Source organism: Schistocerca americana, chromosome 5 (genome assembly GCF_021461395.2).
Source record: "Schistocerca americana isolate TAMUIC-IGC-003095 chromosome 5, iqSchAmer2.1, whole genome shotgun sequence".
Taxonomy (NCBI): domain Eukaryota; kingdom Metazoa; phylum Arthropoda; class Insecta; order Orthoptera; family Acrididae; genus Schistocerca; species Schistocerca americana.
In genome coordinates, this window is record NC_060123.1 from 239,016,967 (window position 1) to 239,305,324 (window position 288,358).

At 41.3% G+C, this 288,358-nt stretch overlaps 2 protein-coding genes across 2 annotated transcripts; one reads left to right on the forward strand and one right to left on the reverse strand.

Annotated features, from left to right (window-relative positions):
• Positions 1–17,497: 17,497 nt before the first annotated feature.
• LOC124615579 lies at positions 17,498–36,475 on the reverse strand. The gene is made up of 5 exons (XM_047143564.1): positions 34,522–36,475; positions 34,135–34,386; positions 28,425–28,493; positions 28,263–28,331; positions 17,498–18,031 (listed from the first exon to the last, which is right to left on the reverse strand). The coding sequence occupies exons 1-5, from the start codon at positions 34,615–34,617 to the stop codon at positions 17,600–17,602; spliced, it is 918 nt and encodes a 305-aa protein (XP_046999520.1). The 5' UTR covers positions 34,618–36,475; the 3' UTR covers positions 17,498–17,599.
• A 59,784-nt stretch (positions 36,476–96,259) lies between these two features.
• LOC124616054 (protein FAM219A) lies at positions 96,260–223,806 on the forward strand. The gene is made up of 4 exons (XM_047144287.1): positions 96,260–96,532; positions 165,263–165,341; positions 179,179–179,335; positions 222,959–223,806. The coding sequence occupies exons 1-4, from the start codon at positions 96,380–96,382 to the stop codon at positions 223,149–223,151; spliced, it is 582 nt and encodes a 193-aa protein (XP_047000243.1). The 5' UTR covers positions 96,260–96,379; the 3' UTR covers positions 223,152–223,806.
• Positions 223,807–288,358: the final 64,552 nt, after the last annotated feature.

A 288,358-nucleotide genomic window follows, 5' to 3' on the forward strand; every position in this document is an offset into this window, starting at 1 on the left:
TATATATACTAGCCATTACCCCCTCCACCATTCCTCTCCTGGTGTATTTGGTGCGGTCGGTGCGGCGGCTACTGGAGGTGGTGGGGGAAGTGGTGCCTGGGTCTGAACTGGGATCTGCAGTCTTCCTGCTGCCGCTGTCGGGGACGGTCCTTGATCTCTGGGACTGCATCTTTCTCTCCAGGCTGAGTGCAGGGTTCCAAGCCTGACTAAGTTGAAGGCCGCTGTTTTTATTAATTAGATCATCCTGTAGTCAGATTTCGATGACCTCTTTAGTAAGACAGTCCCAGAAGTAGGAGGATTGACAGAGTATTTTTGTTTTTTCATAGTCCATAGTATGGCCAGTCTTATACAATGGTCAGCCACAGCTGATCTAGTGGCCTGGTGTAATTCAGTAAGGTGCTTGTGTTCGCGACACCTCTCTTCTACAGTGTGGAATGTCTCCCCAATGTATGATTTTCCACACAGACAGGGAATTTGATAAATGCCTGGTTTTCAAAGGCCTAGGTCATCTCTGACTGAACACAGTAGAGTCAAGGTTTTTGCAGGGGGTTGGAATACACATTTCACATTGTGTTTCCCCAGGATTCTACCAATTTTTCTTGAGGTGTTTCCGACAAACAGAATGCATGCCAATGACTTGTGTTCTTCTGTTTCTTCTTCTTGTTCTCTTGGCGCAGTCTGTATGAGTGCGTGTCTTATTTGATTCTGGTTGTGCCCATTTTTCCTAAATGTTGTCTCGAGGTGCTGCAGTTCTGATGGAAGGGTCTCCTGATCGCAGATCGATCGTGCCCTGCGAACAAGTGTGCACAAAACACCTTCATGCTGGGAGTTGTGGTGCCAACAGAAGGCATTTAGGTACAAATTGGTGTGTTTAGGTTTTCTGTATACACTGTGTCCCAGCTTGCCGTCAGGTTTCCCTTTCACAGGACGTCAAGAAACAGTAGGGCACCATCCTGCTCCACCTCCATTGTGAACTGTATGTTGGGGTGCAGCAAGTTGAGGTGTTCAAGAAATTCATTTAGGCTGTCCCGTCCATGTGGCCAAACAACAAACGTGTCATCCCCTTAGTGGAAGAAACAAGTTTTTTTTGTTTGGCTTGTTCTAGTGCCTTCTCCTCAAAATTCTCCATAAAAAAGTTGGCTACAACCGGTGAGAGCGGGCATCTTATGGCAACACCATCTTTCTGTTCATAACAATTTCCATCAGACAGGAAGTATGTTGAGGTGAGCACGAACTCGAAGAGCCTTGTTAGGTTGTTGTCGAATTTCTGGCTTATCAGATCGATGGAGTCTTTCAGTGGTACCCTAGTGAAGAGGGACACTATGTTGCAGCTCACTAACAAGTCGCTATCCTGCTGGAGCCGAAGTTCTTGTATACTTTGCACAAAGTGGATGGAATTGCGGGGGTGGTGTTCGCATTTTCCCACAAATGGACTTAGGAGACCTGTCAGGTGTTGTGCCAGTTCATGTTGCTGACTATTGGAAGCATACGTGTCCCATCCTTATGGACCTTCGGTAGCCCACACAGTCGTGGTGGTGCAGCCGCTCATGGTCAAAGTTTCTTGACAGTTTTTCCATCAAAGGTACTGCGAAGAAGTTCAACAGTTCTTCTTTGAAGGTGACTTGTCGGGTCTCCTTCTATCCTTCTGTACGCTGTGCCATCAAGAAGTTCATACATTTTTCTCTTATATTCTGAATGCAGGAGGAGTACTGTAGCATTGCCTTTGTCAGCAGGCACGACCACCAACTCAGAATCGCTGCGTAACTTACGGATGGCCACTCTCTCCTCCTTCGAGATGTTCTGTTTCAGTGGTGTGGCCCTGGTCAGCACACGACACATTTCATGATGTATTTCTTCTGCTTCATTGGCTGGCAGAGTGTAGGTGGCCTGCTCCACACTGCTTATAATGTCCACAATCGGTAGAGATGTCGGGGTCGGGGCGAAGTTGAGTCCTTTCTCGAGCACCGACATTGCTGTGTCATTGATTGTTCTTCCTGTAAGGTTGATGCCAGTATGCTTAGGTGGTTCTTGCATAGTCTTCTGTCATGCTACAAGGCATTCAAACTTCGATGTCTGCTTACTCATAGCTTTTATTCGTATGCTGTCTGCTTGTGTCCAGGTAGCAGCGTCAGCCCATTCCCATAACAAATGGGGAGTCATCCTGCTTCATGTTACAGTGGTTTTGCCAAAACCAGTTTAGATGAATGAAGGTATGGTTCATTTAACAAGGCCATTGTGACAGCTATTCCACTTCCTTCTCCAATGTAGCACTTATCCTGGCTCACAGTATACAGGATGTTAAACTCAACCTTACTTCATTCTTATTCGCTTTGCTTGTACACTAGTTTAATTGATAAAGATTGTTACCATATTTTTCAGTTAAGATTGGTCAAATTAAAATGAAAGTAAGGAAAACACTAGAAACAGCCACACTTCCAGGCTCAGGGCTGGGTCTAGTTGGTGAGGAGTGTGGGGAACCGTACCACTGCTCAGGGCAATAGGTTTCTAGAGTCTCAAAATCTTAAATATTAATATGGTTCCAAAGGTATGAGGCAATAATAGCTTTGCTAAATAAAGAACTATAATACTAAGCTGGAAATACAAATCATTCATAAAATCTAGTGCCTTACTGAAAATTATCTATGGTATTGTGAAACAGATGACAAACAAAGCAGCCAGGATGGTCACCTTGTTTGCATGTTTCCAAATAACAGAACCTGCTAGCGGCAGTGTTGTCAACTTTGTTCCTACAACCCATGTACCCAATACTAGGAAAGCAACTATATTAGCTTGAAAGCCTCAACAGAAGTGAACAAATCTATAATAAAGATGATTATCTGTGTATGGTGGCCTAACAAAGCCTTTATAGCAACCTCAAACATCTATAGCAGTATCACTAAGAAAGATACTTTGTAATAAACGAACATAGTATACGTAAAATATGCACTGCCTGTCATATGACATAGTCTTCTGAACCCAGAGAGTGTGATCAAGTGGTGTTTAACATAGAAATACGCATGACAACCCCCCCCCCCCTCTCCCTCTCCTTTGGATCTGTCATTAGTACCATTTAAATTGCTCTCTTTCTTGCCAGTCTCCTCTTAATTAGTTTTCTGCTGATTTGTCTGCAACTTCTTTTAAGTGTTCTCTCATTCCCTTTTCCTTCTCGGTCTTGAAGCTATAATCAACAGTCGTTGGGGAATATAGAGAGACCTTCCGAAGCTCATTTTGGAACTGAAGCAAGTAAATCACACTGCGCAAACTGTTTATCCAATTTCATTACATTTCGTGCTTTTTGCAGTCCAACAACTTTACTGATGTTCTAATTGTTACTTTTCACCACAATAAATGAAAAGTGCTTTCTGAACTAATTGTCTTGGACCATAAACTGTGGTTGTGGCATTTTGGAAAGCACACCTGCTTGATATCTGACCATAACCCTTTTTCCTTTATATACTACAGACACACTAAACAAGCACGGTGATTTTTTCAACAGAGAAAGCATTTGTACGCAAGTCATGTAAGTCACTCAATGTCTATAACCTCCCACTTTGCATAGCAGACGTGCTGACAATACCGCTGATGATTAGTACTCAGCCGTGCTGCTTGCTACAGGTCTTGTGCTGCAACTGTTGTTCCAAGTATAGCCACTTTGTCTCCACAGTGATGTTGCAAACTCTCCTCTCCTAGTCAACAACAGCCATTTCATACCAGTGTTGTTTAATTTTTTTTAACCAGATGATGAACATGCAGTGCTCAATCAAAGATGGAAATGTCACTTCTGTAACAGATATGAGAATGAAACCAGGGAATTGCCATTGCAGTAAGAGAGAGAGTGTGTTGATTTGGTGTCAGTGGATAATGTAGGCAACATTTAAAATTTATAAAACATTAACATTTTTATTTACTTACTTTGTAATTTTTCTTTCTCACCTGAAAGGTCCCTACATTGTAAAGAAAGAGAGCTGAAACTTCCTACTAAGAGGGGTGTATTCTTAAGCAGCATATCTGGTGCATGTAAGACCCCTATGTGTTCATCATTTCTGTGAGTTACAATTTCTGTTTTCACCCCTGGTCACCTGCTGATCCATCAGTTAACCACTCCTGAACAGCATGGACAAAACTCCTGCAATGGCTTTCTTTATTCTGAAGTATAATATAACTGAAAATAGTAATTAGCTGGATGAAAGAATTGGCCCAACTGATGCAAGGTGGGAACAGACTATTGTATGACATGACATTTGCAACAGTGGAAGACACTATCAGAAACTTTACTTGAATGTAATTGTCTGATTTCCTTGACTTCAATTATTGAACCAGTCATAAAGACATGGATGGGCTAAGGACATCAATACTGTCAATTTTAAAGATGAACTTACATTGATTTCAAAATAGCACAAGAACTGAAACCCTGAAACTGCCGCAAGAGTATAGCTTTGTACCCAATGTAGGATCAAGAATTTTACCAACACAACCAGTAACAGTGGCAAGCGGAAAAATAAGGTTTCTGAAGCATAAAGTGATTAAAACATACCCCAAGATCAATAACAAGATACCCTGAGATCAATAACAAGCCAGGCACAACTGTGTGGGCTGGCAGTGGTGTCGACTGAACATGAGATAGCTGAATGTTTGGATTTCAACAAAGTCATACAAGTGGTCACTGTTGCCAAAGCAAGAAAAATGTCTTAAGTAATTGTGAAAACATATGTTTTTCATTAAATTTAGTTTTGATGTTTTATTCATGTTGTGCTTTTTCATTTTTTTACTTAATAAAGATTTGTTGTAGGGTAGACCTACATTTGTTCTGTTTTATGGTAAAGTAGGCTGCCAAATGCCACCCGCCTGTGCAAACCCAATGTTTGAACTGCTATTTCACATATTGTACTCTTTTTACTTTTTCTTGTTCCCTGAGATCCACAGTTTTGCTTGCTGCTCGCTGACATAATTCAGAATGTTTCGTGCCCTTTGAAGTTTCTGCCAACACATGCAATCTATCATTGTTCAGTGCTGCAATGAATAATTATTCAGTGTGCAATGAATAGGTGTGCATTTGTTTCTTTGTGTTTGTGGTGTGCTAAGAATATGTACCACATATGAAGATAAACATGTACATAAATTCATGTTTTTAGAAAACCTATCTCTTCTGCTCATCATTTACTCTATACCAAGCAATCAGCACAAAGCACAAACTGTGAGCATTAAAAGAACTGCAAGAACTTTACTTTCCTCTATTGCCCAGTTGTTACTCTGCAAGCAGTGGCCATGGTGCTCCTCCCTCTGCACTGCATGATCCTCTCTGGCAAGGGAATAATGAAAACTGAACAGAATTTAGCTATATACTCTGTGAATGACACAACTTAATCTTGGTTGACATAACTAAGTTTCAAGTTATAATCAAAATCCTTTACTCTGTAAACGTTTCAGTTCTGTTTCACTCTCTGGTGCCCTCTGGTCTTAAAGATATATTCCATTCAAAAAACGACAAATGAGTAAAATCAAACAGTCGAAACTCCAGGTTGGGATATCTACTGTGTAGGAAAAGGTGGATTGTTGCTTATCATAAAGATGACATTTTAAGTTGCAGACAGGCATAATTTACAAACACTCACACATAAGCTTTAGGCCACGAAAACTTACGTGTAAGTCTGCAACTTAATGTGTCATCTTTACAGTACATAGCTATCTATCTTTTCCTACATCATACATATGATTATGTGTGAAATGTGAAAATAAGATTTCATGGATGACTGACATAGTGAAAAAGGTTCACTATGTCTGAAAATGCAAGGAGGGCATAGGAGGTGAGGAGGGGGTGCAGCTGAAATTTTTGCATAGGGCAGCAAATCTCTGTAGCTGGTCCTGTCCAGGCTTCGTATATATCGCCATAGTGACTGCTAACTACTTCAACTACTGTGGTCATGTGAGTTAGCTCTGTTTATGCACTCCAGAGATGCAGCTGTGGCATGAGTTCAGTGCCATTGCATTAGCAAATGAATGGTATCAACCACCAAGTTTGTGTTCACTGCATGGAGTACTGTGTTACTTACTCCTTGGAGTTGTAACTCATTGACTTTATGTTTACTCTGTTCTCTGCCTTCTGTGTATTGACAAGTCACATATAGCAATTGACTCTTTCCGTTCTGTTATTTTGAGTTAATAAAATTGTTCAAGCATATTTTCAGCATGTGATTGAGCACTTATTAAGTATGGGTAGCACTACATGATCCTGTCAGTGGTGATGCCAACATGATCAGTGCTGGAAAGACTGGTCCATAGTAATACTGATTACAGGAGGGAACAACCTGCATTCTCATGACTGGCCATTCATTGCACACTGTTTTGGCTGCATAATCCAATTCTCTGGTTTGTCCAAGTCAAGGACAGCTTTAGCTATGCCACTATTGCAGTGGATGTGACTAAATTTGCACTGATAGCGAGTCAGCTGTGTCAACACTATGCTTCCGAAGTTCAGGACATAATCATGGCTCCACTGGTTGAGAACGCCTAAAAAAATTAAAGATTGAGCTTATTTACACAGTTGCAGTGTTGCAGGAAGACTGTGACAAGTACTGACTCAGGAAGACACAAGCGACAGAAAACCATCCCAGTACCTGCGTCATCTCTGCAGCAAGGTGCCTGACAAGTGCCTGAAAATCTCTTGTACACTCTAGGATTAGCTGTCTGCCACCACAGTTAAAGGTAATCATCGCATAGCTGGCAGAGATGTCTCTGGACGCTGTTGCAAAATTGGCTGACCACATCCAAGAAGCCATCACCATGAATCAACAGGTCAGTGTTGTGACAATATCTGGTAGTGGTGTGTCCATGACCCTTCCCATCTCATGCACAGATAACAATACTCTTTCCACCAGAGTTGATATACTGAGTGCACAGATCGGCACATTGAAGCCACAAGCAGGTTCTAGTTGCTATTGAGGATGTAGCCGCAAGCAATCTAGGAGCCTTTCTTCAACTCAGTCTGTATCAGACACTGGTCCATCAAACTGTTGTTAGAGAAGATTCAGAAAGCAGGCTAAAAAGTGCACTAGCACCTGTGCCTACCCAAATATAAATGGCAGTCAGTTGCAGGCATCACAGACTGCCCAACTATGTCCCAGTCCTAGTCATTATCAACAGGGTATCAGGCTGGAAGTATTTAATACACACAGGTTCCAGAACATCAGTACACTGCTGCAGACCACCCACTGCATTTAGCTCGCCTGCTGCAAATAATTTAGTAATTGCGATGTATGGCACATGGCATGAAGAGTTATATTTAGGACTCTGCTGTCAATTCACATGGAATTTTAAGTAGCGGATGTGGTCAAAGCAATTATTGGTGCTAATTTTCTAACTCATTAACAGCTCCCACTGGATGTAGCAAATTCCTACCTAATGGAAAATATTATCTAACTTACAGCTGCTGGGTACCACACGGTGACAGGACATACGACGTCAAGGTCATACAGGTTACAGATGAGGAGTACTGATCACTGCTGCATGGGTTCCCAACCTTAAGGAGACCTCCAGACATGCCACAGGAAGTTTTCCACAATCTGGTCCCCGACGTAAAAACAACGGATGGATTGCCTGTTTGTTGCCAGCCAAGAATAGTGGCTCCAATATGCCTCACCAATGCTAAAGTGGAATTTGATGCAATGAAGCAAGAAGGCGTCATCTGTCCCCAGCAGCTCATGTGCAATCACACGGCATTTAGTACCCAAAAAGGGAGGCATCTGGTGTCCATACAGCAATTACAAAGTGCTCAGCTCATAAACCATGCCTGTTCAATTCCCTGTGCCACTATTAAGAGATTATAACTATGCACTGCATGGAGCCACTATATTCAATGTTATATATTGTATGAAGGCATATACCCAGATTCACATGGAACCAGAGGACATTCCAAAGGCCATGATTGTTATGATGTTTGGGCTGTATGAGAACAAGTTTATGATATTCGGCCTACGTAATGCTGCACAAACCTGGCAGCAGTTCATCGACTGTTTTGGGTTGACCCTTTGTTTTGCCCATTTGGATGATTTGTTAGTGTATTCATTGTCCAAGGATCAACATTGCCACTACCTTGTGACAAAGCAAGCTGAGATCTCTTTACTTCTTCTTGTTTTGCCATCTGCCCCCATAAATTCAGTTTTTTTCATTTTTGACTAATTATGACTAACATACATGAGTATAATCTGCCTTTTCATAAAAGAGAAAGGTTGGCCCTCAGTCTTAAGAACTATTGTAGCAGTATGCTGATGTTTGACTGCAATCTACACTCCTGGAAATGGAAAAAAGAACACATTGACACCGGTGTGTCAGACCCACCATACTTGCTCTGGACACTGCGAGAGGGCTGTACAAGCAATGATCACACGCACGGCACAGCGGACACACCAGGAACTGCGGTGTTGGCCGTCGAATGGCGCTAGCTGCGCAGCATTTGTGCACCGCCGCCGTCAGTGTCAGCCAGTTTGCCGTTGCATACGGAGCTCCATCGCAGTCTTTAACACTGGTAGCATGCCGCGACAGCGTGGACGTGAACCGTATGTGCAGTTGACGGACTTTGAGCGAGGGCGTATAGTGGGCATGCGGGAGGCCGGGTGGACGTACCGCCGAATTGCTCAACACGAGGGGCGTGAGGTCTCCACAGTACATCGATGTTGTCGCCAGTGGTCGGCGGAAGGTGCACGTGCCCGTCGACCTGGGACCGGACCGCAGCGACGCACGGATGCACGCCAAGACCGTAGGATCCTACGTAGTGCCGTAGGGGACCGCACCGCCACTTCCCAGCAAATTAGGGACACTGTTGCTCCTGGGGTATCGGCGAGGACCATTCGCAACCGTCTCCATGAAGCTGGGCTACGGTCCCGCACACCGTTAGGCCGTCTTCCGCTCACGCCCCAACATCGTGCAGCCCGCCTCCAGTGGTGTCGCGACAGGCGTGAATGGAGGGACGAATGGAGACGTGTCGTCTTCAGCGATGAGAGTCGCTTCTGCCTTGGTGCCAATGATGGTCGTATGCGTGTTTGGCGCCGTGCAGGTGAGCGCCACAATCAGGACTGCATACGACCGAGGCACACAGGGCCAACACCCGGCATCATGGTGTGGGGATCGATCTCCTACACTGGCCGTACACCACTGGTGATCGTCGAGGGGACACTGAATAGTGCACGGTACATCCAAACCGTCATCGAACCCATCGTTCTACCATTCCTAGACCGGCAAGGGAACTTGCTGTTCCAACGGGACAATGCACGTCCGCATGTATCCCGTGCCACCCAACGTGCTCTAGAAGGTGTAAGTCAACTACCCTGGCCAGCAAGATCTCCGGATCTGTCCCCCATTGAGCATGTTTGGGACTGGATGAAGCGTCGTCTCACGCGGTCTGCACGTCCAGCACGAACGCTGGTCCAACTGAGGCGCCAGGTGGAAATGGCATGGCAAGCCGTTCCACAGGACTACATCCAGCATCTCTACGATCGTCTCCATGGGAGAATAGCAGCCTGCATTGCTGCGAAAGGTGGATATGCACTGTACTAGTGCCGACATTGTGCATGCTCTGTTGCCTGTGTCTATGTGCCTGTGGTTCTGTCAGTGTGATCATGTGATGTATCTGACCCCAGGAATGTGTCAATAAAGTTTCCCCTTCCTGGGACAATGAGTTCACGGTGTTCTTATTTCAATTTCCAGGAGTGTATTAATGAGGCTTATCAAAAGTTACCAATAGTGAACTGGCCAAATAACTGTGTAATATTGGGGGTTGTGAATAGGGAAAGTAAAGAACTGTGAAACACAACTGTGCAACTGCCAACTACATCATTTATGGTAGTCAGTGTTGAACTTCCACCCCCCATTTTTCAGCCAGTATAACAATGCAGAGCGTCAGCACCAAGGACTATCAATGAAGAAATAAAGTACAAACATCACAACCTGAGAGAAGTTTTTGAGTGTTTCCCCAAAGTACAGTGTTTGTTGAACATGGCAAAATGTGTGTGTGTTGACAACCTGAAGTTGGCAAAATGTGTGTGTGTTGACAACCTGAAGTTGAATTCCTTGGCCATCGAATATCTTCAGCAGGCTAATTACTACTCACTGAGAAGATTGAAGTCATATTGCAGCTACCTAAGCCATCTACAATTAAAAATCTACATAGGTATTTAGGTCTACTCAGTTTTTACTGACGGCATTTACCATGCACTGCAGAGCAACGGGTGCCATGGAAGAATGCAGCACTGGCTAGTACCAAGGTAATGAGCAGGTTTCCTGTGCAGTGGATAGATGAGTTGAATGCAGCTTTTGAAGTGACCAAGAAGAGCCTAGCACAGCAGCACTGATGGTGCATCCCAAGCTCGAAGCTGCACTGGCTTTGGTGGTGGACGCCAGTCAGTTAGCCCATTAACAATGTGTGGGCAACATGTAGAGCCGCTGGCTTATTTTTTTGTACAAGCTATTCCCCTCCCAGCGAAGATGGAGCACACACGTTAGGGAACTTTTAACCATATATCAAGCAACCAAATACTTTCAACCTCAGGTTGAGGCAAGAGAGTTTGTGATATACACTGACCACAAGCCCTTAACATACGCTTTCAAGAACAATAGCACCACTTGCTCCCCGTGGCATTGCAGCCAATTGGAATTCATTAGCCAGTTTAGTACGCACATTCATCACATATTGGACATCATTAGTGTGGTTGTGGCTGTCTCTAGTGTGGCCAGTCCCATGGCCTAGGAACATGATAGCGCTTTCCAAGGTACAAGAAGAAGATCCCGAGATGCACACTGTATTGCGTGATGACACTGTGACACTCATGTTACGTCTAGTCAATGTGCCCGTAAGAACAAAAAATTGTATTGTGAGGTGTGACATTTGCAGAACACTCCCTTTTGCCCCTGTTGCACTTCACAGGCTGGTGTTTGAGGCCTTAAAAACAATCTCTATCATTCTGAAGACCAGTCGACATTCAAGTTAGTATCTCAGCTGTTCATGTGGCCAGGGATAGAAAGAGACTGCTGCAAGCAAACAAGCATGTGCCAGCATTGCCAACTTAACTTTGCAAAATCACTTGCCTTTTCATCTCCCAATTGGAAAGATCCTGGACACTTCTTCACGCTTCACCAACATTCACCTTAACATGGTGGAACCAATTCCTTCATTGGATGGCCAACATTGTTCAATTATTATGCATATTCAAAATGACTGACAGATAAACATGATGGCCTGAGGCAGTACTTAGAGAAAACATCTTCATATAAACTAGCTGCCACTCTCACATTGACCTGGGTGATGAGGTTCAGCTGTCCACCCCATATAGCTACCAACAGAGGCTGACAGTTCGAGTCAGACTTGTTCAAGCAGTTGGTGAAGTTCTGTGGCTACATCCATCACAAGACAACCAATTATCATTGGCCAGAAAAACATGATATAGAATCCTTGGCAGCAGAACAGGTTTATGGCGAGACTTTGGGCCTGCCATGGGAGTTAGTTGATGCCAGCATACTGTCGAAAAGCACACACACACACACACACACACACACACACACACACACACACACAAATGTTCATCAATGTGAACAGAAAACTGCCCACTGTATCTCTTAGGAGAGTGAAGCCTGCTTACATTTTCAAGTTCGAGAAGGCATCACCCACCTGGTGGTCAAGGTCTGCACGCCAGGGAAATGTGACATCCCAACTTCCAACCCCACTGACACAACAAGTCAAGCAGAACCTATGCACATCACCCACTCCAGATGACATGTCCACTTCCAGACCCAGTTCAGAGTAGATGTTACACATTCTGCTTTCACCAAGAGAGATCCTGTAGCAACCACTGCACATGTCAGTTACTGTGGTCACATGCGTTAGATCAGTTCATGCAATCCAGAGATGCAGTTATGGTATGGGATGAGTGACTGTGTGGTGACATATGGATGGCATCAACTTGCAAGTTTCCGTCGGCCATTTGGAACACTGTGTTAATGTTTATTACTTACTCCCGGAAGTTGTAACTCATTTGCTTTATGTCTATCCTGTTCTCTGCTTGCTGTATTTGACGAGTCACCTATAAGAACACATTCTTTCCATTCTGTTATTTTGAGCTAGTGAAACTGTTCAGGCCTATTTTCAGCATATGACAGAGCACTACACAATCTAATATCACCATCATCACAAAGAAGTAATCACACAATGAAGATTACCATAATTATCTGGATAAAAGCCACAAGGTGTTGCCACTATTACAATTTGAACTGTTTATTTATCAGGCGACACAGAAGAACTCTGTTTCACTTTTTAAACAAGAATTTATGGAATATGGATTTAGAGATTCCCATATTAGCTCCTCTAGTCAGTCACCTTAAATAAGTTGAATGAGTGACACAGACTGAAAAACTTACAGGAAACTAACCAAAGGGAAAGTTTCCAGATGGTGAGGAAAAGACACTTCCAAAGAGATTATGGTTTTACCAAAACCAATAGCAAATAAACCAGGAGAGAAGACATTTAGGATAACACAGAGCAGACTTCTGAGTCATCTTTACAGTCTGCTATACACAGAACAAATGCTTTGTAAGAATGAATGTATGGAAATGCTGCAATTTCTATAATAAATTTGACTTCAGAGGAGCTGTAGCACATATTCTACTCCTGAAAGAGTTCCAAATTGTGAGATCTTTCTGTTTATTCTCCAGTTAGTGATACTGATTTATCATAAGAACAACTACACACTGCTCTGCTTTGAGGCCACTGTATACTGCAAAAGATGATATGACCGCCTAGAAGCTGCAGTATGACTATTCAACAACTAGGTTTGATAGTGCAACCATCTTCTAGTGAACAATATAATACTACTGAAGCTACTTGAGTAAATAGTGACATATTGCAGCTTCTCAACCTCTATCTTTCTTTTTTCCTTCATGTACTTAGTAGCTGTGAGTCACCAGCTGTGCAAAATATATCATTAAATTTCAGATGAATGCAGCTGAATTTTGTTATCTTAGTGATTAAAAAGCTGCTGTAGAAGTGACAGTTAGTTAGAAGTATCGTTTTACTGTACAGTTGACCCCATATGTGTGTTTTCAATAATTGTCAAATAGCGATCATTGTTGAGTTCCTAGGACAACAATGCTAAATAGAGTAGTATTGTTGTAAACAATAACCAATATTTTCCAGAGTACTATTTATGTAGAGCAATTGTGAGCTTTTCGACAATTCAGAAGATAAAAATAACAAATTGCATTACTGTATTGTACTCCAAAGTTGTTCACATCATAGTTCTGAAGCAAACCCAATTTAACACGATGTTAATCTCTGCTCTAGTGATGGTTAAATCACATAAATTAAACACAGTTTTACAAGGAAATTTTTTGTAACTTAAAATTTAGCTAATGTATACATATTCATAGATGGGTTTATTCTGTAACTTACATACATAGTGGTACTGTACGTTGTAGATTTTTTAATAAATAAAATTGGAATATGTCATGTAATTGCAATTTTTCATTGAGGAGCAACCACTAAAATTTTCTACCTCCCAGTGTTGAGAGCAGTGTATCAATTGTGGAGGAGAGTATTTTGAAGGAGACAATGTCCAATAAGCAACAGGTAAGTGTAGAAAAACATTGTGGTCAAAGTTCTGGAATTTTTTTAATAGACCTTGTATTTGTGCTAAGACTTCTTTAGAGTAAATGATTCTGAAAGACATAGCTGCTGAATAACAATAGACACATTTGCAACAATAAATGGAGAAACAAAAACCATTAACTTGGACAGTACCAAGTTTACCAAACATTTGGGCTTTTCTGAAAAAACATAAGATGTTTGTTAAACGAGAGGGAGAGAGAGCTTAAATGAAGGACACCAAGGAATACAAACTTATTTCTGCAGGTATGCTATGCATAACAGAAGATCATCTGGAAGCCACAGAATCTGAACAGATGCACTTACATGGGTACAGTTTAGTATCACATTACTGTAAGCGTAGTACAAGGAAAGTGGAAGTGGCTATATAAACCAAAAGTGAAACAAAGTCACAGGCCACAGACCTCAGTTAATACTGCATCCAACAACTGTTTGAGTGCTGAACTTCAGTAACATAATTGAGATCTTACAAGATAGAAGCTTTGGAAGTCTGTAGGCCACCAACAGGATTTTTTTAAAAACCTAATTAAGCACTTACATGGATCACTAATAACACTTGGTAAAATATCTAAACGTGATTGTATGTGGAGATTTCAATACAGATTTACTCTATGATAGTTCTAGTCAAGAGGACCTACAGTTACTGAAGTCCAGCTTTAGTCTGACCCTCACGGTAATACTCCCAATAAGAATATGATGAAACAGTGCGACAGTGATTGATACCTCATTCATAAATCCTTCTGAATTAATAAAACAGACATGACAGCCACAAAAATGGTTCATCTGACCATAAGGGATCAAATGGCACAAATGAAGCATCTCCATCAATCATGTTTAACTAATAAAGAATAAGTAAAATTTTGCAGCATTGTGAATTTACAGGATGAAGAATGGGAGAAAGTTTACCAAGGACATGCTGCAGATCAGAGAGTTAATTCTTTCTGTAAATATTCTTACAGCATTATAAATAAATCCATATTGTAGATGACAGAGTTAAATCTTTCTGTACATATTCTTACAGTATCATAAATCCAGATACCCTTTACTATGGGTCATGGACATTTGCAGTGCAAGCTAACATCTGGGCCCAAAATATCTTAGCCAGGAGAGAGAGCATTGTTTCATGCAGTGGATTAGTTCTAATGAACAGTTAAAAATTAATTACAAGCATTGCTCCAAAATTCTTCAGTGTGTCCTCAAAAGGCAAAAACCATATACTATGCATAAAAAAAATAAAAAAATCCAGGAAAAGTTCAAAAATAATCTGGGGCATTATTAAGCATGAAATGAATAAACTCAGCAAGGAAAAATCTTAATGAACTCCCAAATGAAAGTAGCAGCAAGATAGATGATATGAAATTCAAATCATTGACTAGTAAATTCAGTGAATTCTTATTAACAATTGCTGAGAGCACAAGCAAAGTGGGTCCAATAAACTTACTTAAGCAGGCAATGCATACTGCACTACTGCACATCAGTTTAGCCATCTCATCTGTTATAGAGATTACAAAATAATCATTTGGTCACTAAAAGCTAGTGACTCTTCTGGCTATGACAGCATTTAGCTAAAATACTGAAGTCTTGCTTAGACTTGGTAGCACTACACTTGTGTTACCTTTGTAAACAGTCAATTTGTATTTCCTGAAAGACTGAAGTATTCAGTAATAACACCAATTTACAAAAGAGAATATAAGCAACTGACCTCTAATTATAGACCAGTCTCCCTCCTTCCTATATTTTCATTTATTTCCTTTGGTAAAATAGCTTACAACAGTATACCTTTCTAAAAATAGCCTTTTAACTGCAGCTCTGTTTGGCATCTTAATAGCTTTTCTTCTGAAAAAACAAATGCAACCACACAAACTGAATTTCAGTAACCAAGCAACAAAAGTTACCTGTTGACATTTTCAGTGATCTTGACAAGGACTTCGACTTTGTAGGTCATCAAATTCTGACAGGGAAACTAAAATGTTATGGCATTACAGGTCTTCCCTTCCACAGATCAAACAATATCCTGACTACAGAGAACAGAGAGTCACAATAAGAAATGATACGACAAGAATAAAATTAAATTCTGAGCGGGGAAATATTAAATACAGTGTTACACAAGAGTTTATGCATTGCTTGTTATGGTTTCTAATCTACATAAATTATCTATCTGGAACATGGAGAACTATTCAAAAACTGTAACATTTGCTGATGACAAATATATTGATACAGAGCCCAAACACACTCACAGTAGGCACAATCAGCAGGCCACTGTAGCAGTCTTACACCCAGTTCACAGTTGACAGCTTAACCCTCAATGGTACAGAAATAAAATTTGAAGTGGCACAATTGTGTGGATATTAACAAATAAAGTTCAGTTCTGGCTGCTTTGCATTCAGAAATCTCTCTTCTGTGTTGACCTGCAGACTTAGGTGTCAGCATATTATTAGCCATTTCTGTCCAATGGCATATCGTTCTGAGACATTAAAAGGCAAGGTGAAAAAATGTTTATTCTGCTGAAATGTGCACTAGAAATATTGCTTAAAGTTGACAACCAAACATCTTGTAGAAGCCCTTCCAGCATCCAAGTGATCCTTGCACTCACATACCAGTATATACTTCCTCAGGTGAATCCATCAATTCACAATAACAAAATTAGGTGCAAAATTAATGTGTATACATTCCAGTGTCTGAAACAAGTTACCAGTGGAAATCAGGCAGGAAACTGAAAATATTCAAATACTTAAAAATTAAGTAAAACAACTTTCAGAATACTTAGGTTACAGAATGTAAATCCCGTGTAACTCTAATATTTCTTTTAAATAGATCCTGAGGTCTAATTACTTCTTTTCATTTCCTTGTGTTAAACATAAAATGTGTGGGCAGTAATTTTCATCACAGAAAGGAGCTATTGAATACTTCCAAAATTGTGATTTTGAGAGACCAATATCAGAGCAGAAAAAATGTTTCAAGAACTGGTCCACACTCATGTAAAAAGTGTGAATTTAAAAGGTAAAGATTTCTGGAAAAAAATATTTTCTTCTTATTCTTTTGATTAAAAAATATGGTATGTAATATTCTATGAAATGCTTTAGGCCTGGTGGTGGAGATGTGAAATTCCAGGACTATTACAAACAGACAAGCATGAAGTGGTTTTACTGAAAAGGAGCAACTTACTTGTCATGTGTGTGTAAATGCAGCTGTACAGGTTTTTTTTTATTATGAAGAAGAAGGTTGTATCCCTATCTGCCAGCACTTGTGACAATATGTTTCTGTGAACAGCAAAATAGTCTCTTCTGAGAAAGAACATTTGCTGTGAGGCCTTTAACAAATAACTAAAATAAGAAAGAGGAAGGTTAACACTTTATGAATAAAGAAGGTCACTCACGAGTAGCAGAAGTGTTGTGTAGTTGACAGGAAGACACAAAAACAAAAGAAAACTTGCTAGCTTTTGGAATAACTCCTTTCTGAAACTACAGAAAAAAACCACACACACATCTGTGCCCCTACCTAGTGCTGGCTGGATACACAGGTGGCATAGACAAGCTTAAATGTTATAATATTTCAACCATACTGAGGGATATCTCCTACCTCTGATCACACACAATGTTCATCAAGACAATCAAAGATGAACTGAAAAATTTAGTGTCATCACACATAATCAACAGCAAAGTGGGTACTTTGCCCAATTATTTCAGGTTTATGTTGAATATTAAAAAAAAAAAAGCCAACAGAAAAGATTGAACATATCATTTTCAGATGGCAACAACATTTAAGAGTGCATTGTAGTGTACAGTTCTCAGTACAAGAGGCACTAGTTTGTCAATGACTAGCATCAGAAGACTGAGTAACAGACACTAATAAAATGAACATAACATCCAACAGTTTTTCTCGATCGTTTTATTACCACCAGATACGAACCTTGGTGATGGGACATATTAAATAATTATTTTAAAATAATTTCATTTATTTTGTACAGTTTGAACATTCCACATTACTTTTCTTTGTCTTCTGTATTTCACGAATTATCTCCATCTGTGCATCCATTATGGCTTGGAGTATTCGGTGTTTTGCTCTTGTCTTAATACAAATGTAATTGTCCATTTTTCGTAACTCTTCTGCCACAAATTTCCCCAGTGTGTCATCTTCAGTTGTTCGATCCAAATATGAACTAACTTTCTCCAACACTGACAATGTGGATAAGAGCAATGTATCATCATCATCTTTCTTTTGTCGCTTTGAAGGCTTTTCATAATGACGTTGTGTTTCTGCATACAGATGATGTGTTTCTGGTGGCTCTGGAGCATCTTGTGTCTCAGTGGTGACACACTCTGAGGGCATCACATCAATTTCAGTTTTCACTTCAACGATTTCTGTGGAAAACTCTGAGTGATTGTCCTGAAAATAAGCAAATACAAACACTTTTAAAGGTGAATACCAAACAAAACATGTTATATTACATCATGTCAGGTACACAATCTCTTGTAACAATCCTCATCCAGGCTTTTCCACATAATATGTGTGCTAGTTGGCACAATAGTGAGCAAGTAAACATACTCAGGAGGAGCTGGATTAAATACCAGTCTGACCGTACCAATCCAGTTTTTCATTGTTCTGCATAAATATCGAAAATTTACGATAAAGTTCCTTCTTCAACAAATCCAGTGTTCTAACTCTACTGTGCTGTTTGCTAATGAGACAATGCAATCCATTATCACTAATTATAATGATATTTAATACAATTATGGAAGTAAAAGTGCATTTTATTTTATGTAGTAAATACATTTAATTATTATTAATATAAGGTGTTGTTTGTAATGATATTTAGTACAATTATGGAAGTAAAAGTGCATTTTATTTTATGTAGTAAATATATTTAATTATTATTAATATAAGCTGTTGTTTTCATAAAAGAATTTGCGAAACCAAGACAAAAGACTCTTCATTCTGAAAGAACTGAGCAGTTACTTTCACGAGCTGTTGCAAGAGAAAAGAGAAAACTACAAATGACAGTAAGCAATCGGCAACCATTAGATGAGGTAAAGACAAAATGATTACTTGGGTGAAGGGCATTAAGAGCCATGAAAATAAACAAGGATTCTGCATGGTCCTGGAGGGATTCAGATAGCTAAATATAGTTCCAAGTAAAATAAATACTAACCCAAATGTTTAAAGGCTACATGAAATGGAAAGGTGAGCTGCCTGAACAATGGAACTGTTCTAGTCACACCTACATTCAAGAAAGAAAATATGAAAAAGTACAATTATAGACAAATCAGTGTTACTACTTAGTTACATGTTCCATAGAGCATTTGAATGATTCTTCTATCAAAGTAATAAGGAATGAGTTAGTTTACAGTATATGTTTACATGATTAGTGTTAAATGAAGAAATTATTAATATTAGTCCTACTCCTGCAACTACACTTTTTTATTGGCTTCCAATTTTTAAGTAAAATTTCATCAGTGAGATAGAAGGAGTTGTGCAGGAGAAATGATTTTAAATTAGACGTAAAACTTACTTCACTACCTGTCAGACATTTTATGTTGTTGGGCAAATGATCAAAATTTTTGTTGCTGCACATTGAACTCCTTTTTAAGTCACTGACAGCTCTTACAATGGGTAATAAAGGTCATTTTTCCCCTCTAGTGTTACAGGTATGTGCGTCTTGTTCTTCTCAAATTGTGACAGATTATTTATGACAAATTTCACTAGCAAATATAGGTATTGTGACAGCACTGCTAAAATGCCTAGCTCTTTGAAGATGTACCTACATGACATCCATGGGTGAAAACCACTGCTCACTTTTGTGCAATCAATACTTTCTTTCTAAGTAATGACATACTGGTACCCAAGAAAGTTATTCCATATGACACTATTCAGAAGAAATATGCAAAATATGCCAGGAGGCTGATAAGTTTGTTTCCAAGACTAGCCATTGTATGAAGAGTAAAGGTAGCTGAACTTAATTGTTTGAAAAGCTGAGTAATATGCTTCTTCCAGTTTTTATTTTCAACAATATGTACACCCAAAAATTTGGAGCATTCTACACCATTTAATGACTCCTCATCATGTAGTACATAAATTGTTGGTATGACTATTTGTTGTACAGTACTGAATGCAGTTTTTTTTTTCAATATTTAGGGGAGTCCATTTTCAGAGAACCACTTAATAATTCTTTGGAAAATATCATTTACCAACTGTTTTGTTGCTTTCTCTCTAATTGGATTTATTATAGCTCTAGTATCTTCTGCAAACAGTACCAGTTTTGCTTGTTAAATGTTACATGGATGGTCATTCACATATACCCTAAGGAACAGATGTGGATCCAACAAAATTGAACCCTGTGGAACTTCCTGATTCCCCCCACCCCCCACCCCCCAGTCGCTAAAATTTCCTACTTTTCTCACATTGTGTGAATTATTCAGCACAGTGTTTTGCATTCTGTTTGTGAAGCATGATTCAAACCAGCTCCATGTAAAGCCATCAGTTCTATAAACCTTGAGTTTTTCTAAGAGAGTATCTTCATCTAAAGAATCAAACACCTTGGAAAGACCACAAAAAACCAGCTCATGATATATTCTTTTTTAAGGCTTGTGCTATTTGATGAGTGAATGTATAAATAACATTCTCAGTTGAGCAACCCTTCTGGAATCCAAGCATCACACATATGGTTAATTAATTTTTCCACTTACATTTGTGACTACTCTTGGGTTCATAACTTTTTCGATATTTTGGAAAAATATGTCAGTAAGGAAACTGGACAGTAATTGTTTAAGTCTGCCTTGTCACCTTTCTTATGAAGTGCTTTAATAATTACATATTTAAACAGTCTGGAAAAATTCCCAGTGCCAGTGATGCATGGCATGTATCACAAAGGACATTAATTATTAACTTGGAACAATTTTTCAGAATTCTGTCTGAAATTCAATGAACTCCACGAACACATTAATTTTTTGGGATTTTTATAAATGCATCAATTTCCATGTAGGATTTTGGTGTTACTTCTAGTTGCTCAAAGTTTTGTGGAACAACATTCTCTTGATTTTCTGCTGTATCATTTAATCCTCTATTTGCTGCTACAGTTAGAAAATGATTGTTAAAAGTACTTGCAATTTGTAAAGTATCAGTCACAACATTGTCATTTAGTTTAACTGTTATGGATTCTTGTACACTGACTGGCTGTCCTGTTTCCCATTTGACAATGTGCGATATAGTTTTAATATTACTATCTGTACTATTTGTTTCTGTCAGAATATGCATACTTCTGGACATTTTAATGACTTTCCTCAAAATACTACAGCATTTTTTGTAGTATGCAAGATACTACAAGATCTGGCCTTTAAGCAAATTTCCTTTTTCCTCTTACACGAGAATTTAATTCCCTTGGTTGTCCAAGGGTTACTTTTTAATTGATCTTCTGCTATTTTTTTAGGAATGCAACTTTCAAATATTGACACAAACTTACTATGGAATAAATTGAATATGACATCAGTATCTCTCTCTACATATACCTCATTCCATAACTCCCCTCTTAGCTTACTCTTAAAACATTATATCCTATTCTCACTGCTCTGTGTGAACCTGCCTCAGGGTTGTAAGGTGCATACCGTTGCTGCACACGAGTGGGAAAATTGACTACTGAAATTACATTGAAACACCCAAATAATAATTCTAGTTCATTTTTCCTGTGAATATCTGTTAAATAATCTACAGTGAGAGCTACACACACTCCTAACTGTTTCTTGTTGTCTGACAGGTGGCTTGGTAATGCCTCTATATTTCTCATAACAGCTGAAAGTTTCCAAGAGGGGATCTGTAAATTGTTACAATTATCAGAGGAGAAATCTGCAATAACAATGCTTCTAGGTCCTGATTAACACAAAAACTATTTTTTCAATATCTTTGACTCTGTGTCCAACTTTTACGTATATTCCATATCCACCTTTCTCCATGTTAACTCTACAAGTAAATGATGCAAGTCTGTAATCCATGATATTTAACTTCTCCATCCCTGTGGTTACATGAGTTCAGAGAGATACCATATTTACTCGAATCTAAGCCGAACTTTTTTTCCGGTTTTTGTAATCCAAAAAACCGCCTGCGGCTTAGAATCGAGTGCAAAGCAAGCGGAAGTTCTGAAAAATGTTGATAGGTGCCGCCACAACTAACTTCTGCCGTCAAATATATGTAGCACTACACAGGCATGCTTTGCAGCCATAAAGATAAATACTAGCACCAAAACTTCTGCGTCAGTAAATAAAAAATAAAAAAAGAAAGAAAGAAAGAAAGGTGGAAAACGAGCTTCTTTTTGTCTGCCCCGAGTTTTGACGACTCCATTTTCATACATTATACAACGAAGTAAATGCGAATTCCGTATTGTTCATCTTCGAATGTAGCAGCATTTCAATGTACTATGAAAATCCGACTGGCAAGACTGTTTGGGGTGTTTGTCAATATGGACAACTCTATGTTCTGAACTTTTCCCCTATCTGTGAGAAGACTTTGTTGTTAATAGGAACTTTTATGAATTGTGAATCACATGCAGTATTCTCTTCACCATAAGAGTACCGATAATACGAATATAAACATTTTGCCATGTATTCTTTCGTGTTTGCTGCTATCTCATTTAAATCCTGTCTGCCTACTAAACTACAAAACTAGAGTGAGACAACAGCAAACACGGAAGAATATACAGGGTGTTTCAAAAATGACCGGTATATTTGAAACGGCAATAAAAACTAAATGAGCAGTGATAGAAATACACCGTTTGTTGCAATATGCTTGGGACAACAGTACATTTTCAGGCGGACAAACTTTCGAAATTACAGTAGTTACAATTTTCAACAACAGATGGCGCTGCAAGTGATGTGAACGATATAGAAGACAACGCAGTCTGTGGGTGCGCCATTCTGTACGTCGTCTTTCTGCTGTAAGCGTGTGCTGTTCACAACGTGCAAGTGTGCTGTAGACAACATGGTTTATTCCTTAGAACAGAGGATTTTTCTGGTGTTGGAATTCCACCACCTAGAACACAGTGTTGTTGCAACACGATGAAGTTTTCAACGGAGGTTTAATGTAACCAAAGGACCGAAAAGCGATACAATAACGGATCTGTTTGAAAAATTTCAATGGACTGGGAACGTGACGGATGAATGTGCTGGAAAGGTAGGGCGACCGCGTATGGCAACCACAGAGGGCAATGCGCAGCTAGTGCAGCAGGTGATCCAACAGCGGCCTCGGGTTTCCGTTCGCCGTGTTGCAGCTGCGGTCCAAATGACGCCAACGTCCACGTATCGTCTCATGCGCCAGAGTTTACACCTCTATCCATACAAAATTCAAACGCGGCAACCCCTCAGCGCCGCTACCATTGCTGCACGAGAGACATTCGCTAACGATATAGTGCACAGGATTGATGACGGCGATATGCATGTGGGCAGCATTTGGTTTACTGACGAAGCTTATTTTTACCTGGACGGCTTCGTCAATAAACAGAACTGGCGCATATGGGGAACCGAAAAGCCCCATGTTGCAGTCCCATCGTCCCTGCATCCTCAAAAAGTACTGGTCTGGGCCGCCATTTCTTCCAAAGGAATCATTGGCCCATTTTTCAGATCCGAAACGATTACTGCATCACGCTATCTGGACATTCTTCGTGAATTTGTGGCGGTACAAACTGCCTTAGACGACACTGCGAACACCTCGTGGTTTATGCAAGATGGTGCCCGGCCACATCGCACGGCCGACGTCTTTAATTTCCTGAATGAATATTTCGATGATCGTGTGATTGCTTTGGGCTATCCGAAACATACAGGAGGCGGCGTGGATTGGCCTCCCTATTCGCCAGACATGAACCCCTGTGACTTCTTTCTGTGGGGACACTTGAAAGACCAGGTGTACCGCCAGAATCCAGAAACAATTGAACAGATGAAGCAGTACATCTCATCCGCATGTGAAGCCATTCCGCCACACACATTGTCAAAGGTTTCAGGTAATTTCATTCAGAGATTACGCCATATTATTGCTACGCATGGTGGCTATGTGGAAAATATCGTACTATAGAGTTTCCCAGACTGCAGCGCCATCTGTTGCTGAAAATTGTAACTACTGTAATTTCGAAAGTTTGTCTGCCTGAAAATGTACTGTTGTCCCAAGCATATTGCAACAAACGGTGTATTTCTATCGCTGCTCGTTTAGTTTTTATTGCTGTTTCAAATACACCGGTCATTTTTGAAACACCCTGTATGTACACTCCTGGAAATGGAAAAAAGAACACATTGACACCGGTGTGTCAGACCCACCATACTTGCTCCGGACACTGCGAGAGGGCTGTACAAGCAATGATCACACGCACGGCACAGCGGACACACCAGCAACCGCGGTGTTGGCCGTCGAATGGCGCTAGCTGCGCAGCATTTGTGCACTGCCTCCGTCAGTGTCAGCCAGTTTGCCGTGGCATACGGAGCTCCATCGCAGTCTTTAACACTGGTAGCATGCCGCGACAGCGTGGACGTGAACCGTATGTGCAGTTGACGGACTTTGAGCGAGGGCGTATAGTGGGCATGCGGGAGGCCGGGTGGACATACCGCCGAATTGCTCAACATGTGGGGCGTGAGGTCTCCACAGTACATCGATGTTGTCGCCAGTGGTCGGCGGAAGGTGCACGTGCCCGTCGACCTGGGACCGGACCGCAGCGACGCACGGATGCACGCCAAGACCGTAGGATCCTACGCAGTGCCGTAGGGGACCGCACCGCCACTTCCCAGCAAATTAGGGACACTGTTGCTCCTGGGGTATCGGCGAGGATCATTCGCAACCGTCTCCATGAAGCTGGGCTACGGTCCCGCACACCGTTAGGCCATCTTCCGCTCACGCCCCAACATCGTGCAGCCCGCCTCCAGTGGTCTCGCGACAGGCGTGAATGGAGGGACGAATGGAGACGTGTCGTCTTCAGCGATGAGAGTCGCTTCTGCCTTGGTGCCAATGATGGTCGTATGCGTGTTTGGCGCCGTGCAGGTGAGCGCCACAATCAGGACTGCATACGACCGAGGCACACAGGGCCAACACCCGGCATCATGGTGTGGGGAGCGATCTCCTACACTGGCCGTACACCACTGGTGATCGTCGAGGGGACATTGAATAGTGCACGGTACATCCAAACCGTCATCGAACCCATCGTTCTACCATTCCTAGACCGGCAAGGGAACTTGCTGTTCCAACAGGACAATGCACGTCCGCATATATCCCGTGCCACCCAACGTGCTCTAGAAGGTGTAAGTCAACTACCCTGGCCAGCAAGATCTCCGGATCTGTCCCCCATTGAGCATGTTTGGGACTGGATGAAGCGTCGTCTCACGCGGTCTGCACGTCCAGCACGAACGCTGGTCCAACTGAGGCGCCAGGTGGAAATGGCATGGCAAGCCGTTCCACAGGACTACATCCAGCATCTCTACGATCGTCTCCATGGGAGAATAGCAGCCTGCATTGCTGCGAAAGGTGGATATACACTGTACTAGTGCCGACATTGTGCATGCTCTGTTGCCTGTGTCTATGTGCCTGTGGTTCTGTCAGTGTGATCATGTGATGTATCTGACCCCAGGAATGTGTCAATAAAGTTTCCCCTTCCTGGGACAATGAATTCACGGTGTTCTTATTTCAATTTCCAGGAGTGTATCTTGTCATGTTTATATTCGTATTATTCTTATGCCTGATAGTGATACAGTCAGAAATGAAGCACGGCAACTGACTAAATTTTTAAATCGAAGATGACTAATTTCTGTGCAGAATTTGATGTACAATAGAAGCGGCCACAAAGATTATCAAACGGAGAAAAATTTTCACCTAACTCTCGTTCAGAACGTGTTCTATCATACGCAGTCTATTATTTGGTTCTTGCTGATCATTATCAAAGAAAGCAGCAGTGTAAGTAACAACAAATAGCAGTCTCTTGCCATTGTTTCGCTAATGAGATGATTCCTCTCCTTTTTTTTTTTTTTTTTTTTAATTGTAAGCGGCGGTAGCGCACGCAAAAGCAAGCCATGCCGCGAGCGGTGACGGGCCGTAAACACGCACTATCAGAATGCGACAAACAATGCATGATGCAGTACAGTAATGCATTTTCAGCTTAGAGAGATGTACACACCTATAACAAAGAAAACGGCACTTATCAGATCAAAGCAAAATAAGCAATCGATTCAAACCAGACGAAGCACGTGAAAAAGGAAGGGTACCCGTATAAATATGGACGGAGCGTCTGGGGCATAGCAATGGCTACCTGGTAAAGCTTAACTGCAAAGCTTACGACTCGAACCAAACTACTGTAGCTGTATCGTCTTTCATTCGACATAAATTGTCTCTCATATTACAATGGACCAACTTTGTTTTGATTTGGAGATGCGGCCTAAAATTTTTCTCTCCCCTTGAATTTCGAGTCTCAAATTTCAGGTGCGGCTTAGATTCAGGAATTTTTTTTTTTTTCCTTTATTTCGAGTCTCATTTTTCAGGTGCAGCTTAGATTTGAGTGCGGCTTAGATTCGAGTAAATACGGTACATAACACCTATCACTTAAGTGTTTTTCACATTTTCTATGCATAAAATAATTTTTCAACCCTCTTAATGTTCTAATGTTCCGAAGAAACAAATTAATTTTATTTTCCTGGTAACTGTTACATGTGTTATGGTCTTCTACTGCTCTAATTTATTTCAGTACTCTCAGTCTGTAATCTGACTCTAACCTAAAAAAGTGCTCATTTTATTCCAGTAATTATAGGGATTTTGTCTTGTGCACTTGTCCCCCACCCTGCTCCTCCCCTTACACTTTCTGCAAGCTACTCAGCCAACAATCTTTCCTTCCCTCTCCTGCTCAGGCACAGGGCAAGATTAGTGTATCCCCATCACCCAACCAAACCAACAGGCATAGCACAGACACGGGACGTTGTTTCAATCAAAAGCTATTTGCTCACTTCTTTGTTCACACAGCTAACAGCCTTGTTAACCTAGAGCTGGTCATGTCGCTGGACAACTTTGACAAAATCCACATAAGTGTGAGCTGTTGCAGCTCCTGTTTGCTCCTGATCACCTTTGATGCTATATTCTAAGACGGTAGCCAGGCTGTTTCCTGCTCCCCCTACTATAAGTATCTGGCAGGTTATATGGTTGCATTTTAAAGGTAAGGATTGAGCTAAAGGCAAGATCTAGCACAAAAGAGTGGTGTTAGATCTGGAAGATATTGCACTGATAACATATTGTGTTTCAGAAACGTGACAGAAAAATTGCACATGAGGATTATGTAAATCATCCTTACTTTAATAGACATGAGGAAGGCTTAAGACACTGTGTCTCTGGAATCAGTACCTTCTATATAAACTCTGTAAAAGGCTTCACTACTCACAATAAGTCCTCAGTAGACTGGGAAAATGGTATCTCAGAGGAGTCTTAAACAATTAATGGTTAGCTGCAGGGATTTTGTCTCTCTCTAATTGCATTTAACATGTGTCTCATTCCTCTTCATTACTGGACAAGAAACTTCCATGCAGTGGAATCACAGCTTGGCAACTCATACTGCCACATACTACTGTTTGCACATGATCCAGTAGTAATTATATCTATGCTGAAGATGCTATGTGCATGCCTCTGAAGTTTGAGAAGAACGTAAGAACTGTTCTTGGTAAATGATGCAAAGATCTCGTGATATAATCTGATGAAGATTTGTATATTTGTGGGAACACTGTTAGAAAAATAACAGAAATATCTCAGATCTCTGTCTGATAAGATTCAGATTGTGGAAAGGATGTAGAACACTGAGAAAATCAGGGGCAGAAGGCTACACAGCTAAAAGGTATACTGTGGAGAGAATTCATAAGTACTGACATTAAAAAATGAATATATTATGCAATTATTGACATAATTATGCTCTATAACTTAGAAGTATGTGATGGAAGAGGAAATTAGAAAGTATGGAGACAGAAGTCATAATACAAAGCTGCAGGGAACATGGAGCACAGGAAACCATGAACATTGTGTGGCTGGGGAGATGACTCTATGCAGACATATTGGATACAGAACACCATCACAGCAAAGGGCTTTAACATAAATTAAAGCATTGCAGGCTCACCCAAAGGTACCACTTCAACAACCTGCAGTGGAAGAAAATGTGGTTACTGTTCCTAGATTGGCCTGGGTAGGAAGCATAGAATAATGAGATTTCTGATGACAGGAATACGTGCCTACATCCTGGATAGAATTCCTTGTCTCTTCACTGTGTCCTTGGAAGAGGGCATGAGACCCTGTTGATAAAGATCTATCTATCTGACATGGATTTAAAGCATTGCTCTATCCAAGACTAGTTGGCCATGCAGTGACAGGCTCCACACACTCTCCTTGTAATTAATATCTAATTCACAATACTACAGACATACAAAACCAGTCATCCACATTAATAAAGTGTCTATCATGAACTACAGGTGTTAACTTGCACAAGAAGAAAATGCCTACACCATTTCCAGTTATGACATCTGAACAATCACTTGGGAGCTCTGTTCTGACAGCACCTTATTATCTCTTTTGTATTGTGTAAAGGCCATTGCTTATGCTGTAGATTTTCATTAAGAAAATTCCATATTTTACTTACACTGCCACTGTCTGCAGTGTCCTCTGTACTTCTGGATTCCACTATCTGCAACTGAGGTCCATCTGAAAGCTGGAAAGTGTTTCACAGTTTCATTTTGAGCTTTATAAAATACCACTTTACCCAATGCAGAGTTATATGAGGAAGGATGGTTACTGCACTTACATTATAACAATCCATTAGGTCAGAGGAGTGACTGGAATCCATGGATACTGCCTGGGGCTTATATGAAAACTGAAGGGAAAAATATAAACACATCAGTTACCTGAACATACTGCTGGAAATGAGATGTGCATAATTTTACAACAAATAACATTTAGTCTCAAGCTGCTCTGATCATTTTTTGATAATCGTACCTAAAGTGTGACAAGTTACAACTGTTTGTTGGACCAGGACTTGAAGCCCTTACACCCGTCTTTTGCAGTCAGTCCTTTAGTACTTGAGTCATCTTCATGAACAGACTCACAGCTCTAACTTGACACTCCACAGTGGAAGAGCCACTATGGAACTGGAAAGAAACAGAGTGGAGGTAGGGATAGGTTGAACCTGTGAGGTGGACTCAAATACAAAACCTTCCCCACAAAATGATGGGTATCTGGGTCAGAGAACTAGTCCAACAGACATTTTTAATTTTCTACACACAAACAATAGTTGGACAAAAATACACAGTGTTAAATTCAGAAAACCATTCAGAATAATATCTTTAAATTTTTTGTCTTGTTGAGCTCAGCTGTGTGTAACATACATTGGTACCTTCCACATTTGGTCTATCTAATTGCAACTGCATAAAATGATTTTTTTTTCCCTTTGTGCCACACATAATTTCACCTTCATTTTTGAAAGATGTCAATAGTGTGAAGTTGTAGATGCTGTTCTACATGTTTTCTTGTTCTGGTCCTAGAGTTGCTTTTCTGCTTACTGTCATTCAAATTTCATTAGCACAGTACAAAGAAATGAACACTCATTTACTTCATGTTATAAAATTTGTTTTATTCAGTTGTAATTAGGTGGGCCTACTGTGAAAATCAACAATGTAAGTAGAGAAATGATCAAAAATGAGAAACGATATAAATACATGTAAGAAGATTAAAAATAAGTAAATCTGAGAACACATGAAACAAAGAAACTTAAGGAAACAGCATGTGTAATAAATCACTTTGAATTATTATACTGTGAACATCACTAATGGCTAAATATAAAACAATAAAAAACACACTTTTCTCCGAGCATCTTTCCATCACTTTTACTCACTAAGGTATGTAACATCATATTTTTGTTTCTTGCCTGGCAGTTATTTATTGTGAAATATGGGGGATATCTTACACACAGCCTAATATTATTTGAAATTTAAAATGTAGTAGTAGCAGAATGTGATGACAAAAACTTCTGACCACAATAATCTCACATAAGAAGTTAGGGGTGTAGAACTTTGCAAAATACAAATCTTTGGCAAATACAGTAAAAAAAATTAAATCTATCCATCACACTTGAAAGTTAAACTAGGTATTCACCATAATTAGGACCCAGTGATACCCAATATTTATTATTTACATTTTACTTATGAGGATAGGGAGCTTGGTCACTGATAACTTTGTCATTGAGTGCCCCAAAACCACAAAGACACAGATAGGAAGCTATGATATTTCAAAGTAATCAGCAATTAAAATTTTGAGTATGTTACATACTCTCCACAAGGGTGGTCAGGACACCTCAAGAACTGTTGTCATAAAGAGACAAGAATGCAGTCAGAAAGTAGATAAATACTTCATTATGAACCTAAATAACAGGCACTAGTATAGCAAATGATCAACACCCATTCCTGCTCTTGCCACTAGGGATGGTTTCTAAATCTGCTATTGTACCACAACCTGCTAACAATAATTCCATCAGTCACCAACTTAGAATAGTTGGCATGACAGAGGAACACCATTGCCCTCAAACTACACTATTTCAGAAACATCAGTTTTGAAATAGAAAGAACACTCAATTGATACTGAGAGTAAACATGTTGTTTGAAAGCAGTTTCATATCACTGGGGCAACCAATGTCTAAGAGTACATTACAGGGAACAACGAAACACTACAGCACTAAAAAATGTGTGATCTGCTTCTGTAATAGACATTTCCTTCTCTTCTCCCATAATGATTGCAGTATCAGTATATGCAGCAGAAAAAAATTGGTATATACAATACACAAGAAGCATTTTTTGTGTCCCATGTTAGCTCCGCAACTCTTCTACATATACTGTTGATTTAAACAGTTTTCCAACTTTTGTAAGTACCTGTAGGATATAGGGAGGGGGGAGAGAGGGGCAAAGTGTGCCACCGCACAGGGCAGCAGGTTTTTGGGGGTGGCAAAATCTTAAATTTTAACGTGGTTCCAAAAGGTTGAATCAAACAATACAATGAAAGTTTTGAATAAATGAAAAAGCATGAAAATAAGCTGTTAATACAAATCATTCATAAATCTACTATCTTACTGGAAATTATCTATGATACTATGAAACAAAGGACAAAAGATACTCTCTACTTGGTGCATCTTTCAAAATACCGAAGCTTGCTAGTAATGTGTTGCCACCTCAGTTTCTATTGTGCGCCTACAAAACACTTGAAATCCACCTGCATGAGTATGAAAGCTCCTACAGAAGTGAAAAATTTGATAATAAAGATATAGAGATACATGTCAGCATATGTTGACCAAGCAGTTCCTGTACAGGAAGCTTAAACACCTATAGCAGTATCACTGAGACAAACTCTTTGTAATAAATAAATAAGTAAATACTGAATAAAATATGCAATGTGTGTCACATGTCAAAGTCTTTTGAAACCACAAATTGTGCTTATGCAGTGCTTACACATGGGCAGATGCATGGCATCCTTCCCCACCAATCCCTCTCACTTGTATCTGCCATTAATACTGAATGGTTATATACCTGCCCTAACATTGAAGTCAATGAGTACAACAAGATGGGAAAATAGGATGACTATAGTCACCACTCTTTACCATAACATACGAGACATCTATGATGCACAGATCATAACACACAAAGACCAAAATATGGACTGAATGGCAGTTTGTCAAACCTTATCCATGTTTTTACATTCATTATGTATGATATATTACTCCACATTAATGTTGTCAGCAAAAGCACAAAAAATGTTGCCACACACATCTCGAAAGTTATTGACTTACTTGAAAAGACAGCAGATTATTTCACAAATCACTGAGAGGACCTAAAAATTCCATGATAACCCACTATGTGATGAGGAACTGGCATTCAAACTATGTATAGAAAATCTGACCTTAGGTGGTAAAATACAGATACAAAACAGATGGAAGAAGAAACAGAAAAGTATGAGGAACAAGATGAGAAAATTGAAGAACCAGAATTGCAGTACACAAAAATTACACTTTAAAGTAATGGGTATGCTCCCAGTGAGAGATTTCAATTGCTGAAAAGTCACGGTAACCTTTGTATTTTTTTGTGGCTTCGTAAAATTAAATACGTGTCACTTGACATTGTAACTGGCAAGTGTTGCATATTGTGACACAATATTTGCATTGTATCCCACAATATGGAAAGATTCTTTGGACCCATAAATAAATAAATAAATAAATGAGAAACAGATCACACGTGAGTAGCTCACATCAGTTCATTCTAATCATAAAATCAGATTAGTAGGCTACTGGATGCAAAGAAGTTCGAAGTAGGTGTACCGCAGGGCAGCATGTTTGGTCCCATTCTCTTCCTGTTTTATATAAATGACATTCAGACCTCAGTAATTGCAGCTAAGACCATGATGTTTGCACACGACATTGTAACAGTGAACAATGTTAAGGAATCTCTGTCCACAATAACTGATCAACTCCTCAAGTCCTTGGTTGTGTTCATTGTTCACAGCTAATGTGCTGACCCTTCATGTGAAAAAAAAAAATCTGTTCAATTTGGAAAAAAAGAAAAAAGAATTACAACCAAGAGCTTCAAGTGGTACTGGGCAGAAATGTGAGAGAAATGGTATAATGCACAAAATGTTTAGGAATGTAACTCGATCAAGACTTAAGCTGGAAAGATCATGTGCATGAACTCTTTCAGAGACTCAGTTCAATGTATTTAGCTCTAAAACTTATTTCTAAAGACTGCTTCTCGGAAGGTGCTTGAAATGCTTATTTTGGTTACTTCCAGTCCCTTGTAGCTTATGGAAGTGTTTTCTGGACAACACCAACAGTTGATTACATAAAATTTTTACATTACAGAAAAGGCCAGGGCCTATTCAAATCTTGTCACACAGCTCTACTACGGCTTACCGCATACCTCTATTTAAAAAGTTGTGTGCGCTCCTTGTGTGTACACACAAGAGTGTGATGATGGTAAGAGCAAAAATTGGTGACTTGCAAACCAGTAGCAATTACCATAGTTGTAACACTTGCAACTGTGGGTCCCTCCATGCAGAACAAATACATGTGAGTACTTTGGTGTCACTATGTATAATGCACTGGCCACATACATAAAGATGAAGGAGAAGGAAATGGATTTTAGAGCAGAATTAAAATCATTTCTTGCTGAGATGTGGTTCTACAATGTAAGTGAATAAGTTAGCTTACAGGGATACTACGTCATATTTATAGTTGGGTATTTTTTAATTTGTTAACTGCTGTACCATTCATGCTGCGTCTGTCTTTGCAAAAGATTGTTTCTGCTGTAGGTTTTCTGTTTTCTCGGTTCCAAATGCAGTACAATACACCTCCCCGGAGATGGGATCTAATGCAAGATTAGTAAAAAAAAATTTAAAAAAACTGATTGCAGTACCAGTGATGGAATTTGAAAGATGTCATGCAGCATCTGCGCAGAACCACTGATGAAACAATGACAAAGAAACAGATTGGGAAAGAAAAAAAAGGAGCAGTAATGTGCCAGATTACAAATGCAAACTTCTCGGGCTTGATTCTCAGTCAATCATAGGATTTTCATCTGTTGCTTATGACTTACTTTCACCTCTGGCAATGTTTGTTCATGAGAAAAATGCTGAGTTACACCATGGTTTGGAATCAACATTTAACTGTTGGTCACCCTACAGCTGGCTGGATAAGTCTGTTGAAAGGTCAGAGGAAGGCAATGGCATACCGCCTCCAACAGAACCACTGTGGTGCTCAAAACAATCCTTGGCTTGATGACTGCTTCACTTCAGTGTTACATAATATGTTTTTATTTATTTTCAAAAGTGTAATATCATGAAGTATCATGTTGTAGTTATATTATTGTTTATCCTTCATTTGCATGTTGTAACATTTTCAGAACTAGGTATGTGTAGCTCTCTTTCCTAATCACGTACTGAACGAGGTGTCTACATCTACGAACGCACTGGAATCGCATTTGGGATGAGTCGGGTTTAAGTACAGTCTGGCCATTCTGACTTGGAGTTTTCACGGTTTTTCCATGTTGCTGCGGTGAATGGTGGGTTGTGCCACTGAACAGGTCATGGCCAACATCCTGCACCATTCTCGCCTAATCCTGTTCTACTTCATGTTTTATGTATGTCTTTATTATTTATGTACCATATTGTATATGATAGGTCCAATACTGTTGCAGTGAATGGTCCAATGGCGAATAAATAAAGAGGGACAAGCATGAAAAAACAAAGGGAATGCATATGGAGGGGTGAGGATGGGTGATGGAACTGACTACCCATTCATGAATTAGATTAACTGGGGATAGTATGCACAGGTTTTAGCAATATAATGATTAACTACTGGCAGAAATCAAAGTATAACAACAAATTTTAAAGATTTGTGGCTATAAGTGTCTAAGAATAACTGTGTTAGATTGCAATAGAGCTCACAATGTATACTAACAGCAGACAAAAATACAAATACTCACAAATCTTTCGGGAATATTTGAGTGTGACGATCTGGGTACAATTCGGTTTTTCAGAAACTCCATCAGTGGAAACCACCACACAGTGGGTGAGTAAACTACTCCGGTTTCCTTACCGGTTCGCATCTTCTTAAGTTCAGCTCCATAGTGCGACCGCAAGGTTGCAAATTTGCTTTTGCAGTCATTGGCTGTAACTCCTGGTAGCACCTCCCCAACCCTTTGTGCAACTTTTGCAAGTTTTTCCTTTCTATTGGCCTGAAATAATACAATTTGTTTATACGTACCGGTAACACTTCCATCAATGTAAATTTGTTAAGGACTTTTTTTAATACCGATAACCAAATTACTTTTTGCCATTTTTAACAAAATTAAAAATAGTTAACAATTTACCTTCAAATGATATTGGGGGTGCCTGTGATCGAAGAGTGAGGGTTCGTCTTTGTATGCTTGAATGAGAAGCTGAATGGATTTTCTGTTCCACTCCATATCGATAAACACAGGAGCCCACACGTATTTATATCAGTTTAATAGAAAAAAATGACCTGCCAAATCATAATACGTAATCACAAGGCGCATCATGAGGATACCTCATTATTTGAGCGCCCAAAGGAATTCTATTTGAAACACATTCCACAACTGCGCGTAAACGCCTACGCAGCTAATAAAAAAAGGAGCAAAATACCTATGCCTCGTCCTAAGTGCAAGAAATAAGCTACGTCATAACTATATCACTATGTGCCCTCGGTTCAGGTTTATACGAGTAACATCAGTGCGTATATAGATCACTTGCGGTAGGTGCACGTTGTAGAGTAGCGTGTAAATTATCCTCCCAACGACGTCACAAGTGTGTCAGTGACGTCAATAGTCAATTGATTGTGGTGAGTGTGCTGAAAACTGCGCATGCTCGGAAACGATAGAATTATGACATTGATGCTAACGGCGGACGGTGGCTTCGTTTGCGAACATCGGAAGTTGTCCTATTCTCGCCGCACTTATTCATGAGAAATTGATTTTGATATTTTGCGTCTTTTTAATGGTTATTTAGCTATCCTGGCATAGCGCAATGGTTGCGTGGATTCTACCAAATAGCCTATAATTATAGACTATTTATACTACCCCACCACGAGATTACTGCACTTGGTTTTGCGTGGCCGTTATTGGAAACACACGGTGGCGTTACAATTATCAAGTATAGCAGAGACTATGGCAGATGCATCGTACTATGAAAGATTTTAATAATGTTGTGCATATACAATCAAGTGTTTCAGCGTATCCTCGTAAAATATCACGATAAAAACTCAAAATAAGCCGACTGAAGCGCCCTCACTCCCACGTGCAATAATATTGTGGTCGTCAAATTCCTAATTACCTAATTTATACTTTACCTATGCTTTACTTATGCTCAGTACGTTAGTCAGGTGGTAAACTTCGATGCCGTATATAACGATGGGCAACTCGAACGGTCATAGGTTTGTGTGTATTGCGTGATGAATCTATTGCTGCGATGTGCATCGCGAAAACAAGTTTAGGCTAACTAAAGCTCGAGCACAGCCATCCCGGCAATCGTTCTTTCGCACTCTGTACGCGATTGGGTCGGGAAGAAACTATAACATGTGATACAGTGGTAAGTACCCTCCGCCATGCATTTCACAGCGATTTGCAGGGTTAAGATAGGCCAAATGTCTGAAGGCATTGAGGTATTTGGGTTTTACTATGTCTGAACAAGTAAAAAGAACATAAATAGACGAAAAACTTTTTTAAAAATCTACGTTGCTTTAACAGTGAAAAAACTCTGCTGTTACAGGAGGAAACAATTTGGATTTCATTTGGCGTCGAGAGAAAACAAGAAACAAACTGTGAGGGAAAAGGGATATATTTACTGGCTTCTAAAAATTGTAAGTTGCGTTTTTGTAAATATATTTTCTCGAGCAAATAAACGTTTTCAAACGTTAGGACGACAGATAAATTTCCCTTTCTTTTAGTTCTCAGCAGTGTGGAAAGGTTATTATTTCACCTTAGTGAAGAAGAATCGTTATGAATCTGGTTTACGTTATTAATAAATTCCATTACAGTTGCTAACACCTTAATGACGTTATATTTCGATCTTTTGTAAGTCTAGCGGTTCCACATAACCAAACTTTCGCAGCACAGTTGTGGCCTACCGACATGTTTACGTTAATGTTTCGTTTAATGTTAAGTGTTAACACAAGGGGGAAACCATAAACTTTCAGGAATCGTCTCTTAAAAATATCGACGATAAACTGCATGCTGACTCTGTCGAGTCCGAAGTCTGTGCCCTGACATGGGAACAATTACGTCATATATCTAACTGCGACATTGAGTCCTAAGATCCAAACATTCCGCTAGAGGCGCTGCACGGCTGCAGTATGCTTTCGTGTCACGAGTAGTCGATTGAGATAATCGACTAATTTTCGTGAGTGAAAGTACTTCAACGCCTTTGGCATACACTACTGGCAATTAAAATTGTTACACCACGAAGATGACGTGCTACAGACGCGAAATTTAACCGACAGGAAGAAGATGCTGTGATATGCAAATGATTAGCTTTTCAGAGCATTCACACAAGGTTGGCGCTGGTGGCGACACCTACAATGTGCTGACATGAGGAAAATTTCCAACAGATTTCTCATACACAAACAGCAGTTGACCGGCGTTGCCTGGTGAAACGTTGTTGTGATGCCTCGTGTAAGGAGGAGAAATGCGTACCATCACGTTTCCGACTTTGATAGAGGTCGTATTGTAGCCTATCGCGATTGCGGTTTTTTCGTATCGCGACATTGCTGCTCGCGTTGGTCGAGATCCAATGACTGTTAGCAGAATATGGAATCGGTGCTTTCAGGAGGGTAATACGGAATGTCGTGTTGGAACCCAACTGCCTCGTATCACTAGCAGTTGAGATGACATGGCTGTAACGGATCGTGCAGCCACGTCAGGATCCCTGAGTCAACAGATGGGGACTTTTGAAAGACAACAACCATCTGCACGAACAGTTCGACGACGTTTGCAGCACCATGGACGATCAGCTTGGAGACCATGGCTGCAGTTACCCTTGACGCTGCATCACAGACAGGAGCGCCTGCGGTGGTGTACTCAACGACGAAATTGGGTGCACGAATGGCAAAACGTCATTTTTTCGGATGAATCCAGGTTCTGTTCACAGCATCATGATGGTCTCATCCGTGTTTGGCCACATCGCGGTGAACGCACATCGGTAACGTGTTTTCGTCATCGCCATACTGGCGTATCACCAGGCATATCACCCAATGGGGTGCCATTGGTTACACGTCTCGGTCACCTCTTGTTCACATTGACGGTACTTTAAACAGTGGACATTATATTTCAGATGTGTTACGACCCGAGGCTCTACCCTTCATTCGATCCCTGCGAAACCATACATTTCAGCAGGATAATGCACGACCGCATGTCCTGTACCGGCCTTTCTGGGTACAGAAAATGTTTCACTGCTGCCCTGGCCAGCACATTCTCCAGATCTCTCACCAACTGAAAACGTCTGGTGAATGATAGCCGAGCCACTGGCTCATCACAATACACCAGGCACTACTCTTGATGAACTGTGGTATCGTGTTGAAGGTGCATGGGCAGCTGTACCTGTACACGCCATCCAAGCTCTGTTTGGCTCAATGCCCAGGCGTATCAAGGCCGTTATTACGGCCAGAGATGGTTGTTCTGGGTACTGACTTCTCAGGATCTATGCGCCCAAATTGCGTGAAAATGTAATCACATGTCAGTTCTAGCATAATATATTTGTCCAATGAATACCCGTTTATCATCTGCATTTCTTCTTGGTGTAGGAATTTTGGTGGCCAGTAGTGAATTAATTGTTTACTGGTGAGACTCGCTGGGAGTAGTTTCTGTTTACGTGCTGGCGCCAAATTTGTGTGGGTGCTGAGTGCAGCCTATGGTATACTTCGACATCATTAAAGCCTCTTGTTGTGACTTTATTTTACAGGTGTATCTTAGTTATTTGAGGATTTACACTTTTTTACATCAGATTTAGTGTTTCTGCGAATTTACAATATGCATTTTAACTGCAACTATGTAACTATTTCTTCAGTATTTAACACATCAAATGGGGTCGAACCTGCTGGGAATAGTTGCAGTGTTGATTACAATCGGCTTATTCCAAGAAAAGAAAGACTGAAGTGGCAGTAAAAGATATTGCTGGGTGCATCCCTAACCCCAAAGACGAGAGGACGGCATATGTACATATATTAAAAAAAATTTTAAACATATTTTCATTTCAAAGTTAATAACAAACTTGTCACAAAACACGTAAGTGTTCTATGCATTGAGCTGCATATGATAATTCTTAGGCTATTGTAGCCATGCATACTCAGATGGAATACTTGTTTTACTAAATTTATTTACACTGATTGTATTACCACACTGAATTTGTACACAAGTCAGATTTCACGTAATTGCCACATTATTTGATATTATTCATAACATATACATATCAGTCAGATCCGCTAAGAAAGTCATGAATGTGGTATAAGGAGTTGGCCACCACTAAATCTTGCAGACTCCCCTTAAACTAAACCTTAGTGTAAATTAAACTTTTATGGCTGCTGGGAAGTTATTGAAAATGTGTGTGCCAAGTAATGACCACCTTCCTCGACCAAAGTAAGTGATATAAAATCTTTGTCAGGATTGTTCTTATTTCTAGTGCATTGTACATTTATGTGTTATCTGACGAGTTTATTATTACTATTTAAACGAAAATATATTCAAGGGGACCACACACTGCCTATCTAACCCATGTTCATTTAGGCAAGTATTTGACCCATTCCTGAAAAATCTATTTGATGCAGGACCTTAATATTTTTACTGTATGTTACATAATGCTAATAGAGTCAACTGCACTAATATCTACTTTATCTGTTTTACAGTTTTTAAGAAATACTTTTTAAAAATTATTAACAAAAAATATTAAGTTTTTTCTGTAGAAAATGTTTTTTGTGAACTTTGCAATGGGGGAATATTAACGAATGCAGTAGCAGAGGTGGCTTTTTATGTTATGCAGAGTCTCTGAAAATTTCATTCATTTATCTATGATAGTTTCTGATATAATGGGGCATATGTACTGAAAATTTTAGTTTGCGGTGAAACGTCCCCTTAGAGAAATTATACAAGACTGTGCTTAAAGTGACACACAATATTTTTTTAGCGCAACGCAATCTGTCTTTCAATAATCCCTACAAAAGAATGGCCCTGTCTAATATAACCTATACGTTTCCCAAATCACTTACCTCACAAAAATCTTGGTTACTCGAACTACTGCAATATAGCGAGCGCCACTACTGCCAGCTAAATAAAAGATTCAAACTACGGAAGGCACTAACTACTGATAGGGATAGTTAGCAAATGAAAGATATTAATAGAGAACAAACAATGTATTTACCTTAATAGTCATAATATATGTAGCAGTTCATGACAAATTACAAAACTCCGCCATCTCTCTCCCCACATCCACCACTGCTGGCGGTTCACCTCCAACTGCTCAACGCTACACGCTGTTCACATCCAGCTGCCTAACACTACAATGGCGAGTATTACAACAATGCAAAGCAGCCACAGACTGCACACAGCACAGCCAGTGATTTTCATACAGAGGTACCGTTACCAATAAAAAAACCTAAACAGCCTACTTACATAGCCCCCATGCTCCCCACAAAAAATTTTACAAATTGGTTTGGGCAGTGGCCAATACAGATTTGAAAAAATTTTTCATAATTACAATAACAAAGAAATCAAATGCACACACTTATTGATACAATGTTGGTCAAAAGCTCAAATTTTCTCACAGTCCATAAAGACAGTCCTGATCGTTCATCACGGTAAAATAGTAGTTTTTCTCAAAGTCTGAGCAGTAGAAGAAAATGCACACGGAAGTAGTGGATTTCCATGCAGTCTTGAAGAAGTAGTGTTGTCCTTCCAACGGAAAGACAGTGCTGCCTCTCGACATGCAGACAAGTAATGGGTCACAACAGAGCAAACCCACAGCAGAGTCATTCGAAGTTTTGAAGAATATTGGTAGGTAGGTCATCACAGAGCAGACCCACTGTAGTCCTGGTAGAGATTACGGTATTGGTGGGCCATCAGAGGTGCAGACCCACTGCAGTCCTTGTAGAAATAATGGTAATGGTGGGCCATCAAAGATGCAGACCCACTGCAGTCCTTGTAGAGATAATGGTAATGGTGGGCCCTCAAAGATGCAGACCCACTGCAGTCCTTGTAGAGACGCCAGCAGCCATCTGTTGCGACTGTGCAGGTGCACAATCACCATCAAAGAGTCTTGCGGACAATATAGCAAGTCCATAAACCACCACTTGTGCACTCACAAAGTTTTTGAAATTGTCCTTAGAACCAGCAATGCTGTTATCCAGTCCCTTGCTGAATTATTAACACACGTGCAAACACTAACAGTCCCAACTTCTCACATACTGTGCATATATTATGGCCAACAGAAACGTGTGCAGTGAAATGATACTTAATTTGAAGAACTGGTAACAATTACAATTTGATAACATAAAAATACAATAACAAAGGTACAAAATACATCATTAAAGAACATAACAATACAGAGAACATTTGTAGTACAGACTTTACAAAAGAATCGAAATAACATATACGTCAGTGTTCCAGAAATTATGACATGAGTACATACATAAAAGATCAGAATAACTTTCGAAACACCAACTTCACACATGAACATTAAGACAGAACAGAATAAATAATGTATAAACATCTTTACAAAGAAAATAACATAGTATTTGAAAAATTCTACAACATAAATCTTACTAGCTAAACAGATAAAGACAGGAAAAAGACAAATACACAAGGGTACATAAACATATAGCGGAATAATACAAAAGGAAAGGACAGGGTTTGTTGTACTGCAGTATTTTGCAAACAAAACTTTCTTTACTTCTTGGAGATCTCCCTTCATTCATCATTATTCCCAAAAAGTCCTATCTATACCTCTTTTCTGTATTCTAACCATATTTCTTTCAAAATAATTATGGCTCATTGTACAATACTCATTTTGGCCCAAATCGTTTTCATATAACTTCTCAATGCATTCTTTCCCTATTCTCCATAGTTAGGTTCTTATATAGTCTACCCCCTCTTACGCTAACTTAAATCTACTGAGCTCAGATGCTAAACTAAGGAACGAGGCAATGCAGCAGCACAAAACAGTTAACACAAACAGTAATGATAAAAAAATACAAATGCCAAAGCAAGCAGCATAAATTATCAGAGCAATTGCAATATTACAACTAATATAAGGCAATGTGCAGCAAACAATAAAAATAAATCAGTAGTAAAACTGGCTTAACCCAGTAATACAAAGTAAAATTCAGTAACACTATGCCTGGCAATCAGCAGCAGCAAATGCTATAAACCTAAACATGACAAAGCTCAAGCAGAAAAAATAGTACACTAAAGACAACAACACATATAAGGGAAATGTCTGTTCACATCTTAATATGTATGTCATTAAAGTGGTGCACCACAAAACTAATTCTACAAAAGATATTACCAAGTAGTTGAAAAGAAAATTAGGAATGCAGCTCCTGTGAAGGTAAATGTCTTTTTGTGCTCCCTCATTTTATTGAAAAAAATTATTATTTACTCGATCTGTAGACAGAAAATATTTATATTAGTACATCTATAAAATTTTATTTTAACCAATGCTGCAGTGCCGCAAGAAACTAGATATTAAACAAAATGGGCAAAGCAAGGCGTCAAACGTCATTCACTAGCCATATGGCATTTCATAATGCAGTAAACAATCTTTCAACTAGCAAGACAATAGACATAAAATGTTTCTCATCATTTCATTTCAGTAAATATCATAAATTAAGAACTCTACAGTGTAATCATGTTTTCAAGTTTGAGGGTGTCGTATTTACGATGCTTTTTACAAAGGAATGTCAATAGCGTGGTTAATGGTCTCTCTCTTTTTTTCTCCGCCTAATGGCTTTTTCTCCAGGCAGGTGGCACAGCTGGGCGTCCATGACACATTACGTGAAGGTCACTTAACTTTCTTACCGAAATATTTACGACACCAGTTTCCGCTACAGTGGCAGTCTCATATAAAAATATTTCACAGGTCAAGAATTTGGGTTACAAATGTGTAGAAACAAAATCCTGTAAATATAACAGTGTCCAAAAAATTTTCGCCAGCATTGTGATACATTCACGCATATACACACATTTCATAACTGTTAAAGTACGATTTTTGGTTTCCAACAACCTTTTCCACAAATCAGAGTCCGTAATCACTATTCATTATTCCTTACCTTATTCGTCGACACTTCTTCAGTATTTCATCATAAGAAATACGTAGCATAATCAAACTCCTCATATACGGTATCATCATCTTATTGATCATAAACATACCTCAACAGCATAATACACATCGTCTTCGTAATAATATCATAACATCTCAGTCAACTCTCAAAATCGTCGTAGCTTCCTCCAATAATTTCAAAACCTAAAAAAATCCTCTGCTCATGTCAAAAGTGTCATCTGCCTCAAACGCACTTCAAAAATCATGATCCCATACCAAATATCTCAAAGCTCTCATAGTATCACAATGGTTCCGAAAAAATATGAACAGTTCACAAAGTACAGACGAAATACAATTTCGTAAGTGTGAAGTAATCCAACTCTGTAATTGAGTAAACATCTGTCACTGATGTAGTAAAAAAGTTTATCTCTCAGTTAAATGATCAGATAGCTGTGTAATTCTGTGTTAGAGAAATATGGTACCGATGTGTAAAGTTGTATAAGCAAATACCATATTAGCTAGGGCTCCTTGTGCTTGCCAAACACATGGTACACAAAGTAAGCGTGTACCCCCCTGAGGATTAATGTAATTATACCCTCAGGTGTTACAGATTACAGTAATGGAATGAAATGTGTCACGGAAAACCTTTGTATCATTGTACTTCAAATATCTTTAAAAATAAATGATTTAAATGCAAAATTAATCACTCAAATACGTGTCCTGTAGCGCTAAATGTGCGTCTTGCTGTAAGATAATCTCTGTGGAAGTGTCGTAGTTATTGTCCTCCGAAAGCTAAGATCTGCAGAAGTCAATGTACTTACCTCATGATAAACAAAAGTGAAATGCTTTGCGTATAGATATCTTAGTTATTACGCTTATTGTTGTGATGAAGAAATTACTGTGCTGTAATGTATTGTTGTGCTATGGAAAAGGCTGTCTCATTGCAGCTATACCACAAAAGTTACTACTAAAACATGTTTTACTTTCCAGAAGAATTCAGAAAACTGTGCAGATATAAAACAGAAACACTGCAAAAGCAACATTGTAAATTGTCACTCATTAGTAGCGTCGTGATAAAATCGTGTAGCTGTCACATAAACTAACCACTGTGTCATCTGGTATCTCACAGAAAGTACTTTAAATCCAGAATGTATTTTCAAGTAAACCAAAATGTTGCATTAAAATCTCATTAGCAATACTGGTAAATGTTCTAAGTATGTAAGCCTTATAGTCGTTACATAATCGCGCAACTAACAAGCAAGAATGTACAAATAACAACATTGTGTCGTCTGTTCACTATAACAATGCATTCATAATTTCTGTTGAAATAAGTTCTCTTGGTTCTTGACTGGATATTTAACTTCAAACATTGTTGCATATTAACAGATTCTAAGTCTGACAAAGCCTACTAGCAATGTAAAGTGAAAAGTTATATGGCAAAGACAAAGTTAAAAAGCAGATTAGCTTCCAATAAACGGTTTTACATGTGAAATTACTCGTCCTAGTACGCAGAGTTTCAACTTTAACGCAATTACCATGCGGTATACGTCGTTAAACAATACTGGAATTTTTCTTAAGGTTAGCGTCTATGTCATTTTTCTCTGAGCCAGCCGGCGCAAGCGGCTGCCTGCGGTGCGAGTCATTGTCTGTCCCTTTGTTGGCGCGCTTCGTTATTGGGATTAGGAGACCTAGCTTCTACAAATTCACGTTGTCGAAAGTGCCCTGCTCTATTTGAATCGCGCCAGTTCTGATGAAATTCAGGTCTGTCGTTATGATTATCTAGTCTGTCGTCATGTCGGTAGATTTCATAATTTCTTTCTTGTCGGTCATGTGGTGGAGAATTTCTTCCTGAATCGTAACTGCGAGCTGAACTGTTGCGTCTGAAGTTATTCTGTCTCCCGTGATAATAATAGTTCTGGTTGCCATATTGTCTGTTTCAATGATTGTCTCTGTCATATTCATTACTATGGAAATGTGATCTTTCTTTGTAATTATTACTACTCTGCCAACGGTTGTCATACGGGTGGTGTCTGTTTTGGTCACGATATGTGTTGTGAGAATAGGCTTGTCGTGTCCAGTTATTGCTTCTGTCGTCACGGAATTGTGACGGATGTGACCTGTAGTGATTGTTTTCCTGTTTTCGCATCCCGCGACTGTCTGTGTCAATTTCCAGTTCTTGTAAGAGTCCCTGAAAAGCTTCAATATCGTCTTTGCAACGTCCTGCCAAAATAATATGCCGTAAATGTTCAGGTAATTTGATTAAGCAAATGCGGATGAGTTCTGAGGGGCTGTATGGGTTTGAAAGATACTGATTCTTGTGCAACATGTCTTCAAAATATTTCACAAGACTGGAAAATTCAGATTGTTCGAAATGTTGCATCATTATGATGCCATGTTTTACTCGGTCTTGTGTGGCTTGAGACCAATATGCTGAGAGGAAGGCATGGTAAAATTCTCCTTCACTGTGGCAATCGTGAATGACCGATCACATTCTTACAGCTGGTTCATTCTCTAAGTAGCCACACATAAACTCTAATCTGTGCTCCAATGACCAGTTGGGAGGAAAACAATGAGAGAATTGATGGAGCCATGCTTGTGGATGAATGTCGTTGCCAGAATTCTTAAATGTTTTGAATTTACGTGTAGTAATGAACAGCTTATAGTCAAAATCATCGTGTCGGCGAGTCGCATATCGGTCATTGTTACGTCGTGTCGGCGGTTCCATCTCAAAATTCGGTGCACATTGCCAATTTCTTTCATAATTTCCGAAATGCCCTGTGTTATTATTTTGTGGCTGTTCCATATTTCTGTGTCCCTCATCCCGTATTGGGGCGCGAGTGTCCTCTGAAATACGTAATTCTTGTATTACCTGTGTCAGCTGATCTTGTACTTCCCGGATTTCTCTTTGGTGTTGCGTATTTATTTGATTCTGATTTTGTTTGAATTTCCTAATTTGTTCGCACTCTTCTGTGTCATTCAGATTATCATCTACCTTCGTAGATGAATTAGTGACCTGATCCGAAAGTTCAGCTACTTTCTCCGATAGTGAACACATTTCCTCAGTGTGTTTTTCTGAACCAAGTTTCAGAGTGTCCATTTGTGTTGAAATCGGATCTACTGTGCCCTTTAAGTTTTCTTGAGTTTTTGCAAGTTGCGTAACCGAATCGGTAGATGCAACTGAGTCAATTTTAGCTTGCAAGGTGTCGTGATTTTCATGAACAATAGTTTGCAGTTCTTTTATGGCTGCTTCGTGATTCTGTAATGCATTTTCATGACGCGAAAAAATAGGTTGGAAATGCTCACAAATTTGTGTTTTTACGTCATTACAGACTTTTTGACATTTCGATTCAATGTTATGTAACTCAGTAGTTAAATCTTCACGTGTTTGTTCAAGTGTGGTGTCTAACTTTTGAAGATTTTGTTCCATTGTGTCTAACTGTTGCTGTGTTTGTCTCTGGTGTTGTTCCATTGTGTCTAACTTTTGAAGATTTTGTTCCATTGTGTCTAACTTTTTAAGATTTTGTTCCACTGTGTCTAACTTTTTAAGATTTTGTTCCACTGTGTCTAACTTTTTAAGATTTTGTCCCATTTGTCTCTGATTTTGTTCCATTTGTTGCATTAATTGCAATAATAATGTATTAGTGTCTGGAATCTGTTTCTCTACGCTTTTCGGTAGTGCATTTGCACCGGCAACATTCACATTTTGACAAGCAGTATTTGCGAAATTGTGTCCTGTCATTTCGGATTCCTGAGGCGAGCTGTTGCCGACCGATCGATCGATAATGCTTCCCTGTTCATTACCTGTTTCACTGTCTACACCATTGTTTGCAGCCCTCTCCATTTCCCTATGCACAATTACCAAATTACTACTTTGAACATCAGTTAATTCATTACTCGGTGGCGCTAACACACTGCTTTCGTCTTCACTGTCATTTCTCAGTTTACTTTGGAGCCTAGTATTACGTTTTTCACACGCCATAATTGTCACAATATTTCACACGATAACACAGAAAAGCACAATTTGAAGAGCAAAATAAAATAACATAGCAATGGATATAATGTCTACTTAATTGCAAGCGCAGCTGCGAAATACTTGGTGCAAATCTACATGCATGCCACACCTGTTTTACTGTACAACAATGAAAGACTGCAACTACAAAGGAGATTCTCTCTACAATTACGCGCCAGCAATAAACAAAATCTACACTAATTACACAAACTACAAGAAAAAATCAGAAGATTCCCGTGAGGTATCCTCGGCTAAGAGTCGACATATGAAACGTCCCCTTTTGAACAATTATACAAGACTGTGCTTAAAGTGACACACAATATTTTTTTAGCCCAACGCAATCTGACTTTCAATAATCCCTACAAAAGAATGGCCCTGTCTAATATAACCTATACGTTTCCCAAATCACTTACCTCACAAAAATCTTGGTTACTCGAACTACTGCAATACAGCGAGCGCCACTACTGCCAGCTAAATAAAAGATTCAAACTACGGAAGGCACTAACTACTGATAGGGATAGTTAGCAAATGAAAGATATTAATAGAGAACAAACAATGTATTTACCTTAATAGTCATAATATATGTAGCAGTTCATGACAAATTACAAAACTCCGCCATCTCTCTCCCCACATCCACCACTGCTGGCGGCTCACCTCCAACTGCTCAACGCTACGCGCTGTTCACATCCAGCTGCCTAACACTACAATGGCGAGTATTACAACAATGCAAAGCAGCCACAGACTGCACACAGCACAGCCAGTGATTTTCATACAGAGGTGGCGTTACCAATAAAAAAACCTAAACAGCCTACTTACAGCGGGAAATTGACTTTAAAGAAAAATCTTTTTAAATTTGTTACTTACAGTTAATTAAAACTGTCCTGCTGCATATGATGGCCCTTCTTTGGCCTCTAGCAGGTCTTCCAGCTTCTTTTTCACCTTCCTGGATATTTATCTTTCTTTCTTGGCCATATTACATGCAGACCTGTCTGTATCGGCTATCCTCATTTTATCGCAGTGTTGCAGCCCAGTGATTATATTTTCACCAGGATTAATTCCCAGCTATTTCAGTACACAACACTTTCCAATATTATCACAATTGAATGTAATAACAGCATCATGAACTCCTAGTATCATTGTATGCATGCCTACAAATACAGTTTTAGGAAGGCAGTTCCAAACATTCATTTGGGTTCTGTGGTTGCCCATGCAGACATTTCCTTAGAAGGTCAGGATGAGCCAAATCTCTGAAAATAGGTTTAATTAATGTAATAACAGCAGCAGGAAGAGAATGCTGGTGAGAATAAAATTTTCCAGTTGCCTGAGTCCTATTGTATTTGCACCACGAATTTTCTACTGATGGACACAATCCATGACATGGCTTATCATCAGTAGAGGACTTATGGAAGAATATGGCCCAAACATATCTCTTCATTGCCTCTAGATTTTCTTTATTTCCCCTAATTGCCTACCCATAGTATACCTGCAAGTTTTCTATTTCAGTTTTAGTTAACCGACCGTGTCCAGTCAACAATTTTCTATCTTCTAATTTTTTTCCTCTCATATCAACAGTTTTTTCAGCCTTGTTCCCAAACGTTTTTCAACATGGCCTACACATTCTATTTTGCTAGTAACGGCATCTCCATATGGCTTAGAGTTCACCACATTGTTGTATGCCTTACTGTCACCATCACCCAAATATTTAGTGTACCATACGCCTCTTGTTTCTATGGAGTGATGAAATATTTGTTGTACTCCATCAACTTCCATACCACCACTTGTTCCTCTAAAATTAGCCACACAGTTGTGTTCTTTATGTTCATTGACTTTACAACATTTGCAATATTTAGACATTATCTCCACATCTAACACTTAACCGGTGTCTACACTCAAGGCAGTCACTACTCCATTCAGAGAAGTATATCCTCTTTTCTGCCAACTTCCATCAAGTCCAACTGCAATGTCCAAACATCCATCATTTTCTTCCACTGCTTCCCTAGCAGCCAGTTTCATGATTTCCTCACTGACCTCACATATTGCTTTCTCTAATATTGCAGTCAGTTTTTCAAATTTATTTGGTGGCTGATGTAAGTTCATCCCTGAACAAAATGTTCTCCCTGCCGCCATGCCCTTGCCAATGGATCATAAGGCATAAAAATGGTTCAAATGGCTCTGAGCACTATGAGACTTAACATCTATGGTCATCAGTCCCCTAGAACTTAGAACTACTTAAACCTAACTAATCTAAGGACATCACACAACACCCAGTCATCACAAGGCAGAGAAAATCCATGACCCCGCCGGGAATCGAACCCGCGAACCCGGGCGCGGGAAGCGAGAACGCTACCGCATGACCACGAGCTGCGGACTCATGAGGCATAAACTAACTAGTATTGATTTCATAAGGTCCACTTGCATCTGCTGTTCAAGAACTCATAAATTAAATAAGAGCTGAGCATTTAGTGCAAATTAAATCCAAAGCAATTGCTAGGCCTTTTCTCCCACTGGCACTCTCACAAATTTTCACACTCTGTGACTCATCATCCGGTCTACATTGTACAAATTTAGAATTTACATCTGATAATATTCTCAGATTTATAATAATGTTCCTTCACCCCTGCACTCTCTTGAAATGATGAGAGCTTCTTTGATGATGCACTTGTTGAAGAATTACAATTAGAAACATTGTTGCCATTCGACATAACCTCTTGTACAGAAAGCTTTCTAAACTCGTTTCCTCTAAATTGTCGTTTCTTGAAAATACCTTTACGTTTCGTCATCTTCAACAAACCAAACAAAACACATGTAAACAAGCACTGCAAACGTAAGTATAATAACTACTCGCAATCACACTTGAACAAAACTAACCATGTGTTTGGAAGTGTGTTGTTTACAAACAGTAGAAACAAAAGAATACCGACCGTTGCATTCCAAGGATAGCCAACACACTCGGGAGTTAAAAAGAATCCCTAACGTGCAATGTAGGGAATATAAACATCTAAAATATATGCAGAAAAGTGGGTGACGGAAAAGTGGGCATGGCACATAAACACACGTGGTAGGAAAATGCTCAAAAAATTTTTTTTCAGCAAAATACTTATCAGAGTACTTAAATCAAACCTTAATCTGTCGAAATATGATGAAAACCGAAAATCGATTTTTTTCGACCTGAACCATGATTGACTTATTCCACATACATGGCGTCCATCTCCCTTTGGATCCGTTGATGTCATGAGAGGTATTTGGAAATTAAAGTCCGATTTCTTATAAAACATAAATTATAACACATTTTTCAAAAATATGTTTTTTATTTGAGTAGCTCGGCTGCAATCGCGGCTAAATCAATGTTAGAAGATTTTGAGGAAAAGCTGGAAAACATACCCTCACTTTTACGGAAGTGTTAGAAGTATTTTTTTCTCAGTAAAAAGGCAAAACAAACATAACGATCTAATGATGAGCGTCTCTAAAATACCATGTCAAACGCTAAATTATTATGTTTATATCAAAATTTATGTTTATCCAGTTTCGCAACCGAATGATCAAGTTAGACACTTGTACAACAACATCTGTAGCCATGCTCAAAATCCAATTGGTTGCAAAAGCAGCCACAAAAGTAATTCGGGTGCATATCTGGCTATCTCTCGAAGTACAGTCGACTACAGGAGTATTTTAAAATAACGTGAAATGGAGAAGCTTAAACGAACAAACTGCTGAAAAGTCATTTTATTTTAAATCTTTAAAGAGGTTTAAACCTTTGCAGCTGAAAATAAAACTTGAACTGTTACGAAGTACAGTAATAATCTTAGTCATTGAAATCAGACTTAATGTTAGTAACATCTTTAATGAAAATGAGAAATCTATGGGAAACGAAAATATTTCAAAGAATGAATCACAAGGTAAAATGACTTACACTATTTTTGGGATATCATAATCATCCAAAAGCTCAAAATGAAGCTCTTCAGCCTCGCTGTTTCGATTTTCGCGTTTTCACTAGCTCCTGCTGATTAGAAACCTGTGTACAGAATTTTAACTTTTCCTCCTTGGGCCACATCTCTCCTCAGTGAAGTGCTAGGAGCCTCTTGATGTCAATAACTTTACCTTTTTTCAGATGGACCCCATTTGGAATATCTTTAGGAACTTCTTTTGGGAAATGTTTGCCTCTTTTAAAAAGAGATTTCAGCTTTCCATTCCCAGAAATGAATAATGGCTCTGCTAGCAGAAGGCACGTTTTCCTGTTTGCTGATTTTGTGAGAGTAACTTTTTTTACTTTTGAAACTGAAAGTGCCAAGATCCAAAAGCTCTGATGACGTCATCGGTGAGCTTCTTCCAGTCTCTCATTTTGCAGTTGTCAGTCCTCTTCTTTTTCTCGACATTTAGTTTCCATTGCTCTAGATTTCTTCATCTCTTCCTGGAACTGCAGTTTCTCATGGCCTCTTCCCTGTTATCACCAACGTTACTCTTAGCACTACGTTCGTTGCTCTCGTGCAAATGTGCTTCTATAGTAGAAGTTTAGTCTTCATTATCATCATCCATTTCAGCCTGCCTTACGATAAAACTGATCACAAACTCCTTCTAAAATCAACAATGGAACAAATGTGCTGTCTAGTCAGTTTATGATAAATCAACACCTTCTCATACTTTCCGCAATAGATGCAAAAACATATGAGATTCTCCCCATTTTGGTCGCAGGCTGCTGAGAACCGCAACTTTTATAAAGTGTAGCGTATGGAAAGATGAATGTCCGGTTCTGCATCCATATCCTTTGTTAGTGGCAATGATTCTTTAAGACTTGGCCTATTTTGCAACCGATTAGTATTTGCCTGGTTTTGCAATCCAGTGCACTGAGACTATGGCCGCGTTCGCAGGTGCGCGCGATTTTTCCACCTCATCTTAAAAGTCTTAGAGTCATTTTTGCAGGCTGATCCATATAGCGTTAGACAGATAGTCAAAAAACGTACAAGAGGGCGGCTCTACCTCACTTCTCGTTTCCGGGTCGCATAGTCACATTTGCCCTGGGTTATTCATTTAATTCCTTACATGTTTCTCTATCTTTCTATATAGATTCTGTAATTGTTTAAACATTTATCATAACCTTCTACAAGCTTTTGTATTAATAAGTCTTAGACGTCCACTGCCTGTGAGGATAACCAGTATTTAACTGCTTCTTTCAGCTCGTGGTCTGTTGTGTAGCTCTTACTACCTAGAAACTTTTTTACGAGTAGGTAGTGGAACAAGTGAAAATCGCTCAGTGCCAAGTCAGAGCTGTACGATGGGTGGACAATCTGTTCCCATCCAAAAGATATGATTAGATTTTGGGTGTGAACGGCAGAATGAGACTGACATTGTCTTGCAGCAACAAAACTCCAGACATCAAAAAACCACACTGCTTATTCTGTATTGTACACTGAAGTTTAGGCATGGGAGTGCAGTAAGTGGCTGCATTTATCATGTACTTTGCTGCATAAACTCGACTAACAAGACTCTATTTCTATCCCATGTTGAAGTTGTCTACCTGGCCTTGACTTTTACTTGTGATGTTGTGTGATGCCATTCCATTGACTGACGTTTAGAGCCTGGGGTCATGAGAGAAATCCAAGTCTCACGCCTGTGACAACATTCAATAAAAATTGATCACCTTCCTTATGATATTGGTCAAAACATCAAGAGCGCAAGTCATTCTTTCCTTTTTGTGTTTCTCAGTAAGGAACTGAGCATATGCACAATTTGCAAAACTGTAACTTTTCAGAGACAATTTGGTGCAAAGTTGCGTTCTGCCAACATTTAGAAATTCCAATGATAAAGTCGAAATTGTGTATCGCTGGTCCTTGCGAATCTTTCTGTCCATTGCTTTGCCTAAATCATCTGAAACCATTGATGGTTGGCCTGATCGCAGTTCATCATGGACATCTTTCCATCCATCCTTGAAAGCTATCACCCACTTATGCACTTTGCTGTCGCTCATTGCAATGGGGTCATACACCTCACTTACTTGTCGATTAATTTCTACTGTTGCATCATTCCTTGTCGTCATAAAACCGAATCAATGACCGTATTTCACATTCAGTCGGCTGATCTATAGTTTAAACATTTGGAACTGACTCTGTAAACAGCACACTGTGACAGTATCACTGCAAATGGCGTCGTTTGACGAGCAAAGCATGGCAGAGGTGGTGTGCATGTGGTTTTCAGTGTGTGTGCGACATTGTATTAGCTGTGGCGATTCGGACCTTACTTTCTGACTAACCCTTGTACATTAGCATAATTATTTTCCTTTGTAATTGTGTCTTGTGTTTTCTCATTTGTGACATGTTCTACAACCTTGAGAATCTACTGGCTATGGATCTATGGAACAAAAAGTACATCTTTTCTAATTTAATCTGTTGTTCTTGTAAATGTTATAAAAATTAATGAAATTATGAATGAGAATGTTTGAATTGCGCCACAGATGGGCTCAGTGGAGTGATTTGGAGTTTGACCAAGCTGTATATTGCTACACCCATATATATAGGCCACAGTGAGATGCTCCACATGTAGACTTTTAGCACCCCATACAGTTGTGGTGGGCAGACAGCTCGTGGCCATAGTTTCACCACTTCAATGAAGTGACCTGTTCTTGAGTTTTTATGTCGCCTTCCTCTCCACCAAGGTGAGGACTAGGTTCCCTGAGTTTGTGCTCATTTCAGCTTACTTCCCATTCAATGGAAATTATTATGACAGTTGGACAGCATCACTGTTGGTGTACTCTTTGACAGAGTGTGGTGTATTTCTAGTAGAAGGGCTTGGATAAAGCCCAGTTAAAACCAAACTGTTTCTACTATTACATGACATGTTCGTCGTTTGGCCCCATGGCTGGGACAGTTTAGGTGAATTTCTCCCTTACCTCAACTTGCTTCAACTTAACATACAATTTACCACACAGGTGGAACAGGGTGGCGTCTTCACATTTCTCTGCGTCCTATTCAAATGGAAACCATATGGCAAGCTGGGACACAGAGTATACAGATCATATCTACATACCTCTAATAGTCGCAACAACTCCCAGCGTAAAGGCATTTTCTGCACACTTTTTCACATGGTGTGAGCAATCTGCAACCTAAACAGCCTTGCAACTGAGCCAAAGCACCTGGATACAACATTCTGAAAGAATGAGTACAGCAACTGGCAGATATATCGTATGTTTTGTCAGGTTGAACCTAGACAACAGCAGGAAGAAAAAGAACACAATAACTAGAGATCATCCTGATTGTCAGCGATACCTCCAGAAAAGTCAGTAGAATACCAGAGTGACACAATGTCAAATGTGTATTTTCCACACCCCCTCAGAAGAACGCAAAGTCCCTAAGACCGGCTAAGTTTCACGGAAGCACGAAATTTAGTGCAAACGTCAATGCGAGATGCTTTTAATAGTTTCCAAAATGAAGTGTTGTCTCAAAATATGGTAGAAAACCCAAAGAGACTCTGGTCGTATGTAAAGTACACCAGTGGCAAAAAACAATCAATACTCTCACTGCGCAATAGCAATGAAAATGTTACCGATGATGGTGCCACTAAAGCAGAGTTACTAAATACAGTTTTCCGTAATTCGTTCACGAAAGAAGACGAAGTAAATATTCCAGAATTCGAAACCGGAACAGCTGTTAGCATGAATGACACAAAAGTATATATCTTAGGTGTTTTGAAACAACTCAAATCACTTAAGGAAGGCAAGTCTTCCGGTCCAGATGGTATACCAATCAGGTTCCTTTCAGAGTATGTAGACACAATAGCGCCTTTCTTAGCAATCATATACAACCGCTCTCTTGACGAAAGGTTTGTTCCTAAAGACTGGAAATTAGCACAGGTCACACCAATATTCAAGAAAGAAACTAGGAGTAACCCATTGAATTACAGACCCAGATCACTGACCTCAATTTGCAGCAGGACTTTGGAGCATATACTGCACTCGAACGTTATGAATCACCTTGAAGAAAATGACTTATTGATACATAACCAACACGGATTCAGAAAATATCGTTCTTGTGCACCACAGCTACCTCCTTATTCCCATGAAGTAATGGGTACTTTCAACAAGCGACCTCAGATCGATTCCATATTCCTATATTTCCAGAAGGCTTTTGATACCGTTCCTCACAAGCGACTATTAATCAAATTACATGCATATGGAGTATCGTCTCAGTTGTGTGACTGGATTCGTGATTTCCTCTCGGGGAGGTCACAGTTCGTAGTGATAGATGGTAAATCATCGAGTAGAACAGAAGTGATATCTGGCGTTTCGCAAGGTAGTGTCATAGGCCCTCTACTGTTCCTGATTTATATAAATGATCTAGGTGATAATCTGAGCAGCCTCCTTAGATTGTTTGCAGATGACGCTGTAATGTACCGTCTAGTAAAATCATCCGACGGTCAATTCCAATTACAAAATGATCTAGAGAGAATTTCTGTATGGTGCGAAAAGTGTCAATTAGCACTAAAAAAAGAAAAGTGCGAGGTTATCCACATGGGTACTAAATGAAACCCGCCCAAGGATGTAAACAACAATGCATGAGCAGCATCTATTAGACAGAGGGGGTCCAACAGCCGACCAGTTCCAGTCATTCCACCAGGAAGGAGGTACACAGAATGTGTTGTTTGTAGTTCAACCATGCCTAGATGGTCAGTACCGTGGCTCGACCGCGTCCGTATACTTACTTTGTGCCAGGAAGGGTCCTCAACAAGGGAAGTGTCCAGGTGTCTTGGAGTGAACCAAAGCGATGTTGTTTAGACATGGAAGAGGTACAGAGAGACAGGAACTGTCGATGACATGTCTCGCTCAGGACGCCCAAGGGCTGCTACTGCAGTGGATGATTAGTACCTACAGATTATGGCTTGGAGGAAGCCTGACAGCAATGCCACCATGTTGAATAATGCTTTTCGTGCAGCCACGGGACGTCATGTTGTGATTCAAACTGTGCGAGGTCCATGGCGAGGTTCATCTTTGCAACCACAACACCATGCAGTTCAGTACAGATGGACCCAACAACATGCCGAATGGCTGCATCTTTTAACTGTTTCTCAGTCACCCCCTGTCATTCCTGCAGCTTTGTCCATGTGATGGTCCCAATTTACGTCGAAACTAAGCAGAAATCGGAGAGTGCTATATCTACCAGTTTCTGCAACCTGCGTAGAAACAGGAAGAGCTGAGTTAATGCGACAGGACCATGTTTTGACCACTGGAAAATGGGAACATGTTGTCGTAGCAGGGGAATGGAGTACGTCGCATAAATCTTCGTTCGTCTAGAAGAGGGTGCTAAAACAGATTGGACTTGCTTCATCATCATCATACGTGAGCTGGAAGTCATCTGATGACTGTGTAATAAAGAGGTTTGCTGTTAACGGTCGCAGGTAGAGACTGCTCTAAGTCACACATAGAACACACCATTGTATACGAGTCGAACGCATGTTATGCCACACAACTGATATGACCTGACAGAACAATGGGAAAAAAATGGCTAAATAACCTGCAGCACATCTCCCTCTCTTTCTGCAGTGCATCAGTAGACTACTATTAGATCATAACTCGTTACAACTCCATCTCTACCTATCATTCCATCCCCTTTCTGTCATCCTTTCAGGCAGATACAAGTCAATTTAGAGGCCGATGCATGAGTCTCCGACTTCTGCTCAGTTCCGACTTAAATTGGGACGATCACATGGACAAAGCTGCAGGGATGGCGGGGGCAGACTGAGGAACGGTTAGAAGGTGCAGAGGTATTGTCTAGAAGCATGTTGGGGTTTTACTGTAGCAGATGGGTTCGAAAAAGTTGACTCGTTTCCAGGTATGAGAGTGCCACAAATATGGTTCACTAGTGGCTTTAATCATAAAAATACATCTCCATAGGATCCAAAACAGCTATGTGTTTGAATGGAAAGACTTGATTCCAAATCACAGACAGCATTTCTCCCTAAAAGCGCAACGCTATAGATCTGAAAAACCAGTGTATTGGTCACAGGATTTTGTACATTTCTTACATCCTCACTCTACGATTTGTGGCGTAATACACCATCTACTGTAAGTGATCATTCTCTATCAGCCATCATCCTCCCTCACCTACGACCCAGTGTATATATCGCAGAATCTGTGGCATGGCATCAAGATAGAATGTGTGAGATACCGTCTGTTACCGTGAGAAATATCTAGCGGTGGCATGAGGGAGTTGAAAATACCGGCTTAATACCACGTTCCTAAGCCGAAACACTTTCTAAATTCGGTGATTTTATTACGAGCTTAGAGCGCTGGCGACGTTCACCCGCACCTTTGGTCTGTTAATACACACCCCGCGATCATTGTCTATTTTCAATGCCTGGTAGACCACTTCAATAGGAGGCAACACCACATTTCGTTTTATAAATCTTGCATAGTAGTTGAGATGGATATCATTAGAGATACATGTGTGCGCCAGTAGAACCAAGACTGTGTTTTATGCAAGGTGACAGTAACGTAGCCATTGGTATCGTGTTTTGTAACAGCTGGCCGCTTATAAGACGATTGCGTCTCTCTTTCTAAGACACACTGGTACCACATTAAAGAAAGGGGAATGAAAGATTTTTTTTTTACGAGAAAAATTATGTCCAGACATAAGAAGGATACAAATTTTCGTATTTATAAAGCTACAGTCGTCAGGAGGAGGTGCTTCCACACTTTGCTCATTGTCGAATATCACCAGATTGAGACTGCAATCTGAGGCGTAGCGCCGTATAACGACCCTGCTTTGGAGGTGGTTAAGTGTGGGAGAGGTGACTCAGAGCTGGATAGTGACAGATGGTGACGCGAGACTGGACGCGCACGTAGTTTATGTATCAGCCGATAGAGGACAATACTGGATAGGGGGACTGTGATTTTAGTTTCGATTGTGCCCACTAGAGTGCCCTAAGTAATAGAATGTTTTTCATAAACTGTTCCAGTATTTTCGTAAAGTGTTATTCTGTCATTTTGTGTATGTAAAATGTTACAAATATGTTTTAGCAGTATGAATGATGCGTGAGTGTGGTTTACGGGTTAATATGAAGATAAATATTTAACGAGTTATGTAGTGGGATTTAGTGTGGGAACATTTCGAAGAAGTATGGATATGGACTAAGGGGAACTTTTGTAGAATACATTTGTAAAGTAAGTTTATGGTAAAGGGAAAGTTAATTCAGGTATAAATAAAAATAGCAAGTAACTTTATGCATAAACAAAACTTCAACATATTAGAAAATTACGTCGGTAAAAGTTCAGTCGTGAGGTTTACTATTTTGCGATTGGTTTTTGATGAAAAGCGCGGACTGACGCGGGAGATTGTTGTTTTGCTATTGGCTGTTGAGTAAATTGACCAATGGTAAAGCAATATTCTTCGCGCGCCTTTTTCTGCTGGTAGAAAAGACTTAGAGTATTCTAGAGAGGAGTCGAAGCCTAGCCATGAAACAGATCGGACGTGTGTTGTAGTAGTTCCGATGGGAATGATAAGTTGCCGGATCTAGCAGTGTTTCATACGTCAAAAGTGTTGGAAAGTGACGGCATAATTATTCTGATGTGTGTGTAGAAATTTCGGAATTTTTAAGTGAATTTTGTGACGACAAAAGACATATATTCCGCATGGCATATTGAGCAGGTCGGTGGCTTAAAACTGTGACTGCATTTGGTACCGACAGACTTAATATTTGGCGAGTGTTCTCAATCAAAAACAATTAGTATTTTGTAGTTATTACGCTTTCGGGAAAGCAACGCCATAAACTTGCTAACGTGAGTGAAAGGGATTGTGAGTGACTGTGTTAAGACGAGCACGGGCTTGGCAGTGATACTTGTTCACCTAAGTTTCAGAATATATTAATTGAGGACAAAGTTTCCAACCTTTCATTTCGTGTTTCTCCCGAAACGTAGATTAGTGATTTTAATTGCGGCCTGGTTCACGTCGAAGTACAGTAGGTTTCACTCGGCTTTCCTACTGATGATCTGCTCAGACAATGTTCACAGGAGGGTGCAGGTTCGTCGTAAAGGGACGGAAAGAACCGCGCTACCGCAAATCGTAATAAAAAATGGCTCTGAGCACTATGGGACTCAACTGCTGTGGTCATAAGTCCCCTAGAACTTAGAACTACTTAAACCTAACTAACCTAAGGACATCACACACATCCATGCCCGAGGCAGGATTCGAACCTGCGACCGTAGCGGTCGTGCGGTTCCAGACTGTAGCGCCTTTAACCGCTCGGCCACTCCGGCCGGCCAAATCGTAATATTTAATTATAAGTACAGTGATAAAATATAAGTGGAGATCGGTTTCAAGCTGAGAAATTCAAGCTTTCCTCAACAGTAGCAGAACAGTCTACTTGAGTGTCATCGGCAGTAGTTTCAGTTTTTCATGATCTGTAGACCACTTTTGCAGAGTTTCATTTTCAGTGCAGTATGACTGCTGTATGTATTTTTTTCGATCTGTACAGAATAGTTTCGCCACTTAAACTCTCGTAATTTGTCTGTCTGCAGAAAATGGCGCACAGTTCTCCCACACCGGCAGCATCAGCAGTTTGGTGAGTAAATTCAGTAAGAACCATTCAGAATGCTCCATTCACAAGAAGGACCATGACATCAGAGAGTCACAATACAACTCTCGTGCGTGGGATAGTAGCCCCTACAGATTGGTTCAAGCAAGACAGGGACGAGGGATCTACGAAAAGTTCATTGAATTCTGAGAGTCATGTGATGTCTTCTTTGTTCGAGAGTACAGAGAAAAGTCCAAGCAGACTGTCCTCCTTTGTTTCGGTCAGGTGGGATGCTGTCCCTCATCTGCCATTGTGGCTTTAGAGCATCTCCAGACCAGCAGCTTTAGGATATCGAAAATTTACCGAAAATTTAGCCTTTTTCCCATCTGTAGGACAATGCTTCAGATTCTGTTTGTGTGATTATTCTGATATTCCCATCTGTGCTTAGACACCAGTGTGTGCTTTGAGAGAAAAATAACAACCCTGACTCCAGCAGCAGCAAACACAAAACTAAGCCCACTCACCATTCCAGAAAAATCATGAACACAAATGAGTTTGATTTAGTAACTCCTGAAGCAGTCCTTATCAAAGATAAGGGTATTTCCCACAAAAGCGTGTCAAGTGTCTCAAGGGTGGTTTCACAATTGTGCCGTGATGTTTTTAGAGTCAGTGTTCAAGTGTGGCGGTATACACTGCAAAACTGAGACAAACTACTGTGCAGCGATCTTTTTGAAAGCACATTTATAGACATATAAAATTGGATTTAGTAACTCCTGAAGCAGCTCGTTCTCAAAGACAAAGGTATTTTCCACAAAAGCGCGCTAATTGTCTCAGGGATGGTTCCTAAGTGTGCCGCGATCTTTTTTTGGAGTCCACATGTAAGTGCAGTGGTGGTATTTCTCGGAATAAAACATGTAACTACATTGAAAATTGTTTAAACATTCTTGCAACATCTTCAAAGCTCTCTCACTCTCTTTGTGGAGTGGTACATTTAGTTCCTGTGACATCTGCAAGTTATGTACAGTATGTGACAGTATTCCGCACATTCCTTGAACACCTGATGTAATAACTCCCAAAGCAGTTCATGTTCAATGACAAAAGGTGTCTGTGCGCCAGAGATCGGAAGGGGGAAGGCTGTGGGTATCTGCAACTCAACAGGAAGGACACGGCTGCTCCTGCAGATTCCACACAGTGGTGCTGTGAGCCTAGTGTGTGGCCTCTCTTCCAGTGGATGTGGAGACTCCGGGGTGAATATCTTGCCTCTGGCACTTCAGAAGACAGACTGGACTTTTATTGAATGACCTACAGTTAGCCCACCCAGCTAGTCGCGCGACGTTACATGCTGCTTCCCACTGCCAGAAGGCGTGCCAGTCCCCAACATGAATCCGCCTGGCAGATTAGTGTCGAGGTCCAGTGTGTCTGCCAGCCTATGGATGGTTTTAACATGGTATTTCATCTGGCTCAGTGAATGCGGGATGGTTCCCCTTACTCCACCTCAGTTACACTGTCAGTGATTGCAGACCAAACACTGTCTCCTCGTATGTGTACACCAACCATAATTACTCTACCAAGCAAACATCTGGGGCTACACTCATCTGGTGTGAGACATTCCTTGGGGGGGGGGGGGTGTCCACTGGAGGCGAAACCAAACAATAACCCTGGATTCGATGTGGGGCAGTGGAGGGGTTGGTGGACTGCTATGGCCTGTTGTGGGGTTGTGAACCACTGAAAGCTACAGTGGGACAAAGCCTCTCCATCGTTTCTAGGTCCACAGTTCAATACACACATACCAACAGTTACAGCAAACTCGTTTACCAGCATTAGTTGCAAAGTGTTACTTAGCCCCATCCTACTGCATCTTCATTATCTGATCAAGCTTAATTATCTTCTTCTTACACTCACCAAATATAATTGCTTTTCAAACATCATCCAGGTGGCTACAGACACAGTTCTCAGCAGCATGATTACTGCTAATATACCTGTTAAACTCCTCCTTCTCCATCACAAACATCTCATCCATTGAACACATAGTACACACTGTAAACAATTATGCCCAGCAGCTAGATGCAGAGTGACCAAACTTCTCGCCATTTTTCCCCAGACCGTCGTCTTTCATTACACCATGGGAAGGGGAGGGGGCAGAGCCAAAGTGCCCTCTGGTGGTGGTGTTGTGAACTAGGTCAGTTGCACTCTGAACATCAAGGTGACCACACCGAATAGAGCTGCTGCCTATGATTACTCAAATTTGTAGTGGGTGGGTGCCATGAGGTTTCGTTTTAAAACTCGGCCAGAACTTTCCAAGTGATTTATTGTTTCTTAGCTACAGTGCCCTCGTTCCTCTTGGTCTGCATCACAGGACCCCACAATGCTGAGGAAGCACACCAGTGGCTCATGTAATGCAATGCTGTGTCAAGACGGCTTTGTACCCCAGTGGAGTTGCATCATCGTCAGGATGCCAGAGTTGACTTGGCAATCTGCGTCCCTGCTGACTCAACTGTCCCCATCCTCGTTGTCTCTGCGCCACTCCAAGGAGCTGCCAAGCAGCCCACTAACAACTGCAAGATAGTCTCTTCGCCGGCATGGCTTAGGATGTGGCGACGACAAGCGGCCGTGATCCACAGCGGAGTCTGTAACCCCCGCCTCAGTTGTCACCAGTGTTTGTGTTTGAAGCCAGAACGACTGCCCGCAGTAGCGAGCTGTGGAGTGGCCCACTGCTGGCTGGTTGGCTACGGACCCTGCGTTGGCGTCAGAGGTTCGAACCAATGACCAGCCGTGGACTCGAATTGTGGCGCTCCATCTGCTGCTGTGTGAAGCTGGTGGTGTCACGTGCCCCACCATCCAGGGGAGCTGGCCATCCAGGAGAGCTGCTACACTTGAATGAATCTCGTTAGAAAACGGGACCTATTTATTTTCGGCTGTGCATCTCTGTTTTGCCAAGCGCGCCGCTTCACGTCACGTACACATAGCACGCTACGTTGGCCAGTGGGCCCTTCTGCCTGCGACTTGTGCCATGCAAACTGCTGTGTGTGCCTTCTCCAGCAGTTCCACGCTCTTGTGGCGTCTATTTGCCTTCGCAGCTGCTGGTATGTGCAACCTACTGCAATCCGGCCCGTACCTGGCTCTAACTCATGCTCCGAATATCACACAAAACTAACTTTCCATATCCTAAACGGTGGTGCCGCTACATTATCCCCCTCTTCAGACAGACCCGGTCCCTGTGTCGATCCTTAACTAGGTCTCACCTTGTTTGGGTCGGCACCTATGGCATAATTCCTTACTACTAGCAAACTTAAACATGGTCTAGTGACCTCTTAAAACCATGACATGAAACAAAACGTAAAAATTCCTTACTGGACGACCACTGCTCAATCAACCCCTTACCTACTTGTCTCACGTCCTCGGTATCCAGTCCACGCTAAGTTGGCCAGTGTCCCCTTCTGCCTGTGACTTGAGCGTCATTCAAACTGCTGTGCGTACCATCTCTGGCAGTTCTACGCTCTTGTGGCCTCTATTTGACTTCACAACTGTTGGCATGTGCAACCCACTGCAATCCGGTCCGCACCTGGCTGTAATTCGTGCTCCGAATATCACACAAAACTACCATTCCCTACCCTAAACGGTGGTGCTGCTACAAATTGTTTAAACAAACAATGCATGCAAAATAAAGACTTTTGTCCATCCTACCCAGCAGCTCAGCACAGACAGTCCTTCTTCCACCAATTGCCAGATGGGGGAGTGGAGGGTTGGTGATGGGAAAGGGGCGAGGGGAGGGAGGCTGGAGTTTGGTTAGTGGAGGTAGCCAATTGACCTGTATGGTTGCCATCATGGATTCATCATCTTGTAGAAATTTGGCAACAGTGCAGAGTGGAGTGATGCCTCCTTTGCCCCCCTGTTGGCGGTCAATACAGTGTGCTATTTGCACAGATCTTACAGGTTATCTTTTATATATAGCTAAATATTTTAATCTCTTTAATTTACCAGCAGATCAATTATTTACACACATGACACTCCCAGAGAGTGCAGTAGCAGCAATGGCCATTTGCTAGACTAGCAGATGATTAGGCAGGACAGCCAAGAATTTGGTACACGAGCAGTACACGTGTGGAAAGCTTTCCCACCTGGCTGCACACTTCCCCTGCCTCCACATCTGCCGTCTGAGTGTGCGAAGGAGGAAGAGTTGTAAAGTGCGAAAGTACCCCATTTAGATGGCACTACTTTCACACTGCATATGACTTGGTTTGGTATTTCGCAATAGATAACAAACAAAACAAATTTTCATTATTATTTTACTATTTTCGGTTCTGCTAAGGAATAATATAATTTATATCTGGTAGAAATTGTCGGTAATGGACAGACGCAGATAATTTCACATATTTTCATACTCAAATTGCCGCGCAGTAGTGACTTAAGAGGGTAGTTCGGAAAGTAAGTTCCGTTTCGATTTTTCTCCACGACACTGCTACGATCGCAGTTCCGCTCATGCCAGTAGCAACTCTAGTTGAGGCAGAACGAAATGATTCCATTTCGAGCTCTCTCTGTGTTGAGTGTCGTTCGCAGTGATTGTTTAGAATGGCATCGTTGATAGAAAATCCCACCCCGTGTGAATTCAAATCTGTGATTCGTCTTCCGAATGCCAATAACGGTAAGCCAAGTGACATTCATCGACAAATCTGCGAGGTTCATGGAGAAAATGCGATGAGTATTTGACTGATGAGAATCAGGTTCCAACAGTTTAAGGAAGGATGTGATCAGTTGCATGATGATGAACGAAGTGGGCGTCCATCTGTGGTTTCTGATTAATTGGTTAGTGCAGTCGAACCAACGATGACGAAAAAACGTAGGCTTACAATTAATGTTATTGCTCGTCACCTTCCACAAATTTCATGAATAATAATTTACGAGATTCTTACTGAAAAATGGGGGTTTCATAAACTTTGCATGCGTTGGGTGTCTAAACTTCTTAGGGCAACGTGCGACAAATGTCTATGACAAAGGAATACATAAACTTACACCACACTATGAGAAATGCGTGAAACGTTACGGGGGGCTATATTGAAAAGTAGTGTAATTTTTATAGATTTTTGTGAAATAAATTGCTTTCTTTATTTGTATTCGACTCTTTTTTTATTACCAAATGGAACTTACTTTTCAATCTGCCCTCGTATTTAGTTTCATAATCAAAAAAGTTTTTCACGCATTATGCTGATCGAAATCTTTAAGTCGTTTGCTATCTCTTTGTGGAAATGTGGAAACTTTGGTGAAGGAAAACAATATAGACCACCTAAACAGCTTTAACGTAAACGAATTTCTCTTTCAAAAGAGAATTACTTCGCAGGTCAATCAGTACAATCTGCACATGCACAGGGGCGCTTTCAACTGAAATGGTAAATGGTCTCGCAAACAGATGTAAGTTTGGCAATGTCCACAAAATGTTTAGAAAACCTTCCTTGTAATTCTTTCAAAGCCGCCATGCATTATCCAAAAATCGCGATTTCTTTAGAGCCAGTGAGCTTAGGGAAATGAATGGACAGTGTATGTGGTCAGAATTTATCGCTTCCTCCATACCATTTTGCAATCTCTTACTGTGGGCAGTCTGCAGTCGAGTCCACTTAAAATACAAGGTCTGCAACAAATTCCGGATATTCTAATATCAGTTCCTGCTTTGGTTTTTCCTTCATAAATTCAACGACAGCAAGTTTTAAAACAAAAAGTTGTTCCAGACCTCCCCCTTGAATTAAACAATGTACTTTGCGGTAGTATATGAAGTCTCCATACCCTTCCACAATTCCATCGAACGCAGCTGCAACTGAGTGTTTAAAATGCATGCGCAATCAGTAAATTTACTATTCGCACCATCAATTTCATCACGTTCTAGGTGCTTACAGATCTAGCACTATTTCCTGATGTACTGCAAAGTGAATCCCTTCGTCGATTGTCATAATTTTTGGCTCTTTTATCGTCAAGTAAATCTTTAAATTCTTTCCATATAGTGTTGTCATTCCATAGCAAATTTATGCTATCCATCCATAATGCGACTTCATAATAGATATTGAGAATTCTCATCCTACTTTTCTGTCATTCCCATTCATTTTAAAAGCTTGTGATGACAGATCTCCCAACTCCCTCTTTTTTTGCAGAACGCTACTAGATCTGTCAACTTCCTTTGCACTACAGCACACACACTGCAGGGAGCGGTGGCTGAGAGCCAGGATGATGTTAAGCTGGTGGTTGAGTTGAGAGGGAGCCGAGGAGGCTCCAGAGAAAGGCAGCTGCAAAGGTAGCATGTTCTTAATTGTAGCAGCGGCACTGCTTAGTACACAGATGCAGTTGCCGGCTGGCTGCTGTGTTCTCCTGGGCTGGCTCCTTGCTTGCCTCATGATGCTGACATGGAATCTCTACTGTGTGCCAGCGGCCTTGTTACTTAAGCTGGCCATGTGGCTTTCAAGCTAGTGTCATATACACATGATGATGCCGTATTTACTGTGGCCCCAAGCGATGCCTGGTTGTACCATGGCAGAAATGTCAAGCACAGCGAGACACCTGTCCTTTGATGGCAGAAGATGGCTGGTACAAATCGGGAGTGACTCACTGCCCATGGCAGGAGTCGACCATGCTGCTGGAGTAGACCTAGGATGGTTTCCTGTGCTGTGGCACTAAGTCCAGGAACATCATTCTTTTCTAGAGGCTCTACAACACATAACATTCACCCAAAGCAATTTCCCAGTGCCACGTGGCTCACAACCATGTGAATCAGGTCATAGTGTAAATGGACACGGTTAAACTGGTTTGCTAGACTATGCTCGTGACATTTCTACACTGACAACAGCTTCCCCTAGCTGGAATGTCATTCTACTAAATTCTACAGTATGTTGCCCATGGGTCACCTTTAGCAGTGTTGACGCTAAAAGCCTAAACGGAGGATCATGCTATAGCTGACGCTTAGTGTCTACTCATCACTTAAACTGAATTTACCATATGTGATAATGTATGTCCAGTGATAATGTATGTCCAGTGACCTCAATGGTCTAATATTATTATCATCGACTCCATATAACCTACAGTGGGGTGGGTTCCTTTGCCTCTGACTTGCTAAGTCTTTACTGGCAAGCAACACATGCATCTCTGTGCCCAACAAGAACTTGTACCCTTTCCTCTTATAACTCCCACCATTGCAGACTCCGCCTCTACATATGTATTCGTTACATCTAATTTTGATGGGAACACCTTTAGGTGGATTTGGGATTCCCTCTTGAGTTTAATGTCTGCTTACTACCCCTTTGTCCACACCTGTGTCCATTAGCAAAACTTTACTGCTGATACCTTCCATTTCCTCTATTTCTCTGTGAATGGCGACAGTGCCTCTGTAAGTGCCCCACCCATCCACACCTGTAACACTATATGTTCATGGAAAATATCCCTTGCCTATCCCATAACCTGTGGATATGTCAGTGTGTTCTCATTCCATTGCAAACCTAATAGCAGTAAGCAGATCCTTTGGTGCACCTGTTTATGCACCCTTTCTGCATGTCCTCCAGCAACCCATTCATAAAACCGTCAAGCACCCTCTGCTCAGCTTCTTGCAACAAAACTGCTTTTGCTGCATCACTATGTCCCGTCTCGTATGTGTTGAAACGTCCCCTTTGAACAATTATACATGACTGTGCTTATACTGACACACAATATTTTTAGCGCAACGCAATCTGACTTTCAATAATCCCTACAAAAGAATGGCCCTGACTAACATTAAACTATACCTTTCACAAATCTTCGTTACTCAACCTACTGCAATACAGCGAGCGCCACTACTGCCAGCTAAATAAAAGATTCAAACTGCTGAAGGCACTAACTACTGATAGGCATAGTTAGCAAATGAAAGATTTTAATAGAGAACAAACAATGTGTTTACCTTAATAGTCATAATATATATAGCAGTTCATGACATCCAGTCTTACAAATTTCAAAACTCCGCCATTTCCCTCCCCACATCCACCACTGCTGGCGGCTCACCTCCAACTGCTCAACGCTATGCGCTGTTCACATCCAGCTGCCCAACACTACAATGGCAGACAACAATGCAAACTAGCCACAGACGGCACACAGCACAGCCAGTGATTTTCATACAGAGCGCTACGTAACGTTGCCAATAAGAAAACATAAACAGCCTGTTCACTAACTTTCCTTATTCTGTATGCGAAATCTCCCAGTTTCCCACATATCTTGACAATAGTGCTCCCCCACTCACAAAAATACCTCACAATATTCTGTCTTTTGTATCTGTGCAGAAACCCCTTCTTCAACTGTGCAAAATATACTGCATTCTTTAATGCTTCTACACACCTTGTGCATTCTCGCTTCTCCCACTAGTCACAATCTTTCTACCCACAACAACTGACTGTTGATACAACCACCTATCTCCTCTGACATCTTCATGTCCACAAAGAACAACCACACATCCTCAGATGATTTTCCAGAAAAGGGAGCAATTCATGCTACAGCAGCTGCATGCTCCTGAAGCATCGCTAACTTTCTTCTCTAGGCATCAACTGCCAATGTAAGTGCGTATTGTCCATTGTTAACTGCACCAACTTTTCTAAGAATACGCATAGTGCTTCCAACCCTGGCACACCTTCCATCTCTGACTCTGCCATTCCAACATTCTTACTTCCCATTATACCCAATAACACAAAAAGAAATCACAGCTCCAAAAATCATAACAAAATATTCTTTCCACCATATTGTGAGGTACCTAGACTCTGTGCACTGCCTTACAATGTGACCATATTGCTAACATGTGTAACAGGTTAGAGGCACTGAACCCATGCACGGCATGGCATACCCAAAGAAGTTATACTGCGTACACCTTAGAGACACCAAATACTGCTCTCTACAATTACACCCAAACTCAGATAATTCAGTCAGCTCTTTCGGCCTAAACAAGCTAAACATCAAATAAGGATGGAGTCGCACCTCACTTTGTGTCTATTTCTCCCCAAAAAATAACCAAAAGATTCATCACTAACCACATCATGTTGGAACCTTAGGACCTGGTCCAGATGCTATGCTGAGTGAAGACGACGCTGCTATTATGACATCAAACTACAACCCCTCTTCCCCTCCTCCCACTGCAAGGAGGGGCAGCTATGAGCCAGGATACTGCGAGTGGGTGGCAGAGGTAAGGGCAGTGCCCAGGAGGCTCCACAGAAACGTGGCTGCAAAGATAACAAGTTCGTTAATCTGCACTCACAACAATGCCATATCTGCCGAGACCCCGGGTGGTGCTGGGCTGTGTCATGGCAAGTGATGCACACCACAATGAGGTGTCTATCTTGTGAAGGTGGAGACGGCTGATGTTTGTAGGGAGTGGCTGCTGCCCACTGGCAGGATTCACCCATGTTGCTGGAGCAGATCTGTAATGGCCAGCTGCACCATGGCACTAACCCCTGCCGTGGCCTCAAACCAGTGATTTCTACTCGCAGATACAAATGATAACGTTGCCTAGCACGGCCCCTCTACCTGGTAGAGCTGTAAGACTGAGAATAATTTCATTACAAAATGTCCAATGCTTGTAATCAGGAGCTGAGCCCCTGTACACATATGCCACATACAATCATGTATCCTAAAGCTCCGCTGCCAGTGTGGAAATCTACCTCCCTGAAGAATGTTGTGCCGACCGAAACACGCCGCAGCGCAACGCTAAATGAAATGTTGTGGTGTACAAAGTACTTTCGAGACGTACTGAGCAAAGCAGAGACAGACCGGCATAGGCCCACATGTATGCAGCACATTGTGCACGCGTCCAGTTTTGCACGTCATGGCCAACCCTGACATAGGAGATACGTGTATGTACCTGCCAGAGAATACACAAACTCTAAAGAATACACATGCTGTGTCCTGCGCACAATTCACTAAGACCGATAGCTCCTTATTCTTCATTTTGTAATGATCCGAAAAGTGTTATTACATTGTCTGAATTTCCGCTTACAACTGATTCAAAGCGGGCGTTATGCTCTGGTAATGTACAGATCGAAATATACCACTTTCATTTTCTACTTTAATTCTTATCTGAGTAAATTGAAAGCACTGTTTGGAGAGCAAGCAAATAATTGATGTTTGCTGAGCAAAAAAGTGTTACAGATTTTATTTGCACAATAGATACGAACGTAATTTTGCCAGAGCCAACGTTAGAAGGGGAACTTATTTCTTTCTTGGAGTATCTTCAATGTTATAGTGCACAGTGGGAAAGTCTTCCTCGAGACGTTTATTTCATGTTTGTTTTGAATTTAGAGACAGCTAGATTTTAGGGCGTGGGCCTTAGGATACATCATGAATCAACAGGAATGCTCGATAAAACATCTGGACTTGTATGCTGTTAACCAACGAAAATAAAGAACAAACTTGTATTGTTTTCAAATCGAGGAAATACGACAGTCTTTGCTGATAACTTTCGTTTAATTTTGTTTCTGCCACCGTGATTGTTATCTGACTGGACGACAGCCACAACACACACTTCGACTACACATGGGGGCGGCATAGCTTACGTTGTCGGCTGCTATGTTTGCGAGAAACACGCCTACTACAGGGCGCTATACTTCCCTGAATATCATCTAATGAGGGGCATTTTGTTGCTTGACATAGACCGACAAGAGCATATTCTAATTGGAAAGTGTACAGTTTGCGAGTTAACACAGACATAATTTTCATCATTGAAAATCCTTTTGTATCATTTGACGACTGTTTTTTATCAGTTGGAGGAGTGCTGAAATCTTTACCTAGCCATGTCAGTTGTTACAGTGCAGCATTCTGTAACCTACGACATAGCATTTATATTTGTAAGAGAAAATGCAACTCAAAAGTTGTGAAACAGGTTGTGTGGGTTCATAAGTGACCTAAACAAATATAGCTACAGCAGGTCATTGAAATTTCATTCAGTTTCATTTTAATAGTTTTAATACTTGTGTTTTAAAAAACTGTTCACTGTATCAAGTGTCAAGCAATTGTGTATAACTATTTTAGTCATGACTGTCTCCATTACAAAATTATCTATGCAAAGTGTCCCATTCATCTTGAGCACCAAAATAAATTTAGTCCATGAGAGAAATAAAAATTTACCATGTAAATGTTTTGTAGCTGTCATGGGTGCTTTTACCAGCATGATTGCCTTTCTTGTAACTTTACTCATTACAAAGATTTGAACAGCAGTATGTATTTTTTAAATGGGACCCTATTTTTTTAGCCCACTTCCATATCTCAAGGCCCATTCAGAAACGATCGCCATATATACAAGATGCTATGAAAAACGAAACACTTGTTGATACTTACTATCTTGTACTGGCACACAGTGGTGCAGGAACTGTTACATCCACCCCCTCTATTACTACAAAAATTATAATCAAGTTCACTATCTTTAGCTAACTTAAGACTAGTATAGTGCAACCATGTTAATTGAGAAGGAAGTATGATCGGATTTGTTAGTTTAGAAAAAAGTGCTGTATGTTTCGGTTTCGCCCATCTAATGTTTTATTTTATTCATTTCACTTTCTGTATTTTTATGTTTCCTCATAACAGTTCAAATCATTCACCATACTAATTTAGACAACTACTTCGAACAAACAACTTTACCAACTCCATACAAGTAGTACTAACTCACACCATACCTTGTTAAATCAAGAAGAACAAAGATACAACTAATCGCAGCACAGTGATCTCATAGAGAATCGATCCATCTAGAAATAAATATATGATCCATCTTTTCTTTTACAAATGTTTACAGAATAAATTACAGAAACAACAACAATGACAATGTAACTGTGATTTTGAATTAAATCAAAAATATAGTCACAATTATATTTTCTGAAAGAAAATAAATTTTGTGTTAAATGGATGCTTTATCACATTTACTTTTTATAAATATATAAGACTATTTTAGTTATGCCACAATAACTAAGCTATTTGCAGGATTGCCATTTGTACTTTATTGGATTGTGTTATGAGTTTATCACATTGTCAGATACTCTAGTACAGGGTGAAAGTAGGTCCACTAAACAGTTCCAATACAGTACCCCAGATAACATAACTCTTCCACTTGCTAGAGTTGACAGTAAACTAATGGACATGCAAGGAAAATGCTCATCAGCCATTCAGCCAACAATCTTCAGAAATGATGCCTTTACTGTACATAACATGTCGTTTAAAATCACTACAATATTGTACTACGTGTACCCATATCGTAAATAAGACAACATTATCGCAATTACTGTTCTGATAAATTAAATTTTCCATTGAAGGATAGCATTTCTGTCTTCTCTTTGTAGGTGTGCATCATATGCAAACCTTCAGCTGAGCTTAACACTTGTGGTTGCCCCAGGATTGTGCTCTATTCTGAAATCTGCCATAGATCGCCGCCTATTCTACTTTACAATTTGGACAAACCTCTCACACTCACATTCTTTGATGACGCGTGGACGCCCGACAACTTGTCTCCTACTAGTGTTTTCACCATCATGCAACCGCTATACATAGACATTCCCAACAGTAGGGGCGAGCAGCTGGCCATCATCGCCAATTCCAAGATGCTCGTTGCTAGGCGCCAAGTTGTAACAATCTGCCCTTGGTCAAAGTCACTTACGTCAATGTATTTCTCCATTTTCGGCCTGTACCGCCGCTAGAATGATGATCCATTTGTCTCCACTACGCTTATATTCTTTTCTTACCAGGTCACATGCCCACAATGCCACCAGGTGCATTTAATTTCATGGTGACTGGTGGTCGTTACATTTGCGCTCATCACTCTACTGTCCAGTGAATGGTCCACAATTGTTTTAAACTATAGTCGCAGGTCTTCTACATGATCCTACCCATAGGTAAATGCTTTTTATTTCCACTTAGAAATACGAGAACGCTACTTCTTTACCTATGTTTCCAATGTTCAGATATTCCTATTTGTTTTAGTTGTCCTTTGTACTTTAGTAATCATGGTTGCTACAGTTGCCTCACAGTCAATGGAACTAACTTTAACATGGACACCTTCAAAGAAGTTAATATGCACTGAGGTGTTAAAAGGCATGGTATACCTCCTAATATCATGTTGGACCTCCATTTTCCCAGCGTATGCAGGAACTCGACGAGTCGTTGTAAATCCTCTACAGAAATACAGTACTGAGCCATGCTGCCTCTATAACCGTCCATAATTGCGAAAATATTGTCGGTGCAGGATTTTGTGCACAAACTCATCTCTCTATTATGCCCTATAAACGTTCGATGAGATCCATGTCAGGAGATCTGGGTGGCCAAATCGTTCGCTCGAACTGTCCAGAATGTTCTTCAAACCAATCGTCAATAATGGTGGCCCAGTGACATGGCGCATTGTCGTCCATAAAATTTCCATCGTTGTTTGGGAACATGAAGTACATGAATGGCTGCAAATGGCCTCACTTGGTTTAGTTGGACTAGAGGATCCAGTCCATTCCATGTAAATACATCCCAAACCAATATATAGCCATCACCAGCTTGTGCAGTGCCGAGTTGATAACTTGGATCCACAGCTTCATGGGGTCTGCGCCATACTCGAACCCTATCATCAGCTCTTACCAACTGATATCAGGACTCATCTGATGAAGCCAGGGTTTTCCAGTCATCTAGGGTCCAACCGGCATGGTTACGAGCTCAGGAGAGATGCTGCAGGCGATGTTGTGCTGTTAGCAAAGGCACTCATGTAGGTCGTCTGCTACCATAGCCCATTAACGCCAGATTTCGCCACAATGTCCTATGGACTCTGCATACAGGGACAGTAATGTCGGTCATTAGTACTAGCCAGTATTGGCCACTAGTTGTTCTCTCTGCACTGTCCCCATGTGTAGGGGTACTTCTGGGTCACCATCTAGTAGGCTATTGGCGACTAGCAAACGCAAGCATGTTTGAGTTCAGTGGACGCCAGAGTACCATCACCATGGTCACATGATCTAGTGGCAGCCACTACTTGACGTGTTTTAAAAGGTACTGCCCGCCAGTAGAGTGCTAGACACAGCTGAGAGAGAGGAAGTATCGTCATACATATTGTTGCAAAATGTCTTCAGCATCTGAAGAAGCGCTGTCAAAACCAACTGCTAGTGTTAAATGAAGTGCAGACAATGTAAGTACATTTTTAGAAACTTACGTGAAGTATGAACTATTATGGAACATATGTCACTGTGAATATGCCAACAAGGAAAAGAGGGAAACTTCTGTGATGAAATTGAAGAGTGACTTAATGTGACTCAGGGTCGCAGTTCCCGACATGTGCTATTTGAGAGCCCATATAAAGACTATAAATGCCATGTACAGAGGTGAACTCTTGAAAGTAACTTCATCAAATACATGTGGAATGGGCGCTGACGACATCTACATACCCAAGTTACCATGGTTCACTGCAGCTGACAGTTTCTTGCGAGGTGTAATCATCACGAGGACGTCAACATCGAATTCGGTAAGTCTGGTTTGTAATCTTTGTGTGTGTTTAATCAAACCGTGAGTGCAGGTAACTCGGTAAATAGGTATTCACCTTCCTAGAGATTAGGTCATATAATTTCTGTTACATACTAAAACAGAAACAAAAGTAACAAATATATTTGTAAAGATGAGGGGGAACACAACACCCAGTCCCTGAGCGGAGAAAATCTCCGACACAGCCAGGAATCGAACTTGGGCCTCCTAGCATGGCATTCTGTCTCTCTGACCACTCAGGTATCTAGGCGGACATGTCAGTGTTTAAACAAACTGTGTCATTCACTGAACAATAACGCTAGTAAGATGTTAAGAACAGTTTAGATGACATAATTCCTCAATAGCTAATTAGGGCCTAAGTACATTCGCTGTGCCACTAATGTCATGCCAATAGCCTTCATTTGCCAACACAGTCGTCCTTCGCCACTGAAGTAGTCAACCAGTATCTTCCTTGTTTCCGACGCAGTTTTCGAATATGTGTTTGTCGAAAGAGCCCTTCTCAATGAAAATATTCCTGCTCCAGTGGAACACCATTGGCTGAGGTGAAAAATTCTAGTGTGAGTGTCTTCATGGATAAGCCATTGTCTTTCAAAATACGTTGCAGGTGACGGTCGGAACCAGTTGTGGAGAATACATGTACGTTGTACAATCAAATATACAGTTTATAAATCAGCTTATATTTCTTTTTGAAAGATTCTCAATCGTGCTGTCACTATGCCAAACGCGTTTTCACTCTGACATGATAAACGAGATTTGAATATATGTTCCCCAAATGCCAAATTGCGTTTGGAAAAGTGCTTTATTAACATAGTTGACAAAGGGAACATGTCATCACCCAAAGTAAAGTGGTTATTAGGAAAATTTGGTGTACGATTGTCTAAGGCTAACTAGAGCATCCCATATCCGTATATAGAAACTTACAGTCAGCATCTACCTATGCCAAAAGTATAACACTGCAACCTCCTTTGTAGTTGTAAAACTGAGGGCACCTCCTAGACAGACACTTTACGTCCACATGCTGGCCATTAATAGTGTCACAACAAAAAGGAACATTCCATTTTGTTTCAAAAATTTTGCGTATTTTCACCCATTCCTCTGTTGTCTTTGGAACCTAAAGAAGAAATATTAGGTACAAACTAAAATTTGGAAGTACATACAAGCACATTGACATAAAGATTGAGAACTTTGAGTGCAGTTAATTGTTGGTAACGTTTTAATTTCAGTTACATGAGCCACCACTGCTAGCGATGATGGGATGGATGACGAAACTGGCGCATCCACTCCTCAAGCCATTGACAACTTGCAGGATGTCAAGGGCTCATCTCAAACCCCACTTGTGCTTACACTTCCAAAAAACTAAGAAAAAAAAGATTGTAAGCAAGTTGACAAAAGTTGAGAGTGCCATTGAGAAATTGCAGAAAATGTCCAAGAGTCGTTCATCAGCTTCAAATAGACCTCAGCCCAGTAAAGTTTACTTATTTAGGAAATATGTTGCAGCTCAGTTGAGGGACCTTCCCTTGAAAAATAGACTTACATGCCAGGACCAAACAATGCTGACAAACGAGAGACTAAAGTTGTTGGAAGCCCCAGAATTATCAGCTACCCTGATGTTATCATGTACGTCTTCCAACGCTGATGACACAGAAAATGAAATTATAGCTGTGGAGATTTTCTTTACAGACATTTACAGTAAAGTGTCATTGACTGAAAGACAAGTTTTCTTCTGAATCCAACATTTAATAATAATTTATATATTTTGTTTAATCACCTCTCCTATGATTGACATAGTTGTTAGCAGTGACAACCCCAAAATATACTTGCACATTTCTGCATTTATTTACTTTTAATGCAGCAGCACTGGTAAGAATGTTCTCCACGTTTAGAAATGTTTATTACACGATATACAAAGACAGGCCCACTCTTTTCTTCTAGAATACAAAAAAGCACTCGGTCTACAGGCCACAAGTGGCCCATCGGGATCATCCGACCGCCGTGTCATCCTCATATAAGGATGCGGGTAGGAGGGGCGTGTGGTCATCACACTGCTCTCCCAGTCGTTACGATGGTTTGCTTTGACCGGAGCCGCTACTGTTCGATCCAGTAGCTCCTCAATTGGCATCGCGAGGCTGAGTGCACCCCGAAAAATGGCAACAGCGCATGGCGGCGCAGATGGTCACCCATCCAAGTGCCAGCCACGTCCGACAGCGCTAAATGGCTGTGATCTGACGGGAAACGGAGTATCCACTGCAGCAAGGCTGTTGCCCCTTCTACATTACGGTATAAATTAACTAATTTAGTAAGTAATTATTTGTGAGATCTTACCTCCATATATTATTGTAATGCTGTAACTATTGCTGTAAGTACTTCTGGCAATGCATGTAAAGCGGAACATGTACAAATCAGAAAACTAAAGATCCATAGCTTTCCTGCCAGGCATATAAAAAAAATGATAAAAAAGTGAAGCACCAGAAGAAACAGTTTGGTAACTTTATATACATCAGAAGATATGTGAATGATTAGAATTGCAATTCTCTGTGGCAAGTAGAACTGCCAACAGAGTATATTACTGTTGTTCATGTCGATACCAGGTCTGGCAGAGTATGTAAGTGGCGTGAGAAGCATCATATGTCCATTCTGGAACAGTCTGGATTATTACCAGATTTCTGATGATTTCACCACCTAATGAAATCACCTAATGACATCTGCCAGATCTCTACTCCACTCTTCTCCCACTACTCTGACATCATAATTCAAGATGGCGGACACAAGCCAATTGCCCTAAGTATAAAAGGGTGGGAAATTCAAAAAATGGCGCTAAATTGGAAAACTCCTGGCTGTCAATGACGTCATAGCTCACTTGTGCTAAGAACTCAATTCTCCTAAGAGCAAACTGGCGGAAAATTCAAAAAATCCAAGATGGGAAAATACTATATTGGTGGGATAGTCAAAAAATTCAAGACAAATAATCAGGTAACTTGTGTATAGAATCCAAAATAATGGACCTGAGGCTACTGAGCAGGCTACTGGGACTGGCTGTAGAGTTGCCATATCCCATGTCCCAAGTATAGAATCCTAGGTGATGGACCTGTGGATATTGGCACAGCCTGCTCGGTTACCAGATCACTTGTGCTAGATGTAGAATCCAGGACGGCCACTTCTCCTTCTGGGTTTTCCCATTACGTCATAGCTTACTAACAGAGCCAGCATAGTTGCCAGGTGACTTGTGCTAAGAGTGAACTTGTGTCAAGTTTACATTAATAGTTTAAAATGGTGTCAAGTTAAACATTTATAGTGTGTTTATAACGATAAGATAGGAACAGCTGCATCAGCATTTTGTTTGTTTCAACAAATGCTACACTGGGAAGCCACCTTGTGCTATGTGGGAAAGAGCTTCCACACTGAACTGCCAACCTGCAGGCCACCCACGCTCTGCTGGTTGACAGCCATTCTGTCAGCTCTGGAGTCTAGTGTGGAGAATTCCTATAGCCAGCGGCACATTTCCTTTCAGTTTTGATTTTATATCACTCATCACAATGTGACATTACATCTGAATAATCTTCTACCTTCATTTCAAATAAGAATATCTTACACTAAACATAAATTATCCTAAGACTCTGTGGTAACATTGAACACAACGGGCTACTGTTAATAAAGTGTAAATGCATTATTTCTTGTAGCAATCACGTGTGCAATTCTATTGTGACTGCACATTGTGTGATCTACCAACATTTATTGAACTGTTATAAACAATTATTTGAAAAATATGGCAGAGTTGATGTAGAAAAGAAACAGTTAGCTAGAGTGTAATGAAGTATACTTACTTTACTCACAGGTACAAACTGTATGTCCTATAGGTTGGAACAGTTCATACAATTTCACAGTTAAGCCGCCGGCCAGGGTGGTCGAGCAGTTCTAGGTACTACAGTCTGGAACCGCGCGACTGCTACGGTCGCAGTTTCGAATCCTGCCTCGGGCATGGATGTGTGTGTTGTCCTTAGGTTAGTTAGGTTTAAGTAGTTCTAAGTTCTAGGGGACTTATGACCTCAGAAGTTAAGTCCCATAGAGCTCAGAGCCATTTTAACAGTTAAGCCAATAACACGTTTTCACAAATAACAGGCTACAAAACTGTGAATAATATTTTACAAAATACTATTTTCAGTTTACAATACTGAAGTATTTACAAAATTTAGCTCCTGTAAATTTAACAGCTTTACAGTTCACAAACACATGCACACACACCCATATATATATATATATATATATATATATATATATATATATATATATATATATATAAATGGGTCATTCTACTCTCATCCTATCTTGACAAATGACTTGCTTATTGCCATGGAATGACAGCGCAATTTTCAGGTGCAACACACTATGTTCCACATGTTCTTATGACAGATAACTGACTTGACACACCAAATGGGAAGAAGGAGGAGGAGCACCATCTGCACTGCCAATATTACCCTACAAGCACTCAAAGTAATCTTCAACCACGAGAGCCATTGTGGCCACATGCTGTACAGCCTTAGCCTATCTTAGGATGGCACCCCTCTCTGTAAGGCATCTGTACATTTTTAGTGGAAGCCTACAAACTCCACAATCTATGGCTCTTTCACCTCGTCTTTCATAAAGCTGATAACCTTATTGTCTGTCAGCTTTATGTATAAGGATTATCAGCAGCATATCCAGACATGTCGAATGCATGGGAGTGGCACCTTACTGCTTCTTATGGATCACACCCTTCACCAAATAGATAATGCTACCCATTTGCTTATAAAATAAATTTGGGTCTTCAAAAGGAAATGGATACATGTGGAGTTTAGATGGATTTTATGTACTCATACTTATGTAAACAGTTGTCATACACTGTATCAAAACTTTCACCATCTCCAGAGCCAGATATTCTTTTTTTGAAGATTGTAGCCCATTTAAAATTTGACTGGACGATATATTGTCTTCCACCACAATGCTTCTCCCACAAACTGACTAAAGAAATGTCATAACGCTTCCAATATTCTGCATTGTTTTCCTAAAAATTGCATTTGTCATTAACCTGTAAAAGTCCTTATCAAATGAACATGACATGGAAACCCTATTTCGCTATTTTTATGGATGTATGCCTTTCAACAAGGGATTCTCCTTGAAGGCAATAATGCTGTTGACTCTATTCAGCTGCAATCCTAAGTTGAGACATTTCTGGGGGTTTCAGTAATGTAGTATGTGTCTTCGTTTTCCCTCTTGCGTTGTCAGCAGCTTGGGGTGGGAACCATTTTGCTGAAGTCGCTGTGAGCATCATGCAGACTGCCAGGATACATTATGTCTAACGCCAAAACGTATCCTACACCAAAATATGGTGCGACAGTTGATAAATTACCTGATCTGGCGACTGCAGCACTAGACATCCCTTGAAACCCTGCAGTAGAGAGAAATTGTTACATGTCAGCCTGGTGTATATTGTTGACATCTAAGTACACGATATAACTGTAATGGTTAGATATTTTATTGAACTTCTCATCCATCTGTGGGTTATTTGTCTCAGCATGCTTATGGACACAGTGGCAAAGCCCTCTGTGAATCTCATGCTAAAAAAAGGAAAATGACAAGATTGATTAAGAGTTCGATTTCAACAGCTGTAAATTTCTGCATGGTGGTCCGAGAAAACTCTGGTGTGTTGTAGTAGAATTAGGATGTAGCATGTATGTTTCCACACATACATTCCAGAACTGCTCAGAAATATCTCCAAGTATGATGTCTGATATTTCTGTATCGACATAAAGTCTTTCATGCACACCTATATTAGAGATGTTTAACTTCTGCAAACACTCACTGACTATCTGTATTCCATATTCATTATAGTATTGCCTGTAAGTTTACTGGAGATGCGATTATGTTGGGCACTATGGTTTCTCTGTTTAATCTAGATATTTGTATGGGAAGATCCCTTTCTTTGTTATGAGCTAAAAAATAGCATCATCAGGATGTGCAGCTTGAGTGAGATCATGTGGGATATGGAGTACTGCAGGTGTGATAGCAGAATAGTGACACAGCTCAAAGATACGATTTCCATACTATTTATTACTGAGCACAATATACATAACTCGCGTAATCATTACAAGTGCACAGAGTACACTAAATTCTCCTTGCCGCCTTTTCTTTAGTCAGGTTCCACTGATCTCTTACTGTAAAATCTGGATGGGCTCCCAGGACTGGTTCAGTTGCCTCTTCCACTATGAATGTCCAAGCTATTTGCATATCTGTTCTAAGGTCGAGCGTGATGTGTGCAGTTCCAGCAACTGTGGTTATAGAGTCATTGCTGCATGCAGTTGTAGCTTCTATGGCGACAGAGTAGCAGGCATGAATGCAGGTGATACAGTGCTCATATCAGCACCGGTATCAAGTAGGAAATACGTGTGCAGGAGACTGTCATGGGCGAACAGTCGGCAACTGCCTGCCCATTAAAACGCTGATTCGGTGCCTGTTTTGTCATGGTGTGCAGAGGCATCTTGTTAGCGAAGGGCGGCCTGGTGCGCTTACGTCAGGTCGCCATTCAACTTTGGGTAGGCGCAGGCTTGCTTGCAGTGCTTTGCAGCTGCCCAAATCTGGCGTGAAACCAGCAGTAGCGGTGCTGTGTTTTGGGCGTGGAAGCAGGTGATGCACTTGGTCGGTGTGGCTTTTGTTTATACACAGAGTTAGGGCAGTGGCCAGTTGGAGGGGGAGGAGGGTAACAGCCTCGGCTGTCGCAGTAGGCGACTGTCGTGAAAAGGGAGCCATGAAGGGCGCTCTGGGTGGTAGAGGCGTGGGGTACAGCTCGGTTCGGGTCCATCAAGTCGTCGACGGGCAGTCCGCGGCTGCGCAGTAGGCGGGGTGACTCGGCTGGGGTCCTGCAAAATCGGTTTCGGTGCAGGCGTACTGGGTGTCAAATGCAGTGTAGTGCTCTTGTTTGTTGATCGGAATGCTGTGTTGCGATAGTAGCTGCATTCTGTCAATGAGGCAAAGTTTTAACTGCAGAGGTACCTTCCCATGCGCTATCATCGCTGTCTGAAAGTCCTCTGGCAGTTTTAGGAGCCAAAGTGGCCATAGCGCACGATCAGGCAGTAGCATTGGATCAATTAAAACTCTCAGGTGGCACCACAGTGAAGACACCGTGCTGTTGCCCAAAGTGGTCTCGTTGATGACGAGATGTAACTGCTGTTCAGACGAGCGTGTTAGACATTGTAGTAGTGACGCAGCTGATGCGGGTATGACGTCACTCGAACTGGGAGGCAGCAATATCTGATCTTTCCGAGGCGAGGTTGTGAAAAACGCGTTCACGGAGGCCATTGTTGGTTTCGGTGTTGGGTGTGGGTTATACACATGCGAAGTACAATGCTGGACTGGAAGCGATTCGGTTGTGATGACCTGTGTGGCTGGGATATGAATGACGTCATAGTCTGTTTCGCGGACTTCGCATTTAGTCACAAAGGTAGGTACCGAATTTGAAAAATAGGAATGCACAGGAACTGAAAGATGATGTAAACCTTGATCCAACTGTCCATTGGCAGATGGATGGCGAAACAGAATGGCGGAGTGGTATGGTGTGGCCATTGTTCTCCATCCGTAACGGCACTGTGGGAGGCGTCCATATGGTTCAGGTCACTAACGCAAGTGTCATAATGGTCATGATAACCAGCACTGGAACACGCGGTGTTTTGTTCTGTGAGAAGCTCGAAGGCATCTAAATTAAAGATTGTTACGGAAGCAGGTGGCCATAGGTCATTGTGATTCTCTGCAGCACTTTTGTCTGAAGTACCAGGAAGTGATTCACTCAGTGTCAAATCTTGAATGTTTGTAGTGAAGTCACTCTGTAATTTTGACACTCGTCGTGGCACAATTTGCTGCTTGACATCAGCGCCAAAGATGTTGGTGAACAATGAAGGTATTGTCGCTACATCGTTCGGCATTGTAGTATCGCCCAAGTCTCGGTGGGTACTTAGCAACTTTGCCCACGGAATGATCATGCAAGTCACTATCACTTGTTGAGAGATGCTGTCGGCGAGGTTGTACCGTTAGTAACGGCAGCATTCTCGATCGTGTAATCGACATGGAAGATTTTCGACTTAACAGCAAAATCGCGGCGCGGCGCGGAAATTCGGGTCACCACTGGGACAAATAGAGTATCGGAGGTGTAGTGGTAAAATAGTGACACACCATAGAGATACGATATCCTCACTTATTTATTACTGAGCACAATATACGTAACTTGTGTAATCATTGCAAGCATACAGAGCATGCTTAACTTTCCTTGCCTCCCACGGCAGCGGTCTTGCTTTTCTCCAGCCAGAGGTGTTACACTGCCACATGTATATCTTCCTGGTTCATGTAGACATCTCTTCAGAAACTGGTTTCAGCTAGTTTCCGAAGAGATGCATGAATCTTAATGAATGCAGGGAACGCAACATAATATTCTTGGTGGCTCTCCAGTAAAATGAAATATATTTCTCTGTGTTCTCAGCTAGGATAATAACCTGATCATTGTACAAACAAAAATCAGCAAAATGCTCAATAAAGAAATGAGCATCAAACCCACTCAAATTGTACAATATGTCATGGGGTAATTCAGACTGCAATGAATTGTGCACTGAACCATAGAATTTAGCGATTCAATAGCAATGGAGGGTAAGCTACATTCCAGCTGTATTAGCTAATGGCAACCTCAAACAACAGCAGAGTTGCATTATCATACAAAGATTGTATTGCCCATGTGATAATTACAGGAATGTTAGTGTGTTAAATCACAACTTCCTTTGCAAGCTCTTCAAGCATAGAAAGCAACCATCTTCAGGATCTTCCCTAGTGTATTATCTGAAACAGTTAATGCTCAAGTTGTATGAACATGCAATCTGATACACTATTGCAAATGGTACTTGTCGTTCTACGAGGGTTTTATCTGAGGCAGTGGCGTCACCCTCACAGCCTGCCACAGAAGTTCCCTTATACTAAAAAGGCTACATGCTCCTGATGCAGAAAATTCTTCAAGTTCAAGAACTTAATTTTTTAACCCCAGTAAGCATCTCTACTTGCGCTGGTTCCTGTGTAGCAGATGCACTGTTAATTCCTCACTTGAATAAAATCGGTTTGGGTACCTAGGACAAATATTCAATAAACCATGACGTCTTGAAATTGGGATTAAATTAGGTGGAACATTTTCTTGATCCATCAGTAGTGCTGGTTCTTCTCGTAGGAGATCATCAACAAATTTGCATATTTCACATGCTGACTAGAGATATCAGAGAAGTGAAGCGGTCAAGCAAGTTTATGAAAATCATTATTGTGCTTATCAAGCTTGCACTCATCCAAGCTGTGTACATAAATAAGTATATGGGAATTCTGTCTCTGAAATTTAGCGACATCCTGGAGTTTCGTGAGGAATTGACTATCATAATACATACGAATATCACCCATGAGTTAGTGATATTTATATTCAGGATGTATCTTAATATTTCTCTTTCAGCGCAGAAGTGAGCATGAAAAGCAAAAGTTGTCATTTTGATCATTAATAACGTCCTTTTTACTAGCAGTACCCTTTGGAAGAGGAGTGTAAGAAAACTCCCTACTTATTGGATCAAATACATGTCTCTTAACGCCCAAATAACAGAATCTACGAGGGTTGGAACTTTAATACTTGCAACTATTTATTTACAGCTCGTACAAAATAGATACGTGTGTCAAAGTTTTACTGACCTTCAAAGTAGTCACCAGCATTGTGTATAACCTGTTGCCAGTGATGTGGAAGTCGTAGGATACTCTTAGCAGTGCCAGCTGTGTTGACAGTTCGAGTCTATTAACCGACGAATTTGTAGCAGTTCCGAAGTGAATGCCGTGAAGTGTTTCCCTCAGTTTAGTAATCGAGTTGAACTCACGAGGTCTTAAGTCAGGGGAGCGCAGCAGGTGGTATAGCACTTAGCAGCCCCATCAGTCAAACAAGTCAGTAACAGCTTGCACTGTACATACTTGAACATTATCCTGCAAAATGATGGCCAGATCCTGCAGAAAGTGTCATCACTTCTGTCTCTAACCTGGTCATAGGTTGTGTTCCAAAAATGAACAGCATAGAGACAGAAGTGATGACACTTTCTGCAGGACCTGACCATCATTTTGCAGGACAATGCTCAAGCACGTACAGTGCAAACTATTACTGATTTGCTTCACTGATGGGGCTGCTAAGTGCGATACCACCTACTGTACTCCCCTGACTTAAGCCCTCGTAAGTTCAACTCGATTTCTAAACTGAAGGAAACACTTCACGGCATTCGCTTCAGAACTGCTACAAATTCGTCGGCCAATAGACTGCGCCGCTCGAACTGTCAACACAACTGGCACTGCTAAGAGTATCCTACGACTTCCACATCGCTGGCAACGAGTTACACACAATGCAGGTGACTACTTTGAAGGGCAGTAAAACTTTGAAACAGGTATCTATTTTGTACGAGCTGTAAATAAATATTTGCCACTGTTAAAGTTCCAACCCTCGTACTAACAGCTTCCCTGGAATCTCTTCCTTTGAATCACAGAATCGCACATGTATGTGTTTTAAGATAAAGTTCCTATACCACTCACCGGTTGAGGTGCCTTGCAATACCATGTCAACTTCATCCTAGACAGGTATGAGGGATGTGCTAGCAACATCTTCCAGTTTTGGCAGACCTATGAACTTACAACATATTGCATCACTACACTTAATGGTGGGATATCATGGATTGCCTACGATCTTGGAAACTTCTCATTACAAAACTTGTTGACAGTTGGTTAGGAGTAGGGTAGGCTCACGATACCTAACTCAGTTATCGATGTGAGCATTTATATCCTGTCCTCAAGTGCTTTTCAAATTACTGAGTGTGACTATGCTGTGGTGCAACATACCTGATGTGCGTGGGCACTAACAGAAAAGGCCGAGAAGCTGCTGCTGCTCCAAAAAATGATCATTATTAACAGTTTGATATCCCCATCCAGAGATTGACAGTCTGGGTCAGGTTGATGTAGATGTCATCAATGTGGGTAATGGTGCGGGCCAGAGAGCTGGTGACAGAGCAGATGATACCGCAACACTCATGACACTGAGTGTGGGCGACAATGTCTGTGGCAGTGCTAGGAATGGTCCAGATATGGGCAATGATGCTGGTGGTAGTACTGTCACTTGTTATGGTCCAGGTGTGGGCATAGGTGGTGGCAGACTGAAATTATTCAGGATTTCTGAAAACAATACAACAGTCTGTAAGTACCACATAAAAAAAATTATATAGACAAATATAGAGATAGAAAGACAGATACATATAATCTCATTCGCAGCCACTTCACTCCAGTTTCCTTGTGAAAATGCATAACCCTCCAGCTCTTTCTCGAATATGCATGGACACTCTTAGTCATCTGCAAAATCAAGTTACGGGCCCTGAGATGGTGCAGTCAACTCATTACCCAGATTGTTAGGCCACCTGCCCTGAGACATTGTCTACGCATTGTTATTTTTGCCTAGGAAAAAAATATTGATCTGAAAGTATACATATACACATATATAAAAAAATTATTGTATGATAGTTATACTTCTTTCATCATCAACAATACTTCTTTCATCATCAACATATGGTGGTTTGGGTGCCATATCAACAGAGTCCTGAGATGACATGAACTGGTATGAATCACTGTTCCAGACGTATCGGCCCATGATGTGTAGCCAGCCATGCAACAATGGCATGTGTTTTACATTTCCAACTAGAAAAAAACAACAGTCTCTAAGTACACACACACACACACACACACACACACACACACACACACACACACACACACACACACACACACTTACGCACGTGCATATACAGTGTGGAGAAAAATAGTGTCACAAAATTTTAATCCTGGATAGCTGATGCCAGTAGGAACCAAAATTACTAATGTTGTGCAGATTGACAACACATAATATTTAAACTATGGAAACTTGGCGCCACATGCTCCGACTGGCCACGGGATTGCCCTGTTGCCAGATGCTCTGAACAATGCATGACCACGAATGCTTTGCCTGCCGGAGATCATGATGTATCGAAGGTGGCCTGCACACTCGGTGGTAGCGCGCCAGCCTCCCACTCTGGGGGCCCGGAGGCGAATCCCCCGGGATCCTGAAACATCCTTTGTAGTTTCATGATAACATGTACCAGAAACAAACCCATCAACAAGTGTTAGTTCGCTTACAGAAAGTCTTTTACAAGTTGTGTCAGCGCTGAAAAGAGCCTTTTTTGTAGCTAGGACATTGTTTACATAAAGCGGTGCTCGAACTGTCGTCCCTCTGATGCGACAAAAGTTTTGTAACGTCGAACAGTGTTTTTCTGAACTCTTTCAAAGATTCCTGGCATTGCCCTGATGTGATTGGCAGCATGTTGAATGCAGTCCATTAATTCCTCTTCATTTCTAGGTGGTTTGCGTTCAGGTGGGTGAACTAGAACGTTGAAGAATCCCCACAGGGAAAAGTCCAGTGGCGTGAGGTCTGGTGATGGCGGGGGCCATGTCCTACGAGCACCTCTGCCAATTACCTGACCGTCGAAGAATTCATTTAAATATCTGCACACAGCACCCTCTTATGTGTGGGTGTTCCTCATGCTGCAACCACATGCGAAGCGGTATGTCCAGGGGAACATCTTCCAGCAGGCCAGTTATAGTTCTTACCAAAAGTGAAGGTAATTTGCTCCAGTAAGTCGAGGAGGTAGACAGACCGGCCAAATCAGATGGTCATCCACAACACCTGCCCAAATGTTGAGCGAAAATCGTTCCTGGCGTCCATGCATGTATGTGATGTGAGGATTTCCCCTTGACCAGTATGACCGTTTCGACTGTTGTAAAGGCCATCCTGATAGAAGATGTACTCGTCGGTAAACAACACAATGGCAGGGAAGTTGGTATCTCATGCAACACATTGCAGACACCACCGGCAAAACCCTAGCCTGTGTTCACAGTCCCCCACAGGATTTAGGTCTTGACTAGGGTGGAAACTAAATGGATGCTAGCATCATCCCTCATAACATACCAGTCTAACTGATGAGTGACCCCCGTGTCATGTCCAACCACTCGAGTACTTGTTGCAGGTGCTTCCTCGAAGCACTTGAGAACAATCTCTTTAACTGTAACATCCCATCGAGTTCGAGGTCTTCCAGCTTTATCATGATACCCCACTAACAAGCCTGTTTCGCCAAGTCGCCGGTGAATAGCTGTAAACATTTGTGGGTGTGGGTGGCGTCTTGCTGGGTACCATTCCACATACAACTGTTGAGCTTCATGTGCATTACCATTGGCTAGTCCATAAACAAAAACCATATCTCGTTGTTCTTCAAATGAATACTGTGCCTCCATGCTTACTGTATGACTAAATCATAGGTGATGTGTGCGTGCTCCGAAGCAAAGCATATGTGAGAATGCTTCTGATGTGAGGTGCAGACAAACAGCAATATCAGACTGGGGAGTGATAGGGCGAGGGACGTTTGTACGTGTGAACTGACAACCATAGTGCTGTCCATCAACTGATGAATGGCAACAGGGCAGTCCCACGGCCAGAACTGACAACCATAGTGCTGTCCATCAACTGATGAGTGGCAACAGGGCAATCCCACGGCCAATCAGAGTGTGAGGCACCAAGTTTCTATATTTTAAAAATGGTGCGCTGTCGGCCTACACATCAGCAGTAATTTTGGTTCCTAATGGCATCAGCTGTCTGGGGTTAAAATTCCGTTACACAATTTTTCTTCACCCTATACATATATAAGAAACTTCTTAAAATTTTGTTGGTACTGACCAACATTCAGATGCCTTATTTTATCAGTAACCAAAAACCCATCCGTTGTCTGATTCTAGCAGTCTCTGTATAAATTTATAAATTCATTGAATGTCATGTCAATTCACACATTCGTTAGATAAATACGTTTTAAATTCATATTATTTGCTTGAAAGCAATAATAAGATTCGAATTATCTCTTACCAACGATTTGGAATCCTGGAGTATGTCTGACTCAAACAAAAGACATCAACTTCAAAAAATGGCTCTAAGCACTATGGGATTTAACATTTGAGGTCATCAGTCCCCTAGACTTAGAACTACTTAAACCTAACTAACCTAAGGACATCACACACATCCATGCCCGCAACAGGATTCGAAGTTGCGACCATAGCAGCAGCACGGTTCTGGACTGAAGCGTCTAAAACCGCTCGGCCACAGCAGCTGGCACATTAACTTCATATGTCACCTGTATGTGACTGATCCACATTTTCCAACAGTACATCATCAAATATAAAGACAGGATTCAGCTTTACTCCTTGAGGTGGTGGGATATCACTGCTTTGTCTGGAAGTTTTCTTTGTAATACCGTTGATGCCTGTCAGTATCTACTAGAATAGTTGATGTGTGGGCTAGAATATTGTTTTTGAAAATATTTATAAATGTTTGAAGTGAAGTGAAGTCAGGATGCACTAGCAAAACCATAAGAACATTTCTCTTGTCACTGTCCAATAGACCTACAACTATCGATCGTGTATTGCCTGGCAGTAGTGAACCATTCCTCTTCTTATTCTGTTTTTCTGCATTGTTCTCAGACCAATTAATTGCCACAAAGTCCTTCTGCAGGCAGTGTTTCTTCCATCCACTCATCCTAGGTACGTTTTCTGGCCGGGATGGGGATTTTCTCTGCCCAGGGACTGGGTGTTTGTGTTGTCCTCATCACTTCAACATCATCATCATCATCATCATCATCATCATCATCATCATTCGTGATAGTGACTCGATTTGATTGTGTAAAACTTGGAGTGTAAAAATTGGGACTTTGTATGGGCTATGAAGAACATGCAGTTGAGCGCCCCACAAACCAAACATCATCATTATCACCATTCATTCATTATAACAACTGTGTGATTATATCAGCATACATTGGATTTTGTAGGAAAAAACATACACATTTCTTTTAGTTTTTTGTAAGCTCATACATATAGTTGGATATATGTAAATGCTCAAATATGAATACAGTTCTAAATGTGCTAAACTTATACATATTAGTGCATATTGATGTGTAACAAGTGTCAAATATTGAACTAAGTTTTCTACTGGGGGCTCAGCTGTTTGCCATGATAATTTTGTTAAATTGAACCATAGGCATTCGTCAAATCTGAACATACACGGCTGCCCGCTCAGCCTCTGGTTGAGTGCACACTGTATAGTGTAACTAGCATACATTAAATTCTTAAAAGTCTTCACCTGCATATGAGTACTCCCTGTTTAATTGAAAAGTTCAGTTGCCCATGGAAAGTAATCTGCAGTGATCTTGTGATTGCGTAATAACACTGTGGGAATCTATTTCGAGCAAATGTGCCTGCTATTGCAACTCAGTTACTGCATAACCAACACCATTCTGATCCAACTAGTATCACTTTCCTGCAGCAGTATCGTTGGTTTTCAAATACCACAATTGGGTAGAACTCACTGTCAGACATCATTCCAACACTGACACTTTTATTTTGGCTAGAATATAAATTAAATAATATATTGAATACTGATATGCTCTCCTGTTGTAGTGTTTTCATAAGTGGTGCTCCACCATGTTACCTGGAAATAACAAAAACAAAAAAATCAGTAAAACCATGCACACATATACATGTATACAGGGTGGTCCCTTGATCGTGACCGGGCCAAATATCTCACGAAATAAGCGTCAAACGAAAAAACTACAAAGAACGAAACTTGTCTAGCTTGAAGGGGGAAATCAGATGGCGCTATGGTTGTCCCGCTAGATGGCGCTGCCATAGGTCAAAGGGATATCAACTGCGTTTTTTAAAATAGGAACCCCCGTTTTTATTACATATTCGTGAAGTATGTAAAGAGATAAGAATGTCTTAGTTTGACCACTTTTTTTGCTTTGTGATAGATGGCGCTGTAATAGTCACAAACACATGGCTCACAATTTTAGACGAACAGTAGGTAACAGGTAGGTTTTTAAAATTAAAATACAGAACGTAGGTACATTTGAACATTTTATTTCGGTTGTTCCAATGTGTTACATGTACCTTTGTGAACTTATCATTTCTGAGAACGCATGCTGTTACAGCATGATTACCTGTAAATACCACATTAATGCAATATGTCCGTTAACCTCAATGCATTTGGCAATATGTGTAACGACATTCCTCTCAACAGCGAGTAGTTCGCCTTCCGTAATGTTCGCACATGCGTTGACAATGTGCTGAAGCATGTTGTCAGGCGTTGGTGGTGGATCATGATAGCAAATATCCTTCAACTTTCCCCACAGAAAGAAATCCGGGGACGTCAGATCCGGTGAACATGCGGCCATGGTATGGTGCTTCTACGACCAATCCACCTGTCATGAAATATGCTATTCAATACCGCTTCAACCGCATACGAGCTATGTGCCGGACATCCATCATGTTGGAAGTACATCGCCATTCTGTCATGCAGTGAAACATCTTGTAGTAACATCAGTACAACATTACATAGGAAATCAGCATACATTGCACCATTTAGATTGCCATCGATAAATTGGGGGCCAATTATCCTTCCTCCCATTATGTCGCACCATACATTAACCCGCCAAGGTCGCTGATGTTCCACCTGTCACAGCCATGGTGGATTTTCCGATGCCTAATAGTGCATATTATGCCGGTTTACGTTACTGCTGTTGGTGAATGACACTTCGTCGCTAAATAGAACGCGTACAAAAAATCTGTCATCGTCCCACAATTTCTCTTGTGCCCAGTGGCAGAACTGTACAAGACGTTCATTGTCATCGCTATGCAATTCCTGGTGCATAGAAATATGGTATGGGAGCAATCGATGTTGATGTAGCATTCTCAACACCGACGTTTTTGAGATTCCCGATTCTCGCGCAATTTGTCTGCTACTGATGTGCGGATTAGCCGCGACGGCAGCTAAAACACCTACTTGGGCATCATCATTTGTTGCAGGTTGTGGTTGACGTTTCACATGTGGCTGAACACTTCCTGTTTCCTTAAATAACGTAACTATCCCGCGAACGGTCTGGACACTTGGATGATGTCGTCCAGGATACCGAGTAGCGTACATAGCACTTGCCCGTTGGGCATTTTGATCACAATAGCCACACATCGACACGATATCGACCTTTTCCGCAGTTGGTAAACGGTCCATTTTAACATGGGTAATGTATCACGAAGCGAATACCATCCGCACTGGCAGAGTGTTACATGATACCACGCACTTATACGTTTGTGACTGTTACAGCGCCATCTATCACAAAGCGAAAAAAGTGGTCCAACTAAAACATTCATATTTCTTTATGTACTACACGAATATGTAATAAAAATGGGGGTTACTATTTAAAAAAACCGCAGTTGATATCTGTTTGACCTATGGCAGCGCCGTCTAGTAGGCCAACCTTAGCGCCATCTGGTTTCCCCCTTCAAGCTAGACGAGTTTCGTTCTTTGTAGATTTTCGTTTGATGCTTATTTTGTGAGATATTTGGCCCGGTCACCATCAATGGAGCACCCTGTATATATATTGACAATACTTACATGATGGTAATATGGGCTGTTTTGGTGTTTGGTGCAGTATACTGAATAGTAGTGATGTTAACTCTTTAACATTTCATTTATAACTGAAATTATTCTTTATTGCTGGAATATGTGTACATATTACTGTATTTTCCCATTATAGTGAGAGTACCAACTGAGGAAAACGTGAAATGTGATAAAGTAGTAGAGGAACCTTATGTCTGAATCTATGGAGTTAATGCACTGCTGCTGCTGCTGCTGTTACTGCTACTACTTTACCAAATGCACTACACTAACTACGCATTTTGATGAACTTATAGGTAGGTGATGATATAAGAAGAATACAGTAACTGTCAGCTTCAAGCTTCCTTATTTGCTCTCTGCCCCCCCCCCCCCCCATCAGTTGTCACTAAATGTGTTCTTTCATTACCATATCTATGGGTTTAGTAGTTACACTAGTATCTGAAAGTTTGTAGACTTCAAAGGATATAGATTCATTGTATTTGGAAAGATGTGTGAACTGCCCTGCATCGATTTTGTCCAAACATACCCACTGTATGTGTGTGTGTGTGTGTGTGTGTGTGTGTGTGTGTGTGTGTGTGTGTGTGCAATGGCTTGAGGCACTATATACAGTGTCCACCCTAAAAGTTGTGAGACACATGTTTCTGGTGTTTCTGTAGATATTTTCAGTTTCATTTTTGCAATTTGTAAATGGAGTGACCCAGCAGTTTTGTGCTGGAAGGAGGTTAGGTGTAAGTAAATCAACTATGAACAGCAACCGTCCTACATTGGAATGTGCTACAGATTTAGACATGTGTGCATCAGTTTCAACCTGCAAGGTAACGGCTTAGAGGAAAGTAGGTCAAGCAAGTATGTTTGTGCATGCCTAAGTGCATTCCTACATGTTATAAATGGAATACCAAAAACTATAATGTCACATATATCATGTAAGTTCAGACACACCAACGCAGGCTCCAGCCTGCCTGCTGACATATGCATCAGGTGGCAGTTGGCATGGTCATAGCAGTGTGGCATTGGCCATGTATCACACCATACTTGTCAGTTGTCAGTGGCATGCCCTAGGGACTGAAAGTCATTGCAGACACAAGTGATGCCATGCAGCTGGACACTGGGTGGTGGTAAGGTTTTAGAAAACTCCACACTACACTCCAGAACTGACAGAACACACATTCGGGTGATGGAGTGGTGGTTTTTGAAACCCTCTGCAGCACAACATGAGTGGCCTTCCCCATGTGGCATTTGTTTAAACAAGTAAGATACTGATGCGATTGCTCCTATCCTATCCTATCCTACTACAGACATTGTAAATGTTTAATATTGCACCATTTTGAACTGGGACTATAAACTTGGCACAAATGGCCTCTTAGCATGAGTCACCTGGAAACCATATAGCCTGTTCCCGTGATCTGTGACATGAGAAGAAAATCCGGTGGGACAAGTGGACATCTTGGATTCTTTACTTAGTGCAAGCGACCTGACAACCATGCAAGATGACCCAGTAATCTCAGGTCTATCATCTGGAAGTCTATACTTAGCAGAAGTGTCGTATTTCTGCCATCTTGGATCGTCTGACTATCCCATCAATAGTACAACTGCCCATCTTTGATTTTTTGACTTTCCCATCGGTTTACACTTAGGACAATTGGGCTCTTAACACAAGTGAACTGAGGCATTAGAATGGTCGAGAAAACTGAGGTTTTTGTGAATTTCTCGCCATTTTATACTTAGGGCAATTTGCCATTTTGGAATGTGATGTCAAATGTGTGGGAGAGCATTCTGGCAAATTGCATGTCATTGGTAACATCATGGAAATATGGCAAGACAGCAGATTGTCCCAGAATGCACATTTTCCCACTGTTGTTGTGTTCCATCTCTTTTAAGTCCAAATCCTAACACAATTAAATATTTCTGACATATTTTGTTACCAGAGACAGATTAGAGAAAATGAAAATGTGTAATAAATAAATAATTTAAATAATGAATATATAATTATATAAAATCCTGTAGCATAGTAATGCGGGCTCAAACGAATAGTTTAAAGTTCAAAATAAATTTTTATTCCAGAAATGTGAACATAAATATGTGAATAATAAATGAGTTGAAAATAATTAAACCAGTAGTGCAAAATGTGATGATGTAATGCAAGCAGAGCATTTACACACAGTAGCATGGACAAAATAATTTCATACAGCCATGAGTTAACTCACAAAAAACAGTAGGAAATCTTGAAGTTTAGCAGCCAAATTTGAAAGGCCATCGTCATGGAATCTCACCGATAGTCACAGCAAAAACTAAAGTTCATCAATCACGAACACTATTGCAACAAATACTTAACACGTTCGAGACACAATTGGAAATAATGATTGCAGTGAAATAATACGGTTCCTAGCCACGTAAAATATATAAATGACGATAAAGTCCGCGAGATCACAACAAGCAGCAACTGAAGACACAACAGAATCCTTGAACCCCAAAGAATTTAAAGCTCAGAACTCACTATCATGAAACTATCGTAAGTGCTGACTGTTTTCCGAGTGTTCAACACTTAATCAACCACCTATTTACAGTCTCAGAGACACTATCTTATGCCATGTGGTGCTCTGGCTCTCGAAATACACTCACAGAACTCTTATCCAGAACACTTGCCAATGGAAGATCATGAATGTTGTTCCACAAGACACTTTATGCTTTTAGTTATGTGACTACTACTGAATCGTACTCCTACATACATATGTACTCCACAAGCCACCATATGATACATGGTGGTATATACCTTGCACCTCTACTAGCCACTCCTTCTCCTGTTCCACTCGCAAATAGAGCGATGGAAAAATGACTATCTATATGCCTCCATTATTCCATAATATTTATTATCTTTTTTTTTCACAGGCTTTTAGCAAAATTTATTTGGTGAAATTAGAATCACAGTCACCTATAAAAGCTGGTAATGTCTTACGAAAAGAACTTATCCTCCCTCTTGGGATTTCCATTTGAGTTCAGGGAACATTTCTATAAGACTCTCATTTTGACTGAACAGTCTACTAAAGAGACTGCTTACACCACGCTTGTCCGCCCTATTTTGGAGTATTGCTGTGCAGTGGGTGATCCGCATCAGGTGAGACTGATAGATGACATTGAAAAAGTTCAAGGAAGGGCGGCTCGTTTTGTACTATCGCGAAATAGGGAAGATTGTGCCACAGACATGATATGTGAATTGGAGTGGCAATCATTAAAACATAGGCGTTTTTCTTTGTGATGGGACCTTCTCATTCAATCAACAGTTATCTCCTCCAATTGCAAAAACATTGTGTTTGGACCCACCTACATTGTGAGAAATGATCATCACGCAAAAATAAGAGAAATGTGGGCCAGCACAGAAAAATTTAAGTGCCCGTATTTCCCGCGCGCCTTTCGAGAGTGGAACAGTAGAGAGAGAACTTGAAGGTGGTTCATTGAATCGTCTGCCAGGCACTTTATTGTGAATGGCAGAGTAATCACATAGATATAGATGAACCTGCTGGTAATAAAGCTAGCAGCACGGCACTGAATTGCTTCATTTTTCTACATCTAGAGCAAGCTGTCATTTATGACACTGAACAAAAATACTGTCTAAGTCATCATGTATAGTCCTACAGTCGCGCACAATGACGACACCTTCTTGTATAATACAGCAGCATCAGGTAACAATGTTATGATTGCTGCTCACCCTGTCTGTCGGATCAGTTTTCGAGCAACTCATATCTCTGGAAACCTATTCTGTATGTTCAGATCTTCATTAACAGTCTTCGGTGGGAGACTGTGTCAAACACTTTCTGGGGTCCGAGAAACACAATATCTACCTGTTGTCCATCATCCATGGTATGAACAATGTCGTGTGAGTGGAGGACAAGCTGAGTTTCGCATGAGCGATGCTTTCTAAAACTGTGATGAGTTGTGGATAGAAGTTCTCCTGTCTCAAGGAAATTAATTGTATTTGAACTCAGAACATGCGAAATATTTCTGTAGACAATCCGTGTTTAGCATGCAGATCTTTCTTTTACCCTTCTATATACAAAAGTCAGCTGCACTTATTTCCAATTACTTGGGGTTTTGTTCTGAGTGGGAGATTCGTGATAGATGGAAGCTAAGTAAGGCTCCAGTACTGAAGAGTACTCTTGGTGAAACCGAACTGAGATTGTATCGAGACCTGGCATCTTGTATGTCTTCAACATTTACAACTGCTTCTCAGTGTTAGGGATGCCTGTTTCTATGTCTTTCACACGGAAGACGTTGCAACTGTCAAACTGGGGGATGGTATATCTCTACCATCCTCTTGCGGGCACGAGCTTTTAAACGCGAAATTTAAAAGACATTGTTAATCTTGTGAAATGGATCAGCGAATATTCTGACAATAATAATAATTTCACGTGTCTCAATGGCCTAGTGCAAGTCTTTCAGTTGCACGCTGCTTCGGCGACTTGCGTGTCCCAACCACTATCCAACTATGGAAAGGGAGGAATCCGAAACACGTGTCATTTGTGGCAAGTTACTTATGTATAAGAGAATTTTGCCATTAAAAGCGACAGTGAGTGGAAAAATTTACAAATTAACTAGCTACGGAGAATATAGGGCTGTTGCCTTATAGTTCGACTTTGGTAATTCAGTAAATATAATAGTGTTTGAGAATTTCTGTTCATTAAATATTTATGCATATAACATATACTTCTTGTCAGGTAAATAAACGAAAAATTTCTTCGTTAGTCCACAACCTCTTTCCTTTCACTCTATACAAAATTTTTTCGCCCTCATAAACCATCATTTTAAAAGCATTTAGCGACGTGAGAAGCAAGTAACACTTTATATTCGTTACAGTTGAACGTTTAAAAGGACCGAAACCCGATGGCGTAATCGAAATCCTACAAGATACTCGTTTTCAGAAACGAAATTAGAATGTTTATATGATCGTCAAGAAGAAATAGGAATACATAAACACAGTTTAGCGAACCTACGTAAACATAGTTGTAACAAAAACACTACAAAGTCTCTCGTACAAGATCAGTCGCTAGCGATAAAATACGTATTCACTAATCCTGTGCGCATGAGGATTAGGCTATAAAATCTAGCCATTTATATCACATGTTTGGCGAAATTTTCATTTACTGCTCGCGTGTAAGAATGAAGTTATCAGAGCTCACAATTCACATGGATGAGTGTTGTTTCTTACGTTGACTGGTGCTACTCTTTGAAATACAAACAGATTTGTGTTTATGTCAAGTGTCTTGTAGCATATGGTGTTGATTCTGGGAAAATGAGTATGTAGTAGCACCTAGTAATATTTTGTCACATCGTTGCCTGAATTGCTGCAAGACATTAAATGGCAGGAAATGGATCTGTCAAAATTTTGGATAACAGCACACTTATTTGGAGCTCTAGAAAGGATTCTGGGAATGGGGCTGCAGTGGACGATAGCGGAATTGACAGCGATCCAAAACAGCAAACAGCTCACGAAGACGACAAAAGCTTTCATGTAAGAATGGAAATAGTTCATTTTCGGCACTTCATTCAAATTATACCGTTGTTCGTAGATGCAGCGATGTAGTTGCTTGTCGATCAAACGCACACGTCATAACAAGCCAAAAAACAAGTCATTTGAAATTCCTAAAACTGTAGAGTTACTCATTTCCTAAATCACTCATCGTGCGACTTGAAATGAGTTAAAATTGGGAACCTGATCTAGAGTCTGGTGCTGTGACAATTGTATTGAAACAATCAATCTTCAGGAGTGAAAAGGGGAAAATTTGATATAGGCGTAGAACGTAATATTAAAAGTTTTTTTTAATGAAGTAACATAAAACATAGCTTTGGACAACATTTTTATAGTTGTGGAATGAGGATGAACGGAGCTCCACTGACACGTCAGATATCAAGGCGGGGTAATGTGTCTTGTCATTTGGGTGTGCACGCGGATCAGTATTTTTGAACGCTTTATTATAGCGTGCCGCATGGGGAGTGAAATGTATATTCTTTGTTTTTATTTCTTATTTGTTTACATATCGTGTAACAAAACTATCAGCAGCAGCACCTACGCGGAAGCGAAATGACATGATTTGTGGACGAAAACATATGTCTTTTAAAAAAGCAGCATGGCAGTGACAAGTGTGGGTTTGATTATTTTCTGCTTCAACAATGCTTCGCTCAATTTGCACTGTACTGCCAGAGCTTATTTATTTTCACTTCTTTCCCCAACTGTACATAATTTCAAATTAATTTCAGTGCCCTGCTGGTACATATTAAGTATGTAAATATTCTCAAGTGTAATTAAGAAGGACTTGTGTTGCTTGAGTTGGTTATCTTCCTTCCTTTTTCTCTTTTTATTTGTTATTTTTCCTAAAATAATTCTAAGTGAATGTTATGCATAAATGACAGTTTCTCCTCACTAATTTTATAATGAGAAAAATGTTATTTGTAAGAGGTGGAATGCACATTACATGTGAAATCAACATGAAACGTCATAGCATTATATTTTCCTATACCTTAAAAAGGCCAAGAAGTGCATCACCTCAGTAATTCTTTAATGCATGTAATCATTCGTGATGGGCATTGTAATTTGTACCCCATATATTTACCATTTGATTATGATTTACATATGAGTAGGGTGAAGGCTCTAGTTTTGGCCACTACCCTACTTATGGCCACTACCCTACTTATGGCCACCTTGATGTCAAAGATTAATTTTTAAGCTTCTCTGGAATACCAGCCAGTTGTACCATAGATTATTATAAACTTTGTGAAGGGCTCTATTCATTTGTCTACATAATCATTCTTTTGTCTGTTTTTGTTTGGAGACACCACTTTGTGAAATGATCAGTATTGAAGAAGCTCGGTTTTGCAGATGTTTACTTTAAGCAACACATGATCTGTTTTTTTGTATTTTACGTGTTTAAATAAAACATCAGAAGAAACTTAATTTGTTCAGAGGTAAGATAAGACATTATATTTTCATTTCTTTTAAGTTTTATATGGCTCAGCCTAAAAACATGTTATCAAAAGTATGTGGCCATTAACAGATCAATATTTAGCCCTGGTTCAGTGTTATGGCCATGCATGTGACCGTAAGTGGAGACATAGGCCTATATGTATCCTGTTTTGGCCACTTCTAAAAACTGGTACAAAAACATCAATATTGGTGTTCCGTCCTACATTACACTAGGCTAATTTTATTTAAATAGGCTTATTAAAATATTTTTGGTATTTTAAAATCAATATATACCCCATTGTTAGTATTTTCTTGGCATATCATACTAATTTACCTATGCTTGTAAGATACAAAATATGCAACAGGCACTATTCAAATATGCAACATTCTGTAACTCTATCTTTGTGCATTATTTATAGAAAAATGAGTCAACCAAAGAATAAGAGGTTTCAGTATTCTCCCAGCAACATTAAAGATGCTCTAGAGGCTGTTGATGAGGGAATGAAGGTTGCTATTGCAAGCAAGTTGTGCAAAGTTCCAAGGACAACATTAAGAAAGAAAATTTCTGGTGTACCTCCACAAGAATCTGCCGACCACTGTGGTACATATTCTGTCTTAGGAGAACAAATTGAAAAAAAAATCGTTGACTGGGTTTTGGACTGTTCTAGCATGGGATTTCCAGTTACTAAAGAAAATCTCTGTGCATCTCTGCAAAAACTTATTGAGAGTGCAGATATGGAAAGTTGTAGGGCTACATTTACTAACAATCGACCTGGAAAAAAATGGTATTATGGATTTCTTAAGAGACACAAGGTTCTGTCACATAAACATGCAGAATATGTCAATAGCGTTAGAAGTCCTGTTACAGAAGAGAAAATAAGAAACTGGTTTCACGAAGTATCCATCACTTTAAATGATATGGATGTGTTAAAGGACCCAAATAGAATTTTTAATATGGATGAAATTTCTTTTTTTCTGGCTCCTAAAGGGGAATTAATCATAGGTCCTCGTGGCCGTCATGTTTATGATGAGTCATGTAACTCTGACAAAGATAACGTTACTACATTTTTTGCAGTGAATGCTGCTGGAAAATTTGTTCCTCCCTGAACACTGTTCAAATATGCAAGGATTCCAGCATCATTGGTGAAAGCAGCTTCTCCAAACTGGTGCATTGGAAAAACAGAAAATGGGTGGATGACAGGTGAAAGTTTTTTTGAGAATATAACAAATGTATTTGATTCGTTCTTGAAAGAAGCTGAAATTCCCCGGCGTGTAGTAATATTTTTAGATGGGCACTGCTCTCATTTGAAACTTCATTTGAGCAGATATTGTAGGGACAATCAGATCATTCTAGTTGCTCTCCATCGCAATCCTACACACATCTTGCAACCATTAGATGTAGCTGTCTTTGGACCTTTGAAAAAAAATGTGGAAGAAGATTGTTCAGAATTGGCATTTTGAAAATAATGGCACTGAAATTTCAAAATCTGATGTACCTTCTGTTCTGTCGCCAATTATTACAGAACCTAAAATGGTGGCAAATATTTGTGCTGGTTTCAGGGCCACTGGTCTGTTTCCATTTAATGTGAACAATGTAGATTACAGCAAGACAGTTGTTCGTAGTGTACCAGCCTCAACCACAGTTCAGACAAATGAGGAGCTTCAGAGACATTTCTCATATATAGAAAAGCAAATTGATTCTGTCTTCCTTGATGAGTTCAGAGCAACCAAGAAAAAGAATCATGAGTGGGAAGGAAATCGAGAAGCATTATTGCTTTTCAAGTTCTGGAGAAAAATAGCTGACGACGTTAAAATGCATGGTGCTAGTGGTAACACTGATGACATTCTAACAGATAGCATACCACCTCCCTCTGAAGATAATCCAACAGAGAATCTTTCACAAAACACAGATGGACTTAATCCTTCATCCATTCAAAATGTTGATAATATTGACATATCTTCAACACACAGCATTTTACAAAATTCAGATTTTCCTTCAAAACCCCCAATAGTCTTATTCCTGCAGATATATGAACAACCCTCAATAGTATTTCATATAATTCAGGCACTCCACCATCCAACCATAGTCCATCTTCAGTGCGTATCCAACTGACACTACCAAAATCATTGGCAACAGTTTTTGAAAGTCTCATCACTTGGCCAGAACCCAAACAACGAAGCACATAGAGAAAGAAAGCACACACACCCACTGTTGTGACTAGTGACAAGTGGGTGGAATATCATGAACTGAAGGAAAAAGAGTAGCAGGAGAAGGAGCTGGAAAAAAGGAAGAGAAAAGCTATGAAGGAGTTAAAGTCCGAAGAGCAGCACTTGGCATTATCTCATGTAAAAAAAGGGGAAAAAAAGAAACAGCCAAGAGTTAAGTGATAGGCCAACAAGTTCTCGCGACGAAGAAGAATGGACGGACAGTGGAAGCAGTTTAGATGACTACGTAGGAGGAGATGAAGATGAAATCCAGAACATGTGAAATTATCTTCAAGTGAGAATTTGAAAGTATGGGACTTTATATTGGTAAAATTTAGTTTAACAGGAAATAGAACAACAAGACCTGCAATTTTTAAGTATGTATCTGTAATTTTGAAAGGTCTTTCTCATTCTGAATATGAAATTCAACGCCTAAAAAGTTCTAATGTTCAGAAAAGTTGTTTCGAATACATTGAAAATGATGATTCGACTATAACGGGTGAAGATATTATAGGGAAACTGCCAGATCCAGTCTTGATGCAAGAAGGACGTTCATTAAAAACAAATTTTCCTGGTTCCATTGATACTCGTGAGAAATAAACTTGTCTGCAAGTTGATTTAAGTAATTACTGGGACAATACTTTGCCTAATGATTTTTTTGTTCTGTTCGTTCAGTTGCTGTACCTTTTACCTATTTCCTGTATGTTTGTTGTCTGTTGTCTTATATACTTGTATAAAGCACAAATTACTTTTTGGCACATGGATTGACAGTTATTTTAGCCATAGTTTTATTATAATACGAAGTGGCCATAAGTGGGGAAACAGCTGGCCATAGGTGGGGTAAACATGGCCAAAACCAGTGAAATGCGCCATTTATTTTTCAATATTTTTTTCTGCTTATGTTATACAACTTAGAATATTTGTTTTTGCATGGTTGTAATGTGTAGACTTTGAAGCAATAGATACGATTTTTTGAAGTAATTTGTATACTTTCTTCCTATAATAAAAATGTGATGTATCTCAAATTGCCCTTAATGTGGCCATAACTGGGGCCTCAACCCTATGTATAATAATGCATGCAGAACAACTTGCACAAGAAAACAGTTTTGCATTAATAGCAACAAAAGGTAAGTACGTGAGTCAACATGCCAAACTGTGATGAGGAGAGAAATCATGATCACATATAAGTGAAAATATTTACCGTCAATTATACGCACAAATTGTTGACAGATTGAGGGTTTCTTTTGTAGCCTCACATCTCAATGACACTTCAGTGAAAAGTGTACATCTTAAGTGCCAGTTTCCTGCTATTACACTCATTTATGATAACACAGTAATTCATTGTTTGTGTTAAGTAATGTTTGTACTGAAGGAACATTAATTGTAAAATGTGCATGAGCAGTCGAACTTTTGTATGAGGACAACACAACTATTTGATGAAACCCGAGACCTCACATTGAATTCTTTATTATTTGCAGATACATCATCTTTTTACAGAGTTGTTTTTTTTTTCATACTTGATAAAGGCAGTACTACACCATAACTGTAGAACAGTTCATTTAATGGCTGGCATGTATACGCTGTGTTATCAAAAGCATCCGGACAACTAGTTGAAAATGACTTACAAGTTCGTGGCACTCTCCATTGTTAGCACTGGAATTCAATATGGTGTTGGCCCACCCTTAGCTTTGATGACAGCTTCCACTCTTGCAGGCATACTTTCAGTCAGGTACTGCAAGGTTTCACGTGGAGTGGCAGCCCTTTCTTCAAGGAGTCCTTTACTGAGGAGAGGTATTGATGTTGGTCAATGAGGCCTGGCATGAAGTCAGCGTTCCAAAACATCCCAAAGGTGTTGTATAGGGTTCAGGTAAGAACTCTGTGCAGACGCGTCCATTACAGGGATGTTATTGTCTTGTAACCATTCTGCCATAGGCCGTGCATTGTGAACAATTGCACAATCGTGTTGAAAGATGCAATTGCCATTCCCGAATTGCTCTTCAACAGTGGGAAGCAAAAATGTGCTTAAAAAATCAATGTAGGCCTGTGCTGTGATAGTGCCATGCAAAACAACAAGGGGTGCAAGCCCCCTCCATGAAAAACACAACCACACCATAACACCACTGCCTCCGAATTTTACTGTTGGCACTACACACGCTGGCAGATGACGTTCACTAGGCATTCGCCATACCCGCACCTTTCCATTGGATCGCCACATTGTGTGCTGTGATTCGTCACTCCACACAACATTTTTCCACTGTTCAAACGTCCAATGTTTACTCTCCATGTCGTTTGGCATTTACCAGCGTGATGTGTAGCTTATGAGCAGCCGCGTGCCCATGAAATCCAAGATTTCTCACCTCCTGCCTCACTGTCATAGTACTTGCAGTGGATCCTGATGCAGTTTGGAATTCCTGTGTGATGGTTCCGATAGCTGCCTGCCTATTACACGTTACGACCCTCTTCAGCTGTCGGTGATCTCTGTCAGTCAACAGATGAGGTCGGTGTGTACGCTTATGTACTGTACGCGTCCCTTCGCATATCCACTCCACTGTCCCATTGGATACAGAGGACCTAGGGATGTTTCGGAGTGTGGAAATCTTGCATACAGACGTAAGACACAAGTGACACCCAATCACCTGACCACATTCGCAGACCGTGAGCTCTGCGGAGCGCCCCATTCTGCTCTCTTATGATGTCTAATGACTACTGAGGTCGCTGATATGGAGTACCTGGCAGTAGGTGGCAACACAGTGCACCTAATATGAAAAACGTATGTTTTTTGGGGCTGTCCAGGTACTTTTGATCACATAGTGTATGTGATACACAATGTTATGTAGGCCAGTTCAACTGTACTGTTGGTGAAAAGGTGATTGAATAGTTTTAAGTGTAATATCAAGTTGCAAGTACAAGGAAAATTGTAATTTTTAGTTTTCGGTATGAGAAAGCTAAGTATTGTGTTTGGCCCTGTTTATTTTTAATAAACGTTATCAATTACAGTCTATTACAGCTTGTTTCCTGTTTACAGCAGATATTTTGCAATTCATTTCAGAATGAAAATTTCTTTTGAAGAATGGAAAAATTGGAACTACTAAATATAGGAGTTGTCATAATTAAAAAAAAAGTATCAAACTTGTGCCAAGATTTGTAGACAGCATTAAAACAGACAAAGTAAGCTGAAAAAATAGGTCAAAAGTATTGCAACAGTGCATGTTAAAAAAGTAAATTACGTAGTCTAAGTCAGGAATAACAGTAGGGAGTCAAGTCATTCAACTGAGAACAGAAAAAAAATATTAGAAACTAATGAGTTCCCTCAATTTCACAGGGGTAGCATTATTGTCTATGACAGGACAACTTGTCTTTTGTATCAGAAATACCTTACGTACACAAACATTCTTTGTGAATCTTTACATCTGTTAGTGAAAACCATACCAAAAATCCTAAAGTAGGTCCTGAGATTAACCTTGACACACAAACAGCAAAATGTGGCAGGGGACTTTAATTTATAATATGTGACATGTATTACATGGGTAGCCTACACACTTATTATTTCACCATAATACTTTATACAGAAAAAAATTATGGTTGATCGTTTCCATACATAGATCCTATGTACAAGAAAGAAAGCAAATAAGGGAATCAGTGAACCACTTTGTGGAGTTAAGACAGTATATTTCATAAACAATTGTGGTTTACCGCCATCTAAATTTTAATAAAATTTCTGTATTTTCGCCATATTGCCCAGATTATTAAGTAATATCCAGAATACGACATGATGGTCCATGTAACTTTCGCAATCCTGACATGCAACTTAAGCTGAAGATGTAATTCTGTTGGCGGTATATGTTTGGAATGAAACTGGCAGTAACTTAACTGCTCTGTAAAGTAACTAGAAGTCTTAGATTAAGTTGGAAGGTGATGTTATTGTTATGATTTGGTGTCAATAAATTGTTATGATTTGGTGTCAATAAATGCGACACCAGATAAAGCTTATCTTCAGTTGCTTAACACTCAAGCTAGCGCATCGTTTTTCGTAACACGAGTGGCCGCGCGGCGTACTTTGTACCTTTGTAATGAAAAGTTGTCTTTATGTTGCCAAGATAAATGTGTGTGAGCAGAATCAGAGTTTAATCTTAGTTAACTTACATGAAGGTAAAATAAACTTACATTATATCAGCTAAATCACTGGTTAATTAAACGATAATGAAACAAACTTACATTATATCGTTCTGTTGCCTCCTGCATTTGTTACCCCACACTATTGACCCACTAAAAGCATTAAACAGCGCAGTTGCATCAGATCCCTGCCAACTGTTTATTTGATTACTATTTACCTCACTGATAACTGCCTCACTGTTGGATTGTGCTGCTAGCTCAGAATCTGGGTCTTTTTCTTGCACAGATTGTAATTTTTTCTTCATATTACTGCTCACTTGGGAAACACAACTTATCAGTGTATTAGCTGAAGTAGTGTTGAACAATTAGGTACAGGCTCACAATTTTAAAAACAACAGCGGAATGGTACAAAAATTTTTTTTTATTTTGTGATTGGCACACTTTTTACATACATGCACTTGATTGTGGGTTAATAGTTCGAGTAGTAATTCTATAGATGGTCAATATTCAGAGATTATGTTTGCCTCATGTGCAGTTGGTACACAGATATCAGTGGCCAAAGCATATGGCTTGCATTGAAAACTCATCTTTATCCAGCATGATGTCACGTAGACATAAGAACATAACAGTAAAGAATTCACTCTCTCAAATACTATAAAGGCTTTTTTATTTTCTAATCACATCTGTTCACAGGGTGTTAGCAGCATTCTAAGTGGGACACTTCCTCTTTTCAACTTCTGTTGAAGTGCTGGTGCATCCAGCTGTATTGGCGGCAGTTGAGATTTAAATTATGGAAGTGGCCACAGCAAATCAATCCTCCATCTTTTATATTGGGGGGAGGGCTCGGGGTCAGTCATATCGCAACTGGCTTCCACTTTTGCATAAGATGAAGCGTAATGTCACATCTGTCTCACCTCTGTTCTGTAGCTTCCGAAGTGAGCTGCCAATTTGCACTGAAGAGAAAGTAAAACTGTACTGCTTGACCCCAACAATGAATTTTATATTCTTAGATACAATGTCAGTACTATAAAAAGGCTAGATTGCTACTCACCTTATAGAGATGATGTTGAGTTGCAGACAGACACAACAAAAAAACTTGTATACAGTTAAACTTTCAGTCAAAGGGCCTTCTTCTGAAGTAGAGTGAAATAGAGGGGGGATAAAAAAAACACACACACACAGAAAACACCATTTGGTTGATGTTAGTAACAAAGGTAGTATTATACTAAAATTCCGTAGCCAATCAGTTGATATTGTTAATTTAGAAAAATGTTCTATTATGCTAAAATTCCATCACCAATCAGTTGTAATTGTTAGTAACAAACATAGTATTATGTGTGCTTCAGAGAAGTTAGCAGAAAATTGTGTTGAAATGGAGAAAGAATGTGGGGTAAAATTCCTTAATGAGAAAATTAGCAGCAAGCAAATAAGTGAAAATATTCTATGGTATTTGACATATTAAATGCAGAATATCATTGGAACCAGTCACATCAATGAAATATACAGACGTAACAGCTTCAGTGAATGTGAGATTGATTAGGCTCAAACTCATTGTTTATTGCACCAACCCAACATCCAGTATATGTGCAGGAGCTTATGAGCCATCGGCCTCAACTGAATAATGTCTCCTAAGAGTAAGATACCCTAGACCATATTATTGTTACTGTAATTGTTAAAATATAATTAATTTTCTTGGTCCAGTTTGTAGGTGACTGTGTAGGTATGGGTAATGTATAACAAAACTATTCATAATCTGAGCTACGATAATAGCTTCTGTGGTTAGGTGTCGATGAGGCTAAGACTGAAACAGGTAATTGCACTCTCTAATTCCATGTAATTGAAATGTATAGCATGTGTAGTAGGGCACTTTCTGCTTTATATAAAGCATTTAAGTGGATGACATGCCACCATACTAAGAAATTTCTCATCTGTTGACTCTCTGAATACCTTCCACTTAACATGGGAGATCCAGACAGCAGAGAGAATGGTTCACACTACTCACAGAGCCCTCCTGATCATTCAAAATGAAGGGAATTTTTTGTTAGGTGCCATGCCATGTGTTAAAGAGCATAAAGGATCACCTTCACTATTCCAGGTTAAATCTGACATTGGCACAGAAAGGGGTACCACAAAAGTCTTTGGTCATTTACCAAACAGCATCAAAAGTCTGACAGAGAGCTAACTGGCATTTACAAACAAGTTAAAGGAATTTCTGAATAACAACTCCTTCTACTCATTAGATGAACTTTTAGACATGAAGCAGTAATTATAAAAAAAGAAAAATTTAATTATACGATGTAAAGAAACCTTTTGTGAAACTGCCATGTTCCACATCGTTCTGAAATGTTGTACTGAAGATCCATGGAAGAAATATTAATGTAATGAGTCAGTGGGAAGAAGAGTCGCTGCAAGTAATAGACAACAAACTGTGACTAATATGAGGGTGGTTTGATAAGTCTGGTAAATTTCCATGAAAGAATGGAACATTTTTGTTGCACCTTCATGGCTGGTAAGCTTGATTATTCCAAGGATTGTCTGAAGAATTTCAACCGAGTACAGCACACATTTCACATCTGGCAGCCATCTCAGTTGGTCAGTAAGTCGGCTGCAATTGAAAATGGAGAAAACCAAGTTTCATGCTATTACTTTAAAACATTTCTATTTAAAGACATGGACTGATGCTCACATCAAAACAGAACTGGATGAAGTACTTGCAGACTCTGCATCTATCATTGAAGACTATTTACTTTCGGATTAATGAATTTAAATGTGGTCAGCAAACAGTGAAGAAGAAGTGTGCTCAGGCCGTTCAGTTGAGGTTATCACAAAAGAAATCATTGACAAAATCCATGATGTGGTAATGCAAGACCACTGAATAAAGATTTTTAAGGTTGCTGAGACACTAGGCATCTCAACTGAGCAAATGCATAAATCCCACATGGAGAATTTACTATGAAGGAGCTGCGTGCAAGGTGGGTGCCGCAATTGACCGAAAGCATATGTGGCGTTATTTCAGCACAATGCTTGGCGATGTTTAATCACAGTTTGCAAGACTTTCTGTGATGATTTGTGACTGTTGATGAAACCTGGATCTGTCATTACACGCCTGAGTCAAAATGCCAGACAAGACAATGGAGAAAGGCTGGTGAAAGTTACCGAAGAAGGCAAAGAACATTTTGTCAGCTGATAAGCCAATGGCCCTGGTTTTTGGGATTCACAAGAATAATCCTTGTAGATAATATGGAAAAAAGGCAGAACCATAACTGGACCATATTATGCTTCATTGTTGGGTTGTTTGAAACTTAATGTTGGCTGAAAATGGACTAAGGTTGGCATGCAAAAAAGTGCTCTTTTACCAGGATAATGCACCATCCTACACATCATCGATAACAATTGCAAAAAAATGGCTCTGAGCACTATGGGACTTAACATTTGAGGTCATCAGTCCCCTAGAACTTAGAACTACTTAAACCTAACTAACCTAAGGACAACACACACATCCATGCCCGAGGCAGGATTCGAACCTGCGACCGTAGCGGTCACGCGGTTCCAGACTGAAGCGCCTAGAACTGCACGGCCACACCAGCCGGCCGATAACAACTGCAAAAGTGGATGAATTAAGCTTGGTTTTTCATCCACCCTGTTCATCAAGTGTAGTCCCAAGTGACTTCTTCCTATTCCCTAACTTGAAACTTTAACTTGCTGTGAAATAGTTTTAATCAAATGAGGAAGTGATAGTTGCAGTCAACGAGTATTTTGCCGAGTTTGACTGTTTTTCCAATGGGATGGAAAAGCAAAGGGATTGATGGACTAAGTGTATACCTCTCGAAGGAGACTATGTCGAGGAGTAAGGTGAGTTCTTTTATGAAAGAAAAATTTTTTCTTGTTTTTCTACCATTCAGCATTCTAGCCATGGTGCGTACCCTCCGTAACACAAAGACAGAAGGAAGTGATAAAAACCCTACTTGGATTAAGTCATTAACTGATCTAGAACAGTAGTCTGCAAGCCACCTGACTGTGTATGGCAGAGGGTACTTCTTGTACCACTGACTGATTCCCTCTTTCCTGTTCCATTCACAAATGGTGCATCTCCGATTCCTCGAATTTTCTCATTCTGGTCACTTTGCGAGATGTATGTGGGAGGAAATAATATTTTGTTCGACTCTTCCCAGAATGTAATCTCTCAGAATTGTAATAGTAAATTAGTCTGTGATGCACAATGGCACTCTTGTAGCGTCTGCCACTAGACCTTCTTGAAAATCTTTGTAGCGCTCTTATGGTAACTAAACAATCCTGTGACGAAATGCACCACTCTTCAGTTTCAGTTTCTTCTCTCCTTTCCATTAGTCTTACCTGCTAAGGGTCCGAGAATGATGAGCAGTATTCAAGAATTGATAGCAAATGGATTTTGTAAACCATTTCTTTCTCGAATTACTTACATTTCCTTAAGATTCATGCCCTACAAGTCTCTGTTGGGGCATCTGCTTTTCCTACTGTTCGCTTTATGTGGTCACTCCACTTACACTCACTCCTAGATAGTTTATGGCAGATAACGGTTTCCAGCAATTTGTCATCAATGTTGTGGTTGTACAGTAGTGGGTTTATTCTCCTATATATGAGCAATATGTTGCATTTGCTCTCCTCTGTGTTAACTGTCAGTCCCTGTACCATTTATCAACCCTATACAGGTCCTTTTGCAAATCACTACATTCTTCTGGTGTGGCTAACTTTTTATAGACAATCACATCAACTGTAAAATCTTACGGAGCTTCTGACATTTTCTATGAGATCGTGTATGTATGATGTCACCTTCATTCTGCCAACAGCCTTGTCAAAGAGGGCAGAGTAGTGGACAGAGGTTCAGGGAACACTCTTGTCCTTGGGGTGGGAAACTGCCCCTAAAGGTGGAAGAATCAGCAATAATCAATGGCATGATGATGCAGAAGGCAATGGAAACAACTGCACTTATAACACATATCCACAGGACATATGGCCTTCAACTGAAAAAGTGTCATGGTGATCTCTCCATTGGCAAAATATTCTGGAAAAGGCCCCCATTTGGATCTCTGGGAGAAGGTTGGTGATGGGAGAGGTGACCATGAGAAAAAGATTGGATAACCAATGAAAGGATAATGGTTTATGAGCCAGTGCATGGAATGCCAGAAGCTTGAACATGGTAGAGAAGCTATAAAATCTGGAAAGGAAAATGCAAAGGCTCAATCTAGATATAGTGGGGGTCAGTGAAGTGAAATGAAAAGAAGACAGGGATTTCTGGCCAGATGAGTATAGCAGAAAAAGGTGTAACGGATGTCATTATGAATAGGAAGATAGGGAGGAGAGTGTGTTACTGTGAACAGTTCAGTGATAGGGTTGTTCTTATCAGAATTAACAGTAGGTGAACACCGACAATGGTAGTTCAGATATATACATTGATTTCGCAAACTGAAGATGAATGGAGAGATAGAAGTATATGAGGATATTGAAAGGGTAATAAAGTATGTAAAGGGAAATGAAAATCTAATAGTCATGGGAGATTGGAATGCAGTTGTAGGGGAAGGAGTAGAAGAAAAGGTTACTGGAGAGTATGGGCTTGGGACGAGGAATGAGAGAGTAGAAAGACCGATTGAGTTCTGTAATAAATTTTAGCTAGTAGTAGCGAATACCTTGTTCAATAATCACAAGAGGAGGAGGTATACTTGGAAAAGGCTGGGTGATACGGGAAGATTTGTTAGATTACATCATGGTCAGAAAGAGATTCCAAAATTGGATACTGGATTGTAGGGCGTACCCAGGAGCAGATACAGACTCAGATCACAGTGTAGAAGTGCTGAAGAGTAGGCTGAAGTTTAAGAGATTAGCCAGGAAGAATCAATACTCAAAGAAGTGCTTGAATTTCTCTAAGGCTATAGGTACAGCAATAAGGAATAGTCTGTAGGCAGTGCAGTTGAAGAGGAATGGACACCTTTAAAAAGGGCAGTCATAGAAATTGGAAAGAAAAACATAAGTACAAAGAAGCTAACTGTGAAAAAAACCACAGGTAACAGAAGAAATACTTCAGTTGCTCGATGAAAGGAGGAAGTATAAAAATGTTCATGGAAATTTAGGAATACAGATACACAAGTCACTGAGAAATGAAATAAATAGGAAATGCAGGGAAGCTAAGAAGAAATGGGTGCTTGAAAAATGTGAAGAAACCGAAAAAGAAATTATTGTTGGAAGGATGTACTCAGCATATAGGAAAGTCAATTAAAAGCACGGCTGGTAACATTAAGAGTGCAACGGGAATTCCACTGTTTAATGCAGAAAAGATAGATGGAAAGAGTACACTGAAGGCCTCTATGAGGGGGAAGACTTGTCCGATATGATAGAAGAAGAAACAGGATCTGATTTAGAAGATAGGGGATCCAAAATTAGAATCAGAATTTAAGAGACCTTTGGAGGATGTAAGATAAAATAAGGCAGAAGGGATAGATAACATTCAGTCAGAATTTCTAAAATCATTGAGGGAAATTGCAACAAAATGTCTATTCACATTGATGTGTAGAATGTATGAGTCTGACGACATACCATTTGACTTTCGGAAAGGCATCATCCACATAATTTCAAAGACTGCAATTGCTGACAAGTGCAAGAATTATTGCACAGTCAGCTTAACAATCCATGCATCCAAGTTGCTGACAAAAATAATACACAGAAGAATGGAAAAGAAAATTGAGGATGTGCTAGATGATGATCAGCTTGAGTTTAGGAAAGGTAAAGGCACCACAGATGCAATTCTGACATTTCCGTTGATAATGGAAGCAACACTAAAGAAAAATCAAGACACGTTTGTAGGATTTGTCAACCTGGAAAAAGAATTAAACAATGTAAAATTATGCAAGATGTCCAAAATTCTGAGAAAAACAGGGGTAAGCTATGGGGAGAGATGGGTAACGTACAACATGTACAGGAGCTAAGAGGGAATAATAAGAGCTGACGAACAAGAACAAAGTGCTTGGATTAAAAGGAGGGTAAGGCAGGGATGTAGTATTTCGCCTCTGCTATTCAATTTGTACATCAAAGAAGCAATTTAAGCCCTACTGTTCGATCCGTATATCGAAAAAGCAATGATGGGAATAAAAGAAAGGTTCAGGAGTAGAATTAAAATTCAAGGTGAAATGATATCAGTGATACAATTCACTGATGACATTGCTATTATCAGTGACAGTAAAGAAGAATCATATGATCTGCTAAAGGGAATGAACAGTCTAATGAATACAGAATATCGATTGAGAGTAAATTGAAGAAAGACGAAAGTAATGAGGAGTAGCAGAAATCGGGACAGAGCGAGAAACTTAACATAAGGATTTATACTCATGAAGTAGGTGAAGTTAAGGAATTCCACTACCTAGACAGCAAAATAAACAATGATGGACAGAGCAAGGAGAACATCAAAAACAGAGTAGCACTGGCGGAAGGGGCATTCCTGGCCAAGAGAAGTCTGCTAGTATCAAACATAGGCCTTAATGAGGAAGAAATTTCTGATAATGTATATTTGAAGCATATGGACTGTGGGAAAATCGGAACAGAAGAGAATCAAAGCATTTGAGATGTGGTGCTACAGGCGAATGTTGAAAATTAAGTGGACTGATAAGGTGAGGAATGAGGAGGTTCTGTGCCGAATTGGAGAGGAAAGGAATATGTGGACACTGACAAGGAGAAGGGACAGGATGATAGGACATCTGTTAAGACATAAAGGAATGACTTCATGGTGCTAGAGGGAGCTGTAGAGGACAAAAACTGCAGAGATTGGAAAACATCCAACAAATAATTGAGGGCATAGGTTGCAAGTGATACTATGAGATGAAGGGGTTGGCACACTAGAGGAACTCATGGCGGGCTGCATCAAACCAGTCACAAGACTGATGACTCACGAAAGAGGTAAAGGTCCTATCACTCTTCCTTGGAGTAAAATTATCCTTACGTGTCAGTTTTTTTCTGTTAAGAGCAACATGTTGATTTCTATCTGGAAGAAAGCCTTGAACCCAGTCACAAATCTGGTCTGACATTTGGTAAGCTCATATTTTTTCTCTGGATGGCGGTGCATGATGGTGTGGAATACTTCAACGGAGATCAAAGGACACTACTTCAACCTGAGTGCTGATGTCTATGTCATGGTGGACCTCATGGAGGAACAGAGCTAGCTGAGTTTCGCAAGATTTCTGTTTACGGAATCCATGTTGATTTTTATAGAGATTATTTCCATTATCTGAAAATATCAAAATACGTGAGCAGAAAACATGTTCCTTAATTCTATAGTGGATTGACATCAGTGGAATAATATATGATTATGTGCATCTGTCCAGTGAACCTTCTTGAAACCACAAATAACCTGCACTTTTTCCAGTTGCTAGGAACACTTCTTTGCTCCAGCAACATTCAATAAACTTATGCAAGTTCTTTTGCATTATTTCTATGGCATTGGTCCTGATGTCTTTCCACTACTAAGTGATTTGGTGCTTTGCTACTGCAGGTTTACTTATCTCAATATTTGCCATTTCGACATTCGTACAATGATTGAATGGAGGAGACCATATTACCATTATCCATGATGAAATGATTTCGAGAGAGCGAATTAAGTATTCTGTCTTCTCTCTGTCACTTTTTGTTTTGGTGCCACTATAATCACTGAGTTACCAAATAGATGACTTTGATTTGCTTACTGATTTTACATAAGATCAAAACCTCTTAGGATTTTTAGTCAGATCTGTTGGCAAAATCTTAACTTTTGGGATCATTGACTGCTGTCATTGCACCTCTTACACTTATTTTTGCTTCTTTCAGCTTCTGTTTGTCACCTAGGTTTTGACTAGTCATTCCCATCTCTTTAAGACATTGCTTGTAACATAGTTTTCTACAGCATATTGAATGATACATTTGAATTTTTTTCCATTTGTACCCCACATATTCTTCCCCAGCACTGACTATTTGATGTTGACTACTCCGATACTCCCCAATTTGTATCCTGTTATCCTTGTTAAGCAAAAATATTTTCCTTCCTTTCTCAGAATTCCTTGTAATGGATGTAGATATAGATACTGTCACAGCCTTATGATCACTGATGCCCTCCTTTACAGTAACTGATTCAAAAAGTTCAGGTCTTTTCGTTACTAAGAGGTCTAAGGCATTACCTCCACAAGTTGGTACTCTCTCTATCTGCTTGAAGTAATTTTCAGACAAGACACTCAGAACAATATTGCATGAACCCACATCTCTGGCGCCAGTTCTGATCACATGACTCTCATTCTGTACCTCGTAAGTTCAAGTTACTCCGAGTTACAACAGCATCATCAGGACACTTTCACAAAATTGTGCAAGTTCTTTTAAAAGTGTTCTACCACTACAGCTTCTGATTCAGGTGATCTATGAAAGCATCTGATTACAATTTTTGACCCCTTTCTGATGCTAGCTTCACCCAAATTGACACACATTCTGAATCTTAGATAACCTGACTAAATACTATTAAATTCATTACTGAAGCAAATACACCACCACCTCTGGTGTGAAACCTATCCTTTCAATAATTATTCCACCTTGAATTTAGGATTTCAGTGCTATTCACTTCCAGTTTCAACCCACCACTATTGCTAATACTATCCGGGCATTATTACCTTCAATAAGGGATACTAATTCTATAGAAGCTCCTGCAGTTTACTGATATCAATTATCCTTTTCTGTTTCTGATGTGTGAGGTCTAGCATTCTGTAAGAATAGTGTGGCTGATGTATCTTCAATTTTGGGAGGCAGTTCATCACTTATCCCAGGTGAATGTTCCTTTAACCTTAAAACCTGTATGTGCATGCCACACATACTCCACTACCCTAGTAGTTGCTTCCTGTATGTAATGCACACCTGACCTATTAAGAGGAACCCAAAAACTCACCACCCAAACGTGGAGGTCGAGAAATTCGCATCCTATACCGTCACAGAATTGTCTGAGCCTCTGGTTCAGACCTTCCACATTGCTCCAAGTTAGAGGACTGGGATTGGTTTTGGGCACAGTTGTGCAAAATTTGGTGTAGCCTGAATCCTGAGTATGATACTAGCTACCTTCTCCAAATCAGCCATCTGCCAAAAGTAACCAAGGATGGCCTCAGAAACCAAGTGGCAGGTGTCATTCATGCCAACATGTGTTACGATTTGCTGCCTGTTGAACCCAGTGCTCTTGATAGCCACTGCCAGAGCCCTCTCAGGGGCTTGGCATTCATTTGCTGGTTATTGGCCTGGTGACCCTGGGTTCCCTGAGCTGGGGCTGGTAAGTGCTGCCAGTCCTCTGCCACCATAAGCTTTGGACATGCTTCAACAAGCACCATGCAGCACAACAGTGGAACATTGCATGTGACACAGAACAGGGGTCTTGGCTTGACTGTCCGGATCGCGAGGATGGTAAAAACTTCTACAAAAACCCCTCAACCTCAAGTTTGCTGTGTGCCAATGAGATATGTGGCTGTTGAGGCAGAACAGTTGGTAGCAGGCAACCTCTGGGGAACTGCCACACCTGTCATATAAGGCTTACTTAGACAAGCGGAGCTCTGTCTGAGTAGACCTTTGTATCCCTAGCTGCTCATGGACTGAGATGGAACCCTCGAAATTTGCTTCTACTCCTTCCAGTGGAATGGGTGGGCTGCTGGTTGTTACTAATGCCCAATCTAACAAGAGGGCTCATGTAGCCAGCCCTCCAAACTCAAGGAATATTTCAGAGCTCTAGAGCATGAACACTTACTACTAATCAGAATGTGTTTTATTAGTTAAAAGGAAAGAGGGCAGCACTGAAAAAGTCTCACCTTTTTACATTCAAAAGAGGTTAGAGGGGAGTGAAGGTATATTAAAATATGTTAAGCAATTGGTCAAAACCACTAATTCCCAACAAGCAACAAATCTGCAGAAAGTCAAAAGCCTTGGGGAATATGCCATTGAGACTGAGCTCCTTATCGCCTTAACTACAGCAAAGCTGTTATGTCATGCAGGAATCTAGTGGACATTCCCATAGACTAACTTAAAGCTGTATGGGCCCAAGAAGGCATTGTTGACGTCCAGAATATAATGAAAAGAGTGGATGGTGATCGGGGTTAAGTCGGAATCATTTATACTTATTTCTAACAGCACTAAACTTCCAGAGCACATCAAGGCAGGTTTCCTATTCCTAAGCATCTGGCCTTATGTCCCCAACCTAATGTGCTATTTCCAATGACAGCATTTTGAAAATACTACTCTTGGGTGTAAGGGAGAAGCCACCATGTGCAGCAAATGTGGCAAAGCTGCTAATGAAGGAGTTCCTTGTTCATCTCCTTTGAAGTGCACAAATTGCTCCAGTGATCAGCCTGTCTTGAGTAGCATCTGTGGTGTATATCTTGAAGAACAGAAGCTACAAGGGCTTAAAGGGATGAGTACATCCCATATGGTGAGGCCAAAAAGATGTATAAAGCCATGCTGCCACTCACGTTTGCTACCTTCTTTGCTTCTGTTCTTAAACAGCAAGTACGTAAGATCAATGCTGCTACACAAAAAGAGGTTGCTAATGTTGGCAGTATTACCTGCATTTATCAATAATCTTGTGCTTCTGTAGTTACTTCAAAACCCATATATCCAACCAGAACATCAGAAAAGGCTGTGGTTTCCAATGTTGTGGAGCTCTATGCCTCCTCCTAAGATTCAGTCTGATTCACTGTCCACTGCTGTCATTACCACTTCAAATGTTGTGGCTCTGAAGCTTCCCCAAGCAAAAAAATCGACATCAAAGCAAATAATCAACCACTGATGGAGATGAGAAATAAGCAGTCTGATGATGTTGACATAGCGCTCACTGATGTCTGCCATTACTTGTCTTCAAAGTCAGTAGGTCGTGACGTAAGCGTGGAGTGCTCATCTCACCTTAAGACCAATCCTCCAACCACTACAGACTCCCACCCTGATGGAAAGATAGAGTGAAGATGCTACCCCACATGATAAATGGCCCCCATACTGCAGTGGAACATTAATAGGTTCAGGACAAAGGTGGAGAAACTGGAACTCCTTGCACAGGAACGTGCCCTGTGCTTATATTTTGCAGGAAACACATTCTAAAGCACCTGATAACCCTGTATAAGGAGCTATTCCTCCATGGGAAGGATAACCCGATGGGAGATAGGGCCAGGGAGGGGCACTGTGCTTGTTGATAAAGATAATGCACACCACTCCTCAGATCTCCCCTGGCTACTGACCTGCAAGAAGTTGCTGTTGAAATTCATTTGACTCAGAGGGCCACTGTTGCTCATTGTACAGTATTTACTCCTCCAAGATGTGATAGACTCTGAGGCTCCCACGGATCTTATAGAACATCTCCCCCAACCATTTTTCCTACTGGAAGGCTGCAATGCCCATCATGTCTTTTGGGGCTCGACCTCTACTTGCCCTCGGGATCAGGATTTGGAGAGCCCCAAGACATCTCATGAGCTGTACATCCGCCACACAAGCTCTCCGACTTGTTTCTGTGCTGTCAGTGGGTCATCTCCAGCCATCAACCTCTCTTTTTGCGAAGTCGTTCCAGTGAGCACTTCCCACTCTGGATTCATCTACTGAATGTCTTCTAAGGACAGAGCCACAATTAATGATGAGCGGAGCCAACTTGGCACTCTTCAGCCAGCTGACTGTGTTTGAATGCCACGACAGAATCCAGGAGTGGGTAGACCACACCACATGAGTAATCCACCACGCAGCTGACTCCTCCATCCCCAAGTCCTCTTGTCATCCTAGGAGACCACCTGTCCCATGGTGAACTGATGAGTGCTGTTCAGTAATCCACTTCAGGCATGCAGCTCTGTGATGGCTTAAGCGCTGCCCAATGGTGGAAAACCTCGCAGCCTTTCCCTTGGTAAGGGCTGCATGATGTTGAGGTGGAAGTTCGAGTTAGTTACACCAAACTACACCATTTTAACAGTAGTTCATTTATTCACTTCTTTACACAAGCAAGGCTTACAAAGAACTGACATGGCGGAACTGCACAGTGATAATCTTAGCTTAGTTCAAAGAAGATACTCAGATCGATGCTGGTGTCGACCTCATCAGCGCCACAAAGCCTAGCCCCCCCCCCGCAGTACGAAGTACTCTTGAGAGGCCGGGGGGGGGGGGGGGGTGACTATGGAGGAGCTGTGCGGGTAGATGCCGTGAAGGAAGGTTCGGCCACCGAACCTGGAAGTCCTTGAAGCGAGCTGGGCGTCGTACTGGGTGTGCTGGTCGTGCAGCGACAGGTAGGCCGGCAGTTTACAGGTGGAACGGAGCGACGATGACGATGTCTCCTGTGGGCGTGGCGAACACACGGTGGCAGGGAATGGCGGAGGTTGTGTCATAAGCACTGGATGAAGGGAAACACACGACGAACAGTGTATCATCGCATAGTATTATTGAGATGTCGTGGATTATGTCCGGGGGACAGGCACAAACACTTCGAGCAAGGGCACGTTCAAGATGGGGGGAGGGGGGGCTGAGAAACCTTGACAGGGCGAGGCAGGCGACGGTGGAGAGGTTGAAGGGACCGGCGAAGGGCCTGGCGGCGAGGGCGTGATCGTAGATAACCTCGACATGGGGAGCATGTGGTCATTTGATGGAGTGCGTGAGACGAGTAGAGGGCGAGGTCAGAGGAGAGCTCGACAATTGGAGCTGGAAGTCACTCGACCGAGTGTGAGAGTCCGACGTGGAGGGAGTGGTTGGAGTATCGTGAGCCACGACGGTGAGTGGCGTGGTCATGGCCTGAAGGGGGGTAAAAGAAGGCTCAACATGAGCAGGCTTACGTCTGTTGAGAGAGATTGTAACAGCTGAATCTTTCATCTGGATGTCATAGGTGTTGGCTGAGTGCCGGAGAACCTGGTATGGGCCGGTATACGGAGGTTGGAGGGGAGCACGGACAGTGTCATCTCAGAGCATGACATACTCACAATTGTCCAGAGATTTTGGGACGTGAACCTTAGGGCGGGAATGGCTAGCGGGTGGGGATGTGGAGGTTGATGAAGTGACGTCTGACGTGGTCCACAAAGGACGGTAAGTCAGACTGAGGGAGAGAAGCGGAAGGGCTCACAAGTTCGCCAGGGAGAAAAATGTTATGGCCGTATACGAACTCGGCTATTGTGCCTTTGAGGTCTTCCTTCTAGATCGCACGAATGCCGAGTAGCACAAGGGGAAGGGCCTCTGTCCATAGAGAGTCGTGGCTTCGAAGAGCCGCCTTGAAAGTGTGGTGCCAGCACTCGACTAGTCCGTTACTGTGCGGGTGATATGCTGTGCTTTGGATGCGCTCGATGCCGCATATGTTACAAATCTCATTGAAGAGGGCTGACTCAAATTGTCTGCCCTGGTCAGTCGTGATGATAGCTGGACATCTGAAATGCGATACCCGTGACTCGACGAAAGCTCGAGCAACACTTCGTCCACAATTTTGAAACGGGTTGTTGCTCTGTCGGGATTAAACAGTGGCAGCGTCAGTAAGCATTGTAGAATGTTCGGAAGAACAGGTTGAGTTGAGTTCGTCGGGGCACAGCCTGAATCGAGCTGTTGTTGCTGTAGTGTTCCCAGAGAGTGTGCCTCCAGGGGATGAGGCAACGACGGCTGTTCGGGTGGCAGCGTGAAGGTGACACGTTGTGGTTGAGTGCGATCATTCGCGGCGCAGAAGGCCGATGTGGGTGAGGCACCGTAATGTGTCGATTGCAGTTGCAGAAGCTCAACACGTAGCGGGTGTGTCCGGATTGATGCATCACGGAACAAGACGTGGATGAGGCACCGAGATGTGCCGAGAATGGTAGCGTATGTCGAACGTGGGACGGAATGTGTGAATGTTCACTGTTCATAGCCACTCCACTCAAAACGGTGTGCAGATAAGGTAAATGTCGTGGCACAAAACACTGAGGCGTAGCACTGGGACAGAGATGGAGGTCAGGCACAGATAACAAGTTATTGTTCCTGTTGCAGGCCGAGGCATCGAAGTAGGAAGGCATGTGCTGATGCTGAACCAAGGCAGGCATGGGCATGGTTGGATGCTGAGGAGGTTGACCTGTGAACCAAGCAGTTCTGGCCACGTGGCAGGTATCCGCGTGGTACTGCATGGATTGCGGCGTGGCAAATCATTGTCCTGGTGGTGGTAGGTTGTCCAACGAAGCATTTGCAGAAATCGGCATTCGTCCCGCACTGCACAGAGATCCGTAAGAGGTAACTGCACAGTCAATGAGGGAGGGCACATGTGGTGGGAACAAAGGCGTTTGATAGCCGGAGTCATGCACACTCTGAACCTCACTTATTGTTGCAGGCTCGAAAACGTCCATTGAAACCGGCGTAATCGTCGAGTGAGAGGCATCGTGTTGCAGTCCTGGCAGGTGTACATCGCCGGCAACATGATGCATGTCGATCACAAAATCCGGCTTTAGGCACTGGGCCGAAGTCATTGTTCGAATGCTGTGTCAATGTAATACACCTGAAAATAACCAACACGGAGGTCACGGACACAGTAAAACGGTGAAAACAGATGATGTTACAACTCGGGGTCAGCAGTGAGGAAGTTCGGGTTGTTTACACCAAACTACACCATTTTAACAGTAGTTCATTTATTCACCTCTTTACACAAGCAAGACTTACAAAGAACTGACATGGTGGAACTGCACAAAGATAATCTCAGCTTAGTTCAAAGACTATACTCAGATCGATGCTGGTGTCAACCTCATCGGCGCCACAATGTGAAAATTGTCAGTTGACCCTAAATAATGAAAAGTGTGAGATAATCCACATGTGTGCTAAAAGGAACCCATTACACTTCAGTTACTTGATAAATCAGTCAAATCTAAAAGCCATAAATTCAATAAGTTCTTAGGAATTACAATTACGAACAAATTAATTTGGAAAGAACATACAGAAAATTTTGCGGGGAAGGTGATCTAAAGAGTGTGTTTTATTGTTTTATTGGCAGAATACTTAGAAGATGCAACAGATCTAATAAAGAGACTGCCTACGTGATGTTTGTCTGCTCTCTTTTCGAGTACTGCTGCACAGTGTGAGATTCTTACCAGATAAGATTAATGGACTACATCGATAAAGTTCAAAGAAGAGCAGCACATTTTGTTCGAGGGTAATCCCAAAAGTAAGGTCTCCTATTTTTTTATAAGTACACAGACCTGCTTATTTCTACAATGGTTTACATCAGTTTACAGCTTGAACCTTTAGCTAGTTTTCAACATAATCACCAATTCTGTCAATGCATTTTTGTAGACGCTGTGGCAGTTTTTGTATGCCCATTTCATACCAGCTTGCCGCCATGCTGCAAAGAAGGATGCCGCAACTGGCATGACTGTTGCTTGGTCTCAGGTGTAAAGTGGTATGTCCAGATGTCATCACCTGTGACAATTGAGTCCAGAAAGTTTTCCTGTTCGGGTGCAAGGCGGTAAAGAAACGCATGGGAAGCATCAACTTGTTTCCACATGTGGTCCTCAGTCAGCATGCGTAGCACCCATCTTGTGCACACCTTCCGGTAGTTCAATGTTTCCATTAAAAGTCTTTGAGCGGCGCTTCAGGAAACCTCAGGAAGCAATGTGCAGAGATCATCCAGGGTGATCCACCGATCTTCACGCATGCTTTGCTCAACCTTCAACACTGTCTCCTCAGAAATTGATGGTCTCCCACTTCCTTGTTCGTCGTGAATTTTGGTCCGACACCCTCTAACACCACTTACGAACATTTTTGACATCGATGCACGACTCACCATACACTTCCGTCAATTGGTGATGGATTTCAATCGGTGCAGTGCCCTTTGCGTTCAAAACTGAATAACTGTGCACAATTCGCACTTGGCGGTAACATCCAATGGGAGCTCTGTAGTGTTGGCAGAAGCGCCAACACTGGGTTGCTAGAGGAGGCTGAAATGCACACATTTAATTACACGCTGACTGGCGTGAGGTCTGGAACAGGACAATATCTTGAGAATTGCAAATAAAGTAAGTAGTTGATATAGTACTTAACTTTAATCCACAGTTGTAGAACATCGCTCTTGATGATACATGCTTCACATAATAAATATCGATTGAATACGTCGCCTTGCTAGGTCGTAGCAAATGTAGCTGAAGGCTATGCTAACTATCGTCTCGGCAAATGAGAGCGTATTTGTCAGTGAACCATTGCTATGAACGTCGGCTGTACAACTGGGGCTGAGTGCTAGTACGTCTCTCTAGACCTGCCGTGTGGTGGCGCTCGGTCTGCTATCACTGACAGTGGCGACACGCGGTTCCGGCGTATACTAATGGACCGTGGCCGATTTAAAGGCTACCACCTAGCAAGTGTGGTGTCTGGCGGTGACACCACAAGCTCCATTCTCAACAGCTGCCAAACCAAGACTGAGTGCCTAAGTGCGGTGTGCGCATGTTTACACACAGCGTGTGAAGCCCTCTTCGTAACAGTGTGACCAACTGCCACACAAACAGAGTTCTGTACTTATAAAACAATAGGAGACCTTACTTTTCGGATTACCCTCGTATTATCCAAACATAAGGAGTTGAATGTCACGCGCATGATTCAGGATATGGAGTGGACATAATTGAAACAGAGGTGTTTCTCGTTGCTGCAGGATCTTCTCATGAAATATCAGTCACCAACTTCCTCCTCTGAATGCAAAAATATTTTGTTGGCACCGATTTATGTAGACAGAAATGAACATCATAAAAAAATAAGGGAAACTAGAACTCGCACAGAAAGATATAGATGTCCATTTTTTCCACATGGTGTTCAAGAGTGCAGTAATAGAGAATTATTGTGAATGTGATTCGATGAACCCTCTGCCAGGCACTTCAGTGTGATTTGTGAAGCATCCATTTAGATGTAGATGAAGGCTTGATGCATCACAAGGAGAATGAGAGGAGGTCAGGGCAAGGATTCCTGGACACTCTCTGCTGTCCCATTTGTATATTTTCCAACATTTTAAATGAGCACAACAACTATGTAGCTGTATTCACAGATGGGTCAAAACAGGGGTTTTTCTGTTGGCTACTCTTTTGTTTTTCCAGATCATATCCTCACTATTCGGTTGCCTCCAGAATTCAATGAATTCAACGCTGAATTATCCGCAATCTTGAGGGTCCTGGAGCAGACGAGACGTACCATGCCTGCTAAGTTCCTCATGTATTCCGACTCCCTGAGTGCCCTTCAGTCTCCTTATCCAGCCAATAAAGTAATCCAAGGTATACAGGATGCCCTTCTCCGCTCACAAAGTCTATGGAAGGAGCTGTCTTTCCGCTGGGTGCCAGGACACATGGTTATTGCGGGGAATGAAATGGCAGATATAGCAGCCAAGGAGCTGTGTCATGATCCTCCGTTAGTTTCCATTCCATCCCCGTGCATGCTGCCATCTCACTGTTGAGGTACAGAGTCATGTGTCAATGGGAAGATGAGTGGTTGTAAGTGACAGACAATAACCTCTGCTTAATAAAGCCCACAATGCATCCATGGTGTACCTCCTTCCAGCCATGCAGACAGGATGAGGTCCTCCTTACTTGTCTTCACATAGGCCAGAGCATGTGATGCATGCTTCTTGCTCCAGTGAGAGAATTTTCCAATGGTGCTTGAAGCAGGCAGATCACTGTGTACCACATTCTATTAGTCTGTGTTTTATTTTCAGACCAGTTTTGCCAACAGATCTGTCTTCTGTTTTAATGTGGTTAGAATTTTAAGGTTTTGTGATATGTCCAACTTGTTTCCTAAAATTTTAGGGAGATTTTAATGTGTTAATGTGTGCTGGCAGAGCCTCCTCCACATCTTGGATGAGATTCCTGCCTCTGGCAAATGTAGATTAGGTTAGATTTACTTTCATTCCAATTGATTCATAGTGATGAGGTCCTCCAGTATGTGGAACATGTCAGAAAAACAATAATACATGACAAATATTTACTGGATGCACATTGGCATTCTGTCCTGACCGGCCAGCTATTTTTCTGAGGGGCTCCATAACCCACATGACATTGGAGCTCCCAAAGACTAGCGTACTTGTCCTCTGCATTTGTCTAGACTGGACAGGAAAGTCAGCGTCTGGCCTAACAAGAGAGATATCCCATGCTGGCTCAGAAGTATTATCAGCACTGGATAGCTTGTCATACCAGTTGGTAAGGTGTAAGGAGTCAGCTGTACAGCCCGTTCCCACTTTTGCCTTGTGCCCAGAGATATGCAAACCCACCACCGTTCACCACTCATTCTCGGGTGAAGATGTTACTTATTGGAAGAAACAGTGATGATGGACGTTACTAGGGGATTCCATTATCACCAATGGTATTGCAGAGTTCGTCACTGGTGGCACAGGGTCACAGCTTTGAGCAGTAGCTTTATGTTGTGGCGTAACAAGCTAGCTATGCCACATTGAGAAGGGAGCCGAAAGGCACGCGTACACACACGCCGACTGGCGTCAAGTCTGGAACAGGATAACTATTGAATGGTAGCAAGAAAAGTACGTAGCTGCTTTATACTTAACTTTTAATCTTTGTTGGTTTACAACGTTCTTCTTGAGACATTTATACGATAACTCTCAAAGTAGGTAAGGCTAATGGCGCCTTGCTAGGTCGTAGCCATGGACTTAGCAGAAGGCTATTCTAACTGTCTCTCGGCAAATGAGAGGAAGGCTTCATCCGTATTGTCGCTAGCAATGTCTTCCGTACAACTGGGGCGAGTGCTCGTCCGTATCTCGAGACCTGCCTTGTGGTGGCGCTAGGTCTGCGATCACACAGTGGCGACACGCGGGTCCGACATGTACTAAATGGACCGCGGCCGATTTAAGCTACCACCTAGCAAGTGTGGTGTCTGGCGGTGACACCACATTCCTCCCCCGCAAATCGGCGAACGATCGTGTGATAAGGCTTCCGCCCGCCGTGGGGAGGACCCCATGTTGACGTATTCGATGAGGTGGGGAGCCGAACAACAGGCGAGGCTGTGCCACCCGCACCCGGCCATTCGGTCCGAGGGGAGCTAGGAAACGCCTGAAAACCTAGTCCAGGGTGCACGTCAACATGCGGTGTATGCGCCTGTAATGAGACAGGAGGGGCCGAAGGGTCGACCTCCATTGCGTCGGGGTACCCGACGCGCGAAGACGCCATGTGGTCCGGAGCGGGCAAGAGTTCCACGGCAGAGGACGGCTGGTCACGGGAAGCGATCGTCGGCGCGTGACCCAGGGAGGCGCTTGGCGGCTGCAGCGAAGCGTCCACTGCGGGCGGCGCCGGCGGGAAAACAGGCGGCGGCGGCTGCGGCGGCATGTCGCCATGGGGCAAAATGGAAGGCAGCGTCGGTAACACCTGGGGATGAGGCGAGCCAGTAGATGGGTCCCCAGGGCGCTGACCGGACGGCACCGTCGCTGAAAGCAGACGGGGAGCGGCAGAACCCAGGCGACGACAGAGGCGCAGCTGATTGAGATGCCGACGCACCTCTCCTGAGGCCACCAAAACCAAATACATCGCGCGGCTGAGGCAGCGAAGAATGCGCCCTGCGAGCCAACGCCGTGAACCTCGATAGTGGCGATAGAATACAACGTCGCCTGGAGCAAAAGCAGAAGTCTGCCGCTGCACTGGAACCTGATGTGGCGGATGCAGCAAAGACATCAAGGTTCGATGAGGACGACCGTGGAGCAACTCAGCTGGCGAGCGACCATCTCGGGGCTGAGAGCGATACGAAGACAAAAAGAGCAACAAGGCGTCCTCCCGAGAATGCGACTCTTTCAACTTCAACATCTGTGACTTGAAAGTCCGGACCAATCGTTCAGCGGCACCATTTGACTGAGGCGAAAACGGCGCGGATGTCAGATGTTGAATACCATTGGCCTGGCAGAATGACTGAAATTCTGCGGACATGAATTGTGGGCAATTGTCGGAAACAATAGTCTGCGGAAGACCTTCAATGCAAAAGATATCAGACAACGCTTGGATGGTGGCGGAGGACGTCGTGGAAGACATCCGAACAACAAAAGGAAAATTACTGAAGGCATCGACCAGAACCAACCATCGAGCATTCCAGAATGGACCAGCAAAATCAATGTGCAAGCGTTGCCAATGGGAAGTGGCTTTTGGCCATGCAAAGACTTTCCGCGGCGGCGCGGATTGTTGTTCGGCACACGTCATGCAAGAAGAACACATATTCGTAATCGCAGCATCGATTCCGAACCAAGTACAGTGCTGACGAGCAATTTGTTTCGTTCGCACTATACCCCAATGTCCTTGGTGAAGAAGCCGTAAAACAGAGGACTGTAATGAACATGGGACCACTACTCTGGACTGATCATTATCAGAACGCAACAACAAAACACCACGTCGAACAAAAAGTCTCTCCTTGTGAGCAAAAAATCGGCGAACCAACGGATCCTCGATCCGAGACTGTGACAAAGGCCATTGCGTAGCAACAAAACGCAAAACCGTAGCAAGGACAGGGTCAGCAGCTGTGGCTGTAGCTACACGACGAAAATCAATCGGAAATGATTCGACCACTTCATCGGTTTCCGCACCAATGAACATGCAAGCAAGTTCGGAAGAATCGAATGCTTTATCCTCAGCAACAGGCAAACGGGACAACGCATCGGCGTTTCTGTGCTTAGCAGTGGACCGATACAAGATATCGTAGCGGTGCTGCGAGAGGAAAATAGACCAGCGAATGAATTTCTGCGCTGTACGTGGAGGTACAGGCTTGTTCAGATGAAAAAGCGATGTTAAAGGTTTGTGGTCTGTGATGATGGTAAAGTGATGACCATACAAGAAATCATGGAACTTAGTAACTCCAAACACGAGAGCCAAAGCTTCTTTCTCTATCTGTGAGTAATTTCTTTGCGCAGACGAGAGCAATTTGGACGCAAAGGCAATAGGGCGATCATACGAGCCAACTTTGTGTGCAAGCACAGCACCGATCCCAAAATCCGATGCATCTACCATCAACAAAAGGGGTTTCTGGGGATCGAAAGGCGTGAGGCAATTATTAGAAAGCAACGCCGATTTCAACTGGTGAAAGGCGCGTTCGCATTCCGTCATCCAGACGAACGGAACGCCTTTACGGCGTAAGCAATGAAGCGGAGCTGAAATGGAAGAAGCGCGCGGCACAAATTTATGATAATAGTTAAGTTTACCCAACCCACTCTGTAGCTGCTTCATATTTTGTGGCAAAGGCAATTCTTGTATGGCACGGAGGTGCTCTGGACTCGGATGTATGCCTTGGGCATTAATGACATGTCCCAGGTATGGTAAGTCACGAGCAAAAAACACACAATTGTCCTTCCGCAAGCGAAGACCATTTTGTCGCAAGACCTGAAATAATGTTCGTAGGTTCGCAAGATGATCTTCTTCTGTCTGTCCGGAGATCACTATATCGTCCAGATAGTTTGCTGCAGTAGGGACCGACGCACAAATAGTTTGTAAATGTTGCTGAAACAATGCAGGGGCGGATGCACACCCGAATGGCAGTCTTCTGAACCTGTACAATCCAAGATGCGTGTTAACCACCAATACACGCTGGGATTCGTCGTCCACCGGTATTTGCAAGTACGCATCGGCTAGGTCCAACTTTGAAAAATATTTTCCCGGGCACAGTTTAGCAAAAAGATCTTCCGGGTGGGGCAAAGGAAAAGTAGCAGTCACTAGTTGTGGATTCACTGTGGCCTTGAAGTCCACGCAAAGTCTCAATTTTCTGGAAGGTTTTGGCAAAATTATTAAGGGTGAGGCCCAGAGAGAAGTTTGCACACGTTCAATTACACCCTGTGATTCTAGATCGTTTAATGTTCTTGCGACCTCATCACGCAATGCGTGGGGAACATTGCGCGCTCTGAAAAATTTCGGTTGCGCGTTGACTTTCAGTTCCAAATATGCTTCATAGTTTTTAGCGCAACCTAAGCCCGGTGCAAAAATGTCTGCAAATTCTTCACACAGACGAGAAACACTGTCTGAAGGCACAGTCTGATTCACTGATAGGACCTGATGTACAATAGACATGTTAAACAACTGAAATAAATCTAAACCAAACAAGTTCACTACAGAAGAAGAACGAAGAATGTAAAATGACACAAGTTTTGTTTGTCCCTTGTATGTTGCAAGAAGAGTGCACTGTCCTAACACAGGTATATTCTGTCCTGAATAACTATGTAACTTAACATTTGCGGCACGCAACGGAGGTGCGCCCAGTTGTTTGTACGTGTCATGATTGAGCAATGAAACAGCAGCTCCGGTATCGAGCTGGAACGGTATGACCTTGCCATTAAAGTCCAAATCGACAAAAAGTTTATTGTCCTGCTGACGACAAGAGCGACTGTTTTGTGCAATTTGAACAGACACTTGTACAGAATCACTTGCTAATTGACGTGATTTCCGGCGACGTCGACGCACAGTTTTTGTGGGACGAACACAGTCACTGTTAGAGAAAGTGGCACTGGATGAAGCGGAATTAACTACATGAATGTCCATGGGCGAAGGTCCACGATCCTGAGTGTCCTTGGTTCGATTCCGGCGCGAAGCAAAGGGCCTGGAATGATTGTGATTGTCTGATCTGAGCTTTTTCTGGCAAACACTTTGAACATGCCCTTTCTTATTACAGAAAAAGCAAATAGCTTGGCGTGACGGGCAATGTTCACGCGAATGTCTAATAGCACACCGCGGGCATGATTTCACTGCATTTGTGTGCTGGCGCGGCACACCTGACTTAGAGCACGGCGGCAGCTGCGTCGAAGTGCGCGAGGGCCGGTTACCGGGCCGTGCAGCGCGTCCAGCGGGCCGGTTAATGTTACACACGGCTGGCGAAGTTTCAAAAGATTCCTGAGCACAGTCAAGTGCGTCTTGTCTATCCAATATGTCTATCACTTGTTGAAGGGAGGGATTAACTAGTTTCAAAATTTGCTCCCATATGTGAACATCAGAAACGTTCTGTGCAATTGCATCACGCACCATTGTATCTGAATAAGAAAGGCCACAGTCACAGTCAAAGGCACAGTCCCTAGTAAGTCCTTGCAATTTTGCTACCCACTCCCTATTAGTTTGACCGGCCGTACGTTTTGTACAAAAAAACGTATACCATTTTGCAACCACATTAACTGTTTCTTTGAAATAGGCATCTAAAGCAGACAAAATTTCTTCGTAGGACAGAGTTGCTACGTCGCGTCGGGGAAACAATTTCACTATCACACGGTAGGTGGACACACCGACACAAGAAAGCAAAAACGGCTGCCGCTCATTACCTTGAATTCTGAAGGCGGCTAGATGAAAGCCAAACTGTCGGGACCATTCTGGCCACGATTCTTGCGCTGGATCGTAGTGCCTAAAAGGCGGTGCAACTGCGAGTTGTGGCTGCGGCAGCGGTGAAGCAGCGGCTGCCGCATCGGTTTGAAGGGCACGTTGACCCTGGACGAGCTGTCCAAGGGCATCCAATAACGCCTGCGTCTGCTGATTCTGCAAGCGATAAAATTCGGACAGTACATCTGGTGAAGCCATGACACAAGTAAATGTAAGCAATCAGAAAGAACACTTCTCTCGTCGCCAATCTGTTGTGGCGTAACAAGCTAGATACGCCACATTGAGAAGGGAGCCGAAAGGCACGCGTACACACACGCCGACTGGCGTCAAGTCTGGAACAGGATAACTATTGAATGGTAGCAAGAAAAGTACGTAGCTGCTTTATACTTAACTTTTAATCTTTGTTGGTTTACAACGTTCTTCTTGAGACATTTATACGATAACTCTCAAAGTAGGTAAGGCTAATGGCGCCTTGCTAGGTCGTAGCCATGGACTTAGCAGAAGGCTATTCTAACTGTCTCTCGGCAAATGAGAGGAAGGCTTCGTCCGTATTGTCGCTAGCAATGTCTTCCGTACAACTGGGGCGAGTGCTCGTCCGTATCTCGAGACCTGCCTTGTGGTGGCACTAGGTCTGCGATCACACAGTGGCGACACGCGGGTCCGACATGTACTAAATGGACCGCGGCCGATTTAAGCTACCACCTAGCAAGTGTGGTGTCTGGCGGTGACACCACACTTTAAGCCTGTCAACCATGACCAACACAGCTTCCAACTGTTTGTGAATAGCAGCTGTTTCTCCTTGCGTCCACACACTGCAAGCACAGTCCCTACCCATATCGTACTGTGTAAAAATATATCTGTTTAAAATCTCAAAAATATGAGAAAAGCAGCCAGGACTAATTGAGGAAGAACAAACGGACCCCCATAGGAGAGAAAATCTCTCAACTGTGGTGCAGCTGAGGTTGGAATGTACACGAAATATAAACAAAAAGAATAAACAGACAGTAGCATCTGATCTGCAGAGTTCTCACTAAACACAAAGATCATGAGATCCACATGATATTAAAACTGAAATAAATTTCACTACTGAAAACAGATGCAGCAAAAGTTACTTTTGCACTAGAAATTCAGTTCACCCAAAAGCTACTATAGGAAATAAATATGCAAGCTCTAAATATAAATAAACACTAGCAAGTCAGATAAAAACACACAATATTCACTTCCTGACAGAGGTTTGTGAGACAGGGACTGCAAATGCTGGCATTGCTGGATGCTCATCGTGCCTGAGTAGCTGAAAATAGACTGCATTATAAACTATCTTCCTAAATGTGAAAACGCATGATGTGTGATTCCTTAGGTGTTTGCTTGCCCTGTATTTAATGTTTTAATTCTAGGTATCTTAAATTCTGGCAGGAAGACGACCCTATACTTTCAGATGAACTATCACCAGTTTTGCTATGTCCACGAGTCATTGGATACTGGTGCTCATTCAGAGAACATGGAAAATGATGGTGATACAAGACGGGAAGACAGCCTGCGGTCAGGACTCAAACCCACAGCAGAGTCAAGCAACAGGGTGGACAAATGGTGGATCTCGACACAAAAGGAGCAAGACAATAGCAAACTAGGCTACAACAAAGTGCCAGAATCTTTTGACACAATGCTGCCAACAGATCAAGTAGAAGCCACAATCCAAATTGAGACCAGAAAGTCTTTGTCAAGTATTCTTCAGCAATAGCCAGTAGTACGGAGGAAATAGTAGTGAACGCTATCAGACAAAGTGCATGAATGACTGAGTGGTTGAGTTGCGGCAGTATTTATACAGGCTACAAGGGACACTGTTGGCTGCTGTATTCATGTGATGAGACGGTGGCGCACTCAATAGGCGAGTGCAATGCCGTGGTGACACTGCCCTCAATGCTGTGGCAACACTGCCATCTATAAGCCATTGTGATCCTTTTGTTCCAGTGGGCATTCAACTTCCACTTGGCCCAGTACAATAAGTTTTGTCTAGCAACAGTGCAAAAGTCGCTTACATTTAAAGTTTGAGATAAACTGTACAACCTCCGTTAGCTTTTGGGTGGAAATTTTATTGTGTAACAGAATGGCTGGCTCATCCCTCATTTTGTATCTTTGGGAAGATAGTCCAATTTATCTGTGGAGGAATTTTATCTTGTGTCTTGTTATATCAAATTTCAAGTATTAGTAAATTTTAACACACAAGTCCTATTACGGAGTCAGTACAGAGACTTTATTTTAAAATTATGATTGTGTAAGCCGTAAGACTAGCCACCATGTATCCTCAGAGTGAACCACCACTACCACTAGCCTCCTTCCAGAACTTTTAAACCATAATGATCTAGAAAAGAAGAAAGATTGGTGTTTATAGCATTGAGAAAAAATGTTACTTAACTCTTTAAGGTTAGAAGATACATCAGGTACAAGAGTATTGCTAAAATTAATAAAGGAAGTGGAACAAATATTTAAAAGCAGGAGTAATAGTAGTGAGGTTTTAGTAAGCCAGGGACAAGAGATTAATTTGAGAAGTATGCAAGTGGGACAAAAGGATATAAAGACAGGAAAAAGTGAGAAAGAGATTTGTTGAGTTAACTTATTTGGCAATGAAATTGATGTATGATCTATTTTTATTACACATTTCAAATCTGATATCACCTTAGCCAAAAGTATATTACCATATACATTCTTTGGCACTCTGTGCTCTGTAAAATGCCCATTCTCTGAAATAGTTGTATTGATGAGTATGATAGTATATTTAAAACTCTTCCAGAGCTGCTTTCAGTTGTATGATTATTAAAATGCTTTCTTAATTAGTACATATAGAGCACAAATTGCTATATAACACGTTTCTGAAGAGTTTTGTGACAGCTGCAGTTAAGAGGTTCTTTCAGAACTAACTGTGTTGACCAGTTAATGTGCCATATGGATTGTGTAGACAAGATTAACTAACTGCTGCATGCACAGAGGCAGTTGCTCTTTCTGCACTCCATTTTTCGGTAGATTGGGCAGAAACCATAGTACACAGTACAGTTAGGGGTATCCTGTGACATATATTTCACATTCGTTTGCAATTATCGATGTAGATTCAGATAACCCCCTTATGATATTTGTTGAAAGTTACATAGTGTGTCAGTGTCGTTTTAGCTCCAGTATACCATTTACAAATGATGCAAAGGTAAAATGAGTCTTAGTACATATTCTGAAAGCTGGAATCTCTCTAATTTTGCCTTGCCAATAATGATCATTATGTGAGATATATATAGTAGAAAGTAATCTATGTTTATGCATTTTGAAACATCAGTTCATAGTATTTTAAGTATCTTTTGTGATGCACGGTGTCCTATTCTGGGGAGGCAAGTGAGCTTCCTCGTAGCTGCCACCACTGTGTCAGCTATCCATATCCAGAGCGCAACAGTGACCTTGCAGCCTGTTGTGCACTCATTTTAGATCCCCACAAGAAAACTGGTGCAACAAATATAATGAGGCCAATGCATAGAACATACGATGAAAGCATGTTTTGGAAAGTTTGTCAAAATTTTGGAGATGGCTCTTTAATATGTTTATTACCACTAGGGAATGGCACTAGAGAGCTGTAATTCAGCAGTAATGTGTATTTCCTATAAAGCAAGAATTCCCAATGCTCATTTATAACTATCTGCTATTTTGAAATTAATGATTCCAATAAATATTGTGAAAACTGTTTACTAACTGCCTTTGATTTTTGTCACTCAGTATCAATATTTTGGTGTGTTGTACATTATAGAAGTACAGAAGTTGTAGGGATGTGTGGTTTTAGAGTAATGCAAAGCTCTTACTCCAGCCAAAAGAAAATTTTTTATAAGTTCCTTCAGCTCCCTCAGCTGGCCCAGCCAAGACTTTAATTAAATTCATGTGCCTTTATTTTGCAGACTAGGATGATACTTTTCTCTGGGCTGCATTCATAAAAATTTCCATGTATGTTAAAACAATATAAAGCTATAACAGAGACCCAAATGAGAATGCTGTAAGTGATTTAGTTGGTTGGATAAACCACATTTTTCTCGGAATGAAAGCAGCCACTAGTGAATTGAGAGTGGATGTCCCATCTACTCCACCGGGTGAACTGTGTGCCCCTCACTGGCCAGAGGGGAGTGGGGGTGATACGAGGACTCCATCACTGTGGTAGTCTGTGCTTTGCCTTGGAAACCATGTGAACTTGATGATTTTTCATTAGGCTAGATTTCGTACTCAATTTCAGACTCTAAAGTTTTGTTGAGGCACTGGAGCACGATAAACCTTATAAACTGTTTCTTGTGTAACATCAACACATATTATCCTGTGGTGAGTGGATTCTTTTCACATTAAGGAATTTTAATTGAACTTTATAGTTTCCAGTTAAATGAATTTTTCTGACATAAATTGCAATTTCTCTGTCAGTTTGTAAAGCTATGTTGAGTGTGGGCTCTGAATATCAACTGTGAGGAGCAAATTACATATACAACTGCTGTGAAGGACTTGATTGAGTTACGTGTTTTTGAAGAGTTTGTTCCAAAATATTCGTAGTGTGTTTTTCTTCTCTGTAGTCAGTCACCACCACACTAAACCAATGTAGGAATCGTCTTTCAGGATATACACCTGAAGGAGCCTGCAGATAGACAGACAGTCATGGTACTGCTTTTTCTCAGTAATTTTGTGGTGCCAATACCATCTGTCTGAGTTGCCAGTGTTGAGTTGGATCAATATTTCTCCTTGATGTAATTAACCAACAAACTACAAATAAGGAACTTCATGCATCCCTGCACACCCATATTAGCCACAAAAGTTAAGCTTCCTTTTAGTGATGTCCTCATTCTGATTAAACAAAGTGTAATCATTTGTTCATTATGTGAAAGTTGGTACAATCTAAAATATCTAAAAATTTGGGCAGTTTGTGCGAGGTAAGCAAATGAAAATTATTTAAACATTTTGTAGCTGAATTGAGTTAGTCGCTTGATGTCCTACTATTACTTTACAAATTTGTTTGCATTTGCGTCCAAATGCTCTAACACACTAGTCTGAAGTGCTGAGTGAGTCCCCTAACTCTTCTAGTTTGGCTAAAAGCATAGGTCACTACCCAGAGTTGAAGGAATGAGCCTCAGTGTGTGCCGTTTTTAAGGAAGGCCTCCAAATTATTGGTTCCTGCATAATACCAGATTCCACTTAAAACACCATGCCTCTCTTCTGTATAATCTACCATTTCAGAAATACAATAAGCAACTACTGATCAGACAGTTTAGTTCTTTGAATTTATTTTCATATGATGAGCTCAGTGTCAGTTACACGGTCAGCAAGAGCGCACCGCTAGTTCCTGCTACTAGTAAGGCGAGTACACCATTCGTTTGTTGCAAATTTTTACGAGCTTCAAACAGGAGCAACTGCAGTAATGGATAGGAACTGTGATTGTTGTGTACAGATGCGAGCTGAGCTGGCGACCCTTCACTCACAGCTTCAGGCTGCGTTGGCTTCCATCACACAGCTTGAGGCTGCTGCCAAGGGGCATCACTGTGGAGGATTGGATGCGGGGATGCGAGGGACATTGAGCACGTCCCATGTGTCCTCCGATGGGTCCACTGCTGCGACCTCCCCAGGTTCTGCCTGCATTGAAGTTGACCCCTCTCCCATGGCTGAGTGAGCGATCATTCCTAAGTCTGGCAGGAAGCGAAAAACTTTCTGAGGGGCCGATCATAGGGCCTCCATGGTTCGTTTGACGAACAGGTTTTGGATGTTATCTGTGGCTGACAATGTCTCTGAGCCGGATGCAGTCTTCCACCCAGTTCCAGAGGAAGCTTCTCGGTCCACAAGGTCTGGGCATTTACATAGGGTGGGTTTGCTGGTAGTTGGGAGCTCCAATGTTAGGCGCGTAATGGGGCCCCTTAGGAACGTGGCTACCAAGGAGGGGAAGGAAGCCAGTGTGCACTCCGTGTGCAATCCGGGGGGAGTCATTCCGAATGTGAAAAGGGTGCTTCCGGATGCCATGAAGAGTACAGGGTGCAGCCAACTGCAGGTGGTGGCTCATGTCAGTACCAGTGACATGTTTTGCTTTGGATTGGAGCAGATTCTGTCTGGTTTCGGGTGGCCTGCGGAAATGGTAAAGACTGCCAGTCTTGCTTCCGAGATTAAGGAGCAGCATCATCGATAGAACCGACTGTGGTCCTTTGGTGCAGAACCAAGTGGAGGGTCTGAATCAGAGTCTTAGGCAGTTCTGTGACAATGTAGGCTGCAGATTCCTTGACTTGCATCATTGGGTGGTGTGTTTCCAGTTTCCGATTAATAGATCAGGACTCCACTACACACAGGAGGTGGCTCCATGGGTAGCAGGGGCGGTGTGCAAGGGACTGGGCGATTTTTTAGGTTAGAGGGTCTCATGGAACCACAGAAGGGACGTCCGTCTAAAAGTGGGCAGGTAAAACACAGTAAGGTAGTTGTAGATACGATTGGTATTGTAATTGTAAATTGTCGTAGCTGTGTTGGGAAAGAATCAGAGTTCCAAGCCCTAATAAAAGCACTGAAGCTCAAATAGTTGTAGGTACAGAGAGCTGGCTATAACCGGAAATAAGTTCAGCCGAAATTTTTTCAAACGATCTAACAGTGTTCAGAAAGGATAGATTAAATACAGTTGGTGGTGGAGTATTTATTGCTGTCAGACGTAGCTTGCATTGTATCGAAATTGAAGTTCTTCTTAAATAGTATGGGTACAGGCTATACCTGACAATCGGACTAAACTATTAATTGGATCGTTTTACTGACCCCCGACTCAGAAGACATAGTTACTGAACAGTTCAAAGAAAACTTGAGTCTCATTTGAAATAAGTACCCCTCTCATACAATTATAGTCGGTGGTGACTTCAATCTACCCTTGATATGCTGGAAAATTTTTATGTTTAAAGCCGGCGGCATAAAACATCCGAAATTGTGCTGAATGCTTTCTCAGAAAATTATTTTGAACAATTAGTTCATGAGCCCACTCGAAGCGTAAATGGTTGTGAAAGCATACTTGACCTTTTAGCAACAAATAATCCTGGACAAATAGTGAATGTTGTGACGAATACAGGGATTAGCGACCACAATGCAGTTGCTGCTAGACTGAATACCGTAACACCTACAACCATAAAAAAGAAACACAAAGTATATCTATTTAAAAAAGCTGATAAAAATGCTCTTAATGCCTTTTTAAGAGACAGGCTTCACTCCTTCTGATCTGATCATGTAGGTGTAGAAAAGTTGTGGAATGTTTTCAGAGAGGTAGTATCAACAGCAATTGAGAGATATATACCACATAAATTAATAAGTGATGGGACTGATCCCCCATGGTACACAAAACGGGTCAGATTGTTGTTACAGAAGCAACCAAAAAAGCATGCCAAATTTACAAGAACGCAAAATCCTCAAGATTGGTAAAGTTTTACAGAAGTTCGAAATATAGCGCATACTTTAATGCGATATGCTTTTAATAATTTCCACAACGAAATTCTGTCTCGAAATGTGGCAGAAAACCCAAAGAGATTCTGGTCATACATAAAGCACACCTGTGGCAAGACGCAATCAATACCTTCACTGCGCGATAACAACGGTGAAGTCACTGATGACAGTGCCACTAAAGCAGAGTTATTAAACACGGTTTTCCGAAACTCCTTCACCAAAGAAGACAAAGTAAATATTCCTGAATTCCAATCAAGAACAACTGCCAAGATGAGAAACATAGAAGTAGATATCCTTGGTGTAACAAATCAGCTTAAATCACTTAGGCAAGGCATCTGGTCCAGATTGTATACCAGTCAGATTCCTCTTAGAGTATGCTGATAAAATAGCTGCATATTTAGCAATTATATACAACCACTTGCTCACAGAAAGATGCTTACCTAAAGACTGGAAAATTGCTCAAGTCACACCAATACCCAAAAAGGGAAGTAGAAGTAATCCGCTGAATTATAGGCGTACATCACTAACATCGATTTGCAGTATGGTTTTAGAACTATTACTGTTTTTGAACATTATGAAGTACCTCAAAGAAAACAATTTATTGACGTATAGCCAGCATGGATCATTCTTGCGAAACACAACTAGCTCTTTACACTCATGAAGTAATAAGTGCTATCGACAGGGGATGTCAAATTGATTCCATATTTTTAGATTTCTAGAAGGCTTTCAACGCCTTTCCTCACAAGCGTCTTCTAACCAAACTATGTGCCTATGTAGTATCGCCTCAGTTGTGCAACTGGATTCGTGATTTCCTGCCAGAAAGGGCACAGTTCATAGTAATAAATGGAAAGTCATCGAGTAAAACAGAATTAATATCCACCATTCCCCAAGGGACTGTTATAGGCCCTCTCTTGTTCCTGATCTATATTAAGAACGTAGGAGACAATCTGAGTAGCCATCTTAGATTGTTTGCAGATAATGCTGTCATTTACCGTCTTGTAAAGTCATCAGATGATCAAAACGACTTGCAAAATGATTTAGATAAGATATCTGTACGGTGGGAAAAGTGGCAATTGACCCTGAATAAAGAAAAGTGTGAAGTTATTCATATGAGCACTAAAAGAAATCAGCTAAATTTTGATTACGTGATAACTCACACAAATCTGAGGGCTGTAAATTCTACTAAATACTTATGGATTACAATTACAAATAACCTAAATTGGAACGATCACATAGATAATATTGTGGGTAGAGCAAACTAAAGACTGTGATTCATTGGCAGAACACTTAAAAGGTGCAACAGGTCTGCCAAAGAGACTGCTTACACTACGCTTGTCCGCCCTTTTCTGGAGTATTGCTGTGCGGTTTGGGATTTGCATCAGGTAGGACTGACGGATGAAATTGAAAAAGTACAAAGAAGGGCAGCTCGTTTTGTATTATTGTGAAATAGGGGAGATAGTGTCACAGACATGATACGTGAATTGGAGTGGCAATCATTGAAACAAAGGCGTTTTTCTTTGCGACAGGATCTTCTCATGAAATTTCAATCACCAGTTTTCCCCTCCGATTGGGAAACCATTCTGTTGGTACCCGTCTACATAGGGCGAAATGATCATCACGATAAAATAGAGAAATCAGGGCCCGCACAGAAAAATTTACGTGCTTGTTTTTCCCGCATGCTGTTCGAGAGTGGAATGATAGAGAGACAGCATGAAGGTGGTTCTTTGAAACCTCTGCCAGGCACTTTATTGTGAATAGAAGAATAATCACGTAGATGTTGATGATGGACAAAATATTTTTATTATGTGCATTAGGCAGTCTGCCATAAATTCACAATTATGAGACTTTGCAATTCTAATGCAAATTATGCCACTCATATGCATTTTGTTGATTACAGTGTACTGTTTGTCTCTAATGCAAGTCGGCCGTTGTGGCCGAGCGGTTCTAGGCACTTCAGTTCAGAACTGCGTTGCTGCTACAGTCGCATGTTCGAATCCTGCCTCAGGCATGGTTGTGTGTGATGTCTTTAGGTTAGTTAGGTTTAAGTAGTTCTAAGTCTAGGGGACTGATAACCTCAGGTGTTAAGTCCCATGGTGCTTAGAGCCATTTGAACCTCTGATGCAGATAAACTTCTACAGTGAGTGGATGGACATAATACAGCAAGTTGGAAAGTAGGTCCAGAAAATCAGTTGTAATAAAACTAAAATAAAATACAATGAACACATCAAAAAGAGAATTTTAGAACTTAACAATGAAATTTTAGGATCATTTAGTGAATGTATTTAGGACAGTTGAAGATAAAGACCAGATGGACAGCAAAGGAAATGAGCAGCAGAGTAAGAATGACTTGGAGTGCTTTTTCTAAATTAAATAGAATTTTTATATATTTTTTGAAAATTATGATATCTGATCATTGCGTATTGCCAGTTTTGTCTGCAGTAATAAGTGATTTTTTGATGTGAAAATCATTCAGAAACAGGTTTCCTTTGCAAGCTATAGGGAGACAGAAAAATAAACAAACAGATCAGAGCCCAGAATGGAGTAGGGGTCATAATCATGCCAAAAAATAAAATACAAGTGGACAGGACATGGCAAATGGGATGTGGCTGGATGATGGAAGTTTTTTGGTGGATTACAAGAAACAAGTAAGGACTGAGAAAACAACTAAATGGAAGATGAGCGTATGAAGTTACAAAATTTTCAGAAGAAATTTGGGTATGTATAGCTGAAGACCATAATGCATGGAAAGGTCTTGGAGCAGTTAAAAGTTACAAGTGTAAAGGAATCTATGAAAACAGGTGGCATGAGCTTACACAGTGTATCCGAAGAGCAGTTTTTTGTTGGATGGAAAAAGTCTCTCCCCCTCTCCCTCCAGTTTGAGCAGTCAGATTTAGGTTTTCTGCAATTTCCTCCAATAGTGTAAGGCCAACAAGGCCCCTTTGAAAGGAATGCAATTGATTTCCTTCCCCAATCTGAGTGTATGCTCTGTCTCTCCAACATCCTCGTCATTGACAGGAGAGCATAATCTTTTGTTTTTCCTTTTCCATTCTTTTAATATCTTCAAACATTGTGGTTAAAAGTTACATCTAGCTACATAGGAAAACAGCAGATCAAATTTATTAACACTGCTTAGTCGCAATGGGAAGATTACAAGTAAATGATTTTGAAACCAGAGACTAAATAAAAAAAGTTCTTCCCAACAGCACTTCCAGTCCTGTTACCCCCTAAAATGAATGAATGTAAAAATTAAACAGAAGCATGGACAAAGGCTGGACAACATCTAGGATGAGAGTATCTTGTATTAGGAAAAGAAACCTCTTCACAATTCAGAAGCCTAGCTATAATTAAAAGGTGAAATTCCATTACCACCAGTGTTGTAGAATTTCCAAAATGTCGTAAAAAAGTGAAAAACGTGTATTAAGCATGAAAATAAACCACTGTAGCATTGTTAAAGAGAGGGAGATCTAGCAACAGTGAGGCAAATGAAACTGAATCCTCAGGTAATATCAGTGGCTTAAATGATGACACATTTACACTGTCAGCATCCATTAGTTTGAGAATTACAACTCAAAAGGAACTATCAAAAACAGTAATCTGCTAAAATGGAGTACTTGTTTTAACTAAGGAAATGTTTCTTGCATAGTATTAAAATCTTCAGCTGATTTGATGGGGAGACTTACGAGCTATCTTTGTAATCAATAAAATATTTATATTTGAAGTAGTGATACTCATCTAGAAAGAAATTAATATAATTAAATCATCAATAATTACACAGACATTAATTCATTTTATTGTCTAAAACTATAAATGAGAAAGTGGCCTATTGCTGAATACCGATTCATTATTTGTAGCGTAACTCGATAAATGTCTCCCAGTTTCCTTTCATAAGGGATTCACTACAATGATTGTCGTACGTGGTTTCCATGGTGCCATCCTGATAGTGGTAAACAAGAAAATATATCTTGTTGGTATGTTTCATGTCCTTGATCAGGCCTTTGATTGTGTGAATTATGAAATTGTACGTGGTAAACTAAAATGTTACAGCAGTTAGTGGTGCACTTTTCTATAGGTAGACGTAAATGACCTTCATGATATTTTATGGAATTTTTCAGAAGGGCCCAAATTCAGTTATATTAAGTAAGATATAGGCTTTAGCTGAACAGGTCTGCAATTGGTTCACAGCCAACATTTTATGTCTGAATATCACAGAGCGTGTTATTTTGCAATTTTAAATAAGAAAATACAAGGATGAACAAAAAGTAGTGCCTCCTGTATCATGAATTTGGTAATGAATTCATAACGATGGAATTAGTACAGATCATAGCCTGATCTGTCCTCTTCGGCCTTTCATTGTGTGAATTATGAAATTGTACGTGGTAAACTAAAATGTTACAGCAGTTAGTGGTGCACTTTTCTATAGGTAGACGTAAATGACCTTCATGATATTTTATGGAATTTTTCAGAAGGGCCCAAATTCAGTTATATTAAGTAAGATATAGGCTTTAGCTGAACAAGTCTGCAATTGGTTCACAGCCAACATTTTATGTCTGAATATCACAGAGCGTGTTATTTTGCAATTTTAAATAAGAAAATACAAGGATGAACAAAAAGTAGTGCCTCCTGTATCATGAATTTGGTAATGAATTCATAACGATGGAATTAGTACAGATCATAGCCTGATCTGTCCTCTTCACAACACTACTGTTCATCACCAAGCATTTGCACCATCTTTGAATCCAGGCATCAATACCAGTTTGTAAAAATTGATGGTTTTGTTTCTTAACCCATGATTCTAAAAATTCAGGTTTCACTGTTGATTGTGAACTATAACATGCCTGTCTCCTCGAATTGTTTCATTAGCACATCTTCGACTGGCATCTGTGACACATGTTGTCGGTCAGCTGCTGCTCAGTGCGATGTCCGTTTCTCGATTACCAAATTTCTTACGCGTTGCTGATGTACATCATAGTGTCCTCATCCACTTTCTGCATTAATAAGATTAAAACAACCTTAAAATCATGTGTCAGCAATCAAAACACTGAATTTTTCCCTAGTGGTCTTGATGCCTGGGTTCAATGGTGGTGCAAATGTGTAGAAACGCATGGTGACTATGTTGAATGCTAGTGTTGTGTAAAGGATAGTTCAGGCAATAATCTGTACTAATTCTGCCATTATATGTTCATTATTAAATTTCTTATGACACAGGATGCAGTACTCCTTGATCCATCCTTGTGTAACTATTAATAAACGTTAATGATCATATACTAAATGAAATACTCTGTTTACAATTCCGTGGGTCCAGCTGAATAACAAACCTAAATGGTCTTAACAAATACTACAGAACTGTAGTTCTAGTATATAAGTATGATAATGTGCAGGGTGCAGTCACCTTCAAGTTGTGGCTCATGTCGGCACCGATGACATTTGTTGTTCGTGTTCTGAGGCCATTCTCTGTTCATACAGATGATGATGGAAGTGAAGAAGATGGCTGGCATTGCTCATGAGGTGCAAGTGGAGCTTACAGTTTGCTGAGCAGAATTGATCACAGGCCTCTGGTTTGCAGCCAGGAGGGTCTCAACCAGAGGTTCCATCTATTCCATGACAGTTTGGCTGCAGAATTCTGGCACTTTGTTGCGAAGTGGAGAATTGTAGGATTCCCTTGATAGCTCAGGGTTGCACTACACAGAGAAAGCAGCTACTTGGGGGAGGGAGGGGGCGCAAGAGTACTTGGTATTATAATTAAATTTTAGCTACTTGAGAGGGCTCCCATGAAAGGCAATGAAACTTTGTAGAAACATTTTTAAGGACATTCAGAAGACAAATAACATATAAGCCATTGAAATTAACACACATTAATTTCCACATGAGAGGGTAATGTTTGTTATTTGTGTACCTTGTTAATGTTCCAAGTTACAAACATTACTCAATGTGACAACCATCTGCATCCACAACAACCTGGAACCCCTCTATAGGTTGATCTATCGCTGCCGGAAATACCTCAAGTAGGATGTTGGGTACCTTTCTTCAGATAATGCCACAGCCAGAAATCACACAGATTCAGATCTGGTGGTCTTGGTGGCCACACAGTTTGGAATGATTGGCCAATGATTTGTTTTCACCAAATGTGTTATTGTTTTGATAAAACCGCTTCATGAGTAAAGCCTTGCTTGCCTTCTCCAGACCATGTTGACTGTCTGCAACTGTAATGCACACTGATGCCTGTGTTTCAACCCTACATTGCCGTAGCATTACCGGCAAGCCATGACATTAACACTACAAACAATGCAAATCCTGCAGCACACAGTCTAAACGTCATTCTCAAAAAGCTGGGTACCTGTAAGGTCAATAGTTTTCTGCATACATGGTCTCTAATAGCAAAAGTTTAACTGTAACCACCCTCCTCATGTGGAATGCAGATGGGCGTTTCTTTTGGCTACGTGGTAGTATGATGTCATCTGATGAATGCACACCAGCTGATATGCAGAGAGTGAAATCAAATCACATACAAAGTGAAGATACTTTGAGTGTCATAATTTTAACAGTAAATTGCTGGAGCATCCACAACAAAGTTCATGAATTTATTATCTTCTAGGAAAGCTGTTGCACTCAAATCATACTCAGAACCGAGAACTGGACAGGACCCAAAGTAGAAAGAATTGTAATATTTAATGAAGCAGTGAACACACACACACTGAAGAGCGAAAGAAACTGGTACACCTGCCTAATATTGTGTAGGGCCCCCGCGAGCACGCAGAAGTGCCATAACATGACATGGCATGGACTCAACTAAGTCTGAAGTAATGCTGGGGGGGGGGGGGGGGAGGGGGAGGGAACTGACACCATGAATCCTGCAGGGCTGTCCATAAATCCATACGAGTACAAGCAGGTGGAGATATCTTCTGAACAGTACGGTGCTCAATAATGTTTGTGTCTGGGGAGTTTGGTGGTCAGTGGAAGTTTTTAAGCTCAGAAGAGTGTTCCTGGAGCCACTCTGGACATGAGTGGTGTTGCATTGTCCTGCTGGAATTGTCCACATCCATCGGAATACACGATGGACATGAATGGATGTAGGTGATCAGACAGGATTCTTACATATGCGTCACCTGTCAGATCCGTATCTGGAAATATCAGGGGTCCCATATCACTCCTACTACACACACCCCACACCATTACAGAGCCTCCACCAGCTTGAACAGTCTCCCGTTGACATGCAGGGTCCATCGGTTCATGTGGTTGTCTCCATACCCATACACGTCCATCTGCTTGATAAAATTTGAAATGAGACTCTTTCGGCCAGGCAACATGTTTCCAGTCGTCAGTGGTCCAATATCGGTGTTTCAGTGGTCCAATATCGGTGTTGGGCCTGGGTGAGGTATAAAGCTTTGTGCTGTGCAGTCACCAAGGATACACGAGTGGGCCTTCGGCTCCGAAAGCCAATATCGATGATGTTTTGCTGAATGGTTTGCACACTGACACTTGTTGATGACCCAGCATTAAAATCTGCAGCAATTTGTGGAAGGGTTGCACTTCTGTCACAATGAACCATTCTCTTCAGTCGTCGTTGGTACCATTTTTGCAGGGTCGGAGATTTGATGTTTTGCCAGATTCCTGGTATTCACGGTGCACTTGTGAAATGGTCGTATGGGAAAGTCCCCACTTCATCGCTACCTTGGAGATGATGTGTCCCATAGCTCGTGCATTGACTTTAACACTATGTTCAAACTCACTTAAATCTTGATAACCTGCCATTATAGCAGTAGTAAGCGATCTAACAACTGCGCCAGACACTTGTTGCTTTTATAGGCCTTGCCGACTGCAGTGCCGTATTCTGCCTGTTTATATTTGAATAAGCCTGTTTATACCAGTTTCTTCGGTGCTTCATTGTAGAAAAGACAGTTTTCTGTAGAGGTAGAAGTTGGCTTTGATTGCGAAGTTATCTGGATGCAAGTAACTGGCTTAGGTGAACTCAAGTTTTTACGTCTGAAGAATCATGCAAAGAAAGTCTGCTAAAAGCAGTGCAGAAGTACTGTGACAAGCAGTACTAGTTGGAGGTGACCTTAATGTAATTGAGTATAGACTAGGATGTCTTATGAGTGCACTGCAGTTGGTAGAGACAAATGTTCTTGTGAAGCAGTTCTGAGGACATTTTCTGAAAACTGTTTTGAGCAGCTAGTTTGACATCCTTCTTACAGTGAAAATACTGTAGACCTTGTAGCTACAAACAAGCATGACCTTATTGATAGTGTCAGTACAGAGACAGGTATTAGTGACCACGATGTCATCATAATGACAATGCTTACTGAACTTCATAAATCCATCAAGAAGGCAGCAGAATTTTTATAATGGAAAGAGGAGATAAGCAATTGTTAGCATCCTATTTAGACGATTAGTATACATTATTTAATTCAGTTATGACGGACATAGAGGAATCACGAGCAAAGTATAAACTAATTGTAAATTGCACTCTGGAGAAGTGTATGTTGTGTAAGTGTATTAAGGATGGAAGAGACCAACTGTAGTTCAACAACAAGATTCGGAAATATGAGCAAGCAAGACTGGTAAAAAGAGCAGGTGACTCCTGTATATAGGAAAGCTAAAGAATGGACCCAGAAAATCACAAACCAATATCCTTAAAATTGGGTTATTGCAGAATTCTTAAGAATATTCTAAGTTCGAATACAATAAATTTCCTTGAGGCAGAAAAGCTTCTGTCCACAAATCAGCACAGATATAGAAAGCATTGCTTGTGCAAAACTCAGCGTGTGCTTTACTCACGTGATATCCTGGAGACCATGGATGAAGGGCAAGATATAGCTACCATATTTGTAGATTTCTTGAAACTGTTTGACTTGGTGCCCCGTGGCTCGAAGACCTTAAATAATAGCCTTCAGGGATGCAGCATTTTTTTGCTGGTTATAAGCTTGGCAAATTGGAGGTTCCTGAGCTATGGACTGTGCCTGGGTCATGAGAATGGTGCAGACCTCTCTAAAAAAATCTGTCAGTCTTAGAGTGTTGTGCACGCCAATGAGGTGCATGACTGTTGGAGGGAAGCTGTCATTAGTGGGTAACCACTGTGGACCTCTTGCCCCTCGCTTGTATAAGGCGTACTCCAGCAAGTGGGACTTTGTTTGAGTAAACCCTTATTTCCCTAGCTGCTCATGGGACAGAGATGGGACCCTTGGATCATTTGGGATTACTCACGCCCACACATCCAAATGAAAGAGGGAAGGTAGTCCTCCTGATAATCAATTCGTAGTTAGTAACAGGGCTCAAGAAGTCATAAAACAGAATTTGTCTGTAGTGATCGAGAGGAAGGAGAGGATGTTTGAAAAAGTGTCCCATTTCTGTATGGCTTAGAAGGTCTTACTGGTACCTTTAGAGTCTATTATGTGGTTGCAAAATAGTTCCTTATTGATTAAGACTAACAGGGTAAAGCAAGTGGAAGCTCTTAGGAAATCAGAAAAATTGGGTGACTGAGATGATTGTTGAGTTGCATGACTCCATCCGTTGAGGCAAGGGTGTGGTCACATGCTGCGTTATTATGGACGTAAACATCTGAGAACTTAAACAAGTATGGGAATACAGTGGACAGTGGATGTGGAGCAAAGGACGTGAATGAATAATGGTGAAATTGAGAAGACTGCCATCTTTATTGTGACCTTCAGTTCTCCAATGCTGTGTGAACACATTATGCAGGTTTCCTCTGATTTAGGGTTACGCGTTTTGTACCTCACCCTATGTGGTGCTACGAATGTCAGCAAATTTGCAATGCACCACTGAGTTGTGGAGGTGAAGCGCCGTATGGTAAGTGTGGGAAGGTAGCACATGAATCTGGGACTGAATGCCCGTCTCCTGCAGTATGCGTTGACTGCTCTGAGAGCCACCCATTCTGGAGCTCAGGCTGCCATGTTTATACCAAAAATGCAAAATTCGGTAACTAAACTATTAAGAAGCCAAAAAAGAATATAAGGCAATAAAACCCTGTGTTTGCTACTTTGTATTTTTGAATGGTGCAAAAACCTGTTCCCAAGGTAGACACTTTGCCACAGAGCCCAGAGCACCTGTACATGTCAAATCAGAGTGAGTAAAGACATAGCAACACAGGCAGCTACAACAGAAGAGACCAGCAACATTTTCACAGTAAGTATTGAGAAGGCACCCCAAAAGCAGAGTACCTCTCAATGCTTCCTTTCCCATCATCCTCGAAGGGGGAGGAAACAAGGAAAGGGTCATGATGTTCAGCTCAAAGGCTGTCCTGGATGCCATCAATGTCATTCTGGCATGTGTGACTTTTGAGGAGGACATAATGGATTTAACTACCTCGTCCCAGGACCCAGGCAGCCCCTCCACTCCCCCTCTCTCTAAAAATGTCTCATCATTCCAGTGCAAGGATACAGATAAAACAAAACCATATGGCTAAGAAGGTTCCCGTACTTCATTGGAATATAAACAGATACAGGATTCATCGGAGGAACTGAGACTGTTTGTAGAGAACAGACCTTTTTCTGTCTCCAAGAGACTCACTCTAAACCGACTTATGCATCTACATTTGGAGGCTGACACCTCCAAAGAAAAAAGTATCTTACTGGTGACAGGGCGAAAGGTGGAGTAGCAGTGTTCATCAAGGACATACTCCAATCCTCACATGTACTTAACCGCAATGCTACAAGCCGTTGCTGTTTGGGTACTGGCCCATGTTGCAGTAATGGTGTGATCCGTTTATCCACTGCCCCCATAAACCCGTTGACAGTGAGGTTCTCACACGTTTTCTTGATGAACTACCAAGTTCTCTTACACTTTTAGGGGACTTAAATGTACACATTGTGGTATGTGGTTGTAACATCACTTGCCCTTGCATTTGGATACTTCAGGATCATTAACTACAGACATGAGTCAAACTAAGCATTTTAGCACTGCTATGGGTTCATCTGCACCCAAAGACCTATCCTTCTGCTCGCCCACCCATGCAGACACTGCTCATTGTGGAGTGAATGATGACCTTCGTGGTAGTGACCATTACCCTATGTGGACCCATTTGCCTAATAAGACCCCGAAAGGATCCTGTCAAAATGGCTGTTCAGAAAGCCTAAATGGATGCTTTACAGGCAGTTAATTGTTTTCGAGCCATGTGACGTTGTCCAGGACTTCTACATCTACATCGATACTCTGTAAATCATATTTAAGTGCCTCTATTATTCCAATCTTGTATAGCGCGTGGAAAGAACGAACACCTATATCTTTCCATAAAAGCCCTGATTTCCCTTATTTTATCGTGGTGATTGTTTCTCCATATGTAGGTCGGTGTCAACAATATATTTTTTCATTTAGAGGAGAAAGTTGGTGATTGGAATTTTGCAAGAAGATTCCATCGCAATGAAAAACGCCTTTCTTTTAATGATGTCCAGCCCAAATCCTGTTTCATTTCTGTGACACTCTCTCTCATATTTCGCCATAATACAAAACGTGCTGCCCTTCTTTGAACTTTTTTGATGTTCTCCGTCAGTCCTATCTGGTAAGAATCCCACAATGCGCAGCAGTATTCTAAAAGAGTACAGACAAGCGTAGTGTAGGCAGTTTCCTTAGTAGATTTGTTACAAGTGTCCTGCCAATAAAACACAGTCTTTGGTTAGCCTTTCCCACAACATTTTCTGTGTGTTCCTTCCAATTTAAGTTGTTTGTAATTGTAATACATAGGTATTTAGTTGAATTTACGGCTTTTAGATTAGATTGATTTATCGTGTAATCGAAGTTTAGCGAATTCCTTTTAGCACTCATGTGGATGACCTCACACTTTTGGTAAATTAGGGTCAACTGCCAATTTTCGCACCATTCAGATATCTTTTCTAAATCGTTTTGCAATTTGTTTTGATCTTCTGATGACATCATTAGTTGAGAAAGGACACCGTCATCTGCAAACAACATACGACAGCTGCTCAGATCGTCTCCCAAATCGTTTATATAGATAAGGAACAGCAGAGGGACTATGACACTACCTTGGGGAACGCCAGAAATCGCTTCTGTTTGACTCGATGACTTTTTGTCATTTAGTATGAACTGTGACCTCTCTGACAGGAAATCACAAATCCAATCACATAAATGAGACGATATTCCATATTACACTACAAGCCGCTTGTGTGGTACACTGTCAAAAGCCTTATAGAAATCCAGAAATACAGAATCTATCTGAAATCCCTTGTCAATAGCACTCAACACTTCATGTGAATAAAGAGCTAGTTGTGTTTCAGAGGAAAGTTATTTTCTAAACACATGTTGACTGTGTGTCAATAGACAGTTTTCTTCGAGGTAACTCATAATGTTCGAACACAACATATGTTCCAAAATCCTGCTGCATATCGATGTTAACGATATGGGCTTGTAATTTAGTGGATTACTCCTACTACCTTTCTTGAATAATGGGGTGACCTGTGCAACTTTTCAGTCTTTGGGAATGGATCTTTCGTTGAGCGAACGGTTGTATATGATTGTTAAGTATGGAGCTAATGCATCAGCATACTCAGAAAGGAATCTAACTGGTATGCAGTCAGGACCAGAAAACTTGCTTTTATTAATAATTTAAGTTGCTTCACTACTCCGAGGATATTTACTTCTACGTTACTCATGTTGGCAGCTGTTCTCGATTCGAATTCTGGAATATTTACTTCATCTTGGATAACATTCGGGAGGATAGCCAGAGGTGTTGGCAAGAGTTCTTTAACTCCAGCAATAGGTCCTCATCTGCAAGTAAAGTATGGGAAGCCATCAGGAGGATCTCAAAGCGGAAATCACGACCACCAACAGCGGCTATACGACAATAGGTATGCCTCCTAACACCACCAAGAGACATTCCTCAATGGCTCGATTGCATAAAACCATTATGCCTGATTCTAGACATGACCCAACTTTCTGTTGTTTTTGGGGGACAGAGAAGAAGGCTGATTATTGAGGAAAAAGACCTTGTTGCACAAAGCGCGTAGCATCCCGCACACGTTGGTCTATCGATTACTCATATGATTATGAACGCATCGCTGTTGGTTTTTGAACATTTTTGATCAAAATCTAAGTTGATTTGTGAGTGAATCGTAACTTGATTTCTGAATGCGTCCATAGTACGGGGTAGCATTCATCTCACGCTAGCTGAGGAGAGCCCTACGTCATAGTGACGTACCGCTACGTCATCGTGACGTAAATACACCTAAATCAACTTCATGGGTACGTGTATCGATCTTTGCAGTTGTACCACAGAGGTTGCACGGTAACGTGAAAGCTAAATGTGATATGTTCAGCCCAGTTGAATTACTTATGAATGAATTACTTATGAAGCTAGAATCCCAACAGTTTTGGATGTTATTGTGTGTTTCTTGAACATAATGAATGTCTGAATGAAGGAACCATAACGAAAGAAAAAAAGAATCGCTTGCATTCATTTTTTTTAAAATCCGATGAATCGTCCAGAAATCATGTGGAAGAAATGCGAAATAATTAATAATTAAGATGTAATCCAAAGAATTTAGGATGTTATTGGGTATTTCATGAATATAACGAAAGTCAAAAAAAGCTTGTAGTCATTTTTGAAAAATCCCATGAATTGTGCATGATTGTGTCGACAGAAATGTGAAATAATTAATTATTAAGCTCTAATCCCAAGAATGTGGGATGTTATTGTGTTATAGCGAATATCTGAACGAAGGAACCATAACCACAATGGAAGTCAAATAAAGCGAGTAGTCATTTAAAAAAATCCAATTAATTCTGCATAAATCATGTGGACAGACACGTGAAATAGGCAGAAATTAAAGTGTTTCGTATTTTTATATAAGCGAATGGATTGTACATAACTCTTCTGGGCAGAAAGGTTAAACCGAGAAATTAATGTGGTTCCAAAGATAATTCAGAATGTTGCTGGAGTTTTAATTTTGCCTTCTTTCTTTATACGCTGTGTTGTTGTTGTGGTCTTCAGTCCTGAGACTGGTTTGATGCAGCTCTCCATGCTACTCTATCCTGTGCAAGCTTCTTCATCTCCCAGTACCTACTGCAACCTACATCCTTCTGAATCTGCTTAGTGTATTCATCTCTTGGTCTCCCCCTATGATTTTTACCCTCCACGCTGCCCTCAAATACTAAATTGGTGATCCCTTGATGCCTCAGAACATGTCCTACCAACCGATCCCTTCTTCTGGTCAAGTTGTGCCACAAACTTCTCTTCTCCCCAATCCTATTCAATACTTCCTCATTAGTTATGTGATCTACCCATCTAATCTTCAGCATTCTTCTGTAGCACCACATTTCAAAAGCTTCTATTCTCTTCTTGTCCAAACTATTTACCGTCCATGTTTCACTTCCATACATGGCTACACTCCATACAAATACTTTCAGAAATGACTTCCTGACACTTAAATCTATACTCGATGTTAACAAATTTCTCTTCTTCAGAAACGCTTTCCTTGCCATTGCCAGTCTACATTTTATATCCTCTCTACTTCGTCCATCATCAGTTATTTTGCTCCCCAAATAGCAAAACTCCTTTACTACTTTAAGTGTCTCATTTCCTAATCTAATACCCTCAGCATCACCCGACTTAACTCGACTACATTCCATTATCCTCGTTTTGCTTTTGTTGATGTTCATTTTATATCCTCCCTTCAAGACACCATCCATTCCGTTCAACTGCTCTTCCAAGTCCTTTGCTGTCTCTGACAGAATTACAATGTCATCGGCGAACCTCAAAGTTTTTATTTCTTCTCCATGGATTTTAATACCTACTCCAAATTTTTCTTTTGTTTCCTTTACTGCTTGCTCAATATAGAGATTGAATAACATCGGGGAGAGGCTACAACCCTGTCTTACTCCCTTCCCAACCACAGCTTCCCTTTCATGTCCCTCAACTCTTATAACTGCCATCTGGATTTTGTACAAGTTGTAAATAGCCTTTCGCTCCCTGTATTTTACCCCTGCCACCTTTAGAATTTGAAAGAGAGTATTCCAGTCAACATTGTCAAAAGCTTTCTCTAAGTCTACAAATGCTAGAAACGTAGGTTTGCCTTTCCTTAATCTTTCTTCTAAGATAAGTCGTAAGGTCAGTATTGCCTCACGTGTTCCAGTATTTCTACGGAATCCAAACTGATCTTCCCCGAGGTCAGCTTCTACTAGTTTTTCTATTCGTCTGTAAAGAATTCGTGTTAGTACTTTGCAGCTGTGGCTTATTAAACTGATTGTTCGGTAATTTTCACATCTGTCAACACCTGCTTTCTTTGGGATTGGAATTATTATATTCTTCTTGAAGTCTGAGGGTATTTCGCCTGTTTCATACATCTTGCTCACCAGATGGTAGAGTTTTGTCAGGACTGGCTCTCCCAAGGCCGTCAGTAGTTCCAATGGAATGTTGTCTACTCCGGGGGCCTTGTTTCGACTCAGGTCCTTCAGTGCTCTGTCAAACTCTTCACGCAGTATCGTATCTCCCATTTCATCTTCATCTACATCCTCTTCCCTTTCCATAATATTGTCCTCAAGTACATCGCCCTTGTATAGACCCTCTATATACTCCTTCCACCTTTCTGCTTTCCCTTCTTTGCTTAGAACTGGGTTTCCATCTGAGCTCTTGATATTCATACAAGTCGTTCTCTTATCTCCAAAGGTCTCTTTAATTTTCCTATAGGCGGTATCTATCTTACCCCTAGTGAGATAGGCCTCTACATCCTTACATTTGTCCTCTAGCCATCCCTGCTTAGCCATTTTGCACTTCCTGTCGATCTCATTTTTGAGACGTTTGTATTCCTTTTTGCCTGCTTCATTTACTGCATTTACGCTGTATACTGTGAAAAAACAATGATATTTCGTCTATAATTGTTACTCACATTTTAATATGTAAGCAGTATCAACTACAAAAAAAAGGAAGTCTCCTAGTAGTTGCCAAATGATGTTGGAACACTGGCTGTCACAATGGTTGATCTACTTGACAAAATAGCCACAACAGCCTACAGTTTTAGCTGCACTAAGCGATGTTTCATATGCGACGGTGGAATACTGTGTTTGTTTATTCTCTCAATAGACATGGTATTAATTTTGGGGGTGTTTGGTACGATTACTATAGCTATTTCGATATTGCCTAAGAGTCATACAAAAAAATAGCTGAAAATGGCAAAAGCACTCACTGCTTCCAGTTGCTTAAAATTCTGGTAAATGTGACTTGCATGTCATTGTTTTTTCACAGTATACAACATATGAAGAAAAATAATGACGTGTTATAACAGGTCAGTACATTATAATCATCAGCAATAACTTATTTCTGAAGAGCAAAAGTGCCTGTGCAGATCTACAGCATGAAGGCAAAATTAAAGTTCCCGCAACATTCGGAATTATCTTTGGAACCACATTAATTTCTCATTTTAACGTTTCTGTCCAGAAGAATTATGTACAATCCATTGGCTTTTATAAAAATACGAAACACTTTAATTTCTCTCTTTTTCACGTTTCTATCCACATGATTTACGCACAATTAATCGGATTAAAAAAATGACTAGAGGCTATTTTTGACTTTTGTTATTGTTTTGTTTCCTTCGTTCAGACATTCATTACATTAAGAAACAAACAATAACATCGAAAACTGTTGACATTACAGCTTAATAAGTAATTCAACAGGGATGAGCATACCACACAACTGCTGTCACTTCATTTGTACACGTGTATTTACATTTCAACCGGATTCACACAGACAACAAAAGTATCGCCACTGCGAATGGCGAACTGCAGTTGCTTCGTAGTTGCATGTGTGAACTCCTAGTTTTCGGAGGCGCCATTTAAGAAGCGCAACTTTTGTCACGCCACAAAAAGTTGAACTTGGTTCTACTTTGTTGCGCCATTTTGCCTTCTCCACAATCGAATAACGTCATTCGATTGCTACCTCGCGGCTGGATTCAAACCTTTCTAGTGCGTATTCGTTCGCAGATAGTGCTTTTGTTTGTGCGTTTGCTATTAATATGTCGAAAAAGTGGTCAACAGCGACAATTATGAGATTCTTCGAGGTGTATCAAGAACGAGAATGCCTTTGGAACCACAAAAGCGAATTATACAAAGACAGACATTTGAGAGATGCTGCATTAATTGAAATAGTAAACAGTATGCGTGAATATGTACTTGGAATTGATGTAGCTACAACAAAGTTAAAAATTCGAAGCATTCGAAATGCTTACATGAATGAACATAAAAAAGTACTGAAATCACTTAAGAGTGGTGCGTCTACAGACGGTATTTATAAACCCAGCCTTGCTTGGTTTGAAGCTGCAGACCGGTTCTTAAAACATGCACTCAAGACAAGAGAGACGAGAAACACTTTGGTAAGTAATATTTTACATTTATTATGCTTCCAAAACATCTTATTTAGCAATATGTACAGCCGTTTAATCAGCTGATACAGGTGACGCCATTTTGCAAACTGCGCAATTACGAAGAATTTGTGGCGTCCTGTGTGAACGGTAGCTCACAGCGCCACTTCAGAATGACTTGACTTGTGGCGATACTTTCGTTGTGTGTGTGAACCCGGCTTTAGCTTTCACGTTACCGTGCAACCTCTGTGGTACAACTGCAAAGATTGGCATACGTACTCATGAAGTCGATTTAGGTTTATTTATGCCATCATGACGTAGCGTTACGTCACTATGACGTAGAGCTCTCCTCACCTAGCGTGAGATGAATGCTACCCTATAGTACGTGGTGTCTGTCGGGGGAATCCCCACCGCATCTAGAAATAAAGAAAAAAGGGGACGGGGCTATACGAGCTGAGCGAATAAAGCCGAACGGGTGAATGCCAATCGCTGTTTATGTGGTAAGCTGGGTTTGCAACTGATCAGCGTTGTTATAATTACTAGCGAATTAGATTGATTCAGACTACCAGAGTGGAAATAAATGACTAACAGGAATAACAGGCAACAAAGATTATGCATTTTCTTCTCCATGTATCCAAGAAAATGAAATGTTGACAGTAAATTTTTGCCAAACCGCGCTACACTACTAAGGGCCAGTTACACAGTCCCCGGCTAGCAATCGCTAAAGTTCTATTCTGGGAGTATCGCGGAAAATGCGTTGTACGAACGTGTAATAACACCTTACCGGAGAATAAATGAGGAATAAATAAACCGGTGATTGTGGCAGGGTTAGTGAAGTTAAACAGAGAATAAGTTTTGACACTGGCAGGAATAGTGATGACAAGATTGTTTGCTAGAACGAGGAAGGAGAAGAAACGGGGACTCTCACAAATTACGGAAGAATATGACGATTCCAAATTTATATAAAAATTTCGTACTACTACTTTTCGAGCTCATGGTTCAGAAGCTAGAGAGTATGAATATACATGTGAAACTATTTCTTAACACAACACTTTTTTCATGTAGTAGGCCTAATAGGCATTTGATGTCGGTACTTCGTGAATTATACTCTGTCGTGTTATAAAAATGACCATTTATGCCAAAAGATTCTCGTTTATTTGGTGTGCGTAACAATTGCTGCAATATTAGCCAGGGCTGTTTCGTTTTATGTAACAAACAGTGACAAAATACACGTAATCAGATCGAGAAACCACTCCAGTCTTGGGTACTATTTGTAATAACAGATTTTCTAGTATTAGCAACGAAATTTCGTTTTCTCATGTAGCAAAACGTTGATGAACTTTGATGAGGTAACAGATTCTTTCCCAGAAAGGAAAGTACGCCGTATAAAGCTGTGGCAAGATTAGAGAGAAAAAAAGCTGGGACTTAAGGATTGAAGCAATGCATACTGTCTTGCTTGTCTCTTGTCTTTACTCGTTTTATGTATCCAATATTTAATTTTATGTCACACAAAGCAGTTATTAGCTAATAGGCAGTAAAGACTGCAAATTTTCTGAAGAGCTCTTGTTCTGCCGGTTACAAATAATCCCATCTAGTATTAATTGTGACATTTTTTTAAAAGAAGGGCAGGATGTCAAACCGGCCGACTGGCCTGAATATAGTTTGATGGCACCCATTACTAAATATTACACGTTTGAATTCCACAGAACATAATACAGAGACGTGCGATGGAAGAATGCTCCGTGAAGAGGCGTGGCAGTGCACTTCGGCACACTTATATGTTTTATTTAACAGAAAGATGTGCGCTAAAAAATGAAGATATCTTTGAAAAATTGATTTTTTAAATTTATGGCGTCCTACCTCAAACGCTCAAGGGAGGGGGAGTGCCGCTATCTAATAGTGACCCAGTTTGGAAATACCGTGGATCCGGACTTGATGCACAGAGTCATCTGAGTTGTTGTGAGGACGTGGTATTTTCTACGTGACCCGTGTTTACGTTAAGTGATTTTGCTGTTTCCTCTTTGTTTATTGCTCTCACGTCAAATGAAAACAAAACGGATTTCTGTGGCTGGGAGCTATCAAGTGAATTAAAATACATTCACATAATTACGAAAGGCTAAAATATGGTATTAGTTTCAGATTTTATTTTATTTCCACCTTTCTGAGAGTAAAGCATTAATCGCCTTGCAGAACAATGAAGTCATTTTTGTCGGTTTGTTAAAGAAATTTGACTTTTATTAATCTTCTCTGCTGAGGCAGTCAATATATTTGAAACAAAGTGCTTAATTGAGCACTATTGGCTAGTTTCAACTGTTCGCTGCATTTCAAGTTCACATTTTCATCTTCTAGCACATATGGCGTTATGCCATAATTAAGAACCAAACATGAGATAATACAGAACTGGCACTCCAAGAAAATTTACATCTGACTCTGGACATACGAATGTGAACTTTAAGCCAAATTATGCGTTTTAGTATGGTTCACAAAATTCCCATGTTCTTGGAGTATCCTCTAATGTCTTGTTCTTTTGTGACATAATGGAAGATCTTTTAATGTTTTACACGTACGGACGCACTGGCTCCCTGCGTCATCGTAGCTGCGCAAGCACGGTGACGCCTGTTATCTGGCGCTCTCTGGCAACTGCTGAAACAAATTTATTTCTAACAGGTTGCGGGAAAACATTCCGAATGGTTGTTTGAAAAGCGTTACTTTCAAAGTAAATTAAATTTTTCGCAAGATGAAATCTGTACGCGAATGTCCGATGAATTTCTTAAATGACAGAGAATTTGACTCATTCAAAAATCATATCTTCGAGGACGATCATTTAGAATATTTTCGCCCCCAGGAGATCAGAAATTTATGTTGTCGTTAAAAAATTTACTGGCACGTTCGTGTGATGTGTCTTAAAGTGTAACACACGCAAAAAAGATCAACTTAATGTGTGGCAGCTTAGTTTCTTTTGCAGCCTATTTATCTTAGAGACCAATATTATACGTAAAAGCTTTTCTTTTCCTGTAGCAACACTATTAATTAAAACCATTATATTTTTCTTTTTGTGTGTTCGTGTTTCTTAACAGTGATGTTGCTATTGGCTGACTACATCACGTGTCCTGTGCTCTGAATATCCGCTGCCATTGGCTGGTGAGATCGCTTGACATGAGCTACGACTGGCTTACAAAAGTGCATCACAATCTCGATTTCAATCCTTCGGAAAGTAACATGTGGTGTGTGGTGGAATTCGAATTTATACTTTTTGATACGAAAATATTCATTGTACATGTTGCCGCACATCAGACATCTTTCCAAAACGTGTTTTTCCCCCCGAGTTTCGTTTTCTAAAGTGCCGGGAAATTCTACACTGGTGTACCAAACCACAACCATTGAAAGGATTGATAAGTTCCGAGGAAAAGTATACTGTTACTTAACACGGAAAAAGTGTATTTTCATCCGGGAGAAAGTGTATTTTTAAACGGGGAAATCTGACAAAAATTCGGGAATTTTTTTTCCTCGTCCACGTATACACCCTGGCTAGGTTTATGTATTAGCAAGGCCTTCATACCCCAAGATGCTATATGTGGTTCAGCATGAAGGTATTAGGCTGTCAGCACAGACGCTGGTGAGCCTCTGCTGTCTATTTGATGTCATCTCCTCATGGTACACCAAGCATAAAGGGCTTTGCCCATTCCATAATCATGAGCATCCATCTTTGTTGCACAGCCACCACTGGAGCAACTGTTCCATAACCAATCATGGGCAAAGAGGTTATTTGGAATCTATGCAAGGGAGGGTCTTGAGTCACTACACGTAGGGGAGGGAGGGGGGGGGGGGGGGCATTAATGTCCAAAGCAATCGATGGAGTAGGGGATCCTCATGGCTACTAAAGTGGCCCACCTTACTTTTCGAATTGGCTGCTTATCAGAATAATTGTACAGCAGGCTATATTTTTAAAAGTAAATTCAACCAGATTTTACACCACCACCCAGATTGTGTTGCCGTCTACATTGATGGGATTAAGCAAAGGGGTTTTATCTGCTGCTCTGTTATGTTCCCCAAACATTGTCCTCAGGAAAGGGCTCCCAGAGCAGTTTTCAGTTTATTACATAGAATTGTTAGCTACCCTGAGGGCAATGGAGTAGATGGGAGGCCATGGCAAGAAATTCCTCATCTGCTCAGATTCTCACAGTGCTCTTCTCACTATAGGTCAGATGTACCCAGAACATCAGTGGTGCAAGAAGCATCCGCTCATCTTCTCTTGCAAAGACAGGACAAAGAAATAATTTTCTGCTAGGTTCCAGGGCACACACGGACTCGGGCAGTGAACTTGCTGATGCTGCTGCTGCCAAGGAGGCTTGCTCCCTTCCACTTTGGTGTTCACTCCTCATGCAGGCTGTTACCTCATTTGTGACCAATATCATCAGGTATTGTTGGTATGCTCAGTGGCTTGAAATGAGGAATAATAAGCTACATTCCATAAAACCTTCAGTGAGATTGTGGTTTACCTCCTCGTGACCATGATGAGCTGAAGAAGTGGCCCTTACGTGGGTTAGAGTGGGACATTGCCCATTAATGCATGGCTTTCTCTTGCATCAATAGGAGCCCCTGGTGTGTCACAGATGTGGGACAAAGCTGTTGATATGACAAATTGTAACTGAGAGTATTTTATGTGACAGCCTGAGGGGTGGTCCGTGTCTCCCACATGACCTGTTGACCATTTTAACTGATGATGGGGTGAGTCTGGTTTGTGTTTGAAGATTTTGTGTGATGTCTAAAATTCTTCCCAAAATACTAGATGTGAAATTTTAATTTGTCACAGAGTGGCTCAGTCACTCATTATATCTAAGTGATCACCCAGCCAAAGTCACCTGTGCTTTTTTTAACAATGACTGTACTGGTATTTTATCCTTCATTTCATCTAGTTATTCTGCAGTATTTTGTCTGACTTTTTTGAGGTCTTTTTCTGGTCACCTTATCAGGTTGTCTCATCAGTTCTTGTTGGTCAATGCAACTTGTCTGATTTATTATTATTTTTTAATAGGTTTTTACCACACTTGTCTGTATATCATTCGTGCAAGGCTGCTGATTACCTTGCTTTTTAGCACTCTCACCCACATATCATCATCAGCATCATCTTCATCTTAAACAATAGAACCCAGTATGTTGTCCTGGACAGTGAATGTTCATTGGCAGCAAGGGTATTGTAAAGTTGTTCCAGGGAAATGTAAAAGGACCATTCTTGTTCTCTGTATATGTGAATGATTTGATGAATAAGTTGAGTAGTAATCTGCAACTGTTTGTTGATGACACTTAATTCCTTTCTAATTTGGTAATCACTGTTGCTTTATCACCTGATAGTCACTGACACCAGTTCCAACATGGATGTACACACTAGGGTTACCATTAAATCTATTTGCATCATGAGTAAGTTTCCTAACAATCTGTTTTAGATAGTTTTCAGATGAAACGTTTAATATTATTTTGCAGGACGTCTTGTTATGTCCAACATTTATAAAACTGTAATTAACTCAACCAACTGTTGGATAATTAAAGTCTCCTTCAATGATGGCAGTATTAGGGGAGAAAGTATGTACTAGATAGCTGAGGTTTCCTTAAAAGTTTTTCACTAATGGCATTACTTCCTACTGCCTTGTAGGCCTACTGCCAGTTGTTAGGTAACTGTAAGAAGATACAGGATGACATAGAATTTCTGTTTGGAGTGATGAATGACAGCTTGCCATAAATATGGAAGAATGTAAGCTGATATAGGCATGAGGAAGTAGTGCTATTAGTGAAAAACTTTTAAGAAAACCTCACCTATCTAGTACATACTTTCTCCCATAATACTGCCATCATTGAAGGAGGCTTTAATCATCCAACAGTTGATTGAGTTAATTACAATTTTATAAATGTTGGACATAACGAGATGTCCTGCAAAATAATATTGAACATTTTTTCTGAAAACTATCTACAACAGATAGTTAGGAAACTTACTCATGATGCAAATAGATTTAACAGTAACCCTAGTGTGTACATCCATGTTGGAACTGGTGTCAGTGACAATTAGGTGATAAAGCAACAGTGATTACCAAATTAGAAAGGGAACCTAGAACAAATAGTAATAGTTTTGTACCTGAAAGTGGAAAATGTAACGTTTAACTATGAGCTGGAAGATGATAGAGTGGGCTGTACCAGCTTGCATAGCTGCTAGCAGCAGCCAGGTGCCCACAGGCACAGGTAGCTAGGAATGGAAAAACAGCTGATGCATGGGTAGTCAGACAGTTGGGCTGTAGCATATGTGACTATACTACAATGACTGGCGGCCTGTGGGCAGCAGTGGCCAAATGACCAGGACATGTGCAGGAGAACCATTTGGCAGGTAGCGTACCCAACGTGTGTATGCTCACAAGTAAGCTGAACGGTACCTGGCACTGCCAACAACCTACTGAGTAGCATTGGAACAGACCAATGTAGAGGAACTGTGGCTCAATTTTAGAATACTAATCAACCAAGCACTGGAAAATTCTGTACCTATCCTGCATTCATAAACCTGATGTATACATTACATGCCGTATTCTTCCGTGTTTGCTGGAACCTCATTGGACTTTGTTTCACACGGAATGGAAGCCAAGCTGTCTCGGGCACAGTCAAGTACAATAATAAAGAAACATTTTGTGTTTTTTGTTACTCGCAAATAAACTCAATGATGATCACGGGCCTGAGCTTTGAAAGTGTGAGTGAAACATTCGACTTCACTGTTCAATTGAGGAGATAATGATGCCATCTGGATATGTTGAATTAAATTTGATTGGCAAAATCGTTGAAAGCCTGATGAAGAAAATTGCAGACAGTTCTCCAAAACAACTGTTTGTGACAGACCTTCTAACCAAAGACAGAAGCAAATGCTTCAATAATTCTAGCACTAGTAGTTGAATGCACTGGAATAACAAAATAATATTTGAAATTACCAAATATTCAGCATCCAGTCACAAAATCATGTTTTATTTATTCACTTTTGCAAATCGATTTCAACTGATTAACAGCCATCATCAGTGCTTACAACCAATACGTGCCCTGAGTAGTAATACTGTCTTAAGCAGAGGTTTTTTTATGTTTGACCTCTGCTTAAGACAGTATTACTACTCTGGGCACATATTGGTTGTAAGCACCGATGATGGCTGTTAATCAGTTGAAATCGATTTGCAAAAGTGAATAAATGATTTTGCAACTGGTTGCTGCATATTTGGTAATTTTATGGTTTGAAGTAGCTGCAAGATTTGGGAACCACATGGAGCCCACCATTCAAAAGAATATTTGCTGTGTGCATCAATGATAATGAGCCATCTTGTGTTCCAGAAAGAATAAGCAAAATCAATAAGAAATTGTCATCAAGGACCATCAGGTCAGGTCGAGGCCCATTTAAAAAATTCTTGGCCTGGTGCTGCCAGGTTATCTATACATGAGCAGCATTGGGCTGTCATATCTTCAGTCTGTTTATCAAGCCCAAGCCACAAACAATGCTGGCGAGCTAGCTGCTTAGTTCTAATGATTCCTTAATGCCCTCTGTGTGATAGTTTCAACACATGTTGTTGCAAAGGTGTGGGGATGAGGACTCATGTTTGTTCATTAGGAGAATGCAATAAAATTACACCATTCTGAAGAGAAAGGCTGCTGTGCATGGTATTTGCAAACAAGATTTATTTCAGATTACGAGGCCAACCCATCTGAATGTAGTGTTTGAGTAGTCATGGCTGATGGCGTTCAGTGGTTCGTTTGATCACTGAGGTTTAGTGGGAAACATTTGCAGTGCTTGTGAATCAGAGTGATCAATTTGGAGATGAGGAACTTCTGATGTGTGTAAACACGGATCATTTACTATAGGTAAGAGACAGTGTATCTGCATTTGCATGCTTTGTTGGAGGGCCATTGAGAATTTCATGCTTATAATTGGAAAGAAGTAGTGACTGATGTTTCAGCTTCTGTACTATATGATCAGGTACATCTTTTGCCAGATGAAATAAAGCAGTCCTTGGCTTATGATCAGTCACAAGGATTAAAAAAATTCTACTACCCAAATATTGATGACATTTTGTGAGACCATAAATTATGACTGAAGCTTCGGTTTCTAGCTCATTGTAGTTGACCTGATCCTTGTTCAATATCTTTGATGCAAATACTATGGGGCATTTTGTGTTACCAAACTTGTGATATATAACTGCCCCTATTCCATGTGATGACACATCAACTCCAAGCACTACACTCCAAGCACTACTGGTTTTTTCTGATCAAAATGCATAAACGTGGGTGACAAAGCAAATGTATTTCAGTTTCTGAAAAGATTGTTAACTTTCATAGTCCATTCAAGAGCAGCAGTTTTATGCTGAAGGCAATGCAAAGTAGTAGATATTTGCACTGCACTGAGACTGAAGTTAATGTAAGTATGTCAGTTTGCCAGGAACAGGTTGGAGTTTTCATACATTTATGGGAGAAGACAGTCTCTGTATGGCTTCTAAATCTTAGCTGAGGGACAAGTGCAATAGAGGTCAGTGATATATCCCAAATATTAAATTTCAGTATTGAAAAATGAACATTTCTATGAATTGCACTTGAGTCCTGAACTGGATAAAACTTAGAAAAGAGACTACAAATTTTTAAGATGCTGTTTCGGTGTTTGGCTGGAAACAGGGTGGAACTTCTGACATCATTTTTTAAGAAATCCTTGAAATAATAAAGGAGCAAAGGCACTTCCAAATGGAAGCTGTCATTATTGAAACAAGCTGTTGTGCATGTTAATGACCATAAAAGTTTTGTTTCCTCATCCAGGGGGAAGATGAAGATAAGCATTGGCTAAATCAATTTTTGGAAAGAATTGTCCACATGCTAGGTGATCCAAAAGTTCATCAGTACATGGAACCAGAAAGAAGTCAATCACTGTTTGAGTGTTGATTATAACTTTAAAGTTAGCACAAAGTCTGATCTTCCCATTTACTTTTCTCATGATCATAAGGGGAGATGCCAATAAACCTGTAGAAATGGGTTTAAAAACTCCAGTTTTTTGTAATCTGTGGAGTTCAAAAGGAACTTCATCATGAATGGCATCGTATACTGGACAAGTGCAGCAAAACTGAGATTTTGCATTGTTCTTTGAGTGTAATGTACACATAAAAATTCTTCATATGTCCTAGTGTGCTGCCAAACAATTGCCCATGTCTGTCTTTCACACAAATGGTGACCACTGGTGTGGGAAAATTGTATATCAGTAGCAGGCATATTCCCTGAATAGTTAAAACATAAAAACTCAAAAGCATTCATGCCAAAAAATATTGTGGCTAGGCTGTGACTGAACTATTGTGAAAGGTGCTGATGTAGTTGTATTTTTGTATTTTGCTTGTAAAGTATGCATTCCGAGAACAGATATACTTTTGCTACTTAGGCCATGAACTGAAGGCATTTTGTTTTTGTATATGAATATCTCCCAATTCATTATAAATATTTTCATTAATTAGTGTGACTGAAGCATCAGTACGTAACTAAAGTGGTACATATTGATTACAAACCTGCAGAGAGGTAAATTGTTTGCCATTTGCTAGCAGAGAGGTAAATTGTTTGCAATTTGCTCTCTGAGTATGATTGCCTGTTCAGACTTTCAGGGAACTGTCTTTGTCTGAACTGCTATTGAAAAAGCCTTTAGCTGTACATCTAATAGAGGAGAGCTGGTTTGAATGAGACAAGTTTTGCTTTTGTCGATGTTACCTATCTGGATTGCCAGGAGTACTGCATACAGACTCAAAATGAGAGCTCATATTTATTTCAATTTTCTCAAATCAATATTTGCATGGAACAGAATTTACATTGTGTTTGTTTCACATGCATACATGCTGGGAGCCCCGCAGTGTTGTTAAGCTATTGCCTGTGGTGCCAGTTATCCCACGCAATTCATACCAGAGTCACTGCGAGCTATCTGCAGTCACTTTTGCAACAATAGGTACATTACAGTCAACTTCAGCTGAGTCTCACATTTCCTGAGCTCTGATTACTTTAAGCATGTCATTAAGATGCTTTAGAATGTCAGTCCACATTCTGTTATCAGCAGGGTTTTGAATAATAGCATCGTGAAACATATCTTGAAATGGGACTCCACAAAAGCAGATAAAATTTACAGTTTCTAGTCGTGCCCTTGAGTTCAGCTATTCATTCCTTGTAAGACTGATTATTATGACATGTATGAAGAAATTTAAAATGAGTCCAGCTACATGAATCTGAGCTCTGAAGAAGTTGTCCATTTTCAAGCAATGTTTATGTAGGATAGGGTTTGTGGCACTTAACTAAGGAAAGAATTCCTGAAAAATGTAAAAATATACACTCCTACCTACGAAAACAAGGAAGAGCATCATGGTTTACCTGATATGTTGTATGCTGCTAAATATTGCTTGAGTTGCAGGTAGTACTCTGTCCATTTCTCTTGTTTTACACCAAAAGAGTGGAAAGGAGGATATCGCACTTGGCATTCTGTGCTTTGGTTGATGCTGGTTTCATTGTGCATCCATCAATCTGGCAATATTGGTTAGTGAAGGATAAGTGTAGTGAGTAACTGCTCTCCATAAGTTGCCATAACATATAGAAATTAGAGATGCTGTGAAATAAATACCACACAAAATGCTGTGAAATATATGTTGTTGTTGTTGTGGTCTTCAGTCCTGAGACTGGTTTGATGCAGCTCTCCATGCTACTCTATCCTGTGCCAGCTTCTTCATCTCCCAGTACCTACTGCAGCCTACATCCTACTGAATCTTCTTAGTGAATTCATCTCTTGGTCTCCCTCTACAATTTTTACCCTCCACGCTGCCCTCCAATACTAAACTAGTGATCTCTTGATGTCTCAGAACATGTGAAATATATACCATACAAAAATTATTAAAAGTTTTATGTATTTATAACAACTGCCACACTTACGCAGAAGACTGATTTCCAGTGGATATATGATGTGTCAGTAGTTTAAGGGGCCAATTAATACAGTCAGACATCTACAAAAAGATAATGCATTAATGAGTTTATTTACAATATGTACAGTTAATAATTGAGATACACACAACTTTGTGCAGCTATAGGTCTTCTGTGGTGCTCAGTTATCTGCAAAGTGTGTGGTGTTCTTAATACAGAAAGAAATAGTCTTGGATGCTTATATGACCTGGTAAGTCACTGAAACTTAGAAATACTTAATAGCATTGTGATATGTTGATGCAAGTCTGAAAGTTCACTGAATCTGGGGTGAAGCTATGAGTGTGGCTGCTTATAAAGATGCACCAGTCAATCAGAGTTGCATGTTAATTCAGCATTCTGTGGCAGTGTGTACGCATGACACCCCTTCCACTCTCTCCCCTACCTACATCCTTCCCCCTCCCTCCCCCAACCCTCACCTCCATCCCTCATCCTCCCACCCCCAACCCTCACCCCCCACTACCCACCCCCCCATCCACCCACCACCCCCACCCCATCCGAGATGGCAAGCAATGGAAGAGCGAGCTGACTGGCAGGACACAGATGGGAGATTTAAAAGTGCCATCTCCCATGTAACTGTGAGCGGGTTGCCAGATGCAGTTGACAAAGATGCCATCAATGTCCCATGATCAAGTTCTACGTCCTGTGCATTACAGCTTTCTTTTCACAGCAGGAGCCTCTTTGTCAGAAACCTTATTTGCAACCTCTCTGATATGTTGTACCTCAACAGTGACTTAATACTGTCACCAAAACAAACTTTTGTACTGCAATACATTGTGATAATCGTATTCTGTTGACTGCGGATATTGTTGAGGTCTTTCTGGAGTATGCCAATATTATATTGTGGTTAACTCTTATATTTTCAGTTCACTGTTGAGAAATGAAGAATTAATAATTTGTTTTATCTTGTTTCTGTTTATTTCCAGGCCAGTGACAGTTCATGCAGTAGCACCACTGTGGCAACTCCTCAAAAAAGCAGTGCAAAACAGCTCCACAGAAAGCTCGGTATGAATGTAGCTGATCAGTATTCTTGTTTACTGTGCATACTGTCACAGTAGACCCAAATATTGGGTGTTACAGCTAATACTGGGAAAGAAGAAAGCACAAATAAATTAATATAGAGGACCTTTGCTCATTTTAATTTTTGACTGTACATATTATTACATTATGTCATCATTTATAAAGCTAAATTGTATAAGAAAAATATTGCTGAAATTTTATTAATGCTGACTCTGCACTTTTGACATTTCTGGCATGTGAAAGTACCAGTGCCAGCATTACCTGAAAGATGATATGTCCCATTAAATGGACACCCATGCTTTGACTGTTACTGATGTATTAATGTCAAGCACCTTGCCCATCTTTCTCTTGACTGCCATACCAATACTGCTCAAGTCACACACCAGAATTATTTTGTTTACAGTGTGACATTAGTTATCCATGTTGAAAATGACAGCCATTTATAATTTAGTTTCATGTAAGATTATTTTCAGAAGCTATGTGTTATTTGCGTGTGCTAGAGAATTAGGACTAGATTGACTTCCTGATTGGCTGGAGATTTTGTAAATGTTTCGTAGCAGTCTTTGAAACAGCACTTGAACATTTGTTTGGTGGTCATCAAGCAGTAGTAAATTGAGGTGGGATAAAATAAATAAAAGTTAAAAATGCAGTTTCTGTACTTTGAATTATCAATCTCATAACAGGGTATATACCATGTGACTTATGCAAAATGCATTATACTTTTTTTGACAGTGAGTCGTGAACACCACAAAAGGTGCACAGTCAAACCTCATTCAATGCAAAGGCCTAATGCCACCTTACTATGAGGGCCTATATGCCTGTGTGGTACCACTCTACTGGTCAAAGTCAGAGCCATCATCCTGCTTCATCAATAACCTTCCATACATCAACATACATGATTCTGTTTGGGATTGAACAGGACTTAGAAATAATTGTCCAAAAGCCATATTCAGTAAAGTTTACTTTGTTACATTATTGGAATCAGGATACTATGACTCATTTTCAGATGCGCACTGTTCACAGACTGAATCTGATAAGCTGGCGGTATGTTACACCTTTGATGTGTCTGTAATAGGTAAACAGTACGTGCAATGGCTTCCAGTGCTGTTTACCACTGATGTGTGCATCTACGGACTAACATATTAACAGAACACCAACTCAAGCCAGTGGAAGGTGCGCCTTTGAAAATGGATGGTAATCTTCTCAAACCAGTAAATGAGGGACGTTCAGCAAGTAATGCAACACATTTTTTTGTCAAACAATTTTGGCTGAAAAAATGCAGTTTGTTGTGGAACTCATGGAATATTCACGTTTCAGCTTCTGTAGTTTCCTGGGGATGCTGTATGTAGGTTTCAAAATGGCATCAGGAATATAAGTGCTTTCTAAACAGAGAGCTACCATTGGGTTTCTTTTGGTGGACAATCAGAGCATCACAGATATTCGTAGACACTTTCAGAATGTCTGCAGAGACTTGGCACTGAACAAAAGCCTGGTGACTTGTTGGATGACGTGTCTGTAATTGTTGCAGAAAGATCTCAGAGACCTATCTGATCTCCCATGTGCCAACCAGCCGCACACAGCTGTGACTTCTGCAGTGTTGGAACATATGGACACATCATGCTGCTCAACTGGATTTATCTGTTGCTAGTGCTGACACAATCATCCATCAGTTATGTTACTTAAAGTGTGTCTTCCCACTGGGTTCTGTGTCGTCTAACAGAGGACCTCTGTATGGAACTGATAGCACATTATGAGGCTGAACATAACAATTTTTTGTCAAACATCACCACAGGTGATGGAACATGGGTTTATCACTATGAACCAGAAACAAAATGGCAATACATGGAGTGGCACCCCACCCCTCTTTTCTGAAGAAAAAGTTCAAAACTGGACCCTTGGCTGGTAAAGTCATGGTGATGGCCCTTTGGGGTTTTGAAGGGGTTATTCTGTTTGAAGTTCTCTCTTATAATGCAACAACCAACTCTGAAGTGTATTGTGCTATCCTCAAGAAATTGAAAAAATGACTTCAACATGTTCATCACCACAAAAATGAAAATAAATGTCTCCTTCATGACAATACAAGGCCTCAAACAAGTCTTCACACCTGAGAGGAACTCAAAAAACTTCATTGGACTGTTCTTCCTAATCCAACCTACAGCCACACAGCTTGCAATTTCCATTTGTTTGGCCCTATGAAGGATGCACTCCATAGGAAGCAGTATGTTGATGTATCGAAGGTTATTGATGAAGCAGGATGATGGCTCTGACTTTGACCAGTAGAGTGGTACCACACAGTCATATAGGCCTCATAGTAAGGTGGCATCAGGCCTTTGCATTGAATGAGGTAGTGGTGAAAAGTAGGGGTTTACAGCCAAAAGATTGGGGAATATCATGGAGTATTTGAATACTGAATAAAACCATCCTGTTTTCAGACAAAAATGTTAAATTACTTATTGAATGCCCCTCATGAAGTAAAGAAAATCATGCTGATTGTGACCATCAAACAGTGATATCTATCCATTTCTCCAAAAGTAGGCTTTATTTTTTATAAATCAGTATGAAATTTTTTTTTTAGAAACTTGTCAGAGGTATTATTCCAAACTCTGTAGTAGTCCATCATTTATACGAAACATTATGTACGATTTCAAGGATATATAGTGAAGTGTCCTGGCAATACTCTCAGTTATTTTGATGGCATTTTGTAGCTTACAAGTGCTCCAACTTTCTTGTCAACACCTCCTATTTGTTTTCTGCAGCTTGAAGCTACAGATGATATTTGCAGTCTTCCTTTTTATGAAGTCACTATTCCATGAAATGTCCTGTCAAGAATAATACACTACTTCCTGTCTTTCCATTTATTTATGACCACATGAATTTATGATATCTAGTAACTGGGATGAGGAAAAATGATGTGGAAAACTGTCTTGTCTAAAGGACAAAATATTGAGGAAATGAAAGCTGAAATGTACTCTGCCTAACCTGAGACAGTCAGTGATGTGACAATGGTAATGTAATACTAACACATTCACACTATGACTTAATTTAATGGGATTATAGTGGTGTACCATTACCAGTTATGAAGTTAACAATTCTTTCTAAAAGAGGAAATGAGATAATTAGAAAAAAATGAAAGAGAAAAATATAAAGATTCTATTGAATAATTAAATGCTGTAAATCGTGGATAAGAATGTGATACATAAAGTGTGTTCAGGTGGTGTAATTAACAGGACACTGCTTGAAAAATGCAGGAATTAGGTCTGAATTCCAGACTAGCATATAGTTTTAACTTTTCACATGTAAGTTAAACTACTTGCAAGATTATACCACGTATTTTTATTTGTGTGTTTGTCTGCCATTTTTCAGTGTCTATTATGGGAATTGATAAGCACACACTCTTTTTTTATTTGTAAAATTGGCAATATTTGTTGGTGATGTTCATTTTTATATTGTCATTTTTATGGTTTCATTGTTGCTTTTATTTCCATCTCCTCTATCATCAAATATGCACATTGTAATGTCCCCCACATACACCTGTGGATTTGAGAGTTGAAAAATTGGCTCCACCTGTCATTTTGTTCATACCCACATTTGTTTATACCTGCATTCATATCTCTTCAAAAATTGTACATACTGCTTCATATCATGCCACAACGTATGATAAACATATTTATAACAGTCCAAATACAACACTGTGTGTCGCAAGAGCTTACCAGCTGTTCATACTACATGGTTCCCACATCTGACAGAGAGAAAATGAAGGCAGAATCAACTCTCTGTTGTAAGGTGTTATGAAGAAAGAGACGGGAGATACCAATAATGCTTTCAAAACATTTTAGTCAGTTGGGATGTGTCATTTTGCCCCAGTGGTGCTTCATAACATGATAGTAAAAAGATAGAACTTGATAACTCATAGCTTTTCTAAACCTATCCAGGTAAATTACACTTTGTTCATGTTAAAGCTTTTAAAATAATTTGTAAGTTATGACTTGGCAATACAATTGACAGACAACAGATAACAGATAACAAAAAGCAGGTTTTTATGGATGGATTATGGTTCCTTACATGGTTGCAAAAGACGAGGGCTAGTAGAAATCCTTGGGTAACAGAAGAAATATTGAATTTAATTGATGAAAGGAGAAAATATAAAAATGCGGTAAGTGAAACAGGCAAAAAGGAATACAAACGTCTCAAAAACGAGATCGACAGGAAGTGCAAAATGGCTAAACAGGGATGGCTAGAGGACAAATGTAAGGATGTAGAGGCCTATCTCACTAGGGGTAAGATAGATACCGCCTACAGGAAAATTAAAGAGACCTTTGGAGATAAGAGAACGACTTGTATGAATATCAAGAGCTCAGATGGAAACCCAGTTCTAAGCAAAGAAGGGAAAGCAGAAAGGTGGAAGGAGTATATAGAGGGTCTATACAAGGGCGATGTACTTGAGGACAATATTATGGAAATGGAAGAGGATGTAGATGAAGATGAAATGGGAGATACGATACTGCGTGAAGAGTTTGACAGAGCACTGAAAGACCTGAGTCGAAACAAGGCCCCCGGAGTAGACAATATTCCATTGGAACTACTGACGGCCGTGGGAGAGCCAGTCCTGACAAAACTCTACCATCTGGTGAGCAAGATGTATGAAACAGGCGAAATACCCTCAGACTTCAAGAAGAATATAATAATTCCAATCCCAAAGAAAGCAGGTGTTGACAGATGTGAAAATTACCGAACAATCAGTTTAATAAGCCACAGCTGCAAAATACTAACACGAATTCTTTACAGACGAATGGAAAAACTAGTAGAAGCCAACCTCGGGGAAGATCAGTTTGGATTCCGTAGAAACACTGGAACACGTGAGGCAATACTGACCTTACGACTTATCTTAGAAGAAAGATTAAGGAAAGGCAAACCTACGTTTCTAGCATTTGTAGACTTAGAGAAAGCTTTTGACAATGTTGACTGGAATACTCTCTTTCAAATTCTGAAGGTGGCAGGGGTAAAATACAGGGAGCGAAAGGCTATTTACAATTTGTACAGAAACCAGATGGCAGTTATAAGAGTCGAGGGACATGAAAGGGAAGCAGTGGTTGGGAAGGGAGTAAGACAGGGTTGTAGCCTCTCCCCGATGTTGTTCAATCTGTATATTGAGCAAGCAGTAAAGGAAACAAAAGAAAAATTCGGGGTAGGTATTAAAATTCATGGAGAAGAAATAAAAACTTTGAGGTTCGCCGATGACATTGTAATTCTGTCAGAGACAGCAAAGGACTTGGAAGAGCAGTTGAATGGAATGGACAGTGTCTTGAAAGGAGGATATAAGATGAACATCAACAAAAACAAAACAAGGATAATGGAATGTAGTCTAATTAAGTCGGGTGATGCTGAGGGAATTAGATTAGGAAATGAGGCACTTAAAGTAGTAAAGGAGTTTTGCTATTTGGGGAGCAAAATAACTGATGATGGTCGAAGTAGAGAGGATATAAAATGTAGGCTGGCAATGGCAAGGAAAGTGTTTCTGAAGAAGAGAAATTTGTTAACATCCAGTATTGATTTAAGTGTCAGGAAGTCATTTCTGAAAGTATTTGTATGGAGTGTAGCAATGTATGGAAGTGAAACATGGACGATAAATAGTTTGGACAAGAAGAGAATAGAAGCTTTCGAAATGTGGTGCTACAGGAGAATGCTGAAGATTAGATGGGTAGATCACATAACTAATGAGGAAGTATTGAATAGGATTGGGGAGAAGAGAAGTTTGTGGCACAACTTGACCAGAAGAAGGGATCGGTTGGTAGGACATGTTCTGAGGCATCAAGGGATCACCAATTTAGTGTTGGAGGGCAGCGTGGAGGGTAAAAATCGTAGAGGGAGACCAAGAGATGAATACACTAAGCAGATTCAGAAGGATGTAGGTTGCAATAGGTACTGGGAGATGAAAAAGCTTGCACAGGATAGAGTAGCATGGAGAGCTGCATCAAACCAGTCTCAGGACTGAAGACCACAACAACAACAACATGGTTGCAAAGTGTCTTTAATGTTCTGGTGAATAAAAACTATGCAGAGAGAAAAAAATCATTCAAGTAGCAATCCTGTGGTGGTTGTTAACTTACTCATTACACTATGTTTTGTTTCCCAGGAGTGATAGTTCTGTAGGGTCATCAGAGGAGCTTATGAGAAATGGTGGGAGAAAGTGGGAGTTCAGATGGTTTGCACAGGGCAAGGTAATACAGTGGTAAGACAGTGGTCACTTATACAGGAGGACAATGGTTGAAATTCACACTGGCATCCAGAATTATGTTTTGTATGGTTTTCCTGAATTGTAGAAAGGCATATTGGGACGGTTACTTTGAAAGGGCATGGTCGAGTATCTTCTCCATCCTTCTCTGATCAGAGCTTGTGCTTCAAATGTCACTATTCCATCAAAATATATTAAAAATTAATAATTTTAGATATAATTAACATATCACTATAATGATATTTCTTTCTTTTTAGCACAAAAACCACATAATCACCACCACATGTCAGTGGTGGAGGTAGCAGTGCTAGGGATAAGATTGGCAAAAAGAAAAAAAAAAAAAAAAATATTGCTACCAATAGAAATTGGTAGCAAGGTGAGCTGGTCCTTGAGTATCTTTAATGAAGCACTTTTTCTTCCATTTGTACTTTAATACATAAAGTGAAAAAATCATACAATCTCTACCATCTCTACCATTTCAGCCCTAAGACACCTGGCCTCCACTGAATTTCTATTTGTAAAAGCATAACAATCATCTTGAAACATACCATTATTGTGTAGTTCATTTACAATTAAATTACTCACATTACAATAATTTTACATTGCTTTTAATGCTGTGTAGTTTTTGCTTTGTGTTTTATCACTGAAAAATTATTTTTTTACATGATTTCATTAATACTATTTAAAATTCAAACTTGGTACATTGGTTTTGATCGTCTGGAATATCATTAATTATTCAGCTAATACCGGGCTTCAGCACTTGCTTAAATGAGTACAGTGATTAAAATGTCATGTTAAATTTGTAACCAGTTTTAATTTTTATTTAAAAGTCACAAGTTACGTAAAATTTTACAATTTATGTAATGTAAACAATGAAGTGCACCATTCTTGTGTATCTTTATTAGACGTTATAAATTTCACCAATTATCTCCCAGCGTACTGTCTCTGGTATCCCACAAACATTGCCTCAACATATTCTAATAATGTTGGTAGTGAATGCATGACAGATTGAGTTTCAGGTAGACATGGGCGCAACAGTCAGCCTAATTAACTCAGATAGTTAAAGGCTCTTGGGTTGCCCTGTGTTGCAACAGCCACTATGTCAATTTGTGACTTACAGGAACAATGCATTCCTTTTAGGGAACAATTCTGTCTCTGCATAATATAAGAACATTGAAAGGCAACTTAATGTGTTAGTAGTGAATTCACTTTTGGTGCAAAATATTTTGGGGTTAGACACCTGTTGTGTTTTTGGCTTCCATGTAGTTGACGAACTACATTTAGTGTCGCTCAGACCCCTTCCAATATTTGAACTCGTTACTGTGGATGTACAACCAGCTGTTTCAGAATATCTTGGGTCAAACAGAAAATTTCAAGGCACACGCCTCCCTTGGTGGTATCTAATTTTGTTGCTCCCCACCCCATTCCCTTTGCCATGTGTGACAAGTTCATGGCTGATTTGCAGGATTGGTTGGATCTCGGGTTCCTCGAGTCAGTGGGCCATACCTTTGGTTGTGATTCAGAACCCAGACAGCACCATGCGCATTTGCAGTGGTTTTAAACACATGGTCAACATGCAATGTATTGTGGATTTGTATCCAATTCCATGGCCAAAAGAATTGTTAGCAAAGTTGTCAGGGGGCCAGTATTTTCCATGCATTGTCCTGTGCGACACATAACTGGAGTTACTGATGGATGCTGCTTCTCGGAATTTCCTGGTGCTCAAAATGTGCTGAAGGGCTTTACTATTTTAATCGCTTGCCTTTTGGAATCTCGTCTGCACCAAGAATTTATCGACGATATTTTGAGCAGTTGCTTCAGTGCATTCTCTGTTGCGTAAACTGCCTCAGTGACATTTGGATAGTGGGGTCTACATGAGAAGAGCATTTTAAAAATCTGCATCTGGCCTTCTGACATCTTCTGTAGAATAACCTTTGTTGTAATCTGGAAAAATGTAGTTTTTTTCCTCCCCAAAGGTGCAGTTTTTGGGGCATATGCTAAACGATGATTGCATTGCCCCTGTGGATGAGACATTTCTGGATTCTTGTTAATAGTACAGTAGGCTGTGGCTGCAATGGGCACTGTCCCGCTTTTCTGGAAAATAATTTCCCCAGTCCAGATAGAGGATGACCCGAGTGCACTCCTTCTGAAGCAGCTTTGGTATGGCATATGTTTTTTCTACTAAGCTTAGTGTTATCCAGGGTGTCCTCATGCTTGCCACAGAGGAGCAAAGCTGTTGAGTCATCCATCTGGCATTACTGCATGTGTTGTGCTGGAGTATGTATCATCTGAAGGCTTTGGTGTAGCATCATATTTGCTGGCTGGTGACTGATCGCTTTTGTGTCATGACTGACAGAGCTACACCATTTAATGTACCCAAGAAGCAAGAAGTAAATGAACTTTATTTACTCTCATCAACTGAATACAACAAAACATTCGTTCAGACTTGAACCAGCACTACTTTTTCCAGTCCACTGGTAGTTCCTGACATAGCACTGTGAAGGACCCAAAAAGGGCTATACAGTGCACCTAGATTGGTGGAGAGCAGTAGGGATCAAAGATGGTCCAGGATAGAGGTCCTGGCAAGGGAGAAGGTTGTAGCCAGTCGGAAGTAGCATGGCTGCTGTGGAGAGATGGGCTACACTGGAGAAGCCATGGACCCAGCTGGTGTGATCTGGAAGTGATGGTGAGTTGTGCCCTGATGGCTGCTGATGTCAGGTCCCAACATGGAGAATTTGGATGAGATGTGGGGTGTAGACTTCAGACATGGCTCAGAATAAAGATGTCAATAGCTTGTAAGGAGAACTCAGATAAGATTTGGAGAGAAGCCTTGGCTGCTACTCTGAGCGAACAACTGTGTTGGGATGAAAGGATCTCTGATTGAGGGCCCAGTGGATGCTGTTGGTATTCAGCCCAAAGTGAATCCTGATACAAACTGGATCTGGTCAGCTGGGTGTCATATTTTATAGCCAATGGGAGGACACTGCTAAGGTGATCAACAGGCATGTGATGTGTGGAGGAAGAATTGGTGTCTGCAATTGCTGTGCCAAATGCCACACCTCTCACACCTCTAGCGATGAAGCTGGTGCCACGTGTTACTGTAGCATCTGTAGGAAATGCAGTTGGCAACAAACACAGAGTGCTTATGTTGTGGTTGTACTGTTTATCCTGCATCTCTCATGGTGATGTTGCCAGTGGCCTGGAGAGGCAGCAGCCTGCAGTACGTGTCTGTGTTGCTTAATGGTGGATCCCAGAGGATAGGATAGATCGTGATATTGAACACCTTATGCGGGCTTGTGTGGCCTGTGCGCAGAATCAGTCTGCATTGCCATATCAGTTTTCCCTTTGGCCAGTTCCATAGCATCCTTTGGACAGGGTGCTCATTGATTTTGAGGGCCTCTCTTTGGGTAGTGTGTATTTTTGGTGGTAAGTGCTTTATCAAATTTTCCGTACATTGCCAAACTGTCCTCCACTATGCTGACTGCCACTTTTCCTATATCTACATTCATGTGTGGCTGGCCATTTCTGGTATTGGGCTCGCCTCGGACCCTAGTCTCTAATAACACTTAGGAATTAGTTTCTTGGGAGTTCACAGATTTTTCATTTTTTATCCAAAATGGTATCCAGCATACGACTACCACACAGCTTATAAGGTGGAGGTGGAGTAATTTGTGTAGATGTTTAACACTCAGATAGAAAAGACTGTGTCTGCCACATCCCATGATGAAACAATATCTAGTTTTCTTGCCATATACCAGGTGATGCTGGTTAATGACTGCAGTCCAGCAGAGTGTTTGCATGGGTGCCAGATTTTGGGTTTTTGAATCTGTTGCGTCGTGAGTCACATGCCCCGACCATCGTGGCCCACCCTATTTTCCTCACTGGGCTACTGTTTGGGCCCAGTCTTTTGCCTGACAGCAGGGGGGCTGCCAGAAAAGTGGTGGGCCATAAAAGTTGGCATTTGTTTATGGTGGATGTCATACGGGAGCAGCTGACTCATAATTCCAATCAATTGCACCCATGACCTGTGGGGCCCCCACTGCCACCATCTCCAAATAGACCATGTGATGGAGTTCGTCACAGCATTGGTCAGGTAGAAGGCTCCCAGTTACCTCACCATGCACTCTCTGCTGCTCCCTCTACACCTTCTGCCATTCTATCTTCGAGCAGAAAATCAGGCACCAGCAGGGACAGCTCCCATGACCGCTGATGAGAAGGCCATGAATTTGACCTGGCACCCTCCTTCCCCTACTTGCCAGAGGTTGAGTCCTCATTCCTGCTGATGGCCAATCTTCACCACAGCCTCCTCAATCTTCCACCTCTCCAGCGGAACTAGCTGCATCCTTTTGTGGTCGGAATCTCTTGCCCTTGCTGGTTTTTTGATGGAGATTGCAGCCAAAGCCGTGCCATTTTTGGCCCTATGTGAAGAAAAGGCCTTTTCGGGGGGGGGGGGGGGGGGGGTGGTATAATTTTCAAATGTGTGTCAATAATACTTTTTATCATGGCTTATTATATTGTTTTAAGCTGTAGACAATCCACTAGCTGCATTTTTTATTTTTCCCATGTTTTCCTGCAGATCTGAAAATGGTCATTGCTGACCAAAGCTGGTAGTCTGAGAACCTAATAAGTTTGTGATCATAGACAAGAAATAAAGAAATTTATTCTACACTTTCTGCATGTTTGTTCCTTTTGCGACCATCTCGCAGCTTGTGAAATTTGTGTTTATTTTCATGCTCATGTTCAGGTGGTGTCAGGACACTCTGCTCCCCATAGATTGACTTGCTCATTGAGTTTCATTCCCTCTTCCAGAGTTCAGTTCTCAGCTTTGCTGTTGAGCCACCATCAACTCATATGATTTATGTTTGTGCCAACAATGACAGTCTGTGCTCTTGTCACACCTTGTGCAGATAAAATGATGGAAATGATAAACAGAAGTGAGGGAAGACAATAACTCACCTGTAGCTGATTGTGGTATGATGCGTATACATATGCATCAGCACGGAAATTTGATTAACTTTCAAACTACCACTATTTGTCGTTAGTATTTATTCTGAAAAACACAATCACACACATACCTAAATGCACCCGTCTGCAGTCATGGTGACACAAAGTGTCAAATACGAGTAGTAGTATAAAAGCTTGTTAAGACCCTGTGCTGTTATATGTATCTGTGTGCCACATACCAAGCATGATGATGATGATGATGATGATGATGATGAGGTCCCATACTCTGAGGAGCGTAGGGGACAATGCGGGAGACCCACACTGTCGTACTAGGCAAGGTCCTAGCCAAGGTGGCTTCCCATTGCCTTCCTCCGACTGTAATGGGGATGAATGATGATGATGAAGATGACACAACAACACCCAGTCATCTTGAGGCAGGAAAAATCCCTGACCCCACCAGGAATCGAACCTGGGACTGTTGATTCAATTCTCTTCCTTTTTTTAATTTTTTGACATTTTTGCAACCAAATAGTTCAAAGTGATTTTTGTGTGTGTTATTTTCAAAATCATTCGATATTCTATTTCCAGACTCTGATATCTAATTGCTATAATGACTCAAATTCTTGTGACTATGTATTTCATGTATATAACAAAACCAGTTTTCCTGTTACTTTTGAAACTGTATTGTTATTATAGTCTAAATATTTTAACTGTTGTCAAGTTTTGTTTGAATTGTGAGAGAACATCATGGAAATGTTGGATTTGGCAGACTTGTGAAGATAGACGCAAAATATCACACAAAATCCTACACAACAAATATCGAGTGAGGAATATAGAGGTATTTTTCAGTCCCCTACATATTCTTCCCATAAGGACCTTGAAGACAAGATTAGACTAATTACAGCATGCACAGGGACAGTGCAGCAGGTATTCTTTCCACACTCCATTCACGAGTGGTATGTGAAAAAACCATTGCATCTGGTGGTCAGTGTGGAACAACACTTAGTACCCTCTCTTATACACTTCCCAGTGGTTTCCAGAGTATGGATGTAGGTGTAGATATATGCATTTGTAATTGTGTTTGATCCAGAAATCTTTTTCCTTGTGTCAGTAATGATACTTCTGCTTTTGTCCTCTCTGGCTTTGAGTTTTTATCCAATACAGAAAGTATAATTTCCATTCATATAACTGTAGGCCAGAACATCAGTGGGAAGCCTGAATAGAAATGTTGTAAGAGGTGTCACTCATCCTTGAGACCTGCAGATCATTTCGGCTTGTGACAGGTGAAAGCTGGCAACCTACCCAATGTCTTTTGTTGATGTGTTGAATATGAACAGAATAAAACAAAATTTAACTGCACTGAAAACTATGAGGAGACTTCAAAAAGTAAGCTACGCATGATTATGGCAGGTCAAGTAATTTTCACTGAATGCTGCACTACATTTCAAAGTGACACAGAAACATGACACTATTTTTCAACAGTCACAAGTCTTTGTAAACAATTGGCAGAATGTTCTGTTAGTCAATCTAATCTAATCTAATCTCATCTCATCTCGTTCAAGTCCTTGATAACAGAAATCCACTTGTTTGTTGCAGAGGCACTCGAGAACTGCTATGTGAATGTCCTCATTGTTGGATCTTATGTGATTAGTGCAAATCAGTTCTAGAAATAATTCAAAAGCCAAGATCGCTTAAATACTGCTCACTGGCTAACCGGTATGCTGGCCATTGTTAGTCGAGCAGTGGTCATGTACCAAATAACTTTATCCTGTGGCTGCGGTGTTACATATCTTATGAAATGAATGACCATGAGAGCAGTTGTTCTTTTATTTTTTGTGACAATTATTTTATGTCAGCTGGTCTGCTTCATGTATCATTATATCCAAATGGTCTATAAATGTTAATCTGCATTCAGATCTGATGATGGCACCTTTAGTGTGTTGAAACTGGTTATCCTGTAAACAGTATTTAAGCAATCTTGGCTTTTGAATTATTTCTACAACAGTGTGATCTCCCCACTATGCATTATGTGTTCACTGCAAATCAGTTCCTCAGTTGCCTGGTCTCTAATTTTTAGTGTCTATGGCCTTTCCTGATCAGCATAATGTACACCCTTGGTCAAATTGTTGGCACTTTTCCACTATGGTTGGACGCTGGTTTGCATTTGGTCTCTATAGTGCCAGAATGTCATGGTGACTCTGTGTCCAATTTAAGACATTTTGCCTACAAGAATTGTACTATTCCTTGTACATCAACTTTGGTGTATGCTTCCAGTTGCCACACCATTTCACCCCAACATTGTAGTTCACATGTTAACCACACCACGATGGAAATATGTTGGCAGGAAATCTGGAACCTGTGTTGTCTTCCCCCAATGCAGCATTCTTGTTGTACAATGGACTTAGTGTGGGACATGTGTAACTAACTGTTTGAAGTCCCCTAATAGCATAACAATGTGAAATAGAATAGTAGTGCTTATTGTGACTACTATGGAGCATTGAGATATGAAACTTTACAGAAAAGAGCCATGCCCCACTTCTGACCTTTTTCACTGTTTACCTTTGTTGTATCTAAGGCTTATAAAACAGTTTTGTGACTGTGATATCACTTTAATTTTACGAACAGCACAAGTCTTCTCATTTTCAGAGCAGAGGATAGAGCAAGCTAAAAAGAATCACAGACTTCAAGAATATAAAAAGAATTCCAGTCTAATACCTATACAGAGACTACCAATTCCGAATAAACCAGGTTCCTCGACCCAAAGGGAACAACAACCATTAGTTGAGTGGGAAACAGATGAAAGGTACTGTATCTTTTTAGTTTTTAATTTGATCATAGTATTATCTGTTCATGAGGAGATAAGTTTTCTTTCAAATGTTGATGCAGTGAAAGTATGAGGAGGAGTGAAAGCGGTTATGAGAAGAACTAGGGAAAACGTGGTGAATGGTTAGTGCAATGAATAAGAGGTAAGATGATAAATGAAAACACTTTGGAACTGATGGATCATAACAGAATACCCTTGTAGTGACTATGGGCTAACAGAATAAGGTGCAAATAGAATTATTACTGTGTCATAATGGCAAAAATGTAAACAATGAAGAAAAACTGCAGAATTTTGGAAATGAACTTCCTGAAAGTGAATATCTAGGGCTATAGCACGGCAGTCAACAAATTCTGAATTTTGCATCAGGTATCTTATTATAAGTCTCCTTATGGATGTCTTTGTGTGGGAAGCACATACTTTTAATCACCAGTCCTTTGATAAAAGGAAATTCAATCAGTTTCCAGCCATTGTTATTTGATTCCCAAGTAACTAAAGCCTAAATTTAATGAGAATAGGAGAATATGGTTTCCAGGCAACCAGTGTCATATCATAAATGCATAATACTGTGTACTCTGTTTGCACTACTAGAACAGCCAATGTCAGTATATTTAGCGACTTTGCAGGGGCTAGGACATGAAGAGTAATTTCTCAGTTGTGCTCATGAATATATTTTATGAGAAAAAATACTGTGTTAGTTAGTTGGAGGTTATTAGCCATAAGGTTCTTGAGCTGGTTGCACCCAAATGGAGAGTGATTCCCTCCAAATGTCAGAAAAAAACTGCAAAAATTTATATATCAAGGGATTGGGCTAATTTAATCAGATTAGTTTCTAGGCAACCACTGATAAATGCACTTGAACATGAGCACAGCATTTTTCTTAATTTCAGTGAACTTGTTTGTTGATGAAAAAACACTTTGGGAGAGTTAGTTCCTTGGCTAAAGATAAAATGGTTCCAATACATGTGTAATTCACCTGGGAATGTATACTATAAATTTTACCTTCAGTCCATAAGAGGAGTTCAGGATATTAAATCTACCAAAGAGGCAAATATCTCTTGAATTATAACTTGCAACCCATTCACATGACACCTAAACCGTTATCTGCAGAAAAGGTCAAAAACCTACAGCCATCAATGTCTTTTATACATCCACAGAATAGGGCATTTTACCAGCAGGAGACTGTGTGGGGTACTTATCAGATGAAAGCAATGATGGATAATGTTACAGTATGAAAATCGTATTTTATTTGAGTTTTTAGGAGTTGTTTCAGCTTTTGCTATTATGAACTGATACACACAGCAGTGATTCCATGTGGAGAAGATATTCAGATATTCAGATATTATAGGCAACATTATCAAATATTGTTTCTTTCTATACCAATATAAAGGGATAAGACTGAAATATAGAACATACTCTGTTTTTAATTACACAAGTACCTGGTTTTATTCTGTTACTTAAAACAGCAAAAATATGCATATTTCTTTATTAATAAAGGTAATAAAAATAATCAAATTCTAAAAGTTACTGGAACTAATTCAATACAAAGATGTCCAATGTCCCAAAATTATAGTTCAGAAAAGCACAAGAGAGCTTTTAGATAACACCAATAATAGCATTTATGATCATGTTTATTAGTGCAGATTAAAGTACTAATGTTTAATAAAGTGATTGGGCTTTATTGCAAAATGCAATCAAGATGGATTGCTTTATTAAAATTGAATTTAGATCACTGTTTTTCACTCACGTTATCAAAAATAACTTTTCTCTGAATTTCAATTCTTGACTTCCACAAACAAGATTTTTTTTGTGTTGGTTGTTCTTGAATTAAACCACATACATATTGAGTTTACTGCATTCTCACTTAAATTTATGTCTCGCTGATATGTGTATTCATACAGAATCACTAACTGAACATAATAGATATTTTGGTACTCTACTGTTCTGCTCACAGTACTGCATCCCACAACAAATAGTCAACACTAGTCTGGATGCAGTTAGTTTATACATTTTCAAGACATGCATGCAAGCCGATACTGGATCCTTCCATCCAGGAACACACAATGAAGTAGTTCAAGAACTGTGGATCTGGACAATAAATATTTTCAGGAGGTGCAGCACCTACTTGATTCTGCTAACAGTCATTATTAACACATGGAATATTGCTGAAGATTTAGAGCCTATCAGACAAGACTATTTAATATGAATCTGGGAAATATTCCAAAGTTAATGACCTATCAAAAAGTTCTGTGGATGGAGTCAAAGCCTGTGGAGAAGCAGCTGGGTGAGGTGGTAGTGGTGAAGCCTAGCAGAGTACTCCATGATGGCAGTGGAGGATTCCAGTGGTCTGCTGTGAACTGCTTTAGCTTCATTCTGTATCTTGGCAGTGGATGTTATAGTGGTGGTTGAGGCATGATTCTGACCTCAGAGTGGTTGGTGTTGACATGTCTGCTGACATAGGGGGTATGGGATTGTGCCGTCCCCACTTTTGAGCCAAATTTCCTTGTTGGTTGTGACGTTGAGCTGGGCTCTGCCTATGAAAGAGGGAGCAGTCTGTCCTGCTGTGGGCTATAGGGATGGCTCAGTAGATGGGTCATTGGATGATTCCTGTTTGTGGTGGCCATAGCTGCTCCTTGGAGGTCAGTGATGGTTATGCATACCCAGTGGTGTTGATGGCCAAAGCTGTTGAATAAATTAAGTACTGTTCGTGATTGGCGTCAATGGAATAATTCAACAGTGCCCTTACCAATGTTGTGGTAGGTGATTATAAAGGTGGTTAATAGTGTTGCACAGTCAGTCTCCTGATGGGCAGAGGCCATTTGTGTATGGTGACTCTATACTAGGTGTTCCACTGGACCATTAATATATGAATGGAATGATGATGATGATGGTGATGATGATTATGTTGGTTCGTGTGGTGCTCAACATCGTGGTTATCAGCGCCTGTACAAGTTCCATTCTTTCCATTTCCAGTCTCGCTACTACCCACATGACGATGAGGTGATAAGAACAACACAAACACCCAGTCCCCGGTAGGAGAAAATCCCTGAGCCAGCCAGGAATCCAACCTGGGACCCCGTGATCCAGTGGCAGCAATGCTAGCCACTCGACCATGAGCTGCATAATATTGCTTATAGTACATGGCAGATACTAGTAATGTCACTGAAGTTCTTCAATACTTGGTGTTGGACTTGGGAGAGATCTATTGTGAATTTGTTGACTAATACCTTAATGGTGACTTCCACTAAGATGTTAGACATCCAGATCACACATGAGAAATATGTCTTTGCATCTGCACTACCATTCACATGTGTTTCTGAAATGGTTCTGTAGAGATCACCTGAAAGCAATAGTACTGCCCTTTGGTTGTGGGTGGACTGACACTGCTGATGAGGTGTTTGCTGGGATGTACCACACACCTTACAATGTGCAGCCATCTCAGTTGTGTCCCTGTTCATGCTATGCCAATACACATAGTGGTGCACAAGCTGTTTGTCTCTAGTGTTGTCCCACAGTCTGTTATAAGGAGTGCTTGCATCTCAAGTAGATGGATGGCGAGCATGGCCCTCAGATTTTTTGGTCAAAATCCTATAGACCAGCTATTGCAGGTGTAGTCAAATACATGCTGTAGAAGGTGATCCTTGACTGTCATTTACTTGACATGCAATGCTGTTGGTTACAGGTCTTTGAGGTGTGTTGGAGGTTGATCCTCAGTGTGACAGCAGATGTGGTGAGGTGTTTTTGTCTGGCCCCAGTGATAGGATATTTGCATTGGCATGGTATGCCATGGATTAGAATGGATCCTCCCCCACCTCCCACCTAACCACTCCCTAATCGCCTGTAGGAATTTCTTACCTCCAACCTGGCCTCATCATCCTTCCCCAGGTTCCTTCCTAAGAACACCAACCTTTCCGCAGAAGAAAGGATAGCCATACACAACCTCAAAACAGATCCAGATTAATCATCCTACCACCAGACAAAGGTTAAAAGTTCTACCACTGTCGTTACGAATCACAGTTGTGTGGCTTTGTGTGACTCCTCCACCTATAAACTTTGCCAGTGTGATCTCATCCCAGAGGTTGTAATCTAGCCCTCCCCCACATCATTTTTTGATTTTCACTGTCTTCATAGTTAACTCTTTTAATAAACTTTGAGAGGAGTAAGTTCTACAATAAACATTTTACATATCACCTTTTCTAGTAGTTGGTTCCAGTTTTTCACTTCTAGGGGCTCATTCGTGAAGCTGAAATTTTTGACACTGTAGGTTCTCATGGTTCCAACTGACATAATAATTTCAAAGTAATCCTGTGCTGACTTTTCTTTGTTTTACTCAAAATTTTATTCTCTCACATTCTTCTATATCACATTGTCTTTACAGCTTCCACTTAAACAAAGCCACAAATTACATTGTTCTTCTAAAAAAAAAAAAAAAAAAAAAAAAAAAAAAAAAAAAAAAAAAAAAAAAAAAAAAAAAAAACAACATCTGATCACATCAGAGGCATGCTCACTACCACTTCACTCTGCGGTACTAACAATATTCCAAAGAATTTACAAATTCTCGTGACAAATGAATTCCTATGAATTTCTATTTTTATTTTATGAATAAATCCAGAAATAAATTTAATAAATTGCACTAAATTGCAAAATTAATAATAGAGATTTTAAATGTGCCAAATATTTTGTAACTTTAAACGTTTCTAAATGAAAAGTCATTTTAACTGTATATTCGGAGCTAGTAGATATCGATTGTAACAAAGAAAATAAAGTAATTCCTTTTTATGGATTTTAGCCATAAAATAATACATAGTGTACAAAATCATTTGAAGTTCTTTTAGAAAAACAGCTGAGATAATATTAACCTACTCAAAATCTGAAAAATATTTTTGGTATTGATTACTTCTGTTGAAGAAAGGTAATGCTAGAGGAGGGTATCCCTTTACAAAGTCAACATAACCTCCAATCCCTAGGTAAACCCTTAGGCCCTTCCCAGAACCTCTCACCTGAGTCCATGTCCTCACCTCTGACACCCCACACACCTACCTTCTGCACGCTCCCAAAGTTCCACAAACCAAACAATTCTGGATGCACTATCGTAGCTGGCTATTGTGCCCCCCACTGAAAGAATTTTGGCCCTCATTGATCAACCACGTCCAATTAATTGCCCAAAATCTAGCCTCTCACATTGAAGATACGAGCCACTTCCTTCACCAACTCTCCACAATCCCCATCCCTTTAACTCCTGGATCATTGCTCATCACTGCTTAGGCTTTGACATCCCTCACACCTCTGGTCTGGCCGCAATTGAACACTACCTCTCCCAGTGTCCATCAGATTCTAAATCCACTACGTCATTCCTCATACACTCTACTAACTTTATCCTAACACACAACTAATTCTCTTTTGAAGGGCAGCTATACAAAAAAATCTGTGGCACTGCCATGGGCATCAGCATGGCACCCTCAATGGCCTCTACATGGGCCATGTAGAGGAAGCCTTCCTAGTTTGCAGAAACCCCAAACCCCTGGTCTGGTTCAGGTTCATTGATGATATCTGTGTGGTCTGGACTCAGGTTCAAGACACACATATCCTCATTACTTCACAGCCTCAGCACTTCTCTCCCATTCACTTTACCTGGTCCTCCTCAACACAGTGTGCTACCTTCCTGGACATTGGCCTCCTCCTCCTCTCTGATGGCTGTCCTGTTAATAAGCTGGTACATTATTTCCCTATTCTTGGTCACACCTGTATGCCTTGTTGCAGGGTGTTTGTAGAGTGGGAAAAGACTACTGAAAAAGGAAAATGTTCTTTCACTGACTGAATACTGTAAAGTGCTGTAACAACATGGCATTGTCAAGGTACTAAATAAAGATTGAGAAGCAAACGATCTCAAGTCCAGTGAACTAAAAGTCTTGTGATCTAAGACGCCTTTCAAAATAACTGCTCAGTAAGTGATGAGTTATGAAAAGTGTGTGAAGAAGGTAGTGGTGTAAGTATCAGCCATTTATAATGTGGAATTGTTGTAGAGGTTGAGGTATGGAAATCCAGAAACTACAGCCACAGAGTGAGGAAAGTAGCCACCTTGGAACAGAAGAACATAATCAGCAAGGAAAAGAAAAATGATGTCTTAAAACTTATGAAGCATTTTTAGCAAAAGAAGGGGAAGGGTTTTATGATGTTGTTTAAATTGCAGTATTGTGTAGGCAGTATTTTGTGTTGTATTTCTCTAATATTTGTTGCTATTTTGCACTTCTGCTTAGCAAGCATTTATGGAAAAATATGGTATTACAATGTTATTTTGTAGTACATTACTGTATTGCTATGCCATGTGAACAGTAAAGTAGTTTTCTGTGTAATTAATCTTAAAGATAAATAAGAAACAGAAAAAAATCAGGACTGTATACATTAACAAAACTTTTACTTCCATCTTTGCGTTTATCAATGTTTAAACAGATGCACCACAATTTTGAATTTTATTTTGTAATAAACTGTGCTTAATTTCCTCCACTATTCCACTTTCCATGAATCTTATATAAGTGTCTCTCCCGTAGCTTAAATCTTGGGTATGCTCTTGATGATTGCATTGAAAAATTTATTCTACTTTTTACATTGTGTCTGCAATTCCAGCCATTTCTCACGCCCATAACTTCCACAACCTCTCAAACGTAGATTGTATAGATAAACATAGATTGTATAGATAAACTTAGATTGTGTAGATAAACTTAGATTGTGTAGATAAACTTAGATTGTGTAGATGGTAGGTTGTGCCACAATGGGTTTCCTATGTGTTATAACCTTTAATCACCAATAATTGCATGGATATTCAAACACACTCACTTAGAAACAATAGCTCATTACATGATAACACCTCAGTATCTCTTCTTCGACTGCCATGCCGTGACATGCGGCTGGCGCCGTTCGTAGCTAGGTGGCGCTCCCGCGCTCAGCCGAGTTGCGGAGCGCCTCTATCGCCGTTTGCGCGTTCTGTCGTGGCGGCACTGTTTAATGTCGTGGCACTGTCACAACACTTTTCCCCCCTTGAAAAAAAAAAACACTCACTTCCTTGGAGACATGGACAGTGCAGAGACATCCATGGCCTCTTGTGAGGCCCCGAGAAGATCCCACGGAGAGACATGAGAGTATGGTCAAAAATGTCAAGGACGGAAGCTCGTGCGTGAAACGTGCCTCCTGGATGAGATGATGGGTGAAAACTCTGGAGCAGCATCCATAGGTGTCGTGGACCTGGGGGTGTGCTCCAGCGAGATGGGTCCCGGAGAAGGTGGCGTCGTGACTGGGGCCGGTTCCAGCGTACTTGGAAGCGGTAGCGACGTCGGCTGCATCAACACATACGGTAGATCGGCAGCAGTGACAAGACTGGCTTCTCGGGCTGGTGGAGGTGAAGGAAGGGGCGGTGGCACCAGCGTGGCCACCACTCGTGGGCGCATCTGGTCATAATGGCGAACAACCATGCTGTCGTCCATACGTATTTCACAAAGCCGGCGGCCGCAAAGAGCCTTGACCACCCCTGGAATCCATTTAGGGCGAGATCCATACCCTCATGCCCACACGTCGGCGCCCACCGAGTATTTTCCTGCACTAAGGGACACAGAACAAGGCCTGACAGGGTGAAGCAGGTACAGTAGAGTGCGCGGTTGGCGGCCATGCAAGAGTTCAGCAGGTCTGCAATCACCCAGAGGCGTGAAGCGGTAAGAACTCAGAGGAGGAGGAGGAGGAGGAGGAGGAGGAGATTAGTGTTTAACGTCCTGGCGACAACGAGGTCATTAGAGACGGAGTGCAAGCTCGGGTGAGGGAAGGATGGGGAAGGAAATCGGCCGTGCCCTTTCAAAGGAACCATCCCGGCATTTGCCTGAAGCGAGTTAGGGAAATCATGAAAACCTAAATCAGGATGGCCGGAGACGGGATTGAACCGTCGTCCTCCCGAATGCGAGTCCAGTGTGCTAACCACTGCGCCACCTCGCTCGGTGGTAAGAACTCAGAAATTGCAGCAGAGCGTCATCTGTGGAAAAATCACTAAGGAATTTTTTCATCTGGCTTTTGAAAGTGCGGACAAGGCACTCGACCTCCCCATTCAATTGCGGATGAAAGGGCGGTGCTGTAACTTGATGAATCCCTTGTCCAGTACAAAAATCACGGAAGGCCTGCGAAGAGAACTGAGGGCCATTGTCCGTGACGATCGTGGATGGAAGACCTTCTAGTGCAAAGATTTTGGACAAAGCCAGCGTCGTCGCCGCAGTGGTGGGCAACGGACATCGAACAACAAATGGAAACTTCGAGAAGGCATCAATCAACAGTAGCCAATAAGTACCGAGGAAGGGGCTGGCAAAGTCAGCGTGCACCCGTTCCCATGGCTGTGCCGTATCAGGCCACGGAGAGGGCATTGTATGAGGTGCAGCCAGTTGTTGAGCACACTGACCACATGCAGCAACCATGTGGGCGATGTCCGAATCAATACCGGGCCAATAAACGTGCCTGTGGGCCAGGGACTTAGTCCGAGAAATACCCCAATGGCCTTCATGCAACAGTTTGAGAACATCTTTGCGAAGAGAGGCTGGCACCACGACCCTTGGAGATGCGCCATCCGTGGCCAGAAGAACAACACCATCACGAACAGACAGACAAAGGCGCAAGGCATGGTAGTTGCGAAGGGGATCCGATGCCCGGCCCTTGGTCCTATCCGGCCAACCCCGTTGAACAAAACCGATCACCTGATGCAGGACCAGGTCCCGCGCAGTAGCCGACGCGACCTGCGAACCTGTAAGTGGAAAACCCTCGACCGCATGACGATCTTCCTTATCAGTGTGGAAACAGAGTAGTTCATCACGATTGAAACCCGGGTCGGGGCCCATTGGCAATCGCGACAATGCGTCAGCGTTGGCGTGCTGGGCCGTGGGGCGATAGTGAACCTCGTAGTGAAAACGAGACAAGTATAAGGCCCAACGTTGCAGGTGGTGAGCTGCCTTATCTGGAAGCGACACCGATGGGCTGAACAGAGAGACCAGCGGCTTGTGGTTGGTGATGAGGTGAAACTTAGAACCATACAAAAAAACGCTGAACTTTTTAGAGCACAAATGATGGCGAGCGTCTCCTTTTCGATTTGAGAGTAATGCCGTTGCGCATCATTGAGGGTCTTGGAAGCATAGGCGATGGGTCGTTCCGACCCATCCTCATACCGATGGGCGAGAACAGACCCTAGGCCATACTGTGACGCGTCAGTCGCCAGAACCAAGTGCAGACCCGGACGGAATGTGGCAAGACAAGGCACCGACTGCAAATGAGCCTTCAGCCAGCAAAAGCCTGCTCACACTTGTCGGACCAACAGAAAGGGACGTTTTTGCGTAACAGCTCATGCAGAGGATGAGCTACCGCTGCCGCGGATGGAATGAATTTGTGATAATAAGCAATCTTGCCTTGAAACGCCTGAAGTTCTTTGACCGTAGATGGCCAGGGTAGAGCGTTAATGGCTGCAACGTGCTGACATAGAGGACGTATACCCTCACGGGACAAGTGGAAACCAAGATACACAATGGAGGGTTGGAAGAACTGTGACTTGTCCAGATTGCACCTCAACCCAGCCGAATGCAAATCCCGAAACAGTGAACGCAAATTGTGAAGGAACTCCTCAGTGGAGGCCCCCGTGACAACAATGTCATCCAGATAGTTTATGCAGCCGGGAACGGAAGCCGTGAGCTGTTCCAAAAACCACCGAAAAATGGCCGGCGTGCTAGCGACGCCAAATGGTAACCGCTGGTACTGATACAACCCACAATGAGTGTTGATGACGAGAAATTCCTTGGAAGAAGCATCCAAAGGCAACTGATGGTACGTCTCCGATAAGTCAAGTTTGGAAAAGAACTGGCCCCCAGTGAGCTTGGTAAATAACTCCTTAGGACGGGGAAGAGGATAAGTGTCAATGAGGCTCTGAGCGTTGACAGTGGCTTTAAAATCATCACACAATCGCAGACTCCCATTTGGTTTAGAAACCACCACGATTGGCGATGCCCATTTGGTGGAGGTAACAGGAAGGAGAATCCCTGAAGCTGTTAACCTGTCTATTTCAGCCTTGACAGGTGCACGCAACGCCACCGGAATAGGGCATGCCCGGAAAAAACTTAGGGCGAGCTGTAGGTTTAAGAGTAATGTGGGCTTCAAAATCCTTGGCACGACCCTGACCAGCAGAGAACACGGACGAAAATTCAGAACACAATCCATCCAGCTGTTGATACGGAATATCCTCAGATATGAGGTGCACATCATCATCAATGGAGAACACGAACAACTGGAAAGCATCATAACCGAACAGGTTTTCAGTGCCCGCATGATCCACCACATAAAACGTGAGGGGCCTAACAACAGACTTGTAGGCAGTGGAAGCATCAAACTGGCCAATGATAGGAATTTTCTGTTTATTATAAGTTCTCAGATTTCGCGTAACTGGAGACAAGGGAGGGGAGCCCAACTCCAAATGCGTGCGAGAATTAATGAGAGTTACTGGAGAGCCAGTGTCCACTTGCATGCGAGTGTCTTTATCCAGAACACAAACAGTAACAAACAACTTATTTGTTTGAGAAAGCACACAGTTAACATCCATGTCCGATGCCTCGTCCTCGTCGACAGGAACTTTAGGGGACTGACACACAGAAGCAATGTGGCCTTTTTTCCTACATGAATTACATGTGGCCCAACATTTTGGACACGCGGCCCTGTCATGCTGTACAAAACAACGTGGACAAGAAGGAAGTGCGGAACGAACCTGCTTCTGCGGTTGCTGTTTTCGCTGCAAGCGTTGCGGCCCAACGCGAGTGAACCGCCGCCACATCTTCGTTCTCCTGTTTTGAAACAGGCAAATTGTCTGTGTCGAAAGTTGACTGTACAGCGCCTACATCACACCACACGTCTATTTGCGCGCCAGCAGTGTGAGACACTTCAAAGGAATGAGTGATGCTTAGAACTTCCGACAACGATGGGTTTGGCAGTTGTAGGGCATGTTGCCGAACTTCTTTATCAGGAGCAAGTCGTAGAATAGCATCCCTAACCATTGAATCAGCATAAGACTCATGATGAGTGTCCGTGACAAACTGGCATTTCCTACTCAGACCGTGTAGTTCCGCCACCCAAGCCCAGTAAGATTGATGGGGCTGTTTACAACACCGGTAGAACGCCACGTGGGCGGCAATGCAAGAAGTGTTGCCACAAACGCTTCTCATAATCCTCCCAATCTTCAGCGGCCTCGTCGTGAGGGAATGGAGGTAGAGAAGAGGAAGACAGACAGCGTCGACAACGCCTGAATAGCAGCCGTCAGCTGTGTTTGTTGTTCAATGAGCACTTGCATAAGCTGTTCCATGTCTGCCCCATCACGAACACACAAATCCTCAACACAGTGAAAATATCTGACCTTGTCGCCAAAAAGTGCTATGACCTTTAATCACCAATAATTGTGTGGATATTCAAACATACTCACTTAGAAACAATAGCTCGTTACATGATAACAACTCTGTATATCTTCTTCGACTGCCGTGCCGTGACATGCGGCCGGCGCTGTGTGTAGCTAGGTGGCACTCCCGCGCTCAGCCGAGTTGCGGAGCGCCTCTATCGCCGTTTGCGCGTACTGTCGTGGCGGCACTGTTAAATGTCGTGGCACTGTCACAACACTATGATTAACTGGTATATAAAGATAATTAACAATGGGAGGATTAGGTTGAACGACTAGAGTATCCATTTTCCTGGCTTGTGTGCTGAGACCAGGTAACTGCCACTTGACAGTTGAGAAGTCCCCTCATGTTGTGTGAAACATACATCACCATCTCTTTCATTGTCACCAAAATTCCATCATGTTGCTTACTGGGAGCAGACACAGATGCTGTCTTGTTTCTGATAGTGCAACATCTGTATAATCTGATGAATCCCACAGTTTGCTCTCTGCCTTCATCATCTGCAAGTGATTATTAGCATATTCTTAAATGTTAATGTGAATGGTGTGTGAACAATGTGAAGGCACCATTAGTTGTTTCATTTTTTCCTGCTTATCACATCTCCAGGTCTTGCCATTCTCTGGAAATTGTGTTACCTCCTGCTGAGATCCATAAACTCATGAGGTTGTTAGAACCGATAATATAACACAATAGCACCAACTTCCTCAATTTCTTAGATTCTGTGAGTAATGTCAAGACTATCCATCAGCTGCACTAATTGAAAAAGAAATTCAGAGAACCTAGAATCCTATTCTCTGCCTTCAAAATCTTGTGTAGGAGATCTTGCGGGATGTAAATGATGGCTATTTACAATGTACCACAGTGGTGATGAACAGTTCGATACAGGACACTTGCGATTTTTAAAGCCGAAAACCACCTCAAATTGGCCAACAAAAGTTATTTAAACTACAGCACATGCTCACCACACAAATTAGGTAGTTAATTAGTTAGTTTCATGTTCCATAAATCCTTTGAATGATTATTTATATCAAAATGATGGGCAGTGGGACAGTCTACAGGATGTGTATACATTATTAGTGTCAACATTAATGAATGCATTATTATTTTTAGTCATGTGGAAGATTGTCAGTATCCGTTTGCTCTCTAATGCTGCTGTCTTAGTTGGCTTTTTCATTGGCATAAATTTAAAACTTTCCCATGAGAGTAAAAAAGAAAAAAGACTTTTGTAAACATTATGCAGAAACTAATTTTGTTTACAATATCATCTAAATTTAATCCTCTCAAGCACAGCAGTTTTGTAGTAAGAAGGCCAGATAAATAAAATGATTTAATTCCAAATTTTAGTTTTAAAATGTACAATATCTTTAGGAAAAATTTACACAAAATCAATTTACATTTTTACGTTCAATAGCAAAGGGTTTTTAAAATTCAAGGATGATATTAGCCAGAATCTCATTCAGCATGCATGCGCTGTATCTTAGGTGGCTTTTGTAGACCAATTTGGTCTTTTTTCCAGCTTGACAGTCACACGTATTGTGTAATAATTTGTTCATCTCGACTTCCACTACAGCACTGTTACACATTTTAAACAGTTACCATTTACACCCTGATTACAGTACGTCAGATTTTAGCTAATTGTGTTTTGTGTGTGGATAATATGGAAAGTTCTCAGATTATTAGAGCCTTGACCTCTACTTTAGCTGATCATTGGATGAACTGAGAACGAACACTGAACCCCTCTGTATCTGAGCTACAAGCTTCTCTTTATTTTGTTAGGAAGCATTTGTCCCAATTTGTTAGCACCTAGAGCTGCTAATGTTGGTTTGTTTTTAACAGTAAAATTCCCAACAAGAAAATGGCACAGCACAGTAGTAATAAGAGATGCCTAAATCCAACTGTTATTTCATGAAACAGGTGCGAGTGCCATACGAAATGGTTCATTAGACCATAGTGGTCAAATGGCAGCAATAAAGCAGTCAAAACAGCTGGTTTCTGCTAAGAAGGAAGATGAATAGTTTCACAGAATCATATATATTGACTCATTTACAGTGTTATACAGAGAATATACTGGATGAGCAATGGGAAGAAGTTCACCAGTGGCACATTAGATATTATTACAATAAGATGAGTCCAGTTTCCCTTGACAAATTGGGGAAAGTACAGTGGAAGATGAGAGGAAAGGTGGCTAACATCTGGGATCAAAGTACCTTGTGTCAGGAGGAAGAGTGTTGTTTAATAGAAAGGACTAGATTTAATCATACATTGAATCTGTATGAAAATCAGTGTTGCACAGTTCTTCATCCTGTCATCAAAAAGGAAAAGTTATGCACTTAGCATAAAAAAATCAAACATTAAAATAAGAAAATGAAGGAAATTTAGAGCATTGTTAGACACAAAATGAACCTAGCAGCGCGATAATTGCAGTCTTGGGTATATCTTCCAGTGCCACAGGCACTTTAACAGTCAATTACACTGGAGATTGATGCGTCCGGTAACAGGTGGGTGAAGTTGTTGAGGTTCAGCACTGGGTAATTGTCTATTATGGTCCTCATGTTTAAATGCCTGTAGTACTCACACATGTGAAATTTGCCGTCATGTTTGGTAGCGAGATAAATAGGCAACAACCAATTACTGTCCAATGTCTGTAGTATACCTGCAGCAAACAGATAATTAATTTTCTGTTGTGCCAGACATAATTTAATAGAACTGATGTGTTTGTCTTTATGCTGGATAGGAGGGCCGTCAGTAGTAAGTATCTTATGCATTGTCTCGTCAGTGACGGAGAATACTGAATGCTGCACATGAGGGGTTCCTTGTTTACAAACGTGTCCGTGGTGTGGAGAGTATGCCCATGGGTTGAAGTATGACGATTGAAATGAGTAGGACAAAGGAATTATGTTTCTACAGTGGATAAACATTTACAAAAAGAAAAAAATAGGGTATAGAATGTCACTGACAATACACTTTTTACTTTCATGCCTAGGTCCTGCAAAACTTGGATCCTTTTACTGGAAAACAGGGTACACCCTTCTAACAAGGCATTCTTACCATAAAACATTGTTATCAGTGATGAAAGATTACTGTTGATTTTTCTTTAGAGAGATGGATGAGACATCTTACAAAAGAAAAGCATCCTCATCCCATATCTCAACATAAATTGACATTGAACTCTGTAATGAAATAACATTTTTAATTATGTTTACTGTTTTGATGGTCTATATGACGTTTCATATAATAAGATGACTGTTTCGATGTTTTAAGTTAAAATAATTTTAGGATTAAGTGTATCTGTTTTGGTTTTATCAGTGTTCACCACATATTTTGTATCTCATAAATGAAACATTATTAAGAAAATATAGTTGCGCCTCTAAATTTAGCATCCCAAAAATAGGAAAATTCGCCAATTTAAAAAGCGGATGAAAAAGTTATGATTTGCTGATCAGTGTTATGATTGCTATGTCTAGACTCGTTTCATTTTGTTATCTCATAAATCAAGATATTTGTATGCTGAAAGAAAAGCAGTCTCTTTGAAAAAAGACACTACTCTTGTTTCCTCACTACTCAGCTGCTTCATATTGAGCACGTGGCATCGATATAAACATCGAGTTGCAAATGAGGATTCTCTCTCGCTCATGAGTTCTTTGGATGAAAAGTCTGAGATGATACCAACTGTTTATGTGACTTGTTGTATATACACATGTAGATGCTTGTACTTAAATATACATCTGTAATGAAATATAAAGTGGAAGTGTTTGATTTTGTGACAGTAACACAGCCCATTCCCACAATGGTGATCCCATTATGAATATTGAGTACGTTCTGTGTCTCCTGCACTAGTTCATTGTGCTACAAGTGGTTGTACACTGCCATAACTTCTCTGCGCAATGCTTTCCTCGTGGGCTTAGCAGCTCAAACCAACTTTCCCGACGTATTTGTACATCTCCCGTGACTGGATTTTCTCCTGCTGACTACAATCCACATGTTACACCCACGGCACACGAGATGTTTGTCTTGCCACATCAGCTGTTTGCTACACCTCTGGCCAGAACAATGGGCAATACAATTTGTATCACTAGATTGTATTTGTCACAATGTGCAGTTCAACTCAGATGATATTCAGAACAGTCTTTTTTGCAATCATAATCTGAAATGACAGGTTAGGTTGCCCCCGCAGCTGAACATTCATTCACAGCGTGGCCCCAAGACAGTTACTGTCATGCCATATCCAAGGCCAACATTACTGCAACGCGTAACATGTTTCAATCAGCTGTCCTCTGCACCTGTTATGTCACCCATGAATACTAGCCAAGGACACATCATCACTAATAGTGCACCACAGGCCTTTCCCAGGACTTCTTCGCAGGCCATTGACCATAAATGTGACAAAATAAAACACCTACAGTCATCCTTATGATTTTATTTTATTTTGTTACTACCAGTTTCAACACTTCAATGTGTCATCTTCAGGCTGTTGTTGATATATCCCACGAGTTGATGGTTGGAGTGCTGACATGTAAGTTTCAGATTATCTGCATATCCAGTAATGTTGGCAACTGATGTGATATATATAGGGATCATATCAACCCGTACCGCATCAACAACAGCCTGAAGATGACGCACTGAAGCGTTGAAACGGGTTGCAACAAAATAAAATCATAAGGATGGCTGTAGGTGTTTCATTTTGTCACAATAGTAAACGACCTTCGTCCCAGAGACCTCTTGCCAAAAGGATGGACATACAAAAAAAATTGGCCATAATAGTGCGAGTTCAGTTGCTGGGCCACCACCTGCTGCTAGTGTTGTGCAATCAATGGATGCATACCCTCACCCCCATCCTGCGATGCACATCACCACACAACAAACTTTTCCACAGCCTTGTGTTGTAGACTTTAATTCGTGTCGCACACATTCACAATCCATTCCCCCTCTACCACCCCTGCCTGCTCAGAGGGTTCCAGTTCCTTCCGTAAACCTTTTCACTGTTTCCACAGCACTGGCTGTGCCTGCCATGACGGCCTTCTGCATTTTCTCTGAAGTTGGACACTTCAACGTGACACCCCTGGCCAGTGTATCAGTTTCAGGTACCCCAGCTCCTGCTACCTTTCCACCTGTTCATTCCACAGAACCAACCATACCTGCTGCAATGGCCTTCCACGACACAACAGGTATGCTCAGTGATCACACACATGGCAGGTATGACAAATGTGTTTTTGGACCTATACCCCCCTCCACTGTTACGTCCGTTTTCTCTGCGGGACTACCCATGCCTGCCATGCCGGAGTGCCGTGCTACCATTTCCTGGCCAGAACGGGCTCACAAAGACAATTCACTGTTCCCAGAGATTCTTAATTCTCCTCCGTCTCCTCCCACTGGATGCCTACAAAAGTTACTGCCACTGTCAGAAGACAACCCTGCATCATGGTTCGCTTAGGTAGAGCACATTTTCAAGCTGCACCACATTTCCGATGACAACTCCAGGTTCCTATGTCGCATGACTCACCTTCATGACCACTCGGACCTGATATGTGTCCTGCTCCTCTCTCCGCCATATGCTCCAAAGTACAACTTCACCAAGAAGAGGATAATTGAGAGTCTCACCTGTTTCCCCCAGGAGCTCATCCTAAAAATTTTATATGAAGATCACCTCGGGGCTGGACACTGTCACAACTCTGGTGCCACTTATGGTTGCTGGCCAACGAACAAACTATGACGGATATAATGTTCTGGGTGGTGTGGTCTGCTAAGCTACCCACCGATCTCCATATACACCTGCTACCACATTCCTTCAAGTCAGTCAGATCACGCTTACAGATTGCCCATCAGTTGCACTCTCTCCTGGGACAGTGCCAACTTCCATGTTCTCTGCCACAGGTTGGTATGCCTGCATCAGAGATTCACCTGGTTGCTGCAAGGGGCAGGGCCTGCTCCACTGCTCCATCCTCCATGGTGCCTAGCAGCCCGCCCTCACACTACCCACTCTTTGAACATTCGTGGATCACACACACACCGTACTTGCCAGTTACCTACCTAAAGCAATCGGCGATGACAAGCCGCCCCCTCCTGCTAACTCTCCACCTCTGCCACATCCAGCTCATCCATACTGCTGGTATCACAAGGTCTTCGGCAATGCAGCACAGAAGTGTAGATCACCTTGCCAGCATCCAAATGCCATCCGCAGGGCACAGTAGACACCAACTCTGTACATTCCCCCATTTTTCCCAAAAGCCGATTGCACGTAACAGACATTTCTTCGAAACTCAATTTTTTGGTCAACATGGACGCGATGTATCTGCAATCCCTACATTGATATCTCCACCTACGCCTTCTCCATCGACTTCCCTCCTGCGAGCAATCACTTTGACCATAAAAGCTTCTGGCTCAGTCAAAGTTAAAGTTCGCCTATCACAATTCTTGTGTTTACTCTGGGCTTTCTACATAGCCAACATAGACCAGCCGATCCTAGGGGCGGATTTCTTGTCACACCACAAACTTTCTGCAAACGTCATTCAGGGCACAGTGCTGCACCACCCTATGAACACACACATACAGTGCGCTCGCCTTTCACTTTCCTGCTCAAGTGTTCTCGCAGCAAATAGTTTGGTGCGCGAGTGTTCCACCCTCAGGGGTGACATTCTGAGGAGTGTGAACGTTTCACTGTCAGAGTATGAGTGTGCAATGAAAATCCATCAGGAGAATGATGCCACATTTCGCTCACCTCTAACGAGCTCACCTCTGCCAGCATTCAGCTGCAGAACCTGCAAGTTGTGACACCAGTAACATGACAAGTTTCTTCTACCGGCTCTGGCCTAGCCACTTCTCAGGTCAATCCTATGAAACGTTCTGCATGTGATGAAACGGTTTCTGCAGCAGGCATACCACCCACAATGTGCCTGTCCCTCCCTGTGTCATGTATACAGGCAGGGTGCCTGAATGCCAAACCTGCTCTCGCACAAGTGACACGCCCACCTCCTCCGCATGGACTGACATGCCACGTGTTGATAAACAATCCCCCTCTCCCACGTGCCAGCCACATGACTCAGCCAACAACTCTGTTTCTCACACTTACCCAACACCACTCACGGCTGCACCGGCTTCCACGTGCACTAGTGACAGTCAACGTTTGCCACACATCCTTGCTTGCCATTTGCTGCACTCACTACCGGTCTCCCGGCATTCTCACACATCACATGCGTTAGCCAAACATGTCACTTTCACACTGCCATGGGTCATATCAACCCATACCGCATCAACAACAGCCTGAAGATGATGCATTGAAGCGTTGAAACTGGTTGTAACAAAATAAAATCAAATCATAAAGACTTCTCTATGTTACCCAAAAAGCCATGAACAATCACTTTGAAAGAAGCCAAAGCGTGTAGCTCAACTTAGCGTCACCATTATTTTTTGACAATTCTATGGAAACTTGGCAGTGCAGTATTGCAGAAGCCATAGACAGCTGGCAAGCGCAGGGTATCAGCATGCTGATTACAGCAACAGGACTGTTTACACATTGTGAGACAGACCAGGCCTGGTACTACAAATCTGTCAGCACAATAGGAAGACCAGTGTCTTATAGAATAGGTCAATCAGTTTTTCCGCCAGCAGGTGGCAGAAATGTTGCCAGGAAAGTTACTAGAAGTGGCACATTGGTACAACAAATGAGCCGATATATTGTATAAATAGCTTTAACTTTTTAGCGAAGATATATATATATATATATATACAGCCCAGCAAACAGTATACAACAAGAGTGCTACACAGACAGTATTGCACCATAGGTCAGCCAACAGACACCATGAGTCCAGCCAGCTGCCATCACCACACCACCTGCTAGCACCAGGCTCTCCATCTGGAGTGTGATGCCTCTCCTCTGGTGGGCTGCTGCCAAGCTCACAACGCCATCAGCTCGACTCCTGTTTGGGGCCCATGGGCTCTGACCAGAGAAATACAGCCCATCTCCCTTCTATGAAGGGTTAGTAGAAGTGGGACTTCCCGTGAGAGGCTGGCAGCCTCTGGAACTGTTCTGGTCATTTTGGGTGCTGCTGATGCCATTCACATGCAGTGCAGCATGCCTAACTTGGATGTGTTCTGTGGGTGTCAGCATACGACCCACTGGCTGGCCACGAGCCATCATCACACCACATGCACTTGCAATACCACATGCTTAGAGGGGCATGACCACCACACTGCGGCATAGGAGGGTAGCTGCGAGGTTTATAATGAAATGATTCACTTATCAATGTTTTGCTAAGCTGCCAACAATCAACATCCTTGCTATGATCCACTGTTGCCACCCACTTCCGTGTGGAAGTGGCCCATCACACCTGGGTTGATTGCAGTTGGTGACAAACAGGGATTGATGAAGCCTACAATCGCCATCTGTGGATGGTGTAGGGATTGAGTTGTTTTGGGGAAGAGACCAAACAGCGAGGTCATCAGTCTCATTGCATTAGGGAAGGACAGGGAAGGAAGTCAGCCGTGCCCTTTCAAAGCAGCCCTCCTGGCATTTGCCTGGAGCAATTAAGGGAAATCACGGAAAACCTAAATTAGGATGGCCGGACATGGGATTGAACTGTCCTCCTCCTGAATGCGAGTTGAGTGTGCTAACCGCTGAGCCACCTCACTCAGTCATCTGCGGATGATGAAGATGACTTGTCTATGACAGAATTAGAGTTTCGAGGGACTGAGTGCAGTCTTTTTTTTCCCCTGCAGTTATCTTTTGCCAGGTGTGTGGTTGTATTGATAAGCATAGTATGTGGCAGTTAGTTGCAGACAGTGATCTGTGGGTGTGTGAATAAGAATGGTAATTTTGCAATATGTGTTACTGTGAGCTGTAGGTTCAGCTTATTATCTAGAAGTATATGAGAGTTTAACCACATGTATCGATTCAGGAGGGGGAGCTGAGTGCTATCAAAGAAGTATTCATTGTTGTCAGTTTGTAAGTAGTAGGTCTGAGCAGCCACTCAAGTGGAGTAGTCTAGTTTCAGTAAGAGGTATTATGATAATGTTATGATTAACTGTCCTCCTCATAATTTTATTATATTCTGCTGTGTAGTTATATTTATTAAACAGAGTTTGTTGAACACAACTTCATACACAATGGTAAGCAGACATGGGCTACTGAGTGGTGTGGCAACTGTTGTCGTAGGAAGGCTGGACAGAAGCAGAAATCGTTAGTGAATAAGTTAATGCAGTAAACAAATTTACTTAACTTGTATTTATCCAAGCACACAAAGGCTCATTACAAATAATGCAGCAAGAAACAAGAGTCCATCTCTGATCCAATAGCAACAAGGATGCGACTCTCTGAGCTAAAGCACGAATAATGATGATGTCAGAGCAGTGACAGGCGGTGTCTACGTAGCATCACGCAGTGAATGGACTGAGTGTCAGTGGGCTGTATGGCTGCCACTAGCCGTACTATTATGGCAGCAGTGAGTGCTCATGGTATGGAGCTGCTGGAGATGTGGCTCATTGGGTGTGCGCCGTTGCTGTCAGTGTCTGACAGAAGCTTACAACTCTGTTGCCAACTTATGATGTCCATGGGGTGGCACTGATATGTGATACCACAGAGTTTAAATGACACCAGAGAGCATTGTAGGAAATGTGTGTTAGTTTGTGCCACTAGGAATTGGCAGTGGTGTTGAGCAAGGAACTGTAGCTCAGTATGTAAGCATGTAAAATAATGAGAAGTTCTGGTATAGTAGTATGCTTAAGTGTCATTGTCGTTTGCTTTCCAGTGGTTGACAAAAGGGTAATCATGTTCTGGAGTTTTCCAATACCACAAGGAGCTATCAAGAAGGATGTGTTAAAAATTGTAGCGTCCGAAGTAAACACGATGCAAGGAGACAATGCAAAGTTGTCTAAGAGACTCGAAGCACACCAAGTTAGGGAGGAGGAAGTAGGTTTTTGCAATGCACTGGATTATGTGGAGGAGAGAGAGAGAAGACTCGATGACTCGTGGATTGTAAGTGGACTTCAGAAGGTGAAAAGAATAGGAAGATTTTGGAGGGGATGGAAAGAATGGAAAAGGAGATGGCAGAGAAGGAGAAAGAAAGGGAGAGGAACAGACTTGTGTCAAGTTTACTGGTTCACTCAAGGCATCCAACTACCATTGGTGTAGTTAAGCCTGTCAAACCTGTGAAGAGTAGGACAAAACTTGACAGCTGGTGAGACAATCTTTTAAATGGGGAAATTAAGATAGTTAATGGAGAGTGTACCAGTGTTGCAGAAATCCCTGAGAGTTTTTGCAATATGTGTACATTGTGGATGTTAAAAGGAGTAATGTAGAGGTATCAGTTCTAATATTGTGTGGAATTGTGGAGTCTGAGGCTTTAATGGCAGACAAAGTAAATGTGGGCTCCACCAAAGTAAATAATGGAGTAGATAGCAATTTAAATGCAGTAATATGTATGCCATTGGGTGATAGTTCATGTTGTTTAGAAACCATGGAGCCTGGGCCAGATGTACAGGGCAGTACGGTGTTACCACGTTTCACACACCCACCGCTCCATGTACCCAGAGAGGTGTGGCCATTACACTGCAAAATCAGGGGTGGCTGCATGGGTTGTAGTAAAGCAATTGACTTGTTAATGTTTTCTTAAGCTTCCACCAACCTGCAGCCACACCACTAGCCACTGTCACTGCCCTGTCCATCATCCACAGTTCGGCTTCAAGACATTCATTAGTTTAGCTTCAGAGGTCACACTGATCAGCAATTTCCAGATTTGTGGTCCAATAAATGCAACTTCTTTCAACTTGGTCTCAGTGGTTTCACAAAAAACTTTTTAAAAAAGATTGAACGCCATACCCTGTTTATCAAGAGCCTTTGCAAAATTAATCAGACCTAACCTAACATGAAGCAGAGGCAGTATGTATTTGGCACAACTAATGGTCTGTTCTTAACATATTTGTGTTGTAGGCCATTCCATAACAATATAGTAGGTTTTGATGTTTTAGCTGTCCCATAAACAAGGAGGAACAGTACTTTGTGCAACCAGCCTGTAGAGCTGTTAAGTAGTGCAACTGTTCAACAAACATGATCTGAATACTTGCTGGTTTCCAGTAGCAGGACTATACTTTCATAAGTTCCCCTCTCATGCACTAAATGAGCCAAAGATACTGATAGAAACATTTTGCCATTATGCAGATTTCAAAACTAACTGATGTGACCATCTCACTGTATTCCGGCAAAGAAATTGGCAAATGATACCTATCTGCCAATCAGTGAATTTTTTAAGGGTGACACTATGTAATGTGAAGAACTAATAAAGTAACTTCATTGTGACACTTTATGTATTTTGAATGTATATAGAAATAAAATAATAGAATCAACTGAAAATGTATGAAAATAAAAAACAAGTTTAAGAATCATGAAAACTTTACTGATATCACATTTGTAAGGGTACGGTTTGCTTCTACAACTCTCTCTCTCTCTCTGTCTGTCTGTGTCTGTGCTTGCGAGAGCACGCACCTGTGTGTGTGTGTGTGTGTGTGTGTGTGTGTGTGTGTGTGTGTGTGTGTCTAAAAAAATCAAATTCGAAATAGTTTATCAGCAGCGTAATTGTCAATTTTCAGTAAATCAGCAGTGTGGTAGTTTTGCTGGTGCAATTTGCAGACATAGCTGTAGTGGTTGATACTCCTTGTTAATGTATGTATTGGTCATTTCACCTGCCTGGAGGCTCTGCTTCATGATGATATTTATGGAACACAATATGAGGAAGAGTGACTGGAAAAAATATGTTTTTTGGAAGTTAATCATTGCTTTAGTGTCACTTGCAAACTGATTTTATACTAACAAAAATTTAAGAATTTAGCTGTTGCATGAGTAACTGTCACTGTGCATTTGGAAAAATTGGGTTCACTGTTGTTGTTCTTACACATAATCGATCTCCCAGTATATATCAAGGAAGCAGAAATAATTATCTTTGCTGATGATGCAAATATTATAATGAAGCCTATAGGAGCAACTTTAACACTTGGAAATATAGATTATATTTCTTGAAAGCTAGTAAATGTTTTTCTGCTAGTGAACTCTCACTGAAATTGGATAAAAGCAAATATATGCAATTCATGACAGCACAAGGCCTGACCACACCATTAGAAATAATGGATGAGGGTAAATTATTAAATGAAATGGAATATTGTAAATTGAGGAGTGCTTTTCTCAAAACTCACAGATAGAGTCTTTCATAAAATGAGTGTGTCTATTTTCGTCTAGACAGATATATCTAAACATTTGAATTTTTACATGATTACTAGATCTCACTGAAATAAAGGAAGCATTGTCGTGAAATATATTAAAATTTGATTTTGTTTGTTGTTGTTGTGGTCTTCAGTCCTGAGACTTGTTTGATGCAGCTCTCCATGGTACTCTATTCTGTGCAAGCTTCTTCATCTCCCAGTACCTACTGCAACCTACATCCTTCTGAACTTGTTTAGTGTATTCATCTCTTGGTCTCCCTCTACGATTCTTACCCACCATGCTGCCCTCCAATACGAAATTGGTGATCCCTTGATGCCTCAGAACATGTCCTACCAACTGATCCCTTCTTCTAGTCAAGTTGTGCCACAAATTTCTCTTCTCTCCAATTCTATTCAATACCTCCTCATTAGTTATGTGATCTACCCATCTAATCTTCAGCATTCTTCTGTAGCACCACATTTCGAAAGCTTCTATTCTCTTCCTGTCCAAACTATTTACCGTCCATGTTTCACTTCCATACATGGCTACACTCCATACAAATACTTTCAGAAACGACGTCCTGACACTTAAATCTATACTCGATGTTGTCAAATTTCTCTTCTTCAGAAACACTTTCCTTGCCATTGCCAGTCTACATTTTATATCCTCTCTACTTTGACCATCATCAGTTATTTTGCTCCACAGATAGCAAAAGTCATTTACTACTTTAAGTGTCTCATTACCTAATCTAATTCCCTCAGCATCACCCGACATAATTCGACTACATTCCATTATCCTTGTTTTGCTTTTGTTGATGTTCATCTTATATCCTCCTTTCAAGACACTGTCCATTCCGTTCAACAGCTCTTCCAAGTCCTTCACTGTCTCTGACACAATTACAATGTCATCAGCAAACCTAAAAGTTTTTATTTCATCTCCATGGATTTTAATACCTACTCCGAATTTTTCTTTTGTTTCCTTCACTGCTTGCTCAATATACAGATTGAATAACATCGGGGAGAGGCTACAACCCTGTCTCACTCCCTTCCCAACCACTGCTTCCCTTTCATGTCCCTCGACTCTTATAACTGCCATCTGGTTTCTGTACAAACTGTAAATAGCCTTTCGCTCCCTGTATTTTACCCCTGCCACCTTCAGAATTTGAAAGAGAGTATTCCAGTCAACATTGTCAAAAGCTTTCTCTAAGTCTACAAATGCTAGAAACGTAGGTTTGCCTTTCCTTAATCCATCTTCTAAGATAAGTTGTAGGGTCAGTATTGCCTCACGTGTTCCGATATTTCTATGGAATCCAAACTGATCTTCCCCAATGTCAATTTTGATGACAGTATATTAAGGTGTGATTTTCTGGTTTCTTTTTCTTTTTTCTTTTCTTTTTCTTTTTATTTAAATTTTGATAAATGCTTATAGTTATAACTGGTTTGAATTACTTTGCCTTTCTTTAGTTCTATGTAGCTTTTTAATTTTTCTTACAAGTAATTTTTTAAATGTTCTTTAGTGTTCATTATATGCCTGTATTGTGTACATTACATATATTTGCATACATTATTATATATAGCATTTTTTATTTACAGTTTTTAACTTCATTGACAATACAAACAATAATAACAAAAATACAGAGGCATAATAAATAATAACAATGATAACTATTTTAGCGTAATTATGTACCCTACATCACTATTACCAAGACTACAAAAAATAATATATGAATAACAGTGCTATAAAAAGTGTTGCGTATTATAGTTACACTGTTATTATCAAGTTTTCTCTCATATAGCTGTACATTATTAATCTAGGACATCTTTGTAAAACGCCTTTATATCATCTGTATTTCAAAATACAGTGTTATTCTAAATGATGGACCCATTTTCAAAACTTCGTATTTATCCAAGTGCAAATCCAAAATGAACAAGCTTTATACCAATGAAAAGAGGAAGTTTCAAAGTTTTTTTTATAATGTTTCGTATCAATTTAATACATTTAATAATTAGTAATTAATTAGTTTTAATAATTATTTAGTAATTATAAATGTGATAAATGTTATAAATGTTCAGTGCGGCCACCGTTGGCTGCATGGCAAACATCGATGCAGTAGCCAAACTTGTCCCACACACATGAAAGTGTCTCTGCTTTTACTGAGTGCACAGAAGCAGTGTTCCAGTTCCACAGATTGTTCAGAGAGGTTGGTAGAGGTGGGACGTGAACAGCTTCCTTCACATAATCCCATAAGCAGTAGTCACAGGGTGTGAGATCAGGAGATCTCGGTGGCCAGAAATGCAGAGCCAGGTCCTCAAGTCCCCTGCAACTAATCCAGTGGTGAGGAAGGGAGTCATCCAAAAAGCATCATACATCACGGTGCCAGTGGGGTGGAGCTCCATTCTGTTGGAAAATGAAGTCCTGGGAATCTTCCATAACTTGAGGGAACAGCCATTGTTCCAACATGTCCAGGTACATGATTCCCATTACAGTACTTTCCGCAAAGAAAAATGGTCCATAAACCTTTGTATGGGATACAGAACATGTTGATCTTCGGCGAGTGTCTTTTGTGTTGCAGTGGTGAATGTGGATTTTCCAAACCCCGTATGTGAACATTGTGTCTGTCAACTTTTCCAGTAAGGTGGAACATCACTTCACTGCTAAAAATTACACACTTTAGAAATGTGCCATCCTCCATCTTTGCTAGCACATAACCATAAAATGCGAGATGCTTCTCTTTGTCATTGGGGTTGAGAGCCTGGAAAAGTTGTAATTGGTAGGGCTCATATAGCAGACACCATCTCAGAACTTTCCATAGAATTGGTTGGGGTATTCCAAGTTCTCGACTGGATCTATTGGTAGACTTACTGGGACTGTGCACAAAACTCTCTTGAATCTGTCGGTCATCATCCTCCGACACATGTGGTTGGCCTGTGCTTTTTCCTTTACGTACATTCCCAGTCTGTTTAAATTACTTAAACCAATGGCTAATGTTTGTGTGTGTTTGTGGTCAAATACCAAATTTGGTACAAAATTCCTGCTGCACTGCAATTTGCGACTCACTTTTTGCGAACTCAAGGATGCAGAAAACCTTGTGCTCCACAGTCACCATCTCACTCACTACTGACAGTGAAACAAAATGATGGCCCTTTTGCCACACGAACTCTATCGGCTGCTTCTGAAACCATCACCGCCCGCCTGCTGCCACCTGCCAAAAGCTTTAAAACTCCCTCTTTTCATTGGTATAAAGCTTGTTCATTTTGGATTTGTACTTGAATATACAAATTTTTGAAAATGCGCCCATCATTTAGAATAACCCTGTATTTTAGCAAGGTAGAAATATCTGTCTTCATTCCTTTGCTAACCATATTTTGCTTTAATAAAAGGGTGGATGTTATTACTGTTGGTAAGCAAGGCACATACATGTGGCCCCAAACAGGAAAGAAGTGATGAATACGATTGAATTTTGTGCTCTATTCCAAAAACACTGCAACCACAGTCATCATATAAGTGTTTTTATTTTGACGGGTGTAAGAATCTGAGAATAAGTGTACAGTACTGATGCCATCATTTGGTTGTTTGTTAACTAAGTTGGAAAGAAAGTCCTGCAAAACCAAAGCAATGTGATTGCACCCACTTGAAGATTCTGTCTCCAACTAAGTGTAGAAAATGATGCTTCCCTTTGTGCTCGTTAGTATGGATCATGATACACAGATTTTATAATGATACTTGTCTAGCATAGGAAATCTCACTGGTTGATAGTTTTTGAACAGACTGGTTTTGCTGCATGTCAGAGGAAATTTTAATGATAGCTAGATTATTATCCTTCATTACATCACAAAACTGCTTTGCACAAATTTTATATAATCTGTGTCTAGTTTGTAATTCATTCTTCTTCTCCAGACATGTTTCTACTTTTATTTCCATTAAACCAACCTTACAAGCAGAAAAGGTTTCCATATGGGGAGGTCTGCATGATAAACTGAAATATTTGTAAAATATGTTTTTGTACATTGATAGGGGGATTTACTCAGTACTAAGCTTTTTATTTCTTCACAGAATCTCTTCAACATTTTAATCACTGTGGAAACTTAAGGCAAATAACCTCTCATAGGCTTCCCCCTGCCATGGTGACTCTCCGCATTTTTATTTCTTTATATCATTCTAATAATGACAATAGTTATATCCTTACAATCCTGTCCAGTGCTGTCGTCTTCTCTCCTTTCCTTTGCAAACCTTCCACCTTCATGGAACCTGTATGCTATATAGGACAACCTGTCCTTCAGCATGTCAGTAATTCCTTGGAAAGTGGCAGCACAGACAGACATTATTTCCCTTTTCTAATGGTATGCTTCACTGTCTGTGTTTTCTACATTTTTGCATTCTGGGTGTTCACTACTCAGTGACAAGGTGAAGAAATATTCAGAAATTTTGACAGAGACTAATTTGATCTCTTTTATTCAATGATGTCACATAGTGATCAGACAGGGTAATGTCTTCATAACAAAGTTCAGCAGCTTTGCATTCTTTCATTCCTTTAGCTTTTGAAGATGAAACCTCAAGTCCATGAGTGCACATAATAATAGGTTCTATTTACATGTTTTGCTTGGTATTTCAGGGTGATGTAAGCTCTTCTTGAACTGGGATTTTCTCCCACCAAAATGTTCTTAAACCTGTGCACTGTTTTTGGAATCACATGAAACATCATCATCATAATCCATTCTGCGTTAGACTGCAATACTTCTTTGTAGGTTAGCAAAAGAACATCAAGTGAATACTTGTCTAAAAGTAAGCTGTAGGTGTTCTGATGACAATAAAGTCTCACTGTAACTCTATTCCTGCCAGTAAATATTGTTACAATAATGAGTAACAGGGCACACAGCAATGTGACATCCCAGTCCACTCCATTATTGTCAACTGCTTGCTATGGGAAGAAAGCCAAGATACTTGAGAGTAATTTTTTGCATTTGTTGACTTTTGTTTTAACTCTACATCAGGTTTTTCTAAAACTTTGTGATTTGGAGTGCTTAAGCATGTGGCAGTATTTGACTTTTGCTAGAACTTGGTTAAGTCATCTATGTAGGAGGTCAACATTGTGTCATTACTGTTCCTAAACTCAGTTTGGAAATTTCATGCGTTTCTCATAAGTTTTTATGTTGATAAGGACCAGAGCTGGAAATCATGTTACAAATCTTAATTGTGTAAGCTCTGCAACTTTTGCATTATGGTTAATACCAAACTTCGGAGATGAAAGTCAGAAGTATGTGTATTGCACTTTTAACCTACACATATTTGCCTAGTAGCCAGGCTACCACACATTATCAGCAGTACAACAGTAGTATTCATGTTCTTAGGTGTAAAGGATCTCGATTTTCAGAACAGGTTCTGCTGATTTACTCCCATCCAAGCCAAGCTATGCCCAACCCAAGCAGGCTAAAAGGATCTTGGTTGCCACCCATCTTTCACTGTGCTACACTATGTAGCAGTTTATTATGTACACTTCCATTGTAGTGTTATACATAGGGCTCAGAAGTTGATGAAAAGTCATTTTTTACACAAGTGTCACAAGATAAAGACCAATATAATATGAGAGTGGTTTGAAATGTTCTCGGAAGAAAATAGAAAAAAAAGTACTTACATCACTGAAACTTTTTTCTATTTTTCAGTGTAGTCTCCTTGTAGATTAATGTGCTTGGTCCAACAATGTCTCAGTGCCTTGATCCCATCTCGAAAATGAGTTTGCTCCAGACCTGCAAAATAGTTGTCAACTCCAGCTATCAATTCTTCGTTCGAGAAGAATCTTCGTCAGAAAAATTTTCAGTTTTGGGAAGCAATGGAAGTCTGATGGAGCCATATCAGGTGAAAAAGGTGGGTATGGCAACAATTCGTGTAATTTTCCCATGCCAATGGCACGTATGTTGGTGCAGATTGTCGTGATGGAAGATGACTTTCTTCCTTGCTAAACCTGGCCTTTTTTCACCCATGTTTTGTTGCAATTTGTCCAGGAGCTTAGCACAGTATTCTCCAGTAATTGTTTGCCCAGTGGGGAGATAATCTACAAACAGAATCTCCTTCACATCCCAGAACACTGTAGCCATGACCTTTACTGCTGAAGGAATTGTCTTTGCTTTCTTTGGTGGCAGAGAATCAGCATGTTTTCACTGCTTTGTTGTTTTGTCTCTGGGGTATACTAGTGCACCTAAGTTTTGTCTGTGGTCACAAACTGGCACAAAAAATCTTGTTCATTTCTCCTAAAATAGGCCAAACATTGTTCCAGTATGTCCATTCTCATGTGTTTTTGATCCAGCGTCAAGAGTCGCAGCACCCATCTTGCAGATAATTTTTTCCTATCTAATTCTTCAGTTAAAATGTGATATACTTAAAATGTGATATACCCTTTCAGATGACATCTGGCAAGCAAGAGCAATTTCACTCACTTTCAATTGGTGATTCTCCATGACCATTTTGTGCACTTTTGCAATGATTTCTGGAGTAGTGACAAATCATGGCTGACCACTGCATGGATCATCATCATCTAAGCTCTCCTGATCCAATTTAAATTCATTTGTCCACTTGGCAAAAGTTGAATATGAAGGAGCAGAGTCCCCCAGTGTATTCTGGAAATTTGCATGAATGTCCTTTGCTTTCACACTTTTCTTTACGAAGTACTTAATCATTGCTCAAATCTCAATTTTTTCCATCTTTGCAAATCACTATGCGGGAACAACAACAGAGCCACATCACTGCCACAGCTCTCTTCCAAGAGTACTGACGTGGCATGTGTTTACAGGCAACAGTTCAATGAATATCACGTGAACAACTCGTTGCGCTCAACAGTTCAATGAATATCACGTGAACAACTCGTTGCGCTAGTGCTGAGATCTTGTGGTGATTCGAAAACTTTTCAAACCACCCTTGAATATATTCATTTCAAGTCATTGTAGGCCAGAAAATTGTGGATTTTATTTGTCCTTTTTTCCTGTTTGGCATTTTTGGGGCTTATTTATTTTTAGATATGAATGTTTTTCTCTGGAGCTGCACCTTATTTTGACTAGTACTTGCCATTCTAAATTCTTGATTTGGACTGTCGTTGAATCACAGGTAACACATTTTCTGTAATAAGCAGAACCTGCTCTGAAAATCGAGATCCTTTGCACCTAAGAACATGAATACTACTGTTGTACTGCAATGCCTTCTAAAGTAAGGTTTAGGAAGACCAGTTTCTGTAACCTTCATGTGTTTTAGCCAAATATGACCCCAGTTTTACCAACTTTAATTACTTTTTCCAGGGTGGGTGTTCGGGGTTTGCTGAATTCATTCTGAATTGCCAAAATAGATCACTATAAATTCCTCAAATACATTTTAAGTAATGCGAAGTTCATTTTTTATATTATGTTAATCCACAAAATATATGTCAGAAAGAAGAAGCTTTTCACTCATATTATGCTTTCTTTGCACTGAGTTATGTACCACCAGAATTTTGTATTTTTAATTTGGTTTACATTTTTGTGCTATTTTCCAGGCTTTATGTCCTTATAGGAATGTTACAGGCTATTTTTATAACTATCTTCAGGCAGTTTGTAAGTCTGCAACTTCTGAACCATAATTATGAGACTTCTGTTAATATACAAATGCAAGAATGAAATTACTTTCTGTAGTGTATATGGGACTCAACACAAAACATTGTTCATTTAAACAATTTATATTAGGTATTGCCTTGATCGATAGCAAATGAATACATTATTCTGCAGAACAGATTTAAATATGTACAAAATATCCTTCATTTCCACTGCACAAATTATTTCAACCAAACCAGATCATCTTAAAAAATGTTTCACTAATTAGCAAACATAAGTAAGTGAAAATAGTTTGTCAGCAACAATAAATATAATTTGAGAGGATTAAAATGAAAAGGTTTAATCTCAAACAAAAATAAATTGCTTAAGTAGTACCTTATAATACATTGCCTCAGTAATCGTCTCCGAAAAAGAACAACAAAGAAAGCTAAACACTTGAATACAAAATTTTAACTCATATTTTCCTATGTACCATTTGTGGTTTTTAATTCTGATGTTTAAGCTGACTGTATTCTTAGTGGGTGTACCAACTATGGTGTGATTGAGCTTTGATGAGATTGTTACACCTTTCTGCATGAAGATGTGATCATCTTTCAGTAATTATATTTGCCATGCAGCAAAAGACTCTGTCACTGGAGGAAGCAAGCTGAGGGAGCCTTTGGGAGTTATTTTTCCACTACTTTATACAATTTTTGTTGATTATGTAGCTTTCATGTAAGTATCTACTGACTTACAGAAATAGATTTTTATACTGCAGTGGACTATGCACTGATGTGAAACTTCCTGCCAGAGTAAAACTCTGTGTCAGACTGTTCAAACTAGAGATCTTTGCCCCTACCCTAGCACTTCTTCCACTTTGGAATGTATGTGATAAGCTTCTGGTGGATTGTGAGCTGTGCTAGGGTAGCTCAGTCAGTAGAGCATTTGCCAGCGGAAGGCAAAGGTCCGAAGTTTAAGTCTCGGCCAGGCTCATAATTTTAATTTACCAGGAAGTTTCATGAACTGACTTCATCATGTAGGAGAGGAGAATCTCTTACCTAGTCCTTCATCTTCCTATAATGCACTGAAAATATAACAATATTATGAGAAGGAAAGTTGCTTTGCAAAACTATAACAACATTATGAGAAGGAAAGTTGCTTTGCATATTTGCATATCTCTCTCTCTCTCTCTCTCTCTCTCTCTCTCTCTCTCTCTCTCTCTCTCTCTGTGTGTGTGTGTGTGTGTGTGTGTGTGTGTGTTGTTGACGGAGGCCTGTGGCCGAAAGCTTTAATTGTGAGAGTCTTTTCGTTGGGCCTATCTGCGACTCAGCATTTCTGCTGTATGGCGAGCAGCAAACTTCCGTCTCTTAATATTGTTACATTCCATCCTGGATTTTCCATTGTTTGATTTATGCACTGAAAATATTCATTCATGTTCAGAAAAAACAGAATACCTTGAACAACTAGAGATAGGATGTTCATATTCATAGGCCTTTTGCATTAGTATGTTCTGCAGAAGTGATCAGCATTTCAGCCACCTCGGTTCAGCATGTGTCCTGTTGCCTAGAAAGCACAGGACCCACCGTGGGCCATGATAACTTTGTCCACGTGTGATGGCATCGACGTATATAAGGCACGAATGGCATCCTGTGATGTAGGCATATCCCATAAATTTTCTATTGGTGGCAAGTCTGTGACATGGCATGCCAGGGTTAAAGGCTGACAGCCTGTGACAACAAGAAGGCATGTGTTTGTGCAGCAACATGTGGTTGTGCATTGTTGTTGTTGTTGTGGTCTTCAGTCCTGAGACTGGTTTGATGCAGCTCTCCATGCTACTCTATCCTGTGCAAGCTTCTTCATCTCCCAGTACCTACTGCAGCCTACATCCTTCTGAATCTGCTTAGTGTATTTATCTCTTGGTCTCCCTCTATGATTGTTACCCTCCACGCTGCCCTTCAATACTAAATTGGTGATCCCTCGATGTCTCAGAACATGTCCTACCAACCGATCCCTTCTTCTAGTCAAGTTGTGCCACAAGCTCCTCTTCTCCCCAATTTAGTCAAGTTGTGCCACAAGCTCCTCTTCTCCCCAATTCTATTCCATACCTCCTCATTAATTATGTGGTCTACCAATCTAATCTTCAGCATTCTTCTGCAGCACCACATTTCGAAAGCTTCTATTCTCTTCTTGTTTAAACTATTTATCGTCCATGTTTCACTTCCATACATGGCTGCACTCCATACAAATACTTTCAGAAATGACTTCCTGACACTTAAATCAACACTCGATGTTAACAAATTTTTCTTCTTCAGAAACGCTTTCCTTTCCATTGCCAGTCTACTTTTTATATCCTCTCTACTTCGACCATCATCAGTTATTTTGCTTCCCAAATAGCAAAAGTCATTTGCTACTTTAAGTGTCTCATTTCCTAATCTAATTCCCTCAGCATCAACTGACTTAATTCGACTACATTCCATTATCCTAGTTTTGCTTTTGTTAATCTTCATCTTGTATCTTCCTTTCAAGATACTGTCCATTCCGTTCAACTGCTCTTCCAAGTCCTTTGCTGTCTCTGACAGAATTATAATGTCATCGGCGAACCTCAAAGTTTTTATTTCTTCTCCATGGATTTTAATTCCTACTCCGAACTTTTCTTTTGTTTTCATTATTGCTTGCTCAATATACAGATTGAATAACATCGGGGATAGGCAACAACCCTGTCTCACTCCCTTCCCAACCACTGCTTCCCTTTCATACCCCTCGACTCTTATAACTGCCATCTGGTTTCTGTACAAATTGTAAATAGCCTTTCGCTCCCTGTATTTTACCCCTGCCACCTTCAGAATTTGAAAGAGAGTGTTCCAATCAACATTGTCAAAAGCTTTCTCTAAGTCTACAAATGCTAGAAATGTAGGTTTGCCTTTCCTTAATCTTTCTTCTAAGATAAGTCGTAGCGTCAGTATTGCCTCATGTGTTCCTACATTTCTACGGAATCCAAACTGATCTTCCCCAAGGTCGGCTTCTACTAGTTTTTCCATTCGTCTGTAAAGAATTTGCGTTAGTATTTTGCAGCTGTGACTTATTAAACTGATAGTTCGGTAATTTTCACATCTGTCAACACCTGCTTTCTTTGGGATTGGAATTATTATATTCTTCTTGAAGTCTGAGGGAATTTCGCCTGTCTCATACATCTTGCTCACCAGATGGTAGAGTTTTGTCAGGACTGGCTCTCCCAAGGCTGTCAATAGTTCTAATGGAATGTTGTCTACTCCGGGGGCCTTGTTTCGACTCAGGTCTTTCAGTGCTCTGTCAAACTCTTCACGCAGTATCATATCTCCCATTCCATCTTCATCTACATCCTCTTCCATTTCCTTAATATTGTCGCCAAGTATATTGCCCTTGTATAGACCCTCTATATACTCCTTCCACCTTTCTGCTTTCCCTTCTTTGCTTAGAACTGGGTTTCCATCAAAGCTCTTGATATTCATGCAAGTGGTTCTCCTTTCTCCAAAGATCTCTTTAATTTTCCTATACGCAGTATCTATCTTACCCCTAGTGAGATAAGCCTCTACATCCTTACATTTGTCCTCTAGCCATGCCTGCTTAGCCTTTTTCCACTTCCTGTCAATCTCATTTTTGAGACGTTTGTATTCCTTTTTGCCTGCTTCATTTACTGCATTTTTATATTTTCTCCTTTCATCAATTAAATTCAATATTTCTTCTCGTCTTTTTACCCATTTGGTCCTCTGCTGCCTTCACTATTTCATCCCTCAAAGTTACCCATTCTGCTTCTACCGTATTTCTTCCTCCCATTCCTGTCAGTTGTTCCCTTATGCTCTCCCTGAAACTCTGTACCACCTCTGGTTCTTTCAGTTTATCCAGGTCCCATCTCCTTAAATTCCCACCTTTTTGCAGTTTCTTCAGTTTTAATCTACAGTTCATAACCGATAGATTGTGGTCAGAGTCCACATCTGCCCCTGGAAATGTCTTACAATTTAAAACCTGGTTCCTAAATCTCTGTCTTACCATTATATAATCTATCTGATACCTTTTAGTATCTCCAGGGTTCTTCCATGTATACAACCTTCTTTCATGATTCTTAAACCAAGTGTTAGCTATGATTAAGTTATGCTCAGTGCAAAATTCTACCAGACGGCTTCCTCTTTCATTTCTTAGCCCCGATCCATATTCACCTACTATGTTTCCTTCTCTCCCTTTTCCTACGCTTGAATTCCAGTCACCCATGACTATTATCTTGCTGAAAAATGGTGTCTGGGGTGTTATGCAGAAAGGGTATGGCTATGGGTCGCAGGGTGTCATTCACATAGGTTACTCTGTTCACAGTGCCCTGGATATGCACGAACTGTGATTCGTGGTTGTACCCAATAGCACCACACACTGTAAGGGCTCAAGTTGGCACTGCATGTCATGTGCGGATGCAGTCACTGTGATGCTGCTCTCCCTGTCTGTGGCAAACCAAAATGCGACCATCATTTTCAAGCAAATAGAACTATGTGATCCCATTCCTGCCCCAGTGATGTCATTTCGTACACCATTTTCATCTAGCATGTTTGTGCACATTCGTCAAAGGTAGGCGGAGGAGTGGACGACGTGCACATAACGCATGCCATAATAACCAGCGATGCACTCGCACTCCTGTTAAGTGTATGATGTGTTACACTGTTCCACTAGAACTGAGGAGGAAGCAGATCTGTCCTGCAATGCCATTTGGACAAGGTGTTGGTCTTTTTGGGGGATGGTCTGAGTGGTGTGGCCTGCCCTATGGCCTTCCGTGAACCATTCGACACACACCTGTTGCACTGCTGAAACACACGCCAATAATGCACCCTCTTTCAAACTCACTGATTTGATGGTACAGTTTGTGGATGCAGCTGCGAAGTATCCTGCACTTCTGCTCAAGTCACACTGATCCATTACCTTTGGTTTATAGCAACACCGGGAGCTGAGGGCACATTTTACCAGTAGGTGATGTTGCACTGTGATATCAATGTTGAACTAGAACCTGTGGGCTGACATGATTCAAATGCTAATCATTTCTGCAGAACACAGTAATGTACATGTCCTGTGAATATGAATTTCCTATCTCTTGTAATTCAAGGTATTCTGTTTTTTCTGAACATGAGTGTACATATGTTCAAACTAATACTTTCAGAATAATGTTGGGATCCTACAATTAGTTAACCTGCACATAATTAAAATAAAGTATACAAAAACTTAGAAACTTACCTTAGCACACATCTTTTGAGCTGCTTGATACACACATTTTTTCATCAGTTGGCTTCTTTAATGAGTGATATTTAGGCACCACAAACATAGCAGTTTTATACAACATACTAATGTCCATTTTCTGCTCTAGAAAGGAACTCGCAGCTTGTTCCAAACGTTTCAGGCACTGAAAACACATTAATATCAACGTTTAAACTTCACAAGAGATGTCATAAGATACAGATGAAATAAAATTACATACCTCTTCATCATTATCCTGCAGAATACAGTGTACTTTTGAGGCATAAAATCACACATATCACATAATTTGCTGTCAGATGTACAGTTCGACTTTAGAAGTGGTTTAACAACTGAAAATGCTATATTCTCTTTTCTCTATGAGATACTGGATGGATTAAACAAAAGGTTTTGAATGCTAGGCATTTTTTTTTGGTTTAACAAAGGCATTTGATTGTGTTGATTACAAAATATTGCTCCAGAAGTTGGACCATTATGGAATACGGGGAGCAGCTCACAATTGATTTAACCTCCAACTTTAACAACAGATGGCAAAAGATCATTATTCACGGTGTTGAGAGTGGCTGTGATGTGGGATCTGAATGGGGCATGGTCAAACGGGGCAGGGGAGGGTAAGGGCAAGGATCAGTGTTGGGCACCACTCCTGTTCCTTATTTATATAAATGATGTGCCCTCTAGTATTACAGGTAATTCTAAAATATTTATGTTTGCTGATGACCCTAGTTTGGTAGTAAATGATGTTGTGTGCAACATTGGCTCTGTTTCAAATAGTGCAGTTCATGACATCAGTTCATGGCATGTAGGAAATAAACTAACACTAAATCACAGTAAGACTCAGCTTTGACAGTTTAAACCACACAATTCAACAAAACCCAACGTTTTAATTTCACGGAATGGGCATATGATTAGTGAAACTCAACAGTTCAAATTTCTATGTGTACAGATGGATAGTTAACTGTTGTGGAAAGCCCATGTTCAGGATCTTGTTCAGAGACTTAATGTTGCCATCTTTACTATTTGAACAGTATCTGAAGTAAGTGATTGTTCAACATGAAAATTAGTCTACTTCACTTATTTTCATTTCCTTATGTAATATGGTATTATATTTTGGGGTAACTTTTCCCATTGTCACAGGATATTTTTGGCTCAGAAACAGGTGGTTCGGGTGATAAGTGGTGTAAGTTCATGAACCTCTTGTCGACCCCTGTTCACCAGTCTGGGTATTCTGACATTAGCCTCTCAATATATATAGTTTTTACCACTGTTTCTTGTTAACAATACCAGAAAGTTTCCACAAATTAGCAGCTTTCACTCTGTTAATACTCGGCAGAAATCCAATTTGTATTTTGATCACACTTCCTTAACTCTTGTGCAGAAAGGTGTGCAGTATACTGCGGCATCCACTTTCAGTAAGGTACTACAGGAATTCAAAAATCTTAGCAGTAATCCACATGCTTTCAAATCGAAACTGAAGAGTCTCCTCATGGATCACTCATTCTATTCTGTCCAGGATTTTCTTGAAAAATTAAGCTGATTCCTATTTTATATTGTTGACTGTGTTTACTTAAACATATGGCTTGATTTCTTTTGGGTTCATAAACATTTTATTTTATGTGTTATTACTTTATGTTGTACTTTCATGTACTGACACGTTCTATGCCCTTGGAGATTTGCTCCTTAATTTGATCCTACAGAACTAGATGTGCAAATTAAAAAAAAAAAAAGTAGAACTAAATATAAGATTGTCTCTCCATCACCCTCTAGATCGACTATGGCTGCTTTACATAGCTTGAGAAATGCTATAAGCTGGCCAGTTATATGGTGGTCATAACCTAGCATTTTATCAGAGCCACCATTATTTAAAACATCCTGCACTGACTCAGTCTATGTACTGATTAAAGCATGTTAAAATAACTGTTCCAAAGAGTTGAAACTTTCTGCTTTTAAGATGAATTTAAGCTTGTACAGTGACCTCTTCTCTTGGAGTAGTAAACTATCCTCTTCTCTTAAAGTAGGAAACCATAGTCCTAACTGAATTAAGATCGTCTAATACATCTGGGACATTTTCTTTCAAAATCTGTTTGCTCAAAATGTGCCTGAAAACCCTGTTTATACTTGTGTGGAAGACATTTATATGTGTTGAAAGCTTTAACAGTATTATTGCATGATCTGTGACAAATGTAATCTTAAATGTTTTTTTATTCCAGTTTTTGACCACAATATCAATTCTTTAGACGATGACCGGTTTCAGTCCGTGATGACATCCTCAGATCTTTTTTATACCATGTCCTAGAGTGATAAGGCCATAATTGCATCATCAAAACATATAAATATAATCAGCACAGCATCATCACATTATATTTATATGTCACATTATATTTATATGTTTTGACGATGCTATTATGGCCTTATCACTTTAGGACATGGTGTAAAAAAGATCTGACGATGGTTATTACAGACTGAAACTGGTCATTGTCTAAAGAATTGATATTGTGATCAAAGATTGGAATAAAAAACATTTGACAGTACTGGATCACTGTTTGTATTCGCGACTATGTCGCAGTTGGTGAAAATGTAATTTTGGCAGTGCCCTTAAGAGAAACACCAACAGTTTTTAATTGATCTTCTGACCCACTTCAAATGTTTGTTCCAGTTTTTGGACAGTTAGGAAATACTGAACATATTAATACATACTTATTCAGATGCCAGTCTGAATTTCAGTGGTGCATTTTGACAAACGTATAATGCATTCCTTTGTAATTGCCTGTTCATATATCACATTTACTTGTGCAGGTACCACAATAAATTGCACACACTATGTCAGGTTTGGATTTTCATACATACTGTCACACGAGAAACCATAAGATTTTCCAGATCCATTGAGCCCTTTTTTTTTTCATATTTCAGTCAATGTTTGTCATAAATTTAGAAAGTCTGCTCCCTCTATACTTCTAAACAGCACCAAGTTCTTATCATACACTTGTCAGCCACTATGTCTTTGTCCTCTTTCACAATAGTTCTGGAGTGAGGAAACTGATGACCAAATTTGCAAATATGACATAAGATACTGAGATTCCCAAATGAGTGCTTAGTAACTTTTTACACAGTTTGCATTGTAAGACACCTACTGATTTATTTGAAGCTGCTTCATAAACACACAAAAACTTTTCCATTGCTGGACTTGAGCTAATTTACAATATCCATCATTCAGCCTTAGTGTGGTTCCCAAAGGAGTGATGTATTCAACAATAAAAATCTTTGACTGTCAGCTGAGAGATGTAAAAAATTTATTAAATAATGAATTTAACCTCAAACACAAACTGAAAAGTAACTTAAGAAATCATGTAAATGATAAGCACACTGCCATATTTTCTGCTGAGATGTTCTGTAATTTTAAAGCTGACTCCTTGCATATTGTAGCAAGAGGCAGCAGTTATGATCCATGGAACATGCAGATAACTAACTACCTGACTAGTCCTTAAAACAGTTTAGATCTCAAGATTAAAATATTATTGATGCTAATGGTTGACAAGTGACAAGTGTTAAGTGGTGCAATAGAAATGCAGCTATCTGTTTTATCTGTCTACTCCCACTCTCCGAATAAGTACACCTCTTTCCACTGTTACAGTCTCACTGAAGCAATTTTAATGCTATCATTTGTAAATCTCTTGTGAATAAGACTTGGAATTACTTATTGTTGCCCTCTTGAATCCAAAACAAGCCCATAGTTCCATGAAGTTCACATCAGAGTTTCCACCACATTTTTTCTTTTCATTACAGAAGATGAAAAGTACTGCATTTGGTTCAGAATTCTCAAGATATTGTGCCCATGTTTATTTATTTAGTTTTGATCAAGTTTTATGACTAACACTCTTCCATCATTCAGTATAACATAGCAGAAGGCTATAATATACATCATTTTTACCATTATATCTTTATTCAGACACTGTGTTTTATAAAGCAATACACAGGAAGATGCAATAACCAAAGAGGGTGTGCGGAGTACATTGTACACATGTAAAGAATAGCTGTCTTTATGTTACCAAGGTAAGAATGTAAGGGAAAAATCATAGTTTAATTTAATTAAACAATGATAAAATAAACTTACATCATATGAGCTAAAGCACTTTTTAAGAACACAATAGTAAAATAAAGTTTCCTTGTATCACTCTGTTACCATCACAAGTGTTACCCCATTGTAATAATCCTCTCAGTAAATTAAACAATCCAGTTGTATCAGATCTCAGCCAACCACTTATTTGATTACTCATTATCTCGTAGACAACTACGCCATTGCGGGATTGTGCTGTTAGCTCATAATGTGGGTCATTTTCTTAAATGGATCATAAATTGTTTCTGACCTAGCTCACTGTTTATTTTTTGTTACTGCTGCTCACCTGTACATATTACAACACAATTTGTCACTGTGCTGACACAGTAATGAAGCAATAAATATGGGCTTACAACTGTGAAACAACAATGGAAAAGTGCAAAACAGTTTTATTTGTGTTTGGCACATTTTATACATAGGTGCACCTGCTCGAGGGTTAAAAGCATTTTAGTTAGTGTTGAGAGATGTTTTGCAGTAACTAAGGAACTTAGTGAATTTCAGATTTGAAAGTGTCTCATAGTGTTTGTGCAGTAAGAGAGTGAACTTATTTTTAAACACAAAATAGTTTTACATACACAAGATTAAATGGAAAAACAAGTTTCTCTTTTTAATCACACCAATATCGACGACCAGTGTCCATGAGTTTGTCATATCATCAACAACCTAGTCTGTTTACATGATGTGTACAGTTGGTCTGTGACAATATATGTTCTTATGTTACCCATACTGCAAGGGATTGCTCTCCTGATAGTGTGTTTCTCATCCCATATACAACCTAGACTTTGGACATTGGACATTGAAATTTCCATTTGGTCAGAGAAATGATATGTATGAGAAGAGAATGTCCCACTGGAAGTTAACCAAAGTCCAAAACGGAGAAGTAGTGCAGTCTGTCACCAAAGGATGGGAAACCTCATTGTATTGCATAACACATGATTGATTCACTTGAGTGACTGTTATTTTTAAAAAAAAAAAAAAAAAAAAAAGTTTTGCTGCAAAACAGTGGAGGTCTTTTATTTTATTTTATTTTTTTGCTATTCATTGCCGATAATTCAGGTAAGCTTAGTCTAATTTGTAGGCTGCTTTTTTAAAGAAATGGACTTTCAGACCTCTGAATCTATTGTGTTGACAAGTCTTTCTGCTTATTGACTGCTTTTGTATTAACAAAGTATATAACTACATTTCATTTAAGTTAAACAAGTGGTTTTGTTAACAGCACAGTGGTACTCAGAAAAGCAGCTAATAGAATGATTTAGATCTTTTAAAGTTACCAGTAGTGGGTCCGAATTTTCACTTTAATTGGCTGAAGTAGTTTAAATTTATTTTTAAGTATGTAATGAGTGTAACTGTTAAGTAGGAAATATATGTACGTAAAGAATAGCCATACAAATAAAACTACAGGGTGTACATGAAGTCTGGGAACACTTTCAATTATTTATTGCACCAGAACTTAACATTGTATAATTGCCATACATATTGTATTTTGAAGAGAAACTCTGAAAGTTTTTTTTACAAACATTTGATATGTGTACCTTGAGTGACCCGGAAAACGTCAGTATGGTAATCGAATTCTTGCCATATCCTTCCCAGCATGGCATTGTCAACTGTGGCAGTCACTTCCTGTATTCTCTCCCAGAGCCCTGCTACATCACATGGTAGAGGTGGTTCATACACCAGATCTTTAATGTGTCCCCTCAGAAAAAATTCACACGAAGTGAAATCTGGTGATCGGGGAGGCCATTTCATGAAACAGCTGGCCCCTTCTGTAGCACGGCCACTCCACCAACGTGGCAGCTCCGTGTTCAGGTACCCATGAACTTCACAATGAAAGTGAGGTGGAGCTCCATCCTGCTGAAAGATGAACGGAGAGTCCGATTGCATTTGAGGCATCAGCCATTGCTGCAACATGTCCAAGTAGGAATATCCAGTGACAATGCTCTCGGCGAAGAAGAATGGCCCCTACAGTTTTCAATGTGACACGGCACAAAAAAACATTTACCTTTGGGGAATCACGCCCAAAATCAATGCATTAGTGTGAATGCTGTGTACTCCAGATTCGACAATTACGCCTGTTCACTTTCCTATTAGTGTGAAAAGTGGCTTCATCACTAAAAATTAAGTAATCAACAATTCCATCCCCATCCTCATTCAGTTGTTGCAGTTGTGAACAAAACTCAAAATGCTTGTCTTTGTCGTTATCATTGAGCTTCTGCACTAGCTCCAATTTGAATGGTTTCATAGACAGCTTCTGCCATAGGACTTTGCACAGTGTCATTGGAGTCATTTAGAATTCACGGGATGCATGATGCACCAATTTATTTGGGCTACTTATGAATGTCTCTCGTATGTGCTCCACATTCACTTCACACACACACACTGGGATGTCCGCTTCTCTTTGCTGGGCACAAGCAACCCGTCATAACAAATTTTTTGTGCCAGTGGTAAATGCCCTTCCTTGTCCATGGCTTCTTACCATACATGGTTCTAAACATCCATTGAACAGCTGTAGCACACTTGTTTTTGTCGAACTCCAACTTACAGAAAGCTCGCTCCACACCTGACCTCATCATGTTTGCGACTAGTGCTAACTATTGGCAAATTATCAAACTACACTGTGGTGGTATACATGCCAGGAAAAAAAAAACTTTTCAGGGCTTCTTTTCAAAATGATGTGTAGGATATCTGTACAATGTTTGGTTCTTGTGCAGTAAATAATTGAATGTGTTCTTGGACTTTATGTACACCCTGTATATGCTAATTTCACATTGTCATGAATTAAACTGACCTGTGTATAGAATAAATTTCCTTTACTTCATGTCTATGGTCACAATTTTTTCTTTGTCATTATAGACTGAAACCGGTAGCCTAATCAGAAAAAAAGGTGACCATAGATGTGAAGTGAAGGAAATTTATTATATGCTAATTACCAAGAAACTTAGAAATTTATTTGAGAAGTAATAAAAAGAACATTTTTGTAAATGAAAATTAATCAGTTATTTAAAAAATTTTCCTGTGTATTTGATAATGTGAGATCTTCTTTATTTGTAGTGATGAAGACATCAATTTCTTCCCACTTTCAAGAATGAAGGATGGTAAACAAGAACTAACTGACACATTTAGTATTGAAGATTTTGATGTTTCTCCAGATGAAGATGATCTTAATTTATTGCCTCCAAAGCCAATGTACCAAAGATGTATTTGTTGTGTTATTCCTGCAGACTGGAAATGTAATATTATATAAACACAGAATGAGGTTCCTCTAAGAAAGTCATTCCATCGTAGGATATGACAACTTACTGTTGCTTTATTTCTTGATGTTGTACTGCTTAGTGTTATGATCTCATTTACTAAAATCTAATTTATTCTATTGTTGAATTAAATAAATGGTTTAGAAATCCTGTTAGAAATAGTACAAAGAGCACAAATAATTTTTATTTATTGTAGTTTATAATGTGCGTGTGACATCATGTGCACCTGTGATACAATTAACATACTTAGGAAATTACGGCTTTTATTTCCACCCATGGTTGACTGGTTCAAATGCCAAACTTTCTTTCATTCTATATTTTGCTTTCACATTAAATGCAACCAGTGACTGGAATTCCATGTTCTTCCGTAACAGACACTATTTAATTGTGAGCAAAGTGCAGTGATACTGATAGTGCATTATGTCATCTTAAATTTTAAATGCAGAGAAAATACTTGAAGAAGTACTTAACTTTTATAAGAATGTGCCAATTTTTTAATAATTTTGTTTGTAATCACTAATTACTTTGTCTAGTCATATGTTAATACAAACAGAATTACTTTAATTTATATTTACATACAAATACACAGAATGTATGTATGATGATATTGTGTTGTGCTACATGTTATGCCAATTTTACAATGTTTGTTGCAAATATTTTTTATTGCAAAAAACTGAAAATGACTTTTGTATCCCATATATATTAAAATGCGGACAATTTATAATTTTTGAGACCACAAATAAAATTTTTCAGTTATGAATGCACACAAATTTTATTTTTTATTAACTATTTGATTGGTTGGTTGACTATGGATAAATCTTTCATCCAGAGAAGTATTTGAAGGCAAATCAAATAGTTATAATGTATATTTACCATCAGTGCATGTCTGTTATTCATATGTAGAACTACTTTTCAAAAAATATTTCATTTCTTGTGAGGGATGTGTGTTGTTTAGGAAAATTGTGTGCTATAAATGTATAAATGAGATACCTAGCTGAGTTGCTAACATGGAAAAGCATGCAAGTGACAAAAGTAAAATTTTCAGGAGAAAGAAGAAATTTAACTGGGATCTTGAAAATGATTTATTTGTGTATTTTTATGTAAAATCAGTGCTATTTTGTGTTTTGGGCTAGTATCATTAATAATTTTATCAGTAATTTTAATAATCATTGTTATCCACAAAATAAAAAAATTAGGAAGAACAGATTTCGTCATAGAACTCATGATGTTTTGGGTTCAGATAGTCCAGTGTTGCCAGTAAATCTTTTTTCTTGCCAGCACTAGTGGATAGAGGATATTACCAGTGTGTCACTGTTGAAGGTGTGTACGTTCTTGAATTCTGCGTATCTTCCCTTTCTCAAAACAATGTGATCCTCCCACTCTTCCATTTTTCTGAAGATTTTCTTTGTATTTATTTGTGAAAAATTTCTAACTGATATTTTAATCCACATTTTACTAATGATATTCAATGATGATGTGTTATGAACATACCAGATTCATGAGAGACATCGAAGAAATCAGTTTTATCTATAGTCTTCAGCCGAAATGGATTCTAAAATCTGCAGTTCTAACTACAGTCTGAATTTCTTCAGATACCATGGCTTTGCAAACATGCAAAATCTTGATCACAAGGCAAATAAGAATGTCTGGAGACCAGAAACTTCAGTTCAGTGTAATCACAGTATTCTGCAGCCACTAGATATATTAGAACATATTTTCAGTAGTGTTTGGGTGTAAACTGAGTGAACAGAATCTTTAAAAGACATGAACAGTGTTGCTTCCATATTCTCCTCCTCCTCCTTCATGCCACATACACATGAAAGCAGAATATCCCACATGAATACAAAAATTGTGATTTGACAGAGCATGTAGAATATGTTGCTGTGAGTCAAACTAGGCGTTAACATAACCTTTTGCATACCAATAGCCACAGTCACTACAGTGCTTGAAGGATATTGACTAGATACCATGGAATTAGGAAGTTGTCTTGCAGATTTATCACCTTTCCTGAGGTGAAGTTCTTTTGCAGCAATCACAGAGAATCTTCTAATGGCATTTATTTCACATGTCAGTTTACTGCAGGTGTGGCAGGTATCTGTTTTCACCATTAAAACAGAGATTGGGAAAGTCCCTTTTGATAATTATACAGTAACCAAGCATTGATATGTGTGCCAGGAAATTTCTCCATGAAAACATGATGTTGTTGTTGTGGTCTTCAGTCCTGAGACTGGTTTGATGCAGCTCTCCATGCTACTCTATCCTGTGCAAACCTCTTCATCTCCAAGTGCCTGCTGCAGCCTACATCCTTCTGAATCTGCTTAGTGTATTCATCTCTTGGTCTCCCTCTACGATTTTTACCCTCCACACTGCCCTCCAGTACTAAATTGGTGATCCCTTGATGCCTCAGAACATGTCCTACCAACCAGTCCCTTCTTCTAGTCAAGTTGTGCCACAAACTCCTCTTATTCCCCAATTCTATTCAATACCTCCTCATTAGTTATGTGCTCTACCCATCTAATCTTCAGCGTTCTTCTGTAGCACCACATTTCAAAAGCTTCTATTCTCGTCTTGTCTAAACTATTTATCGTCCATGTTTCACTTCCATACATGGCTACACTCCATACAAATACTTTCAGAAACGACTTCCTGACACTTAAATTAATACTAGATGTTAACAAATTTCTCTTCTTCAGAAACATTTTCCTTGCCATTGCCAGTCTACATTTTATATCCTCTCTACTTTGACCATCATCAGTTATTTTGCTCCCCAAATAGCAAAACTCCTTTAAGTGTCTCATTTCCTAATCTAATTCCCTCAGCATCACCCAACTTAATTCGACTACATTCCATTATCCTCGTTTTGCTTTTGGTGATGTTCATCTTATACCCTCCTTTCAAGACACTGACCATTCCGTTCAACTGCTCTTCCAAGTCCTTTGCTGTCTCTGACCTCAAAGCTTTTATTTCTTCTCCATGGATTTTAATACCTACACCAAACTTTTCTTTCGTTTGCTTTACTGCATGCTCAATATACAGACTGAAATTTTTCCATTCGTCTGTAAAGAATTCGCGTTAGTATTTTGCAGCGGTGACTTATTAAACTGATAGTTCGGTAATTTTCACATCTGTCAACACCTGCTTTCTTTGGGATTGTCAGGATTGGCTCTCCCAAGGCTGTCAGTAGTTCGAATGGAATGTTGTCTACTCCCGGGGCCTTGTTTCAACTTAGGTCTATCAGTGCTCTGTCAAACTCTTCATGCAGTATCATATCTCCCATTTCATCTTCACCTACCTCCTCTTCCATTTCCATGTCCGCCCCAGTAGCTGAGTGGTCAGCGTGACGGATTGCCGTCCTCTGGGCCCGGGTTCGATTCCCGGCTGGGTCGGAGATTTTCTCCGCTCAGGGACTGGGTGTTGTGCTGTGTTCATCATCATTTCATCCCCATCCGGCGTGCAGGTCGCCCAATGTGGCGCCGAATGTAATAAGACCTGCGATATGGCGGCCGGACCTGCCCCGCGAGGGGCCTCCCGGCCAATGACGCCAAACGCTCATTTCCATTTTTCCATTTCCATTTCCATAATATTGTTCTCATGAACATCGCTCCTGTATAGTCCCTCTATATACTCCTTCCACGTTGCTGCTTTCCCTTCTTTGCTTAGAACTGGGTTTCCATCTGAGTTCTTGATATTCAAGCAAGTGGTTCTCTTTTCTCCAAAGGTCTCTTTAATTTTCCTGTAGGCAGTATCTATCTTACCTCTCATGAGATAAGCTTCTACATTCTTACATTTGTCCTCTAGCCATCCCTGCTTAGCCATTTTACACCTCCTGTCGATCTCATTTTTGAGACGTTTGTATTCCTTTTTGCCTGCTTCACTTGCTGCATTTTTGTGTTTTCTCCTTTCATCAATTAAATTCAGTATCTCTTTTGTTACCCAAGGATTTATACTAGCCCTCATATTTTTACCACCTTGATCCTGTGCTGCCTTCACTATTTCAATCCTCAAAGCTACCCATTCTTTTTATACTGTATTTCTTTCCCTCATTCCTGTCAATTGTTCCCTTATGCTCTCCCTTAAACTCTGTACAACCTCTGGTTCTTTCAGTTTATCCAGGTCCCATCTCCTTAAATTCCCACCTTTTTGCAGTTTCTTCAGTTTTAATCTACAGTTCATAACCAATAGATTGTGGTCAGAGTCCACATCTGCCCCTGGAAATGTCTTACAATTTAAAATCTGGTTCCTAAATCTCTGTCTTACCATTATATAATCTATTGGAAACCTTTTAGTATCTCCAGGGTTCTTCCATGTATACAACCTTCTTTCATGATTCTTGAACCGAGTGTTAGCTATGGTGAAAACATGATAAAGCCAGTTAATATTGGATCTTCTGCCTGGAGTAGTGGCTCTCTCCTGTTTGCAATGATCACACATGATTTTTAGTGTTACTTATGTCAGTGCCATTATATTTTCTTTTGTGTGACATGGCTGATGTGCATTGGGCATCCCTGAATGCAGTATCCCTTTCTTCTCATTTCCAAGAGAATTTTGTTTCTATTCTTTGATATCTCTATTACTGCTAAGAAGGTGTTACTGCAGACCCATACTGTGCTTTGATGTGTTGGAATAGTAACTGTAGTTGCCACCTGTCTTCTGCTCTCCGATGGAGCTTCATAGCTTCCATGGCATCTTCTTGCAGTGTGCACGAAATGAATACGACTCATTGAATACATGCTTTGGGCTTCCCTTCATAAATGTCAGAAAACCTCATGCAGCATCTGGATGTCACTCTTGCTTAATGATTGGCATCCATAGTGGCATTTACAGTACGCCTGGATAGAATGAACAAAAGGAATGACCATTAATAGTGAAGGGGTCGTAATGTAAGTACAGAGTAGTTTATATTCACTATGGCTTGAAGACTTCCCAAAGAAATGGCTAAAACTTACCTTTTTGGGAGGTTAAATGCCTTCTTTGTTTTTGGGATGTTACTTGACATCTTAAATCTGTTCAATTTGGTAAGTGAATGATGCACATAAACAAATAGTGAATACAACACAACATGCAGTGCTTACTAAACATGGTATCCATTCTCCCGGAGTAAAAAATGTCACATGCATCATTCTCCATGCCATCAACCATGAACTTGCATCAGATGCCATCTGATGGCATCTAGGGAACTGCAAGCAGACACTCCTGACTTATATTTCTCTCAACACTGTTGGCAAAGAAACATAGGTTGTTCCCCACGCAAAATTGGCATTTTGACCAATTTGTCACTTACACACTCTTCTGTGTCAACTCTTCAGTTATTTGTCTGTCCTCATGTAATACCTTTATCAGGTTCTTCACTTCAGTATTGTGTAAATGGACTAGTTTAAGCATTTACAGTTGTTCAATAGTTTTATTTTTATGAGCATAGTTGCTGTTTTTTGTACACATTCATATACTCTTTCCTTAGTGGTTCATGCTTGTACAATGATCTTATTTCTAATTAGCACTCAGGTTCATCTTTGCTTTCAGAGGACTCTTGCTTGTCTGACAAAGAAGTGGAGTGAGATTCTTTTGTATTCTCTTGAACTGTGACATAATGTTTCATTACGGGACAGGCAAGCTGTACACATCTCATTGTGAGTGGCATTTGTCTCAGCCCTTTCACAGGTTTGCTGCTGACCTCCATCTCTTTCTATCTTATGCTAATATTATGATCTTTGAATATCTTCGTCTACTTCTTCTTCTTATTTTTGGCTTTTTAGGGCCTCAAAAATCCTATGCTGATATCACATGTTGCTTACAAATGCTTCTATCTTGTGCTACTTCTTGCCAATTATTTATGCCTTTCCTGTTGCATATTGATTTAACTTCATATAACCATGTAATTCTGGGTCTCCTCATTGGTCTTTTACCAGTTGACTTCTCCTTGAAATTTTTGAACCTGCTTGATTCTCTTTTGTTCTCATCAGCTGGCTGACCTGTTGAAGTCTTCTGGAAGTTGTTATGCTCATTGTGGTAGTGTGTGGAATTCTGTTTTGTGTGCCTAATCCAGCTTTGTGATTCATTGTCATAGAAACTTTGTTTTCAAAAGCAGGTAAGTGATGTTTTTCCATTTTAGGCAAACTCGTTGTTTCTACTTCATTGATTAGGACTGGTCTGATGATTGTGTTGTACAGCTTCATTTCATTTTTCTTTCTCAATAATTTGGATGCTAGAAGTTTTTATATGGGTAGTTGTGTTAGCATTTTGCAGTCTCATTTTCACTTCTACTTTTCTCTAATTTTGTTTAACTTTGTGCCAGAAATTGGAAGTGCTCAACACATTAAAATAAATGTTAGCTGATTGTTAGATGTGATTAACTGTCTTCTTTATCTCTATATCTTTGAACTGTACTTATTTGGTTTTCTGATCATCTATTTTGAGGCCAAGTTTGGACATTTTTTCTGTGAACTCCATAAATAATTTAATCTCTGTTTCACTTTTTCTGATGAGCACCATATCATCTGTATTTGCTAACACCTCAGCATACCAGCAGGCACTAGTTTCAGTTTCCTAACAACTGTTCCCAAGACTACAGTAAAGAGAAGAGGGGATTGTTACCCTGTCTTAATCTAGTTTTATTTCTAAAGTGGTCAGAATTTATTTCACTTGGCAAAATTCTGCTTTTATTATCATCCAAGCACATTTTACAAAGATTTATGAATTTAATTGGAAATCCAAATTCCGCCACTAAATTCCAAAGGCTTTGCCTATGAGTGTAGTCATAAGCTTTTATGAAATCAATGAAGACGTGATGTATTTTTTATTTGCTTTATTTCAAATGCAATTGTCTAATTTATCTCCCCTCAGAATTTTTGAGCAATATTAGACAAAATATGTTAAAATGTTGTAAGGTTTGATTTGTCCTATGGATGTCTTGATCCACAAAGCAGTGTGGAATATATCAGCATGTAACAGCATAACATGTTTCTATAATTGGATTATCTGATAACATATCTGTTAACACAATGAATAAGTACAGAACATATCTGGATACAGTGATTCTTCTTGAGGAGTCCAACACATTATATGTGACTTATTGGCTTTGTATTGATCTTTATCAAGGAGATGCATCTTGTTGTACTATCACTGTGCATATCCATCACTTCTTAAGAGCACATTGAAAGAACACTATATGGGATATGTTGGGATGGCAGCTTGTCCAATCTGGAGTACTGGCAACATGTCTTGCTCAGTTTTAACAGCAAATGGAAATAGCATTGAACACATCTCCCTAGATGAAATACAATGCTTTATCAGTGTTTCTGTGCATGGTCATAGAACTGCACTGTAACAAGAGGATGCTGTACAAAAAATTGAAATTGATGTCCAATACAATCTGCCTATATGTACAGAACCATGTAATTACAGTCATATAGATGGTATAGTCTGTATAGTGAGTGATTAATTCTACATTTATGTGGAACCACTGAGTTTTCACTTTTCATTTTCTGCTAGTTTGTTTCTCTGATTCCAACCTCATTACTAATTATAACCAAAATCTTAAAGGTGAAATGTCCACAACAGGCGACACTGATTACAGAGATTCTTTAGTAGTATGTTGATTTCATCTGTCGTTGGTGGCAAAAATTTCTACAGAGTTGACCCCCAGAATGCTGCAGTATGATTTTATGTCATTGAAGGACTAGTTTTCACAGCATTATTATTATCATCACCATCTAGTAAAACACAATTCTGACTTACTGAGCAACTATGGTGAACAATTGTCATTTTCTGTCACGAATAATTGTACAGAATAAAGATTTATATTTGGTATATAGCTGTATAATTAACGTGGCCTACGGTATTTATGAATTTTGCAGTGTATAGCTGCATCTTTATTGTAAAGGTCACAAATTTCATACTGTACTAATTGCACAGGTACTGATACAAATGCTTATATAATTTAATGATTCGATGCACATTATGATAATGGCTATCACCATAGATAGACAGTAAGATCTGATTAGTTTCAATCAGATAATAAAGGATCAGAAATAATCCCTGAATAAAATGAAGTGATATTGCAGTTTTCCAGTGGCCATGTCTTCTGTTTTCAAATGCTGAGAAGCTGTGGACCTTACCTTGCATAACATACATCATTTCTCTGAAATATTTGGGATTTACATAAAGCTAAACATATTTGAGTAATGTAAGGGATAAGACACTTTTTTTTAGTATGGATCTGGTTGTTAATAACAGGCTCCAGTATACTTGGAGTGCTGTAATTTGTCGTTCAGTAGAGGATCAAGGAATTTTGTGGATGGGGCAGTCCTTGTTGTATTTCACAGAATAAAAAAGTTGTATGACTGGGGTATCTGTGATTGTCTACACCATTACTGAATGAGTACCATTACTAACACTCCTCTACGCATAAATAAAAGGGATGTTCAAGATTCACAAAACTGCAGTGCATCTGGGTAACACTGTCAGACTAAACAGTAGTAGGACAACATGGAAACAAGTGATGTACATGGCATGTGAGTACAAGACTTTAGTGTCCCTGTAACAGTCCATATGGTCATAGGTCTTGTGTGTAAAGTGGTTCCAGCTGCATGTTATGTGCATTTGGCACACAGTATTCAAGTCTAAGGAAACTGGCATGACACAAGAAACACATTTGGAAATACTGAATGGCTATACAGACAAGATGGGCCTTGTGTTACACCCCAGTGTCAGAGTCATTATCTTCTTTTAAATGCCAAAGACACCCAACCAGCGCAGAATCTGGTCTGGCTAGAGACCATACTGCAGGATCCGTGTCTCCCACTGGACAGAGTAATGCCTGCTTTAAGGAGTTACTGTGCATGTTCAGTGTGCCTTCAAGGGCATTCCCTTCAAATTAAGACACCATGGCGTCGAACTGTGAACGCCAATAAAGGCAAATTTTAGTGCTGCTGGAAGCCTATATCAAGATTCAAAATAAAGCTGTATGGCCTGTCAATGGACTGTGGATAATTTTGAGACAACGTAACACTTTGTAGTCAGTGGCTGGGTTTATGGCTAGTCTAGTTCTGATTAGCCCATTTTTATTTTCTATGCAGCTCAGGATCTAGTGCACTTGCAACTAAAGGTGAGGACAATTTAGAAGCTTGTACATCAGGTGTCCTAACTGCAGGTATCTCATGTAGGGGACTAGCAGATGCAGAAACAGGTTGTAACAAAACAAAAGTGCTGAACTTTGAGGGGATGTAGAGGATTGCATGGGGAAGGAATTGAGGATAGGAACCCACGCCAGGTAGCATTATCCAACAATGCTACAAAGCGTTGAAGTTAACAGCAGCAAACACCTGCTGTGAGGCGACCTCTTAGGCAACAAACATAAGTTTTTAGGCCTCTGTCAATATATCTGCTGCAATTGTGAATAGTTGTCCCTACAATTTTGATGTAGCTTGGGCCAAGCACTATGTCATGGATTGTGTGCCCCCTCCCACCAGACGCTGTGGCCGAGCAGTCCTAGGTGCTTCAGTCTGGAACCGCGCTGATGCTACGGTCGCAGGTTCAAATCCTGCCTCGGGCATGGATGTGTGCGATGTCCTTAGGTTAGTTAGGTTTAAGTAGTTCAAAGTCTAGGGGACTGACGACCTCAGATGTTAAGTCCCATAGCGCTCAGAGCCATTTGAACCATTTTTTGTTCTTAGGATAAGTTAGTGTAAGTAGTGTGTAAGTCTAGGGGCCGATGACCTCAGCAGTTTGGTCCCTTAAGAGTCCACACACATTTGAACATTTTGCAGCAGGTGTGGACACATACGGCGTCACATAAAGTACTGATTATTGTCAGGCCCATTATAGGAAGTGCAACTTGTGATCTGCCAACATACAAACACGTTTGATTACGAAGAGGTGGCCTTGCGGCATCTATTGGTCCATACATCTTCGACAAAGGAATAAAGTATCTTGATATGGATTCCTATCCTCCTCGATTTGTTCTTTAGGTCACCCTCTGCAGTTCCTTAAAGACTGTTGATGTCATTTAATTATACCGTGTGTAGTGTCATGTAAGTTTGCATTGACGATGATGACAGACCTTACAATATCCATATAACAGCAAAATAGCGATGTATTGTAAACATCATCATGACTTATTTGCATGTTGTGTCCATTTAAGGCAGCATATTTTACTGTCTCTCTTGTCAGAATCTCAACCAAATCAGTATCAAAAACTTTACGAAAAAGATCTATTGGAGTCGAGTCTGGCGTGCGGAGATGTTCTAGTACATCAGGTGTAGGATCACGAGGTGGCTCAAATTTTTGTGAATAGTCTAGTCTTCCTTCTATTCAGTGTCTCATTTACCTATCTTGGGACTGCGATCGTGATCTGGAACAGCAGTTGAGTGGATAAAAATGTTACACTTTTAACAGTGCCGCCAGTTTATACTGATCTTATCTCTGCAGTTTGACCTTTTTTGTGTGGAGAATAGGACATTCAGAATCTCTGCAAAGTCCCTCTCCTTTTCCATATTATATCTGAAATAAATCGGACCAACTGCGAGAAAATGAGCCCTTACTGACCGCTGTATGATATTTCAGATGTAAAGATACAAGCAAGTACCACAACAAAGCAAATAAAGTACTCCTTTCTAATTGTGCTTACATATTGCATTTAAGTATTCAAATTATTAATCCGAAATAATATGAGTGAAATTGTGAACCTACACATCATAATTTTGTTCTTACTTACCGCCTATCTATGATGAGAAGCAGCAGAGTCAATAGCACTATAACAAATACATTCCACTGGGAAATAAACAATCCTTACCTCCACTGCTACTGTTAGTTTCAACTGTGGACTTTTAACTAACAATAAAACACACAAGAAATATTTCAGTTGTTGACAAAGAGCTTGTGAAAACAAATATGCCTGAGAGCAGCAAATGTATGATAAATTATAGAATGGGCTACAATGGGTCAATAGCGTTTCACCCCATGTCGACAGCAGTGTCATGATAAGGTAAACCCCAGGCATGGAGAGAAACATGACCTAATGTGCAGACTCGCCATCAATCACTCTCCACGCCCACTTTTCACGGATGGATTACGAAAGGGGAAAAGTTAATGTTGCATGAAGTTCCCTCCGCCACATACTTTACGTTGGCTTGCAGATTATGGATGTAGAGGTACCGTAGTTTAAATTTCATAACTGGCGCATACTGGACAATTTCACTCTGTTCACACATACAAGGGACAGTCCTGAGGTTTTAATTATCTTTGCAGAAAAAAAAGCTGTGACCATGATATGTTATGATTTTGTGAGTCGTCCTCTACATATTCACCCTTCACATGTTTTTACAAACGAAGACTGTCTTGGAGGGGCTTGGGGGGGGGGGGGGGGGGAGGGGGAGAAGGCAGCGAAGCCTTTGTTGTAGAAGTCTGCACATTGTCTGTTCCACGTCGTTGTTCTGGAAATGCCTGCCATGCAGTGGTTTATCATATACTGAAGACATATTGACTTGTACGTTGTGTTGTGAAGCTTAGGCCGTTGGATGTCAGCTAGGTTATTCCAAGGAAGGAAATCAGAGATGCAATTTAGAGAGCAGGCAAATGTGTTAGTATTTAGGTTACCAGAGGTAAACAGTAACGTTAGAGCCCTGTGAATTGCAGAAGCTCTGGGCAGCTGTTCCAGGGGGAAAGTTTCACTTCTGAGAATTAACTGCTAACTTAATGACAATGTCAGTGGGTCTACAAAGGTTAGAGTGCTATGACAACAGTCCTCACTCACGAAAGACATCAGGACGGTGCCATCTGATGTAAAGCGCTGTTGTTGTTAGCCATGATGGGAAGGGTAGTAACGTGCAGCTTTCAGCTGAACGCTGGTGCTATCAGACTTGGCGTTTGATAATTTAAAGACCAGAATGAAGACCAGAAACATCCGTCCCTACCGAGTAGGAGAAGGGGAAGAATCCGAATGTTGTTGGACAGAGGTGCTGTGGAGGTGCAGAGCCATCCGTCAGATTGGCCAAAGCCTTTAAAATGCCAGTGGACTTGTGGGCTGTCTGTAGGCAGGGAGATATACTGCACCGCTACGAACTCATGTTTTTATATTCCGAGTCAGATCGGTGGAGCGCCAACTGCGTGTTTCTCATCGCCAGCCCCAGGTAAGCTCTGACAAGCCTGTTTCTCTCACTTGGCGCGCTGCTCTCAAAGTTTCGTATTTTACAATACTGCTAGTGATTCCTATGTCTGTTAGCTCTCATCCCAAGGACTCAGACACCTCTTTTGTGCCACCAGTTGCATCCATTGCTTTTTCTAATGGTTAGAATTTGCCTTCAGCGCCGTAGTTAATCTGATGGCACATAAATAGTGTTAATCAGACCCCTGAGTATACTTGAGTAACCTGCTACAAACATCGAGTTACAAAGTCCGCGCCTCTCATTGGTGCGCTCTGACAATGTTCGGCGCTGATTCATGCAATCAACCTGCCTTCACTGGACGTCTGTGTGTATGAATGTGATTTGGTTCTAATCACTCGGAAATTGCAGACTGACCTGTAAGCCCCTGTCTTCCCTCTGTCTTGTGTTAGGACACGACAGGTTCTTTTTTTTTCTTTTTGTACTGGTTTTTGTATCCAAGGAAAGCGGAAGAAGTCACTGGGTGCCATGCGAAGAGAATACGTGGAGTGCAGAATGAGCTGGATCATTGTCATGGAGTAAAAGCACTCCCTCGGACCGCTTTCCCTGACGTTTCATCTTAGCAGCCTCTGATGACCTTGTCATGAGATATTAGTAGCATGCTCCTATGACCGTTTGCATTTGGCCCTTACGAACATAATCTGTTAATGCCACCCCCACCCACCCCATCCCTACGTACTCCCTCCAAAAAGAGAAAAATCTTTGCCTCTTAGAGCGGTGGCAAACCCACATGTTTCCACTGCTTGCTGTGCTCCTTTGGGTCGAGGTCATAATGATACAACCAACACTCAAATGGTGGTTAAGCGACTAAAGAAATCATCTGTATTAGCTTGACACAGCTGCAACATTTCTGCTACTGCCTCGATTCGGCGAGCATCCTGTGAGTGTGAACGGTAGCTGTTCCCAGCAGGCTGCGACGTTTTTCATATTTAGAATGTCGTGCGAGATTTGAAAACTGATTCATAACTGATTTTCACGTTTTGATTGTAAAATGTCGGTCTTCGAGACCAGGGCCGACTGTTCTCTAGCGATTCCGGGTTCTGCACAGAGGGACGGTCTGTAACTTCGTGCCGCGCGGGGTAACCGCGCGGTCTCAGCCGCCTTGCCACGGTTCGTGCGGCTCTCTCCCGTCGGAGGTTCGAGTCCTTCCTCGGGGATGGGTGTGTGTGTTGTCCTTAGTGTAAGTTAATTTAAGTTAGATTAAGTATTGTGTAAGCCTAGGGACCGATGACCTCAGCAGTTTGGTCCCATAGGATCTTACCACCTACCTACCTGTAACTTCGTTATTCATTGTTACGAGTTGTTTGGCTATAATGTAAGCATTTTTGCCACCTAACCATTGTTTCGTATAATGGCGTGTAGTTGCCTTGTTCTTCCACTGACTCAGCATGGATTGCTGTAACCAGGGCAGTTTAAGGCCCGAGTGATAACAGCCATGACTTCGGGTGCTACGCTGAGAGCAGGGCCTGGGAGATTTCTAGACAGGACATATCACAGTTAGTTGTGGCCGCTTCTGCAGCCTGGCCGAGAGTGGCGCCCAAGCGCAATATTTGTATATAATGAAGACACTGAATGAACATTGTTTGTTCCAAATACTGCATATAACCTAACTATACATTACAATTAACATTAGGAAAATTTAAATCTACTCATTGTTTCGTTTTTGACAATGTGAGAACGAAAAACAGAAGACATTCTCTCTTAATAAATATTCGACCTAGAGCAGTGAAATTCTTATTGATAACCCTCAATTTGATGTATGATAATGTATGATAACATTTGAAGGTACTGATTGACAAGGAACATCTTGAGTGCGAGGTCGCAAGTTCAGTCTTTAGTAAGGCTCCTATGAAAGTGTCGTGTTGACAATTAAGACAGGAAAAATGTTAGCTGATAATGACTCAACATCTGCATCAAGAGGGCGACAGAAAATGAGTGTTCAGAAGGTGCAGAGATCAAGCTTCTATGGGATTACACTTCACAAAGTGGACGTCAACAATGCTCAAAATGTTCAAAACAAATCACTAACTTGCACCATGAACATCGACTGAAAACTGACGCGCCAAAGTGATCACAAAGGTTCGCAGCACCAAGATCGAAGGCGATCTGCTTGGGAATTACAAACCGTGCAGGACGTTCAGCTGGGTAAAGAGTACTGTAGAATCATGTTGGTGTAACGGGATGATGAGAACTGTTGGAATGCGATGGCATGCAACCGAATGCGAAATAGTTTGTCAAGTAGCTTATCATGAAATTCGGTATTCTTCAAGGCGTAGCTGCAGATAGTGCAGTAATATGTTTATAGGCACGGAGGAAAACATCCAGAGGCTGACTTTGTCCCGTGGTTCCAGGTGTTATGAATTGCAATGTCACGCACTTTTCTTACGGATTGTTTGCTCTAAAGAAGAATGATTTTTATTTGCAGACCAGGAGTCAATCAAAAGCAAATCAATTTGACCAGCTATTGGCCAAAAGCAGTGCACATACCATATTTGTAGTTCTCTTAAGCCCATTTTCCCACTCTTGCTTGCTGTGTTGTAAATATTCCCTACCGCCATTACAGGGTCATGCACACGAGAGAGAATCGCAGGGGGCAGAGCGCCTCCAACTTAACCGAAGCACTGTAAATAACTTTCCGGCCAATTTACCATCCAACAGTAAACGGTCGGCATAGTTGTATACAAATCCGTTGAGGCATTGATGTTAGTTGATTCTGATACAACTTTCTTGTACCTCAAATTTCCACGGTTTCTAGTGTGATAAAAAAATAAGTCAAATATATTTAAATTTTTTCAATTTTAATCTGATAATTATGTATATATTGTGTTTCATACTAGAGTGTCGTTTCCAAGTTTGGCACAGCTTTGCCACAGGAAACACGAAAGCGGTCGAAGACGTCCGTCTTCTGGTCGGCTCCTGATCGTTGTCAGAAGGAGGCTAGTTTTTGATTACGCAAAGGCTTCTATTATTTGGAAAAGAACAACCCGGATTACTTTACGTAATCAGTATGAATTTTATAATTACGTAAGGGACCTTTAACAATGAACAATAAAAAGAATTGCATTTGCAAACGAAATCATTAATAAATGGGGCAGCTATGAGTTGTATAGAAGACAAGGAGCGGCCTTCTGTCTACGACCAGGATGCCGCAGTATTCTCTGCTGTAGTAAAGGCTGTTTGACATTTATAAAAATAATATGACATGGAGGTAAAAAAAATAAAGGAAAAGAATAGAATAAAAAATCTGGTAAACACTAAATATATTCAAATAATTCTCACAAGCAATTCGGGCTTATTTATAAACAGTATAACTTACATAAGTAATTTTCTGACTGTATGGTGCGATCAGATTTCAGCCTGTCCTGTGCTAACTTCTTGGTTCACATTTTTGTCACAAATTTCAGTCATTACTTTTCTCCTTCCTTCGAGACAATTCTTGCACCATTCAACACCTTCATAACAATAACTTGCTGATTTACAGTATCGAACATAAATTACTGGAATTTTATTAATTAATAACTGTTGTCTGCACGCTGGCAAGACCGCTCACTTTTATGGCTTAAAGACGACCTTCTTCAGGCTTTCACATTACAAGAAGAAGTACGATAAAATCTGAAGATCTACAAAGGTCTCTACCGTCATTTTTTATTTAGATCGAAGCAGTACGCTCAGTTCAGCTTCTGTTAAAATGTTTCTGTGACTGCGCAATCTTTGTCTTAGCGTTCGCGCTAGATGCGCATCTTTACGGTTACGTAAATTATATAAAACAAATGTCTTTCAAAGAATAGGTCTTATCTCATAAGCCGATCATTTAATAACAGCTAGGTGAATGCCTTTTCAAGGGTACTCACAGCTTTCATACGACGGAGAGCCCAATAATATTACAGATTCCTTTCATACGCTTTTTTTCTTCAAATCCCAAATGGTCGGAGTTGAAAAGAAATTCCTTATTGAACGATGGGATAAGCTTGCTTATCTCATCTACAAATTTTCGGACCGATTCTGCAGTTTGCTGTGCATTGTCAAGCTGATGCTTTGTTTGAAATTCGTTATCTTACGTCTTCCACTTCTGAGCAGTGTTTAAAGTTATATAGCCATCCACTGATTCCCTTGAAATCACTGTAACCTACGTCGCGCGCAATTTGGTGTGCATAACGTAGTAGGTCACTACCATGCATATCCTGTAAATCGTATCGAGCATCCTTGAAACGCGCAAACACCAGTTTTTGTAACACGTGCGCCTTGTCTTTTCTTGAATATCCTTTTTCTTAAGAACTACGGACTTATTCGAAATCTGTTCATGATGGTTTTCTTTATAACTATGTTGCAGATGATCTTCCATGTACGTAATTGTGTTTAATATCCACTCCTTGTACAACGATTGTCAACTACGGTTCACTTGAGACGGGATTTGTGGCTAGCGGCACGACAAGGATCATGAACTACGTGTCTCGACACCTACTTCAATATCACTTTCATTTTTTAAGCTCGCATTGTCATCGTTGTACTTTTTATGTACTCTGTCCTCGCAGTCGAGAGTATACGATACCACACATTCCACTGGTTCATCTTGCAGAAACGTTTCATCTGCCACTTCTTCCATACTCTGAGGAAGTCCTTGGGTTTCTTTCAGACGAAATGTCAATTTCGTTAACTGTTGTTGTAGATGTAACGAAATGTTTTCTTTCTTTATCGTTGCCATTGTTCTGCGTTGTATCAACATGACTATCACTACAGTACTGCTGTAAATTACTCGTCGACTAAGAGGTTCAGCTAAGCTCCTTAGCCTCATGCTCTGCTCACCACTGGATACCTCCAGTCCCACTCCCTGTTACCATTAGCAGCCAATATTGTGGCTTCATGTTAGGCAAGATGTGGGGCGTCGAATGCCGTAAACATCATTGGCCTTTTGCGACCTCGCACTCAAGGGGTTCCTTGTGAAATAATGTTAGGATACAGATAAAACTAATTACATGAAACTTATAAGGAGGCCTGCAGCAACTTCATGGCAGTCTTGAACGAGTGGGACATTGAACGGTGAAACTATACGAGCCGTGAAGAACAATCGCTTCATTATTTGCAGTTCATTATTAATATATTTCCCTGTGTTACGTTTCCTGCAGTTTAAAAGGTATTTTTCACCAGATGTGTTTCATATTTTTCATCTTTATTAGCCGTTGACCATTAACATAACGGAAGAGGTTTTATGTCTTATACATAATACTAATATGGTTAGTTACAATTACATTCGTTAACCGTACACTTTAACATATGTTCGGCATCCTTTTTTACATGCTCAGTCACAGATATTTATACTTAATTATATACACAATTTAAAGCATTTCTACTGAATTACCTACAATTACAAACATTTAGCCATATGTTTTATAAGAGGCATTAAAATGAAACCCAGTCACTAGAGTAAAGTAACGGTTACGATTTTATTAACTCAAAAATGTAGTCATACACAGTATACATACTGAAAAATGCCGGCCAGAGTGGCCGAGCGGTTCTAGGCGCTACAATCTGGTGCCGTGCGACCGCTACGGTCGCAGGTTCGAATCCTGCCTCGGGCATGGATGTCTGTGATGTCCTTAGGTTAGTTAGGTTTAAGTAGTTCGAAGTTCTAGGGGACTGTTGACCTCAGAAGTTAAGTCCCATAGTGCTCAGAGCCAGCCATTCTGAAAAATAGTCACCAAAACTGTTGATGCATTTATCCCATTGCGACACTAGCCGGTCGATTCCATCTCTGAAGAAGCTAGTAGACTGCTGTCGGATCCAGGCCTGGACCCAGTCACACACTTCGTAGTCCGTTGCCCACGCGAATACCCAGTAACCGATGGATCTCGTCCACGGTGATTCTGCGATTATCCAAGACTAAAGCATTCACTTCCGCAACCATTCCCGGTGTGATGACACGGTGAGCCTGTCCAGGACGAGAATCTGCTTCCAGTGACTCGCGCCCCTCAAGGAATCGTTTGCGCCATTCCACAACACTTAAACGACTCAGACTGTACTCACCGTACACAGCCTACATCCGTCGATACGTTTCACGACCTTCAACTCCCTCTGCCGCCAAAAATCGGATCACTCCTCGCTGTTCCTGCTTACTCGCATGCATGTTCGGTAGTGGACGATGATAATTTGTATGACCAACTTCACTTTAGCTTGAAACCACAGTGGCGCTATGCATCATCAAACGGTGCGCAGGCGTCAGTCTCTCTACCAATAGATGGCGCCACCTCTCGTGTAAGGCAAAGGTAGACGCACTGACCAGGTTTCATTTGAATGAGGGTCACAAATTTTAAAATATGTTCACATTTTTTCTTCCAGAAATTCGTTATATTATAAAATGGATTTTCAGCCAGCCAGCTGCACAGTTTTCTTTGAAATAATTTAGCTGGCATGGACCACGTTGAGAGTGGTAATTTGTTAAAGATTTTTAGGGAGCCGACTGTGGGTGCTTGCGTTTACATAACACTGTGTTTGCTGCAGTGTTTTCCTCTCGTTTACATGTTTTAAAATCCACCGCTTTTCCTTCTTTGTAAACGGAGTTTGGAGTCGAAAAACGCATGGTTGAACATTTACCTTTCGCGATTTAATGGCTTTTAACAACTCGCTTTTTTCTTTTCTGGTATTTACGATTTTTTCACTTCATTTCACTTTCGTAAGCTTGATAAAAGTTGTTTTCATATAAATCGAAATGAAGTTTCACCTGTTCCACTCTCAGCAATATTACAAATACGTTTTTTTACTCCAATTTTCGCTAACAGCGAAGGAAAAAACAGTGGACTATGAAACATGTAACCAAGAGGAAGAGATACAAATCGAAGAATTTACTTCATAAAGACACTGAATCGCCAAAGAAACTGGTATAGGCATGCGTATTCAAACACAGAGATCTGTAAACAGGCAGAATACGACGCAGCGTTCGCTAACGCCTACATAAGACAAGTTTCTGGCGCAGTTGTTAGATCGGTTACTGTTGCTAAAATGATAGGTTATCAAGATTTAAGTGAGTTTGAACGCAGTGTTAAAGTCAGCGCACAAGCCATGGGACACAGCATCTTCGAGGTAGGGATGAAGTGGGGATTTTTCCGTGTTCCGTGAATATCAGGAATCCGGTAAAACATCAAATCTCCAACATCGCTGCGACCGGAAAAAGATCCTGCAAGAACGGGACCAACGACGACTGAAGAGAATTGTTCAACGAGACAGAAGTGCAACCCTTCCGCAAACTGCTGCAGATTTCAATGCTGAGCCATCACCAAGTGTCAGCGTGCAAACCATTCAACGAAACATCATCGATATGGGCTTTCAGAGCCGAAAGCTCACTCGTGTAGCTTTGATGACTGAACGACACGAAGCTTTACTCCTCCCTTGGACCCATCAACGCCGCCATTCGGCTCTTGATGACTGGAAACATGTTGTCTGATCGGACGATCTCGTTTCAAATTGTATTGAGTGGATGGATACAATGCGCATCACGAGGTCGCGGGTTAGCTTAGGATGTGAGTTTAAATTCAGGGCTATAAAACGCGTCGTCTGCCGCAGTTCAGTCATTCTTCACTTAAAATCAACTGCCGACAGAGCACCTCACATTTCTGACATACCTCGCGACGGCCACTTTCAGTATTGCTCTGTGCTACCCATTAACAGCACTTGTGAAGTGACCCACTTTGTGTGTCACCTGTAACCGGAGTGGTGGCCGGCAGCCGATATGGCAACACTGGAGTGGCAGCTGACAGACATCAGCTATCAAGTAATTGTAATCTGATTATAATGTCGAGTGATACGTTACAAATCTCTCAATGTGTAATGGAGAGTAAGAGCAGCCAGCAGCTGTAGGACACGTACGAGATGGAACTTTGTGGCAAGTGACTATGAGATCAAACTGTTGAGGTCATCGGTCCCTAGGCTTCTTTTTCTTGCATATCTCTGATTTAGCAGGGTTCAGATTGTAACACGCCTGGGGGTACAAATGGGTGGGGGAGGGCCCTTAAACTGGCTGTCGTTTCGACCGCTTCTTCTGGACTGTGCGCCCTTTCCACACCACGTACCTGATAATCCCGCAGTGGTCGTACTGTTCTGCTCCACACTGCTGCTGGCTTGCTTGAAATTATATATCGAAATATGGAAGCGGGTTTAGGGGAGCCACTCAACGCTAAAACACAACACTGTCCTACGTCTAGTATGAACATCTATATTCTGAGACGAGAAGAAATCACAGGTTGCACCCTTACAGTCTAAGACATAAGTTTTGATGTCAACTTCTAGGTGATTGTCTGGACATCAAACCACTTGGACGAGCGTACGCGTAACCGACACGGCGCGGATGATTGTTGATGATGCGAAAGCCGAATAATCAAACGAAAGTTCTTATGCTCGCCATGCATACACAGATTTCTTTTGGTACTAGTCCTCCTTGACACTAGTAATATTATAACACTGTTCGTAAAGTTAATCTTCCAGTTCTCAGTTCTCACTTGTACGAGTGTGCGCGTAACCGTCGCGGCGCGGCTGATTGTTGATAATGCGGAAACGCGATGATCGAACGCACGTTCTCACGCTCGCTACAAGACACTGGCACTTGACTGCACTCTTTTGTGGTAACTAATTTTTTTTCTGATTACATTAGTTCATTCTGGGAGACCGAATACGGCGCGGATGATTGATACTGTACGGTATGACACGCAACAAGAGGATACACAGATATGTTATCAGCAGGACTGCTCATTTTTAAATTACTTCTTGACGCACTTTCCTCTGAATCATTTGCATATTTTATAACTTTACAGTAATAGCACTTGTAGCAACACTTCAAATTCCATACTCACAATGCCTCTCACATGCAGAGCTACCCACAACACAACATAACATTTCCGTGTCCCGTGCAAGACTCGACAGACGCGGCTGTCCACAAAGATACTCCACAACTAAGCCAGCGATATGACAATACGCTTACAAGATCTTTGAAGGACACTTTCCCTAGTCTGTTGAAACTTCCAAACAATGAACTATTATCTTTATGCATTTATTTATAGCTTCATGGCATATATATAAGTCGTCGTTGTGGTCACTAGCATTTAGTTCCTAGTCGTATGCAGGTTTGGATACGGTAGAATATGCTGTGTCATTCAGTGTTTTAGAGTTATTGCCCATCATTCAGTGGCATACCGCACTACAGGGACAACGAACGTCTTGTATTCTGTTGATGTAGTAGTTTATCCTGTAGTGAAGTAGAAGTGTACAGTTCCTGTGAATTATTATGGGCGGAGGTTACACTCAACAACCGAGCTAGGTTAATAATTGGCTGCTTTTACCGACCTCCCGACTCAGCAGCATTAGTGGCAGAACAACTGAGAGAAAATCTGGAATACATTTCACATAAACTTTCTCAGCGTGTTATAGTCTTACGTGGAGATTTCAATTTACCAGATATAGACTGGGACACTCAGATGTTTAGGACGGGTGGTAGGTACAGAGCATCGAGTGACATTATACTGAGTGCACTATCCAAAAATTACCTCGAACAGTTAAACAGAGAACCGACTCGTGGAGATAACATCTTGGACCTACTGATAACAAACAGACCAGAACTTTTCGACTCTGCAAGCGCAGAACAGGAAATCAGTGATCATAAGGCCGTTGCAGCATCCCTGAATATGGAAGTAAATAAGAATATAAAAAAAAGGGAGGAAGGTTTATCTGTTTAGCAAGAGTAATAGAAGGCAGATTTCAGACTACCTAACAGATCAAAACGAAAATTTCTGTTCCGACACTGACAATGTTGAGTGTTTATGGAAAAAGTTCAAGGCAATCGTAAAATGCGTTTTAGACAGGTATGTGCCGAGTAAAACTGCGAGGGCCGGGTAAAACCCACCGTGGTTCAACAACAAAGTTAGGAACCTACTACGAAAGCAAAGAGAGCTTCACTGCAAATTTAAACGCAGCCAAAACCTCTCAGACAAACAAAAGCTAAACAATGTCGAAGTTGGCGTAAGGAGGGCTATGCGTGAAGCGTTCAGTGAATTCGCAAGTAAAATTCTATGTACCGACTTGACAGAAAATCCTAGGAAGTTCTGGTCTTACGTTAAATCAATAAGCGGCTCGAAACAGCATATCCAGACACTCCGGGATTATGATGGCACTGAGACAGAGGATAACACGCGTAAAGCTGAAATACTAAACACCTTTTTCCAAATCTGTTTCACAGAGGAAGACCGCACTGCAGTTCCTTCTCTAAATCCTCGCACAAGCGAAAAAATGGTTGACATCAAAATAAGTGTCCAAGGAATAGAAAAGCAACTGGAATCACTCAACAGAGGAAAGTCCACTGGACCTGACGGGATTCCAGTTCGATTCTACACAGAGTACGCGAAAGAACTTGCCCCCCTTCTAACAGCCGCGTACCGCAAGTCTCTAGAGGAACGGAAGGATCCAAATGATTGGAAAAGAGCGCAGGTAGTCCCAGTCTTCAAGAAGGGTCGTCGAGCAGATGCGCAAAACTATAGACCTATATCTCTGACGTCGATCTGTTGTAGAATTTTAGAACATGTTTTTTGCTCGAGTATCATGTCGTTTTTGGAAACCCAGAATCTACTCTGTAGGAATCAACATGGATTCCGGAAACAGCGATCGTGTGAGACCCAACTCGCTTTATTTGTTCATGAGACCCAGAAAATATTAGATACAGGCTCCCAGGTAGATGCTATTTTCCTTGACTTCCTTAAGGCGTTCGATACAGTTCCGCACTGTCACCTGATAAAAAAAAGTAAGAACCTACGGAATATCAGACCAGCTGTGTGGCTGGGATGAAGAGTTTTTAGCAAACAGAACACAGCATGTTGTTCTCAATGGAGAGACGCCTACAGACGTTAAAGTAACCTCTGGCGTGCCACAGGGGAGTGTTATGGGACCACTGTTTCTCACAATATATATAAATGACCTAGTAGATAGTGTCGGAAGTTCCATGCGGCTTTTCGCGGATGATGCTGTAGTATACAGAGAAGTTGCAGCATTAGAAAATTGTAGCGAAATGCAGGAAGATCTGCAGCGGATAGGCACTTGGTGCAGGGAGTGGCAACTGACCCTTAACATAGACAAATGTAATGTATTGCGAATACATAGAAAGAAGGATCCTTTATTGTATGATTATATGATAGCGGAACAAACACTGGTAACAGTTACTTCTGTAAAATATCTGGGAGTATGCGTGCGGAACGATTTGAAATGGAATGATCATATAAAATTAATTGTTGGTACGGCGGGTACCAGGTTGAGATTCATTGGGATACTCCTTAGAAAATATAGTCCATCAACAAAGGAGGCGGCTTACAAAACACTCGTTCGACCTATACTTGAGTATTGCTCATCAGTGTGGGATCCGTACCAGATCGGGTTGACTGAGGGGGATAGAGAAGATCCAAAGAAGAGCAGCGCGTTTCGTCACAGGGTTATTTGGTAAGCGTGATAGCGTTACGGAGATGTTTAGCAAACTTAAGTGCCAGACTCTGCAAGAGAGGCGCTCTGTATCGCGGTGTAGCTTGCTGTCCAGATTTCGAGAGGGTGCGTTTCTGGATGAGGTATCGAATATATTGCTTCCCCCTACTTATACCTCCCGGGGAGATCACGAATGTAAAATTAGAGAGATTCGAACGCGCACGGAGGCTTTCCAGTAGTTGTTCTTCCCGCGAACCATACGCGACTGGAACAGAAAAGGGAGGTAATGACAGTGGCACATATAGTGCCCTCCGCCACACACCGTTGGGTGGCTTGCGGAGTATAAATGTAGATGTAGATGTTACGGCATATTTATTTATTTATCGTTTTATCCTGATAAGATTAAGACAACAAGGCCCTCTTGTGTCGAACCTAGTATTCTTCATATTTTAAATTACATACGTTATGACACACATGCTATGAGATCTTACAGCCAATATGGAATGATAAACATAATTTATTGGCATGTAAATTAAGATTATGGACCGCGTCAGCACTAGATGTGAGCGAAGACGTGCGAGAGGGAGTGAAAGAGCAGTGGACAAAACACAAGTAGTGAAGAGAGGGGTAAAAAGTGGCTGACTGAGAAACGGAAACTGAAAGAAAAGTAAGTAGTAGAAAAAGTGAGCATTTGCTTTACAGTTTGAATGAGATAAATGGCCGTATTTGTTGAGTTTTGAGAGAAAAGTTATGAGGCTGGCAAGAGGAAGTATTTGGACCTTTCTTCTTGAATTCAACAGCATATTGAATTGTCTGCTGAGTGCAAAGTATCTTGTGCCAGAGGTGTAGTGAAGCAGTGCGGGAAGCAGTTTGAGGACGTCTCGGTTTTTTCGATTTACCCAGCTAGGATACTAGAGAAGTGGAACTTTGCATTCCACTTACGCTGCGATGACGTGTTCCAGACTGTGATGCGAGGTACTGGGATGCATGCACATTGAGGCAGATATATGAAGTAGATACAGCGTACAGTACTCACATAACTTGTCTGTTCACAACCTCTATCGCCGATCATATGAAGCATTCATATAATTGATTCGCCTCACTGGGAAATGAATCCTCCACCTTCAGCGCGGATGCACAATTACATTCCTATGGGAAACCTCAAAGCAGCGTGCCTCGAGATGACTGGATGTTTGTGTTGTCCTCATCATTTCATCATCATTCATGGAAGTGGTGAGATTAGACTGAGTAAAGGTTGGGAATTTGTAAAGGCGCTGATAACCGATCAGTTGAGTGTCCCACAAACCAAACATCATCATCATTATCAAAGTAGCGAGTGTGGAGAACATGGACCTGGACGAGAATTGGGAATAGGTGGCGCTAGGTGGGAATTTAGGTCGGCCGACAGGCGTGCCGAGGTGGACTACTGCGATAAACACCGTGTCCAGGTGGCGCAGTGGTTAATGCAACTGCCTAGTAAGAAGGAAATACTGGGTTCGAATCCAAATCCTGGTCCAGTATACATTTTCACGCGTCGCCTCTGATTCTGCATAAAATTCCAAAGCAGCTGACATCAGTAATTTCTTCCCTTCCCTTTCCTCTCATTCGTCCCTCCTCCACCTTCAGTCTACATAACAGTTCTAATCGTCTAGTGTTAACACTTCTCGTGCAGTGGAAAAAATGGAAATGGGCGTTTGGTGTCATTGGCCGGGAGGCCCCTTGCGGGGCAGGTCCGGCCGCCTTGGTGCAGGTCTTATTACATTCGACGCCACATTGGGCGACCTGCGCACCGGATGGGGATGAAATGGGGATGAAATGATGATGAAGACAGTACAACACCCAGTCCTTGAGCGGAGAAAATCCTCGACTCAGCCGGGAATCGAACCCGGGCCCCTAGGACGGCAATCCGTCTCGCCGACCACTCAGCTATCGGGGCGGACCTCGTGCAGTGATGGATTACATAACAGTGGCTGAGGTTCGACAGCTCAAATGACAGCGTAAGTTTACGTTTTGCATTCTGCAGAAAAATGTCCTGAAACTTCTTGAAACTATAAACGCAAGAGGAAGTCTTTCGGCACGTGACAACAGTACGAATATTTTATGTCCAGTCTCAAACGTGGCAACTCACAGTAATTTCAGAGTATTACTTTATCATTTTAGTGCTTAAAAAACTTGCTAACTTTTAAAAACAAGGAAGGCGGACCTTAAGCGTGTCAACTCGATTGTGTGTAAGTGTAGGGCTTGTGAGGAATCTTTGTGTCCACAGTACATTTCTCGGGAGGACGGCGGTTGAAATCCGCGTCCGGCCATCCTGTTTTAGGTTTTCCGTGATTTCGCTAAATCGTTTCAGGCAAGTGCAGGATGGCTCCTTTGAAAGGGCACGGCCGACTTCCTTCGCCATTCTTCCCTAATCCGATGGAACCAATGACCTCACTATTTGGTCCCTTCCCCCAAATCAACCAGCCAACCACGATGCGTTCTGTACCTCACAGCAAAACATAAATAAACTTAATTCAATAAGTCAACGGCCTTGTTGCAGTGGTTGCATTGGTTCCCGTCAGAGCACTGAAGTGCTTGGATGTGAGACGTTCCGGGTCTGCCGAGTGCTGTTGGTATGTGGGCTGCACTCCGCCCTTTTGATACCAATTGAGGAACTACTTGACTGAGAACTAGTAGTTCCGGTGACTAAATCTGATAACGGCTGTGAGAGCGGTGTACTGACCACATGCCCATCCATATCTGCATATAGTGACGCCTGTTTTCTGAGGATGACATGGCGGTCGGTCGTACAGTAGGGCCTTCAGAGGTCTGTTCGGACGTAGTAATTCAAAAGATGAGTTTTAAATTCGTCCAGGCGAAAGACGATATGATTCACACTTGATGTATGTAATACATTTGTAAGAAATGAAACAAGCAGTCTGTATGTTAATTTGATGGAATGCGGCAGACTCCATTACGCATAGGGATGCTCGGAAAATTACTTTGTTTTGCATTAGCACTAGTATCAATGAATGACATAAAGGTATAAGGGTGTAATCTCGGCCTAGAGAAGGGCTGGGGGGGGGGGGGGGACAAAACACAAAGATGGAATGGGACTAAAATATTATACGTGTACACTCTGTGCTTACGCCGACAGACTCCTTACCCACGAGAATGGATTCGTCCATCGGAATTCATGGGCGGATGAAAGGAAAATAGTGCGGTACCGAGTAATAGTTCTGACATGGGAAGAGAGGAAAAAAAATCCAGAGATAACTTCACGTTGAAGTTTAACGTATAACAGATGTATCAGTAAAGCATAAATTTGTTGAGTCACCACATGTTATGGATAAAGAAGTCACCAGGGGTGGTTCGAGGTAATAAATAAGAGCGAGAACACAGTATAACAGGCGCATAGGAAGAAGAAGGCAGCACTGTAACCTGAGAAGCCCGCCAGTTGCAGTACATTCTACATGTTTGCAAACATTGTGAGGCGAAGGATATGGCACACATAGTAGATTTCCGTATCAGTTCTTACAAGCGTGCCTTCGAAGATACATGGCTAGGAAACATGTCAATAATTGACACCGCCAAATTTAGGGCTGGAAACTTTAGAAGAGATTATGAGAAACTGAGACTAAGGCTGGAAAATTAACCGGTCATGAAAATTGAGTGAAACAGGATTTAGATATATTTACGAAGTTTAATTGTTTTTAAGTGAACTTTCAATTGTGGATAAAGAAGATACAGGACGCCATGGAATTTGCTTGCATTGGTTTTGTTTCTCAATGTGGGTGTTGTACTATTAATGGCTACTTGGTTGCGGCACAGCGCGACGTGTGAATTTATAAGACCGTTGTAGCTTTGTGCAGTAAACTTTCTAAAGGTAGACGCAGTGTTCAAAAGCTTGTTGAGTTTTGTTTAAATACCGGTGCCGCAGGAAAGTTCTTTGCACGTTTGTTTTCGTAATCGAGTTTTGATGCTCCTGCTATAAAAAATATTTTTATGGATTCCATAATGTTGCGTAGACGCCTTGTGGAAGGCATGTTCTAACTTTATGATTCTCCGTGACAGCTTCTTGCAATATGATGCCAAGCATATATTACGTCGAAACTGTTATTTATGTTAAGCAAGGTTTCTGGAAGCCACCGCGTCTTGATAATAAATTGTCTGTATGGAGTATCTCGTCCTTTTCTTATTTGGAGGCTAAACAAACTCCTTCCTTCGTCTGTTTTCATTGAGGTTTCCCGGAGTATTACAACAATTGTGCCAACTCACCCCCCCCCCCCCCCCCCCCCCAGCACACACGCACACACACACACACACACACACACACACACACACACACACACACACAAACAGACAGAGAGAGAGAGAGAGAGAGAGAGAGAGAGAGAGAGAGACTAATAGCGAATGTACTTGTATAGCGGTAAGAAGATAGGATTACAGAAAGGCAGATTTCATATTGTCGTAAGAAGCTTATATTGCAAATCTGAGTTCAATCATGAGAGTAACTTCTAGCATCGATAGCAAGAGTTAGGCATATTTTATTTTAGTGAGAGTCAAGTCGATGCGCTCATCCGAAGTTGCACACAAGTTCTTTGCCATTTTCCAATAGTGTAGAGATGAATAGGTGACATTTGTTCGTGGAATGCAGGACTAATAAACTTCTGATGAAATCTTAAGGCCACGTGGAATTTCTTTGCACTTAGTTTAAGCCTCAGGATTTGCACCCATCTGCACATTGTGGGAGGTCGTCATTCAGTTAATAGAGACAGAGCTGGCGTTTTCAAGTCTGGCGGTTAAGTAAAGCTGGAGGTGATCTGTACAGAAATAGTATTTCCGGGAAGACAGAGCCAGTTAGATGTCAATGATATACAAGGGCACTAGGACTAATTTCTGTGGCACTCCTAAGGAACATGTTTCGACGACGACGTTTCATTCCCATATTTTTCAGAAAGCTACTAAATAATTTCAGCAATCAATCTCAAAATTTAGTTCTCGCATATTATTTTTTTGAATAGTAGTGCTGCAACCACTGGGGTAAGACCAGCTGTTATCAATAATGTTATTTGTTTTGTTGTATGAAGTAGTCCAATTTGCAATATTTAGTGTAGACTGCAAAATTTCTAGAGCAGATTTTAGAGCTAGTTTTTTCCATTTTCATAATTTACATACATCGCAGCTTTACTAACTACACACTAGGGTAATTTTTCTCTTCTTGCGGTCTGTTCGTTCTTCCTCAGTTAGTATGTGACTACTTTCGTTAGTGTATTTTTTCGTGATATTTATATGGTCTTACACAGTAAGAAATCTATACGGAATATGCTTGTTTTGTGCGGACGCAAAGAGAATTGGCTACTGTCCGAAAGAGTTAGATGCTGCGTTGGCAACAGTTGACAGAATTCAGGCTGTTTCTTTAAACTACAGTGACGTTAGTTCACCAATGGCGAACGTTGTGTCACCTTTGATGCCGTTGGACTCCCTTTGAAACAGCGTTGTCACTCGTTTTCTGTAGTGGGGATGGCACTCATGGCTGTATTTTTAGGTCTTATTTTTACTGCAGTGTTCTTTTGCACCGAAATCGATTGCAATAAAAATAAGACCTAAAAAGAGTGACATCTCTGCAAAATCTGTCTGCCCAAGATCCATCAGAAGGTGGATGTACGAAAACGCTGTCAGCACATTAACCGTCTGCATCTGTGCGTATCTGTGGACGGAGGGGGAAACAAGGAACTAATCACACAGTTGTCTCCTTACGCCTTGACAACAGGTAAGAGCTGCTGCCCAAGATTTGACAACTCATGAGCTAGCACGGGATGCCTTATCTGTTGTGGCAGTGGCTCTTTTTCCTGCCAAGTCCAAGTCTGGACAAACACAGAGACTGGGTATCCTGGTCATTGGGAGTTCTAAAGCTCCCTGTCCACAGCTGAACCAGTTACCCGAATCCCGCCACCCCTCCCACTCTGTCTGATTATGTGGGGGCTCGCTGTGACTATATTGTAGACGCTGCCTGCCTGCACTGATGGTGTGTGGGATGGCAGGTAGTAGCTGGTGCAAGCAGGCAGGGGTCCGACAGCAAACCGACGTACATGGACCGCAGACCCAACTGCGACAAATTCGCCCACACAGGGGCAAAGTGGTCGGGGTAGATCTGCTCAGCAGGGGGTCAGCCGACTGATTGGCCTATGAATGGGAGCCTTTAGACAAGTAATGGAGCTGAATGAGGAAATAACAGGCAGGTGGAGAAAGAACCAGTATGCATTCTATATGTTTGTCAGGAGGTCTCGTCCGAGATGCGGATGAAACAGAGCCGATAGCTATTGAACGGATTGCGTGCAATTGGCTACATTTTGTAGCGCATGTTGGCATCAAATATGTTTGCCACCTGGATTCTAGGGCTATCCTCGGTTCATGTAGGTGATTGACTGGGTGTGAAAGCAGCTCTAGCGTCTCATACAGAATGCGACAACGGCTCACTATTTGGTGCACTATTTGTACTCAGAGTCGATCACAGTCCTCTGGTCTGGAGTCGAGAGGAAGGTCTAAACCAGACACTGAGATGTTTCTGCGATGGTATCAGATGTGAATTTTTCTCTCCGATAATAGGTAAGGTTTACAGTAGCCAAAATAAGCAGCTGGCAGAGAACGTGCTGCATGCACAAGAGCATTTTCTAGGTTAGAGGAACCATTCCTGGAGGTTACGTGCTTATATAGATAGGTTACCTGCAAAAATAGGTCAGCAACATTATTGTCAGAGAACTTTCGTCCTTGAAGATCGGAAGAAGGAAATGTTAATGTGATATTAGTAAACAGTAGGAGCATCGCTGGTAAAGAAACAAGAGTAGTATTCGTTATGAAAGATAGTAATGCTCCCCCACCCCCTCTCCCACATTTTATTAAGGACAAGAAGCTGGCTGGAACCAGAAGTGAATAGCTGCGAAATTGTTAAATTCATATTGAAATACACATTGTTGAGCCAAAACACTATGACTACGTGCTCAGAAACATGCTGGACCACCTTTGGAACGCAATAAAGAAGCCATTCTGTGTGCATTAATTAAGCAATCCCTTGGTAGACGCCGGCCGCTGTGGCGCTTCAGTCCGGAACGGCACTGCTGCTACGGTCGCAGGTTCGAATCCTGCCTCGGGCATGAATGTGTGTGATGCCATTAGGTTAGTTAGGTTTAGGTAGTTCTAAGTCTATGGGACTGATGACCTCAGATGTTAAGTCCCATAGTGCTCAGAGCCATTTGAACCACTTGAACCTTGGCAGGCTCCCAGAGGTATGGGGCACCAGATGTCTAATTACAGGTGATGCAGTTCTCGTAAATTATGGGCTCGTAGTATGTGGGTGCAGAACTGGCGCCTGCTAGCGCCCCAGTTATGTTCCACCAGGTTCAGGTCATGTTAATCCGATGGCAAAGACCTAAACGTGAGTTTACTATCATGTTCGTCAAATAAACGAAGTGCGATTCGGGATTTACGACGCGGACAGTTAGGTTGCTGGAATGTGGCATCAAATATGAAGGGATTCGCATGTTCTGCATTAGTGTGCATGTAGTCCTTAGCTATTGTGGTGCCTTCGATTACTATCGCAAGTTGCATGGAAGCCCCAGTTAACTTTCTCCACCGGCACCCATCCCCCTACACCCATCAACCTGTGTCCTTGGTGTGGTGCATGTTTTGAGCAATTGTTCACCCACATGACGTTATATCTGAATGCAACCATCAACCCGTGTAGCAAGAAACGTGATCAATTCGACCAGGCGACCCGTTTCATTCATCCAAGATCTAATCTTGATGATTGTGTGTCCACTGCAATCGTAATTGACAATGTCTTTTGGTCAACATGAGAATATGTAGGCGTTGTCTGCTGCAGAATCCCGTGTCCGACAATGTGCACTGAACGGTGTTATCCCAAACTCTTGTGCGTGCACCAGCATTGACTCTGTCGTCAGATTTGCTACAAATCTCCCCCTGTTCTCGTTCACAGAAAGTGCAAGCTTCCAACCTCCATGTCTGTGATGAGACGTGGACCTTCAACATCTTGTCTCGTACTCGTGGCTTCACCGACCTTCAACCATTTGCCATAAATGCTCACCACAGTAAGACATGAATAGACGACCATCTCTGCCATTTCCGGGATGCTTGTTTCCAGGTATCAGGCAACAACGATCTGCCCTCTGTCAGTGTCATATATACACTTTGCGGTCAAAAGTATCCGGACACCCCCAAAGATATACTTTTTCATATTAGGTACATTGTGCAGCCACCTACTGTCAGGTACTCCATATCAGAGACCTCAGTAGTCATTAGACACCGTGAGAGAGTAGAATGGGGCGCTCCGCGGAACTCATGCACTTCGAATGTGGTCAGGTGATTGGGTGTCACTTGTGTCATATGTCTGTACGCGAGATTTCCACAATCCCAAACATCCCTAGGTCCCCTGTTTCCAATACGATAGTGAATTGGGAACGTGAAGGGACACACGCAGCACAAAAGGGTACAGGTCGACCTTGTCTGTTGACTGACAAGACTGCCGACAGTTGAAGAGGGTCGTAATGTGTAATAGGCAGACATCTATCCAGACCATCACACAGGAATCCAAAACTGCATCAGGATCCACTGCAAGTACTATGACAGTTAGGCGGAAGGTGAGAAAACTTGGATATCATGGTCGAGCGGTTGCTCATAAGTCACACACCACGCTGGTAAATGCCAACGACGCCTCGCTTGGTGTAAGGAGCGTGAACATTGGACGATTGAACAGTGGAAAAACATTGCGTGGAGTGACGAATCACGGTACACATTGTGGCGATCCAGTGGCAGGGAGCGGGTATGGCATGTCCAGTGAACCTCATCTGCCAGCGTGTGTAGTAAAACTAAAAAACTAAACTCCATCCGAACAGGACTTGGAAGGCCCAAGGGTACTGACCGGCCACCGTGCTATCCTCAGCCCACAGGCGTCAATGGATGCGGATATGAAGGGGCATGTGGTCAGCACACCGCTTTTCTGGCCGTAGGTCAGTTTACGAGACTGGAGCCACTACTTCTCAATAAAGTAGCTCCCCTGTTTGCCTCACAAGGGCTGAGTGGACCCCACTTGCCAACAGCGCTCGGCAGACCGGATAGTCGCCCACCCAAGTGCTTGCCCAGCCCGACAGCGCTTAACTTCGGTGATCTGACGGGAACCGATGTTACCACTGCGCCAAAGCAGTTGGCTAGCGTGTGTAGTGCCAGCATTAAAATTCGGAGGCGGTCGAGATGTTAAGTCCCATAGTGCTCAGAGCCATTTGAACCATTTTGATGTTTTAAGCACCTTCTTGCTTCCCACTATTGAAGAGCAGTTCAGGGATGGCGATTGCATCTTCCAAAACAATCGAGCACCTGTTCATAATACACGGCCTGTGATGGAGTGGTTACACGACAATAACATCCGTGTAATGGACTGGCCTGCAGAGAGTCCTCACCTGAATCCTATAGAATACCTTTGGGATGTTTTGAAACGCCGATTTCGTGCCAGTCCTCACCGACCGACATTGATACCTCTCCTCATTGCAACAATCCGTGAAAAATGGGCTGCCATTCCCCAAGAAACCTTCCACCACGTGATTGAACGTATGCCTGCGAGAGTGGAAGCTGTCATCAAGGCTAAGGGTGGGCCAACACCATATTGAATAGCAGCATTACCGATGGAGGGCGCCACGAAATTGTAAGTCATTTTCAGCCAGGTGTCCGGATACTTTTAATCACATAAAGGTATATCGTTTACAATATAATAGTTTCATTTTAGTTTACATTAGTATCATTACAATATTCTGGTGTCACATATAAATGTATCCCAGTAGACTCCTTTCACAATGAAGAGGCCATTGAAGTCACTAGGGGATTATATCTGTGATGCACGAGGGGAGTTAACAAATTTGCAGAAGCTCTCATTGGGTGTAACAACATCTGCACACTGATCTGGTGAAGTTGGCAACAGTTCAGAAGTATGTGCAAGTGAGAGAAGAAGGGGTGCTGAAGTTGGCACAGTCGAGAAATCCGTGCAAGTGAGAGAGGAAGGCTTGCTACTATTAGTAGAAGACAGGGACCGACACGTCTTGAGCTCTAACAATGCAGAGTGGGGTAGTCACCACATGCATGACTCGTGAGATTGCTATGAGTGAGAGTGCATGCATCAGGCAACTCTTCTCGGGTAAAACGGAGGTCGACCTTGCCAGAGAACGAGTTTGCTTTAGATATACTCTGTATACAACTACGTGGTTGGGTGTGGTTGGTAGCTGTTATGAGCAACTAAAACTCATGGAGGTAAGGCGTTTTAGAATTGACAGATCGTGGCTTATTAATCAGCGTGACTAAGTGTGAAATCGAGACCCACATTTCATTTGTCAGCAGCTGTGACAGAAGTTACTCCGTTGAATGTAACACAGCCACTGGTGTACTGGTCAGATGAACCTCTAAAGTTGTTATCCAAACCTTAACCTTACCTTCCTTAACGACACCTGGGAAACAGGACTGGACTGTTCATTAAGGAGGGGTGTATTACAGTAGAGGATTTGTTGCAGCACGTGGAACAGTGTCGGGATGGTAGATATCAGGTGACTGTGATCTTCAGTGTCAAAATTCATAGCGCTGCACTGAGTCTGATTTTGCTCAGCCTTATATGTTTGAAATGACGGAGTCGTGAGAGAACCCAATCCGATAGACTGGATCCCGCGAGCGAAGGATGAAAGATAGGTTTACAAAGTCAGAAGTTAATATACATTCATGCTCATAAATTAAGGATAATTGCAGAATGTGGTGCCACAAAACGTGGCACTACACAAAACTGGCGCTAATAGCTATGGCACAAGGGAACACACACGACACAGATCTGTAAGTCCACGGTATTGGTGATAAGTTGAGGAAACCGTCACGGAACACATGTGTTACAAAACGCCACTGATTCCTGCGCGTGTATCCCGACATCAATATGGGATATGATCACCAGCACACGTACACAGGCCTCACGAGGGCTTGGAATACTCTGGATCAGGTGGTCGAGCAGCTGCTGGGGTATAGCCTCCCACTCTTGCACCAGTGCCTGTCGGAGCTCCTGAAGTGTCGTAGGGGTTTGAAGACGTGCAGCGATACGTCGACCCAGACGTGCTCGATGGGGTTTAGGTCTGGTAAACAGGCAGGCCACCACATTCGCCTGATATCTTCTGTTTCGAGGTATTCCTCCACGATGGGAGCTCGGTGGGGCCGTGCGTTATCATTCATCGGGAGGAAGGTGGAACCCACTGCACCCCTGACAAGGCGGACATTCTGCTGCAAAATGATGTCCCGATACACCTGACCTGTTACAGTTACTCTGTCAAGGACATGCAGGGGTGTACGTGCACCAATCATAATCCCACCCCACACCATCAAACCACGACTTCCATACAGGTCCCTTTCAAGGACATTAATGGGTTGGTATTTGGTTCCTGGTTCACGCCAGATGAAAATCCGGTGAGAATCGCTGTTCAGACTATACATGGACTCGTCCATGAACTTAACCTGGGACCACTGTTCCAATGACCATGTACTGTGTTCTTGACACCAGGCTTTACGGGTTCTCCTGTGACCAGGGGTCAGTGGAATGCGTCTTGCAGGTCTCCAGGCGAATAAACCACGTCTGTTCAGTCGTCTGTACACTGTGTGTCTGGAGACAACTGTTCCAGAGGCTGCGGTAAGGTCCCGAGCAAGGCTACCTGCAGCATTCTGTGGCCGTCTGCGGGCTGTGATGGTGAGATATCGGTCTTCTTGTGGTGTTGTACGCTGTGGAAGTCCCGTACTGTAGCTCCTGGACACGTTTCGTGTCTGCTGGGATCGTTGCCATAATCTTGAGATCGCTCTTTGTGGCACACGGAGGGCCCGTGCTACGACCTGCTGTGTTTGACCAGCCTCCAGTCGCCCCAGTATTCTACCCCTCATAACGTCATCAATGTGTGTTCTTCCAGTCATTTTCAACACACAGTCACCGTTACCACGTCCAAAAACGTCTGCACTCTTTTCGCTGCACCGTACTCTGACATGCACCAACACACCTCTGCGTATGTGGACTGCTGCCAGCGCCCCGTGCGACGACCGCAGGTCAAATGTATACCCCGAGGTGATTTAAATCCGCAAACCGCCCACCAGAGCGTTGTTTCACCATGTAAGGGTAATTACGATAGAGAATCTGGCCGGGGCAAGACCCAAGGGACTGGATCTTCTCCGTGGAGGGGCGAGTGTATGCCGCTACCTAGTCTTTAAGTAAAAATTACAAGACGTTAACAAAAGCAACGAGAAGCAGTGTGGAAGCCGCCGTGGAGCAGTGTGTTAACGGCCGAGAGCCGGTAGACAAATATGCAGTTGGATTACTAAGCCAGGAAAGCTGAGTGCAGCCGTAGGCTCTACCGCACAGCATTAATCGAGTAACCAACAGGGCGATGTCACCGCACTAGGGCAAGCCTCTTGTTATGTGCGATGCGGCTAGGTGCAAGGTTTTAGTGGAATAAAAGTAAGAAAGAAGCATATAAATAAGTCTGAATTTCGAGACGGGAACTACTCCTTGTCGCTGGAAACCAATAGCACCACCATGATGACGGAGACGACTGGGCACCACCAGCAGCAGCTATAGATTTGAGACGGGGCTGCGTCTGCATCCAGCACTAAGACGTTCACAGGACCTGATGCCACATGCCTCCAGCCTGGCATCCAAGCCTGCTGGCATCGACGCAGAGTTCCTAGTAGGACTTGGCGACTCCTGCCTGAGGGCCAGAAGTCGCAACCTGTGCACAACAATCTTCAGATTCTGTTGAGGTGATGTAGCGGAGCGAGGAGCCTGTAACGCCGAAAATGCATATCCTCCTATTTCCATCTATTGTACTATAATTTTTTTTCCTTGTTTTGTTACCTCAAGATATGACATTTCTGTGTCTTTATATACTGTAATTGTTTTACTATATATATATATATATATATATATATATATATATATATATATATATATATATATATGCATTTATGTCGATGTATACTTGGTTTGTTGTGTAAATATTATTTGTATTTTGACGCTGGGTCTTGCCTAGGGAAAACTATGCTATCGAACGATTACATCGATGGTTGTGTGAAGAACCAAAGTGTTTAGGATCTTTCGTAGTGTTAACTCTGCCGCGTGGAGCGCGGGCAGAGCAGAGAGTGTCTGGCTGGGGTGGTGCAGTGGGGTGTGTTGTGTGACGCTCCCGCGAGTTGCCGCGCTTTCGGGGTTTGGCAGCATGTAATTGCGCTCGACTTGCTATGATGCTATGATAGTTTCTGACACGGTGTCGCGGACGGGAAGCATCAGCTGGCGCACATCAAGAGCCCGTTTCGCCTGGTGACCGTGTCGAGAAGGAGGCGCGCCAACATCCAGCTTCTGCAAACAGCGACGGCCGACAATGAGTGACTGTCGCCACCTCCTCGATCGACGACTTCAAACCTTCAATCAACCAACAAGGAAGACTGGAAGCACGTAAAGTCTTAGAACTGTATGGCAGACCTCAGCTTTTCAAACTGTTAAATTTGTCTCACTAAATTACAGCAACGTAACATGATCCTTTGTTGCTCATTGTCCCAATTGCATTACCAAGCAGGGACCCTTCCTTTTCCGGAATGAACCCGAGTGTCGTTGAAATTCAAACGCCAGCATTAAAATAATATCATTCGATTTCACTTCTTTAATTTCAAAGTTCAGTTAAGGTATTCATAGCTGGCTACAATATTTAGATTACACAAGCACAAATTAAGAGTGGGAGTTTTGTTAGCATATTTTAGCTTACCTGTGACTGCAGCTCAGCGTGGTATGTACTAAATGTTACTATTTTTAACTGTCCAGAATCATTTAATTCAAGTTCCAAGTTAAATCTCTTATTTCTAAATTGCGTAGATTCAAGTAGCTTTTGAAATGATTGTTGAGGTAGCCCAAGACTAACCTTATTTTACTGAATTTCGTAGTGCTTCAGAAACAAATCTCACTATTAATTTCAGTCACTAAATTAACTTTCAATTTTCCGGTTTTATTAATTCTTTTGCTAAATTAAGTCAGAGTGTAGCGAAATTTATTACTTCTGACAAACTTTCAGTTTTCACACAACACGTGTCAACCTTCAGTCGCCACGCTTTTAGTGCTAATTATATGTGCAACAACCCTTCTTTTTCAGTTATCATAGTAGTTGTCAATAGGACTGGCGACCGTAATTTTCCCCAAATCTCAAATGTCTCATTAACGCCAATTAATTGTTAACGTGACGACCGCACATTTACTTTCTTTATTAACCTTACCCCTTTTCAAAATTAATTTCCACCAATTTCATTTGCATTTTTCCTTTCATTTAGATGTAACCCTTTCCTCCCCAAATTAACTTCGGTGACGATTGCTTTTTCACAAATTTACATTAGGTGCACGCGGTTTAATTTTTCACTGTCATTAAGGTCGATAAATGAGGGGGAGGTTACAAGCCGCCAAACCTCGACCATGCCGAAGTAACTACTGCGCTACTTACGTCAGTGTCTGTGGTCTCTAAAGCTTGTCGGTCTTCCGTGGGCCCTGTCGTCAGAATGGCAGAACACCAGCTCAGCAGCCAAGGCAGACGCCCCTGCCCTTACTTCAGCGCCAGTTAGGGAAAACAAAGAGGGGCGTGGTTGCCTCACGTCATGTACTGAAGTCAATAAAAGTTGTGATATTTTATACATGGCTGGAGCAGCAACAGCAGAATTAAAAAACAACCAATCAGTTTCAAAATGGAATGTTTATTTAAACCCCTTCACCATGGTTTCAGCGTTTATAAAAGCATCTTCTTCAGAAGTAAATACTTAAAATTGGGTTGCATGACGCCATTTGGCCATATTTTAACGTATCTCCGCCACAACATGTAACCCAGCTGTCAGTATTTCGTTCAAAAGAAGACAGTTTTACTAACGTTGAAACTAGGGTAAAGGGGCTGAAATAAACTTTCCATTTTGCAACTGGTTGACTGTTTATCAGTTCTACAAAAAGTCAATAAAAGTCATTATTAACTGTCAACAATGTTTCCACTGGGGACATCGGTCCTACACTTCAGAGAGCTCACACGGATGCATTTAAATATTCGGTTTTTCTACAGGCTTTCTGAGAGTTGAACGATAGAGAAATACAACGAAAATGGTTCGATCAACCCTCTGCGAGGCATTAAAGTGTGAATTGTAGAGTGGTCTTGTGAATGTAAATAATATACAACAACATGCTAGTACTCACATCTCCTCTTGTAGAGTACTAGTGCAGATGACGAAGGTTACAGAAAACTGGCGTTCTACGGATCGGAGCGTGGAATGTCAGATCCCTCAATACAGTATAGATTTAAGTGTCAGGAAGTCGTTTCTGAAAGTATTTGTATGGAGTGTAGCCATGTATGGAAGTGAAACATGGACGATAAATAGTTTGGACAAGAGGAGAATAGAAGCTTTTGAAATGTGGTGCTACAGAAGAATGCTGAAGATTAGGTGGGTTGATCACATAACTAATGAGGAGGTACTGAATAGAATTGGGGATAAGAGGAGTTTGTGGAACAACTTGACTAGAAGAAGGGATCGGTTTTTAGGACATGTTCTGAGGCATCAAGGGATCACCAATTTAGTATTGGAGGGCAGTGTGGAGGGTAAAAATCGTAGAGGGAGACCAAAGATGAATACACTAAACAGATACTGAAGGATGTAGGTTGCAGTAGGTACCGGGAGATGAAGAAGCTTGCAGTGGACAGAAGAGCGTGGAGAGCTGCATCAAACCAGTCTGAGGACTGAAGACCACAACAATAACAGATGTACCATACATTTACACGTCCTCATTATCTGCAATTGGAAGAATATTTTTTTTTATTTCGGTGGACTAGATTGTTCATATACGTCTGGTAGTGAATGCAGAAATGACGACTTTTTGCGTGCTCTAGGCGTGTATTCAAGCGCATGTAGGTGTTCCCCCAGAATCTCTCTTGCGCCCCCTCGCAGAGAACTTTATGTTTGCCTTATTTGCCGTACTCACACAATTATAATTGAATTGCACCTGTGGAAACAACACCTTTCGTTGCTGTGTTATCGTCATATGAAATCGGCGCACATTAGATGATGGACATGTGAGCTAGTCTACTGTTGAGCACACGAACCCAGAACTTGAAACTGGCGCAGAGGTAAACTTTCCGTTTCGATGAATAAGTTAAAATTTTCCGCAAATTTCTATCTTCTTTCATGCGGAAGACATGCTACAGCTCGGGAGCGACAGGACAGCGCGTTATATTGTGGAAACTACAAGGCGCCTACGATGTGCGGTGTACAAAGGTACACAAGCAAGTGATCTAGGGTCCAGCATCGTTCACCACTAAGAGACGACAGCTGGCATACCAAAGGCCCCATTTCACCCAGAATAAACACTATTAACACGAAAATAGCTTCACCGTCCATCTGAAGGCACCTTGTAATCATTTACCTTGAGTCAAGCGATTTAAGGAAACCACAGGAAAACTTAAGCTGGATTACCAGATTTAAATTGCGAGTCCACTGTCTTACCATTCCGCTACCTCACTCGGTGCCTGCAATCAAAGGGATGGATCCCATCGTATGGGTACTGATGACGTGTGTCTCGCCAGCAGCGTGTACCAACATGTACACAACTTATCAACCCATTCCATCTTCTTTCATACTCCCAACATCCAATGGCAATGCTCTCACACCAGTACTCTCATACCCTGCTAATCTTTGTGACCTGTGACTACAGTGAGTAGTGGCACAGATATTGACTTCTGTATCCCATCCGAGGAAGGTGTTGTGGACGTTATGGGTGCTCACCAATCTCTATTATCCCGTACTGAACTGGCAAGTGATTTACTGGACTTTGGTCCGTCTGACCACTGTTGCGACCGGCGATAGCGCACGGCGATTGCTGTCAACAACACGTTGTTGCCCACGGCAGTTTATTCCGGTGGCTGTGGTTGTCATCAGACGGAGGAACTCACGGAACACCATTGACTCGATGGTACGTGAATGCCCAATATCTGCGCGACGTCCGAGATGGAGTATTCCATGCGTTGGACGTCAACTGCAGGCTATAGCCGCGATCAAATGCTCTGTACTGCGCTTCCCATGCACCATTCGATCGACTGTCAAGAGGTTTGACGGCGTATGATTCGCCGTGCCAATAAAAGCGTTACCGCTCCATTACAACAGCGATCTCTAATTGATTTGCTCCTCAGTGTTTTCATGCCACATAGACAGATTGCCATGTTGCGAAATGCTGGCAAATAAGAGGGTCACTCTAAAAGAAATGCACACTATTTTTGTAAAAATACAGTTTTCATTCTGCATATGTGAAAGTTTTACAGTGTGTAGATACATCCTTCCCGCTTGTTTTCAAACTTAGTTCAACCTGTTCCCGTGAGTGGCGCCGTCACAGCATGTCTTGAAGATGGCTGCTACACTTGACGTTTGTCAGAAGCAACGTGCTGTCATAGAATTCCTGTGCTGTGAAAACGAGACAGTGGGAAACATCCACAAGAGGTATGGAGATGCTGTTGCCGATCGCAGTACAGTTAGTCGGTGGGCAAGCAGGTTATGTGATGAAAGCGGGCACGACAATATTGAGAATTGTTCTCGCAGCGGCGGGCCTCGTACTGCACACAATCCAGACGATGTGCAGAGTGTTAACGAAATGGTGACTGCTGACAGACGCATCACAGTGAACGAATTGTCACGCTACGTTGGGATAGGGGAAGGAAGTGTTTACAGAATAGTGAAAGTGTTGGGGTTAAAAAAGGTTTGTGCCAGGTGGGTTCCCAGGATGTTGACAGTGGCTCGCAAAGAAACAAGAAAAACGGTATGCAATGAACTGTCGGAACAGTACGAGAATGGTGGAGATGAATTTCTTGGAAGAATTGTGACAGGTGATGGAATATGGCTCCATCATTTTTCACTAGAGACGAAGAGGCAATCAATGGAGTGACATCATGCAAATTATGGCCACGGTGTTTTCGATTCCGATGGACTCTTGCTTGTGCCAAGTGGAACCACCATAAATTCTGATGCATACGTGACGACACTGAAGAAACTTAAAGCTCGACTGAGTCGTGTTCGACCACATCGGCAAAAGCAGGATGTTTTGCTGTTGCACGACAATGTACGGTCACAAGTCGGTCAAAAAACCATGGAAGCGATCGCAAAACTCGGATGGACAACACTGAAACACCCGCCTTACAGTCCTGACCTGGCTCCATGTGACTATCATCTCTTTGGGAAACTGAAAGACTCTCTTCGTGGAACAATGTTTAAAGATGATGACTCCCTTATGCACGCTGCCAAACAGTGGCTCTAACAGGTTGGACCAGAGTTTTACCGTGCGGGTATACAGGCGCTGGTTCCAAGATGGCGTGAGGCAGTTGAGAGGGATGGAAATTATGTAGAGAAATGAAAATACTGTTCCTAAGCGATGTATCTACACACCGTAAAACTTTCAAACATGTAAAATAGAAAATGGATTTAAAAAAAAATAGTGTGCATTTCTTTTGGAGTGACCCTCGTACATTGAGGTAGAATGGGTCCAAAGTGATTCAGGATATAAGAAATATTTTTATTCAGCAAAGTACAGTTAGTTATTTCGTGCAGCACTTAACATTCCCCCATTGTAATGGCGGTAGTTACGATTCGCTCAGCCGCGATTTTAAGCGCACCCTCCTTGCGAGCCTGCTAACTATAACAGAAGCCTCTGTAATGTACTCTGATGTGAATAATGTTCAGTGACTATGAGTTATACATTTTTATTAAATTGTTTCTTAATGTTATGCAGGCAAATTAAAAAAAAACACTTGCTACTTAAAGAGCATCTTTTGCGATGTGCTGCCAGCTGCAGCGTCGTAAAAAGAGTCATTAGCACAGAGTATTTGTTTGAATGTGTGTAAGAACCGACAGTTTAGCACACCAGAAGGACAGCTGGAAGAAAGGATATTCTGTGTGTCACTCGTGTATTACCCAGGAAGTCTTCAGCTCATATGAAACAAAACATGGTCGACCAAATTTTCATGGCATAATTGACAGTGTATAGACGTGGTGACCTAAGCTCGTTTAGTTTATAATACTGGTAATTGAATATGTTAGTAGAAACTGAAACATTTCAAGCTAGAGCTAACCTACCGGTTTCATTCTCACTGAGAGTACTAGTTACTAAACTGGGAGATAAAGACGTAGTTTTGGCATTCGTTCTACTACATTCCAGGTACTGATACACAAATGATCTAGTATGATGATTGCCGAGGTTATTATTCCCCTCTGACTCAACATTTTTCGATTAATTGCACGTTAATTTGCACTTAGGGCTGGATATTGATTTTTCTGCGTCTTGGAACAGGATAGAGGGGGCCATGGGTGGCAAATGGCAAGGAAAGCGTTTCTGAAGAAGAGAAATTTGTTAACATCCAGTATTTATTTAAGTGTCAGGAAGTCATTTCTGAAAGTATTCGTATGGAGTGTAGCCATGTATGGAAGTGAAACATGGACGATAAATAGTTTGGACAAGAAGAGAATAGAAGCTTTCGAAATGTGGTGCTACAGAAGAATGCTGAAGATTAGATGGGTAGATCACATAACTAATGAGGAAGTATTGAATAGGATTGGGGAGAAGAGAAGTTTGTGGCACAACTTGACCAGAAGAAGGGATCGGTTGGTAGGACATGTTCTGAGGCATCAAGGGATCACCAATTTAGTATTGGAGGGCAGCGTGGAGGGTAAAAATCGTAGAGGGAGACCAAGAGATGAATACACTAAGCAGATTCAGAAGGATGTAGGTTGCAGTAGGTACTGGGAGGTGAAAAAGCTTGCACAGGATAGAGTAGCATGGAGAGCTGCATCAAACCAGTCTCAGGACTGAAGACCACAACAACAATGGGTGGCAAAGCGTTTCAAAGAATACAGTACAGGAGCTTGCCAGACTCAGGTGAACGAATGACCAGTATAACAGATGATCAAACAGACTCCCCCCCCCCCCCCCAACTCTTTGTCAGTCACACTATAGAGTGCAATGCAAGGCCAGCCTTGCTATCAGGCTAGCGCTGAGCTCTGACTTATCCTAAAATTCCTGGCCAATGTGTCGTTTCCAGATACGATCTCGCAGAGGTCGTAAGAGGTAGTCGCCTGTCCACTAGGTCTGGCTGGGAATTTTGATCACATCCCGCCTGGCGCCGCGCTGGTGAGCAAAGCGGATGTTCCTGAAGTATCTAGGCCGGAGTTTGGTCCGTAGATAAGATCGTACGGCGCCGTAGATTGCTTTCTTGCATTAGTCCACTGCTGTTTCCCACCTCCACCTCCATAGTCACAAGGCTTATTAGAATTCATCGACCTGTGTGTTGGATGTGGGGAGTTACGCCTTCGTGATTGAAAGCTGTTCTTAAGATATCCCTGGTGGGGGAGCTGGTGTCTTCTTTCGAAGGGACGGTAATTCTGCTGATTTCAGATTGGTTAAAGCTGCCACCGTTTCCGAGGGTGGAAGTCTCACAGCATACTGTTTAAACTAAAAGATTAGGTGATTGACCCATTAAACAAAAAACTTTTCGGAAGGGAGAGGGAAATGTTTGGAATGTCGCCTCTCATTAGCAGGATTTTAAACATTCAGTCTGACTGGGATTCAATAATTCTTGACGGTCTTTTCTACATAAAGCTCAGAGGAGCATCGTTTAAACTTGACTCTTGAACGGGACTTGAAGCAGTAAATTTCTGTTGGATGGGATGTGAAGCAGGAAGGACTTGATTCGGAATGCGAAGCAGTAAGGACGTTTGGTCAGTACGCAGAGTGGTCGGGATCTCAGGCATGGGATTCATCCTGTGCCCATTTTGTGACAGCTTTGAAGCGCGTGTGCTGTTTGCAGTTGCGGAGATTTCGGCTCGTATTTTGCCTCTTAAAAGTGGTGAGCTCTCGCAGCAAAACGAGGTGAAATGCCAGTGCGGCAGGAATAGGTACGTTTTCAGTTAGACCACTGAGGATCTTGCTGTAAATCGCGCCCTGATAGTCGATAATCTAACCATGAATCAGTTATTTCGGTTCATGCATGTATTTTCCTAACACCACCTGAACGATGCAATCATGGTCTTGCTCTTCCTATGGAGTTTGTCATTCAGTTTCTGGCTTCTGGCGACCATGTAACTGCACGGAGCTCATGTAATGATTTACTCATCTCCAGTGTGTGAGCTGATTATTCCATCGTTTGCAATGCACCGCTCCAAGTGTGGAATACTATGTAATAAACTGTAGTCAAAGTTACCACTCTTTCACTTCAGATTAACCCTTCGATCTCACTTAGCTTTATGTACTTCAACAATAACCACACTCTCCACTCACTTCTTAAAACCATCCCCTCTCCTTCCGTTTACCTAGGGCACATTTATTCAATACATCTGAGTTTTAGGGAGCGGGGGGTGGGGGCTCAAATGGCTCTAAGCACTATGGGACTTAACATCTGAGGTCATCAGTCCCCTACACTTAGAACTACGTAAACCTAACAAACCTAAGGACATCACACATATCCATGCCCGAGGCAGGATTCGAACCTGCGATCGTAGCAGCCGCTTGGTTCCGGACTGAAGCGCCTAGAACCGCTCGGTCACAGCGGCCGGTTGGGGGCGATCTGCATATCTAATGGGCTCACTCTATTCAGGTCAAAGGCACCATATATGTTTAGCCCTAGCCCAGTGGCGTCTTGCAGTCAGTTGTCGACCCTGCGAAGGACCTTGCTTTTAGGTAATCTTCTGATGGTGTGGATGGTGTCAGACAAGTGTCGTCCTGTACTAAATTGGCGCCGACGATTCTGTAGTTTCTTTCTCATAATAAATCTTCAGTTCGAGTCAGAGAAGCTGCATTTTGCTTGTCACTCGTTATTTTTGAGTTAGGGAAGTACCATCGTGCTTCAGAATGGCGGAACACGTGAAACTGTTTCTCGTTAAATCTGTTCGCACTCAAGAATTTTAAATTTCTAAAATTTTGATTATCGTCTGATTTCTTTGTTGTTCTTCGGTTGAAGAGATGATTGTGTCTATGAACAGTTTTACTTATGATGGTGTCTTTCGAACATACCATTCCAAGTATGGAGGAATTTAGTGCCAAAGCTCTGTTAAAGTCTTTGTGACGTATGGTTAACGTTTTCATAAAGGCGATGGAAATTATTAAGCTAACTGCGCATTTTGCTTAACCTATGTGTTTTCCTTTTCAGTTGTCATATTTGGGCTGATATTTATGAGTGTCTGTTAGTTTTAGTTTTCTGATCTGCAACAAATACCGTGCTGGAAAAATTTTGGAGGAGTTCGTTTCTGATGTGTGTTGTGAGTCGATATATTTTGGGTTAGTCAACGTGTCCTAACAGGATAGACTGTGTCGAGAATCTTCTTCTTCTGATTATCGACAATTACATGCATTCTAGAAGTCAGGCTAGATTTAAGAGAACTCTTGAACAAAATATTCAGTTAGATGAAATGGAAGCACGTCAAGTTAGGGAGGAAATGGCAGCTGTCAGAGAGCAGGTCTTGTTATCTCCGGAACCTGAGGTTCCAAACGATTGTGTAATTGGAATTAATCCAGTAAACAATTTAGAATTAGGCAGAGGAAGGCGTCACATTGAAGAAGATGTCCCATCGATGCAGTAGTTACTATTCAGAACCATGAGGAGGAGGACGTTGCAGTAATGCCCAGTATCATCATGCGAAGTGCTCAGTTGATTTCTCCTACCTGTCCTCACCTCAATCTGCAGAACAGAAAGATTCGGTTAATGATCCTCGATTTCCTTAAGAAGTTGGATCAGTAGCTAAAGAAGAAGATGAACGAAGCACGAACGGAGATAAAGTAAAACTCCCACAGATCTGTCAAACTTGTCATCAATGGAGTAAATGGGAAGGTGAAGACTTTAGAGCAGATTCTCCTATAAGCAACGAACAGTTTAACGGCATAGAACGTCAGACAGAATACATGAAAACCAGCGTGCGTGAAAGGTCGAAGGCAACGTACGTGGTACCAACTGTAACGTGGTCATCTTTCTCTAAACTGTCCACTAACATATTTCAGATTACCTTCATCAAGTAATTGTTCAGTTACACTACTCTGTAATTGCATATCTGGATGAGCATTGCCAGTGACTGTTCTCTTTTCACCGTTTGTTCTTTACCTTTCCAATGTAGTACAATGGAGGTTTCCAAGACGTAAAATCTTAAAGCTGGCTGCGTGGCATAGGAATCCTTTTAAGAGAAATTTGCTGTAATAAAAATGTTGAGCGTTGGACTTAGGTGCGGGCTCAGGTAGACACTTCAACTGGAGGCCTTTTCAGAGTAAACACTTTATGCATCTGCAGAGGGCTCTTGACGTTTACTGCCATTAGATGCGAGGCCATCCCCGAAATCCGATTGAAAGTCGTTTACCCTCGGTTACTTGGCTGGTGGTTTGGTATTCAGCGTACAGTGCTGTTTCGATTCTGTTGCCAGAGCGACCTGATATTTGGTGGTCAACCACAAATATATGAATCGCCAGGGTCCATTCCATGCGTACGGCCGATTCTCCGTTGTGCTCCCGCACCATGTACCTGATACAAACAAACACCGTCTGGAATGTGGGTCCACTACGGAAGTGTGGAGGTTGACGAGACTGATGTTAGCCCTCATTCAGCGAACAACTCCTACAGCAGTGACTTAGCCATCCCTTCTTATCTCAGATATGACGTTTTATTCACATACTAAGATGAATGCAGTGATATGGATCAAGGACCTGATGGTATTGTATCTTTACCTTGATGATGACAAACACCTTATCGATTTTTGGACTTTCCTATTGGAACGATTCACTAGTCTACCGCCAGACCTTTATTAATTATCTGGGTAGTGTTTTCTTGGACCCTTCCCACAGTTGGGGTGTACCGGGTATGAGAAGTTAGGCTATGTGCATCTTTATTTTATGGAACGAACCGGAACAAGTGACAGAATCATATAAACCCTTTGTTCGCGAAGACGTGCCCGGCCCGAATGATGGGTTAGAAGGATCTATAAGCTTGTTGATCGATGGCAGCAGCGGGTGTTGTGACTAATGTTGATTCCGCCGGAAGGGCAGTCTTTACATTCTATTTATGTTTCGTTACCCTACAAGGGCACCATTGAAAGAATAAATACATTTTATTTAACCTGCCTTTCTGCTCCACAAAAACAATATGAAGAAAATGGTAAGGCGAACGCTCGTGGTTAAAAAAAATCAGTAGAGCACTTGTCCACTAAAGCCAAAGATCCTGAATTCGAGTCTCGGTCCGGCACACAAATTTAATCTGCCAGGAAGTTTATATCAGTGCTCACTCAACGGAAGAGTGAAAATCTCATTTTGGAAGCCTTATTCTAATTTCATCACATAATTTCTGCTTGTATTCCAGCAGAATCAAATATAGGGGCGCAAAAAGCTTAGTGTGCTTCCTCACTGTGGATTTATCCTGAAAGTTCTTAATTACTCCCAGCTTCAGTAAAAATACAGACACGCTGGAATTCAAAATTTTGCACCGTTCCTTCTTCTCTCTCATTACAGCATCTTGAATCGCATACTTCTTCTCCTGAACTTTCCTTCATATTTCGACTTCCGTCGTGGCCCGGCCATCTGATGGGAGTCACCCCTTTGTTCATACCAATTACAAGATCCTACTTTCAATTCTTCAGATTCGATACGAAGTTGTAATTAGTTGGCAGGAAGTTGTTCCCAAGGTCTTGTTCCTCAAAACAAATGTGTCCGGGGTACCTTTCTCTGCATCCTAAGTCCATAATTGTCTGATTCTCTTGTGAGATGTCCATGCCTGAGATCAACGATATGGCTAGTTTTGGCACCGCTAAAAGTTCCGCTCTCGTTTGTTTCCCTGACACGAAAATACAGAACGCCCTTGCTATCGCACCTCCGTGCTCTGCCAGTGTTCCATGTACTCTGATGCTGTGAAGGGCTCATGTTGGCTGCTGTAGCACACATCGAAGAAAGGCAGATTCTGATATTGCCGACAGCTGGCTCCTAATGTCTATAATAGAACAGCTTCCAGTGTCACAGCTCCTGCAAATAAAGACATAGCAGGGTGCAAATTGTAAGTTGTCATGTTCGTCTTTTCCTCTAACAAAATATCCGTTAAATCTTCATACTCGATGACATTAATTTTGTGTAATCCGAGATGTGGCTTGGCTTACTCGTTGGTTCTGCCCATTATAGCTTCTCGTCACTGCCGAGATGACGGGGCCACAACTGGATCTGATCATGGATCAGGAGTTCGAACGTCAGTTATGTCAACTTGTGATCAGGTATGTTTCAGATTATTCTCTCCCGGCCTTAACTTAGGGTTATTCTGGTGTTGATAACGATTCCAGCCTCCTCAGTTCAGCTGGTGTGACGAGATTTGTTCGTCACCGTTAGTATGAAACCAATTCTCTCTGTGTTCACTATGAGATGGCCGTAGCTCTGAAAACTTGGGCGCTGGCCCATACTGTCTGTGCCAACTAATCTCCTCCTTACGCGAATTGTACCTCTTGTAGCAAGTTCTAGTAAGCTTCAATGTATTCACCACGCCACCCTGTAAAAATCCATTGATAATTCAAAGTCAGTTTCTAGTAACAAAACCGAATAGTCTTGGTGGGACTATATGGGACACCTAGGGACTAATTCTTCTTTTACGTCACTTCCAGAAATTTCGTGGGACTGCGTGCTCCAGACACCTCGAAGTCTCAACTCATAATCATCTCTACGTTCACGCTTTCTTGCACAGCCCCCGATCAGAAACGCATCATGGAACTCCTTATACGACTTGCACTGCAGTGCGATCAGATGCATTTGCATCTCTCCTTCCAGAAGCCCGCAGATGAACTATAATCGTTGCATCAGTGGAGAAAGAAGATAGGCGATTTCTGTCAAACTGTTTCAGCCAAGCCTGGAGATGTAAAGTATTTCCGCTATCATTGAATGGCTGAAACTTTTGTACAGACAAGTACTGTTTGTAGTCAAAGTGCTCCAATTCAGGTGACACTGTTCGTATGCTGATGCCCATACACTGACCATCTTCAATTCTAACTGATACAGAAGAACCTCAGCTCTCATGTCTAAATTCCTCCTGTGGGGCGCCAATTGTGATTGACTGCATACCCCTATGACGTGCAGGATCAATCTGGTGACCAACCGAGTAAGAAATCACCCCAAATGACAAGACAAATTAATTAAAACAGGGATACTGCCATATAATATAAATGTCTTGTTTAAATGAATGTGGCCCCAATAAACACGAAACAAATGGACATTACATCACTCACTTAGATATATTAATGGGAGGAGGGATCGTCTAGCTATGAATGGAAAGAAATGGTTAATATCACAGTTAGGTGTATTGTCTTTAAACATTAAAGTTGCCCACTAATCTACTACAAAGAAGCATTGACAAATGGACAAGAAATTATGACACTATAGCATAACCTTGGAAAAAGTGGATGGGAAGGATGAAACACAGTTGTGTTAGTAATTCGCAGAAATGACCAATGACTGCATGAGCTGTTAGTTAAATATAGAAAGCACACGGAAATATAGGAGCAAACACCATAATATTGCCAAAATGAGCATTGAGAGCAACAAGCTCGATATGCGTCTTTAAAATCTGGGGCTCGGCTCCTGAAGGGGCCGAATTAACTTCACGTCTGTATGACATCCGCGGGTACGACCTTGGCCTATCTTACTAAATATGTAGCTGGTGGCAGCAGCGGCTGGAGAATGTGATTTCAGCTCCCTCTTTGTACTTAATGCTCAAGTACAGGCATCTTTCCAGTCACAGAAAGGCTCGTCTTATCAATCGCCACTCCTGTCCTAACCTGAAGTCGCTCACTCGGCAGGTCAGCGTTGACATAAATTAAGTCCACCAAAAACTCCTTTAAGTGAGATAGTGGTGGCGAAATATGCGCCACTGCACTGGGTGCTTTGGCGTCAGGAGGACCGTGGCGAGATGGGACATCCTGGATGCCAAGCAGAGGTTGATATAAGCCACCTGATTGACCATATTCAGAGATGACAGCAAGTTGTTATGGATATCTGTACATATGCCTTGTAGGAGGCGAGTATAGATGAAGTGTGATGTCCATCGACTGTCATACATAAAGATAATCCCCAACCATTTGGTAGTATCCCGGAATGGGTATGGGACCAAGCTCTCTCTCCTGGGAAGCAGCTGCCGATGATCACCAGTCCAAACTTCTCCAAGTTCAAGCGGCCTGCAGCTATAACATCGTACTGGGCATTCCACTCCAGTGATCTTTGGACTGCAGCCGACGAATGCACGAAAAACACCAGATCGTCCACATGCGCTCAGCAGACAAAGGTATGGTCTCTCAAAGTACGTTCCTGCAGTCGGCATCGTAGTCTGTGTAACAGTGGCTCGATGGCTCCATGGAAATGACATACATAACCGCTGATAGGGGACAACCTTGCCTCACAGAGTGGGCAATGGTGATCTTGCCCGCTATATGTCCATTGATTGTAACCTGTGAAGTCACGCCATGCAGACGGCGTATAATGGTGTTTATGAAGGATTGGGGGAAGGCCAGCTGTAGCAGCACCTTCTGAGGTAATCGTGGCATACCGGATCAAAAGCCTGGTAGAAGTCCACTGATACTAAGGTTCCGTGCATGTGACATGCCTTCGCCAGTGCGACGACATCGTAGCAACCACAGAGCACCATCTATGTTGCTATAGCCAAGACAGGTCTGTTGGGTAGAAAGAACTTGGTGCAGGACACTCCAGATTTTGGCAGCCAGAATTCTCGTAAATATCTTGAAACTGCTGTTGAGCAGCGTAGGAGGCCACGTTAACAGTCAACCACCCATGCGTCAGATGGCTTAGGGACCAATATAAGAACGCCATCGACAAAGGCAGGTGGCATCTGCACTGCAGTATCCATCAGCTCTTGGTACATCGTAACCCATCGGGGCATCATAACATCACGGAACGTCCAATACAACTCTGTCGGGAGACCATCTGGGCCTGGCGATTTGTTGTTCGCCCCTTTGCTGAGATCATCGGCGACGTCTTCCCCCATTATGGGGTCCTTGAGGGTCGCCGCCGCGATGACAACGAGGGTCCGAGGTAGCAAGTGGAGGACTTCATCCATCACCGTAGCATCCTGGTCTTCTGCGGCGCAGAACCGCCAGTAATGATACAAGGAGGCGTTGGAAATATCCTTTTGGGCCGTCAGGCTCCGGCCATCTGGCATATACAGCACGAAGATCAATGCTCTGCGACGTCTGCGACGTTCGCGGATGATGTATTACATGGCCGGTGGTTCACTCCCAATCCGGTCTTGACTACGCACTCCACAAGCGTGCCCTCGAGACTACGGTGTGTAAGCGTTGTGATCTTTGATTGCAGTCTCCGGATCTCAGCCTGACTCCTTGGCGACAGTGGCTGGGCGGATATCTTCTGCAATAGCATAAAATGATATTCTATGGCGTGCTGCTGCCCCTCGATCGTAATTCATCATAATACACCGCAGTGCAGGTTTTGCGCACTCGAGATGCCACTGGATCGTGGAAGGAAACGTCGGGAGCCACCTCTCACAGTTCCTCCAGGTCTCCACTATTCTCTGCCTACACTTAGTATCCTCGAGGAGCGCTGCATTCCTCTTCCATGTCCTCCTGCTGTGCCACACCCTCTGTAGTGGGAGGGAGATAGTGCACAGGTAGGCATTATGATCTATAAAGGCTGCCGGCCATATCTCAGCATCAAGCGTTGCTGCTGTAAGTACCTGGGAGACACAGACCAGGCAGGGCGACTCGCTGAATGCCCGCTAACATATGTGTATCCCTGTTCATTGCCATGGATACTCCGACAAGGCAAAGGTCTTGCTCCAGGCGTTGCAGTTCTCTGCATGTGCCAAAGTGCGGTATTTGATCCTGTGGTGGCAGGACACAGCTGAAGTCGCCCCCTAGGATGATATGACCATAGCGTCCCTCGAGTAAGGACGTGACCTCCTCCACATAAAATCTCAAACGGTGTCTCCTCTTGTCTGTACCAGGGGGGCACACATATTCACAATCCTGATGCCTTGATATGCGACAGAAAGTCCTCATACAGACTGTAGGTAGGTCACACCATCAATCACGATGCCTTCCTTCACAAAAACGGCCGTACGGCTGCCATTAGCAGTGCATGGCGCCTTATAAACGTCGTATCCATAAACAGACGGGAACTGGTCGGCGCGCACTTCCTGGAAGAGTGCGACATCGAGATCTGTCACATGCAAGAAGTCACGAAACATCTGCAGCTTGACCTCAGAACTAATGGTATTGAGACATGTTGCCAAACCGGTAGGCCTGGCATTGGCGCCTGTTGGAAGAGATGGAGATGGAAGACGGGAAGAAGATTCCGCTATCAACAGTGGGTCCCCTCCTATGTCAAATGACATTTAACCATCGTGATGTGAAGCAACTGACACAGCTTTAGCTAGTGCAGCAGACGTCACGTCCCTGAAATCGTCGGCCCACGCAGGCAGGCAGGCTTGTGTTGCGATCATGCCTTGGAATTAATGGGGTGGTCGAATGCTGAAGCACATATGTGACAGGGTCAGATACTGAATCTATCTGCTGCCCTTCATCCAAAAACATGGCACTTCGAGGCGCCTCATTCGAATCCACTGCTAATAGAATCCTGCCAGGGGAACCGACAATCATATCTTCCCACTGGGATAGTCGTCACCGTCGAGATCTTCGTCTTAGGTTGACTTCGTCCGGCAAGTATTGGGTGGAGCCAGTCGATGTTTCTTCTGTCACTTTGGAGTCTGTTGCTTGCGGACATGGGTGTCCATATCCGATAACGACTGGAGATCGTTGCCATCGGGGACAAAAGCGTCGGTTCTCACCACCAACTCTGTGGTACCCAACCTCTTCTGCAAGGCCGTTCCCTCCTCGCATTGCAAAGCTGATACCATGGCTCACTCTGGCAGTGCAGAACGTCCGTCTGTAGTGCCATGCCGCTGCATTGGAGGCTGCTCAGTGTCGATTGAAGGCGACGCTTCTGTCGACGGTCGATGATGAGATGGGACAGTTTGAAGGGCCCCCACGCATGTCAGTTGGAGCACCGTTGGATCGGGGACATCTCCTCCTCTCCCGTCGGCAATAGCCCGCACCCCGAACAGGTTTTCGGCTGGCCGTCGTAAATTACGATGGCACGGCATCTGCCGAGGACGGGAAATGTTTAGTAAGGTCGATGCGCATCAGGCGCACCCCATTCAGATCGAGGTGCGTGGTAAAATGTGCCCGTTTTTCCGTCTCATGGCTCATCATAGTGTCATAGGGTCTCAATGCTGCGATTACCGTTTCTGCTGGTACATCAAACGGCAACTCGAACACACAGACTGCCCCTGGCCGAGACCTGCACGTTCCACCTTCACAGGGCCAATGTGTCCGCCCGAATGCCTGAACTGAAGGTCGCTCATCCTTTTGAGAATCTTTTCACGAGTCGCGTCGTCCTTCACGTAGACCACACTGCTCACGATGGATATGTGACTCCCTATTATGTCGTGGTAATCGATGTGAACGTCATCTCGTAAATGCTGTTCGATTTCTGATGCTTTCGGTAGTGCGTACTCTCTCGTAAAACTGTACTTCAATGTCGACTTTCGTCTTTGAATATGTCATGGTGCGTCGAAGGAAGTAAGCTGCACGGAATCGGCTGAAAACCACAACACCGCGCGCGCGCTAACGCTACAGGGACGTAAATAGGACGTCTGAGCCGCTGCCGTTGCCGAAAGCAGACTGCCGATTGAGCTACTCAAGTACGATTCATGACCTCTCCTTACATCTTTACTTCTGCCAGCACCTCGTCTCCTGCTCCGCGGAATGTTTGAGGATAAAGCTTGATCAAGCTGCAATCGAACCTGCAGTTCCTTTGTACAATAAACACCTCTGAGTGGTGGAGAGACGAGATGGGATGATCCGTTTAGTGCTTGGCTCACGTCAGACAAATAATATTATCACAGGCTAACAGGGCTTAAGACCTGGAGAATTTGCTCCAAAAACACCACGGAGTACGAATTTTTTCGTCTCTTGACGTCTGTTCAAGTTACTGGCATATCGAGTCAGTAGAGGCTTTTCTGGCGTTTGATCGCTGTTATCAGTTCAAATGCCTTCTGTTTGTGTTGGTCGTGTCTTCCGCTGCATATATCCGCAGCCTGGATAGTGCACTAAATGCGTTGTTGTGCCAAAAAGTGATGTAGTACGTGGGTGATATCTTAACTGCTGAGAACTCATGGAGCCACCATGATCGAGTGTAATGGAGTGACCGCAAACATTGAGAAGTCTTGTTTCAGTTCGGCTCAAGTTAAATTTCTGGCACACATAATCATGAGGCCTGGCATATCACCTGACCCGTCGGAAACTGAGTTGATAGAACAGTACCAGACACACAGGACCAGGAAACCATAGATTCATTAGTATGCCAACCTTGTCAATGACACGATTTTGCGAGTTGACTGGGAAGAAAGTCTGATCTGGCTCTGAGCACTATGCGACTTAACTTCTGAGGTCATCAGTCACCTAGAACTTAGAACTAATTAAACCTAACTAACCTAAGGACATCACACACATCCATGCCCGAGGCAGGATTCGAACCTGCGACCGTAGCGGTCACTCGGTTCCAGACTGTAGCGCCTAGAACCGCACGGCCACTCCGGCCGGCCAAAGCCTGATCTCTCGGGAGATTTCCGTATTATTACTGACAGCGCAAAGTCTGCTTTAGACATAGTCCCATTTTAGGAATTTGAAAAGGATGGACAGGTGATGAGGAAAGCAGTTGGGTTTGTGGGCTGTATCCTGTCTAAATGCGAGAAGAACTACTTGGTTAGAGAACTTGAAGCACTTGCCTTCGCGTGGGACTTCCAGAAGTTTCGCTTACTTTTGTCTGGCTGAACAACTTATGTCTTTACTAACCACAAGACGCTACAACTCCTGTTCAATGCAAACTGACATACGGAAGGTTATTCTGCTGGGTTCTGTATCTGCAAGAATTCATGTTTGCCACCACATACATCGTGGGCTCAGTTATTGTCATAGCAGACGCACTATCACATCCTCCTATAGAGTTGTCTGAAGTGATAGAAGAAGATCTAGAGGCAGACCACTACATCCTATTCTACATGGAGAAACTAGCTTTCGAAAACTGTATTTCAGTGTCATTGAATGATATAGCAAGAGAGCAGTATATGTATCCGGTCCTTTGTGAATTAAAAAGAAAAGTGCAGAACAGAGGACAGCCAGCAATTCGACAGTTCCACCTCTTGCAGAAGGGAGTCCGGTTTCGTCAAAAAAGCCTAGTTTATTGTGCATATACAACGACCTCCTTAATAAGTTAATATGATATGCTCATTTGAGCCATGCCCACTTTGGACTTTTGAAGTGTTTCTTGAACTTGAGTCCCATATGCTATTTTAATAACACGGAACGCAGGATCCAGAAAATATTGGTGGTATGCAAACCATAACTGAAAGCGAAACTACCCGTGACTTCACATCCGATGCACCTGTTCCCGATTGTACCAGAAAGACTATGTCATCTCAGAGCCACTGATCATCTAAGCCTGCTACCGAGGTAGAGCAGCGGGTTCTGTTGCGTTTCGATCATGACGGAACTAACCTCTAAATCTGTCACCTTGGTTCTGTCGCATAGTCACGTCAAAGACAATGTCGGATGCATTCCGGAAGAGATTTCTGGAACAGGTACAGAGAGTCGAGAAACTGATCTCCGATAACAACACACACTTTCGCTCATGGAAGTGGAAGAATATGCTGAAGAGGTATATTATAAGAACTGTTTTCATTTAAACTTACCATCCGAGTTCAAATCCCTCAGGGAGAGTCATGCTTCCACTGGGCACCCTTTTCCATTTGCACTGTGTCAAACATCAAACATCGTGAAATTCCTTTCTACCGAACTTCCGGTAAGTAATGAATAACCTCTTCAGCCGGTAACCGTACCACAGAATCAACTGGAAGAGGACAGATTTCAGGAGTTGTTCCATCAGCCCTGCGAACATACGGAAGTAATTTCCATAGACATCTAGTGAATATGAGAGCCTGGTAAGAAAAGAAAGGAGCAAATTGATAAGAAGGCAAACTTTCAACGCTATGAAACTAGTCAGAAGGTGCTTATTAAATCACACAAGCTGTCTAACAAGTTGCGCCACAATTTTTCATTTTATGATATGGTTCATTCTGCATACGCAGGTTTATGCATGGCAACATTATTGAGGTGGAGTAGCTGACGTCATGCAAATCTTGTAGTATACTTCGCATCTGCAACATTAAGCCCTTCATGCAATAACAATATGAGTACTGAGGCAACAAGCCTGCAAGAGGTGTTTTAGTAGAATAATTGGATTCGCTAGTCAAAATTAATTCACATATTGAGAAATATAGTGCTAATCTAGAGGGGATTATCAAGGGAAAATTTTGGGTTTTACTTGGAGGAAAGGGGTTATGAGTTATTCAATGGTCGTGTAGGCTACCGAGTGAGACATGTAAGAGTATTGGTTTGTCTGGCTTTTCCATGGTCTGTCTTGAGGGATTGGTATTCTTGTCTAGGAGTTCGATTCTCCTGTTGACTTTTATAGGGTTGTTGTTGTGGTCTTCAGTCCTGAGACTGGTTTGATGCAGCTCTCCACGCTACCCTATCCTGTAGAAGCCTCTTCATCTCCCAGTACCTACCGCAACCTACATCCTTCTGAATCTGCTTAGTGTATTCATCTCTTGGTCTCCCTCTACGATTTTTACCCTCCACGCTGCCCTCCAATACTAAATTGGTGATCCCTTGATGCCTCAGAACATGTCCTACCAACCGTTCTTCTAGTCAAGTTGTGCCACAAACTTCTCTTCTCCTCAATCCTATTCAATACTTCCTCATTAGTTATGTGATCTACCCATATAATCTTCAGCATTCTTCTGTAGCACCACATTTCAAGAGCTTCTATTCTCTTCTTGTCCAAACTATTTATCGTCCATGTTTCACTACCATACATGGCTACACTCCATACAAATACTTTCACAAACGGCTTCCTGACACTTAAATCTATACTCGATGTTGACAAATTTTTCTTCTTCAGAAACGCTTTCCTTGCCATTGCCAGCCTACATTTTATATCCTTTCTACTTCGACCATCATCAGTTATTTTGCTCCTCAAATAGCAAAACTCCTTTACTACTTTAAGTGTCTCATTTCCTAATCTAATTCCCTCAGCATCACCCGACTTAATTCGACTACATTCCATTATACTCGTTTTGCTTTTGTTGATCTTCATCTTATATCCTCCTTTCTAGACACTGTCCATTCCGTTCAACTGCTCTTCCAAGTCCTTTGCTGTCTCTGATACAATTAGAATGCCATCGGCGAACCTCAAAGTTTTTATTTCTTCTCCATGGATTTTAATACCTACTCCGAATTTTTTCTTTGTTTCCTTCACTGCTTGCTCAATATACAGATTGAATAACATCGGGGAGAGGCTACAGCCCTGTCTCACTCCCTTCCTAACCACTGCTTCCCTTCCATGCCCCTCGATTCTTATAACTGCCATCTGGTTTCTGTACAAATTGTAAATAGCCCTTCTCTCCCTGTATTTTACCCCTTTCACCTTCAGAATTTGAAAGAGAGTATTCCAGTCAACATTGTCAAAAGCTTTCTCTAAGTCTACAAATACTAGAAACGTAGGTTTGCCCTTCCTTAATTTAGCTTCTAAGATGAGTCGTAGGGTCAGTATTGCCTCACGTGTTCCAACATTTCTACGGAATCCAAACTGATCTTCCCCGAGGTCGGCTTCTACCAGTTTTTCCATTCTTCTGTAAAGAATTCGTGTTAGTATTTTGCAGCTGTGACTTATTAAACTGATAGTTCGGTAATTTTCACATCTGTCCACACCTGCTTCCTTTGGGATTGGAATTATTATATTCTTCTTGAAGTCTGAGGGTATTTCGCCTGTTTCATACATCTTGCTCACTAGATGGTAGACTTTTGTCAGGACTGGCTCTCCCAATGCCGTCAGCAGTTCCAATGGAATGTTGTCTACTCCAGGGGCCTTGTTTCGACTTAGGTCTTTCAGTGCTCTGTCAAACTCTTCACGCAGTATCGTATCTCCCATTTCATCTTCATCTACATCCTCTTCCATTTCCATAATATTGTCCTTAAGTACATCGCCCTTGTATAGATCTTCTATATACTTCTTCCACCTTTCTGCTTTCCCTTCTTTGCTTGGAACTGGGTTTCCATCTGAGCTCTTGATGTTCATACAAGTGGTTCTCTTATCTCCAAAGGTCTCTTTAATTTTCCTGTAGGCAGTATCTATCTTACCCCTCATGAGATAAGCCTCTACATCCTTACATTTGTCCTCTAGCCATCCCTGCTTAGCCATTTTGCACTTCCTGTCGATCTCATTTTTGAGGTATTTGTATTCCTTTTTGCCTGCTTCATTTACTGCATTTTTATATTTTCTCCTTTCATCAATTAAATTAAATATATCTTCTGTTACCCAAGGATTTCTACTAGCCCTTGTCTTTTTACCTACTTGATCCTCTGCTGCCTTCACTACTTCATCCCTCAAAGCTACCCATTCTTCTTTTACTGTATTTCTTTCCCCCATTCCTGTCAATTGTTCCCTTATGCTCCCCCTGAAACTCTGTACAACCTCTGGTTCTTTCCGTTTATCCAGGTCCCATCTCCTTAAATTCCCACCTTTTTGCAGTTTCTTCAGTTTTAATCTACGGGTCATAACCAATAGATTGTGGTCAGAGTCCACATCTGCCCCTGGAAATGTCTTACAATTTAAAACCTGTTTCCTAAATCTCTGTCTTACCATTAGATAATCTATCTGAAACCTGTCAGTATCTCCAGGCTTCTTCCATGTATACAGCCTTATTTTATGATATATAAGGTTTGTGAGTGTTATGTATGTTTCGTGTTGAATAAATGGTATACAAGTAGTGGCAACGGTCGTGTTATAGCGGACGTGAAATTATTTGAATAAGAGGCTCTCACAGAAGATGTAAAGCTTCAGTGCAGGTGGAGATGTGGGTGTGTGATGGAAATATCTGCTAAATTAATGTAGGTTAGAGTATTACTTGGTTAGTGATAGGCAGGAATTGAGTCTTTGTTTGCACAATGGAATGTTGTCCATAGTGTAGCAGAGAGAATGAGTTTACCTTAGAGAGTGATGATGCTTTTTGTAGACCATACCAAATGAGCGTTGGAATCCTAGCACGGTTTTTGTTGTCCAATGACACAAGTTCACATGAACTATGTATTGGAGTTGATGATGTTTTTGTATGATTATTCTAGGCTCTAGGGAGCTCTAACAGAGATTATTAATAAGACAGTTCCCTACATTATGTTGTATTGAAGAGGAGCACTGATGAGAATCTAGCTCCCCAAGAAGAAAGAGTGGACATCAAGCAGCCGGAAGTGAAGCATTAGTAATATACAGTCTGCACTAACTTTCGAAATGCTCTAATGTGTTTTTTTTCTTTTTGTTGTTGCCTGTCGTAGAGAACCGCAAGTACCACCATGAAGAAGAACAGTCAGAGATAAATAAAAACAAAGCCTGCACGGTCGATAGAAGCGCCGTATTGCCAGGAGCCGATCCAGAGACAATATGATGACGTGTAGGCACTAATGGACCATATACGAGGGTCGGTCAAAAAGTAATGCCTCCCATTTTTTTTCTACTTAAAGAAATTAAGTTAAGTGAAAAATTCGAATTTGGCGCCATTCCTCAAACCTTCTTCTGCAATCCACTGCAGTAGTAACTTTCTGTGTCAACAGGTGGCAGCACAGCAGAAGTTTGTAAGATGGCCGACATCGATGTTCGTTTGAGACAGCGTTGTGTGATTGAATTCTTGAATGCAGAAGGTGAAACGCCCATACGCATTCATGAAAGACTGAAGAAGGTGTATGGTGTTGTGACAGTGGATGTCAGCACTGTTAGACGATGGGTTCGTCGTTGTAAGGAAGCTGAAGGGCAAACACCGTTGACTGACGAAAAGCGGAGCGGCAGGCCGGTGAGTGCAGTGACTCCACACAACATTCAGCAAGTTGATGACATCATTCGTGGTGACCGTCGGGTGACTGCAGATGAAGTGTGTCGCATTATTTCTCTTAGTAAAGGCAGTGTGATCACGATTATTAAACAATTGGGGTACTCAAAAGTTTGTGCACGGTGGGTTCCAAGAATGTTAACCGATCAGAATAAAGAGGCAAGGAAAACAATAGCCTCCCAACACTTGCAGCGCTTCCGTTTGGAGGGAGATGAGTTTCTGAAAAAAATTGTGACCGGGGACGAAACATGGGTGCATTTTTTTGAACCCGAATCAAAGAGGCAGTTAATGGAGTGGCGTCACACAAGCTCGCCGAGGAAGAAAAAATTCAAAACTGTGCGATCGGCAGGGAAAGTTATGGCAACAGTTTTCTGGGATACAGAGGGTGTGATTCTGGTTGATTTTTTGGAGCAGGGATGCACAATAAATTCTGTTCAATACGTCACAACCCTCAACAAACTTAAAGCACGTCTTCAGCGAGTTCGCCCAACAAAATCAATGGCAGATGTTCTTCTTTTGCATGACAATGCAAGACCACACACCAGTCGTCACACCTCTGACGAGATTGTCAAAATTGGATGGGAAGTTTTGCCTCATCCCCCATACAGCCCTGACCTGGCACCATCAGACTTCCATCTGTTCGGGCCACTAAAAGAAGCTCATCGTGGGATTCATTTTGAAGATGAGGAGGCCGTCAAAACATCCGTGCGTCAATGGCTTAGGAAGCAGAGCTGTGATTTTTACCGTGCTGGGATACATGCCCTTGTTCAAAGATGGACCAAAACTGTAGAGATGGGCGGAGATTACATTGAAAAATGACAAAATGATCCTAAATGTTGTGGTTTTCAACCTATGTAATTGCATTTAAATTTCCTGACAATTAAACGTAGAAAAAAAAATAGGAGGCATTACTTTTTGACTGACCCTCGTAAAAAGGATACAAGACATGAAAGAAATAAGGGTGAAGGCGATATAAAAGTGAGTATACCAGAATGAGATGTGTAGTATTATCGCCAGGTAAATTGATATTCAGTATTTTTCCTTGACTGATAATAATATCAGGTGTAAGTAGATATGACTATTGCTCCAATATATTTCGCGTGTGGTCAGTTGTTGTATGTTACTTGTCTGTCTTTGTTTAGAAGTTTGTTGTAGGACAGGACATGATGGAAAACTTGATAATGCGATGGGACAAAGAAGTGATAAGTAGCTGTAGCAAGTGGTTTCCATGGTAGTTTCCTTTTTGTAAAATAGCATAAGTGGAGCCATGGTGGACATGCCTTATGAAGACCAATATGGGTATCAGTAGGTCAGATAGTAAGTAGGTGTGGTTCTTAAGCATGTAATGAAGTAGGGCGCTGTGTGTATGTTAAATATTATTTAGTCTGGTGTCGGATAGAGTCTGTCTATCCATAAATAAAAAGTATATGTGCACCTGGTAATACAATTTATACTCCTTCTGAGTGACAACATGAATAAAAAGAAATTTAATTTTTTTTTTAACGAGAAATTGAAGAAGGGACATAAACTTGTGGGTGTGATACATGTTTTTGTTAGTAAAAGAAAAGTAGTTGATCCCCGCTATTGTAACAACCTATGTAAAGGAAAATAGGTGGACCTTCTGTCATATACATTGTAAAGATGCTATGGCTGTTTTACATGTGTTTGTTAATCTAGAGATAGGACTGTAACGGGGGGATCTTGATCTTTATACAGATGTGACGAAAGTACGATGGACACTTTTACACACGGCACACAGACGTAATGGAGCGACCGAGCGGTCACCACAGAGAACCTCGACAACCAGTCTCACGTCTGGGGTACATGAGAGCGAGAGTGGACACCACGCAACGGAGATCACTGTACCGGTGGGAACCCCAGGCCTTGCGCCTTCTGGGATGGGGACGGGGGCACAGCCAGGTGCCATGTGGTATACGCCTGCAGATCCAGACGTAAGGGCATAACGCACATGGGCCGGGCAGCTACAAGAGCCGTGGAATGAGGCAGGCTGTGCGGGTCGAGAGGCCACCGGCAGAATGGAGCTACGGCCAGGAGGGGTTCTGTCAACAATCCCGAGCGAGCACAGGTAATGGACTTCGGAAATTTCTTTGTGCACCTAATGGGGATAATTGTAAGATTTCGGCGCTCCTTAAACAGGTACTGACAGACGTTCTTCTGAGAATGATGTGTACGTGGTCTGCGGCACGTGTCTGGACTCTGCATAAGGCAGCAAAAACCATTTCCTCTCTATACTTATATGGATATGGTGTCTGGTTTTTTCGGACATGTCCGAAAGAACAGACACCATTGATGACCTGCAGCCGTCTAGAATTAGAATTGTATATTAATACCTGATGTATATCAACGGGGACAGGTGAAAATGTATGCCCCGACCGGGACTCGAATCCGAGTTCTCCTGCTTACATGGCAGACGCTCTAGTCATCTGAGCCACCGAGGGCACAGAGGATAGTGCGACTGCAGGCTCTGTCTGGCGCACGCCTCCCGCGAGACCCACATTCTCACCTTATATGTCCACACGTTACATTCATAGTGTCCCTACCCAACACACTCATTACTCGTGGAAGACATTTAAGGTGAGAATGTGGGTCTCGCGGGAGGCGTGAGCGAGATAGTCCCTGCTGCCGCACTATCCTCGGTGCTCTTGGTGGCTGAGACGGATAGAGCGGCTGCCATGTAAGTAGAAGATCCCGGGTTCGAGTCCCGGTTGGGGGCACACATTTTCATCTGTCCCCGTTGATATTTATCAACCCCTGTCAGCAGCTGAAGCTGTTAATATATAATTCTAATTTCGTTCTAGATGGCTGCAGGTCATCAATGGTGTCTGTTCGTCCGGACATGTCCGAAAGAACAGACACCATATCCATATAAGTATATAGTTCTGGAAATACCGACCATGACCTTCTTCTTTTGTACGGATGCACACTTATTACCCGAACTCTTACGGGTCTCGGGACTTGGTAAGAATGTCTTACGAGTAAAGAGTGTGTTGCGTAGGGACACTACGAATGTAATGTGTGGTCATATAAGGTGAGAATGTCGGTGTCGCGGGAGGCGTGCGCGAGATAGTCCCTGCAGTCGCACTATCCTCTGTGCCCTCGGTGGCTCAGATGCATAGAGCGTCTGCCATGTAAGCAGGAGATCCCGGGTTCGAGTCCCGGTCGGGACACACGTTTTCACCTGTCCCCGTTGATATATATCAACGCCCGTCAGCAGCTGAAGGTATTAATATATAATTCTAATTTCCTCTCTAATCCTGTTCCTGTTATAACTCGTGGATGAAGTACTGTGTCTGGTAATCCTGCTCCAAAATTTATTACTTCATCTGATCGATATGAGTCTTTAAGGCATTTCCTTGTGATGGTGTAGTTTAAAAAGCAACCCTGGCCTAACAATGTTTGAATAAGACCACCATCATGCCGCGCGGGATTAGCCGAGCGGTCTACGGCGCTGCAGTCATGGACTGTGCGGCTGGTCCCGGCGGAGGTTCGAGTCCTCCCTCGGGCATGGGTGTGTGTGTTTGTCCTTAGGATAATTTAGGTTAAGTAGTGTGTAGGCTTAGGGACTGATGACCTTAGCAGTTAAGTCCCATAAGATTTCACACACTTTGGAACATTTTTGAACCAACCTCACTCGGTGGTGTCCATCAGTGCTACTTTTCTCCCTGTGGGGGAGACAACTGTAATTTAATCTCAGAGGGTAAGTTGCTGCAAGCTAACGGATTAGTTTTGCTCCATCCTTGAGTACCATGTGCCTGGCACCTTTTCCGATGAACAGTGTCGAGAAATTGAACATTACCATTCGAGAACAAGGGAGAACCAGAGTCAGCGACAACGGACCTTTAAAACGTTGGCGCCACAGTTCAACGTTGGCAGTGTCTACGAGCACCGCTTTCGTTGCACAATCTGTCCCAATTCACATCCACGTGATGTGTCAGCGCTGTGAGTATCCTGCGTGTGACGTCCGAGTTGACCTTTAGTACATTCAGATACATCGGGTATTGTAAACGTGTCTCGTCGCCTTTAGTGACAGAGGCTAATAATTCGATGCGTTTGCTCTGTGACTATATCTTTTGCTTCTCCATAACCTCGCAAACTTAAAGTTCGGTACAACCTGCACCGTACATGTTATTTTGTGTGTCTGCTTGTACATTGAAGCGCCAAAGAAACTGGTATAGGCATGTGTATTCAAATACTGAGATATGTAAACAGGCAGAATACGGCGTCGCGGTCGGCAATACCTATATAAGAACAACAAGTGTCTGGCGCAGTTGTTAGATCGGTTACCGCTGCTGCAATGACAGGTTATCCAGATTTAAGTGAGTTTGAATGTGGTGTCGTAGTCGGTGCACGAGCGATGCGACACAGCATCTCCGAGGTAGCGATGAAGTGGGGATTTTCCCGTACGGCGTGTGCCGTGAATATCAGGAATCCAGTAAAATATCAAATTTCCGA

Bases quoted from the DNA above. Each gene is read 5' to 3' on its own strand.
- LOC124615579 (XM_047143564.1), bottom strand. From the start codon at position 34,617: ATGGAGTGGAACAGAAAATCCATTCAGCTTCTCATTCAAGCATACAAA. The intron at 28,494-34,134 runs GTGAGTATTTGT...TTTTCCCTTCAG, and splicing joins CAAATATTCCCGAAAGATTT to TTTTCATATAAGCCCCAGGC. The intron at 28,332-28,424 runs GTAAGTGCAGTA...AACACTTTCCAG, and splicing joins ACCTAATGGATTGTTATAAT to CTTTCAGATGGACCTCAGTT.
- LOC124616054 (XM_047144287.1), top strand. From the start codon at position 96,380: ATGGCAGGAAATGGATCTGTCAAAATTTTGGATAACAGCACACTTATT. The intron at 96,533-165,262 runs GTAAGAATGGAA...GTTTATTTCCAG, and splicing joins AAGACGACAAAAGCTTTCAT to GCCAGTGACAGTTCATGCAG. The intron at 179,336-222,958 runs GTACTGTATCTT...CTTTATTTGTAG, and splicing joins GAGTGGGAAACAGATGAAAG to TGATGAAGACATCAATTTCT.